This window comes from Kogia breviceps, chromosome 6 (assembly GCF_026419965.1).
Source record: "Kogia breviceps isolate mKogBre1 chromosome 6, mKogBre1 haplotype 1, whole genome shotgun sequence".
In the NCBI taxonomy this organism is placed as follows: domain Eukaryota; kingdom Metazoa; phylum Chordata; class Mammalia; order Artiodactyla; family Physeteridae; genus Kogia; species Kogia breviceps.
Genome location: NC_081315.1, coordinates 84,541,230 through 84,769,310, shown reverse-complemented (window position 1 = coordinate 84,769,310; position 228,081 = coordinate 84,541,230). Strand labels below are relative to the sequence as shown.

Genomic DNA, 228,081 nt, shown 5'->3' with positions numbered 1-228,081 from the left:
TACAGTGACTTAACAACAAAGGGCTCAAAAACAAAAATCCAAACCAAACCAAACCAATTAAACCAGAAGAGTAAGTTTCACAGGAATCTTAAAATCAAACTGAGTAATCCCCACACTGTGATTAAAGTTTAAAGTTTTTTTCCTTGCATAAAAATGAAATATGAATAATTATACAATTATAGACTACATTCAAAAATATATTAAGATTTATGATCTTCTAGTGATGAGTACATAAATACTGCTTTATTTGGCTGAATTACCTAACAATGTTATTAGCATTTTATGATAAGAACACGCAAGAGGGAAGAGATATGGGAACATATGTATATGTATAACTGATTAACTTTGTTATAAAGCAGAAACTAACACACCATTTATACTCCAATAAAGATGTTAAAAAAAACCCCACCATTCCCCACACAATACTCTGCATTTTTCTGTTATTATGAGCAATTTTAGATATCCTCCTTTTTCCTTCCCCTTTCAGAGACTGTTTATGTGCCCTTATTATCTTGATATCATTGAGTCTTACATCCTTTTATTCTTGAAAACATACTACGTTGGCAGGCTTGAAATTTTGTACCAATAATGTCAAGTTTACTATTAACCACAAACCTGGCCAAACTCCTACTGTCTTTCAGAAGCTACCATATTTATCATTCATTCCAAGTGACTATTTTGGTTTTTATTTTCATTTATTTATACAGCACACCTAATTCTTCTAAGTGGTCAGTTAATAGTTTACAAAACCTAGACCAGATGAAATCCAGGAGTATTAAGGCTTTGAAGGTGTGTTTTAATTTAATTTTTAAAAGAATTAAGATTCCTTAAACTCTATAGCAGCATACCCATCCTTCCAAGCATTCCAAAACTCTGAAGGGCAGACAGAAGAATTTTGTTACTACAAACATAAAAATCATTGCAGAGCTCACGAACATTTCAAATAATTATGAACAATGCAAACCTGGAATTGCCTTTCCATGGAGTTGTCCTCTTATTAAAGAGTCAGTTTTTCAGATATTTTTCCAGAGAGTAGTTTACTATTTGATTTTTTGCTTTTTTCTTGCTTGAAACTGCTCTGTTTTGTTTTTTACAGATTTAATCAACATTGACAAGGCAGGATCAATGGATCTCTTGTGTGATTCCTTCTGAATTTCACTCTCTTTTTTCTTTATTGCCTGAGTAAGTTCTTGTTCTTTTTGTTCTCTCTGACGGGCTTTCTCCTCAAGGATTTTTTCCATAGCTTTTGTTTTCTTGAAATTAGGATCTGAAGGATCTAAATTGAACAAGTGGGAAGTATACACTGCCTGAAACCGTGCATCCTTAACATTGACCTCAAAGTCATCCTCCAATAATTCCTTCTTCTTCATAAGCTGTTTTTTCTTCTTTTTGCTCAGATTCTGGTGCTCCACAATCTTGTTGTAATTGAAGTGAAGAAACATTTTAAATAAACAACCTAACCTTACACCTAAAGCAATTAGAGAAAGAAGAACAAAAAAACCCCTAAGTTAGCAGAAGGAAAGAAATCATAAAGATCAGATCAGAAATAAATGAAAAAGAAATGAAGGAAATCAAAGATCAATAAAACTAAAACCTGGTTCTTCGAGAAGATACACAAAATTGATAAACCACTAGCCAGACTCATCAAGAAAAAAAGGGAGAAGACTCAAATCAACAGACTTAGAAATGAAAAAGGAGAAGTAACAACTGACACTGCAGAAATACAGTGGGGGCTTCCCTGGTGGCACAGTGGTTGAGAGTCCACCTGCCGATGCAGGGGACACGGGTTCATGCCCCGGTCCAGGAAGACCCCACATGCCACAGAGCAGCTGGGCCCGTGAGCCATGGCCACTGGGCCTGCACATCCGGATCCTGTGCTCCGCAGTGGGAGAGGCCACAACGGTGAGAGGCCCGCGTACCACACACACACACACACACACACACAAAAAGAAATACAATGGATCGTGAGAGATTACTACAGGCAACTATATACCAATAAAATGGACAACCTGGAATAAATGGACAAATTCTTAGAAAAGCACAATCTTCCGAAACAGAACCAGGAAGAAATGGAAAATATAAACAGACCAGTCAGAAGCACTGAAATTGAAACTGTGATTAAAAATCTTCCAACAAACAAAAGCCCAGGACCAGATGACTTCACAGGCGAATTCTATCAAACATTTAGAGAAGAGCTAACACCTATCCTTCTCAAACTCTTCCAATATATAGCAGAGGGAGGAACACTCCCAATTCATTCTACGAGGCCACCATCACCCTGATACAAAAACCAAACAAAGATGTCACAAAAAAAGAAAACTACAGGCCGATATCACTGATGAACATAGATGCAAAAATCCTCAACAAAATACTAGCAAACAGAATCCAACAGCACATTAAAAAGATCATACACTATGATCAAGTGGGGTTTATCCCAGGAATGCAAGGATTCTTCAATATACACAAATCAATCAATGTGATACACCATATTAACAAACTGAAGGATAAAAACCATATGATAATCTCAATAGATGCAGAAAAAACAGAAAAGGAATCAGGCTCCCTGACTTCAGACTACACTAAAAGCTACAGTCATCAAGACAGTATAGTACTGACACAAAAACAGAAATACGGATCAATGGAATAGGATAGAAAGCCCAGAGATAAATCCACGTACATATGGTCACCTTATCTTTGATAAAGGAGACAAGAATATACAATGGAGAAAAGACAGCCTCTTCAATAAGTGGAGCTTGGAAAACTGGACAGCTACATGTAAAAGAATGAATTTAGAACACTCCCTAACACCATACACAAAAATAAACCCAAAATGGATTAGAGACCTAAATGTAAGGCCAGACACTATAAAACTCTTAGAGGAAAACACAGGCAGAGCACTCTATGACATAAATCACAGCAAGACCCTTTTTGACCCACCTCCTAGAGAAATGGAAATAAAAATAAATGGGACCTAATGAAACTTAAAAGCTTTTGCAAAGCAAAAGAAACCATAAACAAGATGAAAAGACGACCCTCAGAACGGGAGAAAATATTTGCAAACAAAGCAACTGACAAAGGATTAATCTCCAAAATATACAAGCAGCTCATGCAACTCAATATCAAATAAACAACCCAATCCGAAAATGGGAAGAAGACCTAAATAGACATTTCTCCAAAGAAGATATACAGAATGCCAACAAACACATGATAGGATTATCAACATCACTAATCATTTGAGAAATGCAAATCAAAACTACAATGAGGTATCACCTCACACCAGTCAGAATGGCCATCATCAAAAAATCTACAAACAATAAATGCTAGAGAGGGGAAACTCTGTGTGTGTGTGTGTGTGTGTGTGTGTGTGTGTGTGTGTGTGTGTGTGTGTGTGTGTAGGGTTTATTGTAATAAAGCTAAGGCTGGTGTTTTTGTAGTAGGAAGACAATAGATCATAACTAAATCTGAAAAGTTCATATAACAACAACATTGCCAGGCACTGTTAAAAGTGCTTTTTATGAATTAATTCTTTTTAATGCTCGCACCAACATTATGAGATTTTTCAACTCATTTTACAGATGACAATGTGAAAAATAGCAGTGTAAGCATATAATTTAGAAATAAGGAGACAAACTCCAGAAGAAAAAGCTTTAAGAGAAAGAAATCATTGCCTCTGTGGAGAGGAAATCGGGGATGGAACAGGGCAAGTAGGGTTTTCAATAGAAGCCTTATAAAACCATCTGACCTGGTAAACTTTTGTACACATGGAACTTTGATAATACTAAAAACCAATTAATAAGTGCATGTTCATAAGAAATTATTTTTTAGTAACAAAAAGCATCTACCTGTTGTAATCATTTCTCTGTGAAAAACTCACAGAAAGCAGCTCTCAGACTTTGCTCCTGCCAGCCTAGATTTCTGGCGACGCGTTTCCCTGTCCTGCAGGTCCCCAGCCCAAGGAAAATGCCATCTATTGGAAGTTGGGAAGTTCTATGGCACAGATTGAGAACCACTCTTCTTCCAAGATGTTTAGCAAGTGTGTGCACATATCCACATGCCTATAAGACAGCTTAAACCAAAATCACGAATAATCATTATTACAGATGTTTTTAATACTGTGAAAGCCTTGTGCAGTCACCTTCCCTCTAAATCATCACTCTGGGAACTACATGGTTACCTGCTGTATTTTCTGAGGAGAGATCTATTAAACAAATAGACATAATGATAAAACCCAATCATAACATCTAGTTTTAATTAAAACACAAAATTAAACATTACATTTATTTTGGTCAGCTGTAAGGATGATGATCCCACTGGTTATTTTTATGGAAAACAGTTGCTAATTAATAAATGCCAGAGAGAGAGAGATTAAGAATAATGAATGCAGAATTCATTATTCAAACTGCCCTGGAGTCCTGGATTTAATCTAGTCCTAAGCCATTCATTTAGGGCTATGCCTTTTAAGGCTGAAGTTTTTTCACTCTCACTCAAGGCAAAAACAGAAGCCTCCTCAAATTATGTTAGAAACAGATCAGCTCCCAGATAACGTGCAGTCCACCAAAGATAGAAAGAAATGAAAGAATAAGTCCCAAAGTAAATTAACCCCTGATGTGCAGGGTCAGACTTTATCCTCAAGCTCCAATGCACTGAGACAAACCCTAAAAATTCCTCCAATGACTGCACGGTTTGTATATTTGTGAGGAGGCTGGGGAGAGGGAAGGAGGAATCCCTAGGCTCTTCAATAAATACAACCATATTTAAATTACCCCTTAAAAAAGTGGCCTTTGTTTTTCCGAGCAGTTTTAGGTTCACAGCAAAACTGAGTGGGAAGGAAAAGAAATTGAATGGAAAGTACAGAGATTTCCCATATACCCCCTGCCACCACACATGCAGAGTCTCCTCCACCATCAGCACCAGGGTGGCACATTTGTCACAGTCGATGAACCAACATTAACACATCATTATCACTCAAAGCCTGTAGTTTACATTAGCATTCACTCTTAGTATTGTACATTCTATGGGTTTGGACAAATGCAAATAACATGCATCCACCATTAGACTATCATATAGAATAGTTTCAATGCCCTAAAAATCCCTGTCCTCTGCCTATTTGTGCCCTCCTCCCTAACCTCTAGCAACCACTGATTTTTTTTTTTTTACTGTTTTTGTAGTTTCACTTTTTTCAGAATGTCATATTAGGTGGAATCATGCAATCTATAGACTTTTCAGATTGGCTTGTTTGACTTTGTAATATGCATTTGTTTCCTTCATGTCTTTTCATGGCTTGATAGGGCGCTGTTTTTTAAGAGTCTTTTCTACTAGTACAGTAGACACTAATAGATATTTATGCCTTAAAACTTTAGAGGAACACAATACACTTCCACCCATTTCCTGGAATAGCTCTTCTCTTTTCCACCTTCTAGGTGGGTCCAGGGATCTGACAGAACCCATGGCCAACCATTTATTAATGTATTTAGTGTCTATCATTGACCACTGTTCCAATTACTACGGCTACATAACAAATATCCCCAACACTTAGTGGTGCAGTAAAAATGTTTATTATGCTCACAGAATGTATGGGTTAAGAATGTGGGTGTGGAGCATCCGGGGTACCTTGTCTCTGCCCTGCAGTGTCGGATGCCTCAGCTGGAGAACTTGAAAGCTTAGAGGCTGGAATCACATGAAGTCTTGTATGCTTATCTGTCGGGATGTTGAAGCTGGCTGTCAGCTGGGGGCATCACTGGCTCTCCACATGGTTGTATCCCCACAAGCTGCTGGCTGGTTTCCAGGGAGAATATCCCAAGGGAGAGAGCATCAGGCAGAAGCCTTATTGCTTTCTATAATCTGGCCTTGGAAGTCAAGTATTCTGCAGCATTCTATTTACTGAGGCAGGCACAGAGTCCACCCTCCCCAACTTGGGCCTCAGGGGAGGGGAAATAGATGTGAATCGTGATGGGAAGTGGAAAGTTTGTGGAAGAACATGTGAAACTGGAAATATTACCGCTGCTATTTTTGGAAAATACAATTACCTTGTGTGGCAGGGACTTTGCCAGGTCCTAGGGATTTATAGTGAAAAGCTACAGTTTCTGGGCTTCCCTGGTGGCGCCGTGGTTGAGAGTCCGCCTGCCGATGCAGGGGATATGGGTTCGTGCCCTGGTCCGGGAAGATCCCACGTGCCGCAGAGCGGCTGGGCCCGTGAGCCATGGCCGCTGGGCCTGCGCGTCCGGAGCCTGTGCTCCGCAACTGGAGGGGCCACAACAGTGAGAGGCCTGCGTACCGCAAAAAAAAAAAAAAAAAAAAAAGCTACAGTTTCTGACTTCAAGACCAGAGAAAGGATACAAGTGAGTAGGCGAACAGGCAATACCACTAACATTTTAAGTTCTAGGGTAGTGTATAATCCGGGTGCTTTGGAAAAGCATCACAACCCAACTTGGGAGCTCAAAAAGGGTTTCTCAGGGAAATTGTTGCAGAAGCTTATGCAAAAATCTCACCTGAGTTTGTGAAAACACAGATGTAGATCTGCGAGATCTCACTCCAACCCAGGCCACAGGGCTACTTCCTGAAGCCACTAGCACAGAACCTGTGGCCACACACCACCCACCTGGGTCATCACAAGTCTTTCTTAGTCTCCTTGAGAAAGACATGATGCTGACAGGAACCCTCCACACCTTCTTCAAGGTGGCAATAGGGACCAAACCAGTGCAGAGGCAGCGGCTCTGACCTCTGGGGTTACCTGGAATAGTTGACAGAGTCAGCATGTCATAGGAACAGTCCTGTTAGAATTAACTGCTCAACCAGTTTGTGCTGAAAATGGTATGAGGTCAAAGATGGCAGAATCAGACAAGGGCTAAATGGCTCGATTCACAGTTCCCTTTCCCTCCCTCCTCCACGACCCAGGCTTCAGAGGGGACTCAGGAGAGCACCATTTGAAAACAACTGATCTAGTTTGCACCTTCATCTTACAGAGAGGAAACTGAGATTCAGAGAGATACAAGGGACTCATGCAAGATGACCCATTCCTTTGAAATGTGTGAGCAAGTGTCCAGTGTGCGGTGAGGCGTGGGGAGATTATCAGTCAGTCAATTCCCTAATTCATGACTTAGCATTTGGGTGGGATGCCACAGAGGGACACAGAGCTGCCGGTGCAGGTCTCTACTTCTCCTTAAGGGCTATCACTCCACATCGCTGAGGAGGCCGGTTCTCCCCCCCTTCTCCCGCCCTCTCCCTCCTGCCCTGCGGTAGACTCAGCTCTCTCAGGGCTGAGAGAGGCGACTGAGGCTGAATGAATGATACAGCCTTTTAATTTGCTTTTAATTATCATGGCCTGGTAACCCTTCCAAAGACCCTTCACGGAGAGTACTTTTATTTTTCTACTTATTAACCTCATTCACTAGACTGGAAAAAGAATTCCCATCCCTCAAGGCCTCTCACTTTCATTCTTCTAATTCTTTTTTTTTTTTTTTTTTTCAGCACCAGGAAAGTAATGTGTGTAAAACTGGAGCCAAGTATATTGTGGTTTCAAACACAAGCCTGTTTGGAGCAGAAGTCTGTGGGATTGTTGTGTTTCAGCCCCAGGGGCCTCAGTCTGTGAGAGGGAGGGGCCTCAATGGCCCTTTGATTCAGCCCAGATCTGGAGGTGGAGGGTGGGGAAGGAGCCCGCCTGTCATTTGACACTCTCTGTTGGGCTTGGCCCTGGGCCTCCTTTCCTATTCAGGCCTCCCTGGAGCCTGCAGGCCTCTCTGAGGATGCCCTGACTTGGCCAGTTGCAGCCGTGCCAGAAATTCCTGGCTCCTCGGGAAGTATACCAGCCACCCCAAGGGCTCAGTGAATTCCATTTGCTTTAAGAATGCTGCTCTTCATAAAGTTCCTCCTCCTAGCATGCACACACACACACACACACACACACACACACACACACACACACACACAGAGAGAAACGGACACACAGAGACATACACACACGCACACACACAGACATACACACACGCACACACAGAGAGACACACACATGCATACACACACATACAGAAGCAGACACAGAAACAGACACACACACACAGACATACACACACATACACACAGAAACAGACACAGACATACACACAGAAAAAGACACACACAGACATATACACACATACACACAGAAACAGACACAGACATACACACACATATACACAGAAACAGACACACACAGACATAGACACACAGACACACACACATACACACAGAAACAGAGACACACAGACAGACATACACACACGTACCCACAGAAACAGACACACACACACAGACATACACAGATACACAGAAACAGACACACACACAGACATACACATGCAGAGAGACACAGACACACACACAAATACACACACACACCTTGCCCTGCTTTAATAGGGCATTACCATATGTTTGCTAGTTGATTTTTAAAGTATTTGTTGCTCTTGTTGTTTGCATGAAAAACCTAAGAGAATAGACCAGCAAATTATTAGAACTGATGAAAGAGCTTAACAAGGATAAGAGAAAAATATAGTGTTGTGGTTATAGCTTTGGATATTGGGCGAGTTTGAACTCTGGCTCCACCGCTTACCATCTTAGACAATTTACTTTACCTCTCTGCACTTCTCTGGACTTCAGTTCCCTCATCTATAAATAGTTATAATAATAAAACCTTCTTCACAGAGTCATTGTGAGATTGAATGCATTCCATACATATAAAATGCTTAGAACAGTGCCTGGAACGTAGTGAGGATTATATGAATGCTTGCTATTATGATAAAAGTCGCTGGCTTTGAGATCAATATACAAAAATTGTTTATATTCAACACACTGCAGCAAATCATTAAAAGATATCATTTTAAAAGGTTGCATTTATATCATTTTAAATAGCATAAAATGAGGTGTCTAGGAATAAATCTAACAAATGATGGCATACTTTAAGAAGAAAATTATAAAATGTTATTGAATGTAATTAAACATGACCCAGATAAGTGGAGAGATATTCCATGTTCATGAAGAGGAAGATTTATTATCTTGAAAACCTTTTTTTTCTCCCCATATTAATCTTTAATTCAAAGATATTCCAAACAAAATGTTGAGGGGTACTTTTAGTGTATATATATATATGGAATTTGACAAGCTGATTCTAAATGAAGATTGAAGACCAAATAATTGAGAGGTAGAGTATTGAGAGGTGAGTATTGAGAGGCTGACAAATAGAATAATGAAACAGAATAGAGTCCAGAAAGATACTCTGCATTTATGAAAACTTGATACATGGCAAAAGTGGTTTTACAGGTCACTTGGAATAGGATGAATTATTCAAAAAACAATGCTGGGGCAATTGGTCTGCCATTAGCAAAAACTCAGTTGGATCCCTGCCTTACCCATACTCTGGACTAAAGACTTAAGTGTGAAAAACAAAATAAAGAAGGCTATGGAGCTTCCCTGGTGGCGCAGTGGTTAAGAATCCGCCTGCCGATGCAGGGGACATGGGTTCGCGCCCTGGCCCAGGAAGATGTCACATGCCACGGATCAACTAAGCCCGTGTGCCACAACTACTGAGCCTGAGCTCTAGAGCCTGCAAGCCACAACAACTGAGCCCATGTGTCACAACTACTGAAGACTGCACACTTGTTGCTCTGCAACAAGAGAAGACACAACGAGAAGCCCCCGCACCTCAACGAAGAGTAGCCCCCGCTCTCTACAACTAGAGAAAGCCCGTGCACAGCAACTAAGATCCATCACAGCCAAAAATAAAATAAATAAATTCATTTAAAAAAAGAAGAAGAAGACTATGATGTTCTTGGGTCAAAGAAGAATTTCTTTTTTATTTTCTCTTTCAGTTTTATTGACATATAATTGCCATACAGCAAAGAAGAATTTTTTTTTTTAGAATTTCTTAAACAAGACTTGGAAAGCATAAATCATAAAGGAAAAGATTGATAAATTTGACTGGGTTAAAATTAATTTCTGTTAATATTTTATTATTTTCTGTTTAACCAAGGTAGCTTAATGGTCCCAGCTTTACACTCTCTATGGGTAACAGAATAATGCAAATACATTGGCGCCCTTTCTACGGTGACTTTGCATTGCCTCCCTACCGTAGAGTAGGCAAAATGTGCATGTCCACACAACTGAGTTTAAGCTTGACCACATGACTTGCTTTGGCCAACAGAATGCAGAATAACATATGATGCTCAACTAGAGATGTCAAATGTGCTGGTGTGGTTTTACCCTGCCCACTACCATCTATCACGAGAAGAGCAGGCCCTGAATAGTTGCTGGTGTCACTGTCAGATAGGTCAGGGTTTGCCAAACTAGAGCCTGGGGACCAAATCTGACCTGACACCTGTTTTTGTAATGAAATGTTTACTGGAGTACAGTCATGCTTATTCATTTATGTATTGTCTATGGCTGCTTTCATCATACAACGGCAGAGTCGGAGAGTTGTAGCAGACCATATGCTCTGCAAAGTCTAAATTATTTGCTTACATGGCCCACTACAGGAAAAGTTTGCCAACTCCTAATATAGATTTATTGATTCTGCTTTTCTTCCGTTGAGAAAACTAAGATATCCAGTCTACTGTGGTAGGCAATGTTCTATAACTATCCATAAAAAACAAAAAAAATCATTGGTTAAATAACGACCATATAATAACTCTCTCAATAAGAGAATGTGTAGTTCTTCCCTCTATGGCCCACATCCTGCAGCAAACAGTCAAGTCATAATATGTGAATTTTAGAAAATTTAAAGTAATCTATGAAACTTGTATTTTTGAAATATATTATTTGAAACTGATGAATAAGAAAAAGTAAAGGGACAAAGTATTTTTATCTTAAATATTTGCACCTCCAAAAGGCTTTCTGACAGCCTTCTCTGAAGAACTATTGCAATCGATTCTCAGTCCCTGTCTATTGCATCACCCTGTTTATTTAATTAAAAATTTTCACAATTAAAAAAAAAACAATAACTGCTGGTGTCTTCAAATGAGAGGTGCATGGAGCAGACCTGAAGTCTGAAACAGAGCCACCCTGGCTGACCAACAGACCTGTGGGTCAGGAAAATAAAATTCTGTTGCCTCAAACCATTGAGATTTTGAGGGTGCTTTTTAATACAGCATTATTCTAGCAACAGCTGAGTAGCACATTAACTTAATTAAAATTAAAAAAATTATTTTGGAAGGATGCTGGGGGCTCACAGAGTCAATAACAGGGTGGAGGCGTGGAAACAGGCAGGAACTAGGATATTTCTCGAGGATACAATGCAAAGACCCACAAGAAGTCTGAAAGCAGGTTCTGGAAGTCTGGGATGAAATAGAATTCTTTTCTATTCCTTTGATCCTCCAGTCAAGATTCAAATACCAGGAAGAGAGAATGTAACTGACCTAGCTTGGGCCACCTCTCTACCCATTAATGAAGGAATGCTGGAATCTTGGTCACTGTCTCCCAGACTATGTCCAGTGGGAAGAAAGAATGCCCAAAAGGAAATGTTGTACTTTTAAAAAGATGGGTTTGAAACTGGGCAGACAGAAACATGAAATGGCCAAGACTCATACTGACTTCTGGTTATGCTATTTCTTCCACTGAGGGACTGAAGATGAGAATACCCACCAGCATTTGTACTTACCTGTCAGTAATGATACTTTTCACAGTAAACTCATGCTTAGTCTTTTTTTTTTTTTTTTTTTTTTTTCCTTTTTTTGTTTTTTTGCGGTACGCGGGCCTCTCACTGCCATGGCCTCTCCCGGCCACGGCTCACGGGCCCAGCCGCTCCGGGCATGTGGGATCTTGCCAGACCGGGGCACGAACCCGCGTCCCCTGCATCGGCAGGCGGACTCTCAACCTCTGCGCCACCAGGGAAGCCCTCATGCTTGGTCTTGAGAAAAGGCTATCTAACTGTTACTTGCCAGAACTGTTTTCCTATGTCTGTGTAGGACCTACCTCTGCATCCCAAGTGACTTCCTGGAGAGGGTCACCTTAGCCACTAACTGGCCTCCTAGAGGTCTCCTCTGAGGCCACCATTTTCCACCACAGAGACTAGAGGAATAGTCTACACAGAGTAAAGGGAGTAGCAGCAAGCAGGTTGGTTGGTATTAGATTTTACTTTGAAAACCTAGGTAATCAGAATAAGCTTTAGCTCATATAACCAGCTGGGCATAGTTGGAGTAACTTTGTGTTGGGGAATAACTCAAACAGACCTCTGTTTTAGGAAAATTATTTTTTCTAGGGTGTATGGGTTGGATAACAGAAGGGAGCAACAGTCCATGGAGTCTGTTTGTCTCTACAGTGTAGTTTTCAAGCTAGAAATATAACCACGGGGAACTTCTTTGAGATATTTCCTACACCCCAGAAGTCTCCCATCCAAGGCCAAGGCAAGCCTGATCCTGCTAATCATCAGAGTAGATGAAATCAGCCGTGTTCCGGAGTGCATGGTATGGCATCAATAAAGGATTGGGGGGGGTATTTCTACACTAGGGCTCCCAGACTGTGAGCTATGAATCCTCTGGAGAGCCTTGGAGCTGCTGCAAGATAACCCAAGTCTATATACACCCCAAACACAGTCTGAGGCTGGGTAGATAACATATCGTATATGTCTGCACTACTATTTCCTAAATGTATGTAGAAGTGATTGGACTTAATTCAATGCAAATTCCTTCTCAAGAGTTACTAGAGTCATAATAATAGTTTCTTGTTAGTATAGGTTTTTCTCAACCAATAAATATTACTGTCAGAGAGGGGTCTACAAACTAGAAATAATATAGCACCTGTCTCACTGAATTGATGTGAGGTTTAATTGATTAAAGGACTGTGGGCTCTTAGAACAGTGCTTGAAACAGAGTAAATGTTCAGTAAATACCAACCATTATTATAAAGCGAGCTTCATGTTTAAAAGGTGGGAACTACTCATCTCAATAATCTCTAGAACCATTCTTGTGTCACTGAGTTTTAATGGCTTTATGAATTTTATGATAAATCTTGTGAAGGGGAAAGAAATACTTTGAGATCTGTTGAACCTGCTGGTTTTAATTTGGAATGCATGAAATCACTATGGCTATAAGCTGTTCCCAACTCAGGTAGAAGGCATCCTTGGAAAAGAGCCCGTATCTCTTTGATTGACAGCGTGGTGGAGAGAGGCCGAACCCGGAGACCTCCGGGAACTGGTATAACCTTCATCTTGTTTCCTCCAGTGATGAATAATGAACTGCTGTTCGGTCAATAGGAGCTTGCCCACCAGAAAGCTCAACAGCAACTACTATGGTGACCACAAGGTGTCGCTGTGACCCAAAATTTCACACACGCGCATCAGTTCATTTTCCAAGCTTTCTTTCACAGGGCTTCTCAAACCCTATTGAGCGTACGAATCAGCTGAGGTCTTGTTAAAATGCAGATTCTAATTCATTAGGTCTGGGATGGAGCCTGAAATCCTGCATTTCTAGCAAGGTCTCAGGTGATGCCGATGCTGGAGCTTTCAGCATTTCTGCATTATTGTCTTGATGTGGGCCGGGAGTAAGAATTAAGTAGACCCGAAAAGCGGTCCCATTCTACGCCTCTCGGAGGTAGTGGAGAGGAAGAAGAAAGAAGAATGGGAAACAACAAAAGAAAAAGAGGGCAGCTTTCTTTTAACATGCCAATCCCGCGAGCCTCCTGCTGTTCCGTCCTCTGAAGAGTGACTGCTGTGGCAGGTGCTCTGGTCAAGGTGAGCCGTGGAGAACATCAGAAAGGGTTTTCCCGGAACGTTCTTTTTCTGACATGAGGGCTCATTAAAGAACTTACTGCAGAACTTATAAAACAGGAAGTGGCCAAATGCTTCAGCACACACTTCATAGCTCCCCCCCATAGCCAATTCAGGTTTCTAGTAGAATCCGTATAAACAGGCTGAGGGGAGCCAAACTGAGAACTGAAAAGGTGGACTAGCCGGAAGAGACGCCGTGCTGATGGCGTTGCTCTTGCATGCACAATGGGTCTATTTTAATATCTTCTGCTTTCCGCCTCCGGAAAGGGCCGTGGGTGGGGAGCAACCAAAGAAGTGAAACTGCTTCTAACCCGACTTCCCTGGGGCACTGGCATTAGATACACGCTGCAAAATGAGAAGTTGCAGTGCAGCTGGCTCCCGCTGTGCTGCTGCTTCTCTTGGTTTGGTTTTTGTTTGTTTGTTTATGTTTTTTTTCGGTTTGGTTTTTCCTTTTTAGTGATCTTCGTTTATTGTTTGTGGCCTTTTGGGGCCTGAAGTTGGTTTTAAGACTGAGATTTCAAAATGAAAAACAAATTTCTATCCAGTTGTAATCTATTATATCAGTTCAGTTTAAAGCTTAGCCAGCTGAAGATGTTAGCTCTCAGGTTTTTTTAAGGTTCTGACAATGGAGTGAATTTCCCCCCTCCATCCTCTCCTGGGCCTCCTTAGGGGGCAAACCTCCCCATCTAATTTGCATAAAATATGCAGCAGGGTGTCCTACCAGAACCCAAACTGGGAAGAAAAGTTTCGCTGTTTTGATGATGTTCACTCCTCTCCGTTTACATGCATAAATTGCCATGAATAACTGGTGGGGGGGGGCGATGGTGTTTTGGGGGGATCGCAAAGGAGGGGTGGGAAGGAGCATGGACAGGGGAAAGGAGGGGGCGCCGTTTCACACGCCTTCCTCCCTGGGCTGGTTCAGAGCTCCCAGGAAGGGAATTCCCAGGAATGGATTTCATGAGAGACTCGGTGAGACTCGATCCCAGCATAGAAGTTTTGAAATGCTGAGAAGTTGACAGCCAGTTCTGAGGAAAGAGGTTTCGTTGTTTTATCTCGCGTAGCACATGTAGTTCAGCTATTTGTTTTGATTACATAAACCACATAATTGGCTTGGGAGAGCCGATTTCCTGAACTTTTAAAAGAATAAAATGTTTTAAAATTCTAATTTGAACTTGTTATATAAATCGTAAAGGCTAAGAAATGACACAATTTTATGGTCTTTGCACAATTATGAATCCTGAAACAATCTTGTACAAAAACTGGAAAGGGAAACAGCGAAGGACCAAAAATTATTTTTGCCCAATAAGCTAGTTATTCACAATTTTGCCTTCATAATTTATTATTAAGCATCAAAAGATCTAGTGATTTTTCTTCACTTTCACTTTTCAGAAAAATGAATATTTGACCATATATTTGACAATGGGAAGAAATTTAAAGGTTATAAAAGTTATAGAAAAATTTCACCAGATAATTATTTTGATTATACATACTTATGGTACTTTATTTATTTATTTATTTTATTATTTATTTATTTTTGGCAGTGTTGGGTCTTCATTGCTGCCACGGGCTTTCTCTAGTTGGCAGCAAGCGGGGGCTACTCTTCGTTGCGGTGCAGGGGCTTCTCATTGCAGTGGTTTCTCTTGTTGCGGAGCACGGTCTCTACATGCGTGGACTTCAGTAGTTGTAGCGCATGGGCTCAGTAGCTGTGGCTCGCGGGTTCTAGAGCGCAGGCTCAGTAGTTGTGGCATACGGGCTTAGTTGCTCTGTGGCATGTGGAATCTTCCCGGACCAGGGCTCAAACCTGTGTCCCCTGCACTGGCAGGTGGATTCTTAACCACAGCACCAACAGGGAAGTCCCCCTTATGGTACTATTTTTATTGGAATGAATATGCAGTGTTTTCCTCTTTCCTTAGTGTCTCTTTAATTAGGAAGTTTTCTGAGGTTGTGTATATAGCCACAGTCACTTTTTTTTTTAACTTTTAAATTTTATTTATTTATTTATTTTTGGCTGAGTTGGGTCTTTTGTTGCTGCGCACTGGCTTTCTCTAGTTGCGGTGAGCGGGGGCTACTCTTCGTTGTGGTGCACGGGCGTCTCATTGCGGTGGCCTCTCGCTGCGGAGCACGGGCTCTAGGCACGTGGGCTTCAGCAGTTGTGGCACATGGGCTCAGTAGTTGTGGCTCGCTGGCTCTACAGCACAGGCTCAGTAGTTGTGGCACACGGGCCCGGTTGCTCAGCGGCATGTGGGATCTTCCCAGAGCAGGGCTCGAACCCATGTCCCCTGCATTAGCAGGTGGATTCTTAACCATTGCGCCACCAGGGAAGCCCCCACAGTCACTTTTTATTTTAAAAAGTTGACTGATACTTTCTAGATTTGGTAGTTTTATAGTGTATATTTATGTGCACCCAAATCAATAAGTTTGTTTTTGAAGGTTTATTTATCTATTTCTGTAACAGAGTCATTTAATATGACATCAGATTTTAAATTATTAGTCATTTTCAGATAAACTGTAAGCACCAATAGGATTGTCTTACGTTTCCTAATTTTTTTGTTTTTATTGAGGCATGATTCACATTTAACATTACATTAGTTTCAGGTATACAATATAATGATTAGCTATTTGTATCTATTGCAAAATGATCATTACAGTCAGTCTAATTAACATCTGTAACACCATAATAACATTTGTAACACCATACATAGTTACAAATTTTTTTCTTGTAATGAGAACTTTTAAGATCTTCACTTTTAGCCACTTTCAAATATGCCGTACAGTATTATTAACTATAGTTACCATGCTGTATGTTACATACCCATGACTTATTTTATAACTAGAAATTTGTACCTTTTGACCCCCTTCACTCATTTCACCCACACCTCTACCCCTGCCTCTGGCAACCACCAATCTGTTCTCTGTATCTATGAGCTTGTTTTTTTGTTTTTGGTCTTGTTTTTGTTTTAGATTCCATATATAAGTGAGATCATGTAGTATTGTCTTCCTCTGCCTGACTTCACTTAGCACAATGTCTTCAAGGTCTATCCATGTTGTCACAAATGGCAAGATTTTTTTTTTGGCTAAATAGTAGTCCATTGTTTATATACCACATTTTCTTTATTCATTCACTATCCATAGACCCTTAGGTTAGTTCCATATTTTGACTATTGTAAATAGTGCTGAAATAAACATATATTCTTTTCAAATTAGTGGGGTTTTTTTCTTCAAATAAATACCCAGGTATGAAATTGCTGGATCAAATGGTAGTTCTCTTTTTAATTTTTTGAAAAATCTCCCTGCTGTTTTTCATAGTGGCTGTACCAATTTACATTTCCAACAACAGTGCACAAGAGTTCCTTTACCTCCACATCCTTGCCAACAATTGTTATTTCTTGTCTTTTTGATGATGGCCATTCTAACAGGTGTGAGGTGGTACCTCGTTGTGGTTTTGATTGCATTTCCCTGATGATTAGTGATGTTGAGCCTGTTGACTTGGTGAGATTCTGAATCCTAGCATTGCAGCTATGGGATGCTGAGATGTCGACACCCAGTTTTGAGGAGAGAAATATTGAACCCACCACTATATGGAGCTCAGCATGGCTTCTCACCTCAAGATAAGTGGATTTGGGATTATTGGGAGAAAGCACCCTTAGCAGGAACATTAGCACCATCAAGAAGGCACTTCATTCAGCGACATCAAAAGTGCAAGACTCCTTCAAGGACCTTGACAGGCCCCAGTCTAGCTACCTGAGATAGCTGGAGTGGAGTAGACTGTGGTGGTACCAGATGGTGAGAGTGGCTGACAGTGTGGGATATGAGCACACACAAGGCTCCTTGGGATCTCACAGAAGTATCCATAGGGACCAAGAATTTGGGGTCATTGAGGATGATGAGCCTTCTTTGTAGCCACAGGCAGTGAGGACTGGAAGCATTTGGGTTACACACCAAATCATGCTAATTGCTCTTAGGCAACAAGATCCCTGCATCTGAGAACAGGGTCTAGCAAGAACAGTAGTTAGTTTCCAAGCTCTTGGGAGGCAGCCTAGCAGAAAAGATTTGAAAGCAGGCTCTGTTATCAGACCACCTTGGATTTCTGTCATTTACTAGCCATGAAACCTTAACTTTTTGGTACCTTGGTTACTTTGTCTATTATATGAGAATAATAATAAAATTTAATTCACAGGTCTATGAGAATTAACAGGTAAAGTTCACAACAGCCTTAGAACAGTGACAGGCACATATAAACTCCAAGAAGGGTCAGGTTTGTATTGTTACACAGTAGGCCAGAATACTTCAAATAGCATCATGGAGACTGATACACCTCTTTTCTAGAAATAAAAGAACCAGGAGGAGGTTGAGGGCTGATGCGTCTCTGGATTTCCTCAGGGCTAGTGAGTCTAGGAATTAAAAGAAGACATTGGTCCTAACGACAATGAGAGCTAACCTGGTAGAGATTCTTCCAGCATATATCTCTGGTCTATTTTTTTCCCAGGACCAAAGGTACTGCTTCCAGGAAGTCAAATACTCCAGGGCCTTAGGATTAGAGAGTTCCTGGGCACAACTAAAGCTCTAACTTCCTCCACGGGGAGAACATAAGTTAATAATGTGGTACTTTGACCCATCGTGACATAAAATAAGAGATGCCTCTTCTTCTTTCAGTTTTTTATGAAAACCATAGGAGGAACTTCCTATAGCCTTAATATCATGATACTAGAATTTGCCTGTTCCAAACTGTCAGATCTATCAATCTTAGCACCGAATTTCACCACATCCCCATCAGCACTCGAGACAAAAACTGTCCTGCTGCCAATGACTTATTTTGAAACTGAATTAAGTCATTGTGCCACCAAGAAATAAGAAGCAATGTATGTTCTGGCTGCATTAGCCAGGATATTCTCCTCCTCAGAGCTGCCTCTAGGGTGGCAGGGCGGCAGGAAAATTTGTTTGTTTTGCAGAGCTCCTATTTTTTATACTTATTATATAAATAACCTGATTTAAAAATGTTTCAAAAGGTACAGACCTATGTGAAGTATAGTGACTTTTTCATGGAGTTGGATAGAGAAGAGTTACTTGTCCATTGGGCATCAGAAGATTCTTTGTAGGGTCCAAGCACCATCTCACCCTGTTCAAATCCAGGAACCATCTCTTCAAGCATTTTATTGTCCAAAGTACTGTTCCTGGTTAATTTCCACCAAAAAAAAAGTAGCAATGCTGTAATTAACCACAAAAACCATGGCTCTTCAGAACCTGTTTCCATTAAACATTATAGATCTTGCCTCTGTAGTTCCCTGCTAGCATATCTGTAATGATGGTTTTATTATTACTCATGTCACTGCATCTGTCCACAATGCCTTACAGTGACTCTCTCTCAAAGGTTGGTGCTGTGCCTCACTGATGCAAGTCTTCCCCAAAGTATGCAGGAAAACATAAACTAATATTTGTTTTCTGGGCCTGTTTAGTCTAACGTTCAGAATTTTTTGGTGGCAACATAGAATAAGGCATATTCCAGTCGTGTCTTCTCTTGGACTCTTGAGATGGTAATCACTGCCTCCCTAGAATGGGAGCTCTTTCCGTGTTGACTGAAAACACACCATCGCCAGTGGGGAGGGTAGTGAGGGGTCCATGCAAGAAGAGAGAGGCTCAGTTCCACTCCCACAACATATGTCCTTCCCTTATGAACATGGCTTATGACAGGGAGAGCGTGATGTTGCCATGTCAATGGGAGGTGAGAGAGGACATTGACCGGAAAGCCCATTGGTGTTCAGTCTTGAAAGCCATCCTCCAAGGACTACCTAATACATGGCACAGAACTGCAACAATGGTGGTTATCACCCAGGATGCTGGGGGCTGGGGGACGAAGCGGGCAGCATCTGCTGTCACACCTGCCACAGGTACTGTGGCACCTCCTGTGCCACAGGAGGTGGCATCACAAATCACAGATGGACACAGGCCTACGCCGCTGGCTCAAGCCCAAGGGTTGGTGGTAGACGGTTGGTAGCCCAGACCCCTGACGTCATCTTGTGGTCGATATGAGAGTCACCCCAAATCAGCACGTGTGCACCATGCTGGTGGCCCAATCTTGGGTGACTCCGCGCTGTTTCAGCCAGCAGAAGTGATCTTCTTGCCAGACTGTCCGCCTCAAATGGAGGCCCACCCACCAGTCTCTGAGAGGACCCCACAGGTGCGAGATCCAGAGCTCCGTAGTATACCTGGTTGGCCTCATGTGCAAGGCAGAGGGTCAGGAAGTACCTTGAAGGGTCAAGTGAAGACCAGGATCCATGTGGGTCTGGATGTGGGCCAGGGACATCCTGCTTGGAGGACATTGTCAGGCCTGGCCGTACCAGGGCTTAAGAATGTACCCATCATTACCAACATGCTATCAGGGAACTACAGAAGCAAGAAGACCTATCGGAAAATTCAAAGAAGTCTCTCCAAAGACCTGGGGGTGGGGGAGAGGGGAAGGGGTCAGGGGACTGGGCCATGGCAGAGGCTTTATTGGCCCAGAACTTCCCCTTCTCCTCTTGAAAAGCTGATACAGCAACAAGAAGAGGGGCACTGATGGGGGTTGGTGGGGGGACCATAAAACCCATTTGTGGTGATTCATATAATCCACAGACTCTGAAATTCAAGGGCTGTCCACAGCAAGCCCCTGAGATGAAGTGGATCCCAACAGGAAGAAGTAAAGAGAAGAGCCAAAGGTAGGAGGCAGGGGGAGACGACCCAGGGACGGCTGGTCCCAGAAAATGTAAGCAAAAATATACTTATTGAAGGTGAGGAAGGCTCCCTGCCGAGTAAATCTACGTGCCTGATGTACAACAAGGGCTGACACTGAAGTGGGTGGCCTTGGTTGCCCTACTGGATGTGAGAAGAGCAGAGGCAGCCAATCAACAGTGTCTACAGACAAACTATATTTCCTTTGGAAAATCCTTGGAGAGTAGCCATGTGCCAGGCACTGTCCTGGGCAGAGGTGGAAACAACATCTCTGAGCAAAATAGACAAAATCTCTGCTCTAAAGGAGTTTGCATTCTAGTGGGGGAAGATGGAATAAGCAAAATAAATAGAAAAATGATAATGGAGGGCTGAGATCAGTACCAGCTTCACACAGGTGAAAAACGGAGCTAAGGGACCATGGGAAGTTTCCCCAGCAGAGTACCAGTGATGAAGTTGTCCTCACAACCTCCAGGAGAAACCAGGATCCCAATTATTCTTCATCCTTTATACAAAGAACACGTTCTGACTTGTGGACAAAGGGTGGCTAATCTGAGAAGCTGCCTCTGGTTGTGAGTTACTGATAGAACAAGAACATTGTTTTAGCAATGTGAATCAGGTTGCAAATGCAGGATGCCCTGGTGAGTAGGGAGAGACTGCAGACAGAATCCAGATCTCAAATAATTGTGGGGAAGATTTAGGGGTTGTCCAGCTGCTAAAATTAGAAGTTGCTGAGAACCAAGCCTAATGTGTTATTTTTTTAAAATTATACTAAAATGTCTATTTAAAAAATTGTATTACTAAACTGAGGACTGGAATAACTGCCATGGATAACCCAATCCTGACAACTTTAGGGCTGATGTTATCCTCTTTGTTTGTTGCAAGTTAATTAATCTGTAAAAGTAAGAGTCTCACACTAATTTATGCAAGATCAACAAAGTCTTCATACACTGTCTGTCTGACTCTTTCCGAAGCCGTGGATCACACTAATATCAGCAGCCCAGCTGCTGGGAGCCTCGGAGGACAGGTGTTCTCCGAATCCTCTGCCATCTCTCCACTGTGGTTTCCTCGGGTTTCCCCTTCTACCAGACAGACCAAGCCTCACCAGGAAGGAAGAAGAGAGACACTCAGCCTCAGGGCTGCTGAATTCGAGCTCCTTAGAATAGACTGGCCGTCGGCCAAATGGAAGTACAACCTGGCTTCTAGATTGACAGCAGCCTTCTCCCTACACTCTCAGGCTGACCTTCTTAAGTCCACTTTTTTTAATGGCTACTAGTGTGAGGAATTCATACGACCACAAACTATAAGGAAATACAGTAGATGCAGAGCCCAATTTTAGCCTGCTTAGGAGATTGGTTTTATTAGCTTGAATGAGCTGAAATAGATGTTTTTGTAAGTCAAGAACAACCAAATATTGGCAAATTCACCTGATTCAAGCTGTACTCAGGAATCCGTCAATTCTGGGTTCTCAGTTTCTCTTCTTTCACCTATTCCTGCTCTTCCTTTTCAGCTTCTCAGAATTTGCCTTCAAATTCCACTCTCTATCCTGAAGCCAGTTGAGTCCCTACTAAGTTCCTCTAGCTAACCCAACGTCCATTCCATAAACATTCATTGAGCATCTTTTCTGAACCATGGACTGAGCAAACTGCCGCTGCTACAAAGTTAGAGGGAAGTCTGTCCTCACCTTTGAGGAGCTCACAGAAGAGTAAGAAAGGGATGTTTTTTAAAGATATAGAATCAGTTTGGTGATGAAAATATGTCCCAAGTGTTATAGAGAATAGAGGAACATCATGCTCAGGGGAAGAAATGAGGAAAGTTTCAAGGAAGAGTCGACATTTGGATAGTGCCTGAAGGATATGTAAGATTTCCTAAACGAATTAAGTCAGGAAAGTTATCACAGGCAGACATGATGCCAAGTTCTAGAGTCTGGGGGCATGAAAGGAGATGAGAGTTCTGGGAAAGGGCCAATAATTTGATAGGGTTCAATGATGCAGGATGCAAGGGTCAGGAGGCGATCGGTGTCAGATCTTAAAGGCATTTCCTTCCTTTATCATGTGGGTGAGCCACAGAAATATTCCTAATCAGGGAAAAAACATGTTTGTTCTTGATGTTTGTTTTTGAAATATAATTTTGCAAAATTCAAGAGAGCTTGTTTTCTTCCAATGAACTGTGAGGCTAGAAGGGAAGATCAAACAAAATGAGTAGGATATGTAGGCTTTTAACATTATCTTTATTGTTTTCTCTGCTTGCAAAAGAAGTATAGATTCATTCTAAGCAACTCCAACATTACAGAAATGTACAACATAGAAACCAAATGCTCCCTGTAATCCAAACTCCCAGACCCTAACCGCTGTTATTACACCAATGTACAGGTATATATTCCTTTAGATTCCTATTTCAATGTATAAACCAAAATATAACTTTCTCTATACGAGAAAATATAGAGCTACCTCATTTTTTAATGGCTGTGTAATATTCTGTTACATTAATGTACTATAATTTGTTAGATCAATCCTTATTTTGTGGACATTCGAGCTGTTTTTAATTTTTCATGATTACAAACAATGCCAGGGTGAATACCATTTTTACATAAACCTTTGCAAATTGCATTTCTATAGAATACACTCTTAGAGCTCCTTCAAGAAACTGACATGAAGGAATGATAGTTTTTCATTTTAATAGATATTGCCAAACTGCCATCATAAAGGTTGTATCAATTTATATCCTAACAGTATATTCAGGTCCCAATTTCCCTAGGGGTGGGTGGGACTCTATAGGCAGTCTGTTCTTATCAGAGAGATTGCAGAACCTCGAGACTCTTCATTCAGTTCTGTGAATGTCTGCAGTTCACACATCTCTCTGGTTTCTAATAAATTAACACGAATAGCAGCTCGAAGGTTTGCCCAAAAAAGGCCACGCTTACGCCTATCCTTGGGCCATTCCAAGTATGCTTTCTTTTCCATGAGAGTTTTCAGCTTAGGATACCTGGTAGGAATACAGTAGAGCGGAATGGGTTCCAGTAAGATAAGAATTATGTAATCAGAACTTTCATGGAAGAGACTGTGATGGGCAAAGTAGAGTTCATAATGGCACCACTCTGTCTGGACAAAGTTGGGAGATAAGACAAAGATGGACTTATAACTTTTCTCAATGCAGTTTATGGTATCTTCAGTAACGCTCTTGCCAGGGTCAGAGTTTCCCTCATGAAGGCAAATCAGGACAGAACCATCTTCTTTCTCTACATTGGGAATCAATTCATACTTCACCCAGGCAGAATCATGTTCACTGTATGAAATAAACACATGGAACTGGATATTTCTCTTCAGCTGTTCTTGGGTTGTCTTCCTAACCCTGTGCCATGTCTGTGTCCATTGACCCAGCATCCTGAGATACCAGGGCAGATCAAAGTGGAGGCAGCAGAAGGTCACAGCCGTCCCCAGAACTAGCATGATAACCACAATGGTGACAATCAACAAAGCTGTGTTGCAAGATATTTCAGGAAGATGAACATCCTTTAACTGAGTCCCCTTTAGATTCAAAGGGTATTCACAGATGTATGAATCTGACCACCCAACCATCATGCCCTCTGAGTATTTTTCAAGTTGAATGAAATCTCTTAATTCACAAGTACACCGGAATGGATTTCTTCCTACATTTAGAGTCTTAACTTCCTGGCAGCTCTGGAAAAAATCCAGAGATGGGCTGAGAATTAAGTTCATTTCAATGTTCAGAACTGAGAGTCTTCTGAAATGACTGCACCCAGGAAGATCAGTTAGAAAATTAAATGCAAGATTTAACTCCCGTAAGGATGTCAGATGAATAATGTCTTTAGGGACAGTTTGAATTTTGTTATTATTCAAGTCAAGTATTTGAATATTTCTGGGCAAGCACCTGAAAACAGAATCAGTACATTTGTTGGATGACAAGTTCATGGTGACCAAGGTTTCTGGCCACAAGCAATTTTCATCATTTTCATGTTGTAACAGATTTTTGCTCAGATCTAAGTGCCTCAAGGATGTGTTGCCGGCAAAGCAACTCACTAAGGAAAGTGTCTCCAATTTATTGTCCTTCAAAATGAGAGTTTTCAAATAAGGCAGTTGGATAGATTTTTTAAACACGTCATCTGTTAAGATATTGTTAGCAAAATTTAAATATTGGAATCTTGTAGGATATATAGGGAACAGCATGTGAGGCATTTGCGCATCTGATATTGTCAGGTTTTCTATATCCATTTTGGTAAAAAGCAAGTAGACTCTCTCCTGTGGGATATTAAAAATTCTGAAATGTACATTCTCCAATTTTATAGTTCTCATTACAGTATTTGAGTAGTCAAATGAATTATGGTCAAGATAAACCTTACCTCCAAAAGTCACATCTTGAATCTGGAAGTATTCTACTGTCGTATGCCAAACAAATTGGAAGATAAGCAGAAGATCATCCCAGGGTAAATCAACTTTATTAAGTAACAGAATGGATGCCTTGGCATTCTCTAAAATAAGATTTTGCTGAGTTTCATAACTTGCAAATTGGCTTTTGCCATCTATATTCGTAATTTGTAATATTTTTGAAGTCTTCATTCCATCACGCAAAAGAACCCAGAAATTTGTGTTCATTGGTAAAACAATGTGAAGTTTTGTTGTGTTTAAGATGGGCAGGCTACCTTCTTCATAATGAGAAAGAGTTCTCAATCCTAAGAAGACAGTATTTAGATGCAAATGAGCAATTTTCTGGAAATCTGATTTTTGTATTTTTGCCCCACTCAAACCTAGGATTTCCAGGTGTGACATGTTGCCAGTCTCCTCGCAGGTAGGCATGGTGTCAAAGTCATTGAAGGACAGATCTAAGTGTCTGAGACCTGCCAGTGAGAACCAAGTTACACTCTTCAGTCTGTTGTAAGACACATCTAAATATCTTAACTCCTTGTTGAATTCAAAGGTCTTGATATCCAGCTCTTGGATTCTGTTATGGCATAGAATCAAAACTTTCAGTTTAGAGAAGGAATGAAAATCTGAACGCTGGAGTTGAAAAAGGAGGTTGTAGGACAAATCCAGTATGGTTGTGGTTGTGGTCAAGTCTTCAGGAACCTTTCTTAAAGACATGTTGGAGCAGTTGGTAGTCAATTCTGTTTCTTCTGGCAAATTTGAAACCCCACTATGCACCGACGTAACAATACTACAAAATACGTAAATGCTTCTGATATGTTTCATTGTAATTCTGAGGATTTTATCATTGGTTCACCTCAGATGACTTTTTTCACACATCACCTCATATGAATGAGGAAGATGAGTTCAAATCCTGGAAATACAACATATAATGTTAAGTGGTTATGTGATTTGTTAAAACCTGTAGGATTTTTTTTTTTTAATGCCAACATCTGACTATATTCACCAAGAATTTGGAATAGGGTTCCAACCCATTTATTGAGTCTTTGACTTGATCTCAGAGCTTGGCTCATAGATTTCCAAGTCAGGTACTGTGTCACATCCCCATCACTGAGGCAAGTCAGGTTTCCCAGAAGGGAGATAGATATATAATAGTTTGCAGAAGTTCCTCTCACCCAGTTCAAGTTAGGAACTGCGTTGCTAGGTCATATTCAACACCCCCCTGCCACATCCCCTTTTGATAGCCTGAAAGCTTTAAGAAAGTGAAAAGAAATTTTTAAAAATTAAGATTTTTTTTAGAGCACTTTAAGAGTCACAGCAAAATTGAAGGGAAGGTACAGAGATTTTCCATATCCCTCCTGCCTCCACACATGCAGTCTCCCCCATTATCAACACACCCGCCGGAGTGGTGCATTTGTTACAATTGATGGACCTACATTGACTCCTCATAATCATGCAAAGTCCATAGTTTATGCTATCGTTCACTCTTGGTGTTGTACATTCTAAGGGTTTGGATACATCATGGATACATAATGACGTGTATCCATCATTATGGTATCATACAGAGTATTTTCATTTCCCTAAAAATCCTCTATGCCAATTCATCCTCCGCCCACCCCACAACCGCTGGCAACCACTGGTCTTTTTATTGTCTCCATAGTTTTGCCTTTTCTAGAATGACATATAGTTGGAACCATACACTATGTTCCTTTTTCAGATTGGCTTCTTTCTCTTAGTAATATGCACTTAGGTTTCTTCCATGTCTTTGCATGGCTTGATTGTTCATTTCTTTTTAGCACTGAATAATATTTCATTGTCTGGATGGACCCCAGTTTATCCATTCATCTACTGAAGGACATCCTGGTTGCTTCCAAGTTTTGGCAATTATGATAAAGCTGCTATAAATATCTGTGTACAGGTTTTTGTGTGGACATAAGTTCTCCGTGAAAGTAATTCTTCATCACTGAATGCTGTGGGCCCCTGAATTAATGCCATGAAGTTGTTCTTCAACTTTGTATTTGTGAACATAGAGAGTCTCTTGAGTGAATATCTGACTTTCAATAACACTTACCCATGTCTATAGAAAGTCCAAAACACGGAAATAAACAGAATGGTTCCTGTCCTTGTGCCTCCATATGTCTTTAGGTTGGTGGCAAAAGCAATCTGGATCACTGCCAAATAGTGATAATGATAGAAACAATTTCCATTTCTTGAAGCGTTTTGATGTGCTAAGAGATATACTAAACCCTTCACGTATATTATCTCACTTATCCATCACAAAACTCTGGGAGAGAAGTACTATTGCCCACATTTTATAGATGAAGAAACTCATGGATGCAGAATTCTGAGGATTTTGAGAGAAGAATCAGGCTTCAAGTGTTTGATTAGACACAGAACAGAGGTGGTTGGAGAACTAAGAATTCCATATTATTATTCAAGATTTTTATTGAGTACCTACTCTGCCAGGCACTTTTTCTAGCCACTGAGGATATAACAGTGACTAGAACAGATAGAATTTCTCTTCTGACTCAGCCTATATTCTAGTAAGGGGTAAGAAAGGAGAGACTATACACAAAATAATAAATTTATCTGTTAGGTGGTGATCAGGGCTAGAAAGAAAATAACTAAATGAGGGGACCTGAGGGTGACTGGGGAGTGATATTTTGTACAGGATGGTCTAAAAAGGCCTCACATGACCTTCATGCAAAGATCTAAAGGGAGTGAGGAAGTGAGCCACTTGTTGTCTGGGGATAGAGTATTCTGGAGAGAGAGAGCACGTACAAGTTCAGAGACCTGATTGGGGTGGGGACATGTTTGGAAAATGTGAGGAATGACTTGTGGAATTGGGGGAGGCGGATTGAAGACGTCAGACCTTGTAAGGATTGGGGATTTTCCTCTGACTGAAATAAGAAACCAGTACAAGATGTAGAGTAGAGGAGTGGCAGATTCTGACGTACATCTTGAAGAGTCCTCTGCTTGTCTGTTGGAAATGACTGGAAGGGCACAAGCCTGGCAGAAAAGATCCCCGGGACACTATGGAATAATTCATGCAAGAAAGAAGGTAGAGGGCTTCCCTGGTGGCGCAGTGGTTGAGAGTCCGCCTGCCGATGCAGGGGACACGGGTTCGAGCCCCGGTCCGGGAAGATCCCACATGCCGCGGAGCAACTAGGCCCGTGAGCCACAACTACTGAGCCTGCGCGTCTGGAGCCTGTGCTCCGTAACAAGAGAAGCCGCGATAGTGAGAGGCCCGCGCACCGCGATGAAGAGTGGCCCCCGCTCTCCGCAACTAGAGAAAGCCCTCGCCCAGAAACGAAGACCCAACGCAGCCAAAAAGAAAGAAAGAAAGAAGGTAGAGAGGGAGGTGGTGAGAAGTGGTTAGATTCTACTATTAAATTAGTAAATTCTTCAACTTTACGTCCTCCCACACCAGGCACTCTGAAAAGGGTGCCTGCTCCTAACTAGCAGTGGTGGGAGTTTTCCTGCTTCTACTTGCGTGTGTTTAATACACATTGACCCTCATTCTCCCTCAGACTGGTCACTCCCATAGACAAGCAGGAGAGACAAGAGGCAAACTCACGGTGTAGTGAGACTTCTCTGTACTGTTCATGCTGTCCCGTTGTTCTGAGAAGCTGTGTGCATGTGCGTGTGTGTGTGTGTTGTGTGTGTGTGTATGCACCCATGCAGGGATGGTGGGGAGAAAAACTGGCAGAGCTAACAAAAAAGGATACCTGGAATATTACTTCGCTCTCATCTGGACTTTTCTTTCTCTAGAACCTGTCTGGTTTTATTGTTGTGGTTGTTCTTGTTGAAGTGAAGAAATTCTAGAAAACATGTTGATATTTCCTAAGATAACTTACAAATGAAAATACTTCATAAAATCGTTTCATAGAAAATAGGAAAAGGGAAACAGAAATGTCATGTCAAGCATCCCATGACGTGTGAAGAGAGAATGTTGATTTTCGATATTCCTTGTCCATTGTGCCCTCAGTGGAAGAGGACCATGAAAGGCACTGGTTGGGGGTGGGGCTGAGGAAGGGCGAGCCCAGAACTGGCCTTTCACTTTTCCACTGAGATAGTCCCTCCATGTTGGTTTCCTCCAGTCCATCCCACGCAGCCCTTTCTTGGTCATCTCCTTTTTCTGTAACGTTTAATATACCATCCAATGATCAAAATAAGAACAAATACCAACATAAAAAAAGAGTCTCTGTGATATAACTTTAAGTCCATGGTTATTTTCCAGATTTTAGGAATCCAGCAAAATAACTTAGTTGCCAATACCATAATTTTAATCCATACCCACATTTAAGATGACCTGAGTAATTGTTCTGTTCGATGAATCTACACATGTATTCAGCATGTCTGGTAGTATCTCCACGCCATATTGACTCTCGTGCAAATGAGGCAGTGGCCACCTGATATCTTTTTAGATAACAACTCCCACTTACTGACTTTCTGTAGATTGATTCCTACAACCACCACCTTGTAAGGTAGGTGCTATCACTGTTCAGCCTTTACAGGTAGAGAAGGTGACTCTCAGAGAGGCCCTCTAACTGCCTCACAGTCACAACTTAACCCATGGTGAGTGCAGAGCCTGGGCTCTTAGCCACTCTGCTATCTTGTCTGTCTAGGGTGAGTCAAGATAAATCTGTTTTCAAAGTACACTATAATACATTAGTCATAATGAAATTATAGCTCACTACGTCATACTGAGTCTTTAACGTTTCCTTATACACAGTTCAAGGAATCCAGTGAATAAGTCTGCAATTGCCACCCAACTTAGGTTTAAGGTCAGTTACTTACAAGGATTGACATGGATTGAGCCATTATGTTAAGCACTGTCTTGTTGAAGCCACTGTATTTTGGGGTCACTTGTTACAGCACCCTGCCTATGTCCTACCTAATGTACTGTTGCACTTAGAATGAAATCCAAACTCCCAATACTGGATTATAAAGTCTCCCAGGAGCTGGTCTTGCTTCCTTCTGGGATCTCGTTTCATATAACTCTTCTCCTGACCCTCTGCACTCCAATCATACTGCCCTTCTCTTTGTTCCTTGGCCACATCATGCTTGCCCCAACCTCAGGGCCTTTACCCTAGTTTTTCCCTCAGCTTGGGATGCTCTTCTCTCATCTTTCCTTCACTGGATCTTTCTCATCATTTAGGTCTTGGCTTAAAGTTTATCTCCTCTAAGGAACCTGATTTGACCACCTAATCTAAAGAGGCCATTTTGGGCTTCCTTGGTGGTGCAGTGGTTAAGAATCCGCCTGCCAGTTCAGGGGACACAGGTTCGAGCCCTGGTCCGGGAAGATCCCACATACTGTGGAGCAACTGAGCCTGCACTCTAGAGCCCGCGAGCCACAACTACTGAAGCCCTCAGGCCTAGATCCCATGCTCTGCAATAAGAGAAGACACCGCAATGAGAAGCCTGCACACCGCAATGAAGAGTAGCCCCCGCTCGCCGCAACTAGAGAAAGCACGCGTGCAGCAACGAAGACCCAACGCAGCCAAAAATAAATAAACAAAATAAATTTTTTCTTTTTTTGTGTGTGGTACGCGGGCCTCTCACTGTTGTGGCCTCTCCCGTCGTGGAGCACAGGCTCCGGACGCGCAGGCTCAGTGGCCATGGCTCACGGGCCCAGCCGCTCCGCGGCATGTAGGATCTTCCCAGACCAGGGCACGAACCCATGTCCCCTGCATCGGCAGGCGGATTCTCAACCACTGCGCCACCAGGGAAGCCCCAATAATTTTTTTTTAATGGAAATAAAAGGCCATTTCGATTAACTTGGTGTTCATTCCCTTCATCCTATTTTATTTCTCTACAAAATAGAGCACTTACCACTATCTGAAACTTTTATTCATTTATTTGTTTGTTGATTACTTCCCCACCGCTCACACCCATGAGAGAAGGGGTCCGACAATCTTGCTCATCTCTGTATTCCCAGCACAGAGAATAGTGCCTGGTACATTGCATGTGCTCAGTAAATACATTAATGTATATATGAGTAAATGAATGATCTCAATTTTTTATTCCTTAGCACAATGTGGTACATAATATGCTCTCAAAAATATGTATTGGATGAATTAATTGGAGTTATGAATTCCTGTTATGATGCAGTGCATGATAATCAGAGAATGAGTTTAGTGATAGGAATTGATCACTAAGGCATAAAAGAGATAATGTATATAAACCAGTTGGTATCACACCTAGCATATCACAAATGGTAGCAGTTATCAGGGCCAAGACTAGGGTGATTTCAGGCACATATTTTAAGAGGCACCAAGAAACTCAGTAATCAAGATAAATAATATTTTAATAAAATATTTTAAAATTAATATAAAATCCATAATGAACAAAATATCAAATTTTTTCATAAAGACAGGGTTAGTATTACTGATTTTTCCTCTTGTCTCAGGTTCCAGTATGGCTTGGTAGGACACTGGCAGTTATAGTCATTAAGAAGATGAGGTGTTTTTAACATTATTATCTCACAGAGTACTTCAGTTCATAGCAACTTACTATGAGTTGCTCCTATGTCTAGGAGCTATGGCCCTTGAAAAATGCTATGTCTAGGAGTTAAAGCAACCCAGTTGCTTTATCTGGAATCCCCTGAGTTGAGATGTCATAGCTTTCATGTTTTACCCACCTCTTCTCTCTGCCCAATACCACAACCTCATCTGAAACTTATTCTAAAGAAGTGAGAGGAACTAACTCTTTCTGAACTTCTCTTAATATAATAAAATAAAAAGATCCTCTCTCTCAGGCAATGCATATAAATTATGGCATTTCATTTAAACATTTTTAAAAGTAGGACAAACTTTTGATGAAAGATGCAGTCAATAAATATGTTACTATCAGTCATGCTACTGTTACTGGGTGCTGAAAGCAGGTGAAAACCAGAATGACTTTCTTTAATAGTTTATGATAAAAGTCCAAGTCAAGGGCTTCCCTGGTGGCGCAGTGGTTGAGAGTCTGCCTGCTGATGCAGGGGACGCGGGTTTGTGCCCCGGTCCGGGAGGATCCCACGTGCCGCAGAGCGGCTGGGCCCGTGAGCCGTGGCTGCTGAGCCTGCGCATCCGGAGCCTGTGCTCCGCAATGGGAGAGGCCACAACAGTGAGAGGCCCAGGTACCGCAAAAAAAAAAAAAAAAAAAAAAAGTCCAAGTCAAAAGACACCATGAAATGATTATTGGTGGCTTGCCAAAGAATACTTAAACATCTAATTTCTCTTTTCCCAATGATGCAAAAAAAAAAAAAAAAAAAAATGGAGAAGGGGTTAAAAACCCATCGAATGTTGAATAATCTTTACAACATAAGAGTAAGAAAGACTGACGTTTTATGAGCGTTTCCTGTTTGCCCGGCACGGAGCTAAATGCATTCCATACATTCATTATCTTGTTCAATCCTCTCAACAACCCAACAAAATGATGGATATTTTAATCCCCATTTTACAAATGGAGGAGCTAAAACTCAGAGGTTAAGTAACTTGCTCAAGGTGAGCCAATGAATAAGCGGTAGAGCATGAATTTGAACCCAGACCTATCTGGTTCCTTCCGAACCCAAATGGAAGGCATTTCAAGCTCTGAAATGAAAGAGCTTAGGGTGTGATTACCGAGGCTAATTTCGTTGCCAGGACTAATTGCCACTGTGGACTCTTCCTCTCTCCCCACCTTATGTGCCTCTCTCTGAAGCTATTTATACTCTGCTAGGTGTCATAAATTTCCAGAAACCAGCAAAAGGAAACCCAAACTCTCAGGCACCTGCAAGACAATTCCACAGATCAATAGTGATCAATAGTAAGCCCAAGGTCACTCACTAATCATTAACATGTAGATTAGTATGGGCAAAATAATAAATACTGAAAATCTGAGCAAGGCTACTTTCCTCCCATTTACTGAATAAGTCTGAAAAATCTGAAAATCTGAACAAATCTACTTTCCTCCCATTTTTTTTTAGAAAAGACCCATGCAGCCCTTATTTCGTTTCCATGAGTGTTACAGCAAACAAAACTAAAGAGTTCTTACCCTCAGGCTTGCAGTGTCTCCGTCAGAGCTGCAGGTGTGGATGATTCATAGACAGGACTGGAATTGGCTGGAGGAGAGATTGAATCAAGCTTTTCTGTGAAGCTTACGCTCCTTTGCCCTCTACTGCATACTGGTGGCATTACATGTTGCATGAGTTCATAAATCTTAGATCACTTTTTAAAGAATTGCAGTAAAATACACATAATGTAAAATTTACCATTTTAAGTGTACAGTTCAGTGGCATTAAGTACATTCACATAGTTGTTCACCCATCAGCATCACCCATCTCCAGAACCTTTTTATCGTCCCTCACTGAAACTCTATATCCATTAAGCAGTAACTCCCATTCCTCCCTCTCTTCAGTCCCTGGTAACCACTATTCTACTTTCTGTCTCTATACATTTGCCTACTCTAGGTACCTCAAATAAGTGGAATCATACAATATTTGTCCTTTTGTGACTGGCTTATTTCATTTAGCATAATGTGTACAAGTTTCTTCCGTGTTGTAGTATGTATCACAGTTTCCTTCCTTCCCTTCTTAAGGCTGAATAATATTCTGTTGTATGTATATACCACAGTTTGTTTAACCTTTCATCCATCAATGGATATTTGGGTTGTTTTCACCTTTTGACTATTGTGAATAATGTTTCTATGGACATGGACGTGTACAAATATCTGTTCAAGTCCCTGCTTTCAGTTCTTTTGGGTAGATACCAAGAAGTGGAATTGCTGGATCATGTGGCAATTCTACATTTAAATTTTTGCAGAACTGCCATACTGTTTCCCACAGCATCTTAGAGCACCTTGATGGTGCTTTACTTCAAGGTTCGAATCAGTCATGCTGCCCATCAAATTGGCTGGGAAGGCCAAGTGATAATAAGAAGAAATAGGAATGGTGGCTCCAAAATTTCAGCAATCTGACTGGAAGAGAGTGGGAAGGGGTTAATTAGAGGCCTTGTCTTGAAACGACGTGGTAAAACAAGCATGACATTTTAAAATGTAGACTGCAGAGAACAGATCAATTTTTTCAAAGCAGCACTTTTTGAGGTTTTATTTATACTTGACTTTAGGTTCAGATGACACTGCTGGAGATCACTAAGGAAGATGAAAATTTCCAAATGGATTTGTCCACAGGTGGGTGATGGTCAATTTTTAAATGGATAATTATAATAGGCTTATGTAAATGTGAAATTGGGGGGTCCTTAACACAAAATTTTTTTCACAATTATGTTGAGGTTCTTTAGTAAAAATGTATGTATTTCTACATATATTGTAGGGATAAAATCATACAATGAATAACTGTAAAGAAAAACAAACAAAAAAAAACAGTCTGCTCTACTGCCCACCTAAACATATACAAACATGTCTACATTCACATATACATGAAGTCAGGTGCTGGATGCATGCCCATCGGAAATATTGGAGAGAGTGTTGTTAGCTTGTTGAATAAGCTCTAAAATTTCTTTCATCTCAGAAATTCTCAAACGACTCTGACCAGTACACATATTCTATACAGCCCTCTCAAGAAAAAATAATCACTTGGGGTTTTTCATGTCCGAAGACATATTCTTCCCTTTCTCAGAGCCCAACATTTTTAAATATTCTACACTCTCAGTGAATGGGGAATTTTCTTTACTTATTTTTAATTCCCAGAAACAAGTCAAGCCAAGTTAGAGAGTAGTATTCTGTGTCATCATTATCATCATCGTTGTGATCACTATAGCTTGCATTCTTCCTAAGTGCAGAAAGTATTGCAAATAAGATATCGGCTAATCCTCACTACAAAGGACATAGAACATATATATGATTCCCATTTGACAGAAGATGAATCTGGTTCAGTCAGAATAAGAAACTTGCCCAAGGCCATCTTCTGGTAAGAGATGGAGTCAAGATTTAAAACTGAGTCTAAGGGCTTCCCTGGTGGTGCAGTGGTTGAGAATCCGCCTGCCGATGCAGGGGACACGGGTTCGTGCCCCGGTCCGGGAAGATCCCACATGCCGCAGAGTGGCTGGGCCCGTGAGCCATGGCCGCTGAGCCTGCGTGTCCGGAGCCTGTGCTCCGCAGCGGGAGAGGCCACAACAGTGAGAGGCCCGCGTACCTCAAAAAATAAAAATAAAAAATATATATATAATAAAATAAAACTGAGTCTAGGGACTTCCCTGGAGTGGCTAAGACTCCGTACTCCCAATGCAGGGAGCCTGGGTTCGATCCCTGGTCAGGGAACTAGATCTCACATGATGCAACTAAGAGTTTGCATGCCACAACTAAGATACCCTGCATGCCGCAACTAAAGATCCCACATGCCACAACTAAGACCCAATGCAGCCAAATAAATAAATACTTTTTAAAAATAAATAAAACTGAGTCTATCTGGCTCCAAAGCCCACAATATTCACTACTTCAGGCACCTAAGAGTTTGTATACTATTTCCCCTGCCTTCACCTGGAACTTCTAAAATCTTTAAATCCTTATTTGCAATTAGCAGTGAGAATAGTATGCTCAGAACCATATGTGCTGATATCTTTGGCTAGTAATTTTTTTTATCCCCTTCAAAAGTCTTTCTCCAGTTTCCTTCCTTTTTTTCCCCCTCTCCTCTTACTCTGGGCTTGAGAGATATCTGCTCTGATATCCCTCCACCTCCCCGCCCCCCTCCCCGCCCACATACTCAGTTGTTCAGTCACTCACATACATTTCTTCCCTTATGCCTTCCCCTGATTTTAGACTTCTACCTGCCGTATTTCTGCCTTCATATAAAATTTGCAACCAACAGAGAGCTTTGGGTTACCTCAAGTGGATGGAGGTTTATTTTAAAGATAAAGCTCTTGCAGTCTAGCACATAGTCTAGTATGAAACATATGTTATTTGGGTAGAGCTCTTCTAGTTAATTATAAGTATCAGTAAGAGAAAATAGTGACAGAATTTTTTTCTGAATTTCTAAAAAACAAATATAAGCGAATAAAATTCTCACATGGTTAGGAAATTCAAATCATTTATCATTCATTTACTACACTCAGTGAGTATAAGGAGGGGAGAAAATTTTAATTCAAATAAATAAGCAGTGGAAACCTAATAATTTTGCAGAGATTTGGTACTTTATTACCAAGGACTATAGCAGCATTGTCCAATAGAACATAGAAAGAATGGAAGTCACATAAGTAACTTTAAATTATCTAGTAAACATGTTTAAAATGACAAAAAGAAATTGGTGAAATTAATTTTGATTGTATATTTTATTTATTCCATTATATCAAAACGTTCGCATGTAATAGAAAAAAAAAACTACTAACAAAATAGTTTACATCCTTTTTTCATAGAATGTCTTAGAAATATGATGTGTATTTTACACTTACAGCACATTTCAATTCAGATTTGCCACATTTTAAGAACTCAGTAGTCACACATGGCTAGTGGCTACCATGTTGAACAGATAGGTCTAGAGTCTTAAGTTAATAAATGGCCATCCTACAATTAACCAACAAACTGGGACTCTAATTCACCACAAAATATTTCCCGGTAATGCCAAATATTGCTATTTCTCATTTCCTCACCTCCCTGATTCCAGTTCCTGCTCCCCTTCTCATCTGACCGTGTTCACTCTGCAAATGATCCTGTTATGGAAACATCTATCAGGACCTGTGTCCCCAGAAATTATCCCAAAGGCTTTAGGGGCAAGAAAGGGGAAAAAAATCTATATAGGTATATAGATAGATAGATATTTTGGAATGGGTAGAGAAGAGAGAGGATAAGCAAAGACTAAAGAAATATTAAAGAGGAAAAGAGAGAAAAATGGAAGGTTTGGAAAAGCCAGAAGGACAGCAGATTAAAAAAGCAAAAATCAAAGAGCTGCGAGAAAGAATGGAGAAGAACAAAATGGAGAAAATTAGGATGGAAGGCAAGGGACAGGAAAGAAGAGAGAACAAAAGAAGGGAGAAAATAAAATATATAGGTTAAAGAAGGGAGTGGCAAAGGAACACAGTAGAGAAGAGGAAAGTTTAGATTTCTCATTCAGGTGCTAATTATTATTATAGCTTTATTAGTGAGTTGCTTGGCATTTATCTTAGACAAAGTTATAGAGAAATTCAATGATGTATTGATTGGCCAAAAAGTTCGTTCGGGTTTTCCATGTTAAACCCGAACTAACTTTATGGCCAACCCAATAATAAGCTTCCTATAAGACACGTCAGCGTAGGACTCTCCCTGGATTTCCTTGTTTGCATCCAAACCACATGTTACTGTATTGGCTGAATACGAAAAAATTACACACTGAATCATGCTTACTAAGATATGTTCCAAAACATCCAGTGTTCTGCTAGAGCCGGCTTACTCCAGCTCATGAGAGCCAATTTTTAATTTTCGAGAATTTGGTGGACTTCCCTGGTGGTGCAGTAGTTAAGAATCCTCCTGCCAATGCAGCGGACACAGGTTTGAGCCCTGGTCCAGGAAGTTCCCACATGCCACAGAGCAACTAAACCTGTGCACCACAACTACTGAGCCTGTGCTCTAGAGCCTGCTAGCCACAACTACTGAGCCTGTGTGCCACAACTACTGAAGCCCGCTTGCCTACAGCCCGTGTTCTGCAACAAGAGAAACCACCACAATGAGAAGCCTGCGCACCGCAACAAAGAGTAGCCCCCGCTCGCCGCAACTAGAAAAAGCCCTTGTGCAGCAACGGAGACACAACGCAGCCAAAAATAAATTTAAAATATAATAAACAAATTTTTTAAAAATTAAATTGTATATACTTGCAATTAAGTAAACTATATTAAGAACAAAAGTAATAAGTACTCAAAACCCATCACTTCCTAATTATTTTACTATATATTTACTATTATTATGCTCTTGAAGTTATTTACATCTGTAGTATCTGTATGGTGGAAATATACACAGTGGTATATTGCTGGTACATCTCCTTCCAACCCCACCTTTAGTGACATCATATTTGTACCTTGAAAATGACCACACTGAGAGTATTTACACCATGCAATTGGCAAAAACTATAAATCAGGACTTTGTTTTGTTAATTTTCTGGAATTATTTTTGGAGAATCTGTTGTTAAACATTTACCAGCACACCACTGCCTCTGGTATCATCTATATCTAGCAAAAAAAAGAAAAGAAAGGAAATCATTTCTCTAACTCAATGGTTAACTGTTTAAAAAAGCTATCTCTTACTTTTGGTTAAATCATGTTCAGTGTTTACATTCTTGTGGTATGTAAATATTGGGGCACAGCTGAAAACTACATTGTATACTATGATTACGACTCCACGATTACACTTAAGTCTGACTTGTAGTTGCTGCCATTCTGCAACGTCCTTGCCCCTCTCTCCTCTGTTAGATTTATTAGATTGTCTGTTTTCTGGAATGCGTGGCATCTTCTTTCTTGATTTTCACCTGTTGTAGTAGAACACATCTTCCCATAGTTTCCTAAGAAAGAGTGCTTTGACGGTTAATTTGGAGCAAGAATGTAAATGTCCTGCCTCATATTTGGTTGATTGTTTGGCTGGATCTAAATTTCTAAGTTGCAAATAATTTTCTCACATAATTTTGGAGATTTTTCTATTTTCTAGCTTATAGTATTGTATTGAGAAGTGCAATGCCATTTTGATTTGTTTCTTTGTACATGCTTCCTCCCTTTCTCTCTTTCTCTCTCTTCCCCCACTCCCTCCCTCCCCTCCTCTCCATCTCTCTCTCCCTCCCTCACCCCCAGTCCTACCTGCCCTCTCATTCTTTCTTTCTATGGAAGCTTTTAGAATCTTGTCCTTGGTGTTCAAAAATTTCAAGGGAAAGTACCTTATTCCTTTCATTTTGCTGGGCACGGTTTGGAGATGCAGGTCCTCCCATGGAATTTCTCTATTTTATTTCTTGGATAATGTCTTCCCCTCCATTTTCTCCTTCTGGAACTCCCATTAGCTGGATGTCGACCTCCCTGATTTCGCTCTTTTTTTTTTTAATTTTATTTTTGGCTACGTTGGGTCTTCGCTTCTGCGTGCGGGCTTTCTTTAGTTGTGGTGAGCGGGGGCTACTCTTCATCGTGGTGCGTGGGCTTCTCATTGCGGTGGCTTCTCTTGTTGTGGAGCATGGGCTCTAGGCATGCGAGCTCAGTAGTTGTGGCATGCAGGCTCAGCAGTTGGGGCTCGCGAGTTCTAGAAGCACAGGCTCAGTAGTTGTGGTGCACAGGATTAGTTGCTCTGCGGCATGTGGGATATTCCCGGACCAGGGCTCGAACCTGTGTCCCCTGCATTGGCAGGTGGATTCTTAACCACTGCGCCACCAGGGAAGCCCCAGGATTTAGCTCTTATTTCTTATTTTTTTCTCTTGCGTTCGCAATTTATCTTTTTGTTCTAATTCCTTAGAAATTCCCTTCGTGTATTTGGGGGAGGGGATTATCATATTTAAGTTCTAAGAAGTCCCTGTATCTTCAAGTTGTCTTGAAAGAGAGGTGAACATCCTCATGGGCCTGATGTGACCACATCATCAACATGCAGCACTCCTGTCCCCTGACTCTCAAAGGCACGGTGCCTGGGACCTTGTTGATTAACTTTGATGATGGATTTTTATTAAGGGTAGTCATCCACTTGTGTGTAGGTGTTAACCTGGGGAATTCAAGAAGGGACTGTGTCCTAGTATGAGGATGAAGTCCATCAGAGAGCTCAGGAACAGCCAAGGAAGGCAGGGATGAGCTGGTCCAAAGTGTCGTGGAGACACAGGAAGAAACAGTCCAGAAAGAGAGCGTGAGAGGTAGCCAGGAAGTTCAGCACGCCTCTGAAACCCTCAAGAGGGACAGATTTCCTGTCACCACAGAGGTTGGGGACTCAAATTGTTTTACTTGAAAATAAAAGGAAGTGGTAATCCCACAACTAGAAACTTTGGCGACAATCATGTTGCACTAATGAGATTAAAGTTTTTCGTGTGTTTCTTTTCTTACTGGATCCTGTTTGGAGCTGCCAGCTCATTGTCAATATATCAGTTGGGATCTTAGTGCTTTTCTGTTTTATCTTATTAGTTGTTTCTATAACAAAGGAAAAGAGAATTTTTTTCTGTGATATTAGCTACCGGTTTACTTCCCAATTTATTATTTCCCCATTTGTCATTTTTAGTGGTTTTTATTTGTTTGCTTATTCATTTGCTTGTTTGTTAACATAGAGCTGTTTCCGGGGGGGGGGGGTTGTAGTCAAATTCTGTCCCTTTTATGATTTTCTTTCATCTTAGAAAGCCCAGAACAATCTAGACTGAACATGATCAGCAGTTCAGCTCCAGTTCCACATTTGGTGGCATAAGATAATGAAGATAACAATAATTGCAATAGTAATGACATCAGTATAAGAGATCGCATTTATTGAACTTTTGCTTTGTGCCAGCCACTGTTCTTTGACGTTACATATATTAACTCATCTAATGCTCCTAACAACAGTATGAGGCAGGTATTACTATTCCTATTTTAGATCCAGGGTAACAAAGCAGAGAGGAATTACATAACCACTCAGGGTCACTAGAAGGAGGTGGAAGAGGCAGAATCCAGGCTGGGGTAGCCTGTCTCAGGAGTGTTCCGCCTACCCACTGTGCACCTCCAGCCCTAGAGTGAGTAGCCAGACCCTGACTTTCCACACATAATATCTCTGGTTTCTTAACCATCCTATAAGAGAGGTATGGTTATTATGCCATTTTACAGATGAGGAAAAGGAGGCTGGAAGAGGTTAAGGAATTCATCCAAGGACACAGAGTTATAGAGAAATTGAGCCAGGATTTAATTCCAGGATGCTTATCTGCAGAACCCAGCTTCATAACCTTTATTCTCTGCTGCTTTCACCTCTAATGGAGACCTAGTTTTGTTCTCCTAAACCCTATTTCCTTTCTTTGTTGGTTGTAAAAATTTTAAGTACAGAAAAATGTAAAAGCAAAAGCAAGCATCAAGCACAGGCAAGTGGTGATAACGTTTTTGTATATTTTCATCTAGACTTTTTTCTCTGCATATTTTTAACATATTGAAACCATCCTGTGCATACAATTTTGCATCCTATGTTTTTCATTTATATTGTAATATAAGCATTCTCTTATGTTAATAAAGAAAGACTTCTTATACCTTTATCTAGTTTGTGGTAAAAAACACATAACACAAAATTTACCATCTTAACTGTATATACTACTTTTAATAATTGTAAAATACATCACTAAATGAGCCCAGCACATCCTTCCATTGTTGGAAATTTGAAGTGCTTCAAATTTTTCACTGTTAACAATGGCTCTGCAATTAACCTATTTGTAAAGAAATATTTGTCCACATTTTAATTTACTTCCTTAGGATGGATTTCTAGAAGTGGAATTATAGGTCAAAGATCATGAATATATATGTATGTATGTATATATATATATATACATACATACATATATATACACACACACACATATATTTATGTATACATATATATATTCCAAATTAAATGCCCATTCCCTTGCAGTCTTGTTAATATAACAAGCTGATAAAAATGGAAATATTTTTAATTTCAATGTGGTCGAGAACCCTGCAGTGAAGTGTGAGACTAGATAACTGCAACCCTTTGCTGACTTCTAGCCAATAAAAAAGATTGGAAAGTCTGAGAGAAATTAAGGATTAGAAGAGGATTTTGGAAAGGGTTTTTGGTGTATTATGAATTCCCTCTTACATCAATCCTAGGAAAAGGGGCTTCAAAAGAACCACTTGGAAAGTTGGCCATGTGAACTTTGCCCTTTGGGGGACGTATTGTAAACAGTCTTTAATTCATACCTGGAAATCTAAAGGTCTTGGCTAGCTACTCTAAGGGTACATTTTACAAATAATGAATTTAGGCTTAGAAAGTTAAAGTAAATTATCCAATGTCATTTATATATAAGTAATGGAGTTAGCATTAAAACCCAGACGCTGTGAATCAGAGCTTGCTTATGTACCCAATCTGCAATGGTTTTTTTCTTTTTAAATTAACTAATTTAATTATTTTTGGCTGTGTTGGGTCTTCATTGCTGCGCACAGGCTTTCTCTAGTTGTGGCGAGCAGGGGTTACTCTTTGTTGTGGTGCACAGACTACTCATTGAGGTGGCTTCTTTTGTTATGCAGCACAGGCTCTAGGCGCATGGGCTTCAGTAGTTGTGGCACATGGGCTCAGTAGTTGTGGCTTGCGGGCTCTAGAGCGCAGGCTCAGTAGTTGTGGCACATGGGCTTAGTTGCTCCATGGCATGTGGGATCTTCCTGGACCAGGGATCCAACCCATGTCCCCTGAACTGGCAGGCAGATTCTTAACCACTGCGCCATCAGGGAAGTCCCTGAAATGTTTATTCTCCTTTACCTGTGACATCTTTCTTACTTTCCTTACTATATATTTGTTCACATTTTGAACTGATTCTTCATCTCCCAACTTTGAATTCTTGAGCAGGAGATTCCACAAATACAATTTCAAGCTCCTAGGGGCTCCTTAAGACCACTTACGAGATCAGATATTTACATATAGGATTGATCTGACTTCTCAAAATCTTGAGTTTGTTAAATAAACTTTAACTGACTTTATAACTCCCTTTAAGGATTTTTTTAAGACTTGCAATATGTAATGAGTTGAATTGTGTCCCCCCAAATTCACTTGTTGAAGTCCTAAACCCCCGTACCTCAGAATGTGACCTTATTTGGAAACAGAATCATGTATATTATATTAGTTAAGATGGGGTCATTAGGATGGGCCCTAAGCCAATATGATTGGTGTCCTTATAAAAAAGGGAAATTTGGACACAAACAGGCATAGAGGGAAGCCCATGCAAAGAAACACAGAGAGAGACAGTCATCTATAAGCCAAGGGAAAGAGGCCTGGAATAGATCCCTTCGTCCCTCAAAAGGAACCAACCCTGCCAACAACTTGATATTGGACTTCTAGCCTCCAGAACTGTGAGCCAATAAAATTCTATTGTTAGGCTACCCAGATTTGGAGCCCTAGCAAACTGATACACAACTAGTACTGAACAACTGAAACTTGGTTAAGAAATCTTGAAGTTCAATACAGGAAAGACTTTCATCCTAGAGAAAACAGGAAAATCCAGTTCTAACAACTGTTGCAACTTCCATTACAGAACGAGAGGTTTCATACATTTTTAGCATGTATTTCATGGTTTAAAGTTGCTTTCTATTATAAATGAAATATAAATGATGACTTTCCTGTAGCCCTAAATTTTAACTCCATAGCTTGACTTCTGAGACCCTTGACAATATGATCTTAATCTAACTTGCCATGCTTATATCTCACTGTTGTTTTTCATAAACTTCATGGTCCAGTCAAATTAAGACACCAGTCCCAGAATAGGCCTGGGTATTCCTGTGTCTTCTCCACATCTTTCTACTTGGAATGGCCTTTTCATTCCTCATAATTACACATTGAAAAATCCAACAGTCTTCTTTCAAGGCCCAGTGGAAAAACCATCACTCCTAAGATGTTTTTCACTCAATCTAAATGGTCTCTGAACTTCCATTTATGTTTTTGTTTCATTATTTTTATTTTAGTTATCTGCATACATGTAATGTCCTCTGATTGACTGTAAGTTTTTTAGGGGAAGAAACAGCTAGCACAGGTTAAGTGTTACATGGGTTTCTCCTCCCAAAAGTGAAGACTCAGACAAGAGCTTTGTGTGGGGGTCATTTGTTCTCAAGATGTAATCTCAGGGCTCAAGAGTGAGGAGACTGAGAAGAATGAAACAAGGAAGAACGGAAAGCCAAGCCAAGAGTGAGTTATTGAGCTGGTTACTCCCGTGGGCAAGTAAGTTTCAGTCCCATGGGGCATTCTGAGGAATGGTCTAGACTATGCCTCATTTTTTTTACCCAAGAATAAAAGAGAAAGGAATATTTATCTAATGACTCCCATCCCTTTAGAAGTCAAGGATCTCTTCCCAGGGTATCTTTTGTACTTCCAGGTTTGTGCATAGACCAGAATAGCTGAACAGGCTTCTACAAATGTCCTGTAGAGTGGTATTAGTGACATCATGGGGCATAAAGTGAGAAGTAGATGGTGCAGCTATGACAAGGTGCTGCCGGGCTACAGCTGCCCAGCACTGGCTGCCAGAGTAAGAGCCTCTAGAGACTGACTGATGAGTATGGAAAACAGCTGATATCATAAAGCTGGGGAAGAAAGTCTGATAAAGCCCATTTCTTGCACTGCTCCAATCTGCTCATGCCCTATTTTAATAGTTTCCCCAAAGACAGGGATGCTGTGTATGGAAACAGTACACATCGACTATATTCCTCCCTCTGATCAAAAGAGCAAAGACTCTCCTGCATGCTATTTCAGACAACTAGAATCTTAGCAAGATATCCAGCCACAGAAAACCAGACTCAATTCCATTTGGCCTGAAGTGCAACAGACTCTTGGTTTGCGACCCTGAGAAAAGTATTCTACTGCAAGTAGTTTATTTCAGAGGTGTTCCCAGGAAACACCCTTGGAGGAATGAGGATATGAAATAAAAATAGAAAGGAAGCCAATAAAGTCATTTCTACCATAGAGAATCAGGATTCCATCCTACTGGGGGATTCAGGGAGAATGTAAAGTATACCCCAGGTTTGTCTCCCCCAAAATGGGTGAGAAAGTTGTGGTATTTATATGCCAATTCCTTTCTCGCATTGGTTGATGGCTGCTTTGAAGGACAACTTCCAGCACTTCTGAAATGCCCTTTGTGTGGACTAAGTGGCTTCTCATGGCCAAGAAGAAAATATTTCAGGCAAAGAATCTTCAGTATTAGCAATAAACAGCCTTCAACATGCAGAGGCAAATGCTGAGTGGAAATGAGGAGGACACCAATAGCTTTAGAAATATGCTTTAGAAACCCAGCTACAAGTATAAAGTATATACAAGTACAAGTATAAAATGCATGGAGTTTTCTAACATTGACCCTGGCACAAAGGGACATTTATCAACTGAAGTTGTTTGAATAGGTGCTTCTCTCTTTTTTTTTTTGGCGGTATGCGGGCCTCTCACTGTTGTGGCCTCTCCCGTTGAGGAGCACAGGCTCCAGACGCGCAGGCTCAGCGGCCATGGCTCACGGGCCCAGCCGCTCCGCGGCATGTGGGATCTTCCCAGACCGGGGCACGAACCTGTGTCCCCTGCATCGGCAGGCGGATTCTCAACCACTGTGCCACCAGGGAAGCCCAGTGCTTCTCTTGATTACATGATAAATTCAATGAATTCAGTCCTACCAAAGAAATAGGTGAATCCTGATGAATATAGATGTAAAAATACACAACAAAATCCTAGCAAACAGAATCCAACAACACATTAAAAGGATCATACACCATGATCACGTGGGATTTATCACAGGGATTCAAGGGTTCTTCAATATACACAAATCAATCAATGTGAAAACCATATTAACAAACTGAAGAATAAAAACCATATGATCATCTCAATAGATGAAGAAAAAGCTTCTGACAAAAATCAACACCCATTTATGATAAAAACTCTCCAGAAAGTGGGCATAGAGGGGACTTACCTCAACATAATAAAGGCCATATACGACAAACCCACAGCAAACATCATTCTCAATGGTGAAAAACTGAAAGCATTTCCTCCAAGATCAGAAGAACAAGACAAGGATGTCCACTCTCGCCACTCTTATTCAACATAGTTTTGGAAGTGCTAACCATGGCAATCAGAGAAGAAAAAGAAAAGGAATAAAAATTAGAAAAGAAGAAGTAAAACTGTTACTGTTTGCAGATGACATGATACTATACATAGAGAATCCTAAACATACCACCAGAAAACTACTAGAGCTAATCAATGAATTTGGTAAAGTTGCAGGATACAAAAGTAATGCACAGAAATCTCTTATATTCCTATAAACTAATGATGAAAAATCTGAAACAGAAATTAAGGAAAGACTCCCATTTACCATTGCAACAAAACGAATAAAATACCTAGGAATAAACCTACCTAGGGAGGTAAAACACCTGTACTCATAAAACTATAAGACACTGATGAAAGAAATTAAAGACGATACAAACAGATGGAGAGATATACCATGTTCTTAATTGGAAGAATCAACGTTGTGAAAATGACTATACTACCCTAAGCAATTTACAGATGCAGTGCAATCCCTATCAAATTACCAATGGCATTTTTTACAGAACTAGAACAAAAAAATCTTAAAATTTGTATGGAGACACAAAATACCCCGAATAGCCAAAGCAGTCTTGAGGGGAAAATACGGAGCTGGAGGAATCAGACTCCCTGACTTCAGACTATACTACAAAGCTACAGTCATCAAGACAATGTGGTACTGGCACAAAAACAGAAATATAGATCAGTGGAACAGGATAGAAAGCCCAGAGATAAACCCACACACCTATTGTCAACTAATCTATGACAAAGGAGGCAAGGATACACAATGGAGAAAAGACAGTCTCTTCAATAAGCGGTGCTGGGAAAACTGGACAGCTACATGTAAAAGAATGACATTAGAACACTCCCTAATGCCATTAGAACACTCCCATACACAAAAATAAACCCAAAATGGATTAGAGACCTACATGTAAGACTGGACACTATAAAACTCTTAGAGAAAAACATAGGAAGAACAGTCTTTGACATAAATCATAGCAAGATCTTTTTTGATCCACCTCCTAGAGTAATGGAAATAAAAACAAAAATAAACAAATGGGACCTAATGAAACTTAAAATCTTTTGCAAAGCAAAGGAAACTACAAACAAGACGAAAAGACAACCCTCAGAATGGGAGAAAATATTTGCAAACGAATCAAAAGACAAAGGATTAATCTCCAAAAATATATAAACAGCTTAAGCAGCTCACTATTAAAAAAACAAACAACCCAATCCAAAAATGGGCAGAAGACCTAAATAGACATTTCTCCAACGAAGACATACAGATGGCCAAAAAGCATATGAAAAGCTGCTCGACATCACTAATCATTAGAGAAATGCAAATCAAAACTACCATGAGGGATCATCTCACACCAGTTAGAATGGGCATCATCAGAAAATCTACAAACAACAAATGCTGGAGAGGGTGTGGAGAAAAGGGAACCCTCTTGCAGTGTTGGTGGGAATGTAAATTGATACAGCCACTATGGAGAACAGTATGGAGGTTCCTTAAAAAACTAAAAATAGAACTACCAAATGACCCAGCAATCCCACTATTGGGCATATACCCTGAGAAAACCATAATTCAAAAAGAGTCATGTACCACAATGTTCATTGCAGCTCTATTTACAATAGCCAGGACATGGAAGCAACCTAAGTGTCCATCAACAGATGAATGGATAAAGAAGATGTGGCACATATATACAATGGAATATTACTCAGCCATAAAAAGAAATGAAAGTGAGTTATTCGTAGTGAGGTGGATGGACCTAGAGACTGTCATACAGAGTGAAGTAAGTCAGAAAGAGAAAAACAAATACCATATGCTAACACATATATACAGAATCTAAAAGAGAAAAAAAGGTTCTGATGAACCTAGGGGCAGGACAGGAATAAAGATGCAGACGTAGAGAATGGACTTGAGGACATGGGGAGGGGGAAGGGTAAGCTGGGATGAAATGAGAGAGTGGCATGGGCTTACATATACTACCAAATGTAAAATAGATAGCTAGTGGGAAGCAGCCACATAGCATAGGGAGATCAGCTAGGTGCTTTGTGACCACCTAGAAGGGTGGGATAGAGAGGGTGGGAGGGAGACATAAGAGGGAGGAGATATGGGGATATATGTATATGTATAGCTGATTTGCTTTGTTATAAAACAGAAGCTAACACACCATTGTAAAACAATTATACTCCAATAAAGAGGTTAAAAAAAATAGGTAACTAATAAGAACCTGCTATATAAAAAAATAAAATAAAATTCAAAAATACAAAAAGAAAAGAAATAGGTGAATCACTCATGTGGTAGAAATTAACTGTTTAAATAGAAATTATAACATTTCATCAAATTTATTACCACATATACATGGGGAACTGGGGCCTGAAAGGACATATACATTTTTATCTACATCCTAAATTCAGAATCATGTTTATATCCATATTGATGCAAAATAAAGTCATTGCTGGAGCTTCTAAAAGCAGCAACATTTTTTCCGAATGCAGCAGAGGAATATTTTTAGATTTGTGTGTGACTTATTTCTTTTGCTTTGTCCATCAGTTTAATATTAATGGATGCTCTTAGATTAGCCCAAAAAAGTCCATGTTTGCTCTTCTCCTTGGGCCATTCCAAATAAGTTCTCTGTGCCATGAGAGCCCTCAGCTTGTGATAGCTGCTAGGAATGGAATACTGTGGAATGGGATCCAGCAAGATCAGGATTAAGTTATTAGTTCCTTCATTGAAGAGATTGTGATGGGCAAAGTAGAGTTCATAATGGCACCACTCACTATGAACAAAGTTGGGAGACAAAACAAAGATGGACTTGTAACTTTTCTCAATGCAGTTTATGATATTTTCCACGATGCTCTTGCCAGGAACAAAGTTTCTCTCATGGAGACAAATTCTTATATCTTCTTTTTCCAGGTTTGGTATTAATTCATTCTTCACCCAGGCAGAATCATGCCCACTATATGAAATAAAAGCATGGAACTGGAGAGCTCTTTGGAGTTCTTCTAAGGGTACATTCCTAGCCCTGCGCCGGGTCTGAGTCCACTGAAACACCATCCTGAGATACCAGGGTAGATCCAAGTAGATACAGAGGACAGTCATGGTAACAGCCAATACCAGCCCAGGGACCCCAATGGTGACAATCAGCAGAGCTGTGTTGCAGGATAATTGAGATACATGGAAGTCCTTTAGTGGGGTTCCCTTATAGCTTTCTGGATAATCACACTTATAAGAATCAGGCCAACCCTCTACCACTTCACTTGATACTTGGCCTACACTTTGGATAAAGTCTCTTAACTCACATGTACATTGGAATGGATTGTTCCCTGCTTTTAGGGAGCTAATCTTCTGGCAGCTCTGGAAGAAATCAGCTGATGGGTTGGAGACTGAATTATAGTCAATGATCAGTATGGAAAGGCTGCTAAAGGTACCACATCCAGGAAGGTGGGCTAAAGAATTGGAAGCAACATTGAGTTCTTGCAAAGTTTCTAGACTGGTGACATCTTTAGGGATGCTCCTGATTCTGTTATTGTGGAGATCAAGAACCTTGACCCTGGGAGGTAAACATCTGAAAACAGAGTCCGTAAGTATATTTGAAGACATATTTAAACTTAATAAACCTCTGGTCCAAGGGCAATTTCCTTCACTTTCATCATACTTTAGGAAATTCTGGCTAACATCCAATTGTTGTAGAGACTTCATCTCCTTGGTCATATGAACTATATTTGCAAGTTCTTTTAACTGATTCATTTGTAAACTGAGTGTCTTCAAATTAGTCAAGTTTGCACAGTTTTTAAAAACTGTGTCTGTTAAGAGATTGTTGGAAAAATTCAAATACAGAAGTGGGCTAATTTGGGATGGGCAGACCATGTGGACCATGTGTGCAGCAGACACTGTGAGATGCTGGATGTTCATATTTGAAAGTATTTTATAGATATAACCTTGCGGAAGACTGAACACATCATTGGCAACTTGGTGTATAGACAAGGCCTTCAGTGAAGTACCAGCATAATCAAAATCTCTGAAGTCAACGCGACCTTGTAGTGTCACATTTGAAATTGAGAAATACTTGATGTTTGTATGCCAAACCAACTGGAGGATCATAATGAAGGAATTCCAAGTTGTTTCAATGTTGTTTAAAGTAAGATTTGATAACCTTGAATTCTTTTGAAGTCTTGACAGAACATTTTGGAAAGAAGAACACCCATTATCATCTAGCACACATTTGATATTAGACAGTTCCAGACTTATGGCGGTGCTGACTGACACATCCAAAATAAAATGGAATTCATTTCTTGTGGGGAAAACAATGTGCAGACTCTGGGTGTTAAGGTCTCGAAGGCTCTCGGGGTCTTCTTTTTCCCCATAAGTGTCTCCTAAGACCAGTAAAACTTTACTGATGTGCAAATAAGCAATCGGCAGCATGCTGGATTTTTGTAACTGTGTGGCACTCAACCCCAGAAATTCTAGTTGAGACATGTTGCCAAACTCTTGGCATATGGGCAGAGTATCAAATGCATTAAATGAGAGGTCTAAGTGCTTGAGGTTCAGAATAAGGTGGCAAGAAATCTTCTCCAGCTTGTTGTGGGACAAATCCAAGTATTCCAGTTCCTGGTTAAATGTGAAAACACTCATGTCAAGATACTGAATTGTATTATGAGAAATTATCAAAATCTTTAGCTTTGATAGTGATATGATGTCAGAAGTCTGAAGTTCAGAAATGTAGTTTTGTGATATATCTAAGATTGTTGTGTTCAGGGATAGGTCTTTGGGAATATGGGTAAGACCCGTTTTTGATCTGTCAACTAAAAATTCACTTTCATCAGATAACTGGGTTCTGATCTCAAGTATTAATATGAAGATGATGGCAAAATGGAAGATGTTAGAATTCGTTTTAGTCATTTTGTAACAGTAGACAATCCTAAGGGTAGTTGCTATTCTTCAGAGCATCTTGATACAGACCCTAGGGGGGAAAAAAATCAACATTAATTGACTGTATTAAATTAGGCATGGTTGACATTAAACATTTTTTACTAGAGACTCATTAAATGAAGGCTACATTATTTGTAGTCACACAACCTGAAACCAGGAAAATGTACATATTTATAAACAATTATACTATCTCTAATCAAATAACTTTTAATATGGATATGTAATGGGTTGAATGGTGACCCTCCCCCCAAAAGAGATATGTCTGCCTCCTAACCATGTCCTAATCTCCTAACTGAATATTATCTAATTTAGAAAAAGGGTATTTGTAGAGATAATTAAGAATCTTGAGAAGATCATCCTGGATTATCTAGGTGGTCTCTAAATCCAATGACAATTATCCTCATAAGAGAAAGAGGGAGCATTATTTACAATAGCCAAGATACGGAAGCAACCTAAGTGTTCATCAATAGACAAAAGATAAAGATATGGTATACGTATACAATGGAATATTACTCAGCCACTAAAAAAAAACTGAAATCTTGCCATTTGCAACAACATGGATAGATCTAGAAGGTATTACGCTAAGTGGAATAAGTCAGACAGAGAAAGACAAAAACCACATGATCTCACTTATATGTGGAATCTAAAAAACAAAATGAACAAAATGAAAACAGATTCATAGATAACAGAGAATAAATGTGTGCCAGTGGGGAGGCGGATGGAGGGTGGGAGCAATAGGTGAAGGGGATTAAGAGGCACAAACCACCAGTTATATAATAAATAAGTTACAGGGATGTAATATACAGCATAAGGAATATGGTCAATAATATTGCAATAACTCTGTATGGGGACAGATGGTTACTAGACATATCGTGGTGATCATTCCATAATGTATTCAAATGTCAAATCATTCTGCAGTACATCAACTACACTTCAATTAAAAATAATAATTAGGGCTTCCCTGGTGGCGCAGTGGTTGAGAATCCGCCTGCCGATGTAGGGGACACGGGTTCGTGCCCCGGTCTGGGAAGATCCCACATGCCGCGGAGTGGCTGGGCCCGTGAGCCATGGCCGCTGAGCCTGCGCGTCCGGAGCCTGTGCTCCGCAATGGGAGAGGCCACAACAGTGAGAGGCCCGCGTACCGCAAAAAAAAACACAAAAAAACAACAACAACAACAACAAAAATAATAATTAGAATTTTTTAAGCATAAAAAATTATAAAAAAGAGAAAGGCAGAGGAATATTTGACAGAGACAACAAAGACTTGGAGAAGAAGGCCATATGAAGATATGAAGATGGCCATATGAAGGCAGAGAGCGGAATGATACACCCACAAGGCAAGGAATGCCAATAGCCAGAGAGCCACCAGAAGCCAGAGAGGTTCTGGAGAGAGTGCAGCCCTGCTGATGCTCTGAATTTAGACTTCTGGCCTCCACATCTATGAGAGAACAAGCTTCCGTTGTTTTAAGCCACCAAGTTTATGGTAACTGGTTACAACAGCCATAGGAAACTAATACAGATGGGTTTACACATTCAAGGTGAGTCCTCTGACCCCAACCTCCCCAAGATCCTTTAGAGCTCACGCTAGGATTCACAGCTGGTGTACTTTCTACATTTGATACGTACCTCCCCATGGCTTTTTTGAGAGTTCTGTTCCTGTGTGGCTGAATTAGGATTCTTTTTTGCATTACCTTTTGTTACCTACACACAGTTTGGTGCCTAACTTTGGTGTTATTCAAAAGACAAGGATGTCCACTCTTGCCACTCTTATTCAACATAGTTTTGGAAGTCCTAGCCATGGCAATCAGAGAAGAAAAATAAATAAAAGGAATACAAACTGGAAAAGAAGAAGTAAAACTGTCACTGTTTTCAGATGACATGATATTATACATAGAGAATCCTAAAGATGCCACCAGAAAACTACTAGAGCCAATCAGTGAATTTGGTAAAGTAGCAGAATACAAAATTAATGCACAGAAATCTCTTGCATTCCTATATACTAACAATGAAAGATCAAAAAGAGAAATTAAGGAAACAATGCCATTCACCATTGCAACCAAAACTGGCGGGGGTGGGGGGAGGGGTGGTGGTGGTGGGATGAATTGGGAGATTGGGATTGACATATATACACTAATATGTATAAAATAGATAACTAATAACCTGCTGTATAAAAAATAAAATAAAATTCAAAAATTCCATAAATAAAAGAATCCTCCTGCCAATGTAGGGGACACAGGTACGAGCCCTTGTCCGGGAAGATCACACATACCAAGGAGCAACTAAGCCCGTGCACCACAACTACTGAGCCCTCGTGCCACAACTACTGAAGCCTGCGCACCTAGAGCCCGTGCTCCGCAACAAGAGAAGCCACCGCAATGAGAAGCCTGCGCACCGCAACAAAGAGTAGCCCCCGCTTGCCGCAACTAGAGAAAGCCCACACGCAGCAACGAAGACCCAACGCAGCCAAAAATAAATAAAATAAAATTAATTAAAAAAAAAAAGTAAGGGTGGTATTTTTATGTCATTGTTTGTATTTGGCTGAAAGACCCAGATATGTCCCAAGTCTTCCTCTCTAGCTTCCTGAAAGAGCTACTCATACAAGGAGAAATATTTCAATGAGAATAAAAATAATACTCAATTACTGCCTGGGCCAGTGCCTAGTATCTCAGAACAGAACCATCCTGTATAAGCTATATTGAAGTAAAAGTGGTTTGGGCTTATGGCTCGAGTGGGTTTCCCTACTTATTCCTAAACCTGAATCCAAATCTGGGGATCTTTTAACTTTCTGGCCAAACTCCAGAGTTCAAGGGAGCAGTGGTCAGCACCGTCAGGTATGGTGCACAGCGTGTGACTGGAGAGACAAGGGGCAGAGACAGGATCCCACACACAGATGTGGGCGCTTAGCACACAGTGAACCCATCACAAGCAAGATGAAAGCTGTGTTTGTTTCCTTAACAAGGGCAACCATCACAACAAATTTAAATTTATAAAACTGAGATAGGCTGGGACCTGTGACCCTTCGGGGCAGTGCTGCAGTGCTTGCATCTGGACAAATGACTCCTCAAGCAACAACAACAACAAAAACAACTATAAGGGACTAAAAATAACTGCGTGCATGTGTAGTTAGGGCAAATTCTGGACAAAAGACACAAAAAGACCAAAAAAGCCCAGCTGTCGCTTTTAAAAAGCCTGGAGCAAAAACAGGGTGTCGGGAGCAAAGGCAGGGTACTGCGCATGCCCCCTGCACACAGCACCACAAAGGGGCGGGCAAAACACTAAGCCACGCCTCCAGCGACCCCCTGGACACACCCCTAACCTCACCCCGTATAAGGAACCAGCTCGTCCCCCACCACCACCTCGGGCCAGCAAGCAAGGGAAACTGTTACATGTTCTTGCTCCCCTCTGCTGCGGCTGGGGCCCCAATAAAGCCTTCCCTGAATTTCCTGTCTGGCCTCTAGTCAATTTCTAATTATTGGGGAAGGCCAAGAACCCTGGTCAGTATCAAAACTGCCTGTCTTCAAGCATTTAATGAAAGCATGGCTTCAGTTTTCTATCTAGCTTAGTTGACTCAAATATCTATTTGCTCAACCTCCATTTTGCCCTTTCATTTATAGTCATTATTTGAAGCACTCAGTTTATGAAACCATCGTATTACACCTGAGATCAATGGCCAGCTCTTTTTACATTCCTTTCTGTTTATGCCTGACTGTCCCATCCCTTTAATGGGAAGAGATTTGTTAACTAAGTTAGGGGTCACTCTTTCTCGAGGGGCAAGGGAACCACCCTCATCACCAAATGGTTCTAACAAAAAGCAAAAAGGAACAGATAAAATATGAAGCTAAAATAGAAGCCTTAGTAGACCCTGGAATGTGCAATATCGAGGTTCCGGGCTTGGCCAAAGATATCCAGCCAGTGAGTATTAAGTAAAAAGGGTTATACAGTGTCTAAATATAAGATACAAATTTCTTAAACCTAAGGAAGATCTTCAAAAATGTTTGTAAGTAGATTAACAAAATAGGAGGCCACTGGTCTGACTAAACTGACCATAGCTGATATTCAGACCCTGATAGGAATTTTGGAAGAGGCCTTCTCCCCTAAGCTAAATGAGGAAAAGTAAAACTTTCCAACATAGGTGAATGGGTATGTCAGTCCTTCAATATCATTGAGGTAACCACCCAATTCTTTGAAAAGGAAAACAAAACTGTCCTTGTTTTACAAATGTAGTCTTTACAGGACCAGAGGAGTGGTTCCAAAAATAATCCAAAACCCACCAAACCTTTTACCTCTCCCAAAGCCTTCCCTATTTATTTTAAGAGGCTTGAAAGTATTAAACAAAGGGGAAACAAAGTCATCCTGGAGGAACTTGCCTGTACCTTTGAGATGCAAATGTCCTATCTGGTCTTCTCAGGAACCCTAATCTCTGACATCTTTTTAAGTGGAAATTTTTAAAAAGAGGGTAATTTAGAACTTGACTTGTCAGGGATAAATAGAAATCTTAAGTGCCTTTTCTGTAAACACTAGTAAAAAACGGTTCCATCTTCTAGAAGCCCAGTTTGAATCCAGCCCCTTGTAACTGATGGCTTTTATGTTATACCTGACTGAGGGCAGAAATTTTGAAATGGGTACTATAAGGCCTCTGTGTTTGTTTGTGTGTTCATATGTATCTATATGTGTGTTGTAGGTGTATGATATTGTGAAAAATGAATTTGTAAAAGAGCTGTACTTAATAGGCTTAAAAAAAAATTAAGTGCTTATATAAATACTCAGAAATAGAAAATAATCTGGTCAGAATGAATTTCAGGTTCATGTTATCTGGATAATATTCACTACTAAACTGATATCTGGTATTGAAGGTGGCTTAAGCTTGTTGGTTTGATTAATATAGACATGTAAGAGTCATCAATGTTAAGTATAATACTTCTGTTGTAACCAGGTTTTTTTTTTAACTTTTTTTCCCCATACATACATTTATTTATTTATTTATTTATTTATTTATTTATTTACTTATGGCTGCATTGGGTCTTCGTTGCTGCACACGGGCTTTTTCTAGTTGCAGCGAGCAGAGGCTACTCTTCCTTGCTGTGTGTGGGCTTCTCATTGCGGTGGCTTCTTTTGTTGCGGAGCATGGGCTCTAGGTGCATGGGCTTCAGTAGTTGTGGCATGCGGGCTCAGTAGTTGTGGCTTGTGGGCTCTAGAGCGCAGGCTCAGTAGTTGTGGTGCACGGGCTTAGTTGTGCTGTGGCATGTGGAGTTTTCCGGACCTGGGCTCGAACCCATGTCCCCTGCATTGGCAGGCGGATTCTTAACCACTGCACCAGGGAAGTCCTGTACCTAGGTTTATTAGAGGTCAAATAAGGCCTTATTCTATCTTTTACAAATTTGTCAACAAGAAAAGTAACTCAACGTGAAAAAAACTTTTAAGAAAAGTGTTTTTAGTAAAAAAGGTGTGAAGAATGAAAAATACTGAAAAGAGTTATACATGATCAGGCTTTTCTAAGATTGGATTACATTTAGTTGGGGAAATGGATTTTGTTGGGAGTGGGCTGGGACAAGTCTGGATTTGGTTTCTCCCTCCAGAGTTTTCTTGCAATGCTGATTTTAATAACAGATAGTATGAGTGTCTTTGCCTTTAAGTGATCTGTATTTGTTTTGGAGATCTTTTGTAACTTTAGTTAAGGAATAAGTATTGTCTCACAGTGACCTATTATCTTATTTGACCAAGTGTTTTAAAACTTTTCAACAAACTTCCCAAATGTCAAATTTTAATTAAGTTTCTTTTGATTTCCAGCTAACTTTAGAGGGCCCCTGAGGTATCTTAAAGAGAAATATTTAACTAGGATTATTTGATATGTTAAGTTAAATGTAATCATTCATAATTCTGGTTATTGTAATCAAGTTTCTTTATCGATTACACTGTAATCAGATGTTTAACCATACCTTTTAAGTCTTTTGTCATTTATAGATATTTTTGTACTCTGATGCTGTTACAAAAAGTGCTTCAGGGCTTCCCTGGTGGCGCAGTGGTTGAGAATCTGCCTGCCAATGCAGGGGACGCGGGTTCGTGCCCCGGTCCGGGAAGATCCCACATGCCCCGGAGCGGCTGTGCCCATGAGCCATGGCCACTGAGCCTGCGCGTCCGGAGCCTGTGCTCCGCAACGAAAGAGGCCACAACAGTGAGAGGCCCGCGTACCGCAGGAAAAAAAAAAAAAGTGCTTCATTATCAAGGAGATTCACAGAAAGGCTACGGAAGCAGTTACAATGGTTCCACACCAAGATGATGGCTATTCGAGGATTCCAGCCCATATTGACTTAAAACAAGGAGCTGTCCTGTCCCTGGGGCCCCTAGATCAGGCATCCAGAGATTTTTACTCTGACAGGCAAGGTCAACGCCCCTACTCAGCCTTGAAGCACTTGGAAGCACTTACAGAAGACGGAACATTGCCCTTCTGCTTCCCATAAGAATATGGGGGTAAAATCTCTGAGGGGGTAATGAAACAGGAGGGAAGGGGGCAGGGCACAACCTTTGAATGACATAGCCCAAGGACATGACATAAACTGAACAAAATGGGTCCAAGATGGAGGACAACTCAACTTCCACTAGACCTTGAGCCTCAGTATATGCTCACTGTAACACATCAGCAAGCTAAATGACACACCCACAGGCACCATGACAGTTCCAAGATGGACCACAAGGAACAAAAACTGGGTGGTGGCCCAATTCGTGGAAATCCCCGCCCCTTCCCAAAATAGCTAGAATACTCCTCCCACTCATTAGCCTATGAAGTTACCCACCCTATAAAAACTGACAACCCCATACCCTGGTGTCTTTCTCACCTTCTGAGATGGCCCACACTCTGTCTGTGACGTGTGTTTCTCTCTAAATAAATCCACTTCTTACCTAAAAAAAATAAAATAAAATTCTATAATTAAGAAGTCAAAGTGTTGCATATAAGAGGAACTGAGTTTTAGGCACTTACAGAAGCTATAAATTGTATATATTAAACTTGCTAGATCAGTGAAAAATCAATGTTTTTTGTCAAAGTCCTAATGACCAGCACTGAATCTCATCTGTAGTAGAAACTCAAAACTATTTTATTGCCAAATAAAATTATTATTTGCAAAGTTGATTAGTAATAGGGTGCTTTAATTAGAAAGTATAAAAATATCTCCAGGTGTGTTTATGTCTATTTTCATGATTATGATAGGTTTAGCCTCACCCTTTATGATTCAATGCATCAATACATGTGAATCGCCTTTGTTTGAAGACTTTGGGGGCATCCAGTCAGGACTTTGACTTGTCTTAATAGCTAATACTCATACAGTCTGGCCCATTAAGTTCAGTCCCACAAATATTTATTGAGAGTTTTCTTTGCACCAGGGCAACTAGCTATTAACCACAGCCTGAAAGGATCAGAACCAATTCAAAAGCTTTTCTGCTTTGTTTCATATGTGGTTTTGTGAACTTTTGCTTTCTGTTGTAAAGATGCACTCACAAACTCTTTGGATCCAATTGGTGGTAGCCTGGGAAACATTTTCAAAACCTGCAATTCCCCCTGACTAGTAGCACCCCAGGATAGTTTCAGTGGTTTGAGAAAACAGAAAAAAAAAAGCTTGTGGAAACAGCCTAGAGAAAAAACTCAAATGAACCTGCCCATAAAAAACAGAGGAAGGCTTCCCTGGTGGCGCAGTGGTTGAGAGTCCGCCTGCCGATGCAGGAGACATGGGTTCGCGCCCCGGTTTGGGAGGATCCCACATGCCGCAGGGCGGCTGGGCCCATGAGCCATGGCCGCTGAGTCTGCGCGTCCGGAAAACAAAAACAGAGCAGTCATTCGGCAGCACGGCCTCCAGAAGTAATTTACCTATAACCCATTGCCCTCAGCATCATCACTGCAAAGAGATAAACGGAGAGGACAAGATGAAGAGCAGTGTCACCTGAAATCAACACCTCGCAGCTCTAGAAGAAATCCATGAGGAGACGTTTGTGACCCACATACTCATCTCCCAACTGAAACATATCTCCTGAAAGCAAATGACGCCTGAGATGAGGTTCATTCAGGAAAAAGTCACACACACACACACACACACACACACACACACACACACACGCACTCTTTCTCTGACTTAGGACAAGGAGCTGATAAATAAGTACATATCAGAAATAAACCACTTACAAAAACACCCAGGATTTAATCATAGAGATGTTCGAGACTTTTGTGTCTAACGACTCATTATACCATTATTTTATTTTATAGAATTTTAAAAGATGTCGCTTACCAAGACGCCCTGTTCCTCTGTCCTGTTGGTAGTCTGTAGGAAAATCAAGTACTTCCTCAAACGTTTATTTCACTGGTAACCACGTTTAATGTTTGGGGCTGGGGTGGAGAAGCTCTTTTCCGCCACCTACTGAAGCCCACTGAAATTACATTACACAGTCAGTGTAAACCTATTTTCTCCTATTCAATGTAGAGAACGGTCTTCGAGTTAATTGCTAGACCTGCACTAAGATAGAATTGCTTCTCCGTGGCTCTCCTTCACTACAGTTAGTTCACTATTGTCTACACTAAGGAAGTGAAGGAGGTGGTGCTAATAAGCCACAGATGATTTATTGGCTGAATTCAAAATGCTGTGCTGGTGGAAGTAGGGGTCCTGGTCTGAAGTATTCCAGGTGCTTTGCTTATCTTATTGCCTTATATATATATATATAAACTTATTTATTTATTTGTTTGTTTATTTTTGGCTGCGCTGGGTCTTTGTGGCCGCGCGCAGGTTTTCTCTGGTTGCGGTGAGCAGGGGCTACTCTTCGTTGCGGTGCTCGGGCTTCTCATTGCGGTGGCTTCTCTTGTTGCAGAGCATGGGCTCTAGGCACGTGGGCTTCAGTAGTTGTGGCACGAGGTATCGGTAGTTGTGGCTCGCGGGCTCTAGAGCACAGGCTCAGTAGTTGTGGCGCACGGGCTTAGTTGCTTCTTGGCATGTGGGATCTTCCCAGACCAGGGCTCCAACCCGTGTCCCCTGCATTGCAGGCAGATTCTCAACCACTGCGCCACCAGGGAAGCCCTACTCTGCTTTTCTTAATCCATAATGCATCATAAGTGTCTGTTTATATCAGTAAATATCCACCTACATCTTTGTTATTATTGGCTGAATAATATTCCATTTTATTTACAATGTATTTTTAAAATATTTTAATTAACAATGTATTCAAGCAATCTTTTTAAGTTGTCTCCAAACTTCACATTATTATCATAAACAACTCTGCAATAAGCAGCATGTTCATCCATTTTCTTAGGATGTGTATGAGCAATTATCTCTTTAGGATACATTCCATGAAGTGAACTCTCTGAACCAAATGACATAAATCCATACCATGTTTCTCTGCCTATTGCTATGAATATGTCTTTTTGATTTTTTTTGATATGTCCTTTTCAAATGATTATTTAATCCAAATTTAGAATAGATTTTTAGGTTGTTCATCTGCCATATAATTCAATAGCCTACTGACAATTTTGTTTTCCCTTCTCATCTGTTGGTTCTACTGATTATGGTATAGGGTGTTGACTGGAACTTTTCCTATGACTTGGGTCCAAAACCAAGGACTAGGAAGTGTTACTTACCCCATATTCTAAGGAGAGCTCCCAACAATTCGGACCAAGCACTTCCTAAAGCAGTTGAACCAGACAGTGCAATCCCCACCATCACCCCATCCTCACATTTCCCAGGTACATATACATAAAGGGACAGCAGTGAGAGAGTCAGCAGCATTGAGATACCAGTGTTTATGATGTAAGGCTACACCCTATGATACGGGGAAAGGAGAAGACCTTTAGATGGAATTGGAGATTGAAAATGTTAAGCTAGAGTGCACTGTTAATACCTCAAAAGGGCTGAAGAGGTCTGAAATCTGCTCACAAAAATTACTTCAGGGCTTCCCTGGTGGTGCAGTGGTTGAGAGGCCGCCTGCCGATGCAGGGGAAACGGGTTCGTGCCCCGGTCCGGGAGGATCCCACATGCCGCGGAGCGGCTGGGCCCGTGAGCCATGGCCGCTGAGCCTGCGCGTCTGGAGCCTGTGCTTCCGAGGCGGGAGAGGCCACGACAGTGAGAGGCCCGCGTAACGCGAAAAAAAAAACTTTATATTTAGACTTGTCTCTGTTGAGATTCCTTAATCCGTGCTTCCAATGAAGGAGGCTTGGGTTCGATCCCTGGTCTGGGAACTCAGATCCCACATGCCACGCGGCCAAACAAACAAACAAAAAACAGAAAGTCCCTGTGGCTTTAGCTATCCCTTTAAGTCTATTTATCTGCCTGTCATTTATTCTCATTCTCTTCTGATCAAACCAATCTCCAGAAATCTAGACAGAAAGTGACTTTCTCCTTTCCCAGTGTTGTGTTCTGTGTTCTCATTACGACTCACTCTCTCCATTTATATCCCAGTCATCCAGTCACTGTCTCTTAGCCATGCTCTCACACCCCTCCATCCCATCTTCTCTGCCAAACTCTCCCTTTTTTGGACTTCAGAACTTCAGAACTGTGGGAAATACATTTCTGTGGTTTAAGCCACCCAGCCTGTGGTATTTTGTCAGGGCAGCCTTAGCAGACCCCTATACCACTCTTTTCGATAATGGTCACAAGGCAGGTAACCCTGCCCCCCACTCCTCAATTCCCGTCCTCACCCACCACCATGACAGCAGGTCATGACAAGGAACTTGACTTTTGTTCTAACTGCAAGGGGAGGTCATTAGAACGTTTTAAGCTGGGGAGTGGCTTAAAATAATTTATACTTTAAAAATAATTACTCTGATTGCTGTTTGGAGAATGTATGAGGCAAGAGTAAAAGCAGGGAGGCCGGTGAGTTTACTGCAGTCATACAGGTGAGAGATATTGGTGGCTTAGTCGGGACAGCGGATGCTCTGTTCCAGGTTACAGAGTGGAACATGCACACTCTGTCCCTGACGGCCTGCAGATTCAGCTGGGGGTGGCAGGAGAAAAACAGGGAGGGAAGAATATGACAAAAGCTGTGTGGGTCCATGAGACACTTCTGTATCCTTGAAATAAACACGCCCTTCCCCAAGTTGGTATCTGCTACTTGCAACTGGAAGAATTCAAAAGCGGAAACACAGGTTTCCTGGAGATAGAACATCTTTATCTAAAAAACAAACTGATCTCTTATGATAGAGCGTTCATATGTCTGAAATGTGTATGGTTTCATATGTGACAAAAGTACAGGTTTTGTTGAATTCTATTTGAAAATGCCGAAATTCTATATTTTCACTGTCAACAGTATTTTGTGGGAAACGTATTGGAACCATTTTAAAAGATTTGATCATTTAGAATGTGTGACGTAGTTTGCTTTTTTTATGAATTTAATTATTTTTTATTTATTTTATTTTTGGCTGCATTGGGTCTTTGTTGCTGCGCACGGGCTTTTCTCTAGTTGTGGCGAGTGGGGTCTACTCTTACTTGTGGTGCGCGGGCTTCTCACTGCAGTGGCTCCTCCTGTTGCGGAGCATGGGCTCTAGATATACAGGCTTCAGTAGCTGTGGCATGCAGGCTCAGTAGTTGTGGCTCACAGGCTCAAGAGTGCAGGCTCAGTAGTTATGGTGCACGGGCTTAGTTGCTCCGCAGAATGTGAGATTTTCCCAGACCAGCAATCAAACCTGTGTTCCCTGCATTTGCAGGCGGATTCTTAACCACTCCGCCACCAGGGCCCAGTTGTTGTTTGCTGTTTTGGTTTCGTTTGTTGGCTTGGGGATTTTTTAGTTTAGGGAACAAGTCCAACAGAGGCTAGAGAAAATTTACCATTCGGGAGAGGGCCTGTGGAAGAAAGTAAGTGCTCTCCTGAAGAGCAGGAAGAGCTAATGCAGACAGAAGATGACTCTAATACAATTTCATTAAGGCTAATTTCTTTATAACTATTAATTATGAAACCAGTTTATTGAATGAGCTAATAAGTCCAGAAGGAAAGGGCTTTATTTTTCTCTCTAACCATAGCTTTACAAGCAAGTTTTGTTGAATCTCTCCCTCTATAAGGATCTATTCAGGATCTATCCTGAATCCTGAATCTCATAGATTTTAGTGACAAGTCTCATTTTAGTAATTGCACCTCTATTTCAGGCATTGAAATGTCCAGGCCAGTCCAGTTTAACATTAGTGTCACACCTAATTCAAAATTCTGCTTGACCCTGGCTCAGGCCTTTCTTGCAGTGAAGCAGGGAAGGAGTGTGGTCAATATCATCACTCTTCCTCCATCTTCTCTGCCTTCTCTATATTCTGGATGTTCCCAGGCCACTGCAAGTGAAGAGAGTATTAGAGAAAAAGGAGCAAGTCTCCCTGCAATTAATTACTGGATAAGGCAGGCAGGCCACCATGCCTCTGCCTCTGATTATGGTGGAGTCCAAACGTTGGCTCTTTCACAGGATGCATCTGTGGGTCATTCAGAGGCCTTGGGGGGATCCCACATTGCACAGCTCTTTGATGCAAGTGGCACATTCTCTGGCTGACCTCTTGCAGCACCCCCCTGACCCCCCAAGTCATGTGCTTCTTCTCCCTAACCCCTTGCCTCTTAGCAGTATTGTCCCTTTGCACAACAGGCTGCCCTATTAGCTAGGGTCATATCATGACAACTCAAGCCCAGATACCCTTCCCATGGTCATTATGGCCCACAGGAAATCCACAGCACTTCTGCCATGCCAAATAATGGAAGGGTAGGTTGCAATCACTGCTTCCTTTCTTTCCCCATCCTGCCATTTTGGGCTGCCCAAGCCACCCTCTTACCTCCTGAATTCTCCAGGTGAGAAGCACTCATCCATTCATTCAACAAATATTTATCAAGCACCTATATTTGCAAAGCACTGTTTGCCAATAGGTGACACTCATCCAGCTCTTCCAAGAGCTCTCACTCCATACTCTGTCTGCCGCACTGGACCTGTGCATTCCTGTTATTCTGCAAGCTTTCAGGCTGGGAGTAGGATGTGAGGTTACCCTTCTCCTAAGCTTAGAGCCCATCTCGTTTGCCTTTGGAAGAAATCCAAAGCAACTTCCCCATAAGTCTAGAACCTCTACTTAATGACTCTCTAATCACCCTTTTGAAGCCAGTCTTCTGAAAATGGGTAATATGAGTTGATAGTTACTGACCTCTTTCTGCTATTTTTTAGTGATTCCAGCCTGGCTGTGTCTAATATCTGTTTAAAATGTGGTGATATTTACTGTATTTACTGCCTTTTGTCAGCTTTGAGGCATTCGCCAAAATTCTAACACAACCATATAACTCCTATTCAATCGGTAACAAATAAATTTGGCTCTGAGTTTCCTTGGTAAGCCAGTAAATCATGTCTTTGGCTTCAACAGCCTATGACTAAGACTCTATTTCCCTTTATATACATAGACTACCAATGCCATGAGTCGCTACTGATTAATTGCATATTTGTATAGCAAAGTCAAACATTTTATAAACTATTACTCAGATGTGAAGAAAAAAAAAAGTATCTTTATTTTCCATATCTGGTCTAATTTTCCCCCAGTCCCAAAGTAGAGCAGGATAACAGAGCCGACCAGAGGCCGATGAGGATCCACAGGACACTCCAAGCACCACTGCCTAGAGTTCTGAGGTTGACTCTTTCCTTGCTGCCATGAAGTCTCATAAACTCCTGCTCACACAGAATCCTCTGGGGAAAGGAGAAGAGAGGGGAAAGGTCCTTGAACGACTGAGCATTTACTCAAAAGAGCTTGTTTCAATTTGAAACAGAATGGTTCAACCAGAAGAGACTGAGCTACCTGTCATCAGCACGTTAGAGCACCACCACAGCCCCCAGTCTGGTTCCCAGTTCAACTGAAACAGTTTTCGTTAAGTGTTTCCTGAATGCATGGAGATAATGGAGGCAGCATCCACAATAACTTGAAAGCACAGTGTCCATCAGAATCCAAGTTAATGATGGTTTCTTAAGTTGGACTTCTGATCTTTTTATTTTTTTAAGCTTTCACATCATCATTTTCAGTGACTAGTATTAATTTAATATTAAAAGCAGCTCTAATATTAGCCCAAAAAAGTCCATGTTTGCTCTTCTCCTTGGGCCATTCCAAATAAGTTCTCTGTGCCATGAGAGCCCTCAGCTTGTGATACTTGCCAGGAATGCTGTTCTGTGGAATGGGTTCCAGTAAGATCAGGATTAAGTTATTAGATCCTTCATGGAAGAGATTGTGGTGGGCAAAGTAGAGTTCATAATGGCACCACTCACTCTGGACAAAGTTGGGAGACAAAACAAAGATGGACTTGTAACTTTTCTCAATGCAGTTTATGATATTTTCCACGATGCTCTTGCCAGGAACAAAGTTTCTCTCATGGAGACAAATTCTTATATCTTCTTTTTCTAGACAAGGTACAAGTTCATTCTTCACCCAGGCAGAATCATGTTCACTGTATGAAATAAAAGCATGGAACTGGAGAGCTCTTTGGAGTTCTCCTAAGGGTACATTCCTAGCCCTGCGCCGGGTCTGGGTCCACTGAAACACCATCCTGAGATACCAGGGTAGATCCAAGTAGATACAGAGGACAGTCATGGTAACAGCCAATACCAGCCCAGGGACCCCAATGGTGACAATCAGCAGAGCTGTGTTGCAGGATAATTGAGATACATGGAAGTCCTTTAGTGGGGTTCCCTTATAGCTTTCTGGATAATCACACTTATAAGAATCAGGCCAACCCTCTACCACTTCACTTGATACTTGGCCTACACTTTGGATAAAGTCTCTTAACTCACATGTACATTGGAATGGATTGTTCCCTGCTTTTAGGGAGCTAATCTTCTGGCAGCTCTGGAAGAAATCAGCTGATGGGTTGGAGACTGAATTATAGTCAATGATCAGTATGGAAAGGCTGCTAAAGGTACCACATCCAGGAAGGTGGGCTAAAGAATTGGAAGCAACATTGAGTTCTTGCAAAGTTTCTAGACTGGTGACATCTTTAGGGATGCTCCTGATTCTGTTATTGTGGAGATCAAGAACCTTGACCCTGGGAGGTAAACATCTGAAAACAGAGTCCGTAAGTATATTTGAAGATAAATTTAACACCACTATACTCCCAACCCAAGTGCAATTTCCATCATGTCTATCATATTCCAAAGAATTCCAGCTAACATCCAGTATTTCCAAAGAGAGCATACCCTTAGTCATGAGACCTACTTTGAAAAGGTCTTTTAATTCATTCTTTTGTAGAATAAGTGTCTCCAATCTAGCTAAAGTGTGGCAATTTTGAAAAACACTATCCGTAAAAATATTCTGGGTGAAGTTCAAAAACGTAAATTTGCTTGGTTTCTGAGGACAAAGCATGTGTACAAAAGGTGTGTCTGATATGGTTAACATCGGAACAGTCATCTCAGAAAACACTGTGTATAATGCTGTCTGTGAAAAAATAAAAACTCTGTTTATAACATGTTCAATATTCAGTGCTTTCAGTGTTGTTTCATGATAAATAAAAACTTCTTTACTGATGCTTTCAACTATTGTTAAATTGTAAATATTGAGATATTCTACAGGTTTGGGCCAAAGGAATTGAAAAACTCCAACCAAACATTTCCAAGTTGTTTCCATATGGTTTAGGGTAAAATTCAGTAAGGTTGGCCCTCTAGTGAGTTCTGACAAAAATTTAATTAAAACTTGACAGTTGTCATCATTCAATTTAATATTAGTCAGTTGTAACCACCCTAAACTATTCACTGATATGTTCACTCGGACAGAGAAGAAGCTATCTGGGTGAAAAACAAGGTGAAGTTCCTTTGTATTCAGAATTTGAAGACTTTCTTTCTCATTTTCTTTCACAAAATAACCTTCCAAATCCAGAAGGATGCAACTTAGGTGCAAGTGAGCAATTGGTAGTAGATCTAATTGCTGTAACTTTGTAGCACTTAATCCTAAGAAATTCAGTTGAGTCAAGTTGCCAAATTCCTTACAGATGGGCAGGGCATCAAAGTCATTGAATGAGAGGTCTAAATGCTTGAGACTTGTAGTGATCGGATGACAGGATATCTTCTGTAACCGATTGTGAGATAAATCCAAATATTCCAAATCCTGGTTGAACTTGAAAATACTAATATCAAGGCACTGGATTCTATTATGGGAAAGTCTCAAAACTTGCAGCCCTGAGAGAAAGCCAATGTCGGAGAGGTGAAGCTCAGATATGTAGTTTTGAGACATATCTAAGACTTTGGTTTTTGGTGACAGGTCTTTGCGAACACGAATAAGGCCTATTTTTGACATGTCCACCACAAATTCACTTTCATCAGAGAAATGGATTATAGTTCCAAATACTAAGGTCAGGATGTAAACAAAATGAAGGTTTCTGACAGCAAATTCTTTGTCTTTGGTCATGATGTTGAAGTGGCTATCCCCTGGAGGGTTGTTGCTGTTCTTCAGAACATCTTGATATGAATCCAAATTCTAGAAATATAATATACATTAAGATGTATAAAGACTGGATGGTTGCTCTCAAACCTCAGCTTACTAAACACAAAATCTCAATGAGTTCTTCATTCATTATCAGAATCATTTCTGTCCCTGTAACTTACTGTGTTATTTTTTCCAGTTATACGAGTTGCTTGTGCCAGGAAAGGCAATACAGACCTGGTTAGCAAAGAGTTGTGGTTGTGTGTTATAACCTGTCTGGTGGCTCTCTGAGGGATCCACTCAGGAGCGTGCCTTTGTTTCATCTCATCCAACTCAGAACTTTCCCAGGGCTGCAGCAGCCTTCTGGACAGTGTTTTGAAAACCTTTAAAGGCACGAACACTAGCCACAGCCACCTGGAGCAAGGGATAAGATATGGGGCAGGCAGCAGACACACCAAAAAGCCAAAGAAGGAGGAAGCTGGGAAAGGAGATACATGGGAGAAAAAAGGCTCTGGAAATCTCCATGTATCCCAGGTAATCTAGAGGCCATACACATGCCCAGGGCTGGATGCATGCTCAGAGAAGACCTGAGAAAATCCTAAATTCACCTCTGGTTGGCTTTTAGGCTCCATGCAAGCAGAAAGTAAAAGCTAAGGCAGAGTTGTAAACAGCCTGGATAAGCACTGAAGAAGTGCTTCAACACAGAGCCAATCTGCAAAGATCAGGTGTTTTTTGTTTTGTTTTGTCTTGGTTTTTTTTCTCCAGATGTTTAAGAAAATTTCTGTCAAATCACTAGCTGACCACTAAGCCAATGGAACAGAGAATTCAATGGCCACACACAAGAAGGAATACAGTCTTTACAAAAATAGTTTAGAAACATCACTAAACAAATAAACAACCACACCCCACAACAAGCAGCAACACAAACCCTGGGAAAGAGGAGAATCTGAGTTACCACATCCTAATATTTCCAGAGTTACCACGTTATAATATTCAAAATGTCTGACTGAAGCAAAAGAACTATGAGGCATGCAGAGAAATAAAAAAGTATTGTTCAAAAAAAAAAAAAAGTATTGTTCATTCATAGGAAAAAAATATTAAAAGAAACAGTTAGAGAACTGACACTACCCAACTTCAAGTCTTACATAAAGCTACAGCAATCAAGACAGTGTGGTATTGGTGAAAGAATGGACAGATAGATCAACTGTCCAGCATAGCAAGATCAAAAATAAACCCATCCAAATACAGTCAACTGATCTTTTACAAAGGAGCAAAGACAATTCAGTGAAGACAGGATAGTCTTTTTTTTTTTTTTTTTTGTAGCGGTATGCGGGCCTCTCACTGTTGTGGCCTCTCCCATTGTGGAGCACAGGCTCCGGACGCGCAGGCTCAGTGGCCGTGGCTCACGGGCCCAGCAGCTCTGGGGCATGTGGGATCTTCCCGGACTGGGGCACGAACCCGTGTCCCCTGCATTGGCAGGCAGACTCTCAACCACTGCACCACCAGGGAAGCCCAGGATAGTCTTTTTAACAAATAGTGCTGGAAGAACTAGACATTCCACATGCAAAAAACAAAACAAAAAAAAAGAAGGTCTAGCTCAAAATGTACCATAGACCTAAATGTAAAATACAAAGCTATAAAACTTCTAGAGTTTAGTATAGGAGAAAATCTAGGTAACCTTGAATTTGGCAATGACTTTTAGACACATCAAAAGTACAATCCATGAAAGAAAAAAATGTTAAGTTGGACTTCATTAAAATTAAAATTTTCTGCTTTGCAATTAAGAAAATGAAAAGACAAGCCACAGACTAGGAGAAAATATTTGCAAAGCACGTATCTGTTAAAGAACTTGTATCCAAAATAAATGAAGAACTCAAGCTCAACAGGAAAATAAACAACACAATTTAAAAATGGGCAAAAGATCTGAACAGATATTTCACCAAAGAAGATATACAAATGGCAAATAAGAACACGAAAAGATACTCAAAACCATATGTCATTAGGGAATTGCAAATTAAAACAATGAGGAACTACTACATACCTGTTCATACCTGTTAGAGTGGCCAAACAATCCTGAAACAACATCAAATGTTGGTGAGGATATGGAGCAACTGGGACTTTCATTCAATATTGAAATTCAAAATGGTACAGATACTTTGGAAGACAGTCTGACAGTTTCTTACAAAGCTAAACATAGTCTTACCATATGAGCCAGCAATCACACTCCTAGATATTTACCCAAATGAACTGAAAATCTATGTCCACACAAAAACCTGCATGTGAATGTTGATAGACGCTTTATTCATAACTGCCCCAAACTGAAAGCAACAAGATGTCTTTCAATAGGTAAAAAGATAAACAAGCTGTGGTACATCCATCCAATGGATTATTATTCAGCAATAAAAAGGAATGAGCTGTCAAGCCATGGAGGAACCAAAATGCAGATTGCTAAGTGAGGAAGCCAATCAGAAAAGGCTACCAACTGTATGATTCCAACTCTCTGACATTCTGGAAAAGGCAAAACTAAAGAGACATTAAAGGTCAGTGGTTGACAGAGGCTGGGAGAGTGGGGGATGAATAGGCAGAGTATAGAGGACTTTTAGGGCACTGAAACTATTCAATGTGATTTTGTAATGGTGGATATATGACCTTATGCATTTGTCAAACCTACAGAACTATGCAACACAAAGACTGAATCCTAATGTAAAGTATAGACTTCAGTTAATAATATATCATTATTGGTTCATCAATTATAACACATATACCACACTAATGCAAAATGTTATAATAAGGAAAATTGTGTGCAGTGGAAAGGGAGTATATGGGAACTCTCTGGCCCATTTACTCAAATTTTCTGTAAACCTAATACTGCTCTAAAAAATAAAGTCTATTAAAAAAAAAAAAAAAAAAAGGAGAAGAAAAGTCAACAGAAATGGTCCCCGAGGAAGCACAGGCATTGATTTGCTAGACAAAGACTTTAAATCAACTGTCTTAAAAGTTAACTACATGAGTATGGTCTCTTTTCATTGGACTCAGAATACTTTATTGCTCTTTCAAAGGGCAGTCCTCTTATACCCTCAAAATGTTTTACCAGTCAGTCAGTCAGTTTGATCATCTAAAATTGTACAAAATGGTACGCAAGGAGCTATTGCCAAAAACTACAAGACATTCTCAAGAGTCTACACCAGTATTCAATTTGGTACTATGCTCAGCCATGTGCTGTAACCAGTGACCCCTCATGGGTGAAGGGTTAACAAACTCATTTCTCTCCTTCTCCATGGACTAATCTGATCTAACTCTTTTCTGGAAACCTGATACAGGGAGAATGTCAGCTGTGTTATCAGGAAGAATCACTTATGATAAAAATGACCATTGAGGGGCTTCCCTGGTAGCGCAGTGGTTAAGAATCCACCTGAAAATGCAGGGAACATGGGTTTGATCCCTTGTCTGGGAAGATCCCACATGCCGTGGAGCAACTAAGCCCGTGCGCCACAACTACTGAGCCTGTGCTCTAGAGCCCACAAGCCACAACTACTGAAGCCCACGCGCCTAGAGCCCGTGCTCCACAGTAAGAGAAGCCACCGCAATGAGAAGCCCACGCACCACAACAAAGAGTAGCCCAGCTCACCACAACTAGAGAAAGCCCATGCACAGCAATAAAGACCCAACACAGCCAAAAATAAAAACAAATAAATAAATTTATTTTTTTAAAAAATGACCTTTGAACGGTAAATAGCATCCAGGCTGAAAGGACTGCAATATGAACTATAAATACCAAGTAGGAAACCTGAGCTCTATTTCCTCTCCTGTATCTTCCTGAGTAAACTGGGACCAAGTGTGGCCTATTAGGGCTTGTGCGTCTGAATGTTCAGATGAGCCTGAGAGGTCCTCCTGGTGGGCACTGCAGAGCCACGCCAGCAGTAGGCTAGACCTTCAGATCCTCAACTCAACTTGGCCAAAACAACATGAGATAAAAAGGATGGGGAGGAAGGTGGTTGACAAGTCCCTGAGGCCTGGTTGGAAGGCCCATCTCCCTGTAGCTTGATGGCTAAATCTCTATGGCATATGACAGGGGATAAATCCTCTTGTGAGGGTAGGAGGATAGGAATGAGGCCAAGTTTGTGTTACAAGGAAGAACTACTTATACTCTTTACCTCCATGAATTGGACCTCAACAAAACCAGCTGTAGCTGGGCTGGCAGAGAGGATACTACTGTTCATGGAGCCATTTGAGAAGATATGATTAATACAGGCCAAGCCAGGCATTGATGACTAGCTGCAAGGTGAAAGCAGATTCACCAGCCCACAGACATCATGCTTGTGACTGAGACAAAAAGGTGGAACTAAAATTGTGCAAAAGTTCAAGCAAGAAGCCAGTCCCAGAAATTCAGACACACATTCATGAGTCTATGCCACTCCAGCTCTGATCTGCACAGAAAAACATCTATGAGCCGCAGCAGGGAACAAAAGCTGGCCAGGACACACCAGGCTCCACAGCCACCTAATTCCCTCAGCAGCATCCTGAGAGCAGCAGTGGCAGCTGTGACGGCTCCTGCACCTACATTGGAGTGTCCATACCACATCTGCCTGGAAACATCTATAGGCAGAGGTTAGAAGTGCTTCACAGACTGGCAAGGGTCCATTGAGATAACACATATACTCTGCTCTTTCCAGTCACAGGATTTTTTTTTTTTAGTTGCAGGATCTCATTTTTGGACACAATTCCCATAAACATGGAAATATATTTTTCCCATTCACATTAGACCAGAAGCAACAAATTCAGAGAGGCAGGATTCGGCACTTGATAATCTGAAATCATCAATTTCCTACAGTTGACACACTGATAAAACAGGAGAAGATGGAGAAATATTAAAAAGTGCACTGAAGAAATCGGAAGGCACGTCAGAATAAAGCTGTTGTATGTAAGATAAAAGTCTTCCCAGAGCCCAGAAACTCTCACTGTACTACAATGGATTACAAGACATTGCCTCTCATGACAATGATGCTGAGTGAATGAGAAAAGATTACCTGGCTGAGGGGAGGAGGCAGATGTATGCAGCCACGGACTCAATATCTGCTACCAAGACAAAGGGCTAGAACTTCGAGGCTTGCTCAACCACATTTAGGATCTGATCTCCACAAAAAAGCATCTAGGAGGCCCCAGGGGACAAGAGCAGGCAACAGGGTCCTGTGTAGCAGGAATAATTGAGAACAGATTTTGACTACTTGTTGTTCAGTTTTATTAACAAAAGGATCCACTGTTCATCACTTGAGGGCACAATGAAAATAGCAAAATAGTTAAGAGATGAATAGCTTCAACTAGTCATACTCTGGAAGAGTAAAAACTCTTCTGGGTTGGGGAAATTTCATTACAAAATGACATATAGTAGTTAAAAGTCCCTCCCGGCTCCTCCAATACAGCATTTCCCAACTGCCCATCAAAACACCCAGAAAACACAGAAACTCTCAAAAACCCACCTTGCCACCAAAACCAAAGAAGGATGGAAAATTTATGGCTGGATCCAAAAGCATTTACACTCATGAAGAAATATCTGGAGCTGTATTAAGGAAAACCTGGCATACTCAAGCTTTGTTTCAGGAAAACAGACTCCCTTCTGAAAGTTAGGAAAGAATTTTGTCCCTCTACCTGTTTGTCTCTGATTCAAACACCAAGGATAAGTAACAACCAGGCAATTAAGTAGCATTTCTTTTACTCCAATGCTACTGATGTTAGTGGGTCAGAATACTGAGTTTTCCTTCTACAGACCACCCCCGCCCCCAGCTCTCCAAGATTTCTACACCTAGTCAGTGATGGACATTATCAGGTAAGAACTGAGCAAGAAGCACTATCACCACTCCTATTCAACACAGTACTGAAAGTCCTAGACAGAGCAATTAGGCAAGAAAAAGAAATAAAGGTGTCCAAATTGGAAAAGAAGAAGTAAAATTATCTCTGTTTGCAAATGATATGATTTTATATGTAGAGAATCCTAAAGATTCCACCAAAAAACTGTTAGAATAAACAAATTCAGTAAGTTGCAGGATACAAAACCAACATACAAAATTAGTTGTGTTTCTATATGTTAACAACAAACTATATGAAAAAGAAATAAAGAAAATAATCCCATTTACAAATGCAAGAAAAATAATAAAATACCTAAGAATAAATTTAACCAAGGAGGTGAAAGACCTGTACATTGAAAACTATAAGGAATTGATGAAAGAAATTGAAGAAGACACAAATAAATGGAAAGATATGCCATGTTCATGGATTAGAAGACTTAATATTGTTAAAATGTCCACACCACCCAAAGCCATCTATAGATTCAATGCAATCCCTAACAAATTCCAAAGGCATTTTCCACAGAAATGAAAAAAAAAATCCTAAAATTCATATGGAGCCACAAAAGACCCTGAATAGCCAAAACAAGCCGGAGACAGAGCAAAGCTGGAGGCATCACACTTCCTGGTTTCAAACCATATTATAAAGCTATAGTAATCAAAACAGTATAAATTTAGCATAAAAACAGACACACAGACCAATGGAACAAAATCAAGAGCTGAGAACTAAGCTCACACATATATGGTCAACTAATATTTGGCAAGAGAGTCAAGAAGACTCAATGCAGAAAGGGTTGTCTCTCCAATAAATGGTGTTTGGAAAAGTGGATAAGCACATGCAAAAGAATGCAATTGAACCCCTGTCTTACCCCACTCACAAAAATTTACTCCAAACGGATTAAAGACTTAACTGTAAGATCTGAAACCATAAAACTCGTAGAAAAACAAGTAGGAGAAAAGCTCCCTGACTTTGGTCTTGGAAATGATTATTTTTGGATCTGACACCAAAAACATAAGCAACAAATGCAAAAATAAACAAATGGGGCTACATAAAACTAAAAATCTTCTGCACAGCAACAGAAACAATTAACAAAATGAAAAATCAACCAACAGAACAGGAGAAAATATAAACCATTTTATCTGGTAAGGGGTTAATATCCAAAATATGTTAGGAACTCATACAACTCAATAGTGAAAACAAAACAAAAACTTAAATAATTTTATTTTTAAATGGGCAGAAGACCTAAATAGACATTTTTTCCAAAGAAGATATACAGATGGCCAACAGGTACACAAAGAAATGCTCAACATCACTAATCATCAGGGAAATGCAAATCAAAATCACAATGAGGTATCACCTCACACCTATTAGAATGGCTATTCTTAAAAAGACAAGAGATAACAAATGTTGGCAAGGATGTGGAGAAAAGGGAACCCTTGTGCACTGTTGGTGGGAATGTAAATTGGTGCAGCCACTATGGAAAACAGTATGGAGGTCCCTCAAAAAATCAAAAATAGAACTACCATGTGATCTAGCAATCCCACTTATGGGTATGTAACTGAAGGAAATGAAATAATTATCTCAAAGATAGTGCACCCCCATGTTCATTCCAGCATTATACCCAATAGCCAAGACAAGGAAACAACCTAAGTGTCTATCAGCAGGTGAATGGGTAAAGAAAATGTGGTACAGACATACAGTGGAATATTATTCAGCCATAAAAAGAAGGAAATACTGCCATTTGTGACAACATGAATGGACCTTGAGGGCATTATGCTAAGTGAAAGTAAGTCAGACACAGAAAGACAAATACTGTATAATTTCACTTATATGTGGGACCTAAAAAAGCCAAACTCATAGAACAGAGACTAGAAAGGTAGTGGCCAGGAAACAGAGGAAATGGGGAGATGTTAGTCAAAGGCTACAAGCTTCCATATGTGAGGCGAATGGGTTCTAGGGATCCAATATGCAGCCTAAGGACTATAGTTAACAAGACTGTAAATATACTTGAAAATTGCTAAGAGAATAGATCATACATATTATTACCACACACACACAGAAAAAGGTGTGTGTGATGGATGTGGATAACTAACCTTATTGTGGTAATCATTTTGCAATATACATGTATCAAATTGTCACATTGTACACCTTAGACTTACACAGTGTTGTATGCCAATTATAATCTCAATAATGCTGGAAAATAAAAAGAAATGGGCAAGAGGTAAGGAGAGATTTGAGGGGGAACATTTCATTCTGAATGGTGTAAGACATACAACAATACTTGTAAATGGGGCAGAGATAAGAACTTTAGCAAGTGTATTTATCAGAAATTGAAGTTTGTATGTATAATACTCCATTAGGTCAAAGTATCAGAGAATTGGGCGATGAGAATAAGAGAACCTACTGTTTAATACTGGTTAAAACAAATAGCTCACAATGAAAATAGAACAGATAAGAACACCTATGCAATGAATAACATTGCATCAAAATTTACAAAGTAACAATGCTGAAAACATAAGGAGACATTGATAATGAAAGTAATATATTTCTCTGGGTCATAGTTATATCAAGTAGCAAAAAATAAACATATACGGAGGGTTTGAATAAAATAATTAATAAAGGATTTAATAGAGACATAAACTTTGACCCTACAAAAACAGAATATTTTATATCTAAGGGCCAGGGTTCACGGAACATTTGCTAAAATTGTTTCTTAGGTCAAATAAATTTTAAAACAAATACCCCAAAGCAGAAATTCGTGAAGTCGTATTTCTGACTACAAAATAAACTTTTAAGATCACTTTTTAAAATGTTCTAAATATGTTCTGGATCAAGAAAATCACATTTTCAATTATAAACATTAAAAATGATGAGAGTCAACAGGTGATATGCAAATGTGCTAGCCACCATCTCTTGCCCTAAATCCCCCAAATGATGAAATACACACACACACACACACACACACACACACACACACACACACACACACACACTTAAAAGCAGAAAAGGAAGTCTTTAGGGGAACTGAAACCAAGAGACGTCTCTGAAATCCACAAGCAGACTGGACTACGATAGACAGAATAGTAGCCTCCCAGAGATGTCCACTTCCTAATCTCAGAACTTGTAAATATGCTGTTACATGGAAAAAGGGATTAAAAGTTGCAGGTAGTATTATGATTGCTAATCAGCTGACCTTAAAATTTACTCAGGTGGGCCCAATGTAATCAAAGTATCCTTAAAAGTGGAAAAGGGAGGCAGAAGAGGTCAGAGTGATGTGATATGAGAAGGATGTTACCTTTCTTGAGGAAGAGGGCCGTGAGCCAAGGTATGCAAGCAGCCTCTAGAAGCTCAGAAAGGCAAGTAAGTGAATTCTCCTGTAGAGCCTCCAGAAGCAATTCAGCCTTGCCAACACCTTAAACCCAACAAGACCTATGTTGGACTACTAGCCTACGGAACTGTAAGATGATAAAGTGTGTTTTTTAAGCCGCTAAGTTTGTGGTAATTTGTTACAGCAGCAATATAGAATTCATACAGACTAGTTTGGTCTACCCTTCCAACAAGCAGGCTGTGAAAACAGATCAACAGGCAGTTTTACGTGGAGCCTCAAGCACAATTTGGGTTGCATAAACAAGAAGCATGACACTTTTACAAAGCAAACACTGTGATAGAAAGGAACCAAACTCAAGATACAACAGACATTAACACTAGGAGACAGAGATAAAAGAGCAGAATAGGCATTTTAATAGATAGATATCCTCAGAGAGGTAAGATTCTAAAAAAGAATGGAGTAGGAATCATGAAAATTAAAAACTTAATAACTGAAATGGAAAACTCGTTGGATGAGTTGAACTGCAGAGTGGCACTGCTGATGTGAGAATGAGGGAGACAGAAGACCAAGAAGAGGAATTTTCTCAAAATACAGTCCAAGAGTCCAAAGAGATTAAATATATGAAAGAAATGCTAAAAGATGTGGAAGACAGATCCACTATATGAATTACTAAAGAATAGACTCTATCCTCTGAAAAAGAAACTGACTCAAAAAAAAAAAATTGGGAATCAAGAAGGAATACTTTGCAAAGAAAGTAGAAAATTTATTGCTAAGTCCCAATAAGTATTGATGACAAAAATTTTAATAACAATCTGGAATTTAAATTGCCAATGATAACAAGGGAGTTAGTGGATAGTGGAGGGAGAGGGAGAGAGTGGACTGAAAGCATGTAAAGATCCTTGCCTGACTGAGAACAAGCTACAGATACCAATTAACTCAAGATTCTGTTAGAAAAATACAAGTTTAAGTTTGTATATTATAAAATTAAGAGTATGTATATGTATATTATTAAAATATAAATAAAAGAGATAAATTCCAATTATTTGGTAGTAGGGAGAAGATCAGATTGAAGAAACCCTAATCAATCTTGCTCTATGCTGAAGGGATAATACATAGTGATTAATTCGGATGTTTCTGGGATTGTAAGCATGACTTATTATTAGCAAATCTATGACAATAACACAGCAATGGATAAAAGGAAAAAAAAAAACCAGAAGAGCATCTCCATAGATGTTAAAAATTCACTTGATAAAATTCAGCATTCATCTTTGACTAAAAACATATTAATTAAAGTATACATTTAAAAGATACTTTTAAAACTTTATAAAGAATATATCACGTATCTGACTTAAACCAATATCCCACCCCCAAAGCACTTCCATGAAAGTCAATATCAAGGATGCCAACTATTATTTAACACTGTTCTAGAAGTTCTAGCCATTGTAAGGGGTGAAAATGAGAGACACAAATATTGGTATGGAGGAAATAAAATTATCATTATTTTTAGATTATATGATTGTCAATGTGGAAAATCCAAGAGAAGTAATTTAAAAACTGTTAGAACCAGTAAAAGAGTACAATAAAGGGGCCTGTACAAAAATATTTTTTAAAAAGAAATCTGTCCAAAAATAGCAGATTGTTCAAATAAATTATGGTATCTCCATATAATTAAATATTACTGTGTGGCCTTTAAATAATGAAAATCGGGCTTCCCTGGTGGCGCAGTGGTTGAGAGTCTGCCTGCCGATGCAGGGGATACGGGTTCGTGCCCCGGTCTGGGAAGATCCCACATGCCGCGGAGCGGCTGGGCCCGTGAGCCATGGCCGCTGAGCCTGTGTGTCCGGAGCCTGTGCGTCCGGAGCCTGTGCTCCGCAATGGGAGAGGCCACAACAGTGAGAGGCCCACGTACCGCAAAAAAAATAAAAAAATAATAATAATGAAAATCTAATTCCATGGAAAATTGCTCACTATATATATGTGACAAAAAGTAGCTTATTTATAAAATGTGCAGCAGTTAATATGTACATATGCATATGGAAAAATTAATAAGATGCATACCAAGATATTAATAGTGATGATCTCTACCTGGTAAAATTTTAAGGGGAGGGGTTATTTTCCTTTTAGTTGTTACCTATATTTTTCAAATTTTGGACATTTAAAATTAAGCAGATCACGTGAGTTGCTCAGAAAATTTATCCCCCCAAAATCAATTGTCAATAATATGAATAACGTCCAGTCACACAAAAATCATATTAAATCAAAATAGTGTATAAGATCTAAATGAAACTTGTGATATCGGGCTGAATCTCAACTTAGACAGACCTGCTGTAAACGTTACTTGAGTAACAAGGGGAGAAAGGATTTTAAGAGGGACTAGGTATTAGATTTTATTAAGAAATAAATGTTAATTTTTGATAATGTTATTCAGCTATGTTAGGAAAATGTACTTTTTTTAGAAATACAGAATGAAGCATTTAGAGATGAATCATTAGCAATGCCTATAATTTAAGATATTTAAACATAAAAAGATAAAGTGAATCAAATGGGAATTTTTTTCTTGAATATTTTTTTAAAGGCATGATTATTTTCACCTACCAAATTGGGAAAATTCAAAAATATAGTACCCAGTGTTGGCATGTAGGACTAAAATACGAACTCTCACTTATTGCTGGTAGGAATGAAAAATTAGTACTTGTGAAAGGCAATTTGGTCCCATGTATAAATTCCTTAAAAATATGCTTACCCTTATTTTAGCAATTCCACTTCTCAGAATTTTCTTCTAAAGGAATACACATAAAAATATTACTATGAGGTTGCTCATGAAGATGAAAAATTGAAAAAAATCATAATGACTAGTAGAGAAAATTATTTAATCAGTTATGGTACACCCATACCATGGAATAGCATGCAGCCTCAAATACTGCACTTCAGAAAAAAAATTTCTACAATATAATGTTAAGTGAACAAAAGAATACAAAATCGTGTGTGCAGTAGGACTCTAGTTTAGTTAAATATGATTAAAACCTGACATGCACACAAAGCCTAGGGGAAAAAAAGAATGGAAAGAAATATACAAAATGTTAACAGTGGTTATCTCTAGATCTCTAACTCATAGATGAATTTATATTTCCAAAATTTCTAATTTTGAACATCTTTTATAAGTTGAAAGGCTTGTCTGGAAATATAGCTAATATAAAAGTATTCTATATTTAAAGAAATATAATACACTTGCATTTGCGTGGAGAGAGAGAGAAGGAGAACTTCTTCCACGTGAGAGATAATTGACATCCGTGAATGAGAACCCACTCAGAGGTCTCTGGATGGTGTCTGTGTTCAGGGGGCTGAAACTTAGCCACTACGTGGGAAAGTTGATCAGCTTCCTGTATATCACCCTGCCTCGAAAACACAAATATTCCTCCCCGATCATTTATATCCTCAAGCGTTTCCTAGTGTTTACATTTAAGCCAGGAGCTTCTCTATTTAAGAAAAAAAAAAAAATATGGAGGGATGGAAAAAGAGAGACGAGAGAGCAGAAGATTACAGAGGTCACAACTTTTTTTTTTTTTTAAGGAAGTGGAAGAGATAAAAGGTAAAAGGTTTTTTGTTTTGTTTTTTTTCTTTAATGCATCAAATGAAAGGTGTGGGTGGGGGAGACAGATGGAAGAGGTTCTATATCAAGAAAGAAAATGATGGATAGGATCTATGAAAATAAAAACTACGAAAAAGGAAAGACCGGAAAAACGTGCAATTCCATAATCAAATAAACAAATATGCAAGAGAAATACTGTTTTATTTGTCAAAGCTTAGGTGAGAAAGTTGAATAAAGCAAGTTCTGGGCCAGTCCCCGCCACTTCCTCCATTTAATAAATGTTTATTCAGAATGTACTATGTGCCAGAACTGCCCAGACGTCCAGTGCTGGGGATCTAAATACGAATAGCACAGGCATAATCCCTGCTTTCAAAAGCTTATAAATTAGTGACAGACACAAATAAACAATTATAGAATCATGTGACAGGAAGGATCAAACACGTCTGTGGTAAAAATACATAACGTGATAGGTGCCATATCAGCGGCACAAACTACTGTAAACCGTACTGAAAACAAGGAACTAGGAAAAGGTGAAAAGAAAAAATGTAGTCGACAAAAACAGAAGAAAGAATAACATCAGTTAGTTTTTTCCTTAACTATGACAAGTGCTAGTTATTTTTATATCTTTCAAGATAGCCATATCTTTATCTTTCTTGTCTAATAAAAAGAACGCTTGCAACATCAAAAAAATAAACAACCTTAAAATCATTTTGCAAAAACTTAAAAGAAACTTTACCTATTTCCTATACAATCGTTAGCATTTTCTTGCTTATTTGAAGTAATTATTCCATAATTTGAAAAAGCCACAAAAGGCTTCTTACTTACCAAGATTTCTTTCTCAGAAGAGAAAATAACTTCTAAATGCACGGAAAAATAAGTGCTTGACAAAATGCAAGTCCTTAGTTGAAGTAAAGCAATACCATAAAAACGGTTTGCGCCATCTGTCGGACATTACTGGAATTACCTTTGCACAGGAATTTCCCCTTCAAAGGTGCTAAGCAAAGCATGTGGTCAGTAGGTTTTTCTAGGCTACAGATTAAAACAGTAATCAAATTTTTTAATTCATATGATCACGCGGCTTATGACAATTTCAGTGTGAAGAAAAATGTTTTTCTAAGGTGATATTTATCTGTAAAACTTTGCAGCCTGAATGTTAAATTGTCACCACAATGGAAAGTTATTGAACTTTGCCTGTTTTATCACCATTTTTAATATTTCCAATATAATTGCAACTACCAGGATCAATCAGTTTTGAAGCATTATTTTAGCTGGATGGGATACTTTAAAATAAAATGAACTTAGGTTCAAGAACTGGTTTTTAAAAAATCAACTTTTAAGGAAAGTTTAGTAGTTTCCACACCCGGGGGAGATTACATCCTGTTTCTCCACGTTCTGACCAACATTTGGTATTGTTAGATGTTTTCATTTTTAATTCTAAAATAATAAATACCACCGAGACCCTGCAAGACTAATTAAAAATCAATTTTCTAAAGGCCATTTAGAATAATTTTAGAACAATATCAACAAAGCTTGATGATACAAAAAGAGGATGTCTGATTAACCAGATACTTCAGGCAGCCAGGATACCCTGTTCCCAAGACTTTCCCTTAACTGAGGTTCTGTAAAGAACTGAACATATGAGTTAAATAATCATTCTATAATTAATCCCATTGCTTGGCATTATTTCATTGTTAAAAAAACAAGTTAAGACTGGACAGTCTGACCCACGACAAAGTTGGACATCAGGGTTAGAATCACTTCTGCTTTCAGGAGGAAGGAAAGGCCAACTTCTTACTGTTCATTCTTACTCATCAAACATAATGGGAAGCCTTCGCAGGCCTAAGGAGGGTCAACAAGGAGTGGCTGGATCTCTGCTGAATGAGCAGAGGAGATGGCTAGAGTGGAGTGGGTGCCTGTGACCCTGGGAAGCCAGCTTTGTGAAACAGGCAGAAGAGAAAGGAACCAGCTATGGGTTTGAGGGAATTTCAAACAACACTGAGCCAAAGTCTTTAAGAAATAAGCACACATACATCGCTGCAGATTTGGTCACATCACACAGTGACAAAATGTTTATGAGCGTTTGGTCACAAACGCTCATTAGGGTATTGCATAATAATGCTGGTTTTCGGGAACAAAGAGGCTATTCTTGTTGAGGCTGTTAGAATTCTAAGAAATGTCTTTAAGGAGATGACAAAGCCCACAAAAATCAGGTAATGTGCCAGATGGCATGGCAGTGGAACAAACAAACAGACAGTGAGTGCTGGGCAGAAGTCCTCCAAATGCCATGTCCTAGCTGTATGGCCTTGGGCAAGTGGCTTAACCTCAAAGACTCCATTTATTCATCCACAAAATGGGAGTGCTTGTGACTTTTTTGGGAAGATAATAAATAAAAAGCGTCTGGAATAGTGATTTCCATAGAGGACAAGTCATTATAGTAGGGAGTTTTAGAATTCTATGCAAGCCTCACATTTTTTATGCTGAAGTGGAAAGACTATTAAATGAAGAAAAGCAAAGGGCAGAAGAGGATGGAGAGTGTTTCAGCATTTGCATAAAATCCGGTCCCTCAGACATCTGCACAGGTTGTCTTCTTGCCAGGAGTAAGGCACACACAGAGGAGAGACACCACACACACACACACACAGATAAAGGAACAGGCCAGGTGAAAACAGAGGCAGAGATTGGAATTCTGCAGCCACAAGCCAAGGAATGCCTGGAATCACCAGTAGCTGGCAGCCCTGCTAGCACCTTGAGTTTGGACTTTCAGCCTCCAAAAGTGTAAGAGAATAAATTTCTCTTGTTCTAAGCCACCAGATTTGTGGGAATTTGTTATGGCAGCCACAGGCATCTAACACAGGGGTCTACACACTTTTGCTGACATCTGCATAAAAATCTTTTTTTCTGAGGGGATACTTAAGAAACTGTTACCTTTGAGCCAAAGAACCAAGGGAGGGAGATACTTTTACTCATCATTTTATGCTCTTTTGTCCTGTTTGATTTTTTTTTTTTTTACTATGTACATGCATTACTTTTATTTTTTAAAAATAAAATAGCATTATAGTGGGATAAGTAAAATAGTCTAAAGCCAGCAAATATACCGTCCCCATACAAACAGAAGCAAGACATTACTTTAATGATTTTTGTTCTTTAAAAAAACTTCTCTTTCCCTGGAAAATCAATTAAAAAATATCAATTGCCTACCAACAGCTTTGAAACAAGTTATATAAAAATGATCAGCATCATAAAATATACAAACCACTAGAAATGAAATTGATAACTTAGATATTAAATATTAATATTAAAACCAAAATCTTCTGAATTAAAAATAAAAAACAAAACACATTCCAGGAGATACTTGTAACACATATCACCACAAAAGGATTAATATCTGAAATATATAAAGAATTCCTAAAAATCACTAATAAAATGGCTAACAAACCCAATGGGGGTGGGGGTAGGAATTAGTAAAGGATATAATCAAATGGATAACAGGATGACATTAAGACAACCAGGAGACACCATTGTACACCCCTGGGGTGGACAAAAATTAAAACATCTAATGATACCAAGTGTTGGTCACAATGTGAGGAAACAGGATCTCTTATACATGTCCAGAGATTCTGACTTAAATAGTCTAGGATGGGGCCAGACATCAGTATTATTTTGTTGTCTTTTTGTGTTTTTCAGCCGTTCCGCGGCATGTGGGATCTTCCCGGACCGGGGCACGAACCCGTGTCCCCTGCATCGGCAGGCAGACTCTCAACCGCTGCACCACCAGGGAAGCCCCATCAGTATTATTCTGAAAGCTCTTCAGGTGATTCCACTCCAACCCAGTGAGGGTCAGGGCGCCCTGAGACCTAAACGCCATCCTGAACACCGTGCCCTCTAGTGGCCTCCAGTGGTTCTTCTTTTCCTCACACCTCAGGGCCTAGAGGTGATGTAGGTTTCCCTGACTCTCACTGCTACTTCCAGATCACTGTTCTTCCCTCCAACTCTTGAAACCTACCCTTCCTGGTTGCAGTCATGCACAGGCCCATCACTCCCTCATTCATTGAGTATTTTTGCACCATTCACTGTCTGAGTCCAACACCACCACTGTCATAATTCTAGTGATTTCAGTAGCTACGTAGAGATTCTTTCATTCCCCTGGCTTCTTAGTTCTTTTATATTCTCTCTTCTAATGAGCTTGTCCTGAAACCTACCTCAGCCATGCATTCCCTTAGTGTACCCTATATATTATTATTACCAATGGCTGTGCTCTCCCTATAACCTCTCTTGCCAGCATCCCGCTTTTCAACTAGCACCTCTAACTCTTTCTCTCACATGCCAACAATTCCCCAGTCCCACTGCACAGGACTGAAAGATCATGGTCCACGCTTTTAATCATCTCTCTGAATTCACCCTCAGCTACCTACTCCTCTCTCCTCAACCCAGGTTAAATCCAACTCGCCACTGGACTATATTGAGCCTGACCAGCTGAACATAGTTGGAGAAAATACACACCCATGCTGACTGTCTCACTTGAAATTCATGACTGGGTCCCAACCTCAAGAGGGAGAAGCGATCCTACTATCCTTTTTGCTCCCCTTCCCTAGCCATTCACTCTCACTGTCTTACCCGTCCTCCTCTTATGCTTCCGACACCTCCTTTCCTTCCTCATTTTCAGCTGCTGATGCTTCATTTTTCAGGAAGAAAATAAATGCAGCCAGAAGAGCATTTCCACATCTTCCCTCCAAAATTCTACTAGCGCCTACTTGTTCCTGTTCCATCTGTGCTTTCCTCTGTTCTCCTGAATGAACTCTCTGTGTCGAGCCAATTCCTCCCCATTAAGCACTGAACCTCACTCCTGCTTATCTACTCAAGGAAATCCCTTTACAATTATACTCTCTACGTTGCATCATCATTTTTTTGCTCTAATGTATGATTCCAATTAGCATATAATGCTACAATTTCTCTCATAGTAAAAAACAAAACCCTCCTTTGAACCCACAACCTCTTCCTTTCTGCTCCTCTTTACACCAGAAATCCTTGAAAAAGTTGTTTTACTCACTATCTCCAATTGTTCTCCTCCCATATTCTCAAACCCTCTCTCTCTCTCCCTCCCTCTCTCTCTCTCTCTCTCTCTCTCTCTCTCTCTATATATATATATATATATATATATATATATATATACACATATATATTCTTTTTCATATTCTTTTCCATTATGGTTTTATTACAGGATAATAAACATTTCCCTGTGCTATACAGTAGGACTTATGTTTACCTATTTTATATAAGTAGTTTGTATCTGCTAATCCCAAACTCCTAATTTATCCCTCCCCCACCCCCTTTCCCCTTTGGTAACATAAATTTGTTTTCTATGTCTGTGAGTCTGTTTCTGTTTCATAAATAAGTTCATTTGTATCATATTTTAGATGCCACATATAAGTGATGTCATATGGTATCTGTCTTTCTCTTTCTAACTTATTTCACTTAGTATGATAATCTCTAGGTCCATCCACCATCTACCTCAAACCCCAAACCTGTCCCTTTTGCGTCCTTCCTCATCTCAGTAAATGATACTTCTATTCTTGCAGGCTAAATTCCTTGGAGTAATTTGAGACTTTCTTTCTTTTGTGGAGTTTTTCTTTAAAATATATCCACAAGCAAAACCGCTCTCATGCCCTCCACCACTCCCACGTGGCCAAACCATCAACTCCCTCACGTGGGTAACTGCAGTGGACTCCTAATTGGTCTATCTGGCTCTACCTTTCTCTCCACCCACCCCCCCCAACCCCATCCCAACCCAATTAAAATCATGGTACACTCCTACTCAAAAGCTGTAAGGATTCCCTTGCTGCTCAAAGTATAAGCCAAATCCCTACCATGGTTGCAAGGCACTGCCTGGTCTGCCCCATCTCTCAGTCTTCGGTGCCTCTTTGGCCTCATCTCCTTCCACTCTGCCCCATCCTCCCTCTGCTCCAGCCACACTGGCCATCTTACCATTCTGTGAGCACACCAAGCATGCTCCTACACTGCTCCTGCCGTTCCCCCTGCCTGAAACTGTCCCCACATATCACCGTTGTTCACTCCCTCACTTCCTTAAAGTCTACACCAAAGTGCCGCTTTATCTGCAAGGCCTTCCCTGACCACCGTTGCTCCCGCCCATCATTCCCTAGACCCTATAGACTATATTCTGCTTTATTCCACCACCTGGTGCCATCTGCCTTGCAGCAGAATATAAGTTATTGGAGGGCAGGACTTTGCTCTGCTCCTTATTTCATCCCTAGTACCTAGATCAGTTTTAGGTACGTAGCACACTCTCAAAAAATTTTTGTTTAATGAATGGTTGGGACCACAGTGTAGAACGATTTCATAATATCTAGTGACGGTAAACTGGCTATTCCATTTCTAGCCTGGGATACAAGAAAACGTATACGAAGTTGACCATTGCAGCTCTATATGCAATATAGTAGATAGCCCTATATTGGCATTCAGCACATGTAACAACATGTAATAGGGAAACATGAAACACTAAATGTCCATTGTGTGGGGATTGGATAAATTGTGGCACATTCATACAATGGAATCCCATGAAGACTTAAAAATGCATGTACTAGAGGTACATGTATGAATATGAATGATTCTCAAAAATATAATGTTGAGTAAACAAGTGTACAGGATGTTATTTATAACATTTTAAAACACTGAAAAACAATTTTATATAGTGTTGATGAATGAGGATATGTGCAGTCAAATGTAATAGAACGATGGGTGGGAAGGACACACCACAACCTCAGGACACTCGTTACCGTTACCTCTGGAGAAGGTGGAGACTAGGAGGAACAGGGTTTCAAACATATCTGTAACTTTTTTCTTTTAAAAAGAAGGTTCTAAATAAATGTGGCAAAAAATAAAATTTGTTAAATGTACATATTGTCATCCCATTCTCTACTTTCCTTCACACACATAAGTATTTGCCATATTGTTCCCAACCTGGGTTCTTGGACTCTTTAATCAATAGAAATTGCTAAGAGGCCAGACGAGGAATTCAGGCAAGGCTTTATGGGGACTCGTACTGTAGCACGAGGGACTGAAAACAAGTAACAGGTGCCCTTGCTCGATCCCCAAGGTGGGTGAGCTGGTCCTTTAAATGGGGTGAGGGTGAGGGCAGATTGGTGGGTTGGGCTGGAGGGTAGCTTAGGTCATTTGCCCACCCCCTTGGTGGTGCTGCATGCAGGGATCATGCTCAGGACCCTGCTTTTGCTCCTGGCACTTCAGAAGTGGCAGTTGGGTTTTGGCTTTTTTGTATCTTATTGCTCATATTTTGCCCCAACTGCACATGCATGCAGCTATCTTTAGTCCCTCATAGTTTCTTTGTATTCTGTTGCTTGAGAAGACGTGTGTCGAGGTGCAAGCAGTACAGTAAAGGGTCCCAGGTCCCAGGTCCCAGCCTGTCTCAATATTATTCTCTAGTTTTCTATATATTTTAACTACTCCTGAGTTTTTAAAATAAAAATTGCTTACAATGCCAAAAATTAAAGTTTTGAAATAAACCAGGTGGGCTTGAAGCAGCAACATTTGAGTAAAAGGGCGTAATTAGCAGTTGGCAACAAAACCTGTTGCTTGATTCATAGTCTCTTATTGTAAAGGTACAGTTTGGATCAAAGGAGAAAGAAAACTGGATAAAGCTACCTAAGGAGACAAAAGACCTGTACTCCTAAAGCTATAAAACTGATGAAAGAAATCGAAGACGACACAAACAGATAGAAAGATATATACCATGTTGTATATACTATTGATTGGAAGAATCAATATTGTCAAAATGACTATACTATCCAAGACAATCTACAGATTCAATGTTATCCCTATCAAATTACCAATGGCATTTTTCACAGATCTAGAACAAAAAAATCTTAAAATTTGTATGGAGACACAAAAGGCCCTGAAGAGCCAAAGCAATTTTGAGAAAGAAAAACGGAGCTGGAGGAACCAGGCTCCCTGACTTCAGACTACACTACAAAGCTACAGTCATCAAAACAGAATGGTACTGGCACAAAACAGAAATATACATCAATGGAACAGGATAGAAATCCCAGAAATAAACCCACTCACCTATGGCCAATTAATCTACAACAAAGGAGGTAAGACTATACAATGGAGGAAAGACAGTCTCTTCAATAAATGGTGCTGGGAAAACTGAACAGCTATGTGTAAAATAAAAAAAGAAATTAGAACATTCTCTAACACCATACACAAAAATAAACTCAAAATGGATTAAAGACCTAAATGTAAGGCCAGATACTATAAAACTCTTAGAGGAAAACATAGGCAGAACATTTTGACATAAATCGCAGCAATATCTTTTTCAAGCCATCTCCTAGAATAATGGAAATAAAAACAAAAATAAACAAATGGGAACTAGTTAAACTCAAAAGCTTTTGCACAGCAAAGGAAACCATAAACAACAAAAAAAAGACAACTCACAGAATGGGAGAAAATATGTGCAAGTGATACAACCAACAAGGGACTAGTCTCCAAAATTTACAAACAGCTCATGTGCCTCAATATCAAAAAAACAAACAACCCAGTCAAAAAATTAGCAGAAGACCTAAAGAGACATTTCTCCAAAGAAGACATACAGATGACCAAGAGGCACATGAAAAGATGCTCAACATCACTAATTATTAGAGAAATGCAAATCAAAACTACAATGAGATATCACCTCACACCAGTCAGAATGGTGTTAAAAATCTAAAGATAATAAATGCTGGAGAGGGTGTGGATAAAAGGGAACCTTTCTACACTGTTAGTGGGAATGTAAATTGGTGCAGCCACTATGGAAAACAGTATGGAGGTTCCTTAAAAAACTAAAAATAGAGTTACCATATGATCCAGCAATCCCATTCCTTTGCATATATCCATAGAAAACTCTAATTCAAAAAAAATACATGCACCCCAATGTTCATAGCAACATTATTTACAAGAGCCAAGACATGGAAACAACCCAGATGTCCATCAACAGATGAATGGATAAAGAAGATTTGGTACATATATACAATGGAATATTACTCAGCCATTAAAAAGAATGAAATAATGCCATTTGCAGCAACATGGATGGACCTGGAGATTACATACTAAGTGAAGTAAGAGAAAGACAAATATGATATCGCTTATATATGGAATCTTAAAAAAAAAATGATACAAGTGAAGTTATTTACAAAACAGAAACAGACTCACAGACTTAGAGAACGAACTTATGGTTACCAGGGGGGAAGAGTGGTGGGAGATAGATTAGGAGTTTGGGATTGACATGTACACACTGCTATATTTAAAATAGATAACCAGCAAGGACCTACTGTATAGCACAGGGAACTCTGCTCAATATTCTGTAATAACCTAAATGGGAAAAGAATTTGAAAAAGAATAGATACATGTATATGTACAACTGAAACTAACACAACATTGTTAATCAACTGTACTCCAATATAAAATTTAAATTTAAAAACAAGGGGAGGAATGCCTGATTGGGCTGTTGCCTTTCAGCAGGGCAAGGAGAGGCAAGGGTGACAAAGGTATTTGCTATGCCCTAGGCAGGCACAGAAGTCACAGGCAATGGTGTTTGTGTCTGTGGTACACCAAAACACACCTGTCACACCTGAAATACAATTTGCTAACACTCACAATGGCAGAACTCAGAAAGAATCAGTTTTAAAAATTAAATTTTCCCTAAACTTTATACAAAAAATTACAATACATATACATATTCACAAGAATAGGTTTAGACTATATATACACTTCTGTAAGCTTTCCTTGCTCTCAAGTTAATATTCGGCTATGGCCTGCCTTTCTTCCATATCAACAAATTGGACGTACAGTTATAATTAATGACTATAGCATATCCGATTGTTTGAAGTTACCATAGTTTACTTCACCAATCTTTTTTACTGGGGGACAGATTATTTCCGCATTATTTTCCCCGACATAAACAACCACAATAAACATCCTTGGACATACATATTTGCACATTTGACTGTTTACTTAGTACAATTTGCAGATGTGGAATTCCTGGGCCAAAGCTAATATAATACATTTGAATTTTGATCCGCATTTCTAAACTGGCCTTCTAGAAAGTATTTTTATTCGGTTGATTGGTTTTAAATCAAATTACACTCCCACAAACAGGGTAAGACAAAGCTGTTTAAAGCACCCCCAGGGGATCGCAAACTCTTACTGAACTTGAGCTGCCCCTTCTCGGTGAAACTGTCTGCGGGGTTTCCTGGGAGCTTTTAAAGGAAGGAAAGGGATCCGGAGAAACCCGAGTTCCGCCTTGGGTGGCGGTGGGCGACCCTCCAGCTCACCCGGAGGCACAAAGCCGGAAAAGCCAAGCTCCCCAAGGTTGGTCGGAAGCGCGGCCGCGACCCCCGCAGCCTGGGGAAGGAGGAGCCCGGGGCTTCCGCCGCGCTCTAGACCGGGGCGGGGTCACGGGGGGCGGGGTCACGGGGGGCGGGGCCCTGTCGAGCCGCGGGGCGGGGCAGCTCGGCCCATCAGCACCCGTCCCCCTCCCGGCCCGCCCTCAGGCCGCGTCCCCGCCAGCCCTGCCGACGTGGCGGGGCGGGACCCGGCGGGCGCTCCCGCGCGCACTCGGCCGCCTGAGCGGTAAGAACCCTGGGCACCTCTCGCCGTCATCCCCTTCCCCGGGCGGGCAGATGGGGGGGATGTGGGGTGGTAAGGAGACCCTGCCGTCGTTGCTCGTCGTGTTCCCTGAGTCGGCAGGGGCTTGGCACGGGGCGCAGGACCCGGAGGACCGGCCTTGAGGGGTGAGGGTCCCGGGCGGCGCGAGCGGTGCGGCCGAGGGCCCTGCGTGGGTGCGGGCGTGTGAGTGTGTGTGTGTGAGTGTGTGTCGCTCCGGGTCCACGCTCATGCACACACCCACACGCCCGCACTCCGGCTCTGCCCCCTCGGCCGGCGAGAACCTCTGCGGAGCCTGTCTTGTGCTCCCGAAGTATCCGGTCCAGCACCATGCAAGTCGGAAAAAGTTTCCCCAAGGTCCCAGGTCCGACTGAGAGGTAGGCTGCGGGGTCTCCGCAGCGGGGGGCACAGAGGAAGCAAGTCTCATCCCGGGGTTCGCTGCCCTTGGCCTCGGAAAACTGAGCTCAGGCCTTGACCTCCCACCCAAGCTCATCATCTCTCCCCCTGCAGACGCCGGCCGTGCCGGCTCTTCCACCCCAGCCAACACCCTAAGCCAGCAGCACCTCCATTCACAGCCCCCAGGTTGAGCCCTACTCCCTACGCCAGCTCCCCAGCCCCCCACCTGCCCACCCAGTTGGCTCATCTTCTTCCCTGGAATCTGGTGAGTATTTCCAGCCATCTAAGATCAGGCGCCTAAACTTCACTGCCCTTTCCTAGAGTAGGAGACCTCTCTGTATCATCTTAAGAGTGATCTCTGTCCTACCGATCCCATCAAGTCCCATCCTAAACACGGAGAGAGTCAGGCAGGTGGCTTTTTAAAATCAATGTCTCTTGAACTCCAGAAGACCTCAGCCAACCTGAGGAAACTGATAATGAGTCAGGCTTACTCCTCAGAGGCCTCTCTCTGTCCTCTTTTCCTCCTAGTTTTCCTTTCCTACCTCACCCACATCCATTCCCTGCTCTCTCCTTCCTTTCTCCGTCAAAACCTGAGCTCAGGAAAGACTGATAAACTCCTTATATCATAAGCTTTAAGCAAAAGAAGGAAACTTTCAGGGTGGAATTTGAGGCTCCACAGAGGCAGTGCAGAAGGAATTAGAGGGTCGAAAGGGACCTTGCTGAATCTCAGGGATTCAGACCATATAAGCAGCCATTTATCTATAAGACCAGGCTTATATGGAACGTTGTTTCTTTTTAATCAATATCAAACAATATATTTCAGTAAATATTAGAGGATCCAAAGCCAAGCTATGTGCTTGTTGGTCACAGTTCTGGAGGAGAGAATGACACAGAAATATTCCTTATAAATGCCATAGAAGTCCATGCAAGGTATCACGAAAAACATGGAAGAGAGAGTAATTCATTCTTTGGAAAGAGTGGGGCAAATTCAGGAAAGTTTCAAAGTAAACAGTGACATTACACATTGAGAAACAAATAGGAGCTTGCTAGGCAGTTGGAGACAGGGCATCCTGGGCAGAGAAACCAGCATAAGCAGAGGTGGGGATGTTTATGAGCTGTGCCGGCAGTGATGGAGCGTCTGGTGAGGGAAGAGTGTCGGGTGTGTTGAGAGTTACAGAAGCGGATAGAGAGATTGGAGCTGGATTGTGCGGGGCCACGGATGCCATGCAAAGGTGTTTAAACCTAATGGTTTTTAAACAGGGGAGCAGGTAGGTCCTCTCCGTGTTTCATAAAATTATCTGGCAGATATGTGGAGGCCGGACGGGAGGAAAAAGAGACTGGGCTCTGGGCACATGTACTTGTCAAGCACCGTAGAAACTCTTGCAACCTGGTTAAGAGCCTGTCATCCACAGTTTTTGTTCCTGGTCTTTCACTGACTGGCACTTTTTGAAATTGGGAGCAGTGATTTCACACAGGGTATGGTATTACCAAATTCTTATTTTGCCAAGTGAGACCATTAAAAAAAAATCCATGCACTACACCACTATTTCATAAAATGAAAGACATTTTAATACCAGGAAAAGCACGAAGGCTAAACTTGCAAGATGCAGGCAGTGCTTTACATTTAATAAATTTAGATTGATGAAAAACTCGCTATCTTGTCCTCATTTTTCTCTTTCATCATGGACTGGTTCTAGTCCTGCAGTCTGGTGTTGGGGAACAAAGTATCCAGATCATTTTGTCCAGCCTTACTCTACATAGGAGGGAGTGAGGAAGTCCAACAAGAATGAGTTGTATGCCCACAGAGGAATGGTGGGACCAGAGCATGGATCTTTGCACCTCAGCATCCATCCCTCCCATCCCTCGCTATCCCTCCATATTGCTCTTGGTCCAGCCACACAACATCTGTTCTGAATATCTAGATTCATTCTTGGGCATTTGTACATACTCTTATCCCATCATGCCTGAATAACTATCAAAGCCGTTATCAAGGTTCTCCCATGTATGAGATCAGTCTAGTTCAGGCACATCTTTCCCTGCTTTGATGTGCTGTTTTGCATCATCACTTAACCATTTCATATTAGATGCAATAGTTTCCTGGGCCTTCACTGACCAGGAATAAAATGAACACAGATTATTTGTTTTCTGAAGGATAGCAACCATGTCTTCTGTTTTAAACTTATTTTTGGAGCTATGATGTTGCTGCTCCAATACCTAGCATAGTTCTGGGAGCATTTTAGGTGATGAATGAATTTACTCATGAAAAACTAACTTATTCCCAGCCCATAAAGACTTCTTTATATGCCACTCTTCCTCTCCTTGGAATTTACTGAAGAAGCCTCCTTGTTTCTGTGGGTTGAGGCTCCCTAGCATCAAAGCCACAGGACATGGCTGCAGTGATCAACATTCCAAACCATAAATCAGGGGAGATTTGAAGTCTGACTGCTTCTGGGGCATCCAGGCAGAGATGGGGGCTGTCCCAGGAAATAGCATATATCACAGCTGTAGTCCTTCTGGACATGAACAGTCACTGCATAGAAACAGCTGTATCTTTAGAACACACAATTTCTAATGGCTTCAGACAAAAGGGCGCTGTCTTAAAAATGATTACATGTCTCCTGTCATAACAGCATCTAGAGTAGACAAAGGTCTACCAGGACAAAAAAGGTTTGGTAGGGATTCTTTTTTGGTTTTGGTTTAGGGAAAATGTGGACCTGTAACAGGCAGAAGTTCATGTACAATTAGAAGTTAAAGTAGGGCTGAATATTATGGTGACCATTTTTATTATTTGAACAGATGTAAAAATATAGTCTTTCTGAAATTTATAAGTTGTCCATAAATATTTCCTAACAGTATTGGTTCAGCACCTGATAGATGAATTATGGGCGTGTTTCTGAAGGAATGGCTTCATGTTGATGCTTGAATACAGAGCAGCTGCAGGGAAGAGAGGTTTTGTTCGATAATTTTTCCACAATTGAGGTGAGCTGACTTAGGGCAGTTTGGCCATCAGAGATGGATGCGGACTGTAGGGCTCCTCTGTCCAACATCCCTCCCAAGACTAGATTGTACCATGAATCCACCTCTCAGATAGAGTTCTGCCTCACACTCCCATGTATATTAGAGACCAGGCTCAGTTATGTAGCTTGTTCTTGTAGGTTGATGAAGTCCTTGCTCTCTTTGCCTTTAAGACTGCTCTGGTGGCAGGACTCAGCTAACCTTCTAATCAGGCTTTGATGTTCTCCTGCAATTAGCAGAAGAACTAGAAAAACTCTACTGCAAAGTTCAATAGCTGCTGGACTGAATATAATCTTTTGCCCTGGAAATGGAAGAGCTGAAAGCACCTGTGCATAATTTCTTGCCAGTCTACTTTAAGCACTATTTCCATTTTATCAGTGAAAAATGCTTTTAATACCCCTTAGGATAAGTAGTACCCCCTGATAAATAGCGATCAGAGAGAGGGATAATTGAACCCACTCAAAAGGTGAACACTCCATTACAGAACCTGAAATGCTAAGTAAGTAAAGACCCTGGAGAGTATATTCCTGAATAGGGCACTTCAAATGTTAACCAGCCACCCTCAGGGCATAAAATACAGCTAACTCACATAGATGTCACATGGTATGTGCTGAAATATTTTAGCACTGAGAACAGTATCACAACAATTGAGGGTGAAGCAGATACAACAAAGTGTTTATAATGCTTTTTATTCACCCATGAATGTTTATCATAACCAGGTTTATTCTCATGTTCCTGCTTATAGAGAAGTGAAATAGTTTGGAACTTCTTAATAATCCAGATTAATAAGGATTTTCAAATTATCTTACAAAGAAATTAAGATATCAGACAGTGCCTATGACCAGCTGTTGATGAACAAAAAATGGGAATATAAGTGATGTCCATAGGGACCCATTCTCCTTATGGTTGTGCCCCTAGGACCCAGGCGGGGATAGGGCAAATTAGGACAGAGAACTCTAGGCCATGGCCATCAAGCAATGTCCTAGATCATGGGTTAGCAAACATTTTCTATAAAGGGCCAGCTAATAAATATTTTAGGCTTTGCAATTTTGTGGGCCATATGGTCTCTGTTGCAGCTATTCAACTCCGCTGGTATACTAGAGAAGCCATAGACAGTACATGAACAAATGAGCATGTCTGTGTTCCAATAAAATTTTATTTACCAAAACAGAGGGAAGGCAAATTTAGCCAGCAGGCTGTAGTTTGGCAGCCCCTCTCCTAGGCCAGTCCTGACTCAAGGTTTTCATAAAGATTTTATAAGTTTCCATATGATGATAGCTTTTCAAGTACCCTCCCTCAATCTCATCCCCCTCCCATGAACCACAGTAACTACTTCTTTTCTGTACAGTGGCCTTTTTCACTCTTTACTATTTCATCTAGGCATTGACCATACTCATTGACAGACCATATCCAACATTGAATATCTGAAATTTAATATGCCACCTAAAAGGAAATATGCATTTTTTGCCTTTCCCATCTGTAGACTTGTTTACAGGTGCGTTATCAGAGAATTCAAGTATTTTTGTTTGAAAGGAGACATTCTAACTCAGTTATCTGGGAGGTGAAGGAACAAAGGAAAGACAATATGGGTCATTTGGAACCACTTGCTGTAAGATAACTCCTGAGTAGCGAATGGGGTAAAGACATTTTCTGCTTGCTTTCATTCCAAATTACACTTTAATTTTAAATCTCCACAAAAATATTAATATAACTCAACACACATATTTTTTGAGCTTCCCACTATGTTCAAGAAACCATGTTAAGTGCTATATAAAATATGAAGACAAAACAGGGAAGATCCTTGTCTTCGTAGAATTTACAGTATAGTAGGAAAACACTCAAACGACTCTGATCAAAGACGATTGTAACCCTCCAAAGTGAGACAGATGCAAAGCACTCTGGGAAGTTCAGAGGAAGAAAAATTATATCCAGTTGTGAAGAACAAAAATAGAGGAGGCGGTTATTTTAAATGGGCCTTAAATATGTTAAAACAACATACTGAACCAACAGCCACCTGAGGTTCTTTTGTGAATGTCAGGCATTTTTCACATACTTATGTTGTCTCACTTAAGGATTTGGAAGGGCATCGTGGGAGGTAAACCTAGTGGGATCAGAGCACAGAGGTCCTTGGATGGCAGCTGAAGGATGTAGCTTCATCTCAATAGGAAGTGGGAAGCCGCTGAGGATGTCTGAGCAGGAGGTGGTGTGATTAAAGCAGTGAGGTAAAGGGTGGGGAAGGATGGGGAAGTGAAAGGGAGAACAGTGGAGAGGTGAACCCAATATTGAAATCATCAACATGAAATCAAATTGAGGACCTGATTGAAGGTGTGATGGCAGGGAAAATAGAAGTAAAAGAAAGGATATGGATTCTGAATAAAGAGCCTCTAGGATTTGAGCACTGGTTGAATGTAAGAGAAGAGCCAAGTGGCATTGCAGATAGGGCTCCGACGTGGCTCATTCTCAAAGTCAGACGTGGGTTCAGATCTCAAATCTGCCACTGTTCCTTAAAGTGTGACCTCAGAGCATCAGTTGCCTCATCTGTAAAATGAAGCTCGTCGTATCTAACTCACAAAAAGAGCTTGGATTTAATAGGCACTCAGTAAATGATAGCTATTGATATTATTTATTCTTGAGAGAGTGAAGGTTTGGTCAATGACAGCTCTGAGATTTTAAGCCTGGGTTATTGGAGAAATCTAGGTGCCATTAAAAGAAACACAAAGGTCAAAGTGAAGATCTAGAATTAATGGCAAGACAACAGGTTTCCTTTGGGACAGAAAGAGATGTTCAGCTGACGATTAGAACTGCTTATCCAATGGTAGATTTTTTTCTATGGCAGTGTATTGAGATGTAATTCATACATAACAAAGTTCACATACTAAAAATTCACTCTTTTTAAATGTGCAGTTCAGTGGTTTTTAACATGTTCACAGAATTGTACAGCCATTACCACTATCTAGTTTTAGGACATTTTCATCACCCACAAAAGAAACCTATACCCATTAGCAGCCATTACTCATTTCCTCTCCCTTCAGCCCCTAGAAGCCACTAATTTACTTTCTTTTTTTTTTAACATCTTTATTTGAGTATAACTGTTTTACAATAGTGTGTTAGTTTCTCCTTTACAACAAAGTGAATCAGTTATACATATACATATGTTCCCATATCTCTTCCCTCTTGCGTCACCCTCCCTCCCACCCTCCCTATCCACTAATTTACTTTCTGTCTCTATAGAATGGAGGTAGATATTTGAGAGTCACAACAAAGAAGTGTGTTAAACTGTGAGAAAGGAATGTGATTCACCAAGGGAAGAATGTAGCAAGAGAAAAGAAAATAGCAAGACAACGTTAAGGAATGGTTATTTGAGGGAACAAGAGGGTTGGCATGGGCATGTGAGTTCTAAGTCTGTGCCATCATGTGGCCAATATGTTAAATGGCTTCCCATATACTGTGGTTTTAACAGTGACCAGAGATTTGACCAACTGGTAAACACTGAGGTAAACAAAAATACCCACTGATTTTCCTCAGACTTGGCTTCCTGTGTAGTGAGAACACTGTGTCTTTATTTTAGACTAAGAACATTATCATCTTGAATAAGCCTTCTAGATATGTGTTATCCAGTAAGATAGCCACTAGCCACACATACCTGTGTAAATTTAAGTTTATATTATTTAAAATTATTATTATTATTTTTTGGCTGCACCGCATAGCTTGTGGGATCTTAGTTCCCCAACCAGGGATCGAACCAGGCCCACAGCCCTGAAAGTGCCAAGTCCGAACCACTGGACTGCCAGGGAATTCCCTAGAATTAAATTTAAAAATTAGTTCCTCAGTTGCACTAGCCACATTTTAAGTGCTCAATAGCCACAGGTGACTGTTAGCTACCATTTTGGCCAGTACAGATACAGAACATTTTCATCATCACTGAAAGTTCTATTGAACTGCACTGTTCTATATGATAGCAATAACTTGCAAGCTTCATAAAGAGTTTTCTGCTTTGTAGGTTATTTTGTAATGGTTACATTCCTTATTCGACTTAATATTGGCTTCTTTTTTTTCTGTTTCATCCTTGTGTTCTTCCATCTAAACTGTTGTCCAAATATAGCCCAGGACTTCACGGGCTGGTACCCAACAAGGCACACTTATGTGTATGTATGTCTCTCTCAATTTGAATTTCAGGCCACATTGCAAGCCAAATGTCAAATATTTTTTATAAGCTCTCAGGTATTTTCCATGCTTGTTCTCATTATGGCTACAAATATAATTAATAAAGTCATAGTAAATAAATATTTTCACAGATACCGATAATACTCTTAGTTCCCATATGCATATTTATTTCTTCATGCCAAGTAAGAGATCCATGAAAGTTTAAAGAGAGCACAGTTGGCTTGTATTAGTTTTTTATTGCTGTTGTAACAAAGTACAACCAACATAATGGTTTATAATAATACACATGTATTCTCTTATAGTTCTGGAGTCTCTGAGGGGAGAATGGTTTCCTTGACTTTTTCAGCTTCTAGTGGCTACCAGTGTACCTTGGCTTGTGGCCCCTTCCTTCATCTTCAGAATGCGTCACTCCAATCTCTGCTTCTATCATAACATCACCTTTTCCTCTTCGTAGTCAAATCTCCCTCTCTCTGATAAGGACACTTGTGATTTCATTTAGGGCTCACCCAGATAATCCAAGATTCTTAATTTAATCATATCTTCAAAGTCCTTTTGGCCATATAAGGTAACATTCACAGCTTCCAAGGATTATGACATGGATATTTTGGGGGGGCCATTATTCAGGCCTACCCCAAGGTTACATAAACTTTCTTCTTGGTAGAAGAAAGGTTACCCCCACCAGATTTAACTTAATTATTCAGGGCTTTGAATTAAAGTTTAACAATTCGGATTAAAGCCTAAGGTGTTTGTTTGTAATCATGTTGACAGATATTAAAATGTCTGATGATGGCGATGACACCTTAGCCACTGGAGACAAAGCAGAAATCACCAACATGCCCAATAGTGATACCTTACCCAAAGATGCAGAAGCGCACTGTGATTCAGCTACGATTTCAAGTGAGCTAACACCAGCTGACCCCAGAGGAGATGTGCATGAAAATGCGGCTGTTCAGGGTGCAGAGACTGCTGACACTGGACTCACTGAGCAGCCCAAAGACCCCGGTCCTGTGGAGCCCCCCTGCAATGGAGAAGTGACTGAGGATGCCCTTGCTGAATGCATTGACTCTGTCAGCCTCGAGGCAGAACCTGGATCCGAAATACCCCTGAAAGAACAGAGTAATCCGGTAGGAGTGGTTCACTTGACTCAGTTCAACCTGAGTTCTTACTGATACTACCACGGCCATAGATTTGTGCCAGGCTCTGTGGGTAGGGATTAGGAGTTCAGTATATACTGTGACATTACCTCTGTCGTCAAAGATGTGTTGTGTGGTGAGAAAAGGCATATATGAGAGTAATTGGTCATTATAATATTTGCATTTTGATAATTGTTTTATTATTAATAATAACAATCACCAATTATTGGGCACATCCTGTGTGCCAGGCACTCTGCTAGCTACTCTATATGTTATGTAATTCACTCTATACAACAGTTCTTTGAGGTTCTAAGCTGGATATTATTGATCTCAAGTTGTAGACGAGGCAACCAGGCTGAAAGATATTAAGCAACCCAGTAAGATTAAGCTATTCAGTAGTAAATGGAAGATATTGTAATACTGAACGTAATGAGTCCAAATTATTAATGAACCTGATTCCACCCTAAACAAGTCAATGTTTCTTTAACATCACTCAAATTTTAATACATATTTACAAATCTACTGTGAAGATCTTAAACATTCAGATCACTCATTTATTATCACATACCGCCGGTTAGAAGGTATCCTTCTAACTAACGTTTTGTGATTCTTTTATTCAGAATCAAGCTTCTTGGCCACAGTTTCCTCAAAGCGACTCTTAGAATTGTTCTAAGATGAAATGAGCTTCCTCAGGGAGGAGGTGGGGTTCCCATCACTGGAGATGTTTAAACAAAAGCAAACAGTCATTCTGCAGGAACGTCATGGAAGGCATTTGAGGACCAGATGGGAGTTTGGATCAGATATGTAAACATACATGTAAAATTTTGTTTACAAGTTCCATGATATCACAGACCTTTTAAAGCCATCCATGGACCCCACTGTGGGAACTCCTAGACCAGAGGGTCTCAACCCTGGCTGAACATTTCAACCACTGAGAGAGCTTTAAGAAATAATGATGCCAGGATGTATATTAGCCTGAATTCTCCAGAGAAACAGAACCAATAGGATATACCCTATTCTTGTATTTACCTATATGCCTGACTCTGGAACCTGGGTCCCCTCCATGCTGTCTTTCTACTGGGGGACCATTGGTTTCCAATTGTTATTGTAAGTGCTACTATTGATACATATCTTTGTACATTAAGAAACTATGTCTTAGCCAAACCATTCTGACCGAAGACGACTTAAAGAAACTACAAAAGCTCCACTGATTCAAAATACGTGAGCTCATGAAGGCTAGATTATACATTCCAATTTCAGACTTCTAAAAATTATAACAAGATTGCTAATAAAGATAGCACAAAAGAAGTCAGTATGCTCCTACACATCCATCTTCCTAAATTTTGAGCAAATCGAATGAATCCTGCTCTTGCAAGCACTTTATAAACCTCCTTAGTGCTACAGGGAGAGAGCCAACTGGCAGACAGATACTCCCCTCCTCTCCCAGCACCACTGATAGCTTTCAAGTGCTTTGAAAAGGTGAGCATTTCCTCATAATGAAGCATCACAAAAGTATCTGGATGGAAATACAAATATTGGCCACAGAGTTGGGGCCATGGCTCTGCATGTATGTGTGTGGCATTTCATCAGGAGCTCAGATAGAAATGGGGTGTAGGAGGAATTCTTGTGGGTATACTGGTTCTAAAAGGCAGAAAGCTGATATGGGTGGCTGGAAGGGCCTTGAAGGGAAGGGATATATCTCTTTCACCCAGGTTCCATTTAAACCCTTCTAAATAGGTACAAATATAGTCTCTTTTAAATAATTACCAGAAAGGGGGGTTCTGCTATCTCTCGTGGCAACCTATCCTTGTATCTTAAGTTAATATAGAAGAATTCAGTTTTGTGCTTCATCTTCAAGCATTGTTCGTTTGCTGTTTTATTTGCTGTTTGTTGGACACTTATAAGAAGTCCTTTTGCAGTGATGAAAACAAGCATTTTTCTTTTGATGCAGCAGATAATGAATTCTACAAAAAGTCTTCAATGAAAAGTTCATTTACAAGTTGGCTGTTTGGATCTTGAACACAGATCCCCTGAGGAATGTCAAGTCCTATAGGAGTAGTCAAGCTCCCAAACCTATCTGATTCCAGGTGTATCTGAGCCTAAAAGAATCTCATCACCTTTAAAAAAAAGTTTCTAAGGGAAAATGCCTGTTTAAAAAAAAACCTGGCAGAATAGTCTTTGAAGAAGTAAACTTATATAATCTAGGACACACTAGATTTTGTGATAATGGGTTTAAATGTATATATTTTTCTATAAGTGGTCTGAGTTCCCTTAAAATCCACACTATTAGCTTCACCTTTGCCTGAGCCAGCATGGGGGCCATAACTTGGCAGGTAGGGTGCCGTGACAAGGAGGGGGCCTGGGGCCAGTGGTTCTGCCACCTGCTCAGCTGGCACCTCTACTTTGAAGGATCACACCGTTCACAGTTGGTGCACTCAGAGAAGCTCTTTCTGTCTTTAGGGCCCCTTTCTCATCCATTCTGATGTACAAACTCAGAAGCCATTGAGTTAAGGCTTCCTTTAGGAATCCACTCTACAACATCCATAAGAGATGGTCCCCAGCCTCACTTGAACTTTGGAGGTTGTACTAGATCCTTTAAGGCCTCAACCAGCCTCAGGATACATGAGTTATGCCCCAGAATCTGAGTAGTGCAACTATCGTCAGGATGCCTACCATCTAGTTGGGTAAGGCAGTGTTTTATAAAAGCAACTATAGCATGTCTTATAGTACTAGATAGGACAGGCACAAGGTAGCCTTAGATGGAGCACTCGAATCAATCTTAAGGAGTCAGTGAAGTCCTCAGCCTCCATTCAGAGATGTTTGTCTTGAGTGCTAGCCTGGAGTGACATTTATTCCCAGAGATCTTGTGGGACCCTATTATATACTAGTCTATCAGCCCCTAAAAGATCTAATCTAGATAAAATTTCTCTAAATTCTTAGCACCAAGAAATATTTCCCAGAGTAAAAATATTTCATCCCTACTGTCCTACACCAGTGCATAAGGTCAATTATGAAGAAGGTAAAGAACACAATGTTACAACTAAAAGTACTCTCCAAGGAAAACATAGACTACCACTCAATAGTTCTGTCCCTGGAAAAGGAAAAGCAGAGTGTTTAAGAGCAATAAAATTGCTATCAACAGAGACAAAGATGAGAGAACATAGGCCAAGACATGCCGACGGTAGATTTTTGCCTCTTAAATGAGTGAGTAGAGTTTGCTCCAATTCTGTTGGAGTATTTCTCCTTTTAAGACTCTCTCCATCATGGCACCTGATTTTTGACTTGGGCAACCGGGTGGATGCTGTTGCCTTTTGGCTATATTGGGCAGTGCTTCCTAAATCTGGTGGTATATTAGAATTACCTGGGAAGCTTGTTAGAAATTCAGATTCTCAGGGTAGAAACCCTGAGAGATTCTTTTTTAAAAATTATTTACTTTATTTATTTTTGGCTGCATTGGGTCTTCATTGCTGCTCACGGGCTTTCTCTAGTTGCGTGAGCGGGGGCTACTCTTCATTGCCGTGTGCGAGCTTCTCATTGCGGTGGCTTCTCGTTGTAGAGCGTGGGCTCTAGAGCGCAGGCTTAGTAGCTGTGGCACACGAGCTTAGTTGCTCCACGGCATGCAGGATCTTCCCGGACCAGGACTGGAACCCGTGTCCCCTGCATTGGCAGGCGGATTCTTAACCACTGTGCCACCAGGGAAGCCTGCTGAGAGATTCTTATTCAAAAGATCACAGTAGAAGCCAAGACTCTGTATTTTTAATAAGTTCCCCCAGATAATACTCTTGCAGTCAGTCTGTGGACCCATGTTTGGGAGCCACTAATACGGGAATTGTGTAAAATTGAGAAGATGGTCAGTTCCATATTGAACATGAGATGAGACATCCAAGTGAAGATATTTTGTGGGCAGTTGGTTATAGTGGTCTGGAGCCCAGGGGATAGAGAGATATTTGGAGGCCATCAGCAACTGGATGTTATTTAAGTAATGGGAGTGGGTAAGATTGCCCAGGTGTTATATATAAATAAAGAAAGAACAGAGGCCAAGGACCTGGCCCTGAAGTCTCCTGTCTCTAAGCCACTTTGGTCATGGACAGCTCTTTGATAAGTTGTGATTGCCAGCGAAGTTCATTCTATAAATGAAATCAAATCTCAAATCACATTATACTACACTGACATTTTAAAATTAAACATTAATTAACAAGAAAGTTAAAGATAGCTTGTGAGAACTCATGTAGGCTTGAGAATGCGCCATTGTTTTGGACTTTTGGGTGCTTTGACCACTACCCTGCGTGAAAGGTGCATTCAACGCAAATGTCTAGAATTCTAGGGGCAGGGGTTTCTTCCCTTATACCTGGCATCAAGAAACCAGAATTCTCCGGAGTTCAGAGATGGATAGAAGATCATTTAGTTCAGGGAAAAACCCTTTCTTACACCCTATTCATGTAAAGGTAGGAAGAGGCTCTAAAATATATTTAACCATCTACAAGTGTTTAATACCTTTAATTTCACCATCTAGAACCCCTTTCAGATATTTAAAATGCTAGTTAACAGTCCACCATGTTTACCAGTTAAAGCCCATTTCTGTAATTCAGTATGCTAATTAGCAAAGCATCAGACGTTAATACAGATGCAAATAATAGAAGTGTTCATCATAGCTGCCTTTGGGGTATGGCTTACCTGATTAGGATGCCAGCTGACCACCTGGACTGTGCGTATTTTATTGGAATGCTGTAAGCAGTTGAGTTGTAACTTAATCTAAGGAGCTTCCATAATATCACAACATCCATGTGGAAACTTTCTAAAGTAAACTGAAATCATCATAATAAGGGATGGACAAAAAAAGCAAGAGTCAAAAGATAGGTCATGAAAGCCATGAGAATAGAGTCTTTTAAGAATTGAAAAGTGCTTAAGCTTCTGATGCTACTGAGAGGTCAAGAAGTAAAATGACTAAAATGAGTCCATGGCTTTGACAATGAGGAAGCCATTGTGATCTTGGTGAGAATGGTTTCATGAAATAGTGACCCTGGGAGAGTCACCATGGTGGGTAGAGGAGTGGAGGGGGTGGATACAGAAGGCAGGCACCTTTTTTAAGAGTTGAAGAAGAAAGGAAGACATGGAGCAGAAGCCAGAGAAGTTTGAAATAAACATTTTGTCATCGTGATTTTCATTTGCTGGTTTTAAGATGGAGGAATCGTGCACATCATTAAATGTGGGAAGCAGCCAGAGAGAAAGGTTGAAAAACCAGGAAAAAAGGGAGAACCAACCTTCCCAGGCCCAGAGGAGTTCAGATGGAGGTGATAATTATAACTAAGATATCATTTCCGTTATGATAGAAGGGGAGGAAGTAATTGTGACTGGGGGTGCAGTAAAGTTAGATTTGTATTGAGATGGGTTTTTGGTGTAGGCCAGTGTGTGTTTTGTCCATAAAAAAAAGCTACTCAGACTTTTAATTTGGTTTAAACAATTAGTGTTCAATATATTAAGGTTACAGATTCACAATGTCAATTCTCCCTAGTATTTACATTCATCTCACAATTCTTACTCTATTTAGAAGCCTAACATAATTGAACAGTCACTTTCAAGGGACTTTTGATTAATGCTTGGTCCTTTTTGCCAACTTAAACACTGTCAAATATTTTTAAACTACATCTATAAACTTAATATACTTTTTAAATACCTCATTATCTACTTAAACACAATCTTGCTGAGTACTTAAAAATTGTTATAAATCTTAAATTTATAGAGTAGACTAAACAGCCCCTTAGGTGGCATAACTATGCATAAACTTAGGAAGATTTCAACTTAAAAATCAGAAGTCTAATAATTCAATTATTCATTTTAAATTGATTTTCAAAAAATTGTCACTCTAATCAGTCAAATTCCTTAAACATCAGTAGTATAGAAAAGACCAAATATGCACAAAATGATTAATAGCATATTTCATGCTTTAAACCTTTCCATATTTGATGTTAAATCTTCCTAGAGTTGAGTGATACATACTCACCAAGGAACAAGATTACCTGGGAATAACTGAGGCCATTTTCAAGCAAATATTTCAACAGAGCTGCAGGCATTCAGAGTCATTTACATCCTCCCAAATGTCACACTGAGCCCTTTTTAGAACAGCTGTGTCACAAGTTACAAAACTTGAAAAGACTTTGGTCTCATAACTCCTACTGTCCACATCCCAAGACCAAAGTTATACACAGTATCTGATTCTTGATCTACTCAAGGAAATAGGACAGCCAGGTTGGTCTTTATCCTTTAAGAGAGGTACATATATTTTCTATCTAAATGCTAAAGGCCTTTGAATTTGATGGAATTCTAAGATTTGTACATATTTTTCTGTCTAATGATACCTTTGATCTTGATAGCCTAAAAATAAATAAATGTCTTTTCTATTTAAAGATCTTAGAACTTGATAAAATCTTACACTCTTTCATATTCTTAGGACCGCACAACAGTTATAGATGTTTAAATGATCTCCAGTTGAGTTTTGGAGATCCCTCTTGATCAAACCAAGTCTGATTTGCTGTTACAATATGCGGTCACTCTTCTGTGAGTTTATGAGGAGGGGACAGGAAGTTGAGAGAGTTCTCATCTGATGGCTTCTGTTTTCTCTGTAAATTAGGATGTGAAGTTCTCTGGTAAAAGACGTGGGGGTTACATGGGTGAGGGTGAGAAAAAAGCTTTAAAATATCCATATATGAAAATGGGAGATCTGAGTAGATCCATGCTGCCTACCTTATAGTCTCATAAGCATGTGACATTAAAGCTATTTAAAGTGGAGACAATACTCAAGATGAGATATATTTATAATTCATGTCAAACATTTAGTTTTTGGGGTTTTATATTAAATGTACGCATTTAGTTATTTGAGTATTTGCCATTGATAACAAATATTCTTTTTAGCTGATCAGGAAGTCACAGCTTAATGTCAAAGGAACTTTATTAATAAAGCAATTGAAGTAGTCACACTGCAAAAAGTTCTAGACTCATTTAACATTAATTTCCATTTGCTAGTCAATTACCAACTGTCAGGGCATATTAAGTATTGTAAATTTGAGTCAGAAGCTGTCACCCCTAAGTGTATTAACTCTCCCTAATCACATAGGTAGAGATTTGTCCCATGAAAGAACTATATTAATCACCAACTTACGTCTGTCTTCATGATGGTATAAAATTGCCACTGGCTTTATTGCTGAAGTGAAGTAAATCAATGTAGAAACCAAAAATGAAAGCAGACTGTCATGAATCTTGAGTATTTCCATTCATGTTAACAAGCTTCTCATTGTTTCCAACAGAAAAAAAATGTCAGTCAACTTTCAAAGCTTTTTGCTTCTTAGTGTTAAAAATGTAGTTACTTCTTCTTATTATTATTACTAGTTAACATTTCTGGAGTATTTATTATGTGCTAGGCACTATGCTTACAGCTTTATGTGTATTATTTCTTTTAATTTTCACAATAACCCTGTGAGGTTATTGGTTCTTATACTTATGGTTGCATTTTTGTAATGAGTCAATGATAGCTAAAAGACTTGAGTAGCTAACGTGTCCAAGTGGCAGAGCCTGGAGTCAAACCCAAGCAATTTAATTCCATAACCTTTACTCTTGACCAGTAGTCTACGCTGATGGATGATGTTTGATATTTACGAGGTGAATCACTTAGGAATGCATTTGGTTGCAAGTAACTAAAACCCAACATATATTAGCTTACAAAATAGCAATTAATTTTTTCTCACTTAACAGAAAGAATGGAGATATGCAACAACTCACATTTGTTTAGTAGCTTAGCAGTACCAGGACCAGTGACTCTGTGATTCCCTGGCCTTTCCCTCATGGCAGCAGAAATGGCTGCTTCAGTTTCAAGCATCAGGTCCACATTCAGGGCAGGAAAAAAGGAGAGGGGAGAGTTGGCACCAGCCAAAACTGTGTAATTTATTATGAAAGCAAAACGTTTCCCATTTATATCTCATTTGTCAAAACTGTTTCACATGGCCACCCTTATCTGCAAGAGTGGAAGACTGCATGCAGAAGGAAGTTGGGGATGATGATGGACCAGCCTTGAGTCAAAAGTTATAGAATCTACAAACTCTGTAGGAATTTTTCATTTCCTCCTTAACTTCTTCCTTTCTTTTCTTGGAGTGAAAGAGCTGTTATTCTCCATCTCCTAATGTGTTCTTGCCTCATTTTCTATAATGCATTCCTGGATATTAAGGGAAAGCTGTGGTTCCACCGAGTCAGGATGCATTGGATGCAAGTAACAGAAACTAAGCACACCTAAGAAAATGGATGAATTTCAGTCATTTATTTAACAACTAAATTTATTAAGCACTCATTATATGCCATGAATTCTTCTATGCTCTGTGGACATAACAGTGAACAAAACATTAAAAGAGAGAGAAACACTGTGCTGGAATCTCATGAAAGCCAAAAGTAGGAATGCAGCAGGGCCTTGAAGAGGGACAGGAAGCAGAGGCTGAGAAGCTATCTGGAATCCAAAAAGCTTCTCTGAGCATATCTCCTTCATTCTGCTCACTGTGCTTTCTCTTAATTCTTAGTCTGCATGGTGGGTAGAATATGGTCACCCCACATTGTCTGAGTTTTTATCTTCTATTCAAGCTGAACCAGAATCTCTCAGTTCTAATTGAAATACCTAGGAAAAAGAATTTGAATCAAGTGAGCCCAGGGACAGTGAGAGATATAGTTACAGGGGTCATTGTGAATGGAGTGGACACCTTGAAAGTTGTCTACCTCATAAGGCTTCCTGTTGCTATTCACCATCTCCAAGCTTATTGATGCTTTTCTAGACACTTTGCCTACTACCATCCATGCCAAAGCTCCCTCCTACCACCCCAGAGATTTGAAAGTTAACTCTACCTTGAAGAGCACATTATTTTAGTTCTGTAAAAATTGCATTAGTCAAGGTTGTTTTGGAGTTTTGACAAATCACTCTGTGCCCTAAAATAGTAAATCTCCCCTTCCCCTCCACAACCCTATCCCTGTCGTCCAGATAATGGGAGATTTGGGTCTTAGTTGACATCAAATTCCCTTCTCACTTCAAGCTAAGCCCTCAGAAGCCAACACCACTACAAACCAATTTGGTTCCAAAGTACACATTGCAATGTAGACTGGTAAGTTCTTTTATGACCCTTATAAACTATAAGCCAATGAGATATGGTTGTTGGTGATTTTTTTTTTAACCTTCTCTTTGTTTCAAATGAATGGGTGTTTTTCCATTCAGGGATAAATGAAATTGCTGACCTTGTGGGTAATCTGGTTTTTTGCAGGCCGTGGATTCCTCTCCACGTGGAGGGGGATGGACAGGCTGGGGCTCCTGGGGCAAATCACTGCTCTCATCAGCATCTGCCACAGTAGGTAAGCATTACACATTGCGTTTGAATGGATAAAGTTCAGGAGCCAAATAGGATATGACATTTTGATCATACCATGTACTGATAGAGTTTAACATTAGCTCATGACATAATAGCAAATTGTTTTTAGTGTTTGCTCTTTTAAGTGCTTCCTGTATATTAATATATTTATTCTTCAAAATAACACTATGAGGAGGTACTCTTATTTTCTCCATTTTAGAGGTAAGGAAACTGAATCACAGAGAGGTTAAACATTATCCAAAGCCAGGAGTGGCTGAATTGGGCTTTGAACCACACAGTATGGCTTTTAACCATTATTTTATATTGCATCTTAGAATATAAGATTTGAGCTTTTATAATATATTCTTAATGTTTTGTGTTTATCATCCCGCTTGAACATTTAAAAATATACAAATAGCCTACTCCCTAAAAGGATTTGAGGTATCTCAATAAAAGGCATTCATCACAGGGTATTGAAATACAAATACAAAAAAAAAATGCAGGTAGGAAGGAGATATATATCAAGGCTAATGTAATTGAACATTGACCTTAACTCTGAGATTCTTGGCTACCAGTAGATTATCTATCTCATTGAGTGATAAAACAAGACTTAGTTTATTTAGATAAATTTATTTTCCTTGTATTAAACTTTTGAAGAAATGTCCCATATTGGCTCGTATACAAAGAGAAAATATAATGGACAATGTCTTCATCAGTGAAGATTTGTCAAAATATTCTTCATGTGACCATTTCTTATATCCACTCTTCATGAAAACTGAAGGTACAACATAAATGTGTCTAAGATAATGTAGCCATAGCATTTCATCTTGAGGGTAGAGAGTACGGAGCAGGACAGGGGAAGTCACAGGTAACAGAGCTTGCAGATCATCTAAGTCAGGTGTTCTCAAGGTATCTCTGTGGCATGAGGATCTTGTGATGGTCCATGAATTGGTCCAATTCACTGTTACTCCTGAAACCAGCAGGGCTGAGGTCTTTGACCCCACTCTAATGGACCATGGTCACAAACAGTTGAAGGGCCAGATACCTAATCTGATAGAATTTAGACTCCCTGGAAGAATGGATAGATTGCATTCTCCTAATTCCATGTCTGTCAAGTATCAGGAGAGCTCTGGCAAGAAGTAGATGGTGGTCAAATAAACGTTGCCCTCTGCATGAGAGCCTGGAAAGCAAAATTTTTCTGTTGCTAACTGAAAGTCCAGGTATGCCATGGATATTACATATGCAGGTGGAAAAATTAATCAGATTAAAGTAGAAGAGCCTGTTTTGGTTTTTGAACAGGACAGAGTCTTTTCATAAGAGTGAGGACAGGAACCTGCAGGCATCCTACTTCCTAGGGAAAATGTTTGAGCTTTTAGTGGCTCTCAAATGGATCTTGCCACTGGCAACACTCAGGATTGCCAGCTTTCTGAACCAAAATTAAAAATGTGCAGTCTAAAAGTTTTTGAAGTTGTGATAAGTCATGGAACAGTAAATTATACGGTCACCAAATTATACAGCTCTTCTCATGGTTTATGTCATAAAACAGTACAGTGTTTTGGGTGCTTCCAGTTATAATGGTGTCCAGAACTGCCCTGGCTTATAATGAACTTGGTGCTTCAGAAGGTTCTATTATAGACAAATGATTTACTTTCTCATTAAAAATTTAAATATAAGCTCCTTCCACGGTAAAGACAGCTGTCAGCAGCCCTGTGGGTGGCATGTGCAAGTGTTTTTGGTACACTTACAGTTGCACTCACCTGTGACTGCTTTGCTCCTGGTAGGTCTGACTCTTTGCTATTGTTTCTTATCAGTCAGCGACTACACCTCACCATTTGACTTTGGGCTTTGCTGGACCTTTATAAAGTTTTCCATCCATCAACTGGCGGCTTGCCTGTTGAATTTACGGTCCATTATCTTTTTCAGTGTGCTGTTGTAATCTGACCTTTGCATATATACAGCCTAGTGCAGCCTTTATCCAGTGGACTGTGCTCCAAGACCTCTAGGTTTTGTTACCTGATTCAGGTATAACCAGTAGATGATGCTGGCTTTACTGCTTAAAAATCAGGCTGTGACTCCGATGGCAGGTCCCAGCCCATACTGGTAGGCACTCATCTTTTAATTTGGTCTCAAGATAGTGTCTTAATCTTTAGCCTGTGCTTGGGTTTGGGGTTACTCTTGAGGTTTCCCTAAGGCACCCCGAATAAATGTTGTGTCTTGTTAATGTTGCAACCACTTAAAACTTGTGGTGCTTCTCACCAGGCTCTGTGCAGTAACTGATCCAGAAGAACCTGGGGAGATAGCTGCCTGTGGACCAGCAGGATCATTGTGCCATCACTACTGCCATTTCCCTCTTATGGTTGGTGGAGACAGGGTTCCTCTGAGGTGATCTGACAGTCACACATTGCCCCATCAAATATCAGAATGAAGTTCAAGTAGACCCTCTTGTATTCACTTCTATTGCTGTGTAACCAATTACCACACACGTGGAGGCTTAAAACAACATACAGTGGGGGCTTCCCTGGTGGTGCAGCGGTTGAGAGTCCACCTGCCGATGCAGGGGACGCGGGTTCGTGCCCCGGTCCGGGAAGATCCCACGTGCCGCGGAGCGGCTGGGCCCGTGAGCCGTGGCCGCTGAGCCTGCACGTCCGGAGCCTGTGCTCCGCAACGGGAGAGGCCACAACAGTGAGAGGCCCGCGTACCGCAAAGAAAAAAAAAAAAAAAAACAACATACAGTGATTATCTCACAGTTTCTATGGATCAGGAGTTCAGGTCCAAGATAGCCGGGTTCTCTGCTTAGTGACTTGCCAGGCTGAAATCAAGGTGTCAGCTAGCTGCATTGTCATCTGACATTCAGGGTCAGTTTCAAGGTTATTCAAGTTGTTGGCAGAATTAGTTCCTTGCGGTTGTAGGGCTGACACCCCTGTTTTCTTGCTGGTTATTGACCAGGGTCACTCAACTCCTAGAGGCTGCCCTCCAGTCCTTTTTCAAAGCCAGCAGGATAATTTCTCCCATGCTTCAAATCTCTCCCTTTAGGAAGGAGTCCCTTTTAAAGCCCACCTGACTAGTTCAGGCTCATCCAGGATCAAGGATCTCTTTTGATTAACTCAAATTCAACTGATTAAGGACCTTAATTACTTCTGAAAAGTCCCTTCACCTTTACTGTATAATGTAACCTAATCATGGGAATGAATCCCATCATATTCACAATCCTGTCCACACTCAAAGTGGGGGGATTACATGTTGTATATGCCAGGGTTGAGAATCTTGGGGTGATCTTTCAATTCTCCCTAACAAACCTCCCTTTTCTGTTTGAAAACCTCATCAGTTATACCACCAATGCCAGAAACTTAGTATTTTTTAAGGGCTCTGGCTACATGTTGGAATTCTTTTTTCAGGAGAGGGAGGATTTATTATTACTTGTAGTAAGTAAGGAGAACACCAGGGATCTTTCCCAAAGTACTGTCTCCCTGATATATGTTAGAAGTTTGAAAAGCATGTTAATCTTGGCATTCTTCTCTTATTTGCACCCACAATGACCAAAGGGCACATGAGGGAGAGCAAAGAAAATTTGAAATATTGATACTCATTCTAAGAATCCCTTTGGAAAAATTGGAGCTATCTTTAGAGATGTAAAGACTAAATTTCTTCATCACCACTGGTCATCACAACCCCAATAAATGCAATAACAAGATAACTGAATGCCATCCCTAAGTTATTCTCCGGTATAGTTTGGAGATTTTTGGTCAGGATGGGCTTTAACTTTACAAAGTAATAGTAGCTAAACTAAAAGCAGTATATACTTGAAAACGAGATAAGTATTTTGGTGGACCTGATAGAGAACTAAAACTTGAAGCATGGGCTTCCCTGGTGGCGCAGTGGTTGAGAGTCCACCTGCCGATGCAGGGGACACGGGTTCGTGCCCCAGTCCGGGAAGATCCCATATGCCGCGGAGCGGCTGGGCCCGTGAGCCATGGCTGCTGAGCCTGTGCATCCAGAGCCTGTGCTCCGCAACGGGAGAGGCCACAACAGTGAGAGGCCCGCGTACCGCAAAAAAAAAAAAAAGAAAAACAAAAGACTTGAAGCATAACGGGAGGCTTAGGTTCCAAGGCTGGAAACAGGCAGTGGTGGTGATTGGGAACTTGACTCCCAAAAGATAACAGGGATCACAAGTGTCCCACAAATGGAGAAGTGTCACAGCCAGGCTCACAGCCTGAAACAGAGGGTTAGAATAGGGTTCAGCCACCTGTTTACAGAAGCTTGATAAAGTTATGGGCACCGTCCTGGGTTGTGGTCTATCTTGAGCTACTATCTTTTGATTGAGAGAGGCAAGCAAGGCAGACCTTCCATTATGTACAGGCAAATAATATCCATCCAGGGCTTTGCAGCATTAACAGTTTATTATCAGAGGGCAAAAAAACTTATTGGAAAACAGAGCACTCACAGCAGCAGACAAGCTCTTCAAGGTTTATAAATTGCCTGTGGAAAGTAAAGAAAGAAAATAACCACATATTCTATTGCAATTAATTCCCACTCAGAAACCTCATGTTACCCCCGGGGTAATTCCAGTTGCAGATGGAATTCTATGCAAGACAGCATCTATAACAAAACTCAGAGCTGTCAATTGAGCACTAGAAACAGAAACCAATACTTCTTACAGTTGTTGAAAAACTGCAGTCACAATCGTTAGAACTGTTTAGAGTTGGCAGGAGAGTAATTGGAGAATGGAAAGATTTAGAAGGTGGTTCTGTCCTGGAAAGAGCACTGTATCAGAAGTCATAAGACCTGAGACCCGGTCCCAACTGCTACTAACTTGTGATCACAAAGAATTGTCACTACCTAGCTACACTATGCACTGAACCTCTCCAGACTCAGCTTCCTTACTTGGAGAAGTATGGGTGGAAGAACTTGAGAAATTCTAAGATTCCCTCCAACTTCCAGAATATGATGATTCCATAGTTTGTGGCTGTATATAGTAGGAGAAAGATATTTGTAATCACTGTGCTAAGTAGAAAAATATAGAAAATTGATTGACTTTTTGCTACACTGTTTTTTTTGTTTTTTTTTTTTTTTTTTTTTTTTTTCCCGGTATGTGGGCCTCTCACCGCTGTGGCCTCTCCCGTCATGGAGCATAGGCTCCGGACGTGCAGGCTTAGCAGCCATGGCCCATGGCCCAGGCGGTCCGTGGCATTTGGGATCCTCCCGGACCGGGGCACAAACCCCGCGTCCCCCGCATCAGCAGGCGGACTCCCAACCACTGTGCTACCAGGGAAGCCCTACACTGTATTTTTATATTTTATCTTTTGGCTCACTACTTTGACCCCCAAGTTTAAGGGAAAATGAGAAAAAGCAGCCTTTCCAATGCTTATGTAAAATCAAACATTTCTCAGCCAACAATTGTTTTTGGAGAGGCCATATCTCCTGCATTAGTTTCATTGACAGCCATGCTATTATCACATTCTAAGAAGACTTGATCAGCTGCCATTCATGCCTTTGGACAAGTTCATAAGATACAATGAAAATGGTTGTTATTTAAGATCCAGGAAGAAACCAGAGTGGGAAATGAAAATGTAAAAAAAAAGAAAAAGCAATTTTGATGGTAATTTCAAAGTACTGTTGTGAGAACCAGATGTGATTTCCCACAAGCACCTTAGAGACCTGACTTAATCATAGAATATATTGCTAAGCTAAGTGATGGACCAGTAATCAAAGTGAAAGTCAACAATGCTGAGACATATACAAATATACCAAGGTAAAAATTCTATAGTAGAATAGATCAATTTATTTCCAGATACTACAAATGACCTACATGTTTATTTAAAATTCTAGTTTTGACAGTTTTATGAGTCTCAACACCTTGTATAAGAGTACCTGAGGGGACTTCCCTGGTGGCGCAGTGTTTGGGAGTCCACCTGCCAGTGCAGGGGACACGGGTTTGATCCCTGGTCCGGGAGGATCCCACGTGCTGCGGAGCAACTAAGCCCATGCGCCACAACTGCTGAGCCTGTGCTCTGGAGCCCATGGGCCACAACTACTGAGCCCACGTGCCGCAACTAATGAAGCCCGTGCACCTAGTGCCCGTGCTCCACAATAAGAGAAGCCGCCACAATGGGAGGCCCGTGCACCACAACGGGGAGTGGCCCCCGCTCACCACAACTGGAGAAACCCCATGCGCAGCAACGAAGACCCAACGCAGCCGAAGATAATAAATAAATAAAATTTTTTTTAAAAAAAGAGTACCTGAGGAGGGGGAGGGAGATCTGATCTGCATATTTACCTTTTCAGGGTTACCATTGTTCTCCTTTGCCATTCTCTCCTGAGTTACATGATTTTTTCCTTTAGCACATTTTAATGAAAGTCTTCTACCAGCACTGTCAGAAATATGACAGTGTCTTTTTATCACAGAGAACAGCAAACGTCAGAATGATACTACAGTAAGAACTCTTAACTAGGTATTTCAGTATCAATATCACATGGATTCATTTTTGAAGGTGACATTGCTGATGATGTGAAAATTCTCAAGGATCATTGATACGAAAGATAATAGGATTAGTGCTTGGAGTTTGTTCACAATCCTTTACAATCTATGAATAAGTTAATGAATTCCTGTGTGATGGCAAGGCAAACACTATGAGTTCAGAAACTCTTCTTGTCAATTTTGAACCTAAAGAGAAGTGAGTATCGGATTACAGAGTGGGCATCAACCATCATTACGGAGAGAGAAGATTTTTCCAAAAAGGAAAGTTGATTGGCTGCAGTTTCTGCTGCCCTGAAGTTGGCTTTAGCTGAGCACAGCAACAGCATCTATGTGTTTTTCTAAATAACTACTTCTCACAACTATAATATCTTAAATTCATTGATAGTAGAGTCTGAAATGCAGCCAATATTTTTATTTTTATTTATTTATTTTTTAACATCTATATTGGAGTATAATTGCTTTACAATGGTATGTTAGTTTCTGCTGTATCAAAGTGAATCAGCTATACATATACATATATCCCCATATCTCCTCTTTCTTATGTCTCCCTCCCTCCCACCGTCCCTATCCCACCCCTCTAGGTGGTCACAAAGCACCGAGCTGATCTCCCTGTACTATGCAGCTGCTTCCCACTAGCTATTGGTTTTACAGCCAATATTTTTAAACTGTTCTATTTCTCAAAAATTCACCCAAAGAAGAGTAGAAATTGGCACAACCTTCAGAAGAGCAATTAACACTATCTATAAAATTTTAAATGCATGTGTCCTCTGTCCAGCAGTTCCACTGTTGATTCTTTGCAAAAGTTCATTAATGTATATGTCCAAAGATGTTCAATATGGAATTCACTCAGCAAATACATATCTTACCAGGCCCTATTCTAGGCACCTGAGGTAAAGCAGTGAGTAAACAAGATAAAGACCTTGTAGTAGAGCTTACAGACTCATGGAAGGATGCAGACAATAAATAATACACATCCAGCAATCCCACTCCTGGGCATATACCCAGAAAAAAACCATAATTCGAAAGGATACATGCACCCCAATGTTCATTGCAGCACTATTTACAATAGCCAAGATATGGAAGGAACCTAAATGTCTATTGACAGAGGAATGGATAAAGAAGATGTGGTATATATTTATATAATGGAATATTACTCAGCTATAAAAGAGAATGGAATAATGTCATTTGCAGTAACATGGATGGACCTAGAGATTATCATACTAAGTGAAGTAAGTCAGACAAATATCTTATGATAGCACTCATAAGAGGAATCTAATTTTTAAAAAGGCTGAAACAAATGAACTTGTTTGTAAAACAGAAACAGACTTACAGATATCAAAACAAACTTATGGTTACCAGAGGGGAAATGTTGGGGGGAGGGATAAATCAGGAGCTTGGGATGAATGTACACACACTACTATATATAAGATAGATAACCAACAAGGACCTACTGTATAGCACAGGGAACTCTATTCAGTATTCTGGGATAACCTATATAAGAAAAGAATCTAAAAAAGAATGATTATATGCATATTTATAACTGAATCACTTTGCTGTACACCTGAAACTAACACAACATTGTAAATCAACTATACTCCAATAAAATTAAAATTTTTAAAAATTAAAAAATAAACAATACACATAATGAGTAGGAAAATTATAGAGAGGGTTATAAAGTGTTAAGTCTATGAAAATATAAGGTTGTGTCAGGAGTACAGGTTAAGCTTTTAAAAAGGGTGGTGTGGGGTAGATCTTAATGAAATGGTGTTTGAGCAGAGACCTGAAAGAGCTGAGGGAGTTCACCGGGCATATATGAGAAACTGGAAACAACCCAAGTATCTATCCACAGAGAATGTTAAACATGACAGAGCCATTCAGTGGAATTCTGATTCTATGCAACCATTAAAAAGAATGAGGTAGATCAGTGTCCTAGGTCAGATGCCCAGGGAGAAACTGAGGCAGGGATGAGTGTACTGGAGTTTTATTAGGAAGGACCCTCAGGAGCAAGCCTTGCAAGAGAGTGAAGGACTAGGAAAGCAGAACTGGGCTGCAATGCAGTTGTGTCAGAGGCCACAGCCCATCCCATAGGGAGCTTGGGGGTTGGGTGACTCTTCAGAGCTGTCCCAGGGCATAATGCACAGGACCAGGCTTTTGTACCACCAACTTCCCCACTGACCAGTCATTACAGTACAGTCTTGAAGGAGCCAGTTCCCTTTGGTGAAGCATATTTCAAAGGGAGGCATTTAGCTGAGAGCTAGCTGTCAGCAGGGGTGAAGGAACACTGGGATCCCAGGCAGCACACACAGCCTCCACCACCATCTACACATGCTGAGACCTCCACTGTATACGGTGAAGCAGGGTCCAAGACACTTATATGTAAGGATGTGCTTTTCAGAACTTTTCCCAGAAAGGAATCAACAAGAAACAAATCAGACTTGTTATCCTTAGAAGGAAATGGGTGTAGGGGGTGGGGCTGGAAGGAAGGCAGGGCCCCTTTAAGTCTTTTAAGAGCCCCCTCCTTTTGGAAGTCCCTCTCATAGCACAACAAATATAATAACAAATATAATAAAATGCACCCACATCCCTCATTAAATATATAATTTGTATATTTTATAATCAAATATATATTTTTATATTAATATAAATATTAATTAAATATATACATTAAATATATATTTATATAATTTATAATTCAACTGTGGAAGAGTTGAATTTACTTGAACTATAGTTGACCAGTTGACCAAGTATTACATTTTTGAAGACATTTAAGTAAATATTATTTAATTTCTAATTTGCAAATTTTGTTTTTTGTCTTTTAAAACCAATACTTCTTTTCAGGTCTTAAATCATTCCATAGGCCCCTGTAAGCTCATAGACTGTATTGACTGTTAGGTCAATAGGCGCTGTTTAGGGAGAAAGAGGTTGGCCCACCTTCTGCTGTCTATGTTTCTATACTCTGATTTTGCTAACATTATAGATGTTTATTCTTACTTATTTATTTAATTTTACATTTTTTATCACTTTAATTAAAAGTTTTATTTTGAAAAATATTCAGACCTACAGAAGAGTTGCAAAAATGTTATAATGAACTCTCACAGTACCTTGATATAGATTAACCTAATAAATCAACCAGATATATCAGAGAAATGAGATTATGGGATTTTTTTAAAGTTTCTTTTCTATATATCCACCTTTTAAAACGAAAAAGAAAGAAATGAAATGAAAAAGAAGGAAATGCTATATTAAAGATTAAAGCAATTTAAAAGGGGAGAACCCTCTGAACAAGTTAGCTGCTGCCCTCCTGGGAGGTCCTTTATCATAAGGGACCAGCAGAAAGTACCCATAAGGCTACCCAGTCATCCAGGGTGCTGTGTAGAACTCCTGTTGCTCCCCTAAGTTACCACTTGGTCAGAGAGACCCTCCCACTGACAACAAATTATTTTCATCCTCCAGAAAGAGGGGAGACCTCCCTTCAATGGGGTTTTGATCTTCTCAACAAGAAGCGAGGTTGGTAAAATTTTTGAGAAAAAATTAAACTGGAGGTAGAAGACAGCACCACACAGTGTCTTGGGATCCGTGCCTGCACAGCACAGGGATGATCCTAAAAACATGAAGCTGTACCAACCCCAGGCACAGCTGGGAGGGCCAGGGTTAGAGGAAGGTTTCACTGCAGGGGTGACCTTCACCTGGCTGTTTGGTCAAGGTAAGATAACTCAAGCTAATTTTAACATAAACCAATATTTTTAAAATGAGGAAGCTCCTGATTAAGTATCTGATTTCCAAGGAGTTATAGAAATGGGACTAAAATGACGTTTAATCAACTACAAACGGCATGTAAGACTTTCTTAACATAACGTAGTGATTGAGCAAGTGAGTTTTAGAGTCAGAAATATGGGGTTCAAATCCTGCCTCTGCCATTTATTGCTTTGGGGACCTTCAGCAAGTAATTTCACATCACCAGGTCTCAGTTTTCTCAGTCATGAAATGGGCATAATAGTATCTCTTACTTCATAATGAAAAGATTAAATAAGATAATTTACTACACTGAAAATATTTAGTCCAGTGCCTGGGACATAGTAAGTGCTCCATAATGTTGACCAGTACCAAGGGTTTCACATATTTCTTCTCAGTGACCTTATAAAACCCTGGGAGGTAGATGTTATAAACCTCCTTTCAAAGAAGACACAGCAGCAGAGACTCAGAAAGGTCACCAAGACCACATGGCTAATAACTGATGGAACCAAAATTCCTCCACAAGACTCCTGACTCCTAAGTTTAGGGTGTTTTCCACTAGAGTATGGATGATAAATTAAACACCAGCCAATCATTTAACATTTGTTTTTAAGTGATATAGTATCACAGCATGTATTATCTTACTTTCTTTGTAGTACTCACCTTTTTACTGTAGTAAGTCAAAGACTAGAGGATATTCCATCGTTAGAATGATAGAATTTGGATGGGTTCATTTCTTGGGGATACTTAGGGTTCATGATGACATGTGAAGAAATGAATCCATGAACTATACCCTGTAGTACTATTCATATTGGTTGTTTTTCTCTGTTATTGGTAGAACAAAATCAGTATCTCTGAGAATGAATTGCTCTCAGTCAAAAGGCAGCAGTGGCTCCATATTCTTACTTCCTTGTCTGGGCACTAGATGTCACACTAAGTAAAATTTTAGAAGTTATTCTTCAAAGTAGGGTGTGGCATAGAGTCTAAACCTTAGCTATGAAAAACCATAGCTTTATATTTCTAGTAGAGTGTAGTTAAAGATGTACTTTCACTAACAAAAGAACTCAGAAAAAAAACCTGTTAATTAGAAAATATAATTGGAGGAATCTTAAATATGTGCAAATCCTTGTATGTCCATTATACCTCAATAGTGTGTGTATGTTTGTGTGTGTGTGTGTGTGTGTGTGTGTGTGTGTGTGTGTAGGTGGAGTAGCAGCCTATTGTCATGTCTGTTAAAAAGACACATCCTACTTATTATACACATAAAATGGTATTTCCTTCCAGAAACAAAGCGATTTTTCTAGAGGCAGGTAATGCATACATATCCATAGTCGTTTGTGTTCTGAGATGGTGAGAAGCTGTTCTTCCCCGGGAAAAGATTCAGACATGGCTCTAACCTGCAAAGGGATGGAGAACGTGAAAGAGGAGGTAATGACAGTGAAGTTCATTAAACCCTGAATGGTCTCAGAGAAGGATATGGAATCATCTCTCTTGTACAGTTTACACAAAGAAGATATAGCAGATGCCTACCAGCCTTCTGAAACTCATTTATTCCTTGATTTTAGCTCTCAGAAATCTAAATGAGAATCATGGATGGAGATTTGGATGTAAATTATTTCCTTTTTGAAAATATTTGTGCTTTTAAAGGATGTCAAGGAATATGAGCTCAGTATATAATAAAGTTAGATAATTGTATCCCATAATTTACATGTTACTGAAACTCCAGTGAGTTTCCATTGAAATGCTTTGAATTAATTGGAAGCTAGAGAGAATCAAGTCTTACTTTTAGCAGTTATAGTGCATCTTTTTAAAAAGTAACTCAATAATGATTTTGGACTGTGTCTAATGATCTACACATGAATATAGTCATATGTTTATGTATGTAATTAATGTTGTAAACATTGTAAATAATGTTTCCTAAGTTTCAGTGTTTTCTAGATCATGTATAATAACAGGCGATTCCCACTGGATATAATTAGTCCTCTATCAGTTTGGCAAATTTCGGTGCCGTGATTAAGTTAAGATCCCTCTGATAAGCAAGCTGACGATTGATGAAATATGACTCTTTGGGTTTGGGGTTCATCCATGTCTTTCTCTATTTCAGGAGATGGACAGTCAGTCATTTGAATGGTACCCTCTACAACTAGACGGTTCTCTTTGGCTCTCAAATCCTGCTGTGACTTGGGCCTTTTTCCTCCAGATATTAATATTGCTGCTGCCTTGGGTTTTAACAACCTGAGGTTGCCTAGGGTCCTGAGTGAATCTTTCATTTCCTCCCCGAGCACTAAGGGGGAGGTGAGTGCTGTGATGATGGCAACCCAGGCTGCTTCTTCAAGAATTCAAGCAGCCACTTAGGACATCACTAGACTATTAGTTTTCTAAGGAGAAAAAGATGGCTCCAAAATAAAATGTAGACAAAGCTATTTCTCTGTCAAGCCAAAGTTTGTTTGTGTGTATGTGTCAGGGGCGGGGCTGGGGTAGTGGATGAGAAGGTCAGCTCTGTATTCACTAAACAGTTATTGATATTGAATACAGACTGTGCTGGACTCCAGGGAATTATAGGGATTTTTCCCAGCTCAGATAGAGTAAAATCAGTGCCTCTCATCCCGGCCGACTATTCTTACATCTTGTGTTTGGACTGTTACTGCTTAAGATGACTATCAGAGCTGTTGAATGCCCTTTCTGGTTTTCCCACTGACTTGCCTTTGGATCTTGACATGTCATCTCCAGACCCTGCTCTCACACATACAGACCATACTAAAGGAATGACTGACACTTTATTAAGGCTCAGCTGATTTCTGTTCAACAAGTAGTAATTGAGTACCTACAATAGGATAGGCCTGCAAGGAATCAAAACATAAATGACGCATACCTGCCTTGAGAAGCTTAGAAAAGAGCAAAGAGGGTAAGACAGGGATACCATTCACAGATAATATCTTGGGTTGGAAACCCCAGGTTGTTAGTTAGATAGTGTGAGAAGTAAGAGGGACTAATAAAGCATCTGGGAGCCCTGTACATGCACTTATTTGCTCCTCACGACAACACGGTGGAGAAATTGAGGCACAGAGAGGTGGTAACTTCTCAAAAGTCACCCAGCTGGGTGATGGTGAAACTGAGCTCACACTGGAACCCACATCTGAGGGCTCGCAAAGTCTGTGCTGTTAATCACCACGTTCTCTCACAGTCAGGCTATACACCTACAGCTTACAAGAGCTCTGGGAGATGAGCTATGGAACCTGCAGACCGTGGGCTTCTATTGTATCTATGAGCCATATTTTATTTCCTGACAGGTCATGGGTTGACAGCGGTCAAGGAAAAAGCAGGGGCCACCCTCCGGATTCATAGTGTGAATTCTGGCTCTTCCGAAGGGGCCCAACCTGACACTGCAAATGAAGTCCCTCAAAGTGAGTGGTGCATTTATTTGGGGATTTCTTGGACTTGGGCTGCATTACACCATGTGCACAAATAGATTTCCAAGTTCCTCTAAAAGGGTGTTTTTCTCTTTAGTAGCAGCTGCAGCCGCAGATCAGAGGCCTGCAGAAAGCCCACCCACTTCTCCTTCATTGGGGTCACGGGGCGTGCTGTCAGTCATCACCAATGCGGTTCAGAACACAGTGAGTCGTTAGCTGCTTCCTCTGTTTTCCCTGGGGTCTGCCAGTGCCTTTTTTTGATATTTCTATTTACCAGTGACCTAGATGCATCAGAGAAAAGATGGTCTTGCTCATAACTTTGGATTATGATTTTGTTATGCTTTCTCCCACAGAGTAGGCGTAACCTTGGAACCAAAATGATAAGAACCAAATGAAATATATTTTATGTTTAAAAGAAGGGAGCTGCTTAGAAGGAACATTTTTCAGTCTGATATAACAGTGTCCTTTCCAGTGGCTGCAAGGACAGCCTCTGTTTGCAGGGAGAGAGGGCTCTTTCTTAGAGCTGTTTTTCTGAGATGCTCTCTGTTTCTTAACCTTCAATTTGAAAAATTATAAAGTGATTCAGATATATATACATATACCAGTAAAGAATCAGGAACATTCCCCAACATGTTTCTAAAGTGTTTCCAGATAACTAAGACCAACATTCTTCCTCTACCCCTACCTCCCAATTCCCACTCTCCTCTTTCCTTGAATAGCCCTAATATACATCCCTCCTTCCCAGGCCCCTTCCTTTTAAAGAAGCTTAAGAAGCTTGTTATTGACAACAAAACACTGATGAATGATGAAAAAAGGGGGATGCACCCCAACTGAGATAAGGCAGTTAGCTGGTCTTCAGGATCAGAAAGAAAAGGTTTACTTTCTGCTGTGTGAAACCAAATAACTAGTTTTTTAAGAAATATGGCTCATGTCTAATTTATTCATTCATTCATTAAAAAAAAAGGTAATTAGTTCATAATATCCCAAGAGCTATGCTAGATGCTGGGCATAAGCTGAAAGACAAGAGGGCATGACATCCTGGAAGGTGGAGGCAACTTAACAGTTGTCAAATGCAATGCTGTATGGGAAGAAGAGGGGGCTGTGGACACACATATGGGGGTGTCTTAGCCAGACTTCAGGTCAGGGTATGCCAGAAATAGGAAATGACTGTTCCTTTCCTTGCTACTCGAGGTCCTCTAGACTAAGCAGGGAGAAGGGGGGTCAGCAAGTATGTTTTAGGAGTCAGATAGCAGTACAAGTCCAGTATGCCCACAGCAGGTTTGCAGGGAGGGTTGTAGGGTTGGGGATAGGACAGAGTGCTTTCATTACCTCTGGCGTAAGAAGTGAATTCATGGGGACTTCCCTGGTGGTCTAGTGGCTAAGACTTCACGCTCCCAACACAAGGGAAGCGGGTTCGATCCCTGGCCAGGGAACTAAGATCCCACATGCTACAAAGGCACGGCCAAAAAAAAAAAAAAAAAGGAAGTAAATCCATGGTCTCCCTGAGCTGCGAGGCAGGGCCCTCTGAGTTTGTCCTCAGCATCCTCACATTCCTTTCTGTGTGCTCTCCAACCTTCCGGTTCTCCCTTTTCCCAAGCTCCAGACACCCCCCCACCAAGGCTGCCCTTACTCAAAGTCCCTTCATCCTTCCTTCTCCCATCTGATTCTCTACTGAAGTAATCCCTCACAGGATGTTAGGAGAAAGTAAATCAAATTATGCAAAAGTGTGAATTGCTGATATCCCCTAGTCCTCCCAAAATATGTGCATTTAAAAACCTGTTTTGGGGGCTTCCCTGGTGGCGCAGTGGTTGAGAGCCCGCCTGCTGATGCAGGGGACACGGGTTCGTGCCCCGGTCCGGGAAGATCCCACATGCTGCAGAGCGGTTGCGCCTGTGAGCCATGGCTGCTGAGCCTGAACGTCCAGAGCCTGTGCTCCGCAACTGGAGAGGCCACAACAGTGAGAGGCCCGCGTACCGCAAAACAAACAAACAAACAAAAAAAACAAAAACAAAAAAAAATCTGTTTTGTAGTGTGGTTATTGGTTGGCTCCCAAATCGGAAAACAGTCTAAATGTCCAAGATGGAGATGACTAATAAAGCATATTAATCAGTGAAATCAAATATTGCTGTTGAAGTGATAATTATGAAAATGGCTAATGCATATAAGGAATAATGTAATAATAAAATATAACCTATGCAAACTCATGTAAGGTGAGAAAAAACACAGATATATGCGTATTGTAATTGTAGTTGTATAGTTGGGGTATAGGCAAAGAAGATGTTGCAAAGAAATGTAAGCAGTTCTGTTTGTATGTACAGTTTATGTGAGTAAATCTTGGTTGTTTTACTCTTTTTTTTTTTTTTTAAAGAGAAACAGTGACAGGCAAAGGAATTTGCAGTGGTTAACTACATAATAGAACAATTTCTAAAGCCAGAAGCACATGGAATCAACCTGTCTTATTTCATGAAAATACTAATTATAGGCGGTTATTGCTACTTTCTGAAAGTATGCAAGAGCCATTGAAACAGCCTGAGGGTCCTACACTCTAGGGCCCTATATTAAAGAATTCCCTAAACTGGCAAGAGTATTTGACATTTTTATAGACTGCTCCAAATAATTCTGTTACTTGGGTTAAAATTTTTTCAAACAAAAACAGCAATTGGGTCACCTATTAATTTTTTGTCTTAGGAACATATCTATTCATACACACAGCCAATAGAATTAATCCCTAATGTGCTTTTGTTTTCTTAAGCATCCTTATTTAATAACATTGCATGTCCTACAAATTATATGACATACGCTGTTCCATGGAAAAGAAAATAGGATTAAATGGATGATAAACCTCCTGATGAGAAAAAACTGTGACTTTATATTGCTTTTAATATTTGAAGATAGTGCAGTCTAGGAGGTGCTGACTGCCTCGAAACAGCAAAACATGAAAACCTAATCTCGTGCAATTATCTCATTGGCAGGGTAAAAGCGTCTTAACAGGTGGTCTTGATGCTCTGGAATTCATTGGCAAGAAAACTATGAATGTCCTTGCAGAAAGTGACCCAGGTTTTAAGCGGACCAAGACACTCATGGAGAGAACCGTTTCCTTATCTCAGGTGGGATTATGTACTTTTGTGATTTGTTCTTTCGGTCAATAAAGTGAATAAATTTTTATTTATCTTTTTAAATAGATATTTTAAAGCACATGTCAAATTCAAATGACACAAAATATCAGGGAGTGAAAATTGAGTTTCTAATACACCCCTTTCCCCAGCCACACATCATGGGAGACAACCATTGTTAACGACTTCTTATGGATTCTATCAGAGACATTATACAGACAGATTTAGATATAGATATAGATATGGATATAGATATGGATATAGATATGACTTTATGAGTAGATGTAGCTAAACATATACCTATATATACATGTGCACATATATACATACAAACTTTTTCAACCAAATGTTAGCATACTAACCATGCTCCTTTGTACCTTGCTTTATTAAGTATAAATTATACTTAATAATTTCTTGAGGATGATGCCATTTGTCTTAGTCCATTCAGGCTGCTATAACAGAATACTGAAGACTGCCAGAGTGGTTATGGGGAGCAGATGATGGAAGATCATGGGGGGCGTTTGTAAGAACCTTTGACTTTACTGTTAGTGAAATGGGGAGACCATTGCAACGTTTTGGAGTGACAAGACCTGATTTTAAAAGTATCACTCTAGGGCTTCCCTGGTGGCGCAGTGGTTAAGAGTCCGCCTGCCGATGCAGGGGACACGGGTTCGTGCCCCGGTCCGGGAAGATCCCACGTGCCACGGAGCGGCTGGGCCCGTGAGCCATGGCCGCTGAGCCTGCGTGTCTGGAGCCTGTGCTCTGCAATGGGAGAGGCCACAACAGTGAGAGGCCCGCGTACCACAAAAAAAAAAAAAAAAAAAAAAAAGTATCACTCTAGTTATGGTGTTGAAAATAGACTAGGTTGGGGGGAGGGTGAAAGGCAGGGAGACCAGTTAGAGTGTGTATCAGCCTACATCCTCCCAGAAGCAGATGCCAAGGTAAGTTTAAACGTGCAAGGATTTTATTGGTAGAAATGACAATGTGAGAGAAAATTGTGGGAGTTGGGGGAGAGCCATCAGACCACAATGCAAGTCTGATCCCAGTGGAGGGGAACAAGAAAGGAGACTGGGTGCAATCATCCTTGACTGCTGTGCAGTCTAAGGAAGGTTTGGCAAAGCCACGGGAGAGTCCTTCAACCAAAGTCCACTGACAGAGGAGTTTCCGTCTCCCAGGAGAAAGTCTGCCCTAACATCCCTGCTGCACCAGTGGTTGGTAGGGGGAGGTGATAAGAGGCAGGACCTCAGTCCAAATGAAGAGTGGGTTTCCAAGCGCACCCTCGGGGCTCTTGGTCACTTATACTCCCCTCTCACAGCCTCCTCAGGAGACGTTTGCAGGTATCTAAACAAAGGATAATGGTGGCTCAGAGCAATGTGAAGCCATGAAGGTGGTGGTGATTCAGGCTGGTTCTGGGTGTAGTTTGAAGGTCGATCCAGAGTTCCTGGTGGGCTGAATATGGAGTATGAGATAAAAGAAAGAGGCACGGATGATTCCAGGGTTATGGCCTGAGCAGCTACAAGGATGAAGCTGCCATCAACTGAGAGAGGGACATCTGTTATGTTTTTCCTAAACCACACTAAATAACTCTAGACATCAGAAATGTTCATGCATGCCCTCCTTAAGTTTCTCATGCATTCTGTCTTACTCTTTGAATAACGTGGGGACAGGGTGATTCTCAGATCCTACTGGGGTAAGTTTCCAAAGCTGCCCTTCTGTCCCAAAGTCTTCCGCGCCAGAAACACTCACTGCTATTTAAACCAATCTCCTTTTCTTCTCCAGAAGGAATGTAGCAGCAGCACCCCGAAAGCCAGTTAGTTCTTCTTTAGGCCACTTAAATTTCACTCTCCATTTCTTGGGTGAATCCACATCATTCCAAAGTGACAATTTCCCTTTACCTTTTATTGCATCCCTTTTTCCCTCTAACCTGAATTAGAATTTAGAGATGGAAGTTGGTGTAGGAAAGAAAGCAATTTCAGTGTCACTTTGTTCCTTTATTTCACCACCACCAAGCCAGTGAGATCCGTGGGAATAGCTGGGTTTTTATTGTAAATGTTAACAATTCCCAGGGACGATTTGATGGGGCTGTTTTGAAAACTTTCACATCTTATACTTACTCAGTCTTAAAGACAGGCAGGAGGGAGAATTCCGTCTGCAGCCTGGTGGGTTTGGGGTTAACAACCTCAAGAACCAAAAAGGAGAATGAAGCTGATTGTTTATTGACACATAATAAAAACCAAAATCTACTCTTTCATGATCTTCCACTTGTGACCTTGTGGTGGCCAGTGCATTTGTGGTGCTCTTCACAGATATTAAAGAACCCTATAAACTAAATGCCACAGTCACCTTGATGAGGAATCAAATAAAAGATGCTTAGAATCGAAGAAAGCAAAGGCAGGAAATTAAGAGTAACTGGTGGACTTGTGTTTATTTTACTGTCTTATTATTTAATCAACAGAAAAATAACTGGAGAAAAATGATCAACCTGGAGAGGAACTCGGTTCACAGTATTTCTAGAAACCAATCTATCAAAGAATTGATAAGCTAACATTCTTATTTATATTAATATTTATATTAAGTATCTGGTGAGGAATACACTATGAGTTTATATTTTATTAATTATTTTCATCAAAGATGTTTAATAACCACACACACAAAATTTTTAAATAACTCAAATAAAATCAGACCAGCTTATTTTCGCTTTGAAGTCTGCCTAGGTGCACAAGTTGCAATTAATCCTGTCACAATAGATTCAACTTTCCCAGTGTACATAAAATTTGCTCATGATAGAAAATCTGAACATTTAAAAAAATAAGATTAATCACACACATGGAAAACACTTAAGTAGAAACCACTGTTCAGCTTTTGTTTTGCTTCTTTTCAATCCTCTTCCTGGGTGTAGAATTTTTGCTTTGTTTTGCTGTGTACATATGAACGTGAAAAGTTCAAAGTGGAATATTATGTAAAAAATTGTGAGTAAGATCAATGCAAAAAGTCATGTTTTTAGAAATTCCACAGTGACTAAAACCTACTCTTCACAAGTACCAAGTCAGTGCTCATCTCCCCCGACATCTTCCGCAGGAAATGCGGCTTTTAAGCGTACACCTAGTATACAAACACTGTGTATTTGTGCAGATGTTGCGGGAAGCCAAGGAGAAGGAGAAGCAGAGGCTGGCACAGCAGCTCACGGCTGAGAGAACTGCACACTACGGGATGCTGTTTGATGAGTATCAGGGTTTGTCACACCTGGAAGCCCTGGAAATTCTGTCCAATGAAAGCGAAAGCAAGGTATGTCTGTCCTGGTCATTTGAAGTAACATGCTCATGAATACATCTTTTTTTTTTTAATATTTAAAAAAATTATTAAAAACACACACGCACACACACAACCAGGGTCCCTGGACTCATCTCCCACATTTGGGGTCTGAGGACTGTCTACTACATTAGAGGCATCTGAAGTGAATATGTCTTCTTAAACATGAAGGAAAGCCTCCTTTCTAGAGCCTCATTACTGTGCTGAGGTCACAGATACTGTCCAGCCTGATGACCCCCTCAGGCTCCATATTATTTTCTGTCTATCCTGTGCCTAGCTGTTCCCCCTCACCACCCCAGGAGGGCCAGCATGATAGGAGTCATCACCACCCCCAACTCACGGCCCAAAAGGCCGTGCAAACCCTGGCTGTCAGCGCCTGGCCTGTGCCTCCCTTAGACAAAGCAGCTGGTATTTCTCCCAGACTGCAGGGTTCTAATATAGTTAGTTTCATGGGTGATATAGTTATTTATTCACCCATTTGTTAGAATGCCTGGGCCACAAAGGGCAGGATTATCTTACTGGGCGTTAAAGCTCTACTTAGTGATGCTCCTCAACAGAGCTCTGGGAAATTACCTAACAGCCCTGCACATTCACACTCTCTGATCCCAAGAAAACAAACATGAATAGTGGAAGTCAGCAGGGTTGGTGATTTCTTTTTTTTAAGAGGATCTATGTGTATGTGTGTATGTGTGTGTGTGTGTGTGTGTGTGTGTGTGTCTCCAAATGTGTGTGTTTTTATTTAACAAACACTTATATGGCATTTATATAATCACTAATCTAAGCACTTTAAAACTATTAACTCATTTAATTGTATATACTGCTCTTTTGGGAGTCAGGCTGACTGTAGTCTGGGGTGTTTTTGCAGTGAAGGCCACAGGGCAGTACCCTCTGGACCTCCTGGGAGGGGCCGTGGGCCATCCCAGTGACATTTACTGGGGGGAGAGGCAGGTCCTCAGACAGGAGGCTGAACTTGGAAGTAAGCCTTAGAAGCGAACAGTGATTTTTGACTCTCTGTTGGCCTTGTCTTCTTACATTTGGACTTTGGGGGGTTGAGACATTCTTGAAGCCCACCTAGTCAGGGAAAGATGACCTCTGCCATATAACAGGTAACCAAGAACCAAACAGGATGGACACACACACACACACACACACACACACAAGATTATAGAATTACAAGTTACTGTGTTTATTTCCTTTTTTGTTATCCTTCAGCCATCACTGACAGTCTTGTGGTTAAACTGTTAACGGATCATTTTTTTTAAAGCAAAATCATGACTCATGCAGATACCAGATGAACACAAATCAAAGAATTTACTTACCTTGTTAATTAAATGAAAGAACCAGACAGATGTTATAACCGGTTCGAAGGAAAAGCCAAAGAAGCACAAATTCATATGAAATAAAGCAATTTTGAAATGAATGTACAAATGGACACAAACCTGGTTTTTCCATAGAAGGAAAGGTTGTCCCTCCACTGGGCAAAATTCATTATTGTTTTGCATTGCTATCAGCTATCTACATTTGACGGAGTTATGAAATTACTCCCATGGAATCAGAATCCAATAATCTGGTAAAATGTGATCTGGAAAACGTAGTTTTCCACTAAAGCACAAACTTTTCCCTACAAAAGCAGGGTTTGAGGTCAGACATTATGTGATCAAATGCCACTCAGTAGCTGTATGGTTTTGGACCTGTCTTACCTCAATCTCCTTATCTATGAAATGGGAATGATAATCAACTTCGTAAAATTATTAAAAGAATTAAATGAGATAATCCATGTGAAGCTAGTTGTAGCATGCCTAATACATAATAAGCAGTCAATAAACGTTAGCTGCCATTTTATACATACACATGTATATATAATGTTGATGACATTTTATTTTTATATGCATTCTTTTTTTTTTTTGGTACGTGGGCCTCTCACTGCTGTGGCCTCGGGCTCTGGACGTGCAGGCTCAGCGGCCATGGCTCACGGGCCCAGCCGCTCCGCGGCATGTGGGATCTTCCCGGACCGGGGCACGAACCCGTATCCCCTGCATTGGCAGGCGGACTCCCAACCACTGCGCCACCAGGGAAGCCCTATATGCATTCTTATATATACATGTTATTATTGTTGAAAACATTACAGGGGAGCATGGCCCCTTGAATCTATGATGGTGGTAGAGAGACATTCTACTCTGGCTGGTTCCAATGCAGGTCTAGCTGTAAAGCAGCCCCAGTGCTCTAGAAAAGAGCCCCAAAGGACTGATGCTGCCAGGAAGGCAGTTTGGTCACTGGAGGTGGGCATTTCCCTCTGTTGGCATACTGCTCCCACAAGCTCTGCTTTCTTTCCCCAGCCTGGAGATTTTCCTAGTTTTCATAGTGAGAAATGCAGAACTTTTTCTTGGCTTAGTAATGTAGTTACTGGGTGTTATAATAAATAGTCCTAAAAATATTTGGGTCAAAAACAGTAAGAGTTATCCTCACTCCTGTGACAGTCCAAGATATGAGTGTCTGGTCAGCAGGCAGCTTTCCAGCATTTAGGGATCCAGAAGCCGGGCTCTGTCCATCTTATGGCTCCACTAGTCCCATCCTAATATTCACAGGCTCCTGGCAAGAATACAAATGGAGACCCTACTGGGGTTGTCAGATTTAGCAGATAAAAATACAGGATGACTAATAAAATTTTAACTTTAGATAAACAATGAATACTTTCTTAGTATAAATATGTCCTATGCAATATTTGAGATACTTATACCAAGAAAACATTCATTGTTTATCTGGAATTCAAATTCAGTCAGACATCCTATATTTTATGTGGCAACCCTGCACATACCAAATATTTAAAAGTTAAAGAGCTTTTGGAAACAAACTGTTAAAGAAAATATATTCTGTCATCCTTCCTTGACAAATGTACTTTCATAATGGCCTGGAAGGCCAGGTTCCCATTTAGAATTCTCAGACTCCTCAAATTTTCATATCACCCTCCTGCCTGCTCTCTTCCCTTTATCTCCAGCTATCTGTTGCTTCAAGGACCCTCATGGCACGAGTGAGGATGCCCCAGTTCAAGCACCATCCACATCCCCTGCAAACGGCCACCTTTGTCCATCCCTTGGGCCTAGGAGTGCACCCTCCAGTGGATGGTCCCACCATAGGGAGTACAGCCTGGGGAAGAGGTCCATACAGATCGTGAAAGGGAAACTTCAGTCACCTGGAGAGTGATCTAGAAGTGGGAGTGTGGGTTCTGGGTGGGCACATCCCTTTGGCCCTGTGAACTCCCCTATGACCAAGTCTAATGTATTGGATTTCACTCTCCTCTAGGGCCTTGTCTTCTTCATCCCACGAGCATGGGGAGAGAGTATAGAGGGGCCGTTCCCACTTGTTAAAAACTTTAACCCATAAATGGTACACATCTCGTCTGCTAACATTCCATTGGCTGAAACTTAGACAGGGTGTACAGAATTATAAGGAATCATTACTACCTACTAGATTGATTCTAGGATGGCAACAGGCATGGTAACGTGCTGTACTATAAGTCTTAAGGAAAAACTAATATTTTTATTGCCATTATACTCAATACTTAACCAAAACAGTAAACAAGAATCCTCAAAATGACACCCCACACCCCCTTTCAGGGAAAAGATTTACAAGGCAGACTGTTTACCCTTGTGTAAGGGTAAAGAAACCCTTAAGCACAGTGCCAAGCATATAGTCAGCATTCCATGAGTATTGAGGAGTGCATGATTATTTATTATTTATTATTGGATTGAAGTAAAGATTTAATGCCCATCGTGCTAGCATAATGGAATGAACTAGGAGGAAGCGAAAGAGGTGCTGTAATAGAAAGATGCTGACCAAAGAGTACTTCACTAAAAAGAACCCTTCCCGGGAGATGGCCAAAAGCATAAAACCCCAATGCACTCACTCCTGGAGGATGGCTACCCTTAGAAGACGCAGAGAAACCAAGAGGCCCCACATGTCTGTATACTTTTTCACTAAGCGTTGTACTTTAACATTTATTCAATTACCCGTTTTTCTTTACTCTGAGAAAAGTGCTGTTTAGAAAATATATCTGAAGCATAAAGATATGATGTGGGCATATCTAGGACCGTGAGCCCTAAACATGAGTGTATGAGCTGAAATGAAGACTCTGAAGAGGTCAGGGCAGAAGGGAGTGGTGGCGGCCAGCATGCAGGGAGCATTACTTCGGCGCCTAATGGGCTTTGTGTTGATGACTTCCGCCTGAACTTCCTCTCAGAGCCTTGGAGCCAGTTGCATTACGTCCTGATGATGTGCATTAGCAACTTTTAGGGAAATGGTGCCTGGCCTCGGGGATGCCCTCTTTAACTCTCTCACTCGTCTGGACTGCAAGTCTACTACCGTAATCAATATGAAAACACAACCCAAAGAGTATGGCAGCTTCTCTGCTGGCTCTCCCTCCAGAGCAAGTGTTTGACCTGCAGAATGAAAAATTTAAAACCTTACTACTTTGTAGTCTGACTTCACTTTTCATATGGTTCTTCATGCACTGTCACCATTTTGGAAATTCAAATGGTCCTCAGATTCAGAGGTTGACTGACCATCTGTACAAATAATTTTTAAGTGCTTATGAGGGACAGTTTCAGAAGAGAGGTTCTGAAGACAGTGAACAGGGAGCACACCAGTTTAAGCATCATCCTCTGTGCAGTATCCCTGCCCACCCCCTCGCCTCCCCAAGGGGCCTTGCAGCCCCCTTGCTGGGAACCCCCTACTGTCACTACACTCACACCTGGTGTGGCTGTTATCTGTTCACATGGGCCTCCCTCCTTGAGACTGTAAGATCTCTGAGAAGAAAAATGTATCTTGTATGCTTTTGTAACCCCAGTACAATAAAACATCTAGCAAGTGTATTTGTATGTATGTCTGTAATATACATACAACTATTTATTTATTATTTGTTTACATATACTTTTTTATTGAAGTATAGTTGCTTTACAATATTGTTAAAGTTTGTTAGTTTCAGGTGTACAGCAAAGTGACTCAGTTATTTTTTTCAGATTATATTCCATTATAAGTTATTACAAGATATTAAGTATAATTCCCTGTGCTGTATAGTGAATCTTTGTTGCTCATCTATTTTATATGTAGTAGTTTGTTAATCCCATACTCCTCCCTCCCTCTCCCCTTTGGTAACCATAAGTTTGTTTTCTGTCTTACATATATGTTTGTTTACATTGTATATATAATTTATTGACCATCACGATAAATACTCCTGAGTACATCATTTCATTTAACCTTCAAAACAGTCTTATAAGGTAGATGCTATAAGTTCTCAATTTAGAGGTAAGAGAACTGAGTCACAGAAAGGTTAAGTAAATCACCCAAAGTCACATAATTAATAAGTGAAGAGCTGATATTTGAATCCAGGGTTGACACCAAGGTATGTTTTCAGCCACTATGACAGAAGAGCTACCACCAACATTTACTTAGCATCTGCTGTTTGCACTCGTGCAATGTTTTTCACATTCGTTGTTTCATTTATCCCACAAAGGATCACAATGAAGTGTGGCTCTCAGTTTAAAACAGAAAACTTCCTTTGGGTGTATACCCAGAAGTGGAATTGCTGGATCACATGGTAGATCTATTTTTAATTTTTTGAGGAAGCCCAAAACAGGATTTTGAAGAGATATATGCACTCCCATGTTTACTGTGTTAGTCACAATAGTCAAGATATGGAAACATCCTAAATGCCCATCCACAGATGAATGGATTAAAAAAGGTGCGAGATATATACACAATAGAATAGTATTCAGCCATGAGGAAGGAGGACATCCTGCCATTTGTGACAACATGTTTGGACCTTGAGCACCTTATGCTAAGTGAGATAAGCATGATATCACTTATATGTGGAATCTCAAAAAAGTCAAACTCACAAAAAACAGTAAAATGGTGGTTAGCAGGGGATTGGGGGGAGGAGAAGATAGATGTTACTTAGGGGTACAAACTTGCAAAAGTAGTAAATAAGCCATAGAGATCTGATGTGTAGTATAAGGCATACGGACAACAGTATTGTACTATAATCATCAAACTTGCTAAGAGACTACAATTTTAATTGCCTCAACCACTAAAAAGAAAGTATAATTATGTAATGTGATAGAGGTGCTAAATATCGCTACAGTGGCAATCATATTACAATATACACATGTATCAAATTAATATGTTATACACCTTAAATTTACACAATGTTATCTGTCAAATATATTCAATTAAAAACATGAGAAAACTGAGGCGCAAGGAGCTTATGTAACTTACCCAAAGTTGCACAGTTACTCCGCAGTTAAATCCAACATTCAACCCAGTGTTACCTCCCACACCACAAATCACCTGGGAGAACTGGGCACAGCTGTACGTAAACATCATTAATGAGAAGAAAAGATGACAGTTAGGCTGACCTATTTCTTTTTTTCAGGTTCAGTCATTTTTAGCATCACTTGATGGAGAGAAGCTGGAAGTCTTAAAAAATGACCTAATTTCCATTAAAGACATCTTTGCAGCCAAAGAATTCGAGAATGAGGAGAATCAAGAAGTGCAAGGTAAAGGAAAATAACCAGTTAAATAGCAAGACAAACGAAACTGCTGTTAATAAGCATAGCCCTTTGAACAGGGGAGAATTACTTAATTCAGGTGCTTGTCCTGCCCACTTTCAAACTCTCCGTGCATCTGCTCTTGTTATAGGAGCATGGTCACATGGACCTATAGTCTTCCTGTCCTTCGGGCGGGAACTCCTGAGTGAGGCACCTTTATTTCTGTGGTGTCCCTGGCATGTCACAGGCACACAGCAGAATGCATCTGGTCAAGTGAACAAAGAGCACAGTGCACTCAGCAGGGCCCTGATGACTAGAGTTTATGCTCCAGTGTCTGATTTTTTACCTGCATGTGAAAGTTGTTGAATGTGGTTGATGTTGATGGTGAGCAGGTCTTTCAATGGATTTCTTTTCATATTTTTCTTCTTCCTTTTAATTTCTGTGTGTAGGAGTTGGGGTGTATTTGTAAGTGGCCTACACTTCACCCCCAAAATACAAAGGCACATGGTGCATCAAGGCGTGATTAGTCAGGTTTGATTGATTTAGTCAATCACTAAAGTGAGCCAGGTACATGCTCCCAATACTCTTCCAGCCAGACGATGACATGACCCCAAGGAGACTAGAACCTATTTTGTGAGAAGCAAGGCTTCCTTGAGAGAGGAAAAGAGGTTCCCAAAGTTGGACGTGCTTAATGATTAAGTTGTCCATTTGGGAGCAGAATATAGTAAAGCATTTGCTGTGTACATGGAGAGTGATTGATGTCATCACCAAGCGCTAGACAGTTGTTTCACGTAGGTTACACTGAAAACTTAAGCAACCTTGGACACACAAGGCTGGCTTCTCCTGGGATCATCTGAAGGGTCTTATTTGCAACATTTTCACTACTTACTTGCTATTTGTCCTTGAGCAAGTTATATAACCTTTCTGAAATTCAGTATCTTACCTGTAAAATGGATACAGTGATACCTATTCCTGAGGGCTCTTGTAAGGATCAAATTAGATAATATATGCAAAAACATATTACAGAGCCTGGCACACAGAACTGCTCGAAGTGTTAGCTGTTATTATTATTAAAAGTGCTAACACAATTCCAGGAACATAGTAAAGATGCAATAAGTTATAACTTTTATTTACAATTGTAGTTGTGATAGTGTACATGCATATCATGTACATCACTCTCTGGAAGCATTCTGTGCCCAGACGTGTTACGTATCTTTAATCAAAGCTCAAACACAAGAGCTCAAATGCTTCAGCCTAGATGCTCAGGGCAAGATTATTCTAAGCATTTGCAAACTGTCTTTTAAATACTATCTCCCGCTTTAGCCCCGCATGCTGACCTTATGTGCCTTCAGTTTAATGGGATTTATGCTCACTGCATCAAAATAGAAGAATCAATTATACTGAAGCATAGGAAAAGGTCAATATCAAAGAAACAGTTGGAGAACAATGTTTTTGAGCATTTGTGTGTTTCTACAAAGTCGCAAAGGATGACAATCTTGTCTGCTTTAATAATGAAGAAACTAAGATACTAGCTGTCAAAGATCATGTGGCTAGTATTCTGAACCCAAGATGAAGTAATGTAGATGCCTCTTTTCCAGAGTAACAATCACCGAAAAGATGCAGGCTATTTTTCTTCAGTTTATGATGCCTGAGGTAGACCTTTGCCTTATTGGGGGTGTCATTCAGAACGGATAAAAACAGGATCCCAAATTCTCCCTAACATCAAAGAAATATTTTTTCCAGTGTAAGTTAATGCAGTATGGCATCCCCAACTAGTGCAATTTCTTGGAGAGAAAACTTGATTCGATACTGTAAAATAGAAAGTGTTACTACATGTGTTATGTTCCAGTCTTAATATAGAGCTTCAGCAAATGGAGATTTTTTAATATGACCAAAAAAAAAACCACCTGAAGTCCTGAACAGCATGCTTAAGAAATGGTAGATTAATCTCTCTTTAAGTGATGGAACCCTGTTACCTCCCATAATATGTCCATTTTCCTAAAGGGCAGTTCCAGATTATCAAAACACAATTACTTTTAATTAACTTAATTTAATAAATAAATGTCATTTAGACACCTAAAGAAGAATGGGAGAGAAGAATAGCAGGTTTGTCAGTAAATCAATCCAATATGATGGAGTGTTACAACTCCAGAAAGGTGAGGGATTAATTAAAAGCTGTCAAGAGCAATCTCATTAGTGAGGGTGAGCAGACAATCCAGGAGCAAAATTCTGGGAGAAACCACAGCATTCTCATCATATTTTTTCTTGTAAGCACCTGCATTCCTAAAAGCCCCCTAACACCTAAATAATTTATTTGGTAGTCTTAGAAAATGTAATAAACTGTCATTTTTAGATAAATTTAATATTGGGCTCTTCTGCATTTAATAACATTAGCTAATGATTTGCATGTTTGTCCTATCAGCAGAGTATAATTTTATCACACTGCTGTGGGTCTCTAATTTGGTTTACCACTGTTGTGAAAAGATTTTTAAAAGATATTTTCTCTTTTTATTGACTTGATCTTCTCGGCCACATGTACAGACCAAGAATTGTAGTAGTAGGTATTCTTTGTTGCAACATTCTTTTACATCTGTTTTTTATTTACATCCATTTTTCTCTGTGATGATTTTCCTAAAACATTTGCTACAAGTTATTGGTGTATTTCTCTGTCTTACAGAACGAATGCACATTTAAAAGCTGGAGCTACAGAGAGTACGTGTATCCTAATTTAGTGTTGATTACTCTCAAATATTTTAAATCTCCCTATGTTTATGTCTTTGTAACACTTAACAATACAGTTTATATAAAACTCTAGTGTTTACAAAATACTTACACATTTGTTGTATTATTTGCTCCTTACAATAACACTAAAGAGTAGATGGCTGGGTTTTATTATCCTATATTTACAGAGGAGGAAATGGAGGCTAAGAAGCCCTGTGACTAGCCCCAGGTCACAGAGCCATTAGTGCAGGAGCTGGGGAAGAACCTCCACATCCTCAGCCTCAGGCCAGGGCTGTTTCTGCCCTGCAGCACTGCCTCACTGGAGATGAGAAGGACCAGGCACTTTGGAAACGAGATCCCGTGGGAGTTGCCCATATTACTTTGCCTTCAGCTTTTGATGGGCTCTCTCTCTCTCTCTCTCTCATTCTCTCTCATTCTCTCTCTGATTCGGTAGCCCTCCAGCTCTCCCTTTGTACATGTGACTAAAGTCTTTTCTTTCTTTTTTTTTTTTTTTTTTGTGGGACGCGGGCCTCTCTCTGCTGTGGCCTCTCCCGTTCCGGGGCACAGGCTCCGGATGCGCAGGCTCAGCGGCCATGGCTCACAGGCCCAGCCGCTCGGCGGCATGTGGGATCTTTCCGGACCGGGGCACGAACCCATGTCCCCTGCATCGGCAGGTGGACTCTCAACCACTGCGCCACCAGGGAAGCCCAGCCTTCTCATTTTTGAAGGCTCTGTTCAGGCATCACCTCCTCAAGGAAGGTTTCTTAATACCCCTGAGAATTGGATCAAGTGTTGCAGAAGACTGCTCCGTCTGCACACTTGCTTTATGGTTTTTATGATTTGCTTGTATCAGCTTCACTGTGAACAAAGACAGCCATCTCTCCCTCCACGGCAAGGCACATGCCTCCCTCCCCGTGTGGTGGTCACCCTGTCCTCCTTGCTGTTCCTGAGCAAGCCAGGCACACTTGCTCCTGGACTTGACCCTGGCAGTGCCTCTGCCTGGAAGGCTCTTCCCCTGGTCTGTGTGGCTCATCTCTCTCCTCCTCTGGGTTATTACTCAAAAGCCATTTTCTCAGCTCCTCTCTCTTTGAAATTCCTACCCCCCAGCTGTCCCTATTCCTCTCCCTTGATTTATACTTCTCCATAAAACTTCTCACCTGACATAGATGTTTTACTTCTCTAGTTTGTTTATTGACCTGCTCCCCAATGAGAATATATAAATTCTAGGTGATGATAAACTGATTAGGCTAAATTCTTTGAACAAAGACCTACGAGTTATCCTGGCTATCTTCACAAGCTGCTGATTAACCATTTTGTCTCTAAAACAGAAATAAGCACAAGCAGACAAGCGATAGATACAGTATTTCTCACATAGCTTAGTCCTCTCTGAAGCTACTGCCTTCACCCACTAACACAGGCCACGGTATTTTCTTCTCAGGGGGTTTCTGAGATCATGTAGTAAGGCCAGATGAATGATGCTTTTATCCCTCCACTACCACCCCAAACTGGTGATACAATCCATTGTGAAATCAATTCTTTAGCATTTTTAAGAAACTTTGAAAATGGCCTCAACTTGTAGATACAAATGAGAGATATAACATTGTAACTTTTAAAGATCTCTCCTCTTTATTGCCCACCAATAATAGTAAATTATTTTTATTTCATGATATATATATATATATAACATGTTATATTACAGATAATATATTAGTATCTATGGTATATTAGTAAATTATTTATTCAATATATATTCATTTTAGCACCTGTTATGTTCCAGGCACTGTGTTAGATGCTCTGGATTCAGGAATGAGCAAAACAAATATTGTCTGTATCCTTAGGTAGCTTCCAATCAGAAGGGAAGACATATCATTACGTAATATTGTAGGACCAAGCAGGTGTCCTAGGAAACCGTGGGAAATTTCTCCAGAGATATAATGTTGTTATAAGTATTAAGATATAAGTAGATGATCCATGGAGACTAATTCTGCTTGCTCGGTACTGTGGCTCTGTGGACCTAAAAGGGTACCCTGAGTATCATTAAGGGTTGCAATGCTAAGCATAACAGTACTGTAAGTCATAAACACAGTGTTATCCCAGGACTCTCAGGCCTGAGAAGGGTCATTCATTTGTTCATTCAGTCATTCAGCAAACAGCTACTGACCACCTATAGCTGTGAACAAGACCAGTAGGTCCCTTCCTGCCCTCATGTGCCCTTCGGGCCAGCCCAGGGATGCCCCAGCTAGAGCTGCGAGCAGCAAGGCTCCACCAGCCCCTCGCCCAGCTGCAGCCTGCTGCCTCGCCTCTGTGCTCATACACGGGCACAGCTCGTCTTTGCCCGGCGGCTGGAGGGTGGGCTGCTGCTGCCCCCACTTATATTCTGACTGCAGGCTGTAAGGTTGGGGGAGCTGCCACATTCTGAAGGATGAAAAATAAATCATGCTTCTTACTTCTGTCATTTTCTATTTCCAGGGATAGAAGAAAAGGGAGAAGAATTTGCTAGCATGCTTACAGAGCTTCTCTTTGAATTGCATGTTGCGGCCACGCCTGACAAACTCAATAAGGTCAGCGCCATATGAATCTCAGTTTTTGCTCATTGGTTTTTTTTTTTTTTTTAAAGGTCTCGGTTGTAAAATCCAGAAATCCACCTGAAATAGAAAAACCCCAAGTCCCAATGGCACATAGGGGGAGGGGAGTCCCAGGTCAGTAATTAAGATTGGAGGAGCCAACATCATGAAATGTGACGAATAAGAACCTGCTAGGCTGTGTCGTGAGACCTGCGTTTTAGTCGCAGTTTCACTGGTAATTACCTTGTGACCTTGAACAAGTCATTTCTCCATAAAATAGGGTCTTAGATCAGATCAGTGGTAATCCTCAGCCTAGAGGAGGAAAGAAGGTGCAGAATCGCCAAAGGGCTTTTTCAAATTCCATCTCCCCTCCCCTCGAAAGTGACATGCCAGCCTTAGGCAGAGAAAGGCCACATCTGCCAGAGCCAGGCCACTCACACAACCCCTTGCACTGGAAAGCTGGTGCTTCCTCGTGTCTAAGACCATCTGAGCTTTCACTGTCTGGGTTCTTCTGAGAGTAACACTGTATGTTTTGCAAGTCCCTACAAGGTCTTGCTATGGCATTTCTTAATGAGGTCACTGATCATTAATTACTTAAAACTGTCATTTTTCCCATTCTCTCTCTCTTTCTTATCTTTTTTTTAAATTGAATTTTTGAATTTTATTTTATTTATTTTTTTATACAGCAGGTTCTTATTAGTCCTCCATTTTATACACATCAGTGTATACATGTCAATCCCAGTCTCCCAGTTCAACACACCACCACCTGCTCTCTTTCTTCTCTTTAGTGATCAGTGGTTGACACAGGTCCTCACTCATCAAGGTGGGTGAGGAAAGGGCAGACTGAGGCAGTGAGGTGGAGAGATGAGCAATTTCTTTATCTCTGATAGAGGTCACTGATTCTGGCAGGTCAGTGACTTGAACACAGCAGGGAAATTGCCTCATTCATCTCCACACAGCACCTGCCACAGCTCAGAGAGTGTGTGTGGTGCCTCCGAGGTCTCACTGGTTTATTTACATAGGTAAACCTTTGTCCCTAAAAGAGGACACACCAAGCAAGGTTTGTTAGGTTTTGTCTCCCCTAGTCTTCTCCCCATTAACTTGCTATCAACACCATGACACATTAAACTTTGACATGCAAGCTTTCAAATGAGAAGTAAGTTTCACATAAGCTCAGATGCAACTTAAGCAAGCAGCTTAAACTATAATATAAAAGCTGGTGAGTCTGCCCTTTCAAAATTCAGGGAGTAACAGATAGGGAAGGTGGTTTCTGCTTGTTCAAAAACTTTTAAGGCCACAAGTTGCTCAAACTGCACTCATGTGAAGTGAAACTCAATCAGAGTTCTCTTGTTCCCACCCCCTGACCCCACCCTGAGAGGTTCTGACATGGATGGAGAGGAGCAGAGCCATCCTTCATCTTCTGGCGTGATAAATTATTAGGTTCATGAAATATTAAGGGCTTCATGAGACATAGCAGATGAGGAAATTTGCTTTAGCAGTGACCCTGGCTAAATTTCATATATATATATATGAAATTTTGTAGTTGGTCACAAAAAGTGAAAAATATACTATGGCTTTTCCAAAGTGACGGTCATTTTTATTCCTATCTGAGTATCATTTTATTTTTTTTAAAGATTTTATTTTTTTATTTATTTAGTTTTTGGCCACATTGGGTCTTCTGTTGCTGTGCACAGGGTTTCTCTAGTTGCGGTGAGCGGGGGCTCCTCTTTGTTGCGATGTGAGGGCTTCTCATTGCAGTGGCTTCTCTTGTTGCGGAGCACAGGCTCTAGGCGAGCAGGCTTCAGTAGTTGTGGCACAAGGGCTCAGTAGTTGTGGCTCACGGGCTCTAGAGCGCAGGCTCAGTAGTTGTGGTACACGGGCTTAGTTGCTCTGCAGCATGTGGGATCTTCCCGGACCAGGGCTCGAACCCGTGTTCCCTGCATTGGCAGGCAGATTCTTAACCACTGCGCCACCAGGGAAGCCCTGAGTATCATTTTAGAATGCTTTCCAAAAATTCCCCTGGCCCTGCAGTTTTCTCTCCATACATTCTTTCTATTCTGTCCCTTTTTCTTACTGTATTTTTTTTACCAGAAAGCAACAACAAGGTGTTTTTAAGGAAGTTGAAGGATTGCCCCATCACTCTTTAAACATACAGAGAACCACCCTTGGCGGTTTAGGGTTTGATCCAAGTCGTAGGATTGGGTTTTGTGTCTCCATATTTGTACAATAAACGTATTGCTTTGGTTGGGGGCCTTTGCAGGCCATGAAGAAAGCTCATGACTGGGTGGAGGAGGATCAGACTGTGGTGCCAGTAGAAGTGGCCGAAGAGTCAGAGGACAAAACAAAGAAGGAAGAAAAGGAAGAGAAACCTGAAAACCCCGAAGAAGACAAGAAGGAAGAAAGGAAAACTAAGACAGTTGAGGTAAACGCAGATCGTCCGCCTAAAGAGCAGTAATATTATGTTCATTTTATTAGCAGCCTAATTTTAAGTGAGGCAAAGCCATTTCATTTTCATTTATACCCTATTCCACACTATAGAAATATCTGTATTAATGTAATAAACACTAAAATTTCTCTATACCAGGAAATTTCGTGATTTAGCATAGATATTGTAGCTTTCCTCCATAGTGTTACAGTTATAATTTAAAGGAAAAAAGATCTTTAAGAACATAGTTGATTTATCTTTAGGGTAAAATTCCATCTTATATCAAATTTGTAACCATAACATGTCGTTATGCCCCATAACTAATGAGGTAATTGAAGCTTTTTCCAAAAAAGAATTTCATTGCCACAGTTTTTATTCTGTGGTTTAATAAATTTATATGTGCATAATTTATAATCTGCCTATGTTCAAAAATGAGTTTGTAATAACTTCACTTTACGTTGAATTTTAATTTTAGAGAAAGAAAGTTTCAAATTAGATTGCTCTAAAGAAAAATGTCCACTGAGGTCTGTTCAATTCAGCCACCCTTCCACACGCTTTCATGAGTACCTGTCTGTTGTGTGCCCAGCATGGCTCTGAGAACTGGGGACCCAGCTGTGAAGAAGCTTGTTATGTCCCTGGGACCTGGTGATACTTCTGTTTTATGGTAGCATTTCCACTTAGAAAAAGTCTTAGGTACACCCATTAATCTTTGGGTAAATTTTTTCAGGTCATATTTGTTTTGGGGGATTTTTTTCCAGGAATTATATAACTTTTAATGTCACAGGAGTTTTTTAGAAAGCATCTGCTCAATGAATAATCTTCTGACTTGTACTTTTTGCTTTCAGGAAGCATACATGCAGTCCATCGAAAGCCTGGCAGAAGTAACAGCTCGCTGTATTGAGCAGCTTCATAAAGTAGCAGAACTAATTCTTCATGGACAAGAAGAGGAAAAACCAGCTCAGGACCAAGCAAAAGTTCTGATAAAGTAAATGTTACTTTTAATTCTTATTTTTCCAATTTTTATGTATATGTGCCATTCAAATGCATACACACACTCACACACACGCGTACACCCTCAGCTACTAAAGATTCAGATTTCAGGTCAACTAATTCCATTGTTCTGTGGTCATCTTAAGAAATAAGGACTCTCTTAAGAAATGAACCAAGTTAGCGAGAACAGTAATAATTAGCTAGACATTCCAGGAATTATTTATGAAGATATTTTTAAGGGAAGACACCCTAAATCATTCAGAGCTAAGTGTTTGTTTTAATAAATCAGAATCTTGAAAGTACAGACCTTTGAATATAATTACACTTTCAACATGCCACACAGATAAAAGACACCTAATGGACCTTCTCAACTTGTTTCACAGAAATATGCAAACACACCCACACTGTTCCGAGGGACTTATACCAGCTCTGCATATTCTGAATTCTGGCAATGATGGTTACTAACGTAAGCCAGTTCACTGGATTGCTTTTGCGTGCATATTTGCTATCATATGTTTATTCTTCAATAAGCTACTATTATTAGTTTAGTGAAATAAAAATGTATATATATATATATAATGTTATAAACATGAAAATAGCTGGTATGGAGCGTTCATTAAAATAGTTGATTATGGAGCTGAAGAATAAGCCATTAACTTTTACGCATATGACTATAAGCTGTGGTATAGAAAATCAGCACAGATCCAAATGCCCTCTCATTATTATATAGACACAGGAGCCAAAATAAGAGCCTCCTAAAAATATATGGGTACACACACACAGACACACACACAAACACAGACACAGACATCTCAACACATTCACTCACTTGCTAGCTAACTAGTCTTCACTTATTACTACATTTGGCATTGTAGGTTGGGGAACAAATTTTTGGTGGAAGGACCTTCCAAAAAGTCATTATTAGTGTCTCTGATGGCATTTTTCCTCACTTGTACAGATTTGTGATCTAGTGTAGATTTTCATATCTAAACATGTGAAAATCAAAGATATTATAAGCACTGCACAATCCTGCCCTTAAAATGCCTACAAAGAATATGTACTTCTCTCGACATAAAGAAGGAAGAGGAAAGGGCAAAATAGGAAAAGTTTCAAGTATTGAGGAAAACATCTGAGTACTGTTTTATATTTGCATGCTGATTTGAGGAGGAAGGAGATCTCCGCGTCTTACTCTTCCGCCATCTTTAAGCCGTCCTTATTTGCATGCTGATTTGAAAGAGGAGGGCTGAAGTCAGAAATTTCAGAATATGGAAAGCAGAACCTTACCCTTAGCTCCTGTCTGATTCTCAGCCCCTGATTGTCCCAACCTTACCAAGCTGCTCCAAGCAAAATGTAATAAGGCCTCATATATGTCTGTACAATAAGTGCCTTTCCACCCACCTGCCCAAGAACATAGGCAGAACTGCTCTTTGCTATCTCTTGGCCTTACTCCTGACCCTTTCCGCAGATAAGTTTTGGATGGTTGGGTGGATGGATGAGTAGTTGGATGGATAGATGAGTGGAAGGAGGGATAGATGGATATAGCTCAACAAACCTGAATACATAGCTTAGACAGAACCCCTATTTATCAGAACAAAACTTGCCTCTACTGACATCACTAGATCTTTTAACATGTAAGATTCTTAACTTGGAGTTATTGTTTTGCTAATAGCATTTTAATCACTTCATAAAAGTCATACATACTTATTGTTAAAAAAAATCAGGCAAAATGCACCATTGTTAGGTAGATTGTTTTCAGTTTTTGTCATCATCTATAATGTTATGACAAACATTGCTTTGTTAAATATTTGTATCTATCTTGCATTATTTTCTTGGGGTAAAGTCCTAGGCGTGGAATGGCTGGAATAAACATTGGGGTAAAGTTTTGATATAAGTCTTAAAAAACATATTCTACAGGATCTTTATTTTGAGGCATCTCATAAAAACATAATCAAGATATGAAGAGACATCTGAGTTTGAATCTATAAAATGGGAATAATAATGGACCCTAATAAGGTCATTATGCAGATTAAATGTGATTATGCATATAAAAGTATTTAACATAGTACCTCAGTGAATGTTCATTATTATTTTCAAATGAACAATGCTGGAGAAAAGTCCCTTGGCAAGAGTTTTATACCCCTTGTGGAGCTCAAGCCTGGTATTTTCCTGCATATGCTTTTGCTTCGAAAAAGAGGTAGGGTGAGAATTAGATTAAACTGTGATTGTGAATCATGGAAGAACACTGAGGAAAACATTTCTACAGAGCATCTTCAAACTTGAGTGCCCTTCTTTTAAAGGGAATACTGTATTAATATCAATAATTGTATTAACAGTACAATTATTTTTCTTTATTAAAAATTCCCAAATCTCTTTTCTTCTTCTTTCAGATTAACTACTGCAATGTGCAAGGAAGTGGCCTCCTTATCAGAGAAGTTTACAAATTCTTTAACCACTGTTGGGGTAAGATTATGATACTGATTCTTTTTTCACCTTTTTGAGGGGAAGGCCTACAAGCGGCTGTGATATGAAGTGGAGGATATAGTACCTTCTTTGATAGCTCCACAAAGCAGAAGCTGTGCCGGGATATTTGCTAAAATGAGGCCTGAGCATCTTCTCTAGCTATAGGCAGCTTAAGGCTCTCATCTGACTGAGTTCTAGCCCTGATGCGACCATATCAGACATACAAGGTATTGGGTGGATTTTCAAACCTCTCTGGGCCTCATTTCCTTTATTCTTTCACCAAGGTTCCTCTATTATTTAACATCTGTGATATATAATTCCACAGTCTCTAGTAAAATAATTCATTTTTAATACTCACATTCACTGTTGCCCTGAAAGCCTATTTTATAAGCCACACAAGACAAAAATGTCTGTACTTTATTGTTACACTTCAACTTTGACCAAAAGAAAAAAAATTTTACCGATCTGTAGAAATTTTACCAATCTATTCTCGAGGCAACAATTTTGAAAGGTTCGGCATTCATTTGGAGCTATGGCTTCTGGTTATTTTCTTTAGAAATCAGTCGTGTTATGTAACTCAGCCTAATGGGATTGGAGAAGACAGTGACAATTATTCCTTTTCAGCCTTTCTACTTTTCCTTTTAAGGCCCTGGATGCAAAGGCAGATGATTCTTTACATGAGAAACAGCAAGTTTCACTTCCTGTTTTAGCTAGGGTGTTTGGGTTACAAATGTATTCGTTTCCTAGGGCTGCCTTGACAAGTACCACACGCTGGGTGACTTCAAAAACAGAAATGTATTGTCTCACCATTCTGGAGGCTAGAAGTCTGAAAGTAGGGTATTGGCAGAGCCATACTTCTTCTGAAGCCTCTAGGGAAGGACCCTTCTCTGCTTCTTCCAGCTTCCCAGGCATTCTTTAGCTTGCAGCAGTGTAACCCCAATTTCTTTCTCTATCTTCACATCATCCTCACTCTGTGCGTGTCTGTGTCCACATTTTCCTCTTCTTATAAAGACAGTGGTCATATTGGATAAGGTATGACCAGTACAACCTCATCTTATCTAATTGAATCTGCAACAGCCTATCTCCAAATAAGGTCACAATCTGATATACTGGAGGTTAGGACTTCAACATATCTCTTCCTAACATGAAGTAACAGAAACAAGCACTAAATAATTTAGACAGAAAGGGGAGTTTATTAAAGGTAGTGGAGGTATATGAGCAGCCGTGGGGGACCCATCACCGGAGCTCATATACCTTCTCTCTAAAGTGTTGTTATTAATGTGACTCAACTACAGCAGTTCCTAGTTCTTCCCATTCAAATTCCAGGATCCTGGGTGAGAAGGCTTGAAAGGCTCAGATATGCATCTTGGTGTCTCCAGTAGTGATGAGGACAGGGTCTTATCATGTAGACCTACATTGCTGCTGGGGTACACCTCTTCCCACCTCCACCCCAGGCAAAGAGCAGTTCTCAAAGCAAAAATGATTGTGGACTGGGCTGTCTGGAGTTGTGTGCCTCTCAGACTTCTGTAAGTGGCTTAGTTGATAAAGGATGAGTTACATACCAACTATTCATTCTGCTGTCAAAGAATATGGTCTGCTTCTCCTATTTTATAAAAGACCAGCTTTTATGTTTGTCTAATTTCAGGCCTTCAGCAATAGAGCTTCACTGTAAACAGGCAGAGTGAAGGGGGAGGGTAGAAGCTCATTGATAGGATAGGCTTGATAAAATACATTTATGTGATTGGCATCATCTAAGTTAACTGATGCCCATGGACTTTGGTGTAACTGCTAGATTTACAGAGAGGTATGAGCTCTTAATCAGGATGGAATGACCTTGGCGACTCAGCTCTCCAAGGCTCTACTGTACCCTCTTCTCACTCTTTCCAGTTTACTACCTGAGAAACTCTCAGAAGGGTGAACGATTCACCCAGTTGACTCAACTCCCAGTTGGCTGCCCATCAGACATAGCAGACAGATAGCTGTTTGGTTCTCTACGGTTGCCTAGTGATGAGGATGTATATGTCTGTGTCTATGTGTGTTATATGTTTTATATGATTCATGTTAAACATTAATTTATGTTAGTGGGTAATATTCATAGTATTGCTTTCCATTCCCTTTAATGTATTGTATTCCAACACAGTGCTTCTCAAACCTTAATGTGTAAGCAAATAACCTAGAGAGCTTCTTAAATGCAGATTTTGATTCAGTGGGTCTAGGATGAGGACTGAGATTCTGCATTTCTAACAAACTCCCAAGTGGTAACAGTGCTTCTAATTCATATCCTACATTTTGAGTAGCAAAGCTCTAGCAGATAAGTGTGTACTTGAATGAATACACACACATAAAATACACACACACACACACACACACACAGACTTGTGTCCAAATGTTTGTATGAACAAAATCAGGAACACACAGATTATCGTTTGGAGAAAGAAAAAGCCAAATCTAAATGGAGTTTACTGAAATACCATCTCACGACAACATCTTGTGCTGTGATGAATCATTCACATCGTCATTTTTTGTATTCTCTAAAAGAGCCATTATTCATAACTTGAAGTTAATGAGTGTATATTGCTCTCCAGACTCTATTTAAATTGCTTGCACATCTCATTGATTCTGAAAACCAATGCCATTTTACTGCCCTCATTTTGATTATATTTTAGAGGTTTATTGATAATCAAATAAACATGAAAGCAAACCATAATGGATTTTCTGGTTACTTACTAAAATGACTGGGTTTTTAAAGAGTTTTTTCCCAAGACTCCATTCTGGTTTCCCCAGTAGGACATGACTTAGCCCTCGGTAGAGTAAATGTCAGTGAAAGTGGGCTCCTCTGGGAAGAAATAGTTCATTTATATACTTTTGTTTGCCATAAAGTCTTTCACGTACAGTGAGGGAAAGCAGCCTATTAAGATTGCCCTCTTCTTTCTAGTCCCTGTAATTATTTATTGTCTAAGAGTGGATTGAACATTTTAGATAGAGAAGACTGGACATAATAATAACGGCGACATGAACACTAACTCCCACTTTTTGAACACCTACTTAATATCAGGTTCTGTATTCTGCACTTTCCATGTTTTACAAACTGGGATATGCTGACCTGTTTGCAAGTTATATTTAAGAGTGTTTTAACTTTACTGCCAACCTTGAAGACACACCCTATAAACAAGTACCCGTGTTTGCATTTAAAAGAAAAAAGACTACAGACCAGGGCTGGAACTAGGGTAGGCAAGTAAAGGTACTTAACATGTCTACCAAATTTAAGGGGACTCCCCCCCACAAAAAGAGACAAAGAAACAAACTCAGTCATCTAGATAGATATTTGAATTCAGTATTTTAAAAATCAAAATTAACACCAAAAAATCATGATGCACAAAATATCCAAATTTTAAATAAAGACTGAATCTGACCCTGTACAACTCAGCCTCACGCACCTCCCCCTAATGCCAGACCTGCTACGAGCTTTAAATAGTTTAAAAAGTCTGAGTGTAAACTTCTAGCTACATGACCTTAAGCAAGTTACTCAACCTTCCTGATTCCTATTTTCTCATCTTTATTTTTTTATTAAGATTTTTTTTGATGTGGACCATTTTTAAAGTCTTTATTGAATTTGTTACAATATTGCTTCTGTTTTATGTTTTGGTTCCTTGGCAGCAAGGCATGTGGGATCTTAGCTCCCCAGCCAGGGATTGAACACGCAGCCCCTGCACTGGCAGGCGAAGTCTTAACCACTGGACCGCCAGGGACGTCCCCTTTTTTCTCATCTTTAAATCGGGGTTATCATGGTACCTACCTACCTCCTAAGATTTCTGTCGAAATTAAATGATCGTGTAGGGGAAGCACCAAATATGAAGCCTTGTCTGTAGTAAACATTCCACTTCTCCCCTTCTTCTCTAAGAGATTCCTCAACAAAGCCAGCATCTACATTTTCTTAGACAAGCCTTGGAGTATGAGCACCTAATCTGTCAATTTCATCCTTTTGATTCCACAGAGCAACAAGAAGGCTGAGGTCCTTAACCCCATGATCAATAGTGTATTGTTAGAGGTAAGTGGCCTCCTGGAGAGAAAGTGCTTCTGAATCAAAGCAAATGTTAGAGCTACATTTTTTTTTAAAATTTCTCCCAGGCAGCAAGTGTTATTGCAATTCTAAATTTTATTGTCTACATTCTTTTTTGAGTACACTTGTGTAGTTAAACCAGCTGTAAACCCTCCGGTGAAGCAGCAATACCTCATTTTCAAGAATTCTGATTATAAAGAGAAATGCTAAGCTCGCATGTTATTTCTGTCGCTGTTTCCCCGACAGAAGCACATTTCTGCTGCCAAGTTTGACACCAGATTTAACACTGTGATAATTGGCTGCAATGAGAGAGTCTTACTCAGTGGTGATTTTCATAAAAATGGGCACTTCCCTCCATTTACATAACCTTGAGTTTAGTTGGGTCTAAGCTCCAGGCTGGCAAAAATGACAAGTAGAATGTTTAGCATCTGCCCATTCAGTGACCAGAGGCAAGATCCTCTGTGACCACTCACTCCGTGGCCTGCCCACCCACCAGGACATTGTAACATGGACATGCAGCTGCCCCGTACAGCTGTGGCTTTGCCAGAAGTAACAATGTAAAATCGAAGAAAAGAAGCCCAGGAGGGCTCATTCTTGACTCTGAGGCACTGTGTTCCACCTGTGGTTAGTGGGGGAAAACCTTCTATTAGGGACCAACTCTAAGGAACTGGCACATCTGGAGCCCCAGGGCACCCCACTGAAGCCACAAGGTGTTGACAAGTTGAGTTTGAACATGGGCAATGCATATACAGTAGTTTCTTCCTGTCTGAAGTACCTGTCAAATGCAAAATTTGGGAATTACAAAAGTCAGGGAGGGCTACCTATGTATTTATAGCAATGCGTTTAGGAATTGGGTCTTATCGTTAAGGGAAACTACCAAGGTACAAGAATAACAATGTGGTGACAACAAATGTTCTTGTTTAAGACACAGCCACGGAGGGGGATGTAGGTGACAAGAAGAGACAAGGAACCATAGAGGCAGGTTCTGGAGGACACAGCTAAGAGGAAACCCAGGCAGTCAGAGGCAGAATAGAAACATCCAAAGAAATGTGTTTACATCTGCTTTAAGCACCAACATTAAAAGAAAAATATTCTAAAATAGTCTGGGGTATGAGGAGAAGGAACATTATCAAATGGGAGGAATTGTCAAGCTGGAACTCGGACAATAACCCTGCAACCACAGTTTTCTCCCTTCATAGGGCTGCAATAGCACCACATACATACGGGATGCCTTCCAGCTGCTGCTGCCTGTCCTGCAGGTTTCGCACATCCAGACCAGTCGTTCCAAAGCACAGCCATGACCTGGCCAGACTCCATCTAGTTAAAGGAAACAGCAGGCCCTGTTGCTCTGATATATACCATTTCATGGAATGTTTTCGATTCATCTGACCACAGATGCCTGTTGGGAGACACTACAAGCAATTTTGCACAGACAGATTGAGAATGCAAGTTCAAAGACAGTATCGTTTCTCTTAATGTATACGGTTGTTTTTACAAGTAATTATGTTTCCTTTATGTTAATTTAAATTTACATGGCTTTGTATTGATAATTAACTTTGTCTGGAGTTCACTCAAGATATTCATTTCTATTTTCCTGGTCAAGCATGTTATATTTGGAAATTCATGGGCAGACCCTAGACTTTAAATTTCCACTTTTAAATTTCCCATTTTTATAGTGTGACTTAAAATCAATTCTTATCCTAAACTTAGTTTTGTTATATTAATGCCACTGTCAGATATAACACTACTCATAGATATTACCTATTATGGTGAAAGAGGAACATAAGTATCTGTTTATAGTCATGTATTCTCAGAACAAGCATTTATTGAGCTCCTACTGTGTGCTCACAATAGACGAACATGATCTCACCCCAGGAGAGACAGATATTCTGAGAGAGGATTTATAATAATTCTTAAAATGCTTTAAAATACTAATAACTTTTCTAAACCTTAAAAAATTTGAAGAACAAGGTAAATTCGTGTGTTTTTAAATGTTCTACCCTTCAACTGACTGTACTTTATTATCCCAAACTTTACATATGGGATGAAAATACGTATGAAAAGGGATACTAAAGAGTATTTTGTTTAAAATTGAATTCTTATGACCATAAGTACATAATAGCACAATCATAAAGCTTGTAAGTATTCAGATAGAAAATTAAGGGAATTACAACAGAGTAGACCCCCAGGACTGCATTTTTAAATCTACTACAGTTGAGTCAAGCTGTTCCATGAATACACAGATCACACTCACCAATGGCAAATGTAATGATTGCTTCTAAAGACAGAAAATGCTGATGTGTGGATGACTAAATGGTCACAATCCAGGAGGCTGCCCAGAAGACCCTGCGGCCAAGAGAGGCCTTGTCAATGGGCATTTCTCTCCCCGATCCCCAGATGGTCACTCTGGGTAGGGGTCCTGTACAATGTTCCTATCTGAGAGCCCCACTGGCATCCCTCCAGGTACTGTCACAAGGTGTCTTGCACAGTGGCTCTCTCCAGGCCAAATGAAGCCTATACTTTTGCCAGGGTGAAAGAATCCCTCATTCACCTTTGGTTTTATTCCCCTGATAGAGTTCCATACAGGCAAAGTAGGGATATTTTCGTATCATCCTACTTCTCAGCATTTTATTTTCCAATATCCTGCATTTCATTTGTGTATCTCCTGAAACAACAAAATGGAAAATATAAGAATTTATAATCTGGAAAAAAAATTCTCTGAGGAATCAATTAAAGCTGGGTTTTCCTACTTGCTTTTTTTTTTTTTTTTTTTGGCTGCTTTGGGTCTTTGTTGCTGTGCGTGGGCTTTCTTTAATTGTGGTGAGCAGAGGCTACTCTTCATTGTGATTCATGGGCTTCTCATTGCAGTGGCTTCTCGTTGCAGAGCATGGGCTCCAGGCACGCAGGCTTCAGTAGTTGTGGCTCGCGGGCTTAGTTGCCCTGTGGCATGTGGGATCTTCCCAGACCAGGGATCGAATCCGTGTCCTCTCCATTGGCAGGCGGATTCTTAACCACTGAGCCACCAGGGATGTCCCCCTGCTTGGATTTTGATTGCCTGAAATGTTTCTGCTATTCATTCTAGAGAACAGTTAACTGATGAAAGTGTTCCATTTGCCTCGTCATAAATTTTAGACGTTTTGTGTATAGAGCAGAAGAAAGGGTTTAGATTTACAATTTCTTCACATCAGATGTTTTAGCATCAGATGGATTTATAGACGTTAACTGGAAATGTAAAAGAAACCAATAGTTTCAAAGGGGCTAGATTCCCCAAATTAGACTTTAAGCCTAACTGCACCCATTTAGTGCATAGCAAAATTTTTAATCATAAAATGAAATAGAAATCTGCGAAAGAACAAGAGAGATAATTATTCATTTAAAAGTGGTTGACATTATTTACATTGCATTTATGTATCTTTTAACGATAGTATGTCGAGGGTTGCCAAATGGAAACGTAGGCCGAGAGATGATTCCTGGGGCCTAGCTCCATGGTCTGTGAACTACATTATTTAAGAGAGAATCATCACTTAAAATATATCCACTCTCCAGGATTGCTCTCTTTCAATACTGTTTTTCACCATCACTTTTATTTTTTTATTTTTATTTTATTTTTATTTTTGGCTGCGTTGGGTTTTCGTTGCTGTGTGCGGGCTTTCTCTGGTTGCGGTGCGCGGGCTTCTCATTGCAATGGCCTCTTTTGCTGTGGAGCATGGGCTCCAGGCATGTGGGCTTCAGTAGTTCTGGCATACGGGCTCAGCAGCTATGGTCCATGAGCTCTAGAGCGCAGGCTCAGTAGTTGTGGTGCACGGGCCTAGCTTCTCCGCGGCATGTGGGATACTCCCAGGCCAGGGCTTGAACCCGTGTCCCCTGCATTGGCAGGCGGAGTCTTAACCACTGCGCCACCAAGGAAGCCCCCACCATCACTTTTAAATAACTGCTTCTTTGCTTTGCTTTAAAATCTAGCAAAGCACAGGATCCAGATCTGGGCACATGTCAATCCGTTACTGAATGAATGATTTAGCAGGCTTACTTTGGAAGTTTTGTATTCCTTCAATAATCCTTTACATAAATTGGGTTCATTTCACTCTATGCAATTACCCTGAACATGCATGCCAGTTTTTTATTTTTTCCTTACATCAAGTGCAAAAGACATTCTAGTCTAAATAATGAAAGTAGTCCTGTGCCTGTGCCTTATTAAACAAAAAGCATCAGAAGCATATTTCAAATTCAAAGCAAAATACATCTAAAAAAAATTGCTTTGGGGTATTGATACATACAGCTTTGAAGGGCAAAATCCCAAATCTTAAAGCAAAGGCCTAAGCTTAAATATTCTATCCCACCGAGGACAGAAGCCTCTCTTTTCTCTGGGTCTCACACTGGGCTGTACATCAAGCCCATGGTTAAATGAGTAGTGAGGCTCACTGGGGCAGTGCCAGGAATGAGCTGCTTCAGCTGCACCCACTAAGGAACCATGGACCTCAGCTGCAGAACTCAAAGGTGAAGAAGCACCAGCCTTGGGAAGGCAAAGGAAAGTGCGAATTACATGGTAGAAGTCCCAACCGAGAAATGAGAGTGTCTCCAGTGCTTTGTAGAAGTCAGCTGCCCCGAGGTGCTTGCATATCTGGGAAATTACCTTCTGCACAGGCCAGCCAGGCTGCACTTAAGCTAGAAACAAAAGCAGGCAGATTCCAGTCACAGCCATCTCAGAGGTCCAGGATATAACATCTTATGAAGTAATTCAGCAAAAATGTGAAGTAAGCATATTTCTCTTTTTTCCTAAAAATAAAAAAAAGTATGTATGTATGCTGAAAGATGGGGTGGATCATAACACATGACTTCAATCCATATTTAATTTTATAAAAGCAGTTATTCTTCAAGGTCAAGGTAAATTTTGTAATGTAAAAATTACCCTGTGGTCTTCCTCTTAAGCGTGCCCTACGTTCTGATATTCAGATCCAGGCTTCAACTTGGTTTCTTAAATTATTGTGTTTGTAAAAGCACATCAGAAGAGATCATAATTTAAATTCAGTTCAGAACTGCAATTCTGCCTTGATTTTGTACTTGATTAGAATTCAAAAATCCATGAGTGGATTCAGACCAGCCATTCTTCACATTAAAGAAAAAAATCATGGGGTTAACCATTTGTTGTATTTTTCTAGATATCTCATAACTTATTCAGGTGTGTGTTCATTTTCTGTATATTTACCTATAAATAGGTGCTCCACTACAATATCTGCTATTAAACAAGTCTAAATTCTTTGTGTGTGTGTGCACGCTTAGATCTTGAAAATAATCTGAGTTATTCTATCGTTTGGTCATTTTACCTTTAGCAATGATTAACTTATTACAACCCAACAGTAAGAAATCAATGGTGTTTCTGATATTTCTAGTGTCTCTTGTCATCATAGACTGGGAATAGAAGCTGATTACGGAAGGTAAGAATTTTGTGTTGGATTTGAAGCCACATTTACCTTTCTTTGTCTGAATCAGAGAATATTTTTCTCTGCATGAGCTGTCAGCCAAAAAGCAAAAGGATTATGTCTGCCTTTGGTCACTGCTGACTCACTTGACAGGCCTGTCTCTTCTATCAGTCTCAAAGAAATTCCATACTGCAAAAGACTAATATGTACATTTCATATATGCCTTCCCTGAGAACAGTTTAGGGTAATTCAGAAATGGTCTGTCTCCTTGCCCTGGGTTTCACCACTAGGTTTCTAGAGCTGCATTTGGAGGAAAAAGCAAGCATAGAAGCCAAGACCAGATGGATGAAACCTTGGCAAAAAAGCAAAGCTAATTCTCTGCCTCGAGTCCCTGCCATCTTTATCCTTTTTCTCTCTCAGGACTTCTTTGACAGTCATTAAGTGCCTCTCTTCCAGGATCAGCTTTTCACATCCTGCCTCTCTTTTTCATGTCTCCTCTTCTATCCTTTCTCTTTCTCTACATTTATACTCTCCTTTCCCCATTTACCTCACCAGAAAACAATCCAGCCAAAAGATTTCTATAATGATCATTATATGTATTTACTGTTTGCTGGGCACTGTGCTGAGTGTTTTATAGCATTATCCCATTTAATCTCCATAAGTACCCTCTTGGGTAGATATTATTACAATTTCCACTGCCTAAATGAGAACATTTAGACCCAAGGAGTTATGTAACTCATCCAATCTTACACAACTAGTAAAACAGAGCCAGGATTCAAATCCATGTCAGTTCGTCCTGACCAGCTAGCATTGTAAACTATTATGTAGAACTTCCCAACAAAAGAGAAAAATAACATGTTATTTTAGAGACATCTGAACACTTATGTGTTTGGTTCTCTTTATGCCGTGAGGTGGATTTGTAGCTGAAAGATTTGGTCGTCAGCTTTGGTTGTTTCCACACAACTGAGGACACAATGGGGCCAAAGAGACACAGAATGAAGCCATGTGAGGGTATTGAGCCCCTGGATGGTTCTCACCTCAGGCCTCTTCACCGCTTCACAGACATTTACGTCAAGCAGCTCCCTGATCAACTTCAACACAGCAGCCTGTCTCACAGGTGCCTTTGACTGTCCTAAAATGGCTCCATTTCCTCCTCCTCCCTCTCCCCTCCCCCTCCCCCTTCACTGGTGCCAAGGAAGCCCATTTTCATATCACCACCCTTCCTGAAAATCCTTAACCCTCTACTATTTGCCTGAAGCTTGGGGTTGTTTTATGCTTCCCTTGCCTTGAAGATTACTGACTTTAGGCAGCCTCTCTGCTGAATCTTCAGTACCAGGTGCTGTGAGATACAGGTAAGTGTTTTAAGGATGTACTCAGTAATGCCTGCTTGTCCCTGAACTTGGTGCTGTTCCCTGTTAAGCCCAAGAAATCATGGTGATGGTGGTGATAGAGATGATGGTGATGGTGATGGTGATGATGAACTTATTCACTAAGTACTTACTATATCCCAGACATTTTATCTCCATGATCTCAATTTAATTCCCAATGTCAACCTTATGAGATAGCGACTTTTATCATACTCATTTGATGAAAAGCGAAGCACAGAGAGATTAAATAATCTGCCTGAGGTTATCCAACTGATACTCGGAAGAGATAGGATTTATATCCAGGCAGTGTATAAAATGCTAGTCAGAGCCCACAGACAAACAGATACCTGGTCATTAAAAAGGAAAAGTTGCTCATTTTCCCTTAGGTTGAGTTCTTTTCTTCCACCTAATACCTGGGCTCTCCTCTCTACCCTGTGGCCTCAGGCAGAGACAAATTGCCCCACAAATCTCCCTGTCACAAGGCTAACCACATTTTTCCTGCTGATGTTTCTGATCCCAAGAGGAAGTGGGTAGCCTGTGTGTCCCATTCTCCCTCATGTTATAAATCTCATGCTGAGTGGTCCATTTCTCACTGAAAACTGTGATTGCCTCTTAACATTTCTGCAAGAAAGCTCTAGTCTACTATCTTTGGGAAAAAATCCGCTGCTAGGAAATGTGATAAAGGATGAGAAACCAATGATGCACTGCAAGGCAAAAAGACAGGTCATTTCTGTCAGAAAGAATTATTTGGTCCTAGAGGGCATCTTAGTCAGGGATACATAGGATAATTTTCTTCCAGACAGCTTCACACGTCCCTCCCTCACTTCTTTTAGGTCTTTATTCAAAAGCACACCTTCTTGGTGAGGTACCTCCGGGTCAAATTGCAACCCTCCCAATATTCCCTTTCCCTGCTTTGTTTTTTTCTCCTTAGGATATATCACTATCGACCCATCCTTTACATCTTACTTGTCTATTATTTATCTCTTGCATTGGGATGTAATTTCCATAAGACAGGGATTTTTTTGTCTGTTAACATATTCCCTGCATGCAAACCAGTGTTTGGCTCATAGTAGGGGCTCAGTAATGATTTGCTGAATGAACAAATACATCAAAGTCTTAAGGGTGCAATCTGTAAACACTGAATAAGAGAATGGAGATAGCCATATTATGGAGTAATTAATGATGGAGAATATCTGATCGAGTTAATGTTAACTATAGAAGTCCTTGTGTCCATTTTAATGGTATTTGGCGGTGTAACATAAATGGGCATGAGTTGGGGGCTTAGAAGTACATAAACACTTTTTCCATTAAAGTGAATGGAATTTACATTTTTTACTTAGAAGTATTCTCTCTGTAAGGGATTTTTCAAGACTCTTCATCAGGCCAGGGTAGACTATAGGGAGAAATTAGAACCACCTTAAGAAGTAACTATGGTATACCGATACTGTGAAATATTATGCAACAGTTAAAAAGAATAGAAAGGATGTGTCCTGATCTGTTTGAGCTGCTGTAATAAATATACCATAGACTAGGTGGCTTAAACAATAAACATTTATTTCTCCAGTTCTGGAGGCTGGGAAGTCTAAGATCTAGGTGCTGGCAGATCCAGTGTCTGGTGAGAGCCCACTTCTTGGTTTGCAGATGGCTGTCTTCTCATTGCATTCTTACACAGCAGAGAGTGAAGAGAGAGAGGAAGCAAGCTCCCTTATGTCTCTTCTTATAAGCACACTAATCTCATTCATGAGGGCTCCACACTTATGACCTAATTACTTCCTCAAGGCCCTGCCTCCAAATACCATCACATTGGCTATTAGGCTTCAACACATGAATTTGGGGAGGATACAGACATTCAGTCCATAGCAACGTGGAAGAGATCTCTGTACTAATGGAGCTCCAAAATGTACTGAGTGAAAAAAAAAAGCTACAGTATGGTACTTCTAATATATTTTATCTCAAATAACATGTGCACACACAAAAATATACTACACACACACACACACACACACACACACACATTCTTAGAAGAAGATCTGGAAAGATACACACAAAACTATGAACAGTGCTTGTGATCAGGGGTGGAAAAGGTTGCAGTAGGGTGGGGAGAACATCAGAATTTGACATAGTAATCAAAGGAAACTCCAGTGTTGTTCATAATATTTAAATATTTTCATAATGAAAATATATTAATGGCTGACTTATATAATGAAAATTTAAAAATCAAAACAAGAAGCGAAAGAAGATAGCTTCTGATGAGGGAGACAAGAGGATAGGGCCCTGCCAGAGACTTAAAGTGTAAGATACACAGGTTATTTTTCAACAGAAGGGCCAGAAGTGTGAGTGAGAGCATCTAAATGATTTGGATTTCTCTGTCATCAATGTTCCTATAAAGTTCTAAGACAATTTTGAGAACTATACAAATCTCTCCTTCCTTTCCTCAAAAAAAGCCCCAAACCAAGTATTCCAAATGCATAGTTTGTAAAGACTGTGATGATGTAAACAGAAAAATTTGTCATTTCTATCTCATTGGAAAAGGCCAACTTCTTTAGCTGGATAGTCTCTCTAATCTTCCTACTAAACCTGAACAATTCTATGTCTATGTAATGACTACAAAAGCAATTTCAGAAACTTCTGGAGGGAAACACCACACAAATGAATGAGTCTGTGGTTCACAATTATTAGTTTGATGCCCAAATGCATATCATTTACAAGATGAGCAGTTTACAATCTGCTCATCTTGACAAATGTAGCACAAGGGGATTTAAATCCCTGCATTTGCCATTTCTGTCTCTCCCTCTCCAAATTTATGGCGAAATTGTAGACATGAATAATGTGTCAGGGATCTGTGAACTGAGGTCTGTGCTCTGTTCCTATAGCTCTATTTCACTCAAAGGAGAGTAATGAATGGAAAACAAAGAAAAGTCTCGGCAGATAATGAATTTGAGTCCTAATGACCTTCCTGAACTATAAAATGCATTTTCTTGGCATTGCCCAAACTATTTGGTGCCTGTAGTGAGGTGTGAAAACATTTTGATCATTTGGGGCCATGACCATGCATTTTAAGTATTTCCTCGATGATTCATGAAGAGTCAGAACTACCTTTCCATGGAAAGGTAAAAGTCATCCACCAGTGGTAATGGAAGACTTGTTTCCAACCTGCCCTGTCTATTGCCTTGATGGTGGTGTGATTGATTATTAAGGAGTCTTGGACTATTCTGCAGCCCCCTGGGACCGTAGTATGGCCATTTATATAAGATATGGGTATCACAATCCAATGCCTGGTATCCCACATCTCTTTCTTTTAAAATCAGTTGATCTCTGGCAAGGACTATGGAGTGAAGACTCACATTTACTCAAAGAAAGTCATGTGCAAAATAACATGTTTGCTTACTAAACAGTAACAAGTCTGTCACTTGACTGGTCATCTCCATCTGGATTTGCTGCAAAGGCAGCAGTTGATCAGTCACTGCTAGGGCATCAATACCTAATGGGAATAATATACATCAATGGTCTGAAATTAGTTGGCATAAAAATGAAAGGCTCATTGACTTAAGAGCAGGAATACACTCTTCCATGTTTTGCATACAAACAACCCATCCTTTGTGGGCTTCTTACTTCTTTGAGATAGTCATATTTTTCTTCTTTCCAGAGCTAAAACTGAAACAAATCATGAGATAAAGTAAAAGAGGAAAATATCTATTTATTTTCATGCAGCTCTACCCTTCATTCATTCAATTATCCATTCATCCTTATATTCATCCAGTCCGTACATAACATTTATTGCAACTGTTGTACCCTCTAGTAATTAAAATAGGGTTCAATTTGAAATTCAAACTGAAACTGACTTTGCAGTTCTCTTATCCAAAATTATATAAATCTGTTTGGGCAAAAAAATCCACTAGGTATATCCATGGTTTCTACAACCACCCACCTATATGTTAATGACACCCAAATTTCTACCTGGAGCCCTGATATCACTCCTGGATTCTAGCCATAGAGTCGGCTTCCTACCAGACACCTGTACATCAATATTTGGGTGTCCTAGTAAATTTAATCTGAACATGTGTGAATTGAATTCATCACCTTTCCCCCTCCTCCTACATTCTCTGTCTTAGTTGGATGCACAGTGTTACTTCTACCAGAAGCCTAGCGGTCACCCGAGGCTCTTGCTTTTCTTCACCCTCAACACCCAATCAGTTTCCAAATGCTATCAGTTACTTCTTTGTATATCTTCCTCAATCCCATTGCCTCAGTCTTGTTTCCCTTTCTTCTCATCGTTCCTGTGAACTGGTGTAATAGATACTGAAGGCTAGCAGCATATGCCACTGCAGTATATAAATGTAGGAGTTCAGGACATGCCATCCCCAAATATTCTGCTTTGGTATGTTGATTACTTTGAGTTGTAGGCACTTGAAAAACAGCAAATAGGCATTCCTAAAATCAGCATAGCATCATTAGCACAAATTGTGCTTTAATGGAATTTATCTTAGACTGGATTTTTAAAAATCTGGCTATAATATAACCCCAAAAGAGGGATGAAATTTCCGCCAGTGTCTCAATCTTCTCTTACTGCAATGATTCAAAAACTGGTACTCAGGGCTTCCCTGGTGGCACAGTGGTTGAGTGTCCACCTGCCGATGAGGGGGACACGGGTTCGTGACCCGGTCTGGGAGGATCCCACATGCCGCAGAGCGGCTAGGCCCGTGAGCCATGGCCACTGAGCCTGCGCGTCGGGAGCCTGTGCTCCGTAAAGGGAGAGGCCACAACAGTGAGAGGCCCGCGTATCGGAAAAAAAAACTGGTACTCAGGGATAATTGGGAAGGAAAAAAAAGAATTTTCCTGAGGAGAGTGTTAACCGTTAATAAAACTTTTTTTTATAATAAAACTTTTTTTTTTAACTATTGTGAATTCCCAAACCTTTCAGTTTATTATCGTGCATTGAAACTCTCCAAAAGGCGGACTGAAGGTGCAGCTTCTCTCCAGGTTGAACAGGGAAGCCTAGATCTGGAGCCCCAATTAACAGCCACCTCCAGTGGTGTTCCTCTGAATGCAATCTGGCTTCCCTCTCTTCCAATAACCTTGTGAGTAATAAATCATTCTTTCAGTTGTGCAGTAGCATTTAAGGCCTGCCTGCGTAATCTTTAATTGGTTAAGCAGTTACAAGCTCAAACTATAGAGTGTGAAGAATATCACAATAGATCACAGTATTGTCAGTTTTCCCCTGCAGAACCCTGACATTATCAAGTTTAACAAAGCCCATCCCTCTCCCACATTAATTACTGAAATGTCCTTGAAAGAGAATAACATGGTTATTACTATTTCAAAGAGAGCATGCTTTTGTCTCCTGCATGACAGGAGCTCACACGTGTGTGTGTGTGTGTGTGTGTGTGTGTGTGTGTGTGTGTGTGTGTTAGACACATAGATCTTAATTTAGGGCCCCCCTTTTCTGTACACAACTGCCCAAGTGCCTTCATATGTGTTCTTTACACCCTGGCCATCTTTTCCTTTCAATCTCAGATTGTGTCCCCTCCTCCAGGAAGTTTTCCTTCACTTCCTCCTCCTTGATTTAGGTTCCCTTTGTCTGGGCTCCCATAGCACTCCATTCATTAAGTCCACAAACCACAAATACTTATTGGGTAATTTCTATATCAGATACCAGTATTCATTACTGGCGCTCAGGCACTAGCTTGTTGGGGGCACAGGTAGGCTAACCTTGAATCTGAATGAGATCCTTGCTGGGTAATCTTGGTTGTAGGTTTTTCCCTTTTGTCACTTTAAATATGTCCTGCCACTCCCTTCTGGCTTGCAGTTTCTGCTGAAAGATCAGCTGTTAACCTTATGGGGATTCCCTTGTATGTTATTTGTTGTTTTTCCCTTGCTGCTTTTAATATTTTTCTTTGTATTTAATTTTTGATAGTTTAATATGTGTGTTGGCATGTTTCTCCTTGGATTTATCTTGTGTGGGACTCTCTGTGTTCCTGGACTTGATTAACTATTTCCTCTCCCATATTTGGGAAGTTTTCAACCATAATCTCTTAAAATATTTTCTCAGTCCCTTTCTTTTTCTCTTCCTCTTCTGGGACCCCTATAATTCAAATGTTGGTGCATTTAATGTTGTCCCAGAGGTCTCTGAGACTGTCCTCAATTCTTTTCATTCTTTTTTCTTTATTCTGCTCTGCAGTAGTTATTTCCACTATTTTATCTTCCAGGTCACTTATCCGTTCTTCTGCCTCAGTTATTCTGCTATTGATTCCTTCTAGAAAATCTTTAATTTCATGTATTGTGTTGTTCATCATTGTTTGTTTGCTCTTTAGTTCTTCTAGGTCCTTGTTAAATGTTTCGTTTACTTTCTCCATTCTATTTCCAAGATTTTGGATCATCTTTACTATCATTACTCTGAATTCTTTTTCAGATAGACTGCCTATTTCCTCTTCATTTGTTTAGTCTGGTGGATTTTTACCTCACTCCTTCATCTGATGTGTGTTCCTCTTTGCTTAACTTACTGTGTTTGGGGTCTCCTTTTCTCAGGTTGCAGGTTCGTAGTTCCCGTTGTTTTTGGTGTCTGTCCCCAGTGGCTAAGGTTGGTTCAGTGGGTTGTGTAGGCTTCCTGGTGGAGGGGACTAGTGCCTGTGTTCTGGTGGGTGAGGCTGGATCTTGTCTTTCTAGTGGGCAGGTCCACGTCTGGTGGTGTGTTTTGGGGTGTCTGTGGCCTTATTATGATTTAGGCAGCCTCTCTGCTACTGGATGAGGCTGTGTTCCTGTCTTTCTAGTTGTTTGGCATAGGGTGTCCAGCACTGTAGCTTGCTGGTCGTTGAGTGAAGCTGGGTCTTGGTGTTGAGATGGAGATCTCTGGGAGATTTTCACCGTTTGATATTACGTGGAGCTGGGAGGTGTCTTGTGGACCAGTGTCCTGAAGTTGGTCTCCCACCTCAGAGGAACAGCCCTAACGCCTGGTTGGAGCACCAAGATCCTTTCATCCAGATGGCTCAGAATAAAAGGGAGAAAGGATGAGAGAGAGAGAGAGAGAGAGAGAGAGAGAAAGATAAAATACAATAAAATAAAGTTATTAAAATAAAAAATAATTATTAAGAAAAAAAATTTTAAGTAAAAAAAAAACCAGCAGATGGACAGAACCCTAGAACAAATGGTGAAAGCAAAGCTATACAGACAAAATCACACACAGAAGGGTACACATACACACTCACAAAAAGAGAAAAAGGGGAAAAAACAATATATCTTTGCTCCCAAAGTTCACCTCCTCAATTTGGGATGATTCGTTGTCTATTCAGGTATTCCACAGATGCAGGGTACATCATGTTGATTGTGGAGATTTAATCCGCTGCTCCTGAGGCTGCTGGGAGAAATTTCCCTTTCTCCTTTGTTCGCATAGCTCCCAGGGTTCATCTTTGGCTTTGGCCCCGCCTCTGCGTGTAGGTTGCCTAAGGGCGTCTGCTCTTCGCTCAGACAGGACGGGGTTAAAGGAGCAGCTGCTTCGGGGGCTCTGGCTCACTCAGGCCGCGGGGAGAGAGAGGTACGGATGCGGGGTGAGCCTGCGGCGGCAGAGGCCGGCGTGCCGTTGCTGCAGCCTGAGGTGCGCTGTGCGTTCTCCAGGGGAAGTTGTCCCTGGATCACTGGACCCTGGCAGTGGCGGGCTGCACAGGCTCCCGGGAGGGAAGGTGTGGACAGTGACCTGTGCTCACACACAGGTTTCTTGGTGGCGGCAGCAGCAGCCTTAGCGTCTCATGCCCGTCTCTGGGGTCCGCGCTGATAGCTGCGGCTCGTGCCCGTCTGTGGAGCTCGTTTAGGCGGTGCTGTGAATCCCCTCCCCTCTCACACCCCGAAACAATGGTCTCTTGCCTCTTCAGCAGGTCAAGACTTTTTCCCATACTCCCTCCCATCTAGCCGTGGCGCACTAGCCCCTTCAGGCTGTGTTCACACCGCCAACCCCAGTCCTCTCCCTGGGATCCGACCGAAGCCCGAGCCTCAGCTCCCAGCCCCCGCCCGCCCCGGCGGGTGAGCAGACAAGCCTCTCGGCGGGTGAGTGCCGGTCGGCACCGATCCTCTGCGGGAATCTCTCCGCTTTGCCCTCCGCACCCTGTTACTGCGCTCTCCTCCGCGGCTCTGAAGCTTCCCCCCTCCGCCACCCGCAGTCTCCGCCCGAGAAGGGGCTTCTAGTGTGTGGAAACCTTTCCTCCACAGCTCCCTCCCACTGGTGCAGGTCCCATCCCTATTCTTTTGTCTCTGTTTTTCCTTTTTTCTTTTGCCCTACCCAGGTACGTGGGGAGTTTCTTGCCTTTTGGGAGTTCTGAGGTCTTCTGCCAGCGTTCGGTAGGTGTTCTGTAGGAGTTGTTCCACATGTAGTTGTATTTCTGATGTATTTGTGGGGAGGAAGGTGATCTCCACGTCTTACTATTCCGCCATCTTGAAGGTGTCCCCCATTAAGCACTCTTGATTTGTTTTGACATAGTGGAGCTTTGTTTTGATAAATTGCTTAAAAATAAAACATTGTTCGTTTGCCAAAATAGGATGGGGAATAGAGATGATTTCCTGTTTCTCTGTAACAAATATCAAGTAGAAAAATGTTTTGAACCCATAAGCAGAAAGGGAATTTCCAGGTACATAGTTCACAGCTTTTTCCAATCAATATTTGGCTGTTTTTGCACTGTAATTAATATCATTCACCAAAGGAGATCTGGAGATGAGTTCAAAGAATTTAACTCTTTTAAAAATCTATTAAATGATTTACCTTTGATTCTATTTTATGAGCATCCAGGGCAAAAAGCTTCCTTCTGTGCAATTTTTCTCACAACTACCAAATAATTAAGTTCTTTAGATGTGCTTTGTTGCATGGGTAGAGACAAGAAAAGCATTTGTTGTGTAGGAGTACTTGCAGTTGAGCAGTGCTTTTTAAGTATACCCTCCAAGCATTGTTGGGACACAAGAGATTCATGCTACAGAACCCCCTGCTAGAAGTGTTTATGAAAAGGTATTGGACAATCTCTTCCTAAGAAAATGGATCTACCTTTACCTCCATAGAGAGATTCCATAATTAAGGTGTAACAGGTAAGAAGGTTACGGGCATGGACTTTGAACCCAGACCACCTGGGTTCAAATCTCAACTCTGCCACTTAAAGCTGTGTGTCCTTGAGCAACTACTTGACCTCTCTTTGCCTTAATTTCTTCACCTATAAGTTGGGATCCTGATAAAAGTACTTACCTTCTGGTATTGTGCTTAAAATAGAGACAGGCACATAATTAGTACTACATTAAACCCCTCCTCAACTCCTACCCTAACATTGGGCTATTTTGGCAGCAGTTATATTAGTTATGACTGCCCTAAAGCAACTGAAAAAATAGAGCAGATATATATCTTTTACTGTGAGTTGAGGAAGGCTCTCCCCAAATGCACACAGCGAGAAGCTAGAGTTAAAAATGGTAGATAATCACTTTCAGAAACCTAGCCCATATGTTTCCCTAGAGCAAACCACTTCCTTTCCAAACATGAATTTCAAGAGAAAAATAAACATTTATAGATAGCTGGAAGGAATTAAGGCTCCATATAAGGATATAAACTGATGCCTGTCTTTACCAGATGCCATATACCTGAAAGGACTATCTCTGAAACAAGTTTTTTTAACTACACAAAGCAAATTGTCAGTTTTCAGGGGGAAATGAAGATTTTAAAGTCACTATTCTGTATTAATCATGAGAGAGAGAGGAGAAAGTCAGGCTGTGGTTTATACTAAAAAGGAATTAAAATTGAAAACTGACTGCACTACCCCGGGCAAAGGAGACCCTGTCTTATTCCCAGTTCTGCCACTGACAGGCTCTGTGATGTAACCTTGGGTGAAACCCTTAACCTCTGGGAGCTTCAATTTCCTCAGCTGTAAAATGAGGGCATTGACCAAATGATTTATAAGATTTCTTACAGCTCAGACATCCTATGATTTTATGAAATAAAGTAGATGTTAGATGTACATAGCAGGCAACAGAACCAACTCTGAAACTGAAGCAGGAAAGAATCTTTTTGCAAGGATGTTACTGGTAGCTCACAGAATCAAAGGGAAGACTGGAGAATCAGGCTAAAGACCAAGGCAGTTTGGTGGGGGTAGGGAGATATTGGGGTGTCTAAAAGCAGGAATGACTCAGCAGCTGGAATGAAGAAGCTCAGATCTTTTTTTCCACCCTCATGTCGCTATAAATCAAAGTCCTAAGGAAGTGGGTCAAATTGGTCTAGCTCCGGTCATATGTCACCCCTTGGCCAATGGGAAAGAAACCATGATTTGCAGTCTTGCCAAGACATCATTCAATGGATGAGAGAGAATTCCTAAGAGGAAGGTCGTATAAGGCCACGAAAGAAAGGTAATGACGACCATGCAGCTCTTCACTACAAATGTTGTGCCTGCCTTTGTAATATCACACACTGATATCACTTTTCTATGTGGAAATTGTTGGGTTATTTTCACAGTCCATCTGAAAATAGACATGTCTTTGGAGGGAGATTATGGCCCCAGGACAACACTGTTGACACACATCGTGAAATGTTGGGCAATGACACATGCTTGGCAAACAGCCTTGGCATGCCCCCAAGAGATTGTTCTGGGGGGAACATAAACAAGCCTGTGTTTTGTCTTCAATCAGTTTCTCTCTGCACATCTCCTTGGAATTGAGGAGGAACATTCCCAGAGCCACCCAATAGTCATTTCCTCTTCTTCCATGTTTACAGAGCCCTGTTTTCATTCTGATGGTCAATTCCTCTCCCCTGTTTAAAAACCAAGCAAATCTGAGTTCTTCTAAACTAGTCATAATGGTCCCAACCCCCTGTCCTGTCACTGGTGGGTTTAAGGGTGGGTCTGTGATCCAATTCTAGATACTCTGACATGAGGAGAAATCTTTCCAGGAGGGGTCTTCTTATAAAGTTTCTTTACTCTTAAAAAGGATACTGTGGTATAAGAATGTGCTGATGGCTGGTGCTGTGGCACCACCATTTAATACAGTCTCTTCTTGAAACCATAAGAGGGGAAGCCTGAAGGCAAAAGCCAACAAGTTGAAGGTGGCAGAGAGGAAAAGGAGGAAAGAACCTGCGTGCTCGATGATGTGAGTTCTTGAATTCACCAACTTGGGAAGCACCCTATTCAGAATTTCTATTAGGTAAGACAATAATTTAATTTATAATTTCTGTCATTTTGATTTGGACATGCTATTATTTGCAGATGAAAGTACCTCAATTATAACCCTCAAAATGATATTCTTTCAATAAGCAATACATTTATCTCCATATTTTTCTCTGGAAACAGCCTTAACTCTCAGGTGAAAAAATAACTCATCCAAAGAATTTTGTGAGTATTATTTTTTGCCAAAATGTCCTGTTTTGCTCCGTGCCCTTTCATGCACACTTCATCTTGTCCTTCAAATTATAGAAGCTTCTAGACTACCCTATCTTTACTAAAGTACATGATTCCCAGTTCATGGAGGATTTTTAAATACATCTTTTGTTGTCATATCTCTCAGTTAATCAATAACATACCTTATTTGGATTTTAAAAATGTAAGAATTTCCTTCCACTCATTATCCTAAGACTGCTACCCGTCAGAATAGTACCAGTAGTTGGTTAAGAAAGATACAGACAGGGCTTCCCTGGTAGTTCAGTGGTTGAGAGTCCGCCTGCCGATGCAGGGGACGTGGGTTCGTGCCCCGGTCCGGGAAGATCCCACATGCCGCGGAGCGGCTGGGCCTGTGAGCCATGGCTGCTGAGCCTGAGAAGCCCGCGTACTGAAAAAAAAAAAAAGAAGAAGAAGAAGAAAGAAAGATACAGACAGAAAAGAGAAGTAAAATAAAAAATAGACAGGGAAGGAAGTAAACAAAATCAGATCATGAGAATCAACTGTCAGAAAATTGATTCGAAGTCTTTCTTCTACCATGTTTTACATGAAGGGAAAGAAATATAGTTGGGAGAGAGACAGAGCTATCTTCTGACAGAGGGAGAGAGGAAGATGCAATTTATACGATATTTATCCTTTGTAAAATTTGGTTTTATTAAATTTTGTGTAGGTACAAATGTATATTTTAAAATATATGTAAGCTACATAGAATCGTGACACAATGACTCCCATATACCCACCACCAAGTTTATAACAGAACAGGACAGTTGTGTTAGAAGTCCCTGGCGTGTAGCTGCCCAGCCCCATCCCCATCGCCTTAGAGGTAACCACTGTGCTGAATTTACAGCCAACATCTGTCAAACTCCACTGATGAGCATTGCGAGGGAGAAGCGGGTAGGGAGAAGTGAGTACCTGTCCCTGGGGACTCAGAAGCTGGAGAAGATGTGGTTCCAAGTCTCCTCACAATCTGGTGGGGAAACAGACTTGAGTACAATGGTTGTGGTGTGAGGCAGGATGGAGAAGTACTTTGCAAGAGGACTAAATGCTGGGAAAGTACAGAAAAGAGACATTATTCCAGCTGCGGTCAGCAGGGGCCGCTCCATGGACAAGGTAGCCTTTCTGCCTTTGAAGGGTGGAGAGGATTTCTACAGATGGAAGGAAAAGGCAGATGTGACTGTCAGAAAGGAGACAGAAGGAGCAAGGTGGTCTGAAGAATGACTGCTCCATCCAGGGTGACTAAGGATGCAGGGGGCATCTTCTAGAAAGCCAAGCTAGCAGCTATAAATTCGGGTAATGCTGTTATCCCCACATAGAGATCCGAAGGGGTGCCCTCCGTGCCTCTTCTCTCCGCCTTCTCCTGCCCCACCCGCACTCCCACACCTGCATCAAATCATTGCCAAGTGCCACCAATTCTCCCCTCACATCCTCTCTCTCTCTGTCCCTCTTTCTACCACTCTTAATTCCACCGTGTCTGCTCAGTGACTGAGCAACGCTGGCAGCCTCCCCGCCTGGTGCCGGGTTCCCTACCCCTCCAGTCCACACCTGAACCCCTTTGCACGGAGTGCTGGGGTCCCGGCTACTGAGCAGGACACAGAGGTCAAGGAGGCGAGTGCAGCTCACAGCTGGGAAGGAGAGTCTGCGGTGAGAGCCACAAACACACGACGACAAAGCTATAAGTCATATAGGGAAGGGGCACGAGGTGGGTCAATGTCAGCTGTGGAACCAGTTCAAAACTGGGATGGGCTAAAAGTTAGGCTCAGCTGTGTAGACTGGAAGCCAGGCATCACACCAGGCACCCAGGGACACAGGGTCGTTTTTATTGGAGCCGGGCGGGCAGGGAGGAGAGCAGAGCTGCGGGGCTGAGGGAGACATGCAGGACCAGCAATGCCGCGGCAGTTCCATCAGAGGCCTCCTCCGAAGGCAGATTCACCCAGCCTCCTTGCACTCCCAGAAGAGAGGCCGCTGGTGTTCTCAGAGGGAGTCCTTTTCTCAGGCACCCCCTCCAAGGATCCTGCACCCTTTGTCCCATCTCCACACCGCAGTGCGAGCCCTGGGAGCAGCACCGGTTTTACAGACCTTGACTGGAGCCAAATATTAGTCCAGAGATGGCAGGCAAACTGGTGAGCTTTCCTTGGCCTGAGCTTCCTCAGGGGCAATGACACCTGTCTTGAGAGCAGTTGTGAGGAGGAAATGAGTATACACGGAATGTGCCTGATGCATAGGGAGGCTCAAGAAATAGTTCTCCATCCAACAAATATTTATTAAGCGCCTACTGTGAGCTGAGCATTCTACCAGCTGCCAGGGATAGTATGGTGAGCAAAACCAGTCTAGAGAAGGAGACAGACATTAATTAACAACCACAAAAATAATTGTAAATGACCAATATGAAAAGGGCTATGAGGGCTGAGAACATGTATACTTGGGAGATTTGACTTCTACTGAGAGAACTGGAAAAGCCATCTTCCAGACCCTGCTCAAAAGTGGCCTTCCCAAGAAGCCCACCAGATTACCCCCACTGGCAATGGTTCTTTTGGCCTGTGAACTCTCAGCATGAAGCATGGGGCCTGCTAATGACACTTATCTTACCATTGCATCTAGTATTATAACTAGTGGCATTCATATCCTGTCTCCTCCACCACATTGTAAGCTTGCTGTGGGCGGACAGCCCATAACACTACATCTTTCAGTGCTTCACAGTTTCTGTTAAAGTCTAGTATTTTAATAAATAAGTGAAATTAGCTTCTAAAAGCTTCCACAATGTAACAGAACTTGAAGCTTAATTCATGCCTTTTATAAGCCAAGTTGCCATTGATTTCCAAGTCATTTGTCAGATCATAATAGGTGATATGCAAGGAAATAATAATTTGACTTCTCAGAAACTGTATAAGGTCCATACCTCAGAGAGTGTGACATCCCTCAATTCCTGCTGAAGTATCCCAGACCTGAGCCTGACTCACCTATTAATCAGGGATATACAAATAAGAAAAAGTATGACTAGTAGAATCCCATTTGCCAAATCCTCAATCCCTAAATTTTACAATTAGAATCTCAGCTTGTGATCTAACAACAACAAAAAAACCTGGAGTACCAAACAAACCTCTGTGTGCTGAAACATTCATTCCTGTTAGGATGCTTAATGTTAAATCTGACCCTGCAGTTAAACTCTGAAAATCTACTCAGATAAGCAATTTTAACCATATCATGACGTCAGGAGATTAAGTTCCACCTTAACTCTCAGAAGGTGTTTTCTTTTCCTTTTTAAAATTGAAGTATGGTTGGTTTACAATGTTGTGTTAATTTCTGCTGTACCACAAAGTGATTCAGTTATACATATATATTCTTTTTGATATTCTTTTCCATTATGGTTTATCTCAGGATATTGAATATAGTTCCTTGTGCTATCCAGTAGAACCTTGTTGTTTATCCATTCTGTATGTAATAGTTTGCATCTACTAACCCCAAACTTTCAGTGTATCCCTCCCCTACCCACTCCCCCTTGGCAACCACAAGTCTATTCTCTGTCTGTGAGTCTGTTTCTATTTCGTGGATAGATTCATTTGTGTCATATTTTGGATTCCACATATAAGTGATATCATATGGTATTTGTCTCTCTGTCTGACTTACTTCGCTTAATATGATAATCTCTAGGTCTATTCATGTTGCTGCAAATGGCATTATTTCATTCTTTCTTAAGGCTGAGTAGTATTCCATTGTATATATACAGCACATCTTCTTTATCCATTCGTCTGCTGATGGACATTTAGGTTGTTTCTATGTCTTGGCTATTGTGAATAGTGCTGCTATGAACATAGTAGTAAATGTATCTTTTTTTTTTCTTTTTCTTTTTTTAATTGGAGTATAGTTGCTTTACAATGTTGTGTTGGTTTCTGCTGTACAACAAAGTGAATTAGCTATATGTATACATATATGCCCTTCCTCTTGAGCCTCCCTCCAACCCTCCTGTCCCACCCCTCTAGGTTATCACAGGCATGCATGTATCTTTTTGAATTACAGTTTTGCCTGGAAATATGCCCAGGAGTGGGATCGCTGGGTCATATAGTAGTTCTATTTTCAGTTTTTTGAGGACCCTCCATAATGTTTTCCATAGTGGCTGCACCAACTTACTTTCCCACCAACAGTGTAGGAGGGTTCCCTTTTCTCTACACTCTCCCCAGCATTTATTATTTGTAGAACTTTTAGTGATGGCCATTCTGATCAATGTGAGGTGATATCTCATTGTACTTTTGATTTGCATTTCCCTAATACAGTAAGTCCCCTACATACAAACAAGTTCCCATCCAAAAGCGCATTCATAAGTCCAATTTGTTCCTAAGTCCAACGAAGTTAGCCTAAGTACCCAACTAACACAATCAGCTATATACCACTGCTTTTACACTTGCTTCTGGACATCCTGGGCTTGAAATAATGATACTGTACTACTGTACTCTATACAGTACTGTACAATAAAGTACACAAAAGCACAACCACTTGTAGAGGATGCACACATGTGACAAGGTATGCCAGACACATGAACTTACATGATTGGACATGTGAACGCATGTTCGCATCTCTGAAAGTTCTCAACTTGAAGGTTCATGTGTAGGGGACGTACTGTAATTAGCAATGTTGAGCATCTTTTCTTGTGCCTGTTGGCCATCTGTATGTCTTCTTTGGAGAAATGTCTATTTAGGTCTCCTGCTCATTTTTCGGTTGGGTTGTTTGTTTTTCTGTTGTTGAGTTGTACGAGCTGTTTGTATATTTTGGAAATTAGGCCTTGTTCGTCTCATCATTTGCAAATATTTTCTCCCATTCCATAGGTTGTTTTTTCATTTTGTTTATGGTTTCTTTTGCTGTACAAAAACTTGTAAGTTTCATTAGATTCCATTTGTTTATTTTTGTTTTTATTTCTATTGCCTTGGGAGACTGACCTAAGAAAGCATTGGTACAATTTATGTCAGAGAATGTTTTGCCTATGTTCTCTTCTAGGAATTTTATGGTGTCATGTCTTATGTTTAAGTCTTTAAGCCATTTTGTGTTTATTTTTGTGCATAGTGTAAGAGTGTATTCTAACTTCATTGATTTACATGCAGCTATCCAACTTTCCCAGCACCACTTGCTGAAGAGACTGTCTTTTTCCCATTGTGTATTCTTGCCTCCTTTGTCAAAGATTATTGATCATAGGTGTGTGGGTTTACTTTTGACCTCTCTATTCTGTCCCATTGATCATATGTCTGTTTTTGTGCCAATATCACACTGTTTTGATTACTGTAGCTTTGTAGTATTGTCTGAAGTATGAGAGGGTTATGCCTCCTGCTTTGGTTTTTTTTTTTTTCCTCAAGATTGCTTTAGCAATTCAGGGTCTTTTATTGTTCCATATAAACTTTAGGATTATTTGTTCTAGTTCTGTGAAAACTGTCATGGGTATTTGATAGGGATCACATTAAATCTGTAGATTGCTTTGGGTAGTAAGGCCATTTTAACAATATTAATTCTTTGGAAAGTATTTTTCAATGTTAAGAACTGTCCTCTTTTTTATATATGATTTTACTGTAATTAATAACTATAATTATTCTTGACATCAATGATAGCTATGAAAAGATGAAAGCCAAAAGAAACAGAGGAAACATGTTGTTATTAGATTTAAACATTCAAGTATTTCACTTAAATTCATTTTATTTTGGTATTTTGAATTTTTTTTAAACATCCCAGTGCCAAAAGGAGGAAAGATTTACAGATGCAAACAAATGTATAAACAAACAACCCAGGTGCTCTTAAGCAATTTGCCAAATAGAAACAATCCATCTATATAAAAAAACACATTAAATCAGGATCTGCAATGTGGGTCAGTGAGAGAAAGGATTTGCATCCTCAACTCTGTTTTTGGTTCCTCAAAATCAAAATCTTGGGGCTAGTGTAACCTGTATAATGATGGATAAACAAAGAGAGTAAGTGTTCTCTTGCTTTTTCCATGGGTTTCATTAGCTTGTTTTCCATGACTCATACTGCCTTACTGAAAAAACTCTTGTTCCTTTGATCTCCTGGGTCAAATGAGTGCTGTTGAGTTAGTTTCCATCAACCAGTCAGCACTCCTACTGGTTCCTATTGTGCATCCTCAGCTAGACCAACTATTACCAGTTTACTCATTCCCAGAATAGAATTATGAGTACTCTTCAGAAGGGTTCAGTCCAAATTGCCCAGAGGAATTCATAAGGATAGTCTGAAGATTTAAAAAAAGGCAAATATTATTCACACAAAAATGTTGTTGACCTGAAAATAATTAGTGGAAAAAAATTTTAAACCGTTTATTAAAACTATGTCTTATAAGAACACGAAAAACTTCCTAAAGTCACTGATTAAGGGCTCTTTCCAATCCTGTGTTATGCCATGGACCCTCCTTTATATCCCCAAGTAGACAGTGTGGTTAGTGGTAATAAATTTCTCAGCCTAGGACCCAGGAAACCTAGGGTCTCCTCCCGCCTCTGCCACTATATTTTTTTGGCTTATTTTCCACTTATATAAAATAAAAGTGAAAGTGTTCACAGAAGTTTCTTTTGGTTACAGGAGTCCATGATTCTAGTAGAGAGACACCGAAGTTGAGAGTTATCCATTCACTCAATACTTATGTCCACTAAATATTTATTGGACATCTATTAAATGCTAGGCATCATGTCTTCTGAGTGAGTGGGTCTCCCCACCTTGTGGGTGCCTCCATCATGGTACTTAACACTCAGTTGGAATTAGGGATTCCCTAATCTGATTCCTCCACTGATTGACTGCATGTTATTTTGCCAATGAGTAGCAGAATTCTTGGCACACAATAGGTGCTCCAAAAGTATTTGGTAAAAGGACAGAGGAGAGCTCTTCACGTGCAAGCTTGAGCATCCTAGAATGAGGACCAGAATGAGAAATATCAAGCATAATAGCCAGTAACATTTCATTAAAACAATTATAGGATGACATTATATTCTCCCTAGGAATTTCTGAGCCAACAGCAGACCCTGATTGCACTAAAGACCCAAGCATGAAGACCTGCCTCTCTCTAGTCCTGAAGACAAAGTGTTCCTTGGCACTTAGTTTCCAGTTTGATGTATTGGGCCACCTATGCTGGATCCCTTTGGTCGTCTCTCCAGATCTGCCCTCCCCTTTTGTCCACTTTGCTTAGTGCTCTGGGAGGCCAATCTATATGAACTGTCTCAGTCTAGCGCCAGTGTCCTCTGGCTGTGGTTGGGTTTGGCCAATGGGGAGTACTAGACATTGGGAAAAAAGGATAACAGCCAAGTTGGGATATTCATTCTCTCTCCTCAGGGCAACCACAGGCTGCTGTGTCCATGACCAAAAGCCACAGCTCCTATCAGGTAGCCCTCCCCACATATTCCTTCTGTGTGTGTATGTGTGTGCTTCTGTCTCTGTCTCTCTGAGTTCCTTGTCCCTTTAGTCTTAGGGACAGTAGCAGTGCCCCCAGTTACTAGTCCTACGATGCTGCACTGTCCTTTTTTGGTTTTCCCACATCCTGGCTTAATAGGCCCTTTATGAAACTCTCCCCAAATTATTCAATATGAGTATACCATCAGTTTCCTGCCAGGACCCAAATATTGTAAACAGTAAATGATCTAGTCTATTACCACCAAGCACAATAAAAGAATACTAAGAAATGCTAGTTTCCCTTCTTGTCCCTATTATAATTTTTATACCCCCTGCAGTGGTTATCAGTAGTGCCTTTAACAAAATAGCTATTTAATAAATATTTCTTGAATGAAAGAAAAAGATTACTAAGACACTTCTGATCACAGTTTTGTATTCAAATACATGGAAATCAATGTGCATTAATCTATGTTATCAAATATTAAATTTAGAGAAGTTTTTATTTCAGTAGTTGAAAGTCAGTGAGTAGTTCTGCTTTACAAATTTACATTCTTTCTTTTCTCATGTTCCAAGTGAAACAATGATTAGCCTGCTGGACTTATGACTCAACCCCAGGAAAGAGTACCAAGAGATGAGCAGACATCTCAGGGCACATGTTGTTCAACAGACTAAGAGATTAGTTTATTGGTCCTTCCTAGACCTTGGAGGAAACAGTGATTTTATTTCATGCCATCTAATTCATATGAACTGATTTTGCAAGTTCATCACTTTCTATCTCCTACACCCAGACAGAAATGCAGTTTGGGGCAAACCATACCTCCTTGGATCTATTCACGTTTATAATGAATAGTCAAATTGTCAATAAAGCGGAAGCATCACTCACCGTGTATATTGATCTTCCTGATGTGCCATGGAAGTAACTTCTAGTTCTGGTATTGGAGGAAGCGCGTCCTTGACATGAGCCATAGGCAGCCTCTGTGTGGTCTCTGCTGTTTGAGAAGGAGAGCTGTTCTAGTCTGTATTTAGTCAAGAGCAATGCGAAAATAGACACAGTATATTCCAATTGTAGTAAGAGAACCATGCCTTCCACCTAGACAGGACTTTGGCAGTTTCCACGACTTACTAAATTTCCTGCCTGCAAATCTGACGCTTTTTTTTCCTCATTAGTCATCAATTATATACACATCAGTGTATACATGTCAATCCCAATTGCCCAATTCATCACACCACCATCCCCACCCCCCAGCGGCTTTCCCCCTTGGTGTCGATACGTTTGTTCTCTACAGCTGTGTTTCAACTTCTGCCCTGCAAACCAGTTCATCTGTACCATTTTTCTAGGTTCCATATACATGCATTAATATATGATATTTATTTTTCTCTTTCTGACTTACTTCACTCTGTATGACAGTCTCTAGATCCATCCACGTCTCAACAAATGACCCAGTTTTGTTCCTTTTTATGGCTGAGTAATATTCCATTGTATGTATGTATCACTTCTTCTTTATCAATTGATCTGTCGATGGGCATTTACGTTGCCTCCATGACCTGGCTATTGTAAATAGTGCTGCAATGAACATTGGGGTGTCTTTTTGAATTATGGTTTTCTCTGGGTATATGCCCAGTACTGGGATTGCTGGATCATATGGTAATTCTATTTTTAGTATTTTAAGGAATCTCCATACTCTTCTCCATAGTGGCTGTATCAATTTACATTCCCACCAACAGTGCAAGAGGGTTCCCTTTTCTCCACACCCTCTCCAGCATTTGTTATTTGTAGATTTTCTGATGATGCCCATTCTAACTGGTGTGAGATGATACCTCATTGTAGTTTTGATTTGCATTTCTCTAATAATTAGTGATGTTGAGCAGCTTTTCATGTGTTTCCTGGCCATCTGTATTTCTTCTTTGGAGAAATGTCTATTTAGGTCTTCTGCCCATTTTTGGATTGGATTCTTTGTTTCTTTAATATTGAGCTGCATGAGCTGTTTATATATTTTGGAGATTAATCCTTTGTCCATTGATTCATTTGCAAATATTTTCTCCCATTCTGAGGGTTGTCTTTTCGTCTTGTTTATGGTTTCCTTTGCTGTGCAAAAGCTTGTAAGTTTCATTAAGTCCCATTTGTTTATTTTTGTTTTTATTTCCATTACTCTAGGAAGTGGATCAAAAAAGATCTTGCTGTGATTTATGTCAAAGAGTGTTCTTCCTGTGTTTTCCTCTAAGAGTTTTATAGTGTCTGGTCTTACATTTAGGTCTCGAATCCATTTTGAGTTTATTTTTGTGTATGGTGTTAGGGAGTGTTCTAATTTCATTCTTTTACATGTAGCTGTCCAGTTTTCCCAGCAACACTTATTGAAGAGACTGTCTTTTCTCCATTGTGTATCCTTGCCTCCTTTGTCATAGATTAGTTGACCATAGGTGCGTGGGTTTATCTCTGGGCTTTCTATCTTGTTCCATTGATCTATGTTTCTGTTTTTGTGCCAGTACCATATTGTCTTGATTACTGTAGCTTTGTAGTAGAGTCTGAAGTCAGGGAGTCTGAAGTCAGGGAGTCTGATTCCTCCAGCTCCATTTTTTTTCCCTCAAGACTGCTTTGGCTATTCGGGGTCTTTTGTGTCTCCATACAAATTTTAAGATTTTTTGTTCTAGTTCCATAAAAAGTGCCATTGGTAATTTGATAGGAATTGCATTGAATTTGTAGATTGCTTTGGGTAGTATAGTCATTTTCACAATATTGATTCTTCCAATCCAAGAACATGGTATATTTCTCCATCTGTTGGTATCATCTTTAATTTCTTTCATTAGTGTCTTGTAGTTTTCTGCATACAGGTCTTTTGTCTCCCTAGGTAGGTTTTTTCCTAGGTATTTTATTCTTTTTGTTGCAATGGTAAATGGGAGTGTTTCCTTAATTTCTCTTTCAGATTTTTCATCATTAGTGTATAGGAATGCAAGAGATTTCTGTGCATTAATTTTGTATCCTGCAACTTTACCAAATTCATTGATTAGCTCTAGTAGTTTTCTGGTGGTATTTTGAGGATTCTCTATGTATAGTATCATGTCATCTTCAAACAGTGACAGTTTTACTTCTTCTTTTCCAATTTATATTCCTTTTATTTCTTTTTCTTCTCTGATTGCCATGGCTAGGACTTCCAAAACTATGTTGAATAATAGCAGTGAGAGTGGACATCCTTGTCTTGTTCCTGATCTTAGAGGAAATGCTTTCAGTTTTTCACCATTGAGATGATGTTTGCTGTGGGTTTGTTATGTATGGCCTTTATTATGTTGAGGTAGGTTCCCTCTATGCCCTCTTTCTGGAGAGTTTTTATCATAAATGAGTGTTGAATTTTGTCAAAAGCTTTTTCTGCATCTGTTGAGATGATCATATGGTTTTTCTCCTTCAATTTGTTAATAGGGTGTATCACATTGATTGATTTGCATATATTGAAGAATCCTTGAATCCCTGTGATAAAGCCCACTTGATCATGGTATATGATCCTTTTAATGTGTTGTTGGATTCTGTTTGCTAGTATTTTGTTGAGTATTTTTGCATCTATATTCATCAGTGATATCGGTCTGTAATTTTCTTTTTTTGTAGTATCTTTGTCTGGTTTTGGTATCAGGGTGATGGTGGCCTCATAGAATGAGTTTGGGCCTGTTCCTTCCTCTGCAATTTTTGGAAGAGTTTGAGAAGGATGGGTGTTAGCTGTTCTCTAAATGTTTGATAGAATTCACCTGTGAAGCCATCTGGTCCTGGACTTTTGTTGGAAGATTTTTAACCACAGTTTCAATTTCATTACTTGTGATTGGTCTGTTCATATTTTCTCTTTCTTCCTGGTTCAGTCTTGGAAGGTTATACCTTTCTAAGAATTTGTCCATTTCTTCCAGGTTGTCCATTTTATTGGCATAGAGTTGCTTGTAGTAGTCTCTTAGGATGCTTTGTATTTCTGCTGTGTCTGTTGTAACTTCTCCTTTTTCATTTCTAATTTTATTGATTTGAGTCCTCTCCCTCTTTTTCTTGATGAGTCTGGCTAATGGTTTATCAATTTTGTTTATCTTCTCAAAGAACCAACTTTTAGTTTTATTGGTCTTTGCTGTTGTTTTCTTTGTTTCTATTTCATTTATTTCTGCTCTGATCTTTATGATTTCTTTTCTTCTACTAACTTTGGGTTTTGTTTGTTCTTCTTTCTCTAGTTCCTTTGGGTGTAAAGTTAAATTGTTTACTTGAGATTTTTCTTGTTTCTTAAGCTAGGCTTGTATAGCTATAAACTTCCCTCTTAGAACTGCTTTTGCTGCATCCCATAGGTTTTGGATCGTCGTGTTTTCATTGTCATTTGTCTCTAGGTATTTTTTGATTTTGTCTTTGATTTCTTCAGTGATCTCTTGGTTATTTAGTAACGTATTCTTTAGCCTCCATATGTTTGTGTTTTTTACATTTTTTTCCCTGTAATTCATTTCTAATCTCATAGTGTTGTGCTTAGAAAAGATGCTTGATATGATTTCAATTTTCTTAAATTTACTGAGGCTTAATTTGTTACCCAAGATGTGATCTATTCTGGAGAATGTTCCGTGCGCACTTGAGAAGAAAGTGTTATCTGCTGTTTTTGGATGGAATGTCCTATAAATATCAATTAAATCTATCTGGTCTATTGTGTCATTTAAAGCTTCTGTTTCCTTATTTATTTTCATTTTGGATAATCTGTCCATTGGTGTAAGTGAGGTGTTAAAGTCCCTCAGTATTATTGTGTTACTGTCTATTTCCTCTTTTATAGCTGTTAGCAGTTGCCTTATGTATTGAGGTGCTCCTATGTTGGGTGCATATATATTTACAATTGTTATATCTTCTTCTTGGATTGATCCCTTGATCATTATGTAGTGTCCTTCCTTGTCTCTTGTAACATTCTTTATTTTAAAGTCTGTTTTATCTGATATGAGTATAGCTACTCCAGCTTTCTTTTGATTTCCATTTGCATGGAATATCTTTTTCCATCCCCTCACTTTCAGTCTGTATGTGTCCCTAGGTCTGGAGTGGGTCTCTTGTAGACAGCATATATATGGGTCTTATTTTTTGATCCATTCAGCAAGCCTGTGTCTTTTGGTTGGAGCATTTAATTCATTCATGTTTAAGGTAATTATCACTCTGTATGTTCCTATGAGCATAATCTTAATTGTTTTGGGTTTGTTTTTGTAGGTCCTTTTCTTCTCTTGTGTTTCCCACTTAGAGAAGTTCCTTTAGCATTTGTTGTAGAGCTGGTTTGGTGGTGCTGAATTCTCTTAGCTTTTGCTTATCTGTAAAGCTTTGATTTCTCCATCGAATCTGAATGAGATCCTTGCCAGGTAGAGTAATCTTGGTTGTAGGTTCTTCCCTTTCATCACTTTCAGTATATCATGCCACTCCCTCTGGCTTGTAGAGTTTCTGCTGGGAAATCAGCTGTTAACCTTAAGGGAGTTCCCTTGTATGTTACTTGTCGTTTTTCCCTTGCTGCTTTCAATAATTTTTCTTTGTCTTTAAGTTTTGCCAGTTTGATTACTATGTTTCTCGGTGTGTTTCTCCTTGGGTTTATCCTGTATGGGACTCGCTGTGCTTCCTGGACTTGGGTGGCTATTTCCTTTCCCATGTTAGGGAAGTTTTTGACTATAATCTCTTCAAATATTTTCTCTGGTCCTTTCTCTCTCTCTTCTCCTTCTGGGACCCCTATAATGTGAATGTTGTTATGTTTAATATTTTTCAGGGGTCTCTTAGGCTGTCTTCATTTCTTTTCATTCTTTTTTCTTTATTCTGTTCTGCAGCAGTGAATTCCACCATTCTGTCTTCCAGGTCACTTATACGTTCTTCTGCCTCAGTTATTCTGCTATTGATTCCTTCTAGTGTAGTTTTCATTTCAGTTATTGTATTGTTCATCTCTGTTTGTTTGTTCTTTAATTCTTCTAGGTCTTTGTTAAACATTTCTTGCATCTTCTCGATCTTTGCCTCCGTTCTTTATGAGGTCCTGGATCATCTTCACTATCATTATTCTGAATTCTTTTTCTGAAAGGTTGCCTATCTCTACGTCATTTAGTTGTTTTTCTGGGGTTTTATCTTATTCCTTCATCTGGTACATAGCCCTCTGCCTTTTCATCTTGTCTGTCTTTCTGTGAATGTGGTTTTTGTTTCACAGGCTGCAGGATTGTAGTTCTTCTTGCTTCTGCCATCTGCCCTCTCAACTCTGACACTTTTAACCCATTTCTCTCAACTCTGTATCTGTCCTTTCAATTTCTCCTCTCCCATCTCCTTCTGAGCACAAGATCTGCAGTATAGTTAAGGAGGAGCAAAGTAAAGAAAAAATTTAAGGTACAATGTCAAGTAGCAAGAAAAGAATTTTAGTTTGGAAAGTACAAACATTTCCTTCTTTGCATATTGTTGAAATATGTCCCTAAGAATAATATTAATAAATAACATCCTTGCTTTCAGGGACAATTTTACCGAAAAGCAAAGTTACAAATTAGAGGAACTCTAACCTGTCTTCCTTTGCTATGATTCTGTGACTTTATAAAATTCTTCTAATATTATCTTCAACTGACTTCAAATAGGAGGTAAAACTTGATGTCCATAGCTCAATGGTATCTCTTTTATTCCACTGGGGTCCTGGGTCTTGCTTTTCTAGTCTTTATATTGAAACTTGAGTTCTACATAATACATGTGGTTTTTTGCTTCACAGATGTCTCTACTTTTTATACAAAGCCCTGAACATGGATGGAAATGAGGTGACTCTAATTTAAAGAGAAACTTGTGTAGTTGCTTCTTAAGAAGAGATATCAGAAAGGAAGATTTAAGTATAATCAAGAATATTATGCTTTTTTTTCCAAGAAGATTATTAAACACTGGTGTAGTTTACCAAAAGGGAAATCCTGTCAAAGCTTCTCTCAAAATGTTATTCCTTTAATTAGAAAAAAATTTTTGATAAGAAAGACTTATTTTTTGGATTTAATTTTCTGTATAAGGAATACATTTACCTGATTAAAAAATTTTAAACTATGAAGGGATATTCAGCGAATATTCCTTTTTACCTCATCTCCCAGGCAATCACTTCCCACCATATCACATAGTTCTTTCTCTTCTAGATAGATAGATAGATAGATGATAAATTTGTACTTTAATATATGCATTATTAAAATGTTGTTTTTGTCCTTCTTTACACAATTGGTAGAATACCATACATATATATCATGAATGATATATCTTAGGGATCTTTCCACATAAGTGCTTCCTCTTTCCTTTTTACAACTTCCTGGTATTCCACAGTGGATGTAACACCATGTCTTTAAACAGCCTAGATGGTGTCTGCTTAGATGGTGTCTAATCATTTTTGATCTTGTAAATACAGAAGCAATAAACATTATATAGATGCCATTTCTCTCCTATGTGAGTAAATCTATAGGATAAATTCCTAGAAATAGAATTGCTGGCTCAAAGGGCTTATACATTTGTAACTCTGTTATTGCCAAATTACCTATCATGGAAGTTGCACCAGTTTCGCCTCTCAGTTTACCTTAGTAAAGTATGAGAGTACCTCTTGCCCCTTGCCATAGAGTGTGATGTCAAACTTCTGGATTTTTGCCAATCTGATAGATGAAAGTGGCATCTCAGTGTAGCTTCAACTTGCTTTCCCACCTGAATGAAGCTCCATGAGAGCAGAAATCTTTATTTTGTTTGGTTCACTGCTGTGTCTCCTATACCCAAGTGACCAATATTACTGGCACATAGTAAACAACAACGAAAAAAATTTTTTAAAGAATTTGGTCTGAGTGAGACCAAATAACCTTTCATATGTTTAAGAACTATTTGTATTTCCTTTTTCTGTAAACAGTCCATTCTTGTCCTTTACCCATTTGCCTACTAGGTTATGGTCTTTTCTTCATCAATTATTAGAAGCTCCTTATATACTAGGAAAGGTTGCTTATCTGTGATGAACTACAAATAACTTTCCCCCAATTGCTTTTGCTGTGTACATTCTTTTTCACAGGGTCAAATTTATTAGTGTTTTAGCTGAATTTTGTGTCATGATTAGTTCTGCATTAGTTGTGAATGAATTCTACCATTGTTTCTTCTATTACTTTTGTGGTTTCATGTTTCCATTAAAATCACTGATCTGTATGGAATTTAATCCAGTATTAGTGTGGGCTCTGGATTAAGTAAACTTTTTTTTCCTAGATGATTATTCAGTTGTTCCAACATCATTCATTCAGTATCTCTTTGTTTTCCTACTGATTATTATTATTATTATTATTATTTGTGTGTGTGGTACGTGGGCCTCTCACTGCTGTGGCCTCTCCCGCTGCGGAGCACAGGCTCCGGATGCGCAGGCCCAGCAGCCATGGCTCACGGGCCCAGCCGCTCCGCGGCACGTGGGATCCCCCCGGACCGGGGCACGAACCCACGTCCCCTGCATCGGCAGGCGGACTCCCAACCACTGTGCCACCAGGGAAGCCCTTTCCTACTGATTTGATATGCCATTTTCATCATTTACTAAAGTCCTGAACTTTCTAATGTTTCATTGGATTTTTTTATCTAGTCTGTACCAGTACCATAATGGAATGGATACTTCTCCTGTTGATTCTTCTATGTCCATTTTTTTCCTGTCTACTATTGACAGTTTATTTTTCATTGGGATATGAAATGAACTTGTTTATTTATTGATTTAGGAAAAATTGGCATCTTTTTATATTCATCTTCCTTTCAAGAGCATTATATACCATTCCTTTTCTTCAAGTCATTTTTATGTCTCTCAGGAGCATTTTTCTGAAGTTCTCTTCAGAAAGATCATGCACATTTCTTATGAAGTTTATTCCTAATTATTTATTTTCTGCAGCTGTTTTAAATGCAGTATATCTTCTAACTGGTTGTTGTTTAAATATATAAATGTTGTTTGACTTTTTATATTAATTTTGTACCCTACCCCTTACTGAACTTTTCAAAGATGTTTTTAGGGAATTAGATTTTTTGGGTACATATCATCTGCAAAATAAGTGATCATTTTACCTATCCTTTCCAACTTGTGAACCTTGTAGTTCTGCCTCTTATCTAATTGTGTTGACTAGTACTTCTAGGATAACTGTAGATAAAGTGGCAATAGTGAACATTCTTGAAGATTTCTGGCTTTAGCTAAGCATGCTTTTAGTATTTCCCTACTAAGCATGATTCTGAGTTTTTGTTTGAGACAGATATATTTTATCATATTACAGAAGTACCTATTTATCTTATTTTTATTAGGTGTTTTTATGAAGAATGGGTATTGTGTCAAATACATTTTTTTCATTTTTAACAACTTTATTGATATCTTTGACATAGAAAAATAGTAATTATATAAGGTGTACATACAACTTGATATTTTGATATATACATACATTGTGAAAAGATCACCACGATAAAGCTAAATAACTTATCTATCACCTCCACATAGTTACCATTGTGTGTGTGTGTTGAGAAATTTAATTTAAAATCTATCCTTTTAGCAGATTTCAAGTATACAATACAGATTAAATAACACTTATACAAAATACCCAATTGTTTATACTTAGCATTATATCTTCCTTACTTTGTCTAAATTTTATACATTTTGCTTTTTGTGTGTGGTTTCTGGATTTTTAATTTAGATTTTACTATATGAATTATGCTTTCTGTAATTTAGTCTTAGGTGTTTTGATCATTAGGTAAATTGTTTTTAATTTTACTAGTTTTACTAAAGGTTTACAAAGTCCCTACAGCTATTGCTGTGAAATGACCTAAGCCAATCTAACCATGCACAACCCTTAGGTTCTTATCAGTAGATAAAATCAACCACCAAAAAGTCTGAGCATGGGTAATCTCACCAGGAGAAATTTTTCCTCACATACAGGCATTTATTAGGTTTTTTTTTTGTTAGCCAGTAGAGAGAGGGCAAGGACACAGCTTGGAAAACCTGCTGTATAGGCTTGATGTGAGTCCATGCTCCCTGTCACTTGGGCTTCACAGCTCACTTGGGGAGGACAGGACATGCTCCAGAGGTAGGACTTGGTTAGGCTTGCAGTTGGCATCATGCAGCCAGGGACCTGTGCAAGGAGTTGGACGATTCCTAAAGTAGAGGTTACAGTGTTGGCTGGGTTCTCATACCCCATTAGTGCAGCCATAGAGCATTTTTCTACAATATTTATCCAACTAACAAATCTTGAATGCCTGTAATTTCAACAAGGAACATACAATTCGAACTTTGATTACCACTGATTTTACTAATGAAAACTCATTTCTAATATTCATCATTCTACTTAGCAAAGTCTCTGGTTGATAGCTCAGACCCTTGTGGTGTGCTTAATTTTTAACTGTAACATCATATTATCTATGCTGAAATGTTTTAAATCAATTGAATATAGCATAACAGCTATATTTGCCTTTTAAAAATTAGAAGTAAGTTTGTAGAATAAATAATGAGAAAAGTAGGTCTTCTAAGTCTTCTTTTGTGCGTATAATCAAATACATTTTTATCATCTATAGAAATGATCCAACAGTCGTTCCCTTAGATCTGTTAATATGATGAGTGATATTAATAGATCTCCTAATGCTGAACTGTTCTTATATTCGTGGAATAAGCCCCACTTGATCATAGGAGTGGGTGTATGTATGTATGTATGCATATTTTTTTAAACTGTGCTACTGGATTCTTTTGCTAATATTTGTTGAGGATTTTTGCATCGATAGACATAAGTAAGATTGCTTGATACTTTCATTTTAGACACAATCTTCCTTGGGCTTGAATGTAAATGTTTATTTTATAAATAGATGTAGGAAACATCCTTTTTTTCTATGGTCTATAACAGTTAAAATACCACTGGAAATATCTGTTATTTAGAAATTGTTAAAATTCCGCCATGTACTGCTGTTCCTGTTATTTTTTAAGAGATAACTGACAAATTTCCTATTTCTTCTATGATAATGTTTTTGTTTAGATTTTCTGTTCTTCCGATGTGAGGTTTTGTAAGTTTTCTCAGAAGAGTGTCCGTCTTAACTAGACATTTAAAAAATTAAGGTAGCAACTACTCTTTAAGGGAATAGATGCCTTTTTTTTTTTTTTTTTTTTTTTTTTTTTTTTTTTTTTTTGCGTTATGCGGGCGTCTCACTGTTGTGGCCTCTCCCATTGCGGAGCACAGGCTCCGGGCCTGTGCAGGCTCAGCAGCCATGGCTCACAGGCCCAGCCGCTCCGCAGCACGTGGGATCCTCCCAGACCGGGGCACAAACCCGTGTCCCCTGCATCGGCAGGCGGACTCTCAACCACTGTGCCACCAGGGAAGCCCTAGATGCCTTTTTGAGGCCATGTCCAGCAGACACCGAGGGCCCTTTCATTCCTATAGAAATGCTAAAATCACCACCAAAGTCCACATTTTTTCCTATGGAGCCTTTAGCTGTAAAGAGTAAATGACAAAGCTTTCCTGACTGATTAGAGCAAAGGTGGGAAAACAAGACCAGTCTTTCCATTTTTATTTTATTGTCGGTAAGAACCAACTGCACCTATGAGACTAGATCTGTCAGCCTTATCTGTGTCACGCTGAAAGTTCCCAGGCATCTGTGATTTTTGTCCTCTGAAATCTGTGCTTCTCAAGGGTGGCTGTAGCGAGCAGGATCTCAAACAGCCCCCAGATTCCCACCCTTGGTGTACATGGCCACCCTCGTGACTCCCTTCCCTTGAGCGTGGGCAGGGCGGTAAATAGCATCTCATTCTGGTGACTAGGTTACACTAAGATGAAGAGCTTTTGCAGGCGTAATTAACATCCCAAATTAGTTGATTTTGAGAGAGACTATCCTGGGTGGGTCTGACTTAAAGAGGTGAAAGCTTTTAATAGACTGGGCCCTCCCTGGGGTCAGAGAGCATCCCTTGCTGGGCTCAGGAAGCATGCCGCCATGTCTGCACTGTCTATGGAAAGGGTCATGTAGCAGGGGTCTACAGCTGGCCTCTAGGACCTGAGAGTGGCCTCTGACTGAGAGCCAGTTAAGAAGCCAGGGCCTTTAGTCTACAGCCTCAAAGAAAGGAATTCTGCCAACAACCTGAACCAGCTTGGAAGGAGAGCCTCCAGATGAGAACACAGGCCAGCTCACATCTTGATTTCAAGCTTCTGAGTCCCTGAGATCCAGCAAAGTTGTTCCCAAATTTCTCACCCACAGAAACTGTGATATAATGAACATGTGTTGTTTTAAGCCCCTAAGGTTGTGATAATTTGTTACACAATAGAAAACGAATAAAGTTATCAACAGAGCCTTGGCTTGAAAATCCCCAGAGGTAGTAATTTAAAATGCAGGTTCTAGGACCCTGCCCCAGATCTACTGAATTACAATCTCCTTTCATAAAGGTCCAGGAGCCTTTGATGGTTAATTCTGATGCGCATTTAAGCTTCAGAATGGGGCTTCCCTGGTGGCGCAGTGGTTGAGGGTACACCTGCCAATGCAGGGGACACGGGTTCGTGCCCCGGTCTGGGAAGATCCCACATGCCGCGGAGCAGCTGGGCCTGTGAGCCATGGCCTCTGAGCCTTTGCGTCAGGAGCCTGCGCTCCGCGGCGGGAGAGGCCACAGCAGTGAAAAAGCTTCAGAATGAACTTACTATGCAAATAATTGTTTAGACATCTTTGACAAAGCATCTTTTTTTAAACTTTTTATCTTATATTGGAGTATAGTTGATTAACAATGTTGTGTTAGTTTTGGGTGTACAGCAAAGTGATTCTGTTATACATATACATGTCTCTATTCTTTTTCAAATTCTTTTCCCATTTGTTGCCAAATATTGAGCAGAGTTCCCTGTGCTCTACAGTAGGTCCTTGTTGGTTATCTATTTTAAATATAGCAGCGTGTACATGTCAATCCCAAACTCCCTAACTATCCCTTCCCACAACCCTTCCTCCCTGACAAAACATCTTATAACCTTCCAGAATTCGAGATTTGGAGATAATTCTTTTTAAAGGTTAAAATCTCAAAAGAGCCTATTCATGAAACCAAATAATTATCAAAGAAAATTAACAGAGATCTTTTGGTTGGAAAGCCAAACTGCTCATCATTTGCTTATTCCTTAGGTTTGCTGATGTTTTATAGTATGGTATAACCATAATTCAGAAAGCCATTATCTGTCAAAATGACAGCTAGTCCGGAGTAACTCTCTAGTGGTACGTTATCTTCTATTTCTCCTAGTATCCAAAGTCATGTAAGTTACATGCTAATAGGAAAACTTCTGAAAATTGATAAAAAGGCAAAAAGGTAGGATATCTTGTCATTTTTATACCTTCTTTAGAATAGCTAAAACAGGTGGAATTTTTTTCTAGTTTTACACTGAGAAATAGGGTTTCTTTCAAAACATATTAATTCAGCAACACTAGTTAAGTCAGCAGAAGCAGTCAGAAGTATTTTAAAACCTCACAGAAGTCTTTTCATGAATTTGTCAAATCTCTAAACCCAATATTTCTTTGACTTTTTCCAAGAACCTTAGCAGAGCCTAAAAAATTAAAAAGAACCCTGGTCTGAGTTTTGACCTGGTTGAGTCTAGTGAACAAAACGGATTTCCAACAGTAGAAACTTTGATTAAAAATAAAACTCCATGCCTTAGGTTCTTGAATAAAGCCCCTATCATTCCATCCATGACAATGTCCAAGTTGACCTCTGATATTTCTTTCTCTCCTTTTTAAAAAATGTTATCACTTTACAAACTGCTTTATATCTATGTCATCTGTTATCTAACCTCAATTCATCTTTCCAAAGTAATTCTTGATTCCCACTTAGTAATGGAAACTTACAAGGTATTTTCTTCACTTTGTTCCTGATGATTTTCATGTCAAAGACAAGGTACATCTCCCACACTGAAGACACATCTAAAACTTCCCCATCCTAGTCAAGGTGTCTTGGCTGCTAAGGGAATTTGTCCCATCAATGTTTGATATTCGTTATCTCCAAAAATACTTGTTCAGCTAAATTTTACTTGGTTATTAAATTGGAAAGCAAAAAAACAAACGAAGGAGAACAAAACAGATTTATGTATCCATACTATCTATGACTCTCTGTGACCTCTACTTTCCCAATAGTGAATTTATCCAATTTTGCATAAATTTGCATAATTTATCCTTATTTGTCTGCCTCCTTGTGTACAGAGATTGGTTTTTTTTTAACGGAGCACAGGCTCCGGATGCACAGGCTCAGCGACCATGGCTTACGGGCCCAGCCGCTCTGTGGCATGTGGGATCTTCCCGGACCAGGGCACAAATCCGTGTCTGCTGCATCGGCAGGCAGACTCTCAACCACTGCACCACCAGGGAAGCCCAGAGACTGTGTTTTTATACATGGTTTTACTCCCCAGAACCCACCTTGGAGCATGACACATAATAGGTACTCAATAAATACATGTTGAACGACTGAAAGAATGTTATTTAACTTCTTTGTGCCTCATGTTTCTTAACAAAATGGTGTGGGTTCAAGCAGAACAAAAAGTCAACTCTGGGGTGCCACCCAGGAATTTGGAGATGAGGAAAATATGAGTGCCCTGTGAGAAAGCACTACCAAGTGCAAAACAAAGTATTTTTACTGGCATCTTTTTAAGCCCACTGGAGGGCCCTGTGCAGAATTTAGTAGGACCTGTGTGTGAACTCAGCAGGGAAAGGCTATGGATAGCTAAACTCGGAAGCGATGACCTTGGGCGCTTCCTTCTCTCCTTCATAGTTTGGGAGATTCAGCCATGACTCTTTGTGGAGAAAATGGCAATAAATGTCTAAACTGTTAGCCACAAAGTACTTGGTTTCCTCATAAGAGCCTCTCCAAAAAAGGAAGGAATTCAAGTTAATTGTCACAGATTACTTCAGTCAAGACAGATGTGGACATTTTCAGATGGTTTGGTGATTCTTACTCAGTTCTGTAATCTGGCTTCAAAAAAACTTTTCAGTCTTAATTATTTCTTCTTACTGTCATAGGAATGCAGAATTTCAATATTGCTATGCATCATTCTGACCTTTCCATCACATAAAAACACAGCCACTTTTGTGCAAGCCCAAGATAGCTAGTAGCCTTTTAGGGTTAATAGAATCAGTTATGGTGACTTAAAATAGATTTCCGTTATTCAAGATGCCAACTCCCTACTATGTTCAAAGATCCATCTGTTATTTTTAACAGTGATCCTAAAACTACTCAGCTATTCCAAATCTGGCCAGTGTGAAAATCAAATGAGGATGGAAAAATAAATGACTGCAGAATTATCTAGAAATAGCAATTAAAGAGGGGGGAAAAACCTCCTTGAACGGACAGCTGCCAATATTCTGAGCCATTGACTCAGTTTCCAATTCATTCACACTGCAGGTATCCTTAATACTCCAAGGAATAAAACTGATGAAGTGTTTAACCATTCTCCTTTTGTTATTTTGGGTAGGCATTATCAAAAGTTATAATCTGGGGGGGAAAGTATTTGAAAGGTCTTTGTAAGACAGCAGCAGTCATTCTTTCAACATAGACAGTGTAGAGTTGTATTTATTTAACAAATATTTATTGGGTACCTATTCTGAACTCTTGTATGCACTGTGCCATGAGCTGGGGATGCAGTGATAAGTATTATCAGATAGTGTCCCGGATCTCAAGGAGCTAACTGGCTCATAGGAGAGACATCAATCAAATAATAACAGAAATGTAAAAGAGCAACAGTGATAATTGCCACAAAGAGAGATGTGTGATGTTATGAGGGTGTAATTTACCTGGTCCACCAGCTCTGAGACAACTTCCCTGAGGAAGTGTTAGTTAAGCCAAAATCAGAAGGACAGGTTGGACTTATCTAGATAAAGGCAGGGTGGGAAAAGGGGGGAATTGCAAGGGAGGTGGCAAGGGAGGCCAGATGGTTCAGGCAGGGGGAGGCTGTGTGAAGATGGAGAAGATGTTTATCTGCATATGGTTTATCATCAGTTTTTTCAGATGGCACAAATGGCTCTCACATAAAGTCATTCAATGAATGAATAGAATAAATCATCCTATTTTGCCTATAGATTCTTCTTCACACTTTATGAATTTCCTCCTGCATGTAGAGTCACCCTCTGAATCTTGATCTATTCTGTAACCAAGCAGATGGCTATAACCTTTACTGTTTTATGAACCTCAATCTGTATTTTGAGTCTTAAATATTATAGTTAAGCAAGTAAAAATTAAATTTTCCTGTTATCTTGCTTGGTTGGTAGACATCTAGCACCAGTAATTTATCTTCTCTTCGGCAGAAAATTGAAACCTGCTTAGTCTTTATTATGTTGGCCTTAAACATGTTGCAAATTATAATTTTACGTTGCCACTAGTTTTATTTTGGGGTAATATATATTACTGGGTCATCCACTTCCTTTTGGCATTTAGCAATTCTCCTTCACAATGAATTTCCGTTTTCTTTGCTTTGTGGTCCCTAAGAGCCCACCCACATTAAGTGCCAAATGCTGAAATGTTACTTTGAGGATGACTCACATTGTCTCACACAAGCTTCTGATACCTTACAGAGAAAATGTCTCATCTCAGTTCCCAGCGCTAAATGTCAAAGAGCGAGAGAAGTTTTGATCTGTGGCTTGAACCAGCAGGAGTAAACTCCCCAGTTCATCTTGCCATTAAGTGATGCGCTGGAAAGTGCAGCCATTGGACAGAACTGAATTTGAACCCTCACCCTGCTGGGATCTGGCAGTGGGTCAGTTACTTTAAACTCCCTTAGCTTCAGTTTTCTCACCAGGAAAAAAAGTGAGGTTCTTATGAAATGAAATCAAATGATGTGTGTGGAAGTACTGTGCATGTTGAAGGTGCTGAATGAGTTTGTATAGCTTAATTAGCTTCCCTTCTCCTAAGGAACTAGGAATTGAATCTCCTGAAGGGTGGTGTCAGCCCCATGGAGGCGGGGACTGTGCTGTGATACAGCCACTGCATCGGCAATGCTTAGCACAATTTCTGGCCCATGGCCAGTGTTCAACAGATTTTGGTTGAATATTCGAAGGTGAAGAACTTCGAGTTTTAAAGATCTCACCATTTTTGATGGACAAAGTAGAGAGATGACAGGACTCCCTTGGCTGACCCATGCAGTGGAGGCTCAAATCCTAGGAACCTGGTGTTGTGCTTGTAGATATTTATTTGTTGGCTGACCAGCATGTGGGCATCTCAGGGGTACTCTCAAGTATGCAGGAAGCCAGAGGGGCAGATATCTCCTCTTCCTGCCTCCTGGTACCCAGAGTACCAATCTGTGGCCTGCATTCAGTCAACCAGATACACCTCCTTAGGGCTTGCAGTCCTGGACAGTGATGCAAAGTTGCAAGGTGGTCAAAGGGAAGCTCTAGCAGCCCAGAGGGAACATCCAGTGGTGGTGACACCAGCAGAGGCATTCTCACCAGACCTTTCCTATGGGGCTGTATTTTTGGCTGCTTGGCCTCTCTTGACTCCTGCATAAGCTCAGCTTGCCTTATGTTCCTGTTGCTTCCATCGATTACCTACTGGTTTTCCAATAAATTTCCTTTCTTCCAAGTCAGCCAAGTTGGTTTCTATTGTCTGCATCCAACAATTCGAGTCCTAGTACACAGCTCCTGCCCCTGGCCTTGGTCTCCCAATGTGGTCAACTCATTAAGCACTGTTTCTCGGGATGCATTTCAAAGTTACTTTTGCATCGTTCTCAAAATCTCTTCTTCAAGATTATTTTTTATTATTCTTTGATATCCTTAGCAATTCTACAAAGTGCATTTTATGTTCTTCAATGAAATGGAATTATGTTCCCTCTGAACACTCTTTGTCTCTCCATTTGTTTTCACATTTCCCAACCCCCAAGATTCATTTCTCGTTCATCTTCTCTTTTTACTCAATATTCATTTCCCCTTAGAGTTTGTGCGATTTAATAAGCTTTTATTGTGCATGAACTACATGCCAGATATTATGCTAGGGACAGGGATCCAAAGATGAATAAGACAGAGTTATCACCTGGGTGAAGAGAATAGTTGAGTGAATAAAATGTAAAATAGATGAATACCAAGGCAGGCAACAGAAGGTGTCACACTTCCCCAAGCAAGGAAGAAAATATCAGAGACACATAAAAGCTTGGGATTTGATTCTGTATGATATCTCTTTCTACAGCGATGAGGCTCATTTATTCTATCAGTGTTTAACCTGCCCCAGTACATGCCAAGCCCCGTGCAGTGCCAGGGTGTTGGTAATCTCTCCTTATTTCTCTCTTATCTTTTTGAGGGTGTGAGTTATCTATAGCTCTGTGTGTCTGTGTGTCACAATACTTACTTTGCAATACATGAACAACTCGAGAGACATTCTGGAATGTACAGCCAGAGCTGACAGCAAGCTGCTCTACTGAATGTGACTATAGTCACTGCTCTCTTTGAACTACATTTTTTTTTTCACTCATGTTACTGCTTCTCCCGAGAACCACGCTGGCACATTTTTTTTTCCCTTAGATTCTCACTGCTGCCTATAATCCATCATTACAAAGAGAGGCCTTAAAAACAGCACTCGGGGGAGACATTATTTCCTTCCCATTTCGCTCTCAGAAAGAGCAACTTATAATGGGAGAGGAAAATTGCATTTAGGTTAAGGGAATATATATAACAAGAAAGCATCTGCTTCTACCCCTCTTTAAGATGCTAAGCCTCAAAAGGCCTCTTGGTTTTAAAAAAAGGCCATCACCCCTTGGCCTGCTCTAAACATTAATATTATATGCCTGGTAATAAAGCAAGAGGCTTTTTTGTGACAGCCATTAAAGGGAAAGGATGGCCGAGACAGATTTCTCTGGTGAATGAAAATCACAGGCTCATAAATAGAACCTGTGAGGTTAGTCTTGTGGTTAGCCAGTACTTTAAATTTGTGACTCCCCCGATTATATTGGTTGATGGGAACTGCTGACCTTTTCTCAGACAAGGCTGTGATGCTCAAAATTATGACTTAAAAAGAGAAAGTACCAGAATTCCTAAGGCAACCAAAAGCCCAGCAGCACCAGGTTAAAACACGCCTGGTACATGAACGTCAGGGTACTGATAAGAGGGGAGAACAGAGGAAATGCAATTTTCTCCCCATAAAAGTTAATTTTGCCATTTGAAACCGCCCTATGATATTTATGTCATTCATCAAACAAGATTGTCACGGACCCCACAAAATTTTCATCACCTTTCTTCACATTTAGCTGGTGTCAAATGACTACTTAGCTAACGCTTATTATTAGCCATAGGTTAATAATTTTACTGCTAATTATGAGACTAGAAAGTCTAAATTTTTTTAAATTGAGCTCTTTAGGTGCACCCAACCCAATTTTTCCTCACGCTAGGGGTGTGAGTACCTCCTAGTTTAAATAACTAAGGAAAGTCTCAGCACAGTTCCCAGTGAAATGCTGTGCAAATCTCCATGTGGTTACAGATGCAGCTATGGTGGGCGCTCGGGGTTTGATTGGTTTCCTTACATTTTTGAAAACCATTTACACACCAGTCTTGAAGCTCCTTATCTAACTTCTCACAGAGTACGAAGGTGCCCGCTCCCTGGCTGTGTGCAAGGAGCTGTGGTAACGTTAGTCATAATTCTGTGGTTTTCAAAGAGTCAAGGACATAATTTCTCCCTGATGAAAAAGAGGCCTTTGCCCACATTGCATTCTCTCTCTCTCTCTTTTTAATGCGGTTTGACAGCTTGAATTCAGAAGGAGGTTTCACAATTAGAAGAACGAGATCGAACCACAGCATCTGTGCTCACAGCCCCCTTAGCTGCTCCAATTAGGATTCCCTTATTCCATTTCTAGTTCTCAGGAGAGGACAGGGGACTTTTTAATTAGGGCTGTTAGACGTTCTCTTTGTACAGTGACACCCTCTGCTAAGTGAAGGCTCCAGCAAAAGCCATGCCCACTCTGCAATTACTTCTTGCAATTCCGAGGAATAATTGTATCTTGTCTCATTTAAAAATAAACCTGAGGCTTATTCCTTATTGCTTTCTCTCCTCTGCCTACTCACATGAATTTCTTCTTGCCAATTAAACCAACTTTCCATTATTTAAGGAGGTAGTTTTGATCATAACTGTCCCCTGATAATAAGACATATTAAACTAGATTTCATTTGCTCACAGCTCCTTTCTTCCAGCTACAAGACTAATTTAAATGAGCTCAGATCACTCGATCTTATGTTTACTCAATAGTGAGTAGTGAAGTGTTGGAATTTCATAAGTGGTACTCTGCATGTCACAGAACTCACCTGAAATAACCTGCACGTTAAATGTTTGCAGTTTCTCAGAATCACTTCCTCTTAAGAGGACAGATGTAGGTTTGTATTTATGACCTATTCCAAGAAAAGAAATTAAATATTTAGATGATAAGCAAGCACATTCTTAACATATATTCCCCATGTTGGTTCCAAGGATTACCAAGGAGAATGGGCCATTCACAGCAGAGCCTGGAGTAACAAGACATTAAGAGCCTTTTCTTATTAAGTTATTTTCCATTAACAAATAGGTACTTTCTAAAACCAGTGGCTTCTCCACTGCCATAAATGCCATTATGCATCTCTTCTTAAATGCAGAATATTATTTACATTATTACATACAATAGATATGATATACAGAATATTTGATGTATATTTAATATTTAATAATATTTAATGTCATAAATGGCGTGGTATTTTTCACTACTTCATATGCTTGGATTTGCAAGGCAAGCTTTTGAAAGCCAGTAAGCCTGTCATTTAGGTAGATGTTCATAAAAACTTAATGTCACTCCCCACTATTGGTCTCTTTCTAGGCATTTTTTTCTATCTGGCTTCTATCTCTCTTCCTAATATGTAATCATTTATAGAAAAACAGATTAAGAAACTCAAAACTATGCACTAATTGCAAATGACACACATTTATTTAAAATAATATCATTTTCAAAACTAGAAAGACCCTCAGTCTTAATTCTGTCATTTTATTAGCTGTGTTACTTTGGACAAAACACGTAATCTCTCAGGCTCAGAGGTTTTTTCATCTATAAAAAATGAAAGGAATAGCACATACCCTGTTTACAAACTTTGAGAATCTAGTAAAAATCTCATGAAAATGTTCTGAAAATGTTTATTCTACAAATATACAATACTGATGATGTTATTAACCAGTGCATTTAGAGCCTTATATACTAAGGTACCAATGACAAGACTTGATATGAAACTGCTCTCAGAAATATCTCCAACAAACACTTAGCCAAAAAAATTAATGAAACTTTCACTCAACCCTACAGGCAACCACTCTTTCTGCCTGCTGGAAAGACTAACACAGCCTTGCCTGGTAAAGAACACAAGAGCCTCGGGAAATACTACACCAGCACAATGCTACTATCCTTTATTGAGAACTGCTAGGCACAGGGCACTGTGTTACACTTCTTATGTAATCTCTTTAGTTCAATCCTTACCTCAGCCCTTGTGGGAATGGTGATTATTCTTGTTTTACAGAGGAGGAAAGGGACACTCAAGTATGGCAAGTAACTTGCACAAAGTCACATAACTAGTAATTGGTAGCACTAGGATTCTAACCTAAGTCCACCTGACTCCAAAGCCTAGTCTTGTAATGACACATTTTATCCTGTCTTTAAGAGACCAACTACTCATATTATAAACTGTCCGTCAGGTCTGATATTCAGCCAGTATCTGTATGGGTGCATGCCCGTGCAGCCAGTATATACACGGGTGCACACCAGAAGGGTCATGTATACATGCTCACACACCACTAGGGCCAGTATATACATGGGTACACACCATAAGACCACGATAGTAGTTGACAGTCAATGTCCATTCTGATAGGTGGATGCCCGTGTTACACTAGTTAATTCTTTTTTAATATCATCCCTACTTCCTGATTTCCAACTACACATTTTAGTGCTTCACAGTCAAAAATCTGCTGTCCCCCCACACTTATTAAAGATTGACTCCTGCTCATCACCTAGAGCCTAGAGCTCAAGACCTCCAACTCCGAAATTCTTTATCACCACTCCCTATTCTTCTACCCCTCTTCTGCCCTCACTTCCACCAAGCTCTGCTCAACCTCCAGTCCACCAACTCCTTCCAGTTCACGCAGCCTTTCTTCCTCCTTCTATTCACTTGTCTGGGCTGGAGAAAGACACATGAAAATCCTTGAGTGCTGGCACTATGTCTTACTTATGTTCCTTGGGTTACCTAGAATCACCACTTACACACAGTAGGTGCTCAGTTAGTGGTAAATTGAACTAGAAAAAGAAATTGAACCTACAGATAAGATTAGGAGTACCTTGATACTAGATGAATTCTCCCAAAAGATGGATTTATTTTTCAATACTTACCCTGCCACTTCTGCACTCTCCTGTGGGCTTCAAGTATTTTGTGGATAATGAAGATGAACAAAAATATAAAAACTAGTAGAACCAGAACATACCAAGTGATCTTCATGAAACAAATAAAATCTGCAAAGAAAAATGTACTATAAAAATACGGTAAAATGATGCAGCAGATAAGAGGCAATATGGTGATGTAGCTGGCTTCTACTCTGTATTCTGCCCGTAACTGAAAAGTTGAATATATAACCATCACTGTTACAAGGTCACTTGCTTTCCTGAGTTCTTTCCTAACGTATTAAATGAAGAAACATGACCAAGTGGTTTCCAGGGATCCATTTAGTTTCAAAATTCTAGGATTAATTTTACTTCCAAGTTATATTGATGTTAGTTTTGCTATCATTGCTATCACTAGGTTAAGACCACAACAAGCAGAGTGCCAGAATCAGAGCCATTTGTGATTAACAATTTGGCCCTGGACCAAGCAGCCAAAAAATGTATCCTCAAATCAACAAAGATGCAGTGTGTAAGATGAGGTTGGGGAAGAAAGGGAAAGGCAAAGAAAGAGGTTGGATTGAGGCATATAAGAGACCAGGGTAGATGATTAATCAGACCTTCTTTCTACAGGGGCTCGCATGGCAATGATCAGATCAAGTGCATGCATTAGTTAAACATACAGTTACTCTCGCCTAAATTTAATAAGGATACAGGTAAAAAAATCACTCATTCAAATGACAGTGAGGCAACATGGAAGGAATCACCATCAGCAATAGCTTAGCACAATATTCTTTCGTCCCATAAACACACACTAGCCAGCAGACCCAGGAATCAGTGACTTAAAGGAGGTTGACTTCATTATGTCCAAACACAATTGTCTGCTGACTTTCTAAGCCACCGTATGTACTCTCTTCCTTGTATGCAAAACACAGCTAGTACTTATTCAACTTAGCAGGATATATAACTTGTTAATACCCTTAGATGACTGCTCTTTGGGGGCTCATGATCTGGGTACCCCCTTTTACAGGTCCCCCACTCCATAATCAGATGTACATTAAATAGGCAGTGAACATTTATTTAGAGAAGACACTGAATGGAGAAGGTAGAGGTTGACTGGAATGGCAGCACTAAGCCTTCCTAACATCATTCCATACTATTTAGACTTGCATACCTCACTCAGCAAAATAAAAGCATGCAGTTAACTGGCATAGAAGATGTGCAGTGCCAGCAAGAGTCAAGGTGGGCCCCATACCAAGGTATCATGGGGCACTGATCAAGCTATGAAAAAAGAACCATGCGTTCACCAACTTTATGTTACAATAGCAGAATGTACACAGTTGGGGCCAAGCCAGCCAGAACACCCACCAAAGCATCAGTGAGAACACAGATGAGTGTATCTCCCTACATCCTATGCTGTCCCCCTACTCCCCGTCCCTGTAGCCGTCTTTAGTTCAATCTAAGTAAATTTTTTTACTGAGTAAAAAAAGTTTTTAGTAAATTTTTTTTACTGAGTAAATTTACCAGACTGGACTAAATTTAGTTCCCCCCACCCCGCCCTCCAGTAGATAGGACTTTTAAGGGAGATCAAATTAGTCTTTGCACAGCAGAGTAAAATATGAATAAATTTTTAATCTTCTACACATGGCAAAATAGGTATACTTTTTCCCAAATACAAGACTATATATTTGCACTACTATGTATAAAATAGATAACTAATGAGAACCTACTGTATAGCACAGGGAACTCTACTCAGTGCTCTGTGGTGACTTAAATGGGAAGGAAATCCAAAAATGAGGGGATATGTGTACATGTATAGCTGATTTACTTTGCTATACAGCAGAAACTAACACAACATTATAAAGCAACTATACTCCAATAAAAATTAATTTTAAAAAGACAGGTGTACATATTTGTACATCCCTGTTATCTTTCTGATTTATAGACCCATGAAAGCTGTCAATGACTACTTCACTTTGACTGGAATTTATGATTTTTTTCCATTAACACAAAAATTAATTCTCAAAATAATGAATATGGTAATGCTTATTTTTCCTTCATGTTTTAGAAAACATAAAAAGCAATTAGATAGATACATAAATGGACATTGAAACAAATATAAGTTTTGAATATCTATAATCCAAACCTCTTTATCTTTCAGATTCCATCAGAGTCATCCAGTGCCTCAAAATGCTTAATCTGTACCCCACCTAACTTCACAGCAATATATCAAAAATCCCTTTAATTCACATCTGTTTCTCAGCTCTAAGAGAGGATATGTTAAATCAATTCAAAATTTAATAGCACATCACAATGTATATGTTATTTACATTTAAAAAGAAATATCATCCTTTAATATACAAATGTGATAGTGTTACCTCAAGCACAGCTAATAGGCATTCCCAGAAGTTATTCTGGGGCAGAGGGTCTTTCTAATGCCCCTCAGATCACAACCCATAGACGTCTCTTCCACCTCTGATTACAGCTGGGCTCCACAAAAACCACATTTTGAAAGAAAAATAAACAGATAAAGGGCTAACATTCTTTCCAGCGTTGCTATTTCATAAATAAAATTCTTCAACTATTCGACTTTCAATGCAGTTAATGTGATAGTCCTTACTTTGTGTCTATATTCCATTCTCCTTTTCCCTCTAATTTCCTTAAAAACTTACTTTTTACATCCATTTCTAGGTGCAAAGAAATATTTATACAATTATTCGGGTGTTCCATAATTCTACAAGTATGGTTCATGTCTGTTTCCTTGGTTGGGTCTTTCTCTTTGATTGCTGACCTTCTAGTGTGGGTTTTTCGATTACAGGTAATGTTATATTCCTCCAAGTGGTCAACCATAGGAGTTACAGTGAAGTTAAAATGTTGACAAGGCGAATGAAAATCATTTGCCTTCACTTCCATTGATCCTCTCATGATAAAAACTAGAAAGAGATTAAGAAAATATTATTCACAAAAAATAGTATTACATAGCAAAAAAACACATACAACTCAAAACTAAATCCCCTCCTTCCTCTACAACAAAAAAGAGTAGAAACAAGAAGTTACCAGCACTAAAAATAACAATTACATTTTTTAAGAGAGTGAAAACAAGGTGAGTTTGAAATAAAATTGGAGCATCTCAAAGAAAAAGAAAACATTTCCCTGATGACTTGTGGGACAGGTTTTATTTTCCAAAATGGTCACAATATTTCCCATCCCACATTATACTAGTTTGCTAGGGTTGTCATAACAAAGTACCACAAAATGGGTGGCTTAAACAACAGAAATTTATTGTCTCACAGTTCCGGAGGCTACACTTTCAAGATTAAGGTGTTTACAAGGTTCCTTCCTTCTTAGGGGTGTGAGGAACAGTCTGTCCCATGCTTCCCTTCTAGCTTCTGGTGGTTTGCTGGCAGTCTTTAGTGTTTCTTGTCTTATAGAAGCATCACCCTGATCTCTGCTTTGATCTTCACATGGCATTCTCCCTATGTGTGCATGTCTATATCCAATTTTTTTTTTTTATTTATAAGGATGCATCAAGGATTCAATGACTCCTTGGGGAATCATAGTGTGATTTTATATGAGAACCTGCAAGTCTACTGAGAATTTTTTTTTTCAGTACTTTTGAAGAGAGCTTGCTAAATAATACTTTAACCATTAAATGGACATGGATTATAGTGGCATTTTGATGTATTTTAAGCATAGATTTTTTGATAAATCAAAGTAAACCAAGAAAAAGTTATTATACTATCTCAAAGCCTGTAAGTCACTCATTAAGCACCACACAGCTGAGTGTTCCAGGGCCACTAGACTTTAAATTGAGATGTATTATTAATACTTTTTTAACAGAATAAGGTTATTTATCCTTGATAGTTTTAATTCTCACTTTTCTTTTGCATTTACCTTTTGATGTTTGTTCCTGAGAAATAAAATCCATGTTTCCTTTGGATTCACAAGCCAAACATGAGGAGCATGTTTTAAATTCACTTGTGATGTCTTGGCAAGTCCTGGTGAAGTTTTGAAAACTGGAGTGATTTAGAAAGATTCCCATAATAGTCTGAGTTTCTCTTATTGGTTGCAGAAAAGTCACAAAAGAAAAATTTAAAGAGGAGAATGAATAGGTGAAATTAGGTTGTAGACATACTTCCAGGCATGAGAGCTCCAACGTGTTTCCTATAAAGGAAAAAGCAAAACAAAACAAAAAACAACTTTCTTTCCTGTAAAATTTTGAGTTTTTGGCATTCAAATGAATACACAATAAGCTCCCAGTTTTTCTTAGGCAGATTCAGTACATTTCAGTTTATCACTGACAAGACTTTGTTTTCACATGAATTAACAATATCTAGTCCATTTAAATATTTTTTTAAAAATCTGTCAACATTCCCTATTAATTTTCAGAGAAGAGAAGTCCTGCTGAGAAGTTCTTTGAAACCATAGCGTTGTAACCATTCTCTTTTCTAGGAAAGTTTTAATGGACAAACCTTAGTTTTCTCTGAATCCATCTGTTCCCAAATAGAGGTTCAAGTAAATGGCCTGGAGTTGAACAGGGAATGGAAAACTTGAACAGTATCTCTGTATTAGTTCTGAGGGCTGCTGTAACAAACTACTACAATCTTGGTGGCTTAAAACAAGAGAAATTTATCTTTTTTTTTTTTTTTCCTGGTACGCGGGCCTCTCACTGTCGTGGCCTCTCCCATTGCGGTGCACAGGCTCAGCGGCCATGGCTCACGGGCCCAGCTGCTCCGCGGCATGTGGGATCTTCCCGGACTGGGGCACGAACCCGCGTCCCCCGCATCGGCAGGCGGACTCTCAACCACTGCGCCACCAGGGAATCCCAGAAATTTATTCTTTTACAGTCCTGAAGGCCAGAAGTTCAATGCCAGTGTTACTAGTCTGAAATCGAGGTGTCCCCAAGACCACACTCCCTCTGAAGACCCTGCACCTCTTCCAAATTTGGGGGACTGTTGGCATTCCTTGGCTTGTGACCACATCACTCCAATCTCTGCCTCCATGGTCACATTACCTTCTCCTCTGTATCCCCATCTTCTACTCTTCTGTCTGTCAAATTTCCCTTTGACTTTCTCTTATAAGGACACTTGTGATTGGATTTAGGTCCCATGGGGATAAGGCTCAGGATAATCTCCCCATCTGAAGATCCTTAACTTAATCACATGTTTAGAGACCCTTTTTCCTTATAAGGTAACATTTATAGGTTCCCAGGGATTAACACCTGATATATTTGAGTGACCATTATTCAACCTACTTGAAATTTAATAGGATGGCATCATAATTTTTATTTTGGTCTGAAGACAAATATCAGAGTTGGAAATAATGGCATAATAGAAGGAAGACTGAGTTCAAAGCAAAAGACAAAGACTTTAGTGCTAAAGCTGTTTTAGCCAAGATACCTGAATAATTTACTTTGTCGCCACAAGTCTCATTTTCTTATTAGCAAAATAGAGATAATAACAAGATCCTGCTAACCTTGTGGGGTTATAGTAGCATCAAGTGATATATATGAAAATATTTTTGAAAATTGTTCAAATGTATATTATTAAAATGCAAACCCATATTCCAAAGTAAAAATTTTAAATTCGTCCTTTATTTAAGATAAGATTATATAAGATTTAATCCACATAAGTAATTAAAGCTCACTATATGAAAATTGGGAATCCCTATGTAGCAGTAATGATAAACTAAGGTATAGGTAACCTCTCTTTCAGATATTCTCAGTTTGACAGTCATTTACTAGCATGAGAAAATAGCTGACATGCTCAGTTCCACATTTATGTGGCTTTCTTTACCATTTCTCATAATCATATGGGGCAAAATATATTTTTTAAATTTTCTAAATAATGTGGAGCACAATGAAAGAATTACTTCATTTTTAAGAATGATTACTCCTAGTCGTACATCTTGATTCAAACATAAAAGAAAATCAAACTGTTGATTGATATTAAAGCACATTTTTTACTTGTTGAATTTGTACTTTGATAGTAATTTCATAATTGTTTCATTACTGATGATTATATTTTTATTAGTTAACAAATTAAAGGTTCATTTACCAGCCCTCTACATTTGAAATTGCTTCTGTAATAATTCAGATGTAATTTCCAGCTATAAACACATTTCATACTTGAGTTGCTATAAAAGTTTTGGGAGGTAGAGATTGTATTTTAGTCAAATACACAATTTTGTAATGTCTCAATATATTTGTAAACAAAGTTGTAATCAAACTAAAACTAATTTTTTAAAAAAATTGTCTTCAATAATAATGTCTCCAAAAGAAGATAGGAATATACCATTTGATAGAAATCTATAATCTGTAGATTTTTTTGTATTACTAAACACATGAAAAACTTATTTCTTGCCATCTTTCCATTTTCCTCACTGGCATTTTTCATCTTATGAAATTTTCAACTTCTTGAATTTATATTCTTATGTTATGACCTAGAAGGGAGATAGAGAAATTTTTACTGTCATAGAGAAATGTTTACTGTCAATATTGCAGTCTTCTTATCCAATAAGTGACAAACTTGGCTTTCTAGAATTGTTGAGATATATCCTTTGTATTTGGCTATGAGGTCATTTTATGATGGTTTTTAAATCTTAGTTTTAAATAATTCAATTAGGAAAGCAAGAAATACAGGACATATCCTTCCCCAGTATAATTTTAAGAAATAAATGAATTCTACTCAATCATTTTTGTTATCAGGTGGGCTGTATTCTCATCTTCATAAACAAGGATATATGAATTTAACTACTGCCATTAATATTGCTGAGAGTCAGACATCTAAATTCTAACTCCCAGAGATAGAAATGCATTCCAGAATTACTCCAGTACTAAGACTGCAATCTTTCAAGATAAGGATATAGAATACTAAGTAGAATTAGGAAAATAAGTTACAGTATAGGATAAATGCCCAAGTCAATGATTTTTTCTTTTTAAAGAAAAGCAAAGAGTAAGGTTAAACTATATTTTCTTTTTTAACTTTTTTAATAGACATATATCATATACAAGCATATATAAAATGTATTGTTCCAGTTAAAGAATAATAAACGAACACCTATGTATCTATCACACAGATTAAGAAATAGAATATTAGCAACAACTCTGAAGCACCCTATCCCTCCCTGCCCCTACATACTCCTTTCACAGAGGTTAAGCACCACATTGAATTTTGTTGCATTAGCATACAGTATACATATACATGGACTATATTGTAGGTATTCACCTATGACTTGATTTTTTTGCAGAATATGTTTTAGTCGTGTTGCTACACATGGCTGTAGTTAATTATTTGTGGTACATTTTGAATGAATATACTACAGTTTATGTATCTATTCTTCTGACAGTGAGCATTTGGGTTGTTTCTGTTTTTGCTGTTCTGTATAATATTGCTATGAACCATAACTCTCATACATTGTTGGTAGAAATGTAAAATAGTTACAACCACTTTGGGAAACATTTTTATTTTCTTTAAGTTAAACATATACTTAGCACATGACCCAACAATTCTACTCCTGGGAGTTTACAAAAGAGAAATAAAAACACATGTCCACACAAATACATGTACATGAATTTTCATGGCACCTTTAAAATTTATAATAGCTAAGAACTGGAAAAAATCCAAAAGTCCAACAACTAGTGAATATATAAACAATTCCTGACATATCCATAGAATGAAATACTACTCAGCAACAAAAAGGAAGAAAATGCTGATACAAACAACAACACGGATGAATCTCAAATGCATTATGCCGAAGGAAAGAAGCCAAACACAAGTGACTATGTACTAATGTGATTCCATTCATATGAAGTTCTAGAAAGTGGAAAACTATATTGATAGTGGGAGAAGGGTTCTTCTGCAAGGGAGAAAGAGGGACATTTTGGAGGTATTGGAAAGTTGTATATCTCGATTGTGTTGATAGTTACATTGCTGTAAACATTTGTCAAACCTCAAACTTTACACTTAAAAATGGCAGCATTTTATTATATGTAAATCATATCTCAATAAAGCTTATTTTAAAATAGCACTACTATGACTATTCATGAACATGTCTCCTGGTACACAAATACAGAAGTTTCTCTAGCATACGTATTGAAAGAAATTGCTGGGTATTCAGTATGCACATCTTTGATTTTACTAGAAAATGCCAAATCATTGTACAAAGCGTTTGGACCAATTTAATCTCCCACCTGCAGTGTATAAAGATTTCCCATTGATGCATATCTTGGCCAGCACTTTTCAAGTTTTGACAATTCAGTGAATGTTAAATAGAGCCTCATCATGGTTTAAAAGTGCATTTTCCTGGTTTTCCCTACTTTTTCTATTTTTCCATTTTTCTGGTAGGTTGTTTGTCTTTTTCTTATTAATGTCTAGGCGTTTTTAACTTTCCTTTTTAAAATTTTAAGAAGTTCTTTACATTTTTTATCAAGATATCTTCTCACAGTTTGTACCTTGTCCATTCATTTTCTTTATGATCTTTTAGTTAAAGGAAGCTCTTAACTTGAATGTATTGAATTTATCAATCATTTTCTTTACAATTTGTGCTTTGTGTCTTGTTTAAGAAATCCTTCTCCTGGACTTCCCTGGTGGCACGGTAGTTAGGAATCGCCTGCTAATGCAGGGGAGATGGGTTCAAGCCCTGGTCCAGGAAGATACCACATGCCTCAGAGGAGCTAAGCCCATGCCCCACAACTATTGAGCCTGCACTCTAGAGCCCACGAGCCACAACTACTGAGCCTGCGTGCCACAACTACTGAAGCCTGCGCACCTAGAGCCCATGCTCTGCAACGAGAGAAGCCACTGCAGTAAGAAGCCTGCACACCACAACAGAGTAGCCCCCACTCGCCACAGCTAGAGAAAAACCCGTGCAAAGCAACGAAGAAGACCCAACACAGCCAAAAATAAATAAATAAATTTATAAAAAAAAGAATTCTTCTCCTTTAAAAAGATCTTCACCCACATGGTCTTCTAAAAGTTTTGAAGTTTTGCCTTTTATGTTTAAGTTCTTAATCTATCTGATATTGTGTACAATATGAAGTAGGAAACCAGATTAATTTCTCCAGATTATCACATGTGATAATCAATTGTACTACCAATTATTAAGTAGTCTATCTTTTCCCCACTATCTGTAATGACATCTCTATAATCTATCAAAGTATCCATGTATGTATGACTGTGTTTCCGGGTTCTCAATTTTGTTCCGTCGGTCCACTTTTCTATCTTGGCAGAGATATCTTACTGACTTATTTACTTTTGCTCTGTAAAGCTCTTATATCTGACAGGAAAAATCCCCTCACCTTGTTCATTTTCTTTAGGATCATCTTAGCAATTCTTGGCCCTTTGCTCTTTCCAATACATTTTAGAATCAGCTTACTAAGTTCAGTGAAGAACCCAGTTGTGATTCTGACATGAATCTCAAAATCAGTTGGAAAAAAAAGATATGCTACTGAGTTTCTCCTATCACTCCTTTCTTCCTTTCTTTCTCTCTATTTATATAGGCATTCTTTGATATCTTTTAATAAAGTTTCCAAATTTTCACCATTATGGTCCCATATATCTTTTGTTAGATTTCCTCCCAGCTACCTTATTTTTTGTGGCTATTGCCAATAGTATCTTTCAAGAAATATGTTTTCTGTTTATTAGTGGTACACGGAAATACAGTTGACTCTTGGATATCAATTTTATTTTTTACCACTTTGTAAACTTCCTTATTAATTTTCACTTTTCCTATAAATCTTTTGAGTTTTCTATGCAGATATGCATGTTGACTGCAGATAATGACACCTTTATTTCTTGCTTTTCAATCCTTATACCTTTTATTTCTTTTGCTTGCCTTAAGGCACTGACTAGGACTTCCAGTACCATGATAAATAGAGGTGTTGAGAGCGGACATCCTTGCTCGCTCCTGCATGCTTATGATGTTCAACGCTGAGAGTGATGTATAATCATTTTTAGATATCCTGTTTCACTTTAAGGAAGTTCTCTTCTATTCCTAGTTTGCTAAGAGTTTTTAATTATAAGCGTTGTTGAGTATAATTGAATGCTCTTTCAACAACTATTTAGATGACTATATAGTCTTTCTTCTTTAATCAGTTAATACAGTGAATTACATTATTAGATTTTCTAATGCTAACTCAATCTTGCATTCCAGGAATAAATCTAATTTGATCATTTTTATACATTGCTGCAATCAGATTCTTAATGTTTTGTTTAAATGTTTTTTACCTATATTTATAAATGAGATTGGCCTGTAGTTTTCCTTTTTGTCTTTGTTGGGTTTGGATACCAAGATATACTAGCCTTAAAATTAAATTGGAAAATGTTCCCCTTTTTCTATTTTCTAAAAAGGTTTATTATAAAATTGCATTTATGCATTGCATGGGGAGATCAGCTTAGTGCTTTGTGACCACCTAGAGGGGTGGGATAGGAATGGTGGGAGGGAGATGCAAGAGGGAGGGGATATGGGGATATATGTATATGTATAGCTGATTCACTTTGTTATACAGCAGAAACTAACACAACAATGTAAAGCAATTATACTCCAATAAAGATGTTAAAATAAATAAATAAATAAAATAAAAATAAAATTGCATTTATCTGTTCAATCCATTTCTTGAAAGTTTGACAGAACTTGCATATAAAAGCATCTGAACCTAGTGCTTTTTCAGGAAAATTAAACCACTGGTTCAATTTTCTTTATTGCTGTATGATTCTTGGGTTTTCCATTTCTTCCCAAGTAACTTTTGGGTAAGTTATATTTTTCAAGAAATGTGTCTTTATATTTTAAATTTATTGACTTAAAGTTATTCATAATAATCTCATTATATTTCAAATTTCTATGTCCCTTTTTCATTCCTAACATTTGTTACTTGTGCCTTCTCTTTTTTGATTATTCAGTTTTAGTAAGCAGAATAATGGCCTCCCTAAGATGTCCGTATCCTAATTCCCAGAACCTGTGAATATGTTATATTACATGGCAAAGAGGAATTAAGGCAAAAGGTGGAATTCAAGTTGCTAATGAACTGTTCTTAAAATAAGGAAATTATCCTGGGTTATCTGAGTGGGCATAATGTAATCATACATGTGTCAGATGGGAGAAAACCTCAACAGGCCATCCCAGGCTTTGAAGATGGAAGGAAGTCACAAGCCAGGGAAAGCAGGCAGATTTCAGAAGCTGGAAAAGACAAGAAAATAAATGTATTCTTTCCTAGAGCCTCTGAAATGAATGTAACCCTACTAACACCTTGATTTTAGCTCAGTGAGAACTCTGTGGGACTTCTTACAGGCTGTAAGATAATATATTTGTGCTGTTTGAAGCTACTGTTTGTGGTCGTTTGTACAGTGGCCATAAGAAACTAATACATCAGTCATTCCAGAAGTGTGTCCATTTAATTAGTCTTCCCAAAGAACCAACTTTTGAATTTATTGATCCTTTCTATTGTATCTTTTAATTTCATTGACTTTTGCTTTTGTCTTTATTATTTCCTGCCTTCTACTTTCCTTGGGTTTATCTCACTGTCTTTCTTCTGACATCTTACATATAAGTACTTAAAGCTATAAATTTTCTTCTAAATACCTGTCATTTTTATAATATCCCACAAGTTTTGGGGTTTTTTTTTGTTTTTGTTTTTGTTTTTTGTGGTACGCGGGCCTCTCACTGTTGTGGCCTCTCCCTTTGCGGAGCACAGGCTCCGGACGCACAGGCTCAGTGGTCATGGCTCACGGGCCCAGCCGCTCCGCGGCATGTGGGATCTTCACGGACCCGGGCATGAACCCGTGTCCCCCTGCATCGGCAGGCGGACTCTCAACCACTGCGCCACCAGGGAAGCCCCACAAGTTTTAATAGATGTTATTTATTATCATTAATTTTTACCATTTTCTAATTTCCATTATGATTTCTTTTCATCCATGGGTTATTCAGAAGTGAACTTTTTACATTTCCAAATACATTGTTTGTTTTTAGTTTTATTTTTGTTACTAGATTCTAGCTTAATTGCATTTAGTCAGATATATATTAAAGATTGTTTGAAATTTATTGAGGCTTACTTACTTTCATAACCTAGTATGTGGTGAATTTGTATTAATGTTTCAGAAGTGCCCCCAAATAATATGTATTTCCAGATGCTGAGTTAAGTATTCTAAACATGTCATTAGATAAAACAAGTTATATAAATTGTTTGATCATCTGTATTCTTATTATCTGTCTGATTATATTTTATACTGGAGGATCATGTTTAAAATCTCCCACTCTAATAATGAATTTATAAATGTCTCTGTTAAGCTATCTCATTAGGGGCATACAGATTTAGAACTGATAGATATTTTGTGAAGTGAACTCTTTTCCATACGTACTGACCTTCTTTATTGCTAATAATGACTGATCTTAAAAATCCTTCCGCCTGCCGATGCAGGGGACACGGGTTCGTGCCCCGGTCTGGGAAGATCCCACATACCACGGAGCGGCTGGGCCCGTGAGCCATGGCCGCTGAGCCTGCACATCTGGAGCCTGCGCTCCGCAAAGGGAGAGGCCACAACAGTGAGAGGCCCGCATATAGAAAAAAAAAAAAAAAAAAAAAAAAAATCTTATATTAAGACAGTGATACGTGCTTTCTTCAGTTACTATTTGCACCTTATATTTTTCTCATCCTTTTATTTTTATTTTTCTCATATTCTAATGCTTTAGGTGCATCTCATTTAAATGTCATATTGCTGAAATTTTTAAAATTTAACCTGATAATTTTTTGTCTCTTTACCTGGATAGATTTACCTACTTATATTTACTGAGAGCATTGATATATTTGGATTTAACTCCATCATATTGTTTAGTGCTTTCTATTTTTACCACTTTCCCTATTACCTTTCTTGCTATCTATTGATTTAATGATTTTTAAAATTCCATTGTTTTTCCCTTTAGTTATTTGCAGGTTAGACACTATATTTCTATTATTTTAGTAATTTTTAACATGCATCCTTAACAAGTCTAAAGCCAATCAATAATGTTACCCTCTTTCAAACAATATAAGGATCTTAGAATACTTTAACTCTGATCACATCCTTCCTGACTTAAATGCTATTTTTGTATAACATTTTAGTTCTACCTTGTTTTTTCATTGACACACAAATTAGTAGTTAATTTTGTTTTATACAGTAATATTTTCAAAATTTATTTGTATTTACTCATATGTTTATAATTGTTGTCGAGGGTTCTTTTCCTGCCACTTCTTTCATCTCTGTCTTTTCTCCTGGGATTATATTCTTTCTCCTGAAATTAATTCTCTAGCAGTTCCTTCACTGAGGATCTACTGATTATACACTCCCTGTTTTTGTTCATCTGAAGATATATATCTCACCAATTCTAGATTGACAATAATTTTGCCCCAACACTTAGCAGACATTATTCCACTGCCTTCTGATTTTCATTGTTGCTTTCAAGAAGTGAGTTCTCAGCCTAACTATGGTTCCTTTGAAGACAATCTGCCTTTATCTCTGGTTATTTTTAAGATCTCTTTAGGTTTCATGTTCTACAGAATTTCTTTTTGTTTATTCTATCTAGAATTTATTGGGTTTCCTGAATCTGAGGATTTGAGTCCTTCATTGCTTCTGTAAAATTATCAGCCACATCTCTACAAACATTTTCCCCATTCTGTCTCTTCTCTCCTTTCATAGGTTTAATTAGAAATATCTCTCTTTGTTCTCCCATGGAGAGCTGTTTCTAATTCAACTCTGTTTCACATTTTCTATTTCTTTTGTTCTCTGAAATGTGTTCTACATAATTTCCTTAGATCTACATTCCACTTCATTAATTCATTATTCAGTTGCATCTAATCTATTTATTGCATTCCTTGTGATTCTACTTCAAATGATTATATTTTCATAATTAGAATTTCTAGTAGGGTTCTTTTTCAAATCTGCCTGGTTATATTTAATAATATTGTTTCTTAATCATACATTTTGATACCATTTTTAATGTATTGAAACAAATACTTATTTTATATTTTATATCTCATAATTCTGATATCTGAATTCTTTAAAGATCTGATTATATTTGTTGTTTCTGTTGACTCTTGTCAACTGGAGTCTTAATATGTTTTATGATTTTTGATAGTAGCACATGTTCCTTAGAATTTTATTCAGGAATATCTGAGATCTGGTTTGAAGGTATTTTCCTCCAGAGAGGATTGTGTTTGCCTCTACTTGATGTCTAATGGCACCATTAATCCAAAATCACTTTAAATTAAATTTTTGGATTGGGCTTTTGACACCTCATAGACAATGACCCTCAGTATCCAAATTATGACCATCTTGTGTTCACAGACTCTCAAAGGAATTTTTTCCTTACAAAATTTACTTACAAACCAACAGGTTATTTTCCTTGATTACTCTTTCATGGAGCATATCATCTTTTGGGTCCCAGACTTACATGTCCTGCCCATGTATGGCCCAATGAAACTGAGACTCTAGCCATCAGGAATTGGTAGATGCTCCTGAGGTGACCAATTTCTTCACTCTTGCTTATCCACCTAGATTTGTAATTTCTAGTCATTTTCCATCTTTAAGGAGTTTTTTAATTTTCTTATCAGTTCAACTATGTATTTTTAAAGTTTTTAATATGTTTTATCTCGTATTTTTAGATATTTTGTGCCAGAAGTGTTTTTCAAAGTATGACTGCAAGAACAGAAGTCTCATCTATCTGTTGACCTTCAAAAGTAAGTGAGAATTTATAATAAAATCTTCATTGTTTGGCCCACAATAGGAGCTCCAGAAACTACTTTATGTCATATTTTCCCAATACCTAGGTTATTTCTCTGTTAATCAGTTGTCAGGGAACTCTAAGGAAGCATGGATTATTTCAGACAATATATATATTCTAAGTGTTATTGCTCCAATATATTAGATATAAACCAGAGAAGATAAATTTTACCATGAGATGTAGTGAGTACAACTCCTTTGGAGAAGCATTTGGTGATTTCTTATAAAATTAAATATACTCAGCTGTTTCACTACTAGATGGTTATCCAATGAAATGAAGACATATATTTATACAAAGATTTGTAGAAGAATGTTCATAACCATATTTTTATAATAGCCAAAAACTGGAAACAACCCAGTGGTTGAAAAGACAATTGTAGTGCATTTGGACAATGGGCTACTTGGCAATAAACAGAAGGGAACTACTGATGCACTCAATAACATGGATGAATCTCAGAAACGATACACTCAGTAACATGGATGAATCTCAGAAACATTATACTAAGCTAAAGAAGCCAGACCAAAAGTACATACTTTGTGATTATTCCATTTATACAAAGTATAAGGGACTTTGCTGGTGATCCAGTGGTTAAGACTCCACGCTCCCAGTGCAGGGGGCCTGGGTTCAATCCTCTGGTCAGGGCATTAGATCCTGCATGCCGCAACTAAGACCTGGTGCAGCCAAATAAATAAATATTAAAAAAAAAAAAAAACACGAAGTATAAGAAGGGACAAAACTAAACTATGGTGAGCTAGGCCAGAAAGTTGCCTTGGGGTTGGAAGGAGAGTTGATCGGAAAGAGCAGAAGGAATCTTCTGAGATTCTGAGAATGATGACAATCTGTAGCTTGTATGGGGTGATAGGTGCATACAACTGTGAAAATTCATGAAACTGAACACTTAAGACCTTTCCATTTTATTGTATGTAAATTATATCTTTAAAAAAATAGTCAAACCGAATAAAACATAGGCAATTGTTTCTTTTTTTTTTTTTTTTTTTTTTGCGGTATGCGGGCCTCTCACTGCTGTGGCCTCTCCCATTGCGGAGCACAGGCTCCGGACGCGCAGGCCTAGCGGCCATGGCTCACGGGCTCAGCTGCTCCACGGCATGTGGGATCTTCCCGGACCAGGGCACGAACCCGCGTCTCCTGCATTGGCAGGCGGATTCTCAACCACTGCGCCACCAGGGAAGCCCTAGCCAATTGTTTCTAAAGATCTTTCATCATTACTGGATATTCTGTAGCTAAATTCAGCAATTTAAAAATATTAGCTGCCAGAGGTGTAGACAAGATGGCAGAGTAGGAAGATCTTGAGCTCACATCCTCCCATGGGCACACGAAAATTACAAATATTTAGAGGTCAACTATCAATGAGAACAACCTGAAGACTAGCAGAAAAGATTTTTCACAACTAAAGATATAGAGAAGAAAGCACAATTAGATGGGAGGGAGGAACAGAGACGTGATACAGTCAAGACCATGCCTCCAGGTAGGTGGCCCACAAGTGGGAGCATAATTACAACTGCAAAGGTTCTCGCCAAGGAGCAAGGGGTTTGAGCCCCACTTTGGGCTCCCTAGCCCAGGGGTTCTGCACCAAAAACATAAGCCCCCAGAACACTTGGTTTTGAAGGCCAGAGGGGTTTACATATGGGAGATTCAGAGGGCTGTAGGAAACAGAGACTCAACTGAAAATCTCACACTCCCCAAGTCTCAGCACAGAAATAGTAATTTGAAAGAAGCCTGGGTCAGGCTGATCCTGGAGAGCCTCCCAGTGACGTGGGAAGCACCTGGGATTCTTGCTTGTGGACATAGATGCTGGTGGCAGCCTTTCTTGGGAGCTCATTCTACCACAAGAACACAGGTGCTGGAGAGTGCCATTTTGGAGTCCTCCCTCCAGCCTATTAGCATCAGGGGCTTACCCACCCACTAGCAGGCCAGCCACTAGCACCAGGCCCCCACAGGCCCCACAGCCAGCTGCACCAGGACCTGGCTCCACCAGCTGGCCAGCAGCCACCACACAAGCAGAGCCTGGCAGCCAACCAGCCAGGGGCCAGCCCCGCCTACCAGAGTGCAAACAGTAGTTGGCCCCCAAACAACGGAAGGGCCCACACAGTCAAGTAAGAAGTACCCCTAGAGCATATAGCTCCAGTGACCGTGAAGGAGTGTTCTCTTGGGCCCCATGAGACTTCTCCTACATAAGGCCACTTCTCCAAGATTGAGAAATGTAAATGGCCTAACAAATACATATAAATAAACACAAAGAACTGGGCAAAATCCGGAGACAGAGGAATATGTTCCAAACAAAGGAAAAAGACAAAATCCCAGAAGAACTAAGTGAAGTTGAGATAAGCAATCTACCCAATAAAGAATTCAGGGCAATGATCATAAAGATGCTCAATGAACTCAGAAGAATAAATGAACACAGTGAGAGGTTTAACAAAGAGAAAATATAAAGAAGAACCCCAAGGCTAAAGAATACAATAACTGAAATAAAAAACACACTAGAAGGAATCAACAATAGATTAGATGATACCGAGAAACAGATTAGCAAACTAGGAGACAAAGTAGAGGAACCAAGAACAACCAAGAACACTCTATCCTGCAAGGCTATCATTCAGATTTGTAGGAAAGATAAAGAGTTTTACAGATAAGCAGAAGCTAAGAGTTCAGAACCACTAAACTGGCTTTACAAGAAATATTAAAGGGACTTCTCTAAGTGGAAAAGAAAGACCACAACTAGAAATATGAAATTACAAAAGGAAAAATCTCATTGGTGAAAGCAAACAGTAGACTAACCACTTATATTATGATGGTTAAAAAACAAAAGTAGTAAAATCATCTATAGCTACAATAAGTAGTTAAGGGATACACAAAACAAAGAAATGTAACATAGGATGTCAAAGGCATTAAACATTTGGGAGATAGTAAAAATGCAGGGTTATTATAATACACGCAAACATAAGAGATCATCAACTTAAAACAATTACATATATTATAGGTTGTCATATATACCTCTTGGTAACTACAAACCAAAAATCTATAATAGATACTCACACAAAAAACGAAAAGGGAACCCAAACATAACACTAAAGATAATCATCAAATCACAAGAGAAGAGAGCAAAAGAAGAGGAAAGGAACAAAAAAGGACTACAAAACAACCCCAAAACAATTAACAAAATGTCAGTAAGTACATACCTATCAATAATTACTTTAAATTTAAGTGGACTAAATGCTCCAATCAAAATATATAGCATGGCTGAATGCATACAAAAACAAAACCCATATACATGCTGCCTACAAGAAACTCACTTCACATCTACAGACACACGCAGACTGAAAGTGAGCAGATGGAAAAGAATGCTCCATGCAAATGAAAAAAGAAAAATGAGGTAGCAATAATTATATAAGACAACATAGACTTCAAAACAAAGACTATAACAAAAGCCAAAGAAGAACATTATGTAATGATAATGGGATCAATCCAAGAAGGTAAAACAACTCTAAACATATATGCAATCAACATAAGAGCACCTAAGTACATAAAGCACATATTAATAAATGTAAAGAGAGAAATTGACAGTAACACAACAACAGTGAGGGACTTTTAACACCGCACTTACATCAATGGACAGATCATACAGGCCTAATATCAATAAGGAAACACTGGCCAACAGATTAGAGCAGATAGACTTAATAGATATACATAAAACATTCCATAGAAAACATTCCATAGAAAAGCAGCAGAATACACATTCTCTTCAAGTGAGCATAAAATGTTCTCCAAGATAGAGCTCATGCTACTCCACAACACAAGTCTCAGTAAATTTAAGAAGACTGAAATCTTATCAAGCATCTTTTCTGACTACAACAGTATGAGACTAGAAATCAACTACAAGAAAAAAAACCTGCAAAAAACACAAACACATGGAGGCCAAACAATATGCCGCTAAGTGACCAATGGGTCACTGAAGAAATTAAAGAGGAAATCAAAAAATACCTGGACAAATGGAAATGGAAACACAACAATCCAAAATCGATGGGGTGCAGCAAAAGCAGTTCTAAAAGGAAAGTTTATAGCAATATAAGCTTACCTCAGGAAACAAGAAAAATAAGTAAACAATCTAACCTTACACCTAAAGGAACCAGAAAAGGAAGACAAAGTTAGCAGAAGGAAAAACTCATGAAGATCAGAGCAGAAATAAATGAAATTGAGACTGAAAAAAAAAAAAAAACCCAGAAAAGATCAATGAAACTAAGAGCTGGTTCTTGGAAAAGATAAACAAAATTGATGACCCTTTCACCAGACTATCAAGAGAAAAGGAGGGCTTCCCTGGTGGCGCAGTGGTTAAGAATCCATCTGCCAATGCAGGAGACATGGGTTCGAGCCCTGGTCCAGGAAGATCCCACATGCCGTGGAGCAGCTAAGCCCGTGTGCCACAACTACTGAGACTGTGTGCCTAGAGCCCATGCTCTGCGACAAGAGAAGCCACCGCAATAAGAAGCCCTCACACTGCAACAAAAAGCAGCCCCTGCTCACCGCACGCAACTAGAGAAAACCTGCACACAGCAATGAAGACCCAATGCAGCCATAAATAAATAAATAAAATTTTAAAAAGAGAGGGAGAGAAAAGGAGAGAGAGCCCAAATAAATAAAATCAGAATAGTTACAACTAACATCACAGTAATACAAAGGGATCATTAGAGATTAGTACAAACAATTATATACCAATAAAAAGGACAACTTAGAGAAATGGATAAATTCCTAGAAACGTTCAATCTCCCAGGACCAAATCAGGAAGAAATAGAAAGTATGAACAGACTGATTAGCAATAATGAAATTGAATCAGTAATTTTAAAACTCCCAACAAACGATAGTCCAGGACCAGAGAGCTTTGCAGGTAAAGTCCACCCAACACTTAAAAAGAGTTAGCACCTATCCTACTTAAACTATTTCAAAAAATTTAAAGGGAAGGAATGCCTCCAAACTCATTCTACAAGGACGGCATCACTCTGATACCAAAACCAGATAAAGTCACCACCAAAAACAAAAAGAAAATTATAGGCCAATATCACTGAAAATATTAGCAAACCAAAGTCAATAATACATTAAAAGGATCATACACCATGATCAAGTGGGATTTATCCCAGAGATGCAAGGATGGCATTTTTCACAGAACTAAAACAAATAATTCTAAAATTTGTATGGAACCACAAAGACCCCGGATAGTTTTTTTTTTTTTAATCTTGGAAAAGCTTGAGGTATCACACTGCCTGATTTCAAATTATACTACAAAGCTACAGTAATCAAAGAGTATTACTGGCACAAAACAGATACATAGGGGCTTCCCTGGTGGCGCAGTGGTTGAGAATCCGCCTGCCGATGCAGGGGACACGGGTTCGTGCCCCGGTCCGGGAGGATCCCACATGCCGCGGAGCGGCTGGGCCCGTGAGCCATGACCGCTGAGCCTGCGTGTCCGGAGCCTGCACTCCACAACGGGAGAGGCCACAACAGTGAGAGGCCCGCGTACCGCAAAAAAACAAACAAACAAACAAACAAACAAAAAAACAGATACATAGATCAATGGAACAGAATAGAGAGCCCAGAAATAAGCCCACACTTAAATGGTCAATAATCCATGACAAAGGAGGCAAGAATATGCAATGAGGAAAAGACAGCCTCTTCAATAAACAGTGTTGGAAAAACTGGACAGATACATGCAAAAGAATCAAACTGGAGTACTTTCTCACACCATATACAAAAATAAACTGAAAATGGATTAAAGACTTAAATGTAAGACTTAAGACCATAAATCTTACGAAGAAAGCATAGGCATAAGTTCTTTGATATTGGTCTTATTAATATTTTTGGATCTGTCTCCTCAGGCAAGGGAAGCCAAAGCAAAAATAAACAAACAGGACTATGTCAAACTAAAAAGCTTTTGCACAGTGAAGGAAAATATCAGCAAAATGAAAAGGCTGCCTACTGAATGAGAGAGGATACTCGCAAAGGGTGTATCTGATAAGGGGTTAATATCACAAAGAGCTCATACAATTCAACAGCAAAAAATCCAACAACTAAATTAAAAATGGGCCAAGGACCCAAATAACATTTTCCAAAGAAGACATACAGATGGCCAACAGACACATGAAAAGATGCTCAACATGACTAATCATCAAGTAAATGCAAGTCAAAATCACAATAAGATACCACCACACACCTGTCAGATGGCTGTTATAAAAATACAACAAATAGGTGTTGGCAAGAATGTGAAGAAAAGGATACCCTTGTGCACTACTGGTGGGAATGTAAACTGGTGCAGCCACTATGGAAAACAGTATGGAGGTTACTCAAAAAATAAAAACAGAACTACCATATGATCCAGCAATTCCATTTCTGGGTATTTTTCCAAAGAAAACAAAAACACTAATTTGAAAAGATATATGCATCCCTATATTCATTGCAGCATTATTGACAATAGCCAAGATATGGAAGCAACCTAAGTATCCATTGACAGATGAATAGATGAACAATATGTGGTATACACAGTTGACCCTTGAACAACACAGGTTTGTAACTGCATGGGTCCAAACTTCTACATGGATTTTTTTCAATAGTAAATACTACAGTACTACAAGATCCACAGCTGGTTGAATCTGCAGATGCAGAGCAGAACAGTGGGTGTGGAGGAACTGCGTATTCGGAGGGCCAATTATAAGTTATGCATGGATTTTTTACTTTAAGGAGGGTCAGCACCCCTAACAACTGTGTTGTTTAAGGGTCAATTGCATATACAATGGAATATTGCTCAGCCATAGAAAATAACGAAATCTTGACAGTTGTGACAACATGGATGGACCTAGAGGGTATTATGTAAGTAAAATCAGTCAGAGAAAGACAAATACTGTATTATTTCACTTATATGTGGAATCTAAAAGCAAAACAAACATATCAAAACAGAAACAGACTCATACAGAACAAACTGGTAGTTGTTAGAGGGGAGAGGGGTGAGGGGAAGAGTGAAATAGATGAGAGAGATTAAGAGGTACAAACTTCCGGTTATAAAATAAATAACTCTCAGGGATGTAATGTCCAGCATAGGGAATATAATCAATGATATCATAAAAACTTTGTATGGTGACAGATGGTAACTAGACTTATTGTGGCAATCATTTTGTAATATATAAAGATATCAAATCACTATGTTGTACACCTGAAACTAATATAATATGGTAAGTCAATTATACTTAAATTTAAAATTTTTAATTAAAAAATTCTTGTCTCTAACCACATAAACTGCTAAAATATATGCCATGATAAATTTCTATTCCACAAGAATTAAAATATGCATATTGGTTGCCAGGATAGAAGTTCATGGCTTAGCTGCCTAATTTACAAAGATGTTAGTTAATATATATTGCTTTCCTTTGGTCACAGGTCTGCTTCTTTAACAACTGGCCTAGACTCAAAAGAGTATCAATTTCAATAGCAAAAACTCAATTATATTTCCATTTGAGTACAATAGTTGAAGCTTCTCTAGCAATATTGAAAGGAAAAGGGTGAAAAAATATCATGTTGTGTATGGATGATACATCCATGGTGTTAACCAGATTAGGAACAGGGCAGTCTAGAGAGAATATGGATTTATTCAGAGATCATTTGGGAAAGACAATATAACATATTTCCTAGGAGGAAGGGGCAAGGTTTGGGATCACTTTTAACCTATGGTTGCAGTATATGAATGGCAGGTTTGGGACATAAGAAAGAGACTGGTGGTCTTATTTGTCAAAACGAGGAAAGTAAATGCACACTGTGAAATTCTCCATTGGGGAAAAAAATGGTAGGTAAATGATTCAGGGTAAGGTGATACATATTTTTTAAGTAAAAGATTCTGTGAAATAAATTTCAGAGGCTACACAACCTAAAAGTTTTAGGTTTGTGGTGAAATTCTATGTTTCAAAAATGTAAGATGAGGATAATAATGCCTGGCCTACCTAAATTAAAAGATGGTTGTGAGGGCCTGATGGGAAATACTTCCTTCCAGAAAGCATTTTCTTTTTTATTTCTTTTATAATATTTTTTATTTCCTTTACAATATGACTCAGAAATTTCACTTAAGCACAAATTGAGTGCCTTCTAATGTGGTGGGTACGTCCTAAGTGCTTGAAATATGAACAAAACAGACAAAAAACACCTCATTTTCATTGAGCTTATGTTCTATTTGGAGAAATCGGGCAACAAAAAATATAAACAATAAATAAGTAAATAATATAGGTGGTAAGTGCTATGGAGAAAAGAAACAGAGCGGCATAAGGGGAATATACATTACCATATTAATGTTTTAGAGAAAGCCATTTTTTCTATAAAAACAAAAAAGATATTCCGAGAGAACGTTTATCTACCAATGCAAATGAATGAGACATGTAGTGAGAAAGCTTCCCGAGCAAGGGTTATTGGTATCATAACCTCGCCTATGAGAGAATAAGGCCAATTCTGCCAAAGCAGTGAAAAGCATTATTTTCAGCAGTATTTTTTTTTGCCAGTACATATGTCTAAGATATATATGTAAAAATACCATGTCCATTAATAGCCATTTTAAAACTATAATGATTCAGAAAATTCAGTAAGAAAATCTTTAAAAAAAGCAAATTTATCCGTCTAGGCTTATTCCTTCTTCCTGTAGATTTTCAGAATAGTCTCCCTTGAGAATGATGCTTCACCATTAATGAGTTGAAATATTTAATGAGTTAAAATGAGTTATTATATGTAAAAGTACTTGGTATATAGTACATGCATATGTATGTATAAATATTTGTTAAATTTTTAAAAAACTTTTTAAAATAGTCATGACTATATCCCACACCTGATTTGGGATTACTGATTAAATTATTAATGCATCAGCCAATAAGAAAATAAAGTGCCCATTTTTTGAGAACTAAGATAAGAATTTCTCAAATTAATTGCAGTTACCCTGATTACACTGGTCTTTATAATATAGACATAAGTAATATGTACATATGCTCATGTACTTCAGGGTTTATCCTCTAGTTTGTAAGTACTTGAGGTTCCTTTATCCTTTGTTTTCTTCCATTTCACTGCTCACTATACAGCTATTTCCATCAGAAAATGTGAGGTGGAAGGGAAATGAAAGTTGGTAAACATAGTGTATGTCAGTTTGGCTCTTAAAAGTAAGAGAGGGGCTTCCCTGATGGCGCAGTGGTTGAGAATCCGCCTGCCGATGCAGGCAACATGGGTTCGTGCCCTGGTCTGGGAAGATCCCACATGCCGCAGAGCGGCTGGGCCCGTGAGCCATGGCCACTGAGCCTGTGCGTCCGGAGCCTGTGCTCTGCAACGGGAGAGGCCACAACAGTGAGAGGCCCGCGTAACACACACACACACAAAAAGAAAAAAAAAAAAAAAAGTAAGAGAGGAAGTCGAAACAGCTAGATGAAATTAGGTATGAGGTGTTTTCATCTGTGCTATTCATGGTCCTCGTCCCCACAGTCAGGAATATACTCACATAACTCACTAAAATTTCTGGCTTCAAGAATTTCTGAGATATAAATATGAGTATATTTTATTTGAAATTCAGTAACAATTGCTTCTTTTAGAAAGTGATCCTGCAAGTAGCTAAGGAGAAATATTAAGTGATCATTAGAACTCTGACAATTATTTCTCTTTGTGAATGAAAATGGAAGAAACATCCTCCCCCAGACAGGACTGGAAGCAACCTTTATGTTCCCATTGCATCTTTTTAACGTTGCTATTTTCATGATTACAGTATTGTATTTAATTAGTTACCAGTCAGTCCTCCCCTTGACTGAAAACTTTTTGAAGGAAGAATTGCCTTCATTTTTGTAGCCTTGGGTTCCTAGTACAGTTAGACACTATTCATAAGTGAAAGAATAAATAAATAAGAGATCACTGAGATTTATATGAGTTAACCAGGTCTCTCTCTCTCTCTCTTAAACACTGTAAGTCCACCTAAAGCAGTTTGGTAAAACATCTCTTATTTGGAACAACCCAGCTTCCTTAATTTCAAGAAGCTCTGAATAAAAATATATCCATACCCTTTTATATCTCTATTATCTAATGCAATATAAGAGTATGAAACCGTTATATTAACTACTGTGTCTTAGTATAAGCTGCCTTTCCAATAAACTGAAAACTAGAATAAGCTACCTTGCCAGTGCAAACCAATGCAAAGTCATTAAAAGTCCCAAACACCATTAAAGAAGTTCCCCATCTTTGCTAAAGTTAGACTAAATAGCTTATACTATGTAATTATAATAATTGAATATTCTGTGTAATGATTATTCAGATACATTCTTGATGAAAAATGATCAAACACAGTGCTCTATTTTTAACTTAGACCTTCAGAGGATTTATTATTTTGAAATCAAATCTATTAAACCTGGTGAATACATTATTCCTCATTAAGATTCCTTTTGAATTCATTCGACATGTTAAAGACAGTGTATCGATAAATAATTTACAAGTAAAAATCATTTTATAATATTTATCTTAGAAATTAAAGTGAATAAAATGTAAGAATGGAAAAAAGACACAAGTAACTGATAGGAAAGGTAAGACTACATGGGAAACTCTCAAGGTTAATTTTAGCACTTCTGGAACTCTTTTATCTTATCATCTAAATAATCTTACTAGATATTTTATTTTATTTTATTTTTATTATTTTTTTTTGCGGTACGCCGGCCTCTCACTATTGTGGCCTCTCCCATTGCGGAGCACAGGCTCCAGAAGCGCAGGCTCAGCGGCCATGGCTCATGGGCCTAGCGGCTCCGCGGCATGTGGGATCTTCCCTGACCTGGGCATGAACCCGTGTTCCTTCCCTGCATCGGCAGGCAGATTCTCAACCACTGCGCCACCAGGGAAGCCCTAGATATTTTATTTTATGAAATACATCAGTTAACAAGTCAACTCATTTCATAAGGCAACTTATTGTGATTAAAAATTATTTTTAAAAAGACAAAACAATTATGTGCCCTTAGTTTAATCAATATAGAACTGGATAAAATGAGGCTATATAAACTTGCTCCTGGTGATCCATAAGCCATTATAAAATATAAAGCATTATTATTACACTATTGCATATGTAAAACATTTTGCCTAAGAATCAATTTTTCATTTATGGCAGCTCTGTGCAAAATTCCTTCTGCCGCAAAATGATATTAGGACAAAATGGTGGTTTTCAAACAGTTTTGTTTGTTGGTTCCAAGGAGAATTCCTTTGAAACAAAATTCTCAAATAAATCCATCACAACGGAGGAAGTATCTACGTTGCTCTTGGACGAGGAAAAGAGAAATGGGTATTTTAAATTTTAGGAAGCAGTAAAGGTAGTATTGGAAGCTGTTGTAATCAGTTAAGAAACTAAGAGTACAAAATCATTATCAATGATGGTTGATTATTGTCGAGACATCTGCCCCCAAAAGAAAAACTTTTAACATGCTCTTGTAGTCACCAGTTCTCACAAAACACCAATACTTAGTAAATAGAACATTAAATCTTTTAGACTGATTACCTGGTTTTCATTAGATCCAACCTGATTTTCTTTGGAGGTGCTAGATACATCTATCTGACCTACCTTAGATAGCTATTAAATGAGCTACCCCTCAGCCCACAATAGCTTAAAAATTGAAATAGGTTATCTCCATTCCAATTCTAACTATTCCTTATATATTTTCACTCAGTGCAATCAAGAATTAAAATATATGCTATGATTGCTTAATCTAAGCAACATAATGCCAGAAAACCAAGAGTAATTTGAAAAATTCAATTATTCACAAAATGGACATTCATAGTGTTTATTTATCAAGAAAATTTTTATCTGCTACTTCATATCATATATATGCAATATTAAATAATCATTGCAATATGTCACCAAATGTTATTAGCAAAAGTATTTTCATCTGACCACTTAGTATTATGTATATGCAATAATAAATAATCATTGCAAAAAGTCATGAAATATAAGCTTTTCTCTGATTTTAATCAAATTCATATGATAACTTTTTAATGATAGAACACAACATTTTCTTTTTACTTTTTCTTCTTATAAAATGCTAGGGAGCACAATTACCATTCAAACAATCACACTAATATATTTTCAAATCTTTTACTGACACATAAACATAGTTTAACTTTACATCTATTTATTTTCCTACCCTAGGTTTCAGCAATATCACAATTTTCTGAAATATACACAAAGCTAATTTTGTTCCATTTTTCTCTAGTTGCAAATATGCACAGGCATATACCTGCTTAAATTTGCACCCATCTTATTTTAATAGTATTTTGAAAAAAATCTAAATACATTTCCATAAAGTGACAGTAAGTGATGTGCGTGAAATAGTTGTGATAGAGGGAATTCAAGCATTTTTACATAGTAAATGTTACTTTCTTTATAAAATAATTCCAGAATGTAAAGGCATACTTAAAACTATTTTGAAGGAAACTTTCAAAGAGCAAAATCATATGATGAGATTATTGTAAACTCAATGTTTGAAAGCTAGACTACAGATTTCAAGTATTTCTTTTCATTTTTTCATTTCATTATTGTATGCTACAATACTGAAGTACTGTAAGTACTGTACTATACTGTACTATATAATAATCAACTAAAATTGCAATCTCATTTTATTAGCTTTTCAGACATAGAACTTCAGCCCACGCAACATGTACTCAAAAAAAGGCCTTTCCTGTAACCATTAGCTGACATAATTTTTAAAAATTAAAAAAGAAAAAATAGATTGTAATTAAATACTCACCGTTTGGTGTCTTGAAATATTCTGGCAAAATTAAAATGAACGTGATCACCATGGCCAAAAGTAATTTAAGGAGGGCTGTATTTGTCATGTCTCTTCACATGACACATGTGTTCTCATCAAGTACATTGATGGCATATTTCTTCCTGGTTTAAGTTTCATCTCTGCGGTACTTTGTTTATACAGTTTACCTCATACTCACTTCCTTTTTTATAAAAATGAGGCCTTGAACTGAGACTTCTTCATTTTTGAGTCACTTTCCACTAAGAAAACTATCTTCTAACAAGCACTTTCAAACTGTCTTCTAAACAAGAAAGAATAAAGAAATGATCTCAGGAAATAAAGGGGTCTTGTTCTCATCTAAATTTGAAGCTATTTTCCTACACTTATCAATCTGCGTGAGTAAATATAAACCCACAATATACTCACCAAAAGTGAAATGATGAATGTCAGTTATGTCCAGGTTGTAAGAACATCATTCATTCATTTACTTATTAAGTGATTATTGACCCAATTTTAAGTGCTTGTCCTGGATTCTGGTGTTCAGAAAACAATATGTCTAGAAGACAGTAAACAGTATAAAATGTAAGGATAAATTTAAAAGACACATGTAAAATTTTGGCTCTACTTTACTACATGGTATAAAAGCAATAGAATGGTACTTATTATCATTATACCTATAAATACAGTGATTATTGTTACAGAATCCACATTTTCAGTTCCCATTTCAAAACAAGATCTTTCAGTACAATAATTCCAGTGAAATAAAATGCATTGTCTTAGAATATAAATGAAGGGCAGGCAAAATTCTTGGTGAATATAGAATATGTGCAAACAAGTATTTTTATTCCATTGTTCTTCTTTTCTGGTTTAAAAAAAATTGTATCAGATATGTCCAATCTTTTCTCCCTGCTCATTCCCTCTTGTACCCTCACCACCCATCCATTTCCATTTATCCTATTTCTTGTTCTTTACCCTCCCAGCCCTGAGCTTTATGGAACAATGGGTGAACTCGGGGTAGGAACCAGGGAACAAAGGTCATCCTGTGAATATATTGTGAATATGAATTAACTGTCTTTTCTTCTGATTGGGTGCAACAATTTGTTGGACAAATGGGAATCATGGACCTTAGGACTTGAGTCTAAGAACAGTCGAAATGGGTGTATGATTTCAAACATAGGACTTATTTTATGACCAGCATCAAGGATCATTCAAAGGAAGAGAGGAATTGATGAGAGTTATGGCCTGCACCAATTACTGGACTGAGATATATTGGATTACAGGTCAGGCACTGTCTTCAGTAGAGATTCTGGTAAGGATGGATGGGAAACCCTGTTCCTTAATTCTTACAGGTATCACTAAGTGGTCAGTGGACTCTCTGCATCCCATTTTGACTCTGTTTTGATTCCCTCAGACATTCTAACTCTTATTTATGAATACAAACATTCCAACCATAACTTTACCAATGGCGATAAAATTGATCAAGAAAGTATTTACTTGACATAGCACTATTAAGTCAATCTAATTACTGGATGAATTTTCTTATAAGAGCAGTTAAACCACTTCTATATTTTTCCCCTTTAATTTTGATTTTACTGAAACTACTTTGTTAGTACCTGGCCTTTTCTATGAACGACAGTGCTTTGGTTCATTTATTAATTTTTTTGTCCATATTAAATTTTATGGATTTGTGAGTTTTTTGTTTGTGTGGTAGTATTTCTTATAGATTTGCTTCTTTCCTTGCTACTCCCTTCACCGCAATATGAACTCAGGCTGCTAAACTTATTCCTGAACACCTAGAAGATAAACTTCGCTAGTGGCTTCATGGGTCCTTTGTCAATAATGGGCTGTTCCATGTTCTCTGCAGCTGGCTTCTCTGGTGCTGTGCAGATGGTGGATGTCAGGAGACCAGTCCAGGGTCCCTTAGTCCCAGGCCACTGCCTGGCTGCTCTGAGGATGTAGAGGTTCAGTGTCTCATACCTGGCCTATAATCCATTTGCCAGATACCAGTGTATCATCTCTGATTTAGCAAATCATGAGAAAATTGTGATATTCCTTCAGATATTTCAAGAATCTTTTATTGTCCTAGATTGTTCGATTATATTTTAATTTAATTTTCATAAATACTTTTGATCTTTCTGCTTACAGTTACTAACAGCTTAAAGTGTTAGCAGAACAATAGCCAACAAGAAGTTCCAAGTACCCCTTGGGTCAAATCCTCCAAGATTTAATAGCAAGGGTGAAAAGAGCTGAAATATCTTGCTTTTTCTGACTGCCATAATTCATCCACTAAAATGTTTTATTACTGACATTGCCACATAAAGTATGTCATTAAATATTTGCACTTTAAACACCACCAATCACTAAAATTTAAGAATTAGGCTGCAGTTTCTTATAGGTAATCCAACTTAAAATGATAGTGACTTAGAAATAAATAAACATAGGTTGTGCTAACTCTTGATTTTATTTAACTTTTAATTTTAATTTGAAGGTAGAACTGAAGCAGCAGAAAAGTTAGAAACAAATAAGTAGATAAGCATCTAGTGGTGTAAGAAACTTTGTTTAACAATGTTATTTGTGGCTTTGAAGGCCAGAGATGTAGTAAGCTCTAAACCTTTAAGTGTGTGACTCTGAGTTACTGTTAGAATTTAATGTGAATATTTACCCTAAGTTACTGTGAGAAGCCCAGGAGACTCCCAGAGCCTGAA

At 39.6% G+C, this 228,081-nt stretch overlaps 5 protein-coding genes and 1 long non-coding RNA gene across 17 annotated transcripts; 2 read left to right on the top strand and 4 right to left on the bottom strand.

Annotated features, from left to right (window-relative positions):
• Positions 1-13,353: 13,353 nt before the first annotated feature.
• On the top strand, positions 13,354-52,830 carry LOC136794387 (uncharacterized). The gene is made up of 3 exons (XR_010841079.1): positions 13,354-13,693; positions 33,903-33,966; positions 52,593-52,830. It is a non-coding gene; the product is annotated as an uncharacterized lncRNA (long non-coding RNA).
• On the bottom strand, positions 22,644-32,897 carry TLR10 (toll like receptor 10). The gene is made up of 2 exons (XM_059067045.2): positions 32,833-32,897; positions 22,644-25,726 (listed from the first exon to the last, which is right to left on the bottom strand). The coding sequence occupies exon 2, from the start codon at positions 25,636-25,638 to the stop codon at positions 23,203-23,205; it is 2,436 nt and encodes an 811-aa protein (XP_058923028.1). The 5' UTR covers positions 25,639-25,726; positions 32,833-32,897; the 3' UTR covers positions 22,644-23,202.
• On the bottom strand, positions 47,874-89,752 carry TLR1 (toll like receptor 1). 4 transcript variants are annotated; one of them, XM_067036286.1, is made up of 3 exons: positions 89,707-89,752; positions 57,199-57,262; positions 47,874-50,396 (listed from the first exon to the last, which is right to left on the bottom strand). In XM_067036286.1, the coding sequence occupies exon 3, from the start codon at positions 50,333-50,335 to the stop codon at positions 47,945-47,947; it is 2,391 nt and encodes a 796-aa protein (XP_066892387.1). In that variant the 5' UTR covers positions 50,336-50,396; positions 57,199-57,262; positions 89,707-89,752; the 3' UTR covers positions 47,874-47,944. The 4 variants fall into 4 exon arrangements, with proteins under 4 accessions (XP_066892387.1, XP_066892388.1, XP_066892386.1 ...); XM_067036287.1 differs by lacking the exon at positions 89,707-89,752 and adding an exon at positions 68,777-68,805; XM_067036285.1 differs by lacking the exon at positions 89,707-89,752 and adding an exon at positions 68,777-68,805 and having other exon boundaries at positions 57,199-57,257.
• On the bottom strand, positions 63,826-89,909 carry TLR6 (toll like receptor 6). Of its 6 annotated transcripts, none has more exons than XM_059067073.2 (3): positions 89,834-89,909; positions 68,777-68,808; positions 63,826-66,789 (listed from the first exon to the last, which is right to left on the bottom strand). In XM_059067073.2, the coding sequence occupies exon 3, from the start codon at positions 66,718-66,720 to the stop codon at positions 64,327-64,329; it is 2,394 nt and encodes a 797-aa protein (XP_058923056.1). In that variant the 5' UTR covers positions 66,721-66,789; positions 68,777-68,808; positions 89,834-89,909; the 3' UTR covers positions 63,826-64,326. The 6 variants fall into 6 exon arrangements, with proteins under 6 accessions (XP_058923056.1, XP_066892381.1, XP_066892385.1 ...); XM_067036284.1 differs by lacking the exons at positions 68,777-68,808; positions 89,834-89,909 and adding exons at positions 78,648-78,683; positions 80,319-80,338 and having other exon boundaries at positions 63,832-66,789; XM_067036282.1 differs by lacking the exon at positions 89,834-89,909 and adding an exon at positions 71,763-71,784 and having other exon boundaries at positions 63,832-66,789.
• Positions 89,910-90,012: 103 nt separating this feature from the next.
• FAM114A1 (family with sequence similarity 114 member A1) lies at positions 90,013-152,798 on the top strand. Of its 4 annotated transcripts, none has more exons than XM_067036277.1 (14): positions 90,013-90,131; positions 98,508-98,863; positions 108,160-108,247; positions 121,741-121,854; positions 121,961-122,064; positions 124,833-124,967; positions 128,106-128,258; positions 134,710-134,833; positions 140,015-140,106; positions 142,370-142,531; positions 143,380-143,519; positions 145,912-145,984; positions 149,979-150,032; positions 151,244-152,798. In XM_067036277.1, exons 2-14 carry the CDS (start codon positions 98,516-98,518, stop codon positions 151,343-151,345), a joined length of 1,689 nt encoding a protein of 562 aa, XP_066892378.1. In that variant the 5' UTR covers positions 90,013-90,131; positions 98,508-98,515; the 3' UTR covers positions 151,346-152,798. The 4 variants fall into 4 exon arrangements, with proteins under 4 accessions (XP_066892378.1, XP_058923065.1, XP_066892379.1 ...); XM_059067082.2 differs by having other exon boundaries at positions 90,037-90,131; positions 121,958-122,064; XM_067036278.1 differs by having other exon boundaries at positions 90,037-90,131; positions 121,958-122,064; positions 151,228-152,798.
• Positions 152,799-176,447: 23,649 nt separating this feature from the next.
• TMEM156 (transmembrane protein 156) lies at positions 176,448-225,464 on the bottom strand. The gene is made up of 6 exons (XM_059067097.1): positions 225,377-225,464; positions 201,735-202,004; positions 200,513-200,773; positions 197,856-197,975; positions 195,766-195,849; positions 176,448-176,557 (listed from the first exon to the last, which is right to left on the bottom strand). The coding sequence occupies exons 1-6, from the start codon at positions 225,462-225,464 to the stop codon at positions 176,448-176,450; spliced, it is 933 nt and encodes a 310-aa protein (XP_058923080.1).
• Between the last annotated feature and the right edge of the window lie 2,617 nt (positions 225,465-228,081).

Coding starts and splice junctions, on each gene's coding strand:
- TLR10 (XM_059067045.2), bottom strand. CDS start 25,638: ATGAAACATATCAGAAGCATTTACGTATTTTGTAGTATTGTTACGTCG.
- TLR1 (XM_067036286.1), bottom strand. CDS start 50,335: ATGACTAAAACGAATTCTAACATCTTCCATTTTGCCATCATCTTCATA.
- TLR6 (XM_059067073.2), bottom strand. CDS start 66,720: ATGACCAAAGACAAAGAATTTGCTGTCAGAAACCTTCATTTTGTTTAC.
- FAM114A1 (XM_059067082.2), top strand. CDS start 98,516: ATGTCTGATGATGGCGATGACACCTTAGCCACTGGAGACAAAGCAGAA. Junction 128,259..134,709: donor CCAATGAAAGCGAAAGCAAG/GTATGTCTGTCC, acceptor TCTTTTTTTCAG/GTTCAGTCATTTTTAGCATC. Junction 145,985..149,978: donor ATTCTTTAACCACTGTTGGG/GTAAGATTATGA, acceptor TTGATTCCACAG/AGCAACAAGAAGGCTGAGGT.
- TMEM156 (XM_059067097.1), bottom strand. CDS start 225,464: ATGACAAATACAGCCCTCCTTAAATTACTTTTGGCCATGGTGATCACG. Junction 197,976..200,512: donor CCTAGAAATGGATGTAAAAA/GTAAGTTTTTAA, acceptor TTTTCTTTGCAG/ATTTTATTTGTTTCATGAAG. Junction 195,850..197,855: donor GAGAGTGCAGAAGTGGCAGG/GTAAGTATTGAA, acceptor TTCTTGGAATAG/GTCATAAATACAAACCTACA.